The sequence below is a fragment of the Globicephala melas genome, chromosome 16 (assembly GCF_963455315.2).
Source record: "Globicephala melas chromosome 16, mGloMel1.2, whole genome shotgun sequence".
Classification (NCBI taxonomy): domain Eukaryota; kingdom Metazoa; phylum Chordata; class Mammalia; order Artiodactyla; family Delphinidae; genus Globicephala; species Globicephala melas.
This window is the reverse complement of record NC_083329.1, coordinates 63,414,798-63,658,590: the sequence shown is the minus strand read 5'-3', so window position 1 is coordinate 63,658,590 and position 243,793 is coordinate 63,414,798. Positions and strand designations below refer to the sequence as shown.

Here is a 243,793-nt window from a genome sequence, read left to right as displayed (position 1 = left end):
GACATTCCCTGAGACATTACTCTTTTTGAAGAATTTGGAATCTTATGTGAGAACCAATGAAAGTTTAAATATTAAACCAATGAATAATATTTAAACAGTTTTCATGGCATTTAAAAAATAAATTAAAAAAAACAGTTGCATTATAGCAGAAAGTCACATGTGTTGCATCACTCAGTGTTACAATTTAATGACAGGAGATAACTAAGCATCAGCACCATAAAACTGTTAAGATGTTTCTTAAAATTCAAGTAAACAGTTCTAAAGCACTGAAAATTCCGTTTAAATACCAACCTGCAGCAGCAATAGTTTTAAAAGCTATAACCCAGTGACTGGTTCTCACAGTAGTCAGTGACTGTATTCTGGCAACTGTAGGACAAAGTTCTTCCATTACTAAATATTAAGCTTTCTGATAACCTCCCATTTATCATTAGTATCTCAAGAGTCACAAAAGGAAAGAACTATAAGTTATTTAGAGAACTCTATTTGTAATTTAGATTTGCACAAGGACATGTATTCTAGCAAAAAAGCAAAGACTATTTTCACCATACTAATTTTTTGCTTTCATAGATTCTCAGAATAAGGTTTAAATAATAATTTTTAACCCTTAAAAGTCAGCTCAGTTCAATTACAACCATAGAAACTGTACTGGTATCAGAACATAACTATTTTATTACAAAACTTAACAGTATTTACAAAATGAAAAAATAATCAAATGACTATTGCAGGCCAAAGTTAAAGGTTTTTGAGCCGTGATTGAAGAAAAATTAAGCAACATTTTCATGCACTCTCACACCAGATCATTTGTGAAATATGCAAACTCTTAAAATTCATGTTAGTAAAACTTCCATGTATTCACAATACTTGTATGTTTATTGGAAGATGGCAAAAAAAAATCCATGGGTCTGTACAGTAAGTTTAATATTAACACAGTTTGTTCATTTCCTTTAATGTTTTTTGGCTTTCATGAATACTCATTGCATTGAACATTTTGCAAGTAAGAATTATAATAGTACCTCTGTCACCTTGCTGGATTCATCACCACAAAAAAACACACTAATAGTTAGTTTAATGCTTTTGCAGTAAACTGAATAGTTATAACTCCAAAGTTATATTAAACTGAAACCTTCATTGTGGTCAATAGCTTGGATCAGTTTAGAGCGTAGAGTTTCTTTGTCCGTGTATTTTGGAAGATCCAGAAGATTAAAACAGGTATGGGAAACTGGGAGATATTCCTCACCACCTCCTGTTGACTGGATGACTAGTATTAGACTCTTCATACCAAGAATAGGAATGCGATCACTACCTGTCAAAAATACTGCCAAGAAAAAACCATTGAGCCAACTACTTTTTATCAAAACAACAATATGGAGTATCAAGTTATTAAGACAATCACCACAGCAAAGCTTTATAGTAACATTTGCTCTAATGGAAATGTTACTTCTACTGGAAGCCTATCTCCAGAATTTGTGGAAGCATGATTTTGAGACACATCCAAACAGTATTTTTTCTTTAAAAGTGTAATCTTAATATTAGCACACAGGAGATGCTTAATAAATGTTTGGTACATGAATTACTATTGTCCCTGAAACACTCTAAGAAAACTTCTTTTTGAAAAGAATAGCCATTTAGAACTAGTTTATAAACAAAATGCAGTTTTGATTATGATCCCTTTTTCTACTTGTCTTGTTTCTGTCATTTTTAAACAGAAATTTATAATTGGCAGCCAAATCTCAAATCACTGAAGAATGACCTGTCATCCTATGATATGCAAAATAGACACAGATTAGGCTATAAATAAGAGAAGTCCTGGAATAGAAGAGTTCTATTTTCTGCACCAATTCCCAAAGTTTTCATGCAGAAGCAAGGAGAAAAAGAAAATGAAGACTGAACACAGAAAAGAGCTATACTGCAGAGATCTTTTTAGAAATTCTAAAAGGAATTACATCCCTAGTTTATTGTAATCAGTGTTATAAATTGTTTTCTTTCATCTGAAAGAAACAATTCTATTTTGGAAGCTAACTGAATTTAGCTTTCAAAATATGAAAACACATGTAATGATGTAGATTAGAAAAATTAAAAACAGGACCTTGGTATAATAAGGAAAAAACCTTACCCACTAAAGTGAATCAATTAATCTCCTGTGAGAATAAGTTTATTAGATTCCATTCTCATAAAACACAAAATTAGAAATACTTACACAAAAATTGCTTTTTCTTTTCCAATGGTAATTCGTGAAATACTTCCCAAAACATTTTTATTGTAGGATGTTCTGCCCAATATTCTCCTTTGTATTCTGTATTCTAAAAACAACACAACCTTTTATTAATATTAAGAGATATGTTTTATCTCAAATCTGACAAACTGGCTTCCTTAGCACATAAAGCTAACATTGTCCAGGTGTTTGAAACTCATGTGATTCAGTTAACTACTTACTACTTCTTGGGCATTTTGCAACTGTTAGTTCCAGGGGAAAGGGAAGAAAATATGTATGAATCAGCAGAAATGTCTCCCCCCTCCCAATTCAAAGAACATGATAGGATTGTAATATCATCTTCCAAAGTAAATATTTAAAGGATAAACCAGAATCACTAAAATATTAATGGATTATTAAAGTTCAACATGGAATTAAGTATCTGTAATAATTATAAGATTTTCTTTCCCTATATTGATGAACAGAAGTCATACTAATTATTTTGTATTATTCTATCTTCTCTTTAAAAAATAAATGGTTCTAAGAGCAACACCGGTAATTTTCTGTGGTAGTTTCCAAGATGGCCCTCAAAGATCTCTGCCTCCTGCTATTCATGCCCTTGTGTAGTCCCTTCCCACACTGAACAGACCTGACCTCTAATGATTAGGATATTGTAGATATGAGAATGCATGACTTCTGAGGCTAGATGACAAAAACTTCTGTGGCTTTAGCTTCTTTTTGATCACTCACTCTAAGGGGGGGCCAGCTGCCATTTCATGAGGACATTCAAACAGCCCCATGGAGAGGTCCTCATGGTGAGATTCTGAGGCCTTTGGTCAACAGCCATGTGAGTGAGCCATCTTGGAAGGGAAATTCTATCCTTAAATCTCAGATGACTAACAGCAACAGTCAGTATTATGACTGCAACCACGTGAGAGACCTCTGAGCTAAAATCACTGGACTAAATACACCTCTGAATTCCAGACCCTCAGAAACTATGGGAGACAATAAATGTCACTGTCGTCTTTCAGCCACTATGTTTTGCGGTAATTTGCAACAAAACAGCTAATACACTTCCCCTTTAACACACACTCCTTTCTTTGTTCATCAGGCTAATTTCTATTTATCCTTTAGGGTTCAGATTAAATGTCACCTAATTCATTCATTGACTCATTCAACACATATATAATGAGCTTTAGTCAAAGTTTGGGGCCGTGGGGAAACTTCAGTGAACAAAGTTCTTACTTACCTGGTGGAGTGCACCATCTATGAGACGCTTTCCCAGTTTCTGTAACCTAGGTCAGGCTTCTCCTTATATACCATTCACTAAACTCCCTTCCTTTATATTCATCACAGTTCAATTACTTAATGTCCAGCTTCCTTACTAGAGGACAAAGACCATGTCTCAATCTTATTTACTGCTCTCTTCCTAATCTGTTGCATAGTATCAGGCAACCAGTAGGGGCTCAATGAATATCTGCTTGTGGGCTTCTTGAATTTGGGGCTCTTTTTGTAGCCATGATTATCTCAATGACTGAACGCCTGAGAAATCCACAACATATTTGCTATTAAATTTTTTTTTTTTTGCGGTACGCGGGCCTCTCACTGTTGTGGCCTCTCCCGTTGCGGAGCACAGGCTCTGGACGTGCAGGCTCAGCGGCCATGGCTCACGGGCCCAGCCGCTCCGCGGCATGTGGGATCTTCCCGGACCGGGGCACGAACCCGTGTCCCCTGCATCGGCAGGCGGGCTCTCAACCACTGTGCTACCAGGGAAGCCCTTGCTATTAATTTATAAAGGTTTGGAGAAAATGGTTTGAATTTTAGAAATCAGCTGATGTATTAACTTGTTTGAATTAGTCTGTGACCATGTTAGTGGGGAAATGAAAGAAGGATGCCTAGTTTTTTCTATTTCCCTTTTTTTTTAAACCTCAAGATGGTTCTGGGGAAATGTGTACACAGTCCTGATGAAGAAGAGCATCTAAAGTCATAAATCATAATCAATGAAATTATAATGAATCAGATACACAGTGGAAAAAACTAAGTATACTAAGTACACTAAAATATACTTAAAAAAATGTCCTGTCTTACTGAATGAACACTTCTATCAGTTATATCTTCAGGCAAGGTTTTAACTACTTGCTGAGTACCCTTCTAAGGCTCTGGAAATAAAGCAGTGAACACAGAGAAAAAAATCCTGCCTTTACGGTGCCTACATTTGTAGTGGGGGGTAAGGAGCAGCAGACAGTAAAGACAATTAAAGTTTTATTTAGTCAAATTCAAAGAAGAAAAATAAAAGCACAGAAGGGAGATAGGGATGTATATGTGCCCATGTGCAATTTTTAGTAAGTTACCGAGTGAAGGTCTCTGAATAGATATAAAGACATAAAGGAAGTGAGAGCAAGAAACATTTGGAATTACCAAGGTGAAGGGAATTCCAGGCACAGGAAATAGAAAGGCCACAAGACTGGAGGGTTCTAGGCTCAGCAAAGAAGCCAATAAGGCTGAAGCAGAGTGAGAGGAGGAATGAAAGAAGATGAGGCAAGAAGGATAAACTGTGTATGATCTAAAGTGTGATGAGAGGTCATTACATTGTTTTCATTGTAGAGTGACTGGAGGTGGGGTCCATTTCCACTGGGGTATCCTTAAAGTCAATACAGCTTTCTTCTCTTCAGCAGATCAATTTACCCCCCAAAAGAAATCTTCACTCTCCTTCCTAGAGGATTTAAGCCTGGCTACCAGCTTTCTGAGTGCCAGCTTCAGTTCTACCTGTTTTCCCAGATTCTAAAGCCTCTCTCCAGAGTTGTATTTTGCTGGGTAGGAAAGGGGATGTGAGAGGTCTAATAATTCCTTAAGTTAGCTCTGAAGTAATCCTATTGCTCTTAGCCCTGCCCTGCATCCCTGCCATTACAGTAGCATGATGTGCCAATTCCTGAGCCTTTCAGAGATTCTACATTGTGACACGGGTTGCCTCTTGACAACCCTGTCCCTCTGGAGGCTTCAAATTCAATTTTCTTTGTTCTAAGTCACTCAACTCATCCACCTATTCTCTCTCTTTTTAAAAATATTTATTTTATTTATTTTCCTTATTTTTTTTGGCTGCATCGCGTCTTACTTAGCTGCAGCACACGGGATCTTTGTTGAGGCATGCAGAATCTTCTCGTTATGGTGCCACTGTCTGTTCGGGTCTCTCTCTAGTTGTGGCATGCACGTTTTCTCTCTCTAGTTGTGGCATGGGGGCTCCAGAGCATGTGGGCTCTGTAGTTTGCGGTGTGCAGGCTCTCTTGCTGAGGCGTGCGAGCTCAGTAGTTGTGGCGGGCGGGCTTAGTTGTCCCGCGGCATGTGGGATCTTAGTTCCCTGACCAGGGATCAAACGCACCTCCCCTGCGTTGGAAGGTGGATTCCTTACCATTGGACCACCAGGGAAGTCCCCATCCACCTACTTTCTATCTTCTAAAACTATTTTTTCTCTTGCTCACTGTATTTTTTTGGGGGGGGTGGGGGTGGTTATTCCTATTTTTATTCCTTTATTGTCATTCTAGTGAGATTTTGGGAGGGAGCAGAGAAAAATGTGTTTATTCCAATATGTCTAACCAGAAGTCCTAACTTTTTTTTAATTTAAAACTTTTATTCCCTAGATTATTACACAGTAAAATTGACTTTTTCTGATATGTGTATAGTTCCATGAGTTTGAAACACATGTAGAGATAAACCACCACCACAATCAGGATACTGAACAATTCCATCAACCCAAAGAACTCTATTGTGTTACCCCTCTGCAGTCACACTCTCTCCATCCCTAGCCCCTGTTCACCATAGTTTTGGCTTTTCAAGAATGTCATATAAGTGGAATCATATGGTATGTAATTCTCTGAGACTGACTTCTTTCACTCAGCATAAGGACTCTGAGAGTTATCTCAGGCATTGCATGTGTCAATAGTGCCTTCCGTTTTAACACACAGTAGTATTCTACTGTATGGATGCAGCACAGTTGGTTTATCCATTCACCCACTGAAGGATATCTGTGTTGTTTGACTTGTTTGCAGATTTTTAAAAACATAATTAAAAAAAAAACTTGTAGTAAAATACACATAACCTGAAGCTGATCATCTTAACCTTTTTAAAGTGTACAGTTTGGTAGCATTAAATACATTGGCATTACATGCAACCATCACCACTTTCCATCTCCAGAAGCTTTTCATCTTCCAAAACTGAAACTCTGTACCCATTAAACAATAATGCTTCTTTCCTCCCTTGTTTACAGATTTTTGTGTGAACATAATATCTAGGAATGGAACTGCTAGAGAATGTAACAAATATATGTTTAATTTTATAAGAAAATGTCAAACTGTTTCCAAAGTGGCTGTATCATTTGTATTCTCAACAGCAATGTATGAAAGTTCCCAATGCTTTGTATCCTTGTTAGACTTAATAACATATTTTTTAATGTTAGCTAACTTAACAGGTATACAGTATGGAACTACTAATGCAAAAGCTGTATCAGAGGTTGCTAGATTACAAAGATGGAAAAATGTACAGATCAACCCTGCATACATCTTTCTTAAAGTTGACCTAACGTAGCACTTTTCACTAAATGTTTAGCTGAAGAAATATCTGAGAATTACTTGTATAGAAAAGAAGGAAAAGAAAAAAGTTGTTTAAAAATTCCCCATCTTCTCCCTAAAGTTTCCTGTATTCGTTAAGGCATCAGTAATGAAAATCATGAGTATTATTTATTCTCTGATAAAAAACTTAACATTGAGACTAATCAGAAAAAAAGGAAACAAAGATCGTAATCACTGTGAGTGCTTTTCATAATGGTTTTCCTAGGATTGAGGCAGAATGAAAGCCCATTCAGTTTTAGCTGGGGCTTCTATTCAGCCTCTGTCATAGATAATATTTTTCTATATGAATACCACCAATACCAGAGATATAAAAATGCTATCTAATTCATATAATTAAAATTCATTCATTGTGGAGTAAGAAGGGTACAGTGTTTTCCTATAAAAACGATAGTACTAAATAGTGTAAAATGGAAAATAATAAATGAAAGAGCAAGATTTCCATCAACAAGCCATGTTTTCCTTTTGCCTTTCCATTTAAACAATATCAGAGATTTGTTTTCCCCTACCTTTTCCAGTTCCTTCCAGTCATAATTTGTATTTCCAATAACCATTGCTTGTAGTTCATTAGGCTGGAAGAGCTGAAGGACTTTTCCTCCACAGACCTTATGAAAGCCCGCATGAAAAGCATCAAATAAGGAAGCCACTGATTTATTGAATATGTAATCCACATAAGCATCAACAAACTCCTGCCTAGAAATGAAAAAGCACACATGCACAGAATATAAAAATCATTTTTTATAGAGAATACATATTGAAGTCTTATTAAAACTTTGAATGCAGCTGTACTTTTTGCTACTTATGTATAAAACTGAGAAAGTATGAGTAAGGTTCAAAGGGACAAAGTCTTTATGAAGAAGTCTATTATTCTTTCTATACAAAAATCTGGTATATCTATGAGGCATGTACAATCTCTCATTTACAGCCATTCTTAGGCTATTTCTAAGTGAAAGATTTCATTTCCTAATGGGGAGAATGATGATACAAATGGCTATAAAAAAATTTTTAAATTCACAAATTATTCAGAATTTATACATACCATTCCACATACATCCCTAAAAAGAATAACCTCTTAAAAATACTAGGTGACCAAAAAAAATGAGAGCTTTGGGATTCAGACTATTTGACAGACTACAGTCTGTTTTTCCTTGGGTTTCAAGGAATCTGATAACACAATTTATTTAAAAAACTAAAAACCCAACAGGGACACTAAGTATTCTTTAAGGATAATCATTAAAGATTACAAGTGCAGTTTCTTTTCAAATGTATGTGCACATACATATAAATACACACATACACATGAACACTTTGGATGCTTTTCTTCCTGTTATGATACAAAAGGAAACCCCTTTACCCAGTAATTAGAACTGCTATTTTATTCAATTTGTTCTGTTAGCCACAAACACTTTATGAACTATCTGGTCAAACCAATAATGAGAATGGGTACTAGAGGATTTCGATATTTCATACTCTTGTTTTCCAAATTAAAAAGGATGATTCTATAAATGGGAATACTGGTAAATTTAGTCATCTACAGATAATCATTTTAGCAAAGTTTAAAATAATACCAAACTAAATTTACAAAGAGGGAAAAAAAAAAAGGTTAAAGGAGGATATTATAAAACTGGGTGGCCCTAAGGAAAAATTAATAATAGCATATGCTTATCAGCATAAGGTTCTGATGAGAAGAAACAGATAATTTTGTAATGCATAATTTTATAATTAATCTAATGAGAAAGTCAAATTTATACTAGTTAAGTCTCTTAAGTACAAAAGGTTAAATTGTTTTATGGGCTAACATTTTTGCCTTCAACACTTTCATTATGTAACTAGGACTGGCAGTACAAAGATCAAAATTCTTTAAATTACTTCTAAATAACCTATGGGAAACAATATTTGTTAGAAACTTAAAGAATTAGTCCAACAATAGAAACTTTAAAAGCTGAAAAAAACAATCTTTCTAAATCATAGTCAAAGTTTTTCAAAACCAAGCTTTTTTTTAAAGGGTAAGTAGAAAGACCTAAATTATTTTCACATTATTTTTAAAACAGCTTTATTTTTTATCAAAGTAGAAGTATATACATTTTAAAATGTTGAACAGTAATAATCCTAACAGCCAACATTTACTGAGCACATACATGTGCTAGGTACTACTCTAAGCATTTTAAAATTATCGCCTCATTTAATCCTCAAAATAACCCCATGAAGTATGTATAATTTATCATCCCATTTTATGGAAAAAGAGACTATGAGGCACGGAGACATAAACTAATTTACCTAAACTTAGTTATACAGCTTCTAAGTAGTAGAATCAGGATTATAATCATTTGGATCAAGTCCCTGGCAATTTGAAGAAAACTATTTGTTAACTATTTTTGCTATTCCTTCTGATATTTACCTTCAAACTTCAACAACACAGTTCTATTGTTATTCCTTGGTTTACAATTATAAATATTATCTGATGCAGTGAATAATGAATATTGGTTCAATATTTATTGTTAACATTTTTATGATTATAAATATTCAGCTAGGGAGTATTCTATGATTATTTTTCTTAAAAAGAACTTTTGTTTCCCTTAGGTTGCTACCTCATCTCCAACTTCAACAGAAATGTCAATCTCCTCTAGATTCATTCAAATATTTTAGGTTGCATTTTTCTCCTGAAGACATTCCTCCTGGAGCCCTCCATCTTCTTGATCTACCACAGACTGACTGCTCTTTCTAAATCATGTACACACTGCTGTTCCTCTTTGTCTCTCCTATTTGTTTTTTTTTGGATCCCCTGTCTTCCTCCTTCTTGGTTCAATTCCTTGTTTTGGTAGGACACATCCTCCACACATTCTTAAGAAAAATGCGCTGGAAGTAAATTCTCTGAGACTCTGCATGTATAAAAATGTTTTTATACACCACATACTTGATAGTTTCAATATAGAATTCTATGTTAAAAATAATTTTTTTCCCAGAATTTTGATCTCCTAGCTTCAGTGTCATTCTTTAGAAGCCTGATGTTATTTTGATTCTTAATTCTTTGCGTATGGTCTGCTTTTTTTTTTTCTGAAAGGTTTTAGGGTCCCTTTTTCTTTGGGTTTTGAAATTTCATGTATTTTTGCTTTGGCATATGTTTTTTCAGTTCACATGCTTTCCATCTTAAAAGGCATGTCATTCAGTTCTGGGAAGTTTTTTTTCGTACCATTTCTTTGACAAATTTCATTCATTCCATTTCCTTCAGTGAATTTTTTTCAGTTTTTAATAGTATCCTTATGGATGCTACTCTTACCATCTTGAGGATACTGATTTCAATTTTCATTGAAGTTTTGTTTTTCATCCTACACTGTTTGTGTTTCCTTGGCATTCTTTTTCACTGTTTTGGTCCTTTCTTAAATGTCTACTGATCTTTGGTTATTCACTTACATTTAAAAGTTAGGCAGTTTTCCCAGAGAAGAATCCTCCAATATAGAGTGTCAAGGAGGAGGGAGCTGTAGACTGTCACTTAATCTCCCTGTTTTCATTTCAGCGCTTTGTCCCTGGCTGTACCTAACTGCCCTCAAATCCACAGTTCCTTTAGTTCAATCTCCCCAGAATGTAAGTTTCCAATCTGCCTAGGCTGGAGAGGGGAAGTTGCCAGCTACTTGTGTACTAAGGGAAATGGGTTTCTAACTGCTTCTTATAACAGCCAATCTTTCTGTTTCCAGCTTCCCCTTAAACTCCACAGACATACACATTTTAACCTGTTTTTTATTCTCAGTGCCTGAGGCCTCTGTTCTGCAATATGAACTGTCTGCCTTCTTGGTTCCCAGTCCATCTTATGTTGCAGCTTTTTCTGGCTGGCTGAAGTTAGGCACCACTGGCTTCTAGCTTCCAAAAATGAGTTTGCTGTTGTCTCCTCTCCCTTCTCTTTGTTCTTGTTGTTAATGATCTTTTAATCCCTTTATTAATGTCTTAAAAGGAGCAAAAGGAAGATTAATTACGTCCTTACCATTCAAAATAAGTTTTATCTGAGTAAAAACTTAAGGTTGTGACATATTTCTAAATACAGAAGAAAATGCCTACTGAATCTTTTTACTACCACTGATGCTGCTTATAATTCACTTACCGATTTTGTTTGTTAACAGCTGTGTCTGCACCATTTAGAACCAGTTCTTTCACTTCTGTTGCACCAAAGTTTTCAACTGTGATCTATTAATTTAAATTTTTAAAAAAAGTCAATGTCAGACTCAAAACTTATTAGATTATTTTAATAACCTATTATTATAATCTACCTTGCTCTCATTAAATATAAGAAGTAATAAATTTGCAGTAAAATTCTGCTACCATAAGCTTATTTGTGAATTCTGCATAAAGCCACAACTAGAAATCTTCATCTTCTCTGGCAGTTTGAAATCCTACCTTGACTAACTAATTACAAATCAACAAGTGTTTGGTTTGTTAAAAACAGGAAACTGAGTATTTATCATGTGTAAAACTTCAGAAGGGTCACTACAGGAGTAAAATATTAGAAAGCATGTTTTCCACGGACAAGTGAAAGACTCGAAGTCAGAATGCATTCAGTTTAGACTAGCTATGCATTCTTCCCACATGATAGCTGCTACTCTTGAATTCTTCCTTGCTGCATTCTTAATTACAAGTTGTTCTTCCAGTTTGCCATTAATTTGGTCTATAAAGAGTCGGTTATTTTGAAACTTTTAATTTCCCTTAGTAGTGTACTCATTTTCCTAATGTTACCATTCCCACCTTTGAATCTTTCTTCTTCCTATTCCCTTTTTTTTGGAATATTATCCTCTTCTTTTAAAACATTTTTTTTAGTATCTGTTGTCTATAAAACACTATGGTGGGAGTGGGATGATAAGAGATGAATAAATCCCTGCTCTGGAGTTTACTATTTAATGAAAGAGGAGAAATGTGATATGTAAACAACTCATTATAATAAAATCAATGCTATAATACAGACAGGAACAAAATACTACCAGACCACAGAAGAAAGAAAACTTACTTCTAACTAGAGGAAGTATTAAAAACCTTTAGGAAGAAATGTCATTTGAAAAGCACCTGGAAGCGTAAGTAGGGCTCTGAAAGATTAGGAGAGGGTGGAAATTTCTGACTGAGTACAGAGATTGAACAAAAGAATAGATATAAGAGCAAATATCAAAAAAAAGTATGCCCCTAAAAAGCAGGGATGGTAAGGTATATAAAAGAATATTGTGAGACATGACAAAATGCAGTATGAATGGAAGGATACAATGAAAGTTAGAAAGAAAGCCAGATTACAAAGGTCTTTTAAGTCCATTATAAAGCTATTATTCTACAAGTAATAAAGAGCCACTGAACGTCTGGGAAAGAAATGGTAGTAGGAAGGAATGTTTCAATTACCACAGTTCTTAGATATACTAAGCATTCACAAACTTGGTGATTGATAAATCAGAAATTAAACTGCTTGGAACCCAATGTTTCAGTCAATTGAGATGAACAGTAAAGATTCAATGATAACTGACATGGTTATAAGTGAATCAACTGAAAAGGAGAACTAAAATTTCATAGTAAACAGAAGTCCAAGGAGAATGTTTTTTCTTGAAAACTATTAAACATTACTAAAATAAATTAACTTATTTCCCCTAAATCTATCAAATTTTCTTACAACTAAACTATGTGCCAATTCTTAAAATGATCAAAGAATGGATAAACTTTATTGAGGGGGCACATAATTTTTTGGCAAGTTGTGTGATAGTGGAATATGGTAGCTTTTGTCAGCTTTGACCATAAAAACATAAAGAGAACTGTTTAGGGGTGGGGGACAAACAAAGTTTTTGAAAAGACATAAAAAAAGAAAAACTGAAGGTTTTACCATTTTCCCAAGAGTCTAATTTATAATACTGAAATTGTTACTTCTGAAGTGACTTATAATCCTTCCTGATTTTCTCTTCTTTAGTTGTCAACTAGTCTACTTCTGCCAGATTCTCATTTGCCAATGGCTTTGCATGTAACTGGATGATTTACTGAACACCCCTCTCAGAGAATTAAGTTCTGCATCTTTTACAAGATTTGCAATTTCATCTTCCAAATAATATTCCAATGTATTTGTATTTGTATTGCATCCAACCGTAAGACTAAATAGGCAAGGATGAATGTTAGTGTGAAAGGGATATCTGAGTGGGAATTAATCTTTTAGGTGGCAAATTCATTAGTGAATATTTTCATGTTACAATAACCTATGCTTCTCTAAACATTCTTGTAACTGCAGACTCAAAAAATGAACACTTTAATAAAGAGGACCCCTTGTATTTGTAAAGATCTTTAGTATAATGTTAAACAACATAGGCTTTGAAGTCACAGAGCTGGATACAAATACTATCTCTGAAGTGTGATGATTGTTTTCAGTTTTCTTTATATGTAAAATAAGGATAATAATACCCATCTCTTGGGATTATGAGGATTAAATGAAATAATGCATGTACTGTGACTAGCATATAGTTAATGCTCAATAAATGTTAGCTAAAGGGTTCTTTAAGAATACCATCCATTAAAATAAAGAAAAACCATAAGGCACAGCTGATAAATAAAAAGGGATGATGAACACTCAGGCTACTCTATGTCTTTTCATCTTACCGTAAAATTAAGACAAAATGTTTCCTCAACATCATCTTCTGGATAATCCAGTAACTGTTGCATGCTTCTGAAAAACAATATATATGTTTCTTTGAAGTAAAATATTATTGAGTATTTTGACTATTTTGCTTATGACTAAGTATATATTTTCATTCATTCTTGATCAAATCCTTTTGTTAATTTGTACTTTTATATTTGTTTCAGAATGGTGGATGTACAATGGAAAACTTATAAACAATGCTGAAGAAAAAAAAACCTACTCTAAGGCTTTCATCTCCTGCTTTGAATACAAAAACATGTATCCACCTATTTTCAACGCTTGTTCTTATTTATATACAATTTTTATTCCATTTTATGTAATAAATAAAAAGAAACTTTACATATTACATGTAGGAATGAAGGTGATTAGAAGTAAAAGTCCAAATAAATCATTTAACTACATTCAGGAAACATTACCTTCCTAAATTTATTATCAGATATTCACAAAGTATTGTTAAACTAAAAATTCAGTACATGGTTTTATACACATAACGCTTTCAGCAGAAAATTCTCAGTCTGAGTAACACAATGGGTTTTCCTTTATTAGAAGGGCTATTAGTTTATTTTGGAAATTCAACAAGAACAACAGAAACATAATTATTCCTAAAAGGAAAGCTTCTGGACATTCCCCATTTCCTATTTTCTAAACCCCACTCTTGCCACTTTTTAGAACTAACCTCCCAACATCAGGCATTAGTTCTTTCAAATCATCCAGAGATGGCTTCTTTTTTAGCAGTTTCTTATACAAAGCCAAAGGAAAATGGAGGTCCACAATAGTAAAATTATAAATTGCTAATCCACAGATAACACCAATCAAGTGGAACAAATCACTGTCTTCAAATGTCTAAAATTATAAGGGAAAAATAAGTAAAGACTTGTTCTCCAAGTTAAAACATTAAACTTTCTCTGATTACAAAAACACATACTTGTGGTAGAAAATTTTGGAGACACAGAAAAAAGTAATGAATAATATGAAAAAAGTTCATTCTCATTCCCATCTCCCTGGGACAATACCACTGTTAGTATTTTTGCACATTTGCATTCAACGTATTTTCTGGGACAAACAAAATTAAAATTTAGTTGAGATGATACTAAATATATAATTTCACAACTGGCTTTTCCCCCAGAAATAGAATCGTTTTCACATCTTTAAGCATTACATTAATAAATGAAATGATTACTAGAACATTTTTTCTGATTTAAAAAATTATACACATTCAAAATTTGGAAAATAAAAAACCTAAAGAAGAAAATGAATTAAACACCTGTAATCCAATCACTTAGAAACACCCAAAAACAACGACTTAAAATTTTTTTTAATGTATTTCCATCTACTATAAGTTCAGAAAAATAATTTAAAACATTATACTTAAGGCTTTCTCATTTTTCTAATTACAACACAAGTATTTTCTTATGTCATTAAATATTCTTCCAGGACCTCCCTGGTGGCGCAGTGGTTAAGAATCCACCTGCTAATGCAGGGGACAGGGGTTCGAGCCCTGGTCCGGGAAGATCCCACATGCCGCAGAGCAACTAAGCCCATGCGCCACAACTACTGAGCCTGCGCTCTAGAGCCCACGTGCCTAGAGCCTATGCTCCACAATAAAAGAAGTCACTGCAGTGAGAAGCCCACGCACCACAATGAAGAGTAGCCCCTGCTCATTGCAACTAGAGAAAGCCTGAGCGCAGCAACAAAGACCCAAAGCAGCCAAAAATAAATTAATTAATTAAAAAAAAAATTCTTCCAGAACACAATTTTTAATGGTTGCATATTATATCATATAAAAGTTCCATGGCTTACTAAGTTAGCTATTTTAACTATAGTTGGACATTTAGATTATTAAAATATTAAAAACAATGCTTATTCCCCTCACCTCTCCCACCCCAGTAATCTTTAGAGAATTAACATATGGTCACAGGAAATTCAGTAAGCATGACAATTAAGAGCAAACAATTTTTAAACTAGATCTGGGGCTCCAGACCTGGTTCATTCATTATCTAGCCTCACTGTTTTCAAGATAAAAGTAGTATTAATTTCATGTGGTTGTTGTGAGGATTAAGTGGAATAATGTATGTAAAATACTTTTAGCACAGTTCCTGAAGCACACAGTGAAGGCTCAATAAATATTATTCGAATTAGCTAGTAATTTTCAAAAGAAGATGGGCATCTTTTTTGCATATATTTTGGTCCGTAGCTTGGAATACCTCCTTAGAAGAAATTCTGCTTTGCAAGGAAGAATTTCAAAGTCAAAGGAAAGTTAAGCATACTATCAAACTCTTTTCCTCCACAACTGTTCTAGTTTGTACCGCCATTTGTAGTCCAGGAAAATGACTATCTTTCCACATTTTCATCTGCATACACATACCACAGACACATAAAACATATTTCTGAGTTAAAAAAAATGACAACTTGTTTTACTATATATTTTTTACTATTAGTGATACTGAAAATTAGGGATTTGTGTGTTTGTGAAATGCCTCTTTGTATACTTGGCCCATTTATTTTTTGGGGGCTAGTGTTTACTTATATATTTGTATCTGAATTCATCATATGTCAGGGTTATTACCCTGTGTCATCTTTGTTACATATATGCTTTTTATGTTTTGTTATATCATATTTTTCATTGGTCAAATTAAACTTTTTCTTCTGTGATGTCCTACATTATGTTGAAGTTTAGAAAGTCCTTCTTAAGTAGGGCAGACTGAATATGTGTTAATCTCTCTTCTTCCAGAAATCCCTCTAAGTGAGAATAAAGAATTAAAAATGGCATAAACCCACAAGAAAAAAAGAATAGGGGAGGGTTTTAATAGCACTAAAGAGATTTCAATATTTCAAAATATGAGAAGTAAATGGATAGCTTGTCTGTTTCGGTAAAGCAGAAAAAACTGAAACAGTAGCTTTTAGAGGAAAGCCAGTAAAAAACAAGTTCATCTGTCCTGTAGGCTCAGGAACTGGAAGTGCCAATTAATACCTGTAAAGTCAGAGGTAGTCCAGGTAGCTCAGTTAGTAAAACATAAGAATCTGAAAGAGGTATCAGAGTGGGGTTGAAAATAGGATGCTTGGTGGAAAGGCTGTTGCCTTTTTGGAAAGGATGAACTAAAGAGGCTCTGAAATCTGAGGTAGCTGATGGTCAGGGTGCTGCATTAAACAAAGGGATCGGGCTTCCCTGGTGGCGCAGTGGTTGAGAGTCCGCCTGCCGATGCAGGGGACGCAGGTTCGTGCCCCGGTCCAGGAGGATCCCACGTGCCGCGGAGCGGCTGGGTCCGTGAGCCATGGCCGCTGAGCCTGTGCGTCCGGAGCCTGTGCTCCGCAACGGGAGAGGCCACAGTGGTGGGAGGCCCGCGTACCGCAAAAAAAAAAAAAGAAAAAAAAGAAAAACAAAGGGATCAAATGAAGGTCTGTACAGTGAACAGTGAGAATCCTAGCTTCCTTTTGCAGTGTTTGGAACACTACTAGAACACTGACAGCCAGGGCTACAACCTTTCCTGTAAACACAAAGAATAAAAAACTTATATATGCTGACATTTGAGGGTTCACCCTTGAGAGGCCCCCACCTAATCACTCTATGAATAGGGCCAGTACACAGTGCCCATACACATAAAGTATCTAGGTAGCATTTCAGTGTCACACTCTAAAATAATAAACAGCCAAGAACCACAAGAAAAAGACAAAAGAAACAAACACAAGAAAACTGGATGAATAAGAGGTATTATGGGAAACAAAGAAAAACAATAAATTTTAGAAGACTACATTTAAGAAGCTTAAAATCATAAAATATATCTTTTCAGAACATAATGGAATGAAACTAGAAATCAATATCAGAAGGAAATATGGAAAAGTCACAAAGATGTGGAAATTAAACAACACACTCTTAAAAAAACCAATGGGTCAAAGAAGGTATCACAAGGGAAATCAGAAAATACTTAAGAGACTCCTGAAAATGAAAATACACACACAAAAACTTATGGAATGCAGGGACAGCAGTGTTCAAAAAGAAGTTTTTATATTTGTAAACATCTATTAAAAACGAGGGGACTTCCCTGGTGGCCCAGTGGTTAAGGATCTGCCTTCCAATGCAGGGGACGTAGGTTAGATCCCTGGTAAGGGAATGAGGATCTCACATGCCACAGGGCAACTAAGCCCATGTGCCGTAACTAGAGAGCCCGCGTGCCACAACTACTGAGCCCACGTGATCTGGAGCCCGTGTGCCACAACTACTGGGCCCGTGCACTGCAACTACTGAGCCCACACACCACAGCTAGAGAGAGGCCCGCGCACCGCAACGAAGATCCTGTGTGCCACAACTAAGACCCGATGCAGCCAAATAAAAAAATTAATTAATTAATTAAAAAGAAACAATTTCTCAAATAAATAACCTAACTTTATATCCTAAGGAGCTACAAAAAGAAGAGCAAACCAAACCCAAACCTAGCAGAGGGGGGAAATAATAAAGATTAAAGTGGAGATAAATGAAATGAGAATGGAAAAGCAATACACAAAGCAACAAAACCTAATGGTGATTCTTTTTTTTTTTTTTTTTTTTTTTTGGCGGTACACGGGCCTCACACTGTTGTGGCCTCTCCTGTTGCGGAGCACAGGCTCCGGACACGCAGGCTCAGCAGCCATGGCTCACGGGCCCAGCTGCTCCGCGGCATGTGGGATCTTCCCGTACCGGGACATGAACCCATGTCCCCTGCATCGGCAGGCGGACTCTCAATCACTGCGCCACCAAGGAAGCCCCAAGGTGATTCTTTTAGAAGATTAACAGAATTAACAAACCTTTAGCTAGAATGACCAAGAAAAAAAGAGAGAAGACTTACTAAAATCAGGACCGAAAGTGTGGACATTACTATCAACCTCAGAGAAATAAAAAGGATTATAAGAGAATACTATGAATAACTGCATGCCATCAAAATAGATAATCCAGATGAAATGGACAAATTCCTAGAAACACACAAACTACTAACTGACACTAGAAGAATTAGAAAACCTAAAGAAACTTATAACAAGAGATTGAATCATCAATCAAAAACCTTCCAACCAACAAAAACCTGAGACCATATTCTACCAAACATTTAGAAGAATTAACACCAATCATTCTCAAACTCTTCCAAGAAATGGAAGAGAAGGAAACAGTTCTTAACTCATTCTATGAGGTCAGGTATACCATGACACCAAAGCCAGACAACGACATCACACACACACACAAAAGAAAACTATACAGCAGTATTCCTTACAAATAAGAACAGAAAAATCATCAACAGAATACTAGGAAACTGAATCCAGCAGCACATTAAAAGGATTACACACCATGACCAAGTGGGCTTTATCCCAGGACTGCAATGTCGTTCAACATAAGAAAATCAACCAATGTAATATATCACATAATGGAATGAAGGAAGGAAACCACATGATCATCTCAAATGATGCAGAAAAAAACATATGAATAAAATCCAACACCCCTTCATGATAAAAAACTCAGTGAACTAGGCATAGAAGGGAATTTCCTTAACATGATTCAAGGTATTTATGAAAAACCCACAGCTGACATTCCACTCAGATCAGGAAAAATTGAGAAGCATGTCCACTGTCACCACTTGCATTTGAAAGCATACTGGAAGTTCAAGGTGGGGCAATCAGACAAGAGAAAAAAATAAAGGTATACAAATTGGAAAGAAAGAAGTAAAATTAAATCTATTGAATTTATAGATGACATGATTTTGTATACAGAAATCCTAAAGAATGCACAAAACAAACTATTAGTGCTAATAAATGAATTCAGCACATGATCAACACAAAAAATCAGCTCTATTTCTACACAGTAGCAATGAACTAAAAATAAAATAATTCCATTTACGATAGCATCAAAAAGAATAAAATACTGAGAAATAAATTTAACCAAGGAAGTGTAAGACTTGTACACTGAAAACTATAAAACATTGCTGAAAGAAATTAAAAGACCTAAATAACTGGAAAGACATCTAATGTTCATAGACTAGAAGATAATATTGTTAAGGTGGCCATACTTCCCAAACTGATTCAATGCATTCTCTATCAAAACCTCAATGGCCTTTTTTGCAGAAATGGAAAAGCTAACTGTAAAATTCATACAGAATTGTAAGGGACCGCTAATAGTCAAAAGAATCTTGAATGAGAAGAACGAAGTGGGAGAACTCACACATTCCAATTTTAAAATCTACAAAACTATAGTAAACAAGACAGTGTAGTACTGGCATAAGAATAGACATATACACCACTGGAATAAAATTGAGAGTCCAGAAATAAATCCATATAGCTACAGTCAATTAATTTTCAACAGGGTGCCAAGACTTAACAAACAATGGTGGGACAACCAGGTATTCACATGCAAAGAATGAAGTTGAACTCTTACCTCACACCATGGACAAAAATGAACTCAAAATAGATGAAAGACCTAAATATAACAGCTAAAACTATAAAACTCTTAGAAGAAAACTCAGGGGTAAATCTTCATGACCCTGAATTTGTCCATGGTTTCTTAGTTGTAACACCAAAAAGCACAAGCAATAACATAATCGACAAAAAAAAAAAAAAAAAGACTTCACCAAAATTTAAAACTTTTGTTATCAAAGGACACTAGCAAGAAAGTAAAAAGATAATTCATACACTGGGAGAGAATATTTGCAAATCATATATTTGACAAGGGTCTAGTATCCAGAATACATAAAAGAACTCCTAAAACTCAGCAACAAAAAGAAAAACAAGCCAATTAAAAAAGTGTGTAAGACTTAAAAAGACATTTTGCTAAAGAAGGCATACAAATGGCCAAACAAGCACATCATTAGCCAGTAGGGGATGCAAATCAAATCACAATGAGAGGGACTTCCCTGGTAGTCCGGTGGGTAAGACTACACGCTCCCAATGCAGGGGGCCCCAGGTTCAATCCCTGGTCAGGGAACTAGATTCCACATGCATGCCGCAACTAAGAAGCCTGCATGCCACAAGTAAACATGCCGCAGCAAATATCCCACGTGCCACAACTAAGACACGGTGCAGCCAAAATAAACAAATTAATTAATTTTAAAAAAACCACAGTGAGATACCACTTCATACCCACTATCATAATAAGAAAAATACAGAAATACATATATAAAATATATTTAAATATATATATATACACACATATATATATTTAAAGGAAAGTGGCAAATGTTGACCAGGATTGTAGAGAAATTGTAATCCTCATGTATTGCTGATGGGAATGTAAAATGGTATAGCCATTGTGGGAAACAATTCGGTGGTTCCTCAAAAAGTCAAACAGAATTATCACATAACCTAACAATTCCATTCATAGGTATATACCCAAAATAACTGCAAACAATAACATGTACACAAGTTTTCACAGCAGTACTATTCATAATATTTAGCCAAAAGAGGTAAACAACCCAAATGTCCATCAACTGATGAATGAATATACAAATGTGGTATATCTATATAATGGAACATTATTCAACTATAAAAAGGAATTAAGTACTGACACATGATACAACATGGATGAGCCTCGGAAACATTATCCTAAGTGAAAGAAGCCAGACACCAAAGGCCATACACTATATGGTTTCCATTAACAGCAAATATCAAGAATAGACAAAGCCACAGAGATAGATAGTAAAGCAGTGATTGTCTGAAGCTGAAGAAAGAAGGAAATGGGGAGAAACTGCTTAATGTCCACAGGTTTCCTTTTGAGGTAAAGAAATGTTCTGGAACTGGAGAATGGTGATGGTTGCACAACACTGTGAATGTACTAAATGCCACTGAATTGTACATTTTAAAATTCTTAAAATGATGAATTTTATGTTATGTGAATTTTACCTCATTAAAAATAATATTAAATTAAAAAGAACATATAGCCCTCTGCCTTCCTCCTTCCTTCCTACACCTTCTCTGAGGAGGTGGTCCAGTATGTCTGGGGCTAAGCTTTTGGCCAATGTAACCAGAAGACTAGCTACTTACTGAGTAAATACCTGGAAGATGATAGCTGTTAAGTTTCTCACTAGTGATTTAAGTCACATAAAATGGAAAGGGAGAAGGCTAAAGTAAACTCTGTGGTGTTTGTATAGAATTAGAGGTGTCAGTATCATCTCATGGTTTTTAACATGTGTGTATGTATATATATACACACACAAATATGTGTGTGTACATGTATACATATATATAAATATCCATACATGTTGAAATCCAGGAGATGTATGCCATGTGTGTATACATACATATAGTTCCTAGTTCTGTCTGCTGTGAGACTCTGAAAGCAATGACTCCTTGGTAGCAATGAATACACGTAGCATCCAGAGCTTGACTTCTAAATACCATTTTATACTTAAAGAAGTCAGGGCTCTTAGGAGAAATGGCTAATGCCAGGACTGGGGTAGAGAAAACACAAAATGAGCCTGGAACATTTTCTGTACCAAATGTAATGAATAATTAAAGAATAATGGGGACATGTCAAAAGTACACAGAAGAGCAGCTCTATGGGGCTCCGATTGCCCAAATCAAGATATAACTGAAAAGGTATAAGAGATCCACAAGGAATTCCCTGCTGGTCCAGTGGTTAGGACTCCGCACTTCCACTGCAGGGGGCATGGGTTTGAGCCCTGGTTAGGGAAATAAGATCCCGCATGCCGCAAGGGCACGGCCAAAAAAACCCACAAAGCTATACAATAAAGCTTGTTACGACTGCCCCTCCCCTGGTCTCAAAACATTACCTTTCTGCAGAACTGAATAGAGGCCCATAGAACTCTTTGTGTTCCTGGCAGACAGGCCTCCACCCCACGGACACTCTTCAAATTCTATCTGCTACACCACTACAAACTGCCCTAAGAGATCAGCGCCAAGAAAGAGACCATAATTTGAACAGATTGTCCACCTACCTCAGAGGCCATCAGGACTATTCAACCATGTCTTACATGCCTAACTGTCAACAAAGGAGGCCTAAAAACTCACAAGTTGTCCCTAATCTCACTTCCATGTGGCAGTGTACAGGCCCTAAAATCTGACACAATGTTACTAACTGTCCCTGCTCCACCAGACCCCTTCTCTCTTCTGGAACTCACAATCTATCATTTGGAAAACTGCCTATATCCTAAACTTCTCCAAATTCTCCTTGCCCCTTTTCTAAATGAACAAGGCTGTCTCCTGAAGATGCTGTTTCCCCTGCAGCTCATAATAAATGGTGTTTGTTTAACCTTCCAACCCCTCATACAACCAGGCCTAGAGAGAGGTCTCCTGGCTCTTCACTCCTTCTAGACCTCCTTCCATTTGCCTTCTTAAAATCCCAGCTTCTGTCAAACACATGCCAACTGACCATTTTCCCTGCTACTGTTCCTTGTGCTGACATCTAAAGACATTCACAGTGCACTCATTCACAGATTCTGGCACTATCTTTTGCTTTCTTTTTCTACCACTATTCCTGCCATCGTTTTTGACGATTTCAATACCCGGGCCAAAAAAGGCATCCAACACACTAGCCTCTCCGTTCCTTGAACTGCAATTTTCCAACAAAAAATTTCCAACCGTCTTGTCCTCCCATCACATCTCAGACACCCATTCCCATGGTCATATTTTATATTTAAATGCAACCACCCAAATTTTAAGCATTCCCTATCTGACCATCATTTCTTACTTTGTAACTCACCCCCCCCATACTTTGACTCACACTACAACTCAACTCCACCAGCAACTACAAGCCATTAACCACACTACTTTTGAAAAAATCATCACCTCCCAACCAAGTCCTTACATTTTCCTCCTTACAAAGCTTAAATTCTATAATCCATCAAGACAATCAATCATTCCCCTGCTCTTTCTTCCCTTCTGTTTATACTCACTTGCTAAAACCACAACCTAGTTAAATCAACTGTCTGTTTCATTTTTACCTCTACCTAAGCAGCTAAATGTGACTAAAGAAAATAAACACAACCATGTTGATTGGTCTCCTTTTAAAATTCATGAACGTAAGTTTCAAATGGGCCTCCAATGCCGCCAGTCTAACCCTGTATTTATTTACATGGTCATCTTATTTTCCCACTCCCCTAAGTGATTATTTCACTCTTTCTCCTTTCTTCTTCAAACCTCCAACAACCTTCCCCCTATTCGAACTTTCTAACAAACTTGCGTCTTATTTCACTGTAAAGTAGAAATAATTCTAAGAGAACTTGCACAACCTCCCACCATCAAATCTACCAGAAGATTTGTATTTACATATATACTTGGCTTTCTCTCATGATATTATGGATCTATGTGTCTGATTAGAGTCAATCCTCTACTAGCATACTCATCTGCATCTTTTCTTCACAATTTAAGGCCTGTGCTCCTGCAGCTGATATCCCCTCCTGTATAGCTGATTTTCTACTTTCTGAGTAATTCATCACAACAACATGCAAACATGCTTTAATTTCTCATGTAAAATAAAATACCCTTTCTTGATGAAGAAAAAAACATGTATAGTATAGCACTTCTTTTTAAAAATACTTATTTTCAAATACTTTAACACTCACAAGAAATTACACAAATAGTACAGAATTCCTCTGTACTCTTTACTCAGTTTTCCCCAATAATAACAGCTTAAATAACCATACTTAAAACCAGGAAACTGACATTGGTATGTGGTATACTACTACATACGTACTTATATTTATTTTTTCAAAAACGGTTAAACTGTAACATTCCTTTTGAAAAGAATAACTTTAAGAGGAGGGAGGAAGTACAGTGGAGGGGGTAGAGACAAAAGTTATACTTTTTTAGATACGTTATTTTGTAGACTTGACTTTGGAACTATTGTAACTATTTCATATAACTATAAAACTAAATTGAAATTAAACAAGCAATCCCTAAAAATTAAAAATTCTACAAGTTAACCTACGTGTGTATCTACTTGGTATAATGATACAGAGTGTACCAATTTCAAGTGATATCAAAACACAGTTATTATAAAGATGTTAAAACAAACAAACAAAAAACACAGTTATTTGCCTGTGTATCTCACCTGGGGTATACTCAAAGGGCAAAAAAACCCTGCAAAATACTTAAAAATGAAACAAAACAAAACTACAGTTGACCCTTGAACAGCTCAGGGGTTGGGGCGCTGATCCCCTGTGCTGTCGAAAATCTGAGTACAATCTTATAGTCGGTCCTCCATCCTTAGATTCAACCAACTGAGGACCGTATAGTATCACAGTATGTATTTATTGAAAAAAATCGGCGTATAAGTGAACCTACACAGGTCAAATCCATGTTGTTCAAGGGTCAACTATATTTTCAGTTATCATAATACTGGTTGAAAGGTTGGTATTGTTAGGCAATAAATGTATAAGTCTGGAACATTTTATCACACCAAGTACACCAGGTAGCAAGGAAGCTACTAAACAGTATTAAGATTGTGTCAAAAGGACTCAGGTGCCAAGTTGAAGAGCTCTCCCTGGACAAAAGTGGGATAATATTAATAAAGATAATAACTGCAACAGACTGAAAAACATCAACTATGTTTAAGTCCACGAATATATAATAATATTCGAAAACAAAATCAAAAAATGAATTGTCACCACTGGAGCATGCTAATTCTTTTGAAAAATAACTACAGAGAGAATTCTTTCCCATATGAACTGTACTAATAAGGATTAAATAGCAGATATGAGAAAATTTCTTTACATATAAGTATCCAAGCTACAAAAATGAAAAAGAAATGTTAGAGTAAGAGTAGTACCATTTTGCCACCCCTAATAAATTAACTAGCCTAGGCACTGATCATCATGACTGCTAACATCACAAAGGACAGCCAGTCTCCTGGAAGAATGAATAAATAATACATCAAGGTTTTTAGAACAAACAGTAAATAATTCAAATTTCTTTCAACTCAGAGTTCTACAAACTGAACCATCCATTTCACTGACAGTTTCTAAATCAGGGGCCGGCAAACTTTTCCTGTAAAGGGGCAGACGGTAAATATTTTAGGCTTTGTTGGCCATAGGGGCTCGTTGTAACTCCCCACTCTGCCTCTGCCAGTTTTAGCTAGAAAGTAGCAATGGACGATAGATAAATGAGTAGGCACTGACTTTATGTGCTGGGAAGAACTTTCAGGGACTGTAGTTTGCTGAGTAGTTACCTCTGCCCTAAATTATAAGGTAGAGAAATCAATGATCCCTAATGATAAATTAATTCTCCCCAGAAGAAAAGTTCATCTGGTACTTATTCAATCCTCAAATCTAACTCAGCAGAACAGTCAACATCATTTTCAGGATGACCATTCCGTAATTTATTTTGCTAATTTGAAATGTGTGGTAAGCATTAATGTGTTCTGATGACTCTGAATCCAAACGTTTATAATTTTTAAAATTGTAATAAAGAAGATCTGTAAATAAAATGTTAGGTAACCAGTAATAACTCCTATTTATTACTGAGCTAGGTTGAAACATATAGGTATATATACATAGGTGTATACAGACAGACAGACAGATAGATAGACAGAGAAGTAATTTAGACGGTTGGACTTTTTACCTTATCAGAAAACCAAATGAGCCTGGAATCTTCATAATACCTAAACATGCCATATTTAGGATCCAATAATTCCCTCATGATGAGCAAGAAAAATTCTTTGCGTACCCCTCCTGCATCAACAGCATCTTCTCCAACAAATATAACCTAAAACAGGTTAATGCAAACACTGAATGTAAAGAAATGAACGTATATTCTGGAAACCCTACAACACGTTATTTATTATGAATAAAAGCGTGGCAATTAATAGCTAAAAAATTTTTAAGTATATAATTTTATTAAGATTCAAAGATACACTAAAAATGAACAGGAAAACTTTAAACATATTTTCTAAATAAAAGTTCCAATTATACAACAGAAAATGTTAAATTACCTTGAGTGGCTTTTTGTAGTCTATATTCTTTGTTTTCCTAAGGACTTCCATTGCATCTCCTACTATATTTTCTCTACGTACCACTAGAATTAAGCAAGGATTCACAGATTCAATCACTGGGAGAAAAAGAGAGGAGACATTCTGTCTGTGGGCCTGGTCAATAGCCATCTAGAAAACAAAAGATTAAAAATTTAATAGCAATGCTATAAAGAAGCTGCTGTGACTGAATAAGCTAACCTCTACCTACTAATTATAGATATTCTATAATTCCTATACTACTGAATTCACACAGCACCTAACACAGTATTCAGCACAGCATCAGAGCTTAATAAACTGAGCATAAAGAGTATCCTTTTGAATTTTTTTATAGTAATGTATAACTGATGATACCATTAAGCTAAGTAAGCATGGAACTGTAATAATTATGATAAATCTGAACACTGTTGTTTCTCAAAAAATAACTAGGATGGAGAGTGAGGATAAAAAGAAAACAGCATTAAAACAAACCTTTAAAAGAGAAAAAGAAACAGCCTGGCCAACTAAAAGGTTTATAGAAATTCATTTAGTAGAGTTACCACCATATATGCTCACAAACCAAGCATTTGTCTTTTACCATTTAAAGCTTTTATTTTTTTCCTATGATTTTCCTTGTGTTCTTAATTCTAAAATGGAATATCCTACATTGAAAGCACCAAGTGATTAACTTTCTTTCTCTCTCTTTTTTTTAATATTTATTCATTTATTTGGCTGCACCAAGTCTTAGTTGCAGCACACAGGATCTTTGTTGCCGCATGTGGGATCTAGCTCCCTAACCAGGGATCGAACACCGGCCCCCTGCATTGGGAGCATAGAGACTTAACCACTGGACCACCAAGGAAGTCCTGATTAACTTAGTGTTCAACAAAGATTGCTAAAAAACTAGCAATCTAGCTGTTAGTATAGAATCCTACAAAAATATTTATTTCTTCTGTTGATGAAAATGGAAATAAGCACATCTCTAAAATTCCTCCTACTATTATTTATTGTTTAAATATATGGAAGAATTTAGAATAGTAAACACATTTATTTTAAAGGAATAAAAATTGCCATCAAAATTGGGGGAGGGGTAATTTTAAAAAGCATTTTTAGACTATTAAGTGTTCAAGGTCTCATCTCATCCTTAGTCCTCAGCCTCTATAGTCTGATATTCTATACCAGAGGAAGAAACTCAAAAACTTTTAAATTTACAAGTCCAAATGATAAAGCAAACTTACTGTAGTCCTTCACGGTCATAATGTAAACTAGTTTTAAAATTTCTCATTATAAAGGAAAGAATGTTCAGCTTAAAGTGGGGGGGCGGAGGGGAAGGACAGTGGGGAGGAGGAAGAGGAGATGACCAACCTCAGGAAAGTACCTTATTTATTACTAAAATGTTCTTCACGGACATTTCATACCCTCCTCCTAACAACTGATCAAATGCCTCCTACTTTTTAACATCACCTCACCTCTACTGATTTTCATCTCTTACCAAGTATATAAATAGGGAAGATATAATAAAGCATTTGAAACAAACCATTTTATCAAGTAAACTAGTCAAACTGTTTATAAAGACTGTATATTTCTATAATGAAAGAAGATTATACCATTTTTTAGATATAAAATGATAAAAATCTAAATTATTCTATGTCCTTTTAAATATATATAAGTATCCCTCATAAGAATACACATTTCACATGCAACAGTCTTCTTCATAGGTACCAAAGGTGCTTTGGTAAAAGTAGCTTTTTTTTTTTTTTTTTTTGGTATGTGGGCCTCTCACTGCTGTGGCCTCTCCCATTGCGGAGCACAGGCTCCGGACGCACAAGGCTCAGCGGTCATGGCTCACGGGCCCAGCCGATCTGCGGCATGTGGGATCTTCCCGGAACGGGGCACGAACCCGTGTCCCCTGCATTGGCAGGCGGACTCTCAACCACTGCACCACCAGGGAAGCCCGTAAAAGTAGCTTTGCAAAAGACAGACCACAAAGGCACAAAATATCCCCAAAGACATTTCAAATACTTTAAAAAAACACCAGAGAAACAATTCAAAAACTACTCTCAAATTAAATTAGTACTATACAATATTTTACCTGCATCTGTAAGACTGCATCTGTTTGTAACAGAGTAGTTTTTGCTTGGGCATCAAATACAAATGGATATGTGCAGATTGTAACAGGGATATCTGCCAACTAGAAATAAAAAATTAGCTTATTAGTACAAATTGGTTTGTAACTTCTTGTAGGTACTGTCATTTCTTGTGTAAAGTTGATCATATTCTTGGTTTATTCACTTTTGTGTCATTCAGGAATTATAAATAAAATGTGGCTTATTTCTTTATTTAATTTTATTTTATTTTTTATACAGCAGGTTCTTATTAGTTATCCATTTTATACATATTAGTGTATACATGTCAATCCAAATCTCCCACTTCATCACACCACCGCCCCCCCCCCGCCACTTTCCCCCTTTGGTGTCCATACGTAAAACGTGGCTTATTTCTGAATATAGAATTTTTACTGATAATTAGATGAGGCATTGGAATAACCCTAATTCCTAATTTTAGGAGATAACTGTATACTTGAGAATCCATAAAATTGTAAATTACAGGTATCTTTTGCTTAACATCTTAACTCCAAGTTTCAGTGAATTAGGCTGCAAATTTATTCTAAATGTGGGGCTCCTATGTTAAATACAGTTCCCAGTTCTTATATGTTAGGGCTACTCTAGCAAGTGAGGCCAATGATAAGCAATCTACTTATTCATTCAACAGATATTTACTGCCAGGTCATTAGGGGGACAACACTATTATAAGCCCAACAATCTGTTCATTCATTTAACTTACAAAATAAGCACGATTAGTATTATTATTTTCTGTCAATCTTCAAAGTTGATCAGTAATAGCTGATCTATTATTACCATTATCAGACATTAGTCACCTTATCAACAATTATTTATCCTAGCAGGTAAAACATAGTGATTGATTGCTAAGTTTTTAACAGGGCAGAAAAATACAAAGAGCTATGAATTGCCAGTCACAGATCTTGCAGTTGGAGGATGTTATACTACCATATACCCAACAAAGCAAAATTTTTGTGCCAGCCTTGACACAGAGCCCCTTCTTATTATAAGGCTTCCAGTGAAGACTTAATACACCATGAAACAATCCTCTTCTTTTTAAGTTCTTAGAAAGTTCTTTATATTAAGTCTGAATCTGCATTTCTATACATCACTTCGTTTTCTATTTCAGTCTTCATTCTGCCCCTGCAGAGAAGTTTATATGGTTTAGATACTTCGTGCTGCCATGCTCTCCCTAGGATGTCTTTTTCTCACACTAAACATGCCGTTTTTCCAACCATCCTGAAAATAATATGGTTTCCAGCTCTACTCCATCCTAACCGCCTTCTTTTATTTTATTTATTTATTTATTAGGCTGCACCGGGTCTTAGTTGTGGCATGTGGGATCTAGTTCCCTGACCAGGGATCGAACCTGGGCCCCCTGCATTGGGAGCATGGAGTCTTAACCACTGGACCACCACGAAGTCCCCAATAACCTTTTTTTAAATGTATTTCAATTTGTCTAAGCCTCTTTCAACTATGGCCATCAAAAACAATGAAATAATTCAATAGTGCCCAATCAGTATAGAACACAAGACTATCAACTTGTTGTTCTCAACATGAAAGACAATATGCTGAGCGACATTAACCCTTAAGTAAGTTATCATTCTTGGCTATTTCTCATATGACAAGTTTACCCTCCACCCTGTATTTGTGTCACTAACTAGCTATGGATGATAGAAAGTCTTTTTACTACTCTGAAACTCTAAAAGACTGAGATGATTTCTAAAGTCCCCTTTGGCTCCAAAACTCTTTGATTTCATAATTTTATGTGCTACTTCTATTTGAGGATGAGGAAGCAAACAATGTCAGGCCCATAGTTTAAAGCTACTTCTAAATGCTTCATTGGTTCAAGTGCTGTGAAAAAAGCAAAGCAAACAACAAAACCTGAAGTCTATAACAGAAGTATAATACAACATTCCCAGGTATTAAAACGGTGGCTCAGGATTGTTGATTATGTAAGCCAAAGTGCCAGAACTTTATATATTAAGATAGTACATTAAACAAAGTGAGGGAGATGACCATACTGAAAGTTTATTCTATTTTATGGCCATTTTGAGTGTCAATTATTAGTTTAAAAATTGAAAATCATTCTACTTCTCCAACATAAAACATTTTCTGCCTTCTGGGTAGGCATCTGTGAAATTTTATAAGTTTGCTTTTTTGTATTCTGAGGACACCGTAAATTTTATACTGGAAGGCTTTAGGAGGATAGGAACTATTTTAAGACAAACATTGTTAAAAGGCATCATATATAGGTGTAATGCTAACTAAAGCAGAGGGTCTAATTTTCTTCAGAAAATTCCTCTGAAATGTTATACAGGGCAAGTTCTATACACTCATTAAAATATATATGTATATATACATATATATATGTTTTAAAGTCACAAAAAAGAGGAACTTTGGGGTCTTCAATCACTTAAGACAAAACAGAGTATATCTTACTCTGAACATGAGACTTTATTACACCAAACTTACCTCAGTTAATCCATGGTTGACATCCTAAGACAGCAGTGCAGAACGTAACAGTAATGAGGAAAGAGCATTGTTAGTGTCCAAATTTAACTATTTCTATTCAAAGCAGCATTTCATTTATTTTGCTATAGCAGAATACTGAATTAATGAAGTAGACCAAAATACATCTACAACAGAACTTACCCTTTCCACATATACCTGATATATCTATAAATGTAATAAGACCTTCGTTTCAGGTATCTTGTGATCATAAAATCATTGAGGCTTGAACATAATGAAATTTGGTTTCAGCAACTAAGTTACGCCATTTGCAGAATTTAGGTAGAACAGGGAAACTAATCCTAAGCCTAACTTGGTCTTGAAGAAATAATTTTATGGCCCAATCTCTCCACCTGGAAAATGGAGAAAATATCCCCCAGATTTTAAGACTTGGTTAATCTTGACAGAATATTTGAAAAGTGTTTAGTGGATTAAAATGCTATGTGGAAAGTGAGAAAATAAGCCATAATTGTTTTTATTCATCAGAAATAAACAGTGAAACACAGGTATCTTATATTAAGCGTTCTTTAACACTGAATTAGCTAAAACAGAAAGTACAAGACAGGGCATAGGGGTTGGTAAGTAGAAAGAAGAAATGAAGAGAGAAAGAGGTATTTATGAAGGATATAATAAAGAAAATTATAATGAAAGCTTACCACTGCATTGAACAGAAATGCACAACATTTTCTTGAAGAAAGCTTTCATATATTCTCAGGGTATAGCCTCAAATAAAGTGCTAGAATCTCCAAAAGTACGTTACTAAATTTGCAGATGGCACCTCGTATACTGAGGAATTACTCTTACCCAAAGAGAGGTCTGATTTTGCCCTCAGCTACTGGGAGATGATCCACAGGACTTTGGAACGTCATACCTGGACAGGAGTATCTTTGTTTGCCTGGAGGCTCTGGGACATGTGGTTATCAGTTCTGCCTCCAGAAGGTCTGGAAAGTAAAGGTCAGCCACATGGGCAGTATGTGATGGAACCTCAATAAAAACTCTGGGCACCAAGGCTCCAGTGAGCTTCCTTGCTTGGGAATACCCTGAGAGTATTGACACAGATGGATGCTGGGAAAATAACTTGTCCATGACTCCTCAGGGAGAGGAAAACAGAAGCTCAGCCTTTGGTACCTTTCCCAGACTCTACCCTTATGCACTTTTTCCCTTGGCATTTTAATCTGTACTCTTTCCCTATAATAAACTATAGACGTCACTATAACAGTTTCCAGTTAGTTCTGTGAAGTCTTGTAGCAAATTACTGAACCTGAGAATGGTTCTAGGAATCCTCTAAGCTTGCAATTGGTATCAGAAGTGAAGGCAGTCTTGTGTGGACGATTCCCTCTAACTTTGTAATTGGCTAAATTCTTGCACGCCACAAGGGGTATCACTGGAAGTTTTAAGGTATTAGCAAACACTTAGGGTTTGTTCACTATATTGTGCTAAATAAAGCCAAAGCAGTGTAAGCATAAGTAAAATATGACTCTAACTTCCTGTTCTGAGAAAGGTAATTATTGATAATAGCTTCTTTCAAAAAATTCAGAGTACCAAGTTATCACTATATACGTGCCCCATTGGGCACGTTAACAGAAGAATATATTTACAAGCTGTTTGCAGAAAAACCCTTTTAGATTGCACTCAGTTTAATTTAAAGCAATTTAACAGGAACAACTGAATACTTTTATAGTATATCTTGTGGGATGTTTTTTAAAGTGCTGTTACAGCTAAGAAGGTGTGAATAAGCAAAGAAACACCTTTCAGTATTTTCTGACTACCTATGGCCAGCTTGAAAACTATATTTGATACCTGGTATCATGGAAGATGGATTTTATTCTTAATAATGAAACATTACTATATATGCACTTTTTTATTGCTACATGTAAAAGATAAAGGTTCTAGGCATATCCTTTAGCACTGGGAAGCCAATAAGATAGTCATAATTTATAGTGTAACTAAACCATATTAAAGCAGAACAAAAGTTTGATGGTAGAGACAGATGGGAGCTAGAAGGAATATGAAAAATAATGGGACGTGTGGAAAACTTGGGAAAAGAGACTATTAGATATGAGGCAAAATGATTTACCTAGGGGAGAGCCATCAAAGGGAAAACCATATTAAGGTCATCATTAGAAATTTCAATTTAAGTGTTAAGGATCTAAGACAAAAGCTCAAACATTTAAAAAGAAAAAAAGTAAATATGTAAAAAAGCAAGGATAAACTCCTCTGGGAAATATTAGAGTTGCAAGATAGTTGTTATATTAGTTGAAACTCTAAATGAACCAAAGTAGTATTTCCAAGGAAAATTTAGAAGGAAAAAATGTGGTGGGGGGTGCGGACAGGATATTACAAAATACGTGAGGTCAATGAAAGGTCTATTGCTAAAAATTTACCACATCATTCAATGTGTGACCTACTAGTGGCTCCACATCCACATACTCAAGCACTAACTGTTGGCTGTTTGTAGACTGAGGGCCCTGAAATTAGGTCAAGGCATGCCTAATTTTAGTTACCCAATGTCCTAGAAACTTGAGTAAGAAAGACCTAAAGGAATGTTCAAAAGTCAGGGTCTCATGGTCCAAAGCAGACTTTCACTAAGGCTGCTTTTAACATCAATGGTTAATGATAGTTCTAGTTAGTTATAGACAAAAAAGATGCAACTCCTTGGCATGTTTTAGTTTCAACAAATTACTTATGGCAAAACACTGTATCATTGCTGGTGAAATCATTATTTAAGGGTATAACATAGGATTATTCTGAGGAGGTATAAACAGAGGATACCGAAGTTACTGAAGTAATTCAAATAAATATGAAAGGTGTTGGTGACTAGGCAGAAAAAAAAAAGATACTTCTAAAACACGAAGAAAATGAAAAATAAACCAATATAACTTGGTAATTCAAGGCATAAGGAATCAGTCCAAGAGTCTGCAAAACATTAATGCCATTAAAAATGACAAGGGAACTTTAAAAAGCTAGTATGAACCTTCTGGGAAATATTATAGCTGCAAGGTTTATACTGCAAGTATTAAATGTATTGCAATATTAAAGAACACAAATGTATTTTAATTTCTTCATTTCATTAAATGAGGAAGAAACTCAAACCTAGAAAGTTAAGTACTGGCCTATCTTCCCAAAGCTGGTCTCCCTAGCTGTTATGTCAGTCTATCTTCCTAGTTTGCTGATGAGCATGTCATGTTAGCTCAGCACTGTCCGCAGTTAAAGTACAAAACCTTAATGCCACAGAAGAAATACAGTAATGGTTTACAAACACAGCACAATTAATATTGAAGTAAAATTTATGACTTAAAAATATATAAAGTGTAATATCAAAGACTGTAAAAATCTCACCAATTTATCAAATGTATTTATTAGTACTTACTTGTATCTGACATGTCTTACATAGGCATACAGTTCTTGAAATAAGAGAATATGCACTTTAAAAAATGCTTAACTTGATTTTTAATTATAAGAGGCACAGACTCAGCATAGACCTTTCTACACTTTATTCTAAATTAATCAATTTTTACTAGATATATATTGATACATATGTACAGTAACGAAAAGTATAAGCAAGGGAAGAAAAAAGAGCAAAGAGTTTAGTTGTAACCACTAAAGTTTTTTTGTTTCTTTTGTTTGTGTTTGGCCGCACCGTGCAGCTTGTGGGATCCTAGTTACCCAACCAGGGATCAAACCTGGGCCTTGGCAGTGAAGGCATGGAGCCCTAACTATTGGACTGCTAGGGAATTCCCCACTAAAGTATTTTTATAAACAATTTTAGAGCAAAGTTAAAAGAGGTAAGCAAATAAACTGAGACTAATACCTAGAAAGTGGAGAAAAACATCAAACAGCAGAAGATAAAAAGAGAGAGAACTCATGTGCTCTTTTATTTTGCCAAGAAATTATTGTAGAGGGAGAAAAACAGATAAAAAGCAAAAGGAATCCAACTGAAAAAATGTCATACCCTAATATCAGAGTCTGGAAAAACAATCAAAACAGAGAAGCTTATACAGTAACCAGCAGGAGTAGGAGGATCAAGCAAAAACTTCATGGAAACATGAAAAGGGAAACAGGTGAAACAAGCTGGGAAAATGGAAGAGGATGAGGTGAAAAGTTAGTCTCAGCTGTACAAGAGGATATTACAAGGAATGCAAAGAATTTCACAGAATTAGTTTTTAATGTTTAGAGACCAGGAAAGTATATACCTGATGGGTTCTCTTTTTTATTTTGTTTTTTTCCTTCTAGTTCTACTGAGATATAAATGACATACAGCACTGTGTTAGTTTAAGGTGTATATTCCTGATGGATTCTTAAAATCCTTGACTGGGAAAGAAAGGAAATGGAGAAAGAAATCTCAACAGACTATGGCATAAAGAGAAATATAATAAAGGTAATATATAATAAAGGTAATATAATAAAGGTAAAATAATTTTCTTGCAGTGTTTAGAACAAGGTAAAGTTTTACATATATACGTGTATATATTTATATATAAAATATATGTGTATATATATAAATACAATTTATAGACATATTTCTTATAATTCATAGTAATTATCTTCTATCAAGGAATATTTTAAACTTTCACATGAAGGAATGGAATTATTTCAAGATAACTCCTGTTCAATAATGGTATACATATGTACATTGTATACATAGATATAAGTACATATATATGTGTATATATGTCTATGTGCACATAAATACACATATACACATTTATATAATCACAAAACAGCATATGAGTATCTTTAGGATAGACACTTTAAAACTTTACTAACTTTACTTACAGTGCCAACATGATGTTCAACCTAGTATTAAAACTAGTAATGTAAGCATGAATTTTATTAAACAGCCTCAGGGAAAGTCTTTAGTGTTATGTGTAAATGTGAAAGTGATCTGAGCTCTCTCAAAGAAAGAAGCACCTTCAGATGTCATAATATAAATTAATAAACTACTTAAGAGTTAGTCAAAGACCTTCAAAGTAAATTGTCAGCTTTCTATTTCTGGAAGACTAGAAGAACCCAAATCACGGGTTCTAGATTCTCATTTCTAAGATGTGACATTAAGTCCACTATGCACATTAAAGAACAAGTTTCCACTGCCACAACCACCTATTCAATACCAGTCTGTCTACAAATGGAGAGAAAGGAAAAACATGTGGTTGAAATAGTAGAGCAATTTTCAAGTATATCAATGTGGTCCTCTACTGTCTCCCTCTTACCAGAAAACAGTAGCACTGAAAGAATTCCTAAGGAAATTCAATTTGATATCATCACAGATACATACCAAGAGGAGTTTGGATACAAGTCTGCCAAGCTTAAAAGCAAACATTCAAACCATAGCTTTTCCATGTAGCACAAGATTACAGCTAGTTTAAAAATCCTATTAGACTGGCATTTCTCTTAACTTGTTCAGAATACAAGTAGTTTATGACCTACATACCAGAAAAAATTCGGATGTCAAAGAACATCAGATCTAATTCACAGTGATCCAAGAGGATATAACTCTCCAGGAGAGAGTGAAATGCTTAGTGAAATAAGTCAGACAGAAAGACAAACACTATATGATATCACTTACATGTGGAATCTAAAAAATAATACAAATGAATCGATATACAAAACAGAAGAGACTCACAGACACAGAAAACAAACTTACGGTTATCAAAGGGGAGGAGGGAGGAGGGACAAATTAGGAGTAGGGGATTACAGCTAGGAACTACTATACATTAAAATAGATAAGCAACAAGGATTTACTGTATAGCACAAAGAATTATATTCAATAAAAAAACTAAAAAGAAAATGTTGAGGTGGGATATAAAGCTAGGTGCTCTTATGTCACACTCCTTCCTTATCATATTTACGTTGTGAGCTGAGATTCCTGATCAAGAGAACATAATCATCTTCCATATCAAATATTAACTTGATTATTAAATTTGTAGAGTTATAATTAATTTACCAATTTGTTATGCCTTAAGAATTCTTTTAAAAGCTATGTACCAGGAGTTTAGAACTAGTTTAGTGTTTGTATATATCTAAATAAGATAATCGTAAATAAGGTAAGTGAGCTCCGGACGCGCAGGCTCACGGGCCCAGCCGCTCCGCGGCATGTGGGATCCTCCCGGACCGGGGCATGAACCCGTGTCCCCTGCGTCGGCAGGCGGACTCTCAACCACTGCGCCACCAGGGAAGCCCAACACTAAGCTTCTTAAAGGAATTATTTTATTTTAAAAGGAGTCTATATAATCACTCCAGTCTCAAAAACACTGCTCAAAGACCTAGGGCATCTAGGTGGTGTATCAGGGTTTACATGCAAGTTTTTCGATAAAAAAAGTTCATTTTCTGAATCATCAGTTTTCCTCAATGGTAAATAATTTTAATCCCTTTTATATTGCAGTAAATATTTATTTATTTTTGAATTTTATTTATTTTTTTATACAGCAGGTTCTTATTAGTTATCCATTTTATACATATTAGAGTATATATGTCAATCCCAATCTCCTAATTCATCATACCACCACCCCCCTGCAGTAAATATTTATGAAGCCCCAAATTTGCATTCTCTTGAAGATAAAATATGAGACTTCACACAAATCCTGCAGAGGGAAAATTAATAACCTCAAGAAATATGTTTTTTCTCCTGTCTTAGGGGTTCACTGGAGGAAGAGTTTGAAAAGCTTTATCTAGGTGAGAGCTTTAGTTTAAATAGGGAAGGAAAAAGGAAATATTTATTCAAAGCTTTCCAGAGGTCAAGTATTTTCTTTCTTAAAAAACTGTTGTCCCTTGACACCAGCTAACCACCCTACTTTTTTACTCCCTTCTCTTCAGCACAGAACTTCTTGAGAGTACTGCCTATGGCTTTTGTTCCCTATCCTCACCCCTAAATTTCTCTTAAGCATACTTACTCTAGACGCATTATCAAGGTTACCAATGATCTTCACGTAACCAAATGCATTGATCAATTCTATGGTTTTATCCTATTTCTCAGCAGCGTTCAATATGGTTTCTCCTTCACTTTTCAATTTTGGTTCCCACAACTCTCTCCTAGTTTTCCTCCTACCTCTCTTAACCTCCTTTGTTGATTTCTCTCCTTTCCTCATCTCATATCCATTAGCAATTCTTGGCCGTCTTACCTCCAAGAGGTACCCAAGTCCATTTCTATCTTCCATCTATACAACTACCAATCCTAGTCAAACCCATCATTTTCTCTCCCCTTATCTACTCCATTCCCCTCACTCCATCTTCCACAAAGCTGACAGAGTGGTTATTTCAGAATATAAATTACACTGTACAGTATTCACTCCCTGCTTACCACCCTCCAATGGCTTACCATAACACTTCAGATAAAATCCATGTCCCCGATTCTAATTTACTAAACCTTGCATGATCTGGCACCTGCCCATTTCTCTGATCCTTTCCCAGAACTCTCCCCATTCCCATATTTTAGCCATACTGGCCTTTTTCTATTCTTCAAACATGACAAGCTTGCTCTCACCTAAGGTCTTTTAGTAGATGTAATTTTTCCTGAAATTTTCTTTGCTCTGATCTTACATGGCTGCTTTTTGTCATTTAGATTACAGATCATACTTCATTAGACAAGACTTTTCTGATTACCCAATCACAAGAAACCATCCTGTCTTTTTTTTTTTTTTTTGCAGTACGTGGGCCTCTCACTGCTGTGGCCTCTCCCGTTGCGGAGCACAGGCTCCGGACGCGCAGGCTCAGTGGCCATGGCTCACGGGCCCAGCTGCTCCGCAGCATGTGGGATCTTCCCGGACCGGGGCACGAACCTGCGTCCCCTGCATCGGCAAGCGGACTCTCAACCACTGCGCCACCAGGGAAGCCCCATCCTGTCTTTATTACCTTCTCTTATTTTAATTTTCTATATAGTGCATATTATAAGCTTTTATTTTTTTTTTGCTTTACTTGATTACTATCCATCTTGTCCACTAGATTATAAGTTTCATGAGAACAGGGCCTTATCCATCTGGTTAATCACTGTATTTCTTATACCTAAATAAGTGCCTGTTACAAAGGAGAGTCTTAATAAGTATTTGTTGAATATGCAAATGAGCAGACATAAATCTGTAGGATGTTTGTAAACTTGACTGAGTCTCCTAGTGATTCTGCAGGAAAAAATAAAATCAACAAATCTCTCCCAATCCAGATCCAAGTATCTAGGGAAGCAAACATGTACTAGAAGTGACCTGATTCCTATAGGTAAGAGCATCCTAAAAACAGCATGCACTAAATGCACTGCCATTCAAAAACTACTGTACTTTCTAAGTGCCTACTAGACATATTTGAGATACTGTAAGAAGTGCTGGTGAATAAACTGACAGAGGCTCCACAAGGAGCTTGCAGTTGGTACCTAGCAAGCAATGAAAGGCTATTCACCTTCCTAGAACTGTTACAAGCATGTTGCTTAAATTACCTGCTTCAGGGGTGGAAAAGTTGACCTTAAGTATATTATAATGGTTAGCAAATAAGAGTCTAAACCTGTTTTATATCTAGCTGCTTAGCAATTTCTATACTGAAATTTTGTGTGACTAATTAAAGTTTTATAAGACTATGATATTAGTTTTATTTTTATTTTATTTTTTTGGCCATGCGGCACGTGGGATCTTAGTTCCCTGACCAGGGATTGAACCCTCACCCCCTGCGGTGGAAGTGCAGAGTCTTAACCACTGGACGGCCAGGGAAGTCCCTATGCTATTATTTTAATTAAGTATCTAGTTATTAGAGACTTAGCCACATGGAAAGAAATATGTGGCACTTGTGGAGGTATGCCAAAAAACTGAAATCAAATTAAGCACATAAAAGGGGAAAAATAAAAACTAGAATCAATGGTACCACAGCTCACTTCTGGTAGTTCTGAGGCACCGATCTCACAATTTTAATACGTTCTTAGAGTTCAAGTATCAGAGACTCCAGTATCCTCAACATTAGAGAATTAAGAGACAACCTCATGCAAAATAAATGAGACTTAGAAAAATAAGTCATATTTGCATTTTTCTGTAGAAAAGTGTAATCTATCTCTTTGGTTTGGCTTTGGTATAAGAGCAGAATGCTTACTTATAAATACTGTATAATATATAACTGCTCCTTTGCAATATGCTTTTATTTAAAAAATGAGCTCTGAATAAAAGCTCTGAAAAAGCTTTGTTGTTTCAAAAATACACAATTGTTCCTTTTGTATTAGAACAAATGATACATAAAAATGAAACCATAAAATGCAATAGGAAACATACCATTCCATAGGCCTGCTGTTGGACCCAGTTGATATAATCATTCCGTATGTCTATCAATTCTTGTACTTCATGTATATAAAATTTATCATATTGTATAATCTGTCCAGTTTTCTCATTTACCTACAAAAAACAAAAATGTAATTAACATTAAATTTAACCAGTACCTAAGAAAGAGACTGAAAAATGTTTAAATAGAATTGAGACTTCTTAGCTATTTTCTCTTCCTATAAAAGAAAAATTTACTGAGTGCCTACCATATGCAAAATGCTAATTAAGTGCTACGGGAAACACCAAGATTTATAAGATGTGATATCTGTATTTAGTATCTCAAAATCCATTAAAAAATATTTATGTAACCACCACACAATAGGAGATATGTACCATAAGTATATATATTATACAAAGACTAGAAACTATAAAGTCTTCTGGTTGGGAATGGGACTTAAATAATAGTAAGAATAGCTAATGCTTGTTAACCATCACTCAATAGTGGCATCTGATTATAATAAACTAAGAGGATGACATTTGGGTAGGATGTGAAAAATGAAGACAGTGCAAATTACCATACTAGAAAATTACTTACTAATTACAAAAGGAAAAACAAGTCTTAACAGTGGAGACCACCACCTTAACTGAGTGATCAAACTAACCACCACCCATACTGGGACAATCAAATATTATGTTCCTGCTGGGACTTCCCTGGCAGTCCAGTGGTTAAGACTCCGCGCTTCCACTGCAGGGGGCGCAGGTTCGATCCCTGGTCAGGGAACTAAGATCCCACGTGCCTCGAAGCACGGCCAAAAAAAAAAAAAAAATTTTCCTGCTGATATAATGCAACAGGAAGTACAGACATTATCTGTGAACCAAGAAAATGTCTAACCTGAATCTAGTCAAGTCCTTGATTCAAATTCCAGTTAATAGGAAATACAGGAAAAGAGGAACAAGTTAAACATCATTATAAGGAAACAGACAATTATCCTAATTGTAGGAACTTTACAAGAAGACTGGCCAGGACTCTCCAAAAAGTCAAGGTAATGAGATCGAAAGGTGGGGGTTATTCTAAATTAAAAGAAACTACAAGAGTTCTAGTGCTGGATATGGCAGAGTACTTTTTATCAGACTAATCCTCCTGACAATAACAGTTATAATCTCTGAACAGTATATTAAAAAAAACAACAATTTAAAAACACTGGCGATCAACCCAAAGCAGGCAGAAACAAGAATGAACACAATCTCTGAAAGAAGGAAAGCACATGTTGAGAACCACATTTTTTTTTTAACATGGGAGTACTTCCAAAGCAGCATAAGGGGTAGGGGATGTAGCACATGCAGAAAGCAACAGTTTTATCAGACAGAGAAGTGTGAGATTGAAGCTGCCAACATGGCAGACAATGAGGAAGAAAAATCCCAGAAAGGAATCCTGAGGACAAAGTCCCCAAATCTGCATGTAAATCCCCCCCACCTCTTTGGCTAACTCTTAAACCATGAAAGCACAAGTGAGATTTGGGGTGGGGGGACAGGGACGGACAACACCCCAACAGAAAGCAGCAACTGGGAGGCTACTCTTAAGAGTACATTTCAAGACAAGCATCTCCAGAGGGGAAAAAAGGTACATTTCATAATGATAAAAGAATTAATTTATCAAGAAGTCATGACAACCCCAAATAACAGCGCTTCAAAATACAAGAAGGGAAAATTGACAGAACCACCATCATTGTTAGAAGTTTTAACACCCCTCTCTTGGTAACTGATTTACAAAAAAAAAAAAAGAAGGGCAAAATCAGTTAAGTAAGGAAGATTTGAACATCAGTTTCAACCAACTTGAACTCGTTGCCAGAAGAGAGGGAGGTGGGGGCAGGAGAGAAATAGGTGAAGGAGATAAAGAGGTACAAACTTTCAGTTATGAAATAAATGAGTCACAGGTATGAAAGTGTACAGTGTGGGAAATATAGTCAATAATTATGCAATATCTTTGTATGGTGACAGATGACAACTAGACTTACCATGGCAATCATTTTGAAACGTATAGAAATATCAAATTATGTTTTGCACCAGGAACTAATATAGTGTTATAGGTCAACTGTACTTCAAAAACAAACTCAGAAAAGGAGATCAGATTTGTGGTTACCGGAGGTGGGGGTGGGGGGAGGGGGAAGTGGATGAAGGGGGTCAAAAGGTACCAACTTCCAGTTATAAGATAAATAAATACTAGGGATGTAACGTAAAACAACATAAATATAGTTAACACTTCTGTATGTTATATGTATGAAAGCTGTTAAGAGAGTAAATCCTAAGAGTTCTCATCACAAGGAAACAAATTTTTGTCTATGTCTTTAATGTTGTATCTATATGAGATAATGGATGTTGAGTAAACTTATTGTGGTAATCATTTCATAATGTATGTAAGTCAAATCATTATTGCTGTACACCTTAAACTTATACAGAGCTATATGTCAGTTATATCCCAATAAAATGGAAAGAAAAAATAGAACATTCCACCCAGTAATTGTACATGGGATGTTCACTAACATATATCATAACCTGGACCATATAACAAGCCTTAATAAATATCGTTAAAAAAATCCAACATATACAAAGTATGTTCTTTGACCACAACAGAAATGAACTAAAAGTCAATAACAAAAATATATTTGGAAAATCCTAGAAAACTGGCAATTAAAACACTTCTAAATTACCCCAAACTCTCCTTGTATCCATCAGAGAGCTAAAGTCACAAGATAACAAAGTAGCCTGAAGTCCAAGGATGGACAGATACTTCCAAAGAAATGGGTCACCATGGCAGAGCAAGAGGAAGTTTAGCACTGTCATACAAGCAGCGAAGAAGAAATCAGCTAAAATTCTAAGAAATTGCTTAAGGCTGAGTATGGGATAACTTGAGAGGATAAAACCCCCGGGAGCCTCAGACAGTTTGCACTCACTCATAGACTCTTGACACACACCTCTACTGGGTGCCCAGGAGGATGAGTGGAAACAGGGCAGGAGATCAAGAGACTCTCTCAGTGGTGCAAGGCATTGGCTGCCTCTGTGAGAAAGAAACAAGGCCTGCCACCCCGTCCAGATCCTTCTCTCACATAGAGAAAGCAAAAACTTTAAGCCACTGAGGAAGGGGAAGCAAATTCTATGCCATGTTGCTGGAAGAGGGGAAAAATCCTCAATCCTTGGGAAGAAGGGGGACAAGAACTGTCCTGAGCCCAGAATCTTGTATCAGTAGCGCTAGAGGCTCTCTACTGCTGGGGGTGGGAGCAGAAACTCTGAGAAAATCCCATCCCCGAGACCCTGGTACACACCCAGCTATCTACCTAAGACCAACACTATACCACAATAACAAAGAACTTTTTCTGTCCCTTCTCCTCTACCAATTTTGAAAGCACTAAGTAATAAGCAACACCAGCTCACCACTGAGGAGGGGCAAAAGTGGGGAGAGAAATCCCTCTTTGGAGCAGGCATGCAGAGTGAAGCACAAACACTGAGAAGAAATCTTTGACATTTCACCTTCACCTTAAGCATCAGACAATATTAGAGGAATCTGAGGTCTCCGGTGCAATGAAGTTAATTACAGCAAACTAAAAACTCAATTCCAGTTCAACTGCAGATTAGATTGGCTTAAATCCCTACACTAACAACCACATAAGAGGTATACACATACAGGATGTAAATCTAATTACTTCAGCGTTTACTATTTTACAGACAACCAAAAAGTGTGACACATATCAAAAAGCAAATAAGTAAATAAAACAAAGACCACATAAAAAAGTCTAGAGACAAAGTAATCAACAGAGCCAGACTCAGAGATGACTTAATGAAAATAAAAACACTACATCAAAATTTGTGGAATTCTGGTAAAGTAGAGCATAGAAGGAAATTTATAGCATTAAATGATGTTAGAATAAATGGTCTAAAATCAATGATCTAATAAGCCTCGGCTCAGGAATTCCCTGGTGGTCTAGTGGTTAGGACTCAGCACTTTCACTGCCATGGCCTGGGGTTCAATCCCACACGCTGTATGGCACAGCACCCCCCTCCCCCCCCCAAAAAAAGCCTCAGCTTTAAGAACCTGGAAAATGATGATCAAATTAAGGACAAATCAAGTAGAGGAAAGGAAAGATATGAAACAGAAAACATAAATTACACTCTATTTATTTTTTAAATTTAATATTAAATTTTTAAATTTCCCAAAAGAAAATTCCAAGCCAAGATAGCTTCACTGGTGAATTCTATCAAACATTTAAGGAAGAAATAATACCAATCTTTTTTTTTTCCAAGAGGTGACATATCTAAGTGGTTTTGTTTGTTTTAAATTATATATTTATTTATTTTTGGCTGCAATGGGTTCTTGTTGCTGCGTGCGGGCTTTTCTCTAGTTGCGGTGAGTGGGGGCTACTCTTCGTTGCAGTGCATGGGCTTCTTATTGCAGTGGCTTCTCCTGCTGAAGAGCACGGGCTCTAGGCGCACAGGCTTCAGTTAGTTGTGGCACATGGGCTCAGTAGTTGTGGCTCGCAGGCTCTAGAGCGCAGGTTCAGTGGTTGTGGTGCACGGGCCCAGCTGCTCCACAGGCATGTGGGATCTTCCCGGACCAGGGCTTGAACCCGTGTCGCCTACACTGGCAGAAGGATTCTTAACCACTGTGCCACCAAGGAAGTCCCAATAATACCAATCTTAAACAAACTCAGAAAACAGAGAAAGATAGATCATTTCTTAATTCACTTTATGAATTAGGATAACCCTGATACTAAAAAGCTGATGAGAAACAAAACTGACTAGATCAACATCGCTCAACAAAATATGAGCAAATTAAAAGCTGATGAGAAACAAAACTGACTAGATCAACATCACTCAACAAAATATGAGCAAATTAAATCCAGCAATATATATAAAATAATACAAAATGTCCAAGTGGAGTTTATCCCAGGAATGCAAGACTGGTTTAACATTCAAATATAAATGAATTTCACTAAATTTCAGAAAAAAAGCAAAATAAATAAATAATTGTTCATCTCAATAGATGCAGAAAAAAGTATCTAACAAAATTCAACATCCCTTCATAATAAACACACCCAGCAAACCTGGAATAGAAGGGAACTTCTTCAAACAGATAAAGCCCACCTTAAAAGAAAACAAAACAAAAACACAACTCTACAGCTAATATCATATTTATGGGTAAAATATTAAATGCTTTCTTTCTAAGATGAAGAATTAGACAAGAATGTCCACTGCAACCATTTATATTCAACACTGTACTGGGAAGTCTTAGCCAATAAAATAAGGCAAGAAAATAACATGAATGTGCACATAAAAAATCCAAATTAATCTATAAGAGAAATATTAAATTGATTTATCAAGGTCACAGAGTACAAGGTGAAAACTCAACTACATTTTGCCACACTAACAATAGAAACTCAACTAAATTTCTCCATACTAGCATCAGAAAATAAAAAATTTTAATTATCATTTACAATAGCATCAAAAACGTAAGACAGAGTTGAGCAGCTGTAACAGAAACCACGCAGCTCACAAAGTATAAAATATTACTATCTAGCCCTTCATAGAAAAAGTCTTCAGACCCTTGCCCTACAGCCAAACTCTTTCTACCAAAAAAGAAAACATACCCAATAATTACACACAAAAACTCATTTGCTTTTCCCTCTCTAATATTTATGTCTATAAATATATACATTAACTTTTATATTACATTGGACACTTAAAAAATTTAGTGACGCCTGGGACTTCCCTGGTGGTGCAGTGGTTAAGAATATGCTTGCCGGGCTTCCCTGGTGGCGCAGTGGTTGAGAGTCTGCCTGCCGATGCAGGGGACACGGGTTTGTGCCCCGGTCTGGGAAGATCCCACATGCCGCGGAGCGGCTGGGCCCGTGAGCCATGGCCGCTGAGCCTGCGAATCTGGAGCCTGTGCTCCGCAATGGGAGAGGCCACAACAGTGAGAGGCCTGCGTACCGAAGAAAAAAAAAAAAGAATATGCCTGCCAATGCAGCGGACAGGGGTTCAAGCCCTGGTCGGGAAAGATCCCACATGCCGTGGAGCAACTAAGCCCGTGAGCCACAACTACTGAGCCTGAGCGCCACAACTACTGAGCCCACATGCCACAACTACTGAAGCCCACGTGCCTAGAGCCCATGCTCCGCAACAAGAGAAGCCACCGCAATGAAAAGTCCACACACTACAATGAAGAGTAGCTCCCACTCACCACAACTAGAGAAAACCTGCGTGCAGCAACAAAGACCCAAAGCAGCCATAAATAAATTAAACAAACAAACAAATAAATTTGTTTTAAAAAGTTTTAGTGACTCTTGTTGAAAATGATTCATGTGCCACTGACCTCTGATACATACTTTTCTTTATCTGGAATATTTTTTATTTTTAAAGGTAAATTTTCTTTCACCAATAGCAACCAGTGTTTGCAGTTTTTACATACTGCAGATATGACACATGTTTTTGAAAAGAAATGCTATGTTAGAATAAAAACTAACAATTTAGAAATCAGGTTTGGTTCAGGAACAAGCAAATTTCAGTCAAGCTTAAGACTTGGTGGGAAATGATGGCTGATAGTTAATTCAGACACAGTGATTTAATAACTAAAGATAAAATCAGTTAATATTGCTTTAAAAATAGGGAAATTAGGCACTGAACAGAAGACTGATCCAAAAGACGTGGATATAGATTTACATATAAAATCAACAGTTTAAAAAATATATATAAAAATACATTTGTATGGTAGGTAAGATTGACAAGACATTATTTTTTTCAGGAAGTCTTCTTTAATTCTTCCGAGTTATGTGCCCTCCTATGTGTTTTCATAGCACCCTTCATTTTCCTTAATCTAGCACTTACCATGCTGCATCATAAATGCTTATAATCTTTTTTTAAGCATTTTTTAAAATATTTATTTATTTGGCTGCACCAGGTCTTAGTTGCGGCACTCGGGATTTTTGTTGCGGCACACGGGATCTTTAGTTGCAGCATGTGGGATCTAGTTCCCTTACCAGGGATTGAATTCAGGCCCCTGCACTGGGAGCGTGGAGTCTTAGCCACTGGACCACCAGGGAAGTCCCTACATTTATAATCTTAACAAGGGCAGAAATCACATCTTTTCCTTGTCACTGCATCACTACTGTTTAGTACCATGATAAGCACATAATAGGCACTCAGTAAATATCTGTAAAATGAATAAAAAAGAAATCATATGGTAGAAGTTCAAAACAACCTATACAATCAGTGTTACTGCCCAAAATGTACAAAATAAAATCTATGTATGTTTGATCATAACATTTCGCATTTTAATTACAATTTAGTATTCTGATTTATAAACGTGAGTTCAGAGGAGGAATATGGTAGTATACATATGTCTTATATGTTTGGGTTTATTTAAGGGTTCCTTGCAAAAAAAAAGGGGGGGTTGAAAATCACTGACTTAGAAGATTAACATGATACGTAGCACTTAGGCTAGTCAAAGTAAGTCTTTTCTTTTGTCATTATTAATATCTCTATAAGGTACTGTGTGAAAACTCAGAAACTACTAAATAACACAATTACTTGCCAGCAAACTCATTTACGTGGTAATACATCCATTCCTGACAGCAGGTACCAAAATTATCTTTCTTGTGATGCCATTTGGAGCACTGTGAATAATTTCTAATTCAAAGCTTCCCAAAGGACATGTCATAAGGGAGAAACAAGTCATTCATATATCCTGAAATGATCAGGAAATAGAGTCCAGTTCTATAGTTCCTAATCCTGCTCCAGGATTAGGTCAAGAAGGAAATTGTGTGAGAAACTTTTCCTAATTCTTAACCATGGAGCAGAGAGAAGAAATATATACAGTTGTCAGACATAAGGTGTCTTCAAAAACACAAATCTCTGATTAGCAATTTAGGTTCCACTAAAGATGAAAATGAATCATCTCTGATAGTGAATATCCACAGTTATCTATGACAGATTAGGATCAAGTAAAGTTTTCTCCAATGTAAGAGGTAAAAGAAAGATAAATGATTGTCCTAAGGACTCCCAGTAAGAGATGCTTATGAAACTGATACCATTATTACCCTGCTTTTGATTATTTAACAACTTCAAACAGGAACTCAGTTTCCTCATGACCAAATGAATCAAGATAAAAGTAGCAACTTCCCATCCAAATGGTGGTGGTGATAACAAAATCTCTGAATGTATAATAATTATACATATTATGTAATCTAAACAATACATCAATCCTGGGAAACCATCAGGCCATTATTTCAATCCTTATTTTATAGATGATTCTCCATTTGCATATGTGATAAAGACAAAGACTTGTTCAAAATCACACTGATAAGAAGCAGCACAGATCGAGTTAAAATTTTTTTTTTTTTTTTTTTTGCAGTACGCGGGCCTCTCACTGCTGTGGCCTCTCCCACTGCGGAGCACAGGCTCCTGACACACAGGCTCAGTGGCCATGGCCCACGGACCCAGCTGCTCCGCGGCACGTGGGATCCTCCCGGACCAGGGCACGAACCCGTGTCCCCTGCATCGGCAGGCGGACTCTCAACCACTGTGCCACCAGGGAAGCCCCATGGTCTTTTTTTAACAATACAATGCTATCTGTAATCTGGAAGTATAAGCCTCTAGATCTAGGGACATAAAATAAAAGCAAAGAACCATCTAAACATATTATATTACTATATCTGCTGATACAGAAGTACATTAGAAACAGCAGGGACTTTGGAAATCGATTTGGATTTGTATTTCAACTCTGCTACTTATTGGTTTATGACCATTGATATTCAGATTAAGGGTCAAAATATAACTGTAAAGAGTTTAAAAAGTTAAATGAGGGATATACGTAAAGTGCTCACACGAATTAGTGTACGATGGAGGTTTCTAACCTTGGCCACTGTTACATTATTTTCCTTTCCCTTTCAGCTAGCAATAATTTAGGATCCTTGTTCTAGCATGGCTCCATCAAAAAGGTCTCTGGAGATGGAACCCCATAAGGTTCTCCTCAACAGAGACTGAGGCTTCTGAGCCAGGCACATAAATTACTTGCTCAAGTTCTGTCTGTAATTATGAAAGACAAAAGGTTCAATTTCCTCCTCCACTTCTCCTTCCCTCACTTTCATTTGTAGAAAAAGACACAGCTAAGGGAAAAAAGAATTTTTTTAAGAGGTAATGCAGATAAGAAAGGGGGGGGATGAATAATTATTTGGGAAGAGGGTCCTGCTGACAAAGGATGGTTCACTGAAGTAGTAGGAAAAGAGAATCCAGAGGAAAGAAAGAATCTAATCAACCTCTTGAATCCTAGACAAAAGGCATAAAGAAAAGTAGAGACCCATTCCATAACAACAGAAGATCTTAACAGCAGTTTACTGCAGAATCCAGTTAACCCTAAAGTGCTGCAAGAAAGCCTTGGACTGGGAAAGGCAAACATAAGAATGACTTATTTCCCCCTATGAAAAAAATGGCTATCATATCTTCAGTTATAATAAGAGAAATGACTTGTTTTTCTAGAGAGCTTAGACATACTAAATACAAAAGAAAAAAGTTCAAGAAGTAGTTGAGAAAGTACCCAGGAACTTCATTAAAAGAATAAAAAGGAAAAAATTAATGGTCCATAAGAGTTCTTTCTTACAGAGAACAGAAGGACTTATCTCCTTTACCCTTTATCATTTACCTTAGTACCAGGCAAGAAGGGTGCGAAAACACTAAAGAAGCTGTTAAGGGGAGGAAACTAAAGATTAATGGTTCATATGGGTTTTTCAGTCATTCTAGAGGCTAGAAACATATCCTTCTCCCTTAGGTCATGTCTCCCAAAATAGCATCTTAAAAATACCAAATGGCACAACAGAGATATACCTACCAGCTGTCAGGGATGTCTCAAATCCATCTTTAATTAAACAGCTGAGACTCTACTTCTTCATATAACTTTGAACTGCTACAAGTGTAAAGGGGACTATTTCTTCCACTGGGAAGAAGGGCAGGAAAGAACAATAGGCAAATTAATGAATTATATATGGTTCCAATTTCAAGTTAGTCATCTGTTTCAAAGGTTGTACTTTGATTGAAGCTATTAGTACCCAACAGCAAAAGGAACATGAGTTTAAATGTTCAAAATCACAACTAGGATGAAATCTCGTTCATATTATAACCATCAATAAATAACAAAAAGCGTATTATTTAAACTAACAAATCATGTTCTTCAAATAAAACATAAGGAGAATCTAATTCATTAGTATGCTATTGTTCTGCCCAACTACAGACAAGTTATCCATAAACGCCTAACAAAGTCAAATAAGACCAAAGCTCTAAAGTATAGATATATTCTTTCTTTTAAAGGAAAATTTAGATAACTTCTCCAAATTCCTATATCTTTTATGTCAATCTAATTCTGTAATATATTCATGTTAAAATAAACATCATCAGTTTGTTAGTGGCAATGGGGAGAGAGGAAAATAAACGGACTATTGGACATACCCTATGTAATATTTCTAAAACCTTTAATGCGGTATGAAGAAAACTGTTGAAAATTCTTCTTTCAGAAGGGGGAATGCCGATCTTGTAGAGTTTCAAAAGATGTACCACAACCTCCTTAAAAAGTTCTACAATCTTGAGGAATAGTGGAGGTTCAAGTACTGACCACCAGTTTTCTGTTATTAAAGGGTGAACACACAAAATAAAATTTAAAAAGTCACAATTTTCAAAATCATACTGACTGTTTTTCGAAAGCAGTGGCTCTTAACCCTTTGAAAACCTCAGGAAGATACACATAATATGGTATTTTACGTAACATTTCTAGGGTTTATAGATACCACCCCACCCTCAAGTTAAAGAATACGGTTCTAAAAGCTCTCAAAAGCAAAAATAAAGTTAGAAAGGTCTATTGAATTTACATTCTTGGTTTCCTAAGCTACATTAAAAACTTAATACCTAGTACTAAAACCACTTGTTAAAAAAAGTGCTTTGGAAATTAGGATTTTAATTTTTAAACAAAACACTTTTAAAACTGTATTGCTCCAATATTTAAAGATCTCTCCAACTTTTATCTTTCAACTTACGTAACATAAAGTTGAAATATTGTGAAGCACCATCCTAAAAATGCAAGGTACTCCTGAAAATCAAATACAGAAACTGAACAATGTAAAGTATACCATGTCTGTCCTTCCCCACGTTCACTATTTGTAGTTATTAACTACAAATATGACAATCTTATGCAGCAGACAGAAGGGAATACAAAAACTTCTGACAACATGGAAGCAATATGCTTTTGAGTCCCTGCTTCACTCTTCTAACCACTGGCTAATTCCCTCAGATTCCAGGATTCTACCCCTTGCTTGTTGCTTCCTCTGCTCACCCTCAGCCTAAAACTTCTTGTACTGATTTTATTACTCTTATGTATCTCACATTCACATACCTAACAAATACTATTAAGAAGGAAAGCACTGCTACTAAATGTAGCAGGCAAACTATAATGGTCAGCAGATAGAGATGAAATTATACAATTAGAAAAATTAAAGTGAGGAAAGTTTAGGCCAAAAACCCAGAGGAATAAGATCAAATAAACAGTGGAATCTCACCTACATGCACAGACATCAGAAAATTAGCAAGTGAGGGAAATACAAGGCAAAGGGTTAATAAAGTTCAAGGAGGATTTAATACCCATGTTTGTTCAGTTTTAATTGCTCCTCCTCCTTTACTTCTTTAACAGTAAGATGACTCTGGAGGGGATGAGGAAGGCAAATACCAAAAACAGTTTTTATCTTTCCCGATACTGTCTCTGCTGTTGTGCTTGATTAAAATTTTAATATTTAACATGCTTTGCCTCCAACTCTAACAACTAGCATCAGATGACTAGCAAAAAGCAACAAACTGAAAAACAGGTTTATCTCACCTTAAGACAATGTCAAAATAAGCAGGGTAGCAAAATTTCAAACAGCAAAGAAGTTATGAGCATTTTCATTTAAAGAGAAAAGGTTGTAAAAAAAAAAAGAGTATTAAAATTCTTACCAAGTACTTTCAGTGGTGCCTTTTCTAGGTTCACAAGAGCTGTACCAAAGGGAATTGCTATTGTGGTGAAATTGTTGGAATCACTCATCAGGGGACATTCTGGTAGAGTAAGATAAAATCTCAATGCTTCAACATCAGGTAAGGAGCTAGTCAGTTTAGGAATAAGATTCTTTTCCAAGCTAGCTGCCACCTATATTTTGACAAAAAGTAAAACCTACTTCATTTAAAATGAATGCATATTCCAAAAAAAGAAAGAAAAAGAAAACCTTATACTACAGCAAACGTGAAACGGTGAAGGGAAAAAAAAAAAAAAAGAAACCATCTTACAATGAATTAATGAATGCACTTTGGAGAACAATGAAAATTAATGCCTAAGCAGTGCTAAGAGAATTTTAAAAATCTTGCATACAAGATTTTTATTTATATCTCAATTTAAACTCTACATCTATAGTTATACAGACTTAACCAACATGGTAATATTAAGTAATTAAGAGTCTGCTCTGAACATCTGGAAAGATTTACAGATATTTGACAGCTAAATTACAAACAGTTTAAAATAATACCCTATTTTAATTCTTACATTAGTATATTAAATAAAATTATACAGACATCTCAATAAAGTGTATGAAACTGTAAAGTTAATTAGGTCACAAACATATAAAAAAACATGGAATAAAAAACTCAACAGGCTACATAATACAAATATAAAATGCTTTAAAAACAAACCTGCTGAGATATCTGAGGATGATCAGACTGTATAAGTTTGTGGAATAAAAGCCTAGCAGCATTCATATCAACCCCTGAAAATCTGGTGCCCGTTCTATAGTGATCATCATTGCTATTTAAAAAAGAGAGAGAGAGAGAAAATAATAAAATGCAACTTTAAAATTTTTTCACTTCTTTTTAATGACATTATTTAATATAATAAATTTGAAAAATTTGGTATACCAAAGAATTGTCACTCACCTAACAGCTAAAAAACTTCCATTTAGACAACCAGACGAAGAAAACGTTCCATCTATTTCACTAAAAAGAAATTTAAAAATCACAAAATCACAAAATGAGAAATCTAATTGTTCACCTTTGGTGGTTTTTTTTTTTTAGATCTTAATTGGAGTATAATTGCTTCACAATACTGTCTTAGTTTCTGTTGCACAACAAAGCGAATCAGCCATATGCATACACATGTCCCCATAACCCCTCCCTCTTAAGCCTCCCTCCCATCCTCCTTATTCCACCCCTCTAGGTCATTGCAAAGCACCAAGCCAATCTCCCTGTGCTATGCTGCTGCTGCTTCCCACCAGCCAACTATTTTACATTCGGTAGCGTATATATGTCAATGCTACTCTCACTTCACCCCAGCTTCCCCCTCCCACCCCATGTCCTCAAGTCCATTCTTTATGTCTATCTCTTTATTCCTGCCCTGCAACTAGGTTCATCCGTACCCTTTATTTTATTTTATTTTTTAGATTCCGCGTATATACATTAGCATACGGTATTTGTTTTTCTCTTTCTGACTTACTTCACTCTGTATGACAGACTCTAGGTCCATCCACCTCACTACAAATAACTCAATTTTGTTCCTTTTTATGGCTGAGTAATATTCCATTGTATATAGTGCCACATCTTCTTTATCCATTCATCCCCTTTATTTTTTAATAAAAAATAAAATCACCTTTTATTTATTTTTTATGTGGATAAAATCCACATCACCTTTATTATTTAATAAAAAATAAAATGTAGTATTTAATGCTACAGAGCATTCCTCCAACCAACATTCAAAATAAATGAGAATTCTATAAATTACTAAAGATTAAGTAAATCTTGATAAAGGTATTACTGTTTATCTCTTTATTACTCTCTCAAACATTACTACTGTCCTCTGATTCATCAAATAAATCTGATGTTCCTAAAAAATTTTTTTTTTGTTATCTGAAAAATTTTTTTATATAAACATGCACATTTAACTTTCTTAATTCCACATGATGGTAAATCTAATCTAGAATGTTATTTTTCTGAAGACTACACTTCAGGCTTTTAAGAAAAATTTTAGTTTGGGAAAATAATTTCGAATTAAAAAAACAGCTGATCAGCTATAGCCCCTCATCCCAAATACCTACACTACCTTCAACAACAACAACAAAAACTTTAAGTACTAAACAAGTCCATCTTCAAGAAAAATATTCAGGAAAGAAGAAATACTCAACTCTTCCATGGAATAAAGAAGTTAAAAGACAGTGACCACTATGAAGCTAGAAGGAACATTTTTGCAAACCCAATCCTAAAGTGGCTATATTTAATATTTTAAGTTATCATTTAATATATCATTATGTATATGAAAGAATTGTAACTTATAAACATCTACATGAGATCTCCTAAAATATCCACTATTACAGAAATTCTAGACAATTAAACTTTTGTATATAAACCATTCTGTAAATGATATTTAATGAAATATTTATTTAAATAAAAACTCCTAAGTACAGGTTCCTCTACCATGAAGTTAAGACTTTGTGTAGATAAAATATTTTTCTTACTTGGCTATCTCTACAGGAAATCTTCCAGAGGGGTAGCTCAGCCATTTTTGAATTAGAGCTTCATTCACAGTCCATATCTGCTTTGAAGGATCAGGATATCTAAAGTCATCTGGTGGCCCACAGTTCTAAATTTTAAAATAAGCAGATGAGTCAAAGGGAAGAGATATTATATATAAACCAAGACACACCTCCACTATGTATTTGGAAGTTAATCTCTACTAAACACCTGGAACAAAAACTTATCAAATGGGGACTTCCCTGGTGGCGCAGTGGTTAGGAATCCGCCTGCCAATGCAGGGCACACAGTCTCGAGCCCTGGTCCGGGAAGATCCCACATGCTGCGGAGCAACTAAGTCCGTTTGCCACAACTACTGAGACTGTGCTCTAGAGCCCACAAGCCACAAATATTGAAGCCCGTGCACCTAGAGCCCATGCTCTGCAACAAAGAGAAGCCAACGCAATGAGAAGCCTGTGCACCACAATGAAGAGTAGCCCCACTCGCTGCAACTAGAGAAAGCCCATGTGCAGCAACAAAGCCCCAAAGCAGCCAAAAATAAATAAAGAAATAAATTTAAAAAAAAACTTATCAAAAAAAACCAACTTATCAAATGGATCTGAAAAATTTTGTAGACTTGAGGAAAAAAAATTAAGGCAATTACTTTGTAACATATAAAGAACATTAATATGGGTTTAAAAACAACTTCTAAATTATCTGAGCTTAGTAATTATTTATATGATTACTATTACCTGGGGATTAGAGTAATGTGAAAAGCTTTGATCTCCACCTGAGAAAATTCTTTTTACACAGAAATATTCTTCAGAATCTGTAATAAAAATAAAATATAAAACATTCAAGATTTATATGCATTTTTCAGAGCATCAAATATGCTACTGGACTTTCTCTTAATCATCTAACTTAATGAGACCTCCCAATCATGGGCTCAATGATACAAAATGACTGGGAATGGTCTGACTGCTATGGAGATGAGACTGACCAAGTGACAAATGTTAATGATCCCACAAGCACAACAAGCATTTGATAAGTTTTACAAGTCTTTCTTTTGACCTGCTCACCAAAAAATGGCAGTTTCTAGTCTAGATCTTTATTATCTCAATATATTTTAAACTAAGATGGTGTAAAATTTGAATGAAAGGTATAGAAGATAGCTCAGAAGAAAATAAAAATTAAGAATATTCATTTTGGGGAATTCCCTGGTGGTCCAGTGGTTAGGACTTGGCGTTTTCACTGCTTGTGGCCTGGGTTCAATCCCTGGTTGGGCAACTAAGATCCCATAAGCCTCGCAGGGTACAGCCGAAAAAAAGGAATATTTACTTTTAAAAAGAATGACAACAAACAAGTATATGTTAAATCTTCCTGAGTAATGCAAAATTCATAATGTAAAATTATTTTCTCTTTCAATATAGCTGTACAAAAGAAAGATGACACACATAGCTCTTTGTTAACAACTATTTATCAGTAACACCCAAATCAGGTCCAAAAACAAAAAAGTTAATACGCAAATTTAGTAGAAGTAAAGAAGGAACAATAAAGCGCCTTTTTTTCAAGTTTTGTGTTTTATTGTGATGTTTATTTTTCTTTAAAAGTTTGTTTTTTTTTTAACATCTTTATTGCCGTATAATTGCTTTACAATGTTGTGTTAGTTTCTGCTGTATAACAAAGTGAATCAGCTATATGTATACATATATCCCCATATCCTCTCCCACTTGCATCTCCCTCCCACCCTTCCCTATCCCACCCCTCTAGGAGGTCACAAAGCATGGAGCTGATCGCCCTGTGAGATGCAGCTGCTTCCCACTAGGTATCTATTTTACATTTGGTAGTATATATATGTCAATGCCACTCTCTCACTTCGTCCCAGCTTACCCTTCCCCCTCCCAGTGTCCTCAAGTCCATTCTCTACGTCTGTGTCTTTATTCCTGTCCTGCCCCTAGGTTCTTCAGAACCTTTTTTTTTTTGGATTCCATATATATGTGTTAGCATACGGTATTTGTTTTTCTCTTTCTGACTTACTTCACTCTGTATGACAGACTCTAGGTCCATCCACCTCACTACAAATAACTCAATTTCATTTCAGTAAAGTGCCTTTTTAAAAAGACATTCAAAGCCTCTTCCTTTTTCTCCTCTCCTGTACCTCAAAATGGAAAGAGTATCTATTATCAAAAATACCGCTAGCCTAGTATTTAGAAGTATCACATACCAAAACACCATAGCTACACAATGTAACTTAAGGCCAGTTATTTCCAAATATAATCCATTTCTGTGTTCCTACTGCTGACCCCCCACTCTTTAGTTGACTAATTCTTTTTTTTTTAATATAAATTTATTTATTTTTGGCTGCGTTGGGTCTTCGTTGCTGTGCGTGGGCTTTCTCTAGTTGCGGGGAGCAGGGGCTACTCTTCACTGCGGTGCGCAGGCTTCTCATTGCAGTGGAACACAGGCTCTAGGTGCACGGGCTTCAGTAGTTGTGGCACACAGGCTCAGTAGTTGTGGCTTGTGGACTCTACAGAGCGTGGGCTCAGCAGTTGTGGCGCACTGGTTTAGATACTCCGCAGCATGTGGGATCTTCCCGGATCAGGGCTTGAACCCGTGTCCCCTGCATTGGCAGGTGGATTCTTAACCACTGTGCCACTAGGGAAGCCCAGTTGACTAGTTCTTCACCTTGTATTATTTGTGACCACCACTGCTACAGAATTATAAATTCTTAAGGAAGGGACCACATCTTAATTTTCTTGATCATTCCCTACTACCAAGCACAATGTTTTATTTGTAAAAGAACTCAGTAAATATTTAATATGAATATATAATAGAAAAAATTATCTAGCTTAGATAATAATAAGAGTTTCAGAGATCAGAACATTAATATGACCAAATTTTCCACAACAAGACTGCTCTACGGCCAAAAATTTTTAAGAACAGATTAAAAGGGTAAATCTAAAATATTAAATAAACCAATCATTCAACTTAAAATCTTTTCTCTACATCATCCTCACAAGTCTACATGAAGTCATGCACTTCCTCAAAAGATTGAGCAGAATGTTATTCGTTTGTTCCTAAAAGGTGATTCTGCCTTCTTTAAATAATCATCAAGTAAATGATGACTAATCTATAGTACATGAATGGGTTTCTGGGGGCTGTGAGTAGGGCACCAAAAATTATTTTCCTTAATTTCCTTTTAATTACTACTGTAAAGAAGTCTGTGAAACCTAGTCATTTGTCCTACACAGCTTCCTGCAGATTGGATTTTGCTGATTATATCCTCAAGGATTCTCCTAACACTTCTCTCAGTCTTCTGTATTTCCTGTAAATTGGTAGTTGGATCTAGAGAGGAGTTAATTAGATTAGTCAATTTTTTTTTAAGAAGATGTTGGGGGTAGGAGTTTATTAATTAATTAATTTATTTTTGACTGTGTTGGGTCTTCATTTCTGTGCGAGGGCTTTTCTCTAGTTGTGGCAAGCGGGGGCCACTCTTCATCGGGGTGCACGGGCCTCTCACTATCACGGCCTCTCTTGTTGAGGAGCACAGGCTCCAGACGCACAGGCTCAGTAGTTGTGGCTCACGGGCCTAGTTGCTCTGCGGCATGTGGGATCCTCCCAGACCAGGGCTTGAACCTGTGTCCCCTGCATTAGCAGGCAGATTCTCAACCACTGCGCCACCAGGGAAGCCCCAATCAGTCAATTATTTTGACAAAACTATTACATGGTGGTGGAAGGGGCTGTTCTTCCATCAGTAAGCACATAACATATAGCTGGGTTCCTTTTTGTGACGTTAGTAACCATTGATGCCCAATGCTTAGACCATTAATTCATTGTGGGTTGAAAAATGATACACTAATATTACTTCCTCATCTTGTGATTGGACCATTAGCTTCCCCCTATCTACCACATAGTTCATTAACCTGTAATAGGAAAGACTAATGCTGTTCTTTTCCATTTATTTACTATCGTCTGGCTTTTTGAATCTGCATTTATTTGATTATAATATTTACATGTTTCTTAGTAACATGGATTTCCTCAATGGGAATTTCCGTTAACTTCCTTTATCTATTACATGTCTAAATGTTTGTCTTATTCATTTATTAGGTGTCTTACTGTTTTTCACACCAATATGTATGAGCACTTTGGATATTCAGGCTACTAACCTCAGGTTATATTCGTTACAAACATTTTTTCTAAATAATTATTTAATTTTGACTCACAAGTTTCTTTTTCTATTAAATCAAATGTATTTATCTCATTCTTTTTTTTTTTAAAGAGGAAGTGGGTTTCTTTATAAAAAATATTTATTTATTTGGCTGCATTGGGTCTTAGTTGCAGCACACAGGATCTTCGCTGCAGCATGTGGGATCTAGTTCCCTGACCAGGGATTGAACCCGGGCCCCCTGCGCTGGAAGCGTGGAGTCTTAGCCACTGGACCACCAAGGAAGTTGGCCCTCTTTCTTAATGGTGACTTTCACTGCCATAATGGTGAGAAAGCTTTTTCCCATCCTCAAATTATAGAATTATTTTCTTGTCTTAAGAACTCTTTTACATTTAACTTTAATCCATCTATAATTTATTTTAGTTTATACTGTTAGGTTAGGGTCTAAACTGACATTTTCCTCCCAATTTTCATGTGTTGAATAATTCTTTCCCCTTCTCCACATATTAGTGATGCCCTATTTTAAAGTTATGAAGAGACACTACACCTCTTCTACCTATAACACGCTACACTAAAAAACTTTGGCACTCTCCTCCATCCCGAAAGTGTTCTCAAAGTCCTTCTCATAACTTCCACTTCGTACAGTCCTTCCTATAACTCCAAGAGCCACTGCCAATCAACTGGAGTTTGAACAAAACCTATATATTGGGTTGGCCAAAAAGTTCCTTCGGTTTCTAAGTAAAAATAAAAGACACATTTTTCATTTTCACCAAGAACTTTATTTAACAACATTTTCACCATTTTGTTCCACTACCTTCTGCCATTTTTCAGGCAACTTCGTAATTCCGTCTTCCCAAAACCTTTTATCTTTTTGATCAAAGAACTGTTCCAGGTGCCATTTACAGTCTTCCAGGGAACTGAAATATTTTCCATTAAAAGAATTTTGTAAAGACCGAAATAAATGGAAATCCGAAGGGGCAATGTCTGGTGAATATGGCGGATGAATCAGAACTTCCCAGCCAAGCTGTAACAGTTTTTGCCTGGTCATCAAAGAAACATGTGCATTATCCTGAAGGAAGATTATGCGTTTTCTGTTGACTAATTCCGGACACTTTTCGTCAAGTGCTGCTTTCAGTTGGTCTAACTGGGAGCAGTACTTGCTGGAATTAATCGTTTGGTTTTCCAGAAGGAGCTCATAATAGAGGACTTCCTTCCAATCCCACCATATACACAACATCCCTTCTTTGAAGACCGGCCTTTGGTGTGGTTGGTGGTGGTTTTATTTCGCTTGCCCCACGATCTCTTCTGTTCCACATTATTGTACACTGTCCATTTTTCATCACCCAACACAATTTGTTTTAAAAATGGAATGTTTTCATCATGCTTAAGGACAGAATTGCATGCAGAAATACGGTCAAGAAGGTTTTTTTCCACTTAACTTACGTGGAACCCAAACACCAAAGCAATTAACATAACCAAGTTGGTGCAAATGATTTTTGATGCTTGATTTGGATATTTTGAGTATGTTGGCTATCTCCTGCATGGTATAACGTTGACTGTTCTCAATTAACGTCTCAATTTTACCGCTATCAACTTCAACTGGTCTACCGGACCGTGGAGCATCGTCCAGCAAGAAATCTCCAGCACAAAACTTCACAAACCACTTTTGACACGTTCGATCAGTCCCAGCACCTTCTCCATATACTGCACAAATCTTTTCTTTGCATTTCAGTTGCATTTTTACCCTTCTTGAAATAATAAAGCATAATATGCCAAAAAAGTTACTTTTTTTCTTCCATCTTCCGTATTAAAATGGCTACACAAAAATTCACCAATTTTGATGTCTTTTTTTAACACACACTGATATGATAGCTGTCATAATACAATCTAACAAAATTGTTTCAAATGAAGTAAAAGACAACTAAGCGCTACTAGAGCCAGCTTACGGGAAACCGAACGAACTTTTTGGCCAATCCAACAATAACGGCAATACATGGATTCCCCTCCCACCCCCGGATTTCCACTAAGCTATAATAATCTAAATGTCTAGGGACCTCCCTGGTGGTGCAGTGGTCAAGAATCCCCCTGCCAATGCAGGGGACACGGGCTCCTGGTCTGGGAAGATCCCACATGCCACAGAGCAACTAAGCCCGTGCGCCACAACTACTGAGCCTGCACTCTACAGTCTGTGAGCCACAACTACTGAGCCCATATGCCACAACTACTGAAGCCCACGCACCTAGACCCCATGCTCCGCAACAGGAGAAGCCACTGCAACGAGAAGCCCGTGCACCACAACAAAGAGTAGCCCCCACTCACCACAACTAGAGAAAGCCCGCAGGCAGTAATGAAGACCCAGCGTAGCCAAATAATAAACTAAAAAACACACAAAAAAGTCTATATGTATACGAATAATCTGATTTAACTGTTACAGTTTTATAGTATATGTTGTCATATCTAGGAGGGCTAGTTCACCTCCTTATTCTCTACAAAATACACTGTCAGGAAAAACAGAAAATTTTGAAATAGGCTCCCCTGCCCATGCACTCTCCCCCCCCACATCCCCGCCATTTACTGAGTCTTGATTAGGGCACTCTTCAGAAACTTATCTACCTAAATGATGTGTTTGAGCTATTTACAATTCTGTAAAGTGTACTTCTATTTAGGAGCAATACTGACAGAGATACAACTGTGTATGTGCCTTTGACTTACAAGGAAAAGAAGTAGTTTTTTGATGATCCCTGAATCCCTTTACACTCTTAGGACTTATTCAGGACCCCAAAGGGCTTAAAAGCACTAATACATAACACATCAGAATTGAAAATTAAGAAATTTAAAAAATACTCATAGACATATCTGAAAGTGAACAAGAACAAAGGCACCACTGCATGTTAACACAGATAACAGTACTAACATGAAAGTCATTCTAACCTCATGAACCCTATGACACAATACCACTGTCCTTGAGCAACTATCAGCTGGTTCCACAATACGGAAGAACATAACTGAAGACACAACATGGTAAGTGACTTTTATTTTCCTTGGTTTATACTTGATTCTGAAATAAGTTATACAATATGTTAAAATCTTAGCCAAGTTCACTCAATTTTGAAGGGTGTGCTCCCATGCCTTCACCTATGTTATTTTTTTACTTTTGTGTAATCTGCCAAAGAGCAAAAATTCTGTGTTTTACTAGAATAATTTTCTATACCTGATGTTGATTTTATTTGTTTTTCATTATTTAAGTGGAAAAAAAAGAACAAAGACTCCTCACTTATGAATAAGCTAAAGTTCTTTTCAATCAATTACCATTTACATTTATTTTGAAATGTTTTATTGTCACTTCAGTAAAATAGGTAACCAAGTATTATTTCTCAAGCATCAAAGGTTACATCTTTTAATAAAGTGTTCCAATCTCCCCTCACAACTTTTTTGATTTTTGTCTTCCTGTTATGGGCTGAATTGTGTCCACCCCTGCCCCCAAATTCATATGTTGAAGCTGTAATCCTCAGTACCTCGGAATATGACTGTATTTGGAGATCGGACCTTTAGAGAGGTGATTAAGGTAAAATGAGGCTGTTAGGGTGGGGCCCTAATCCAATATGCCTGCTGTCCTTATAATAACAGGAGGAGACACCAGCAACACACGCACACACACAGAGAAAAGGTCACATGAGGACACAGCAAGAAGGTAGCCATTTGCAAGCCAAGGCTTCAGAAGAAACCAAACCTGCTGACAAAGTGATCTTAGACTTCTAGCTTCCGGAACTGTGAGAAAATAAATTTCTGCTGTTTAAGCCACCCAGTCTGTGGTATTTTGTTATGGCAGCCCTAGCAAACTAACACCCTTCGCCGAATCAGATCCTAAACTTAGGAAAATAAAACTTCCAAGATACTTTCTATGTGTTAGTGAAAATATCTTTGAGATTTCCCAGAGAGGCTATGGAGAATCAAAATGATTTGTCCTTTCAACATATAAGTAGAGATGCTAGAAATAATTAAGTTTATTTGATGTGTTACTATTCTAAAGGTTGCATGGGAAGAGTTGTCAAATCAGAAGACACTTAACCTTCCCTAGGTTAAATTTATATGGTAAAATTAATATAAATATTTCACCTCTCTAAATTAATAAAGATATTTCAAAAATGTAATTACTATAAAAATTTCTAATTTATATGGTAATATAAAAATTTCAAAAATTAATATATTTCAAAAAGTGTTTTATGAGAAGTCCATGGAGATTCACCAATGTCCTTGCTTACCATATGTTTAAATATGAAGGGAAACATTATTCAAAACTCTTATGAAATAGTTCTGTCAAGTTTTCCTGTATTTATAAGAGTTCTGGCGGTACAGTGCTGTCTGTCCTAATGTCAGGTTTCGTTCCCCCAATTTCAGTTATTATTGAACCTTTATTTTATTCACATCTATCATCTTCTAGGCCAGTGATTTTCAAATGGCGTTTTATAAAAATATAGATGTCTAAACTTGATCCCTGACTTACTGAATCTCTTTACTTGATATTCTTGGTGTTATTCCTGGTACATTAGGTCTCAGGATTATCATATTATATCTCAAGATTTTTTTCAACTGTAAAAGGTTATACTCATTCATATTCATAAATCAGATGTAAGGAATCACTGACTTCTTTGAGAATAGGCTTAATCATCATCTTTAGAAACATTCTTGTTTAAAAACCTTTTTGGAATACAGGCATAACTTGCTTTATTGTGCTTCACAGATATTGTGGTTTTTACAAATTGCTGATTTGTGGTAATTGATGATTTGTGTTGTCAGATGATGGTTAGCATTTTTTAGTAATAAAGTATTTTTAATTAAGATATAATATGTACATTTTTTAAAGAAATAATGCTACTGCACACTTAACAGGCTACAGAATAGTGTAAACATAACTTTTACATGCGCCAAGAAACCAAAAATTTTATCTGACTCACTTTATTGTGGTATTCTGGAACCAAACCACAGTATCTCCAAAACATGCCTCTAATGTGTTCTCCATGTCACAGAAACAACCAAATTTCCTTGTCAACTGTATTTATTCTTATTATGAACCCTCGTCATATCTTTCCACTTGACAATTATCAATAATAAATAAGCCATAGTCATTTTAAGCCTCTTTCATCTATTGACTAGTTTTTGTTTTATTCTGATGCTTGTCTGAAGGCCTTCCTGTAAGCTACAGGCCAGAGTTTGTACTTTCAACAAAGAAGGATAGTCTCAGAGCCCTGTGAAAAGGACTGTACCTGTTATTTGAAACCACTTATACATCAAAGAATAGATACTTGGGTACAGGCTTCTGAGGAGACGTGGCTTAGAGAACTTTCAAAAGACACCAGTGGACTACATTAGGATTTCTCATATATTTTTTTAAGCTGATAAGCAGTTTTATGAAACTGACAATCCAAGATCCATAATGTTTAACTTTGCTTTAATTTTCTGTTTTCTGGATCTCCCTTATAGGGAGTCATTTCTCCTTCTTCTAAAGTAATCTAATTCACATCAATTTTGTAAACTCTGCTTTGGTACGCTTAAACGAAATGTTAAAACACATTTCTCTTCTCCCTTCAGCTTGCCAGTATCTCCCGGAAAGGAGCTTATATCCTTTTCTAAGGCCCTGATTTTTGCAGCTGCCATTCAGGGCACACCTCTAGATCACCTGACTCTGGGGGCCAGCGGGGGATTATGCTCAAGGGTCCCACAGGACTAAAACCAATGGACAAAGAGTTCTTAACTGACTACCACCCCAGGGCACAGCAAGAGGCAACAGACTGAGGTGCCCAATCTTTCTGTAGAAGAGGATTATTAGTTTACCTAATACAACTTTGGCCTAAGAGGCAGGCTTCTAATTAAACCCACATCAAAGGGCCTGTTGTAATCCTCTCAGAGATCTCAGAAGGAGGGCCTTATCTTTGCAACATCCCTCTGCTGCACTCCAGAACATCCATTTCTTCCATAGGGGACCTCGTATTCCCATCTGGTGTCCCCATTTTTGTGGTTGCCACCTAACTGATGCCCCTTGATTGCCTGGTTCTGGTGGACAGCTGGGCTTGTATCCTGGGTCCCACGGGACTGTAACAACTGGTGAGACAGTTTTTGGTTGGCTACCACCCCCAGTGCACAGCACAAACAACAAACAGAAACATACCCCAGTTTTCTGCGAAAAAGGCCTATCTGCTTGTCCTGGAGCTTTGGCCTAAGGTTTCTACACCTCTAGCAACCTACTGAGGTGATCTTTGGGGACGAAAGCTGGTGGATGCCATCTTTGTGCTCTCCCTCTACCTTGCGTTAACTTGCCAGTATCTCCTGGAAAGGAGCTTGTACCCTTAGCTGGTGCCCTGATTTTCACAGCTGCCACCCAAGGGACACCTCTAGATTGCCTAGTTCTGGCAGCAGTGTGACTTTCTCTTGCAGTCCCACAGGACAGATATACATTTGCATACTTAAAAGCTACCGCCTGAGGGTCTGGCCTCAATCAGCTTGAATTTAGGTATTGCTGAAATTCTCCCCTTTGGGATACTGACAGGTCTTGGCACATTCTCAACTGAGAGCCACTTAAAATAATATAGGCTGTTTGGACATTAACAAAGATTTGAGAGACAATCAAGAGTGAGGGCAGGGTTGAACTATATCACAACACTACAGTAATCAAAACAGTATGGTATCAGCATTAAAAACAGACATAGAATACAGAGCCCAGAAATAAACCAATGCATATATGATCAATTTATTTAAGACAAAGAAGCTAAGAATACAGAGTGGGAAAAGGACAGTCTTTTCAATGAATAGTGCTGAGAAAATTGGACAGCCACATACAAAAGAATGAAACTGGACCACTATCTTACACCATACACAAAAACAAACTCAAGAGCTTCCCTGGTAGTACAGTGGTAAAGAATATGCCTGCCAATGCAGGGGACACGGGTTCAAGCCCTGGTCCAGGAAGATCCCACATGCTGCGGAGCAACTAAGCCCGTGTGCCACAACTACTGAGCCTGCACTCTAGAGCCTGCAAGCCACAACTACTGAAGCCCGCGCACCTAGAGCCCGTGCTCCGCAACAAGAGAAGCCACTGCAATGAGAAGCCCGCGCACCACAACGAAGAGTAGCCCCGCTTGCCACAACTAGAGAAAGCCCGCACAGCAACGAAGACCTGATGCAGCCAAAAACGATAATAAAAATAAATTTATTTAAAAAAAAACTAACTCAAAATGGACTAAAGACTTGAATATATGACCTAAATCATAAAACTCCTAGAAGAAAACATAGGCAGTAAGCTCCCTGACATCAGTCTTGAGGATGATTTTTTGGATTTAGCACCAAAAGTAAAAGTATCAAAAGCAAAAATAAACAAGTAGGACTACATCACACTAAAAAGCTTCTGCACAGCAAAGGAAACCATCAACATGGATTGAAGACCAAAATGTAAGACCTGAAACCATAAAACTCCTAGAGGAAAACAGGCAGATCACTCTTTGACATAAATCGTAGCAATAGTTTTTTGGATCTGTCTCCTAAGGCAAACGAAACAAAAGCAAAAATAAACAAATGGGACCTAATTAGACTTAAAAGCTTTTGCACAGCAAAGGAGATCACTGACAAAACAAAAAGACAACCTACTGATTGGCAGAAAATATTTGCAAATGATATGACTGATAAGGGGTTAATATCCAAAATATATAAACAGCTCATATAACTCAACATCAAAAAACAAACAGCCTGGTTTAAAAAAATAGGCAGAAGAGCTGAATAGACATTTTTCCAAACAAGACATACAGATGGCCTACAGGCACATGAAAAGATGCTCAACATCATTAATCATCAGGGAAATGCAAATCACAATGAGATATCAACTCACAGTTGTTAGACTGGTTATTAACAAAAAGACAAGAAATAACAAGTGTTGGTGAAGATGTAGAGAAAACAGAACCCTCTTGCACTGTTAGTGGGAGTATAAATTGGTGCAGCCACTATGGAAACAGTATGGGGTTCTTCAAAAAATTAGAAACAGAACTACCATATGATCCAGCAATTCCACTTCTGGGTAAAACAAAAACACTAATTTGAAAAGATGTATGCACCACCATGTTCATTTTAGCATTATTTACAATAGCCAAGGTATGGAAGCAACCTAAGTTTTCACTGATGGATGAATGGATAAAGAAAACATGGTGTGTGTGTGTGTGAGTGTGTGTGTGTGTGTGTGTGTGTGTAAGTGTATACATACACACATGCATATATACACATACATACAAATATACATACAATGGAATATTCTTAGCCATAAAAAAGAAGGAAATCTTGCCATTTGTGACAACACACATGATTCCTAGAGGGCATTATGCTAAGTGAAATAAGTCAGAAAGAGAAAGACAAATACTGTATGATCTCACTTACATGTGGAATCTAAAAAACAAACAACAACAACAAACTGAAACCAAACTCATAGATACGGAGAACAGATTAATGGTTGCCAGAGGTGCCTGGGGATGGGGGCCAGGCAAAATGGATAAAGGAGGTCAAAAGGCACAAAATTCCAGTTATAAAATAACTAAATCATGGGACTGAAATGTTCAGTATGGTGACTACAGTTAATAATACTGTACTGCAAATTAGGAAGTTGCTAAGAGTAAATCTTAGTTTCATAACAAGAAAAAAAATTTTTAACGATGGTGACAGATGTTAACTTGACTTATCGTGGTGATCATTTGCAATATATACAAATATCAAATTGTTATCCTATATACATGAAACAAATATAATGTTATGTCAATTAAAAACATTTTATCTGATTCTTGCTGATCCCCAGAATTCAATAATAATTCAAATTTAATAGGTTTCTGTTCTTTTAACAGTAATGTTGCTATCTGCATGGGTTCAGTAAGAATATGTTCCCCTTCCCACTAGTTTGTACTTCTTTCATAACTGATTGAGCAAATCAATTATGTAACCAAGAACTTACCTGAAATGTCATATTAAGAACAATGGCTATTGAATTAGATATGACAAGTCATCTTAAAGAATAAAGTTGGTTGTACTTATGGAGCCAATGCTTATGATGTCTCTGGCACAGTAGAAGATTAAAATTTGTCAGGTCTAGGACGTCGTCATGTGATGAATTGTGCTCCCCCAAAATTCATATGTTGAAGTCCTAATCCCTAGTACCCTCAGAAAGTGACCTTCTTCAGAAACAGGGTCACTACAGATGTAATTACATAAGTTGAAGTCATATTTGAATAGGGTGGACCACCAGTACAAAATGTACCACCAGTACAAAATGACCTTCTTCAGAAATAGGGTCACTACAGATGTAATTACATAAGTTGAAGTCATATTTGAGTAGGGTGGACCACCAGTACAAAATAAAAGGGCGAAATGTGGACACAGACAGGCACATAGAGACAATGCCATGGCAGGATGAAGGCAGAGATCTACTAGCCAAGGAATACCAAAGATTGCCAGCAAACCACCAAAAGCTAGGAAAGACATATGGAACAGATTCTCTCTTATAGCCCTCAGAAGGAAGCAACACTGCCAACACCTTGATCTTGGACTTCTAGCCTTCACAACTGAGTCAATAAATTTGTATTGTTCAAGAAACTGAGTTTGTGATATTTTATTATAGCAGCCCTAGCAAACTAATACAGTTGTCCTATACACTAATACTATACACATTCTAAAGAAAGGTTTGGGGCTTCCCTGGTGGCGCAGTGGTTGAGAGTCCACCTGCCGATGCAGGGGACACGGGTTCGTGCCCCGGTCCAGGAGGATCCCACGTGCCATGGAGCGGCTGGGCCCGTGAGCCATGGCGGCTGAGCCTGCGCGTCCGGAGCCTGTGCTCCACAACGGGAGAGGCCACAACAGTGAGAGGCCTGCGTACCGCAAAAAAATAATAATAATAAAAAAAATAATAATAAAAGAAAGGTTTGCCCTTTGCCTAGTTCCAAGGATAGAGTCTCAAAGTCTTGGGAATATCCTGTTAAGAGTGTCTTTTTATAGACCCCGAATAGCCAAAGCAGTCTTGAGGGAAAAAAACAGAGCTGGAGGAATCAGACTCCCTGACTTCAGACTATACTACAAAGCTACAGTAATCAAGACAATATGGTACTGGCACAAAAACAGAAACATAGATCAATGGAACAAGATAGAAAGCCCAGAGATAAACCCACGCACCTATCGTCAACTAATCTATGACAAAGGAGGCAAAGATATACAATGGAGAAAAGACAGTCTCTTCAATAAGTGGTGCTGGGAAAACTGGACAGCTACATGTAAAAGAATGAAATTAGAACATTCCCTAACACCATACACAAAAATAAACTCAAAATGGATTAGAGACCTAAATGTAAGACCGGACACTATAGAACTCTTGGAGGAAAACATAGAAAGAACACTCTTTGACATAAACCACAGCAAGATCTTTTTTGATCCACCTCCTAGAGTAATGGAAATAAAAACAAAAATAAACAAATGGGACCTAATGAAACTTCAAAGCTTTTGCACAGCAAAGGAACTTAAACAAGACGAAAAGACAACCCTCAGAATGGGAGAAAATATTTGCAAACGAATCAATGGACAAAGGACTAATCCCCAAAATATATAAACAGCTCATGCAGCTCAATATTAAAGAAACAAACAACCCAATCCAAAAATGGGCAGAAGACCTCAATAGACATTTCTCCAAAGAAGACATACAGATGGCCAAGAAGCACATGAAAAGCTGTTCAACATCACTAATTATTAGAGAAATGCAAATCAAAACTACAATGAGGTATCACTTCACACCAGTTAGAATGGGCATCATCAGAAAATCTACAAACAACAAATGCTGGAGAGGGTGTGAAGAAAAGGGAACCCTCTTGCACTGTTGGTGGGAATGTAAATTGATATAGCCACTATGGAGAACAGTATGGAGGTTCCTTAAAAAACTAAAAATAGAATTACCGTATGATCCATCAATCCCACTACTGGGCATATATCCAGAGAAAACCATAATTCAAAAAGACACATGCACCCAAATGTTCATTGCAGCACTCTTTACAATAGCCAGGTAATGGAAGCAACTTAAATGCCCATCGACAGATGAATGGATAAAGAAATTGTGGTACATATATACAATGGAATATTACTCAGCCATAAAAAGTAACGAAATTGAGTCATTAAGAAATTAAGTCATTGAGACGTGGATGGACCTAGAGACTGTCATACAGAGTGAAGTAAGTCAGAAAGAGAAAAATAAATATCCTATATTAACGCATGTATGTGGAACCTAGAAAAATGGTACAGATGAACCAGTTTGCAGGGCAGAAGTTGAGACACAGATGTAGAGAACAAATGTATGGACACCAAGGGGGGAAAACTGCAGTGGGATGTGGATGGTGGTGTGCTGAATTGGGCGATTGGGAATGACATGTATACACTGATGTGTATAAAATTGATGACTAGTAAGAACCTGCAGTATAAAAAAACAAACAAACAAACAAAAAAACAACTAATACTAAACTTTCTTTGGGTTATTTGTATGGAAATATGTTAATATAAATGTTTCAGACATTACATGAAATGTCTAAAAATCTTATATGTTCTGGTATAATGTTATAAGTCATAATTCTAGTTATTACTTTAAAATGTATATCTCAGAAATAACTAAATTTCCTTGTCAATTGCCTTATTATGAACTTTCATCAAATCTTTAACCGTGGTCATTTTTAAGTCTTTTGTCATTTACAGACAGTTCTGGGTGTACTCTGATGCTTTGCAAAAATGTTCCTATAAAAGGGTTTCATCTTCAAGGAATTCATGGAAAAGACTCTGACAAGTACAGGTTTCTGGTAACTGACCATACTGATGAACTGAATGAATAAGCATTTTCAGAACTCTAACGGAAAACTGATGAATTCATAAAAGTGCTAAAAAAAGATCAAGATGAAAAAAAAATTAATTACATGGGACTGAGTGAACTGATGAGGATGATTATAATTTTTTGACTTTCTGTTTGAATAAAAATAATAATAATAATTTAAAAAAATAAAATAAAATAAATCCCACAAGGGCTCAAAGGCAAAAAATATACAAATCAATTTTCACTGCAAAGTAAAGGACCTGATACAGTGGAGGATTACTGGACTGAATGTCAATATTATGACATAGTATGAGTGTGTTTCGTGTTTGGTAATTGCAATCATTGTTGCTTTTGTTGTGGTCATCCATTTACAATGCTTGGTGTCAGTTTATTTATCTCTTGTAAAAATAAAATACAGTGTGTGTGTGTGCGTGTGTGAAAAAAAAAAAAGAGTGTCTGTTTTTACCTGTGGCCTCGAGGCCATACCAGATAGTTTATGCTAACAATGTGATTGATTTATGGTGGGGGGCCACGAACTTAACTTCTAGAGGGGCTGAGTAAATTAAATTCACATTTAATTAGTTCCTATCCTACACAGCTTTAGTATAGTACAAAATAATTATCAGCCATTATATATATTATATATATAAAATAGTGGTAAGATATACATAACAGAAAATTTACTGTTTTAACCATTTAAAGTGTTAATTCATGGCATCAAGCAAATTCACAGTGTTGTGCAACTAATACCATTATTCACCTCCAGTACATTTTATCATCCCAAACAGAAAATCTGTACCCATTAAACAACTCCTCATTCTTCCCTCCCTCCAGACCCTGGAAACCAGTGTTCTCTCTGTCTCTATAAATTTGTTCTAGGTACCTCATACAAGAGGAGTCATACAATATTTATCCTTTTGTGTCAGGCTTCTTTCACTTAGCACGTTTTCAAGGTTCTTCCATGCTGTGGCATGTACCAAAATTCCATTCCTCTATATGGCTAATATTCAATCACATGTATATACCATACTTTTCTATCCATTCATCTGTTGATGGACATGAGTTGTTTATGCCTTTTGGCTACTGTGAACAATTTTTTAATGAAACTAAATTGTAGCAAAAATGACTGCTTTTATAACTCCATTTCCTTTCCCACTTTAATGCAAATAATCTTAAGGTATGCAGTTTCAAAGGCAACAAAATGCATCTCTAAGTGACTAAACTGTATAACAGAAATACATGATTCCTTACAATATCCATGCTGCTTTAAATTACAAATCTCTTTGTTAGGTTATTAATGGTGCCTTGTGGAAGAAACTGATATGATGAAACACCAACATGCTCCTAAGGACATAAGAAAAAGAACAATACTACTAAAATAAATGCAGGTTCCAAACCTAAGAGTGACTGGAAGAAAGCGAAGCCATATTCTAACACAAAATCAAACAAAAACAAGAAAAAAATAGTATCATATCCTGACGTTTGTTAAATAAAAGTATAACAGAGATATCCTTTTAGTTACGAAAAAATAGTATCTTCAAAGGTAATTCATAATAAAAAGTGATGGACCTTTTCAAATGTCAACCTTCATAGTAGGTTCATCACAGAATAGTCTTGACTCAAGTCCCACAACTCAGAGAAAAATCCCAAAGACAATCAAACATAGATAAAATAAATGAAAAAAACAATTCTGAGGTGTAGTTTAGGATGGTAAAGGAAATATTTTAAAAAGTACATTTTGGTTGCAGCATGTCAAAGAAGTGAATGAGAAAACAGCATCTGAACATTTCAAATTCTTTAAGTAGTAAGTTAGGATCATTGAAAAGATAACCAGATCTATTAAAAGAGTAACAGAAAACAAAAATATAGATTTGGCTAAAGCAGTAGGGATATAAAAGCAAATTTTAATATTTCGAACAGGTAATATATTCATATGTTCAAATTTCAGATAAATAGAAAATGTTATATAATTTTAAAGTCTCGTATATACCCCAAAGAATTGAAAGCAGGGTCTTGAAGAAGAGATATTTATACACCCATGTTTATAGCAGCATTATTCACAGTAGTCAAAAGGTGGAAACAATCCAAATGTCCATCAGCAACTCACAGATAAACAAAATGTGGTCTATACACACATGCTGTAACATGGATGAACCTTAAGGACATTATGCTAAGTTTATAAAACAAGCCAATCACAAAAAAAAAAATACTGTATGATTCCACTTATGAGATATTTAGAGCTAAGTCAAATTCACAGAGACAGAATGCAGAATGGTTGCCAGCTAGTGGGAAGAGTGAATGGAGAATTGTTGTTTCATGAACACAGAGTTTCAGTTTTGCAAGACAAAAACGCTCTGGAGGTAGTTACACAACAATGTGAATGTACTTAACACTACTGACTGTGCACTTAAAAATAGTTAAGTTCATAAACTTTGTATTATATGTATTTTACCGTAATCAAAAATAAAAAACAAAAACACTTCCCTCCCACTGGTATCTAGTCACCATTCAGTTCCCATATGCCCAACCTACTTTCATTATTTTATTTATCCTGGGTTTCCTTATGCATATATATATAAACAAACTAAGCAACCATATACAGTATTCTGTATCTTGCTATTTTCACTAAACAATGTATCTCGTGATTCTTTCATTTAAAACATAGAAAAGTTCATCTTTTAAGAGCAACATTTTAACAATAATTTTAGTATGTGCAGCAAAGCTTTAATGTAAAAGAACTTACCAAAATCTGGTGGACACTGTCCATTATAAGGGAACCAATTTCCTTTCACAGTGAAAGGACTTTTTCTGTTGCTTGTTGAACCAGTTCCTAGCTGTCCATTACCACCAAGTCCAAAAGAATAAATTCGTCCTGATGAAGGAACAAAAGCAGAAGTGTGCTGCCTAGAGTAAAATGATAGAAAACCTCAGACTTAATGTTACCTTTCAAACAATTTACATTCAGAAAAGCATAGCAAATATTACTGATATAATTTTTGTCTTCAAAAGTAAGTTAATAAAACCATTATAGTTTTAAATTTTTCTGTACAAAATATTTAATAGCCTTACTCTATACTGAATGAATTCTGTACCACACAGGCAGGCTGCATAAAGCATATTCCAGAAAATTCCCACAAATGTCCAAATTTTAAAAGGCCCAGCTATATACTGGAATCCCTTACAATATATGATTTAGCACTAGAGGCAGCATCTAACTATGCTGTCCAAGAAAGCTTCCCAGCCTCCTTCCCTCTCTGTCAGGTTCTAGCTTAGCGCTCTGTGGTCTATGAGGGCCCACCATCTGGGCATCACTCAAAAGTTTTAAGATGAGAACTGGGCAGAAGATTGGTATATATAAAACTGCATGATAAAACAATGTTTCCTTTCTTCAAAAAAACAATGTTTCCTTTCTTCAAAAGAAATTTATCCTTATGTATACACACTCAGACTCCTCTAGAGATTGCAGAGTGGAAGCAAACCTAAGAAATTACAGAACCGAAGCTAAAGAAAACCCACTAAGCAGTGAACCTAACCAACTCCTTCTGATGCTTCACTACTGTATGTTTAGGAATGGGTTAAAGGTGATTATCCAGCTCAGATCTTGTGTTCCTCAATCTCAGGTTTTATGGCTTCAATCAAGTCTGACAAATTCTTAAGTGTTATTTCTGCAAATACTGTCTCTCTCCCATTTATTCAATTCTCTTCTTGATAATATTAGACAAACGTTTTATCTTCCCAACATACCCAACAAGTCTTTTAACTTCTCTTTAATATCCATACCCCTTGTAATTTCCTTGGATCTATCTTTCAAGTCATTATTTTTCTCTTTAGCAGTGTGTCCAACCTGCTGTTTCAACTATCCACTGAATTTAAACTTTTAATGACTATGTTTTATACCATTTCTAGTTCTGTTTTTCAAAACAGCCAGCCAGTTACTTCATTTAAAACCCTTAATATATTGTGAAATATAATACATATACACCAACCCAGGACTACTCTGACAAGCCCCAAACCTACTTTAGGGCAGTCCTGTGGTTACAAATTCTGAGGGGAGATCCAAACCAGAAAATAGGCCACGGCCAGAAAAGTCTCCTTAAACTAGCAAGAGAATATTGCATTGTGAACTCTTCCCATGAGGCAGCTTTACTGGGAGGAGATGGTTTCACAGGCCTCACTACTGCCTCTACCAGTTCTTAGGTCTCATCTTCTTTTCCAAACTCCTTTGCCATCTGTGGTATACTGTTTATGAAAAGGACCCAAGGGGCTTCCCTGGTGGCACAGTGGTTGAGAGTCCGCCTGCCGATGCAGGGGACACAGGTTCGTGCCCCAGTCCGGGAAGATCCCACATACCGCGGAGCGGCTAGGCCCGTGAGCCATGGCCGCTGAGCCTGCACGTCCGGAGCCTGTGCTCCGCAATGGGAGAGGCCACAACAGTGAGAGGCCCGCGTACCCCCCCCCCCCAAAAAAAAAAAAAAGGACCCGTTATTCTTTTCCCTGTACCCATTATCCTTACAATATGACTTCTGCAGGTGTTCCCACCAAGATGGTGAATCTATTTCTCCATGTCTTAAAACTGGTCTCTGACCTGTGGCTTGCTTTGAACAGAATGCAGCAGAAATGACAGTGCATCAGATCTTAGCCTATGCCTCACCAGTGGCTTTGCACTCTTTCCCTCTCTCTTTTGGAACTCTGCTCTACCATCATTAGAATAACCCAGAGTTAGCATTTGAAGGATGATATATAATCTGAAGCAGAGACAAGCTGACCCAGCTAAGGTCCCCACAGACTACCCAGCCCCTACCCAGATCATCGGCTGATTAACTGAGTTCAGCTAAGATGAGAATTGCCCAGGGACTTCTCTGGTGGCGCAGTGGTTAAGAAATCTGCCTGCCAATGCAGAGGACACGGGTTCGAGCCCTGGTCCGGGAAGATCCACACACTGCAGAGCAACTAAGCCCACGAGCCACAACTACTGAGCCCACGTGCCACAACTACTGAAGCCTGCACTCCTAGAGCCTGTGCTCTACAACAAGAGAAGCCACCACAACGAGAAGCTCACGCACCGCAACAAAGAGTAGTCCCCACTTGCCACAATTAGAGAAAGCCCACGCTCAGCAACAAAGGCCCAACGCAGCCCAAAAAAAAAAAAAAAAAAAAAAAAAAAAACTGCCCAGCTAAGCCCAGCCCAAATCACTGAACCACAGAGATATTAGCTAAATAGGTCATTGTATTAATAAGCCACTAAGTTTTGGGGTGATTTGTTTAGCAAAATAAGCTAATTAATACATTACCTAGATTGGCAAATTTTTTCAGAGCAGCTCCAGAGTCAGTTCAAACTAAAAGGTATGGTTTTCAGATTTTTGCCCTGCGGAATTCCCTTTACTTGCTGGCAAACTAATCTATATTATTTAAAAGGTGTTTTGGGTTTTTTGTTTGTTTGTTTTTGTTTTTTGCAGTACGCGGGCCTCTCACTGTTGTGGCCTCTCCCGCTGCGGAGCACAGGTCCGGAGGCGCAGGCTCAGCGGCCATGGCCCACGGGCCCAGCCGCTCTGCCGCTCTGCGGTATGCAGGATCCTCCCAGATCAGGGCACGAACCCGCATGCCCTGCATTGGCAGGCGGACTCTCAACCACTGCGTCACCAGGGAAGCCCTAAAAGGTGTTTTGATTCAAAAGGGTTTTCAAGTTATCTAGTCTGTCACATTACTGGAAAACTAAGTAGAATCTAACAACCATCTTATCTCAGAGCCAGATGAGCCAAGGTTAATAAAAAAATTCTAAATCAAGGATACTCTTAACAAAATAAACATTAAATGGAATCCTAGCATATAAAACAGACAAACTGTTCTGGCTAAAGAAGGGTTTAACATTGCCCAGTCTGCCTCCTTCAGGAAGCAGCCGCTGTGACATTTCAAAGGAACACATCAACAGTTTAAAAACAACTGCTCAATACTAGTTTGTTAAATTCCTCCTCAAACTGGTCTACTGAAGCGGTGGTTCTTAACCCTGGATGCATTTTGGAGTTGCCTAGGAGTGAGCCTAGGCAACAACACATATTACTAAAAACTCTCCAAAGGATTACAGCATGAAGTCAAGAGTTGAGAGCCACTGAACAAACATAACTATCTCAAGTCCTATATTTGATATAATAGCTCAAAAACGATATGACGCTATACTACTGGAATCTGAATCTTTTCCGTTTGGATTATCTCTTTGATGAGTTCACATTTCTGGTGTCCCTTGCCTGCTTCCTTCAGGAAGTTTCAGACAATTATTTAATAAGGAAATAATACATAGTTCTTACAGTACCAACTATCTGGAAATCAAACTGGTCATGATACCAACCGACATTCCCTCTGTAGATAATTTTTTACATCTCAATTAATATATAACTGAAATTCCACCCCCAGTCCAATAATTAAATAAATAAAATTACTGGAAAGAACTAAGTTTACAGAGCTAAGAATAACTATTAAAATCACGCACATTTTTACTGTTAAGAATTACAAAACTGGATAACATTAAACAATCTGTGATATCTCACAAGAGACTGATTAAATATTTCACTGGAAAAAAATTACCTAAAAATATTTATAATCTTTTAATGAATTACTCATGAAGTGGATAAACAAGGAAATTTGAACTCTCTACACTTTAGTGAATATATATTCATGTATAACTTCAACAGTCTAATAAACAAGATTAAGATAGCAAGCATTTCTGCTCACTTATATGTTGAGCTTTTATTTACTTTTTATCCTGATTCATATATGAAAAAAGGAAAGGAAGGCTTTGTCAAATCATCCCCATAAATAATTTTTCAAATACATGGTCAAACACACAAAACTGGGCAAAGAAACAGGGTACCATGAACAAAACCTAGCAGAAAGAATAAACAATAGAAATAGATCCCTAAAGATTTCAGATATCAGCATTTTCAAACACAAGAATCTAGAATAATTATGTTTAATACTTGTTTAATGTCCAAGAAATAAAGGCCAAGGTTGAAAACTGACAGACAGCTGGAAAGATTAAAGAAAAAATTTGTTTCAGATTTTTAAAAAGAACCAGTATGAAACACCAGAACTGAAAAATCACAATAACCAAAATCAAGAATACAGGTTTAACAAAAAATATAGTATGAGAATTAATGAATTGAAATATAAATCATAAAAGTAATCAAGAAGGCAGCAAAGAGGGACAAAAATGTGGAAAGTAAGACTACAAGGTGGAGTGAGACGATTTAATACACATCCAATCAGAGTCCTATGAGGAAAGGAAAAGTTGTATCTAAAGAGAGATTATTCCACAGATTCAAGAAGTCCAGTAAGAAAATGAGGAAATCCATACCTTGACAAATGAAAGCAAAACTGAAGAGAGAGAGAAAAGAGACAAATTACCTTCAAAGGAGCAACATACCAGCAGCCGACTTCTCAGAAGAACTGAAGCCAAAAGACAGTAGAACATTAAGTGCTCCAAGCAAATGCCAAGCTAGAATTCTATAACCAACAACATCATTCATGAACGAAGGTGCAATACAGACATTTTTAGATACACAAAAGAGTCTGCCACCTGCAAATCTACTTAAAGAAAATTCCAAAGGGTGGCTGATAAAAGGAAAATGAAACTAATTGTAAAAACTAAAGAGAAAAAAATGGTAGTAAATGTATGTAGAGCCATTTCTAAATGTACACTGACTATATGAAGCAATATTCTTCTGGGGTTTAAAAATATAGAGAGAATGAATGGGAATTCCCTGGTGGTCCAGTTGTTAAGACTCTGCACTCCCAATGCAGGGGGCATGGATTCGATCCCTGGTCAGGGAACTAAGATCCCACATGCTGCACGGCATGGCCTAAAAAAGAAAATAAATAAATATAGAGAATGAAAAGTTGGGAAGGTAAATGGAGATCTTATAACTTCCAGAAAAGGGGGAAAGTATTAATATAACTTAAAGATTAATGTTGTTATTTCTAGAGTAACAACTAAAAAAGAGTTCCCATATTTCCAAATGGGTAGAGGGAATTAAACTGACTAAAAGGACTTCCCTGGTGGTGCAGTGGTTAAGAATCCGCCTGCCAATGCAGGGGACACGGGTTCAAGCCCTGGTCCTGGAAGATCCCACATGCCGCAGAGCAATTAAGCCCACGAGCCACAACTACTGAGCCCGTGTGCCACAACTATTGAAGCCCACGCACCTAGAGCCCGTGCTCTTCAACAAGAAAAGCCACTGCAATGAGAAGCCCATGCACCACAATGAAGAGTAGCCCCTGCTCACTGCAACTACAGAAAGCCCACGCGTAGCAACGAAGACCCAACACAGCCATAAATAAATAAATTAATTAATTAAAAAAAATAAACTGACTAAAAAAATTATTAATCCAGGCTTCCCTCGTGGCGCAGTGGTTGGGAATCCACCTGCCAATGCAGGGGACACGGGTTCGAGCCCTGGTCTGGGAAAATCTCATATGCCGCAGAGCAGCTAAGCCCGTGCGCCACAACTACCGAGCCTGCGCTCTAGAGCCCGCGAGACACCAACTACTGAAGCCCGCGCACTAGAGGCCGTGCTCTGCAACAAGAGAAGCCAACGCAATGAGAAGCCCGCGCACCGCAAGGAAGACCCAACACAGGCAAAAATAAATAAATTTTTTAAAAAAATTATTAATCCAAAGAAAGGCAAAAAAGAAAAGACAGAAAACGAAAATAAACTGGTAGCACAAACAGTACAAAATATGATGGCAGGTTTAAACCCAAATATATTAGTAATAATTAAAAAAAAATAAAACTTGCCAAATCTGTCCATTTAAAAGACAAAGATTGTTAGGATGGATTTTTTTAAAAAATCTAACTTAATGCTATTTACATGAGATTCATCTAAAACATACAGAAAGACAAAGTAAAAGAATAGGAAAAAAATAGATAAAAAAAAAATATATATCAATATAAAAGCAGGTGGAGCTCTATTCACATCAGATAAAACAGATTTTAAGGAAACAAAAATGATATTAGAGATCTAGAGGATCACCACCACAAAGACAAAAGGTTCAATTCATCAAGAATGGATAAAATTTAAATTTTATACACTTAAGAACACAGCCTCAAAAGCAAAAACTGACAGACATACAAGGAGAAATCAAGAATAATCAAACAGGGATAGACACACAGATTGAAGGAATAAGATAGAGAAGACAGAAATAGATTCACATACACATGGAACTTAATTTATGGCAACAGTAGCACTAAAAAGCAGGAGGGCAAAGGAGTTTTCAAAGATGGAGCTATGAGAGGATGATTCTGAGAAGATGGTGGAGCAGGAAGCACCAGGAATCTGTCTCCTAACTTAGACAACAACTGCTGTGACAGAATCTGTCTGATGTAACTATTTTAAAACTCTGGCGTCTATTAAAGGCTGCAATTTCCAAAGGAAGGCTTGGGTGGTAAACTGCAATTAATTTTGATTAATTTCAGCACTTAGCACAGTAGTAGCTACCTACCCCCCCCTTCACCCTCAGCCCTGTGACAGGCAATAATCCACATGCTCCAAGAGTATCTCAGACATAGCTTGTGGGAGCGAGGGTAGGCAATAAGGTCCTTATATTTGAGATTGGTCCTCTGATCACTGATTGCTGCTTCTGATCACAGAGGTACAGATACAAACGTGGGTAAGTCTTTTCTGCACCCCTTCTGCCCACTGTTACAAGCCTATTCACCTCCAGCTGAAGAGACTTCTAGAGGATTTAAAGGGCTGGTGTTTTCTTCCCTTTTATTTTGTTCTATTTTCTCCCCTTTCTTTTTTCTTCTGCCCCTTTTAGAAGTCAGTCATTTAAGATCTAGGATATTCAAATGTAACTGCATATACACAGGAATTTAAAAGGTCATTGTGCATGCCCCGGAAAAGGTGCAGTCTCAGAAATGACCTGAGAAGACCTTATGTTTACACCTCAGGCTGATCCTTGGCACAGAGACAACCTATAAAAATCAAAAAATAAAAACAAAACAAAAAACAGCAAACCCTAGAGAAGGGAAAGAATATTATTTCTAGAGTTACCACATTATTAGGTTCAAATGTACAGTTTTCAAAAAGAAAAAAAATCACAGAGAATACAAAGAAATTGGAAAGTAAGGCGCATTCAAAGGAAAAAATGATATAGCTCCTTTGGAAGGCAGTTTTATGGTTTTTTTACAAAACTAAACATACTGTTACAATATGATTCGGCAATTGTGCTCTTCATTATTCATCCAAAGGAGTTAAAAACCCGTGTCTACACAAAAACCTGACACAGATATTTTTAATAGCTTTATTCATAACTGCCAAACCTTGAAAGCAACCAAGATGTCCTTCAGTAGGTGAATGGATAAACAAACTGGTATATCTAGACACTGGAATATTAGTTAGCATTAAAAAGAAATCAGCAATCAAGCCATGAAAAAACATGGAGGAACCATAAATGCATATTACTAAGTGAAAGAAGACAATCTGAAAAGGCTACATACTATGTGACTCCAACTATATTTCATTCCGGAAAAGGCAAAACTATGAGAGTAAAAATCAGTGACTGCCAGGAGTTAGGGAAGTGGGGGGGATAAATAAGGGGAGCATACAGGAGTTTTAGGGCATTGATACTAGGGTATGATACTATATAGTATGATACTATAATGGTGGATGCACATCATTATACATTTGTCCAAACCCACAGAATGAACCCTAACATACACTATGTACACCTGTAATGACCTGTCAATGTAGTGATGAAATGACCTGTCAATGTGGTGATGAAAGAAATTTTCACATATTGAGGTATGGGGAAGTCATTCTGGCTTATACATAAGTTAATGTGATTTTAATCCTAACTAAAACAGCCTGTTTGTGGCCTATCAAATTACAGTATATCTGCTGTAATTATTAAAGAGAAGGGCACAATGACCAGAAGTAAAGAATATCCATGTTAAAAATAAAGATTAAATCCCTCCCTTCCTGGGATGCCAATGCTGGCACTCTTTAGATGGTAAGACTCTCTTCCCAGGTGCCAAGGCCATATGGACTTGCTGTGTACATGCTGATCTGTTTTTTGGGAAACCCTGAAGGAATGTATCCCTGACTTGTTTGATGTTCTTTCTTCTGACAAGATATAAAACTGTGCTGAAAACCATGCTTCTCTGGAGGAGTAGTTCCTCAGAGTTATATGAGAAGCTGTCTTCCAGGCTATTGTCCTCAGTTTGGCTCAAATAAAACTGCTTACTTTTCCTATTACAGATTGTTTATTGATTATTTTTGTCAACAGCAGGTTCATCAACTGAAACAAATATACCATTTAATTTTCTGGTGAACCTAAAAATGCTGTAAAAAATAAAGTCTACTTTAAAAAAATAAAACAGGGTTTTTCCCTGAGAACAACCAGATGATGAACCTTAACAGACAAAAACTAAAATAATTTTCTTAAAGATGCTCAAATAACAAAAGGAAGACATGGGAATAGTCAAGAAAACAATATATGAAGAAAATGGAAATATCAATAAAAAAATAGAAAACCTAAAAACACACCAAAAGGAAGTTCTGGAGATGAAAAATACATTAACTAAAATAAAAAACTCACTGGAGGGATTCAAAGGCAGATTTGAGCAGAAAGAAAAAAGAATACAGGAACTTGAACATAAAACAATTGAAATTATTAAGTCTCAGGAAAAGAAAGAAAAAAGACTAAACAAAAGTAAAGAGAACCTAAGGGACCTAAAGGACATCATCAAGTGGACGAACATAGGCACTGTGGGAAGTTCCAGAAGGTAAAAACATCATTTGAAGAAATAATAACCAAAAAATACCCAAACTTGGACATAAACATCAAGAAACTCCAAGTAGGATGAACTGAAAGAGACCCATACTGAGACACATTACAATCACACTGTCGAAAGACAAAGAAACCTGAATGAAGCAAGAGAGAAGTGACTTGTCACATATAAGGGATCCTCAATAGGATTATCAGTAGACTTCTCAGCAGAAACTTTGCAGGTCAGAAGGCAGTGGGCTTATACATTCAAACTGCTGAAAGAAAAAACCTGTCAACAAAGAATCTGATATCGGACAAAACTGTCCTTCAAAAGTGAGAAAGAAATTAAGACATTTACAGATAAAAGCTCAGGGAGTTTATCACCAGACCTGCCCTTTAAGAAATACTAAAGGAATCCTACAGGTTGAAATGAAAGGACACTAGACAGTAACTTGAAGCTGTATGAAAAAATAAAGATCTCAGTAAAGGTAAATATATGGGTGATTATAAAAGCTAGTATTATTGTAATTTTGTCTTTTTCCTCCAAATTTTGTTTTCTACAGAATTTAAGAGACTAATGCATAAAATTATTAATTTATGTTTTCTGACACACAATGTATACAAAAGTTATCTTGTGACACCAATAACTGAAATGGGGTGGAGACAGAGCTATATAGGAACAAAGTTTTGTATATTATTGAAATTGACCTAGTATAAATTTGAGTTAGAGTGTTAATAACTTTAGGATATTAAATGTAATCCCCATGGTAACCACAAAAGATAGCTATAGAATATACAGAAAAGGAAATGAGAGGAAACAAACATTTCACTGCAAAAAATAAACTAAACACAGAAGAAGGCAATAACGTAGAAAATCAGGGACAAAAAAAAGTGTGAGGAATAGAGAAAGCAAATAGATAAAAGATATACAATGAAAACTGCAAAATATTACTGAAAGAAAGTAAATAAATGGAAAGACATCCCACATTCATGGCTTGAAAGACTTAAAATTGTTAAGACATCAATACTTCTGAAAGTGATCTACCAACTCAATGCAATCCCTATCAAATCATGGAAATGCAAATTAAAATCATGATTAACTACCACTATATATCCAAGAGATTAGAAAAAATTTAAAAGTCTAACAATACCAAATGGTGAAAAGGACACAGGAATTCTCATACAATAGTGATGGGAAGGTAAACTGGTATAACCATTCTGGTAAATAGGGTGACATTAACCTGCAAAACTCAAATTCAGTATACTCTCCGGCCCAGAAATTCCATTCTAGGTATATACTTTAGAAATATTAAAGTTTATGTATATTACATAATATTTATTTATATACATAAATTACATATATTACATAATATTTATTTATATACATAAATAATATTATTACGTATAATAAATGTTCAAAGCAACATTATTTGTAATTGCCAAAAACTGGAAATACCCAAGTGCCCATGACTGAGAAAATAATTATATATGCATATAATTGAGTAAAACACAGCAATAAGACCTAACGATGGAGAACCATAGCTATACACATATGGATAATCATACAGCATGATGTTAAAAAAAAAAAAAAAGTCAACAAAGTCTACCTACAGTGTAATTCCGTGTACTTGAATTAATACTGGAAAACTTAACTATATTGTATAAAGATACATACTAGCTGGAAAACTAAGCTAAGTGGTCAAAACTGAGTTAGTCAGGCAAAGGATATTTTGCCTCTGGGGAATCCACCAAAATTTAATCCATCAAAGGTGAAGCTCAGTTACAAAGCTCTGATTCCTATCTACTCCCAACAACTGGGAATCAGGAGATCAGTAGTCCAATTCAACTTTCACCACTAACTAATCTTAAGTAATTAATTGGTCAATTTCTTCATTCTTTAAAGAAAAAAAAGGTGGAAAAGAAAAAAAGACGATCTATAGTTTCCCTTCAAGTGTGATGTTACATACAATAAATTATATTTACTTAATGTTATATACAGTATTACATTTACCTTATTAATATCTTGCCTCAGATAAATTTCTTTCAAATAGAGAAAGGTAAAATAATCAGTATAAAAGAACTTTCTCCTCTTACTATGATTCCTTAGCAGCAAATCAGGCAGGTAGAAGATAATGTTTTTTGTTTTAGATTACTAGATTCCTGAACAATTCATTTTAAAAATCTCCACTTTCAGTTGGAACTACTATATCACAGTAATTTGCAAAAATGACTAACACAAAGGGAAAGAGGAGAGGCACCACTATATCTTATCGAGGCATTCCAGAAAACATGAAGTTCCTCCTTTGGCCGCAACACATGCAAATCTACAAGAAACTACGTGATACTGTAAACATTAAGGAAATGACACTGTTCAAAAAGGAATGCCCCACAAATGTTACCAAGGTAAAACTGGAAGAGTCTACAATGTTACCCTGCATGCTATTGGCACTGTTGTAAACAAACAAGTTAAGGGCAAGATTCTTCTTGCCAAGAGAATTAATGTACATATGAAGCATATTCAGCACCCTGATAGCTTCCTGAAACATATGAAGAAAAATGATCAGGAAAAAAAAAATGTATCCCAATGTTCATTGCAGCATTATTCACAATAGCCAGGACATGGAAGGAACCTAAATGTCCACTGACAGATAAATGGATAAAGAAGATGTGGTACATATATACAGTGGAATATTACTCAGCCATAAAAAGGAACAAAACTGGGTCATTTGTAGAGACATGGATGGACCTAAAGTCTGTCATACAGAGCGAAGTCAGAAAAACAAATTCGTATGTTAACGCATATATGTGGAATCTAGAAAAATGGTACAGATTATCCTATTTGCAGGGTAGGAATAGACACAGATGTAGAGAATGGGAGGGTGGACACAGTGGGGGAAAGGGAGTGTGGAATGAATTAGGAGATTAGGATTCACATATACACACTACCATGTACAAAACAGATAGCTAGTGGGAACCTGCTGTATAGCACAGGGAGCTCAGCTCAGTGTGTGATGACCTAGATGGGTGGGATGGGGGGTGGGGTGGGAGGGAGGTCCAAGAGGGAAGGGATATATGTATACATATAGCTGATTCACTTTGTTGTACAGCAGAAACTAACAACATGGTAAAACAATTATACTCCAATTTAAAAAAAAAAAAGAAAGAAAAAAAAAAAAAGGAAGCCAAACAGAAAGGCACTCAGGTTCAAATGAAGTGCCAGCCTGTTCCACCAGAGAAGCACACTTTGTGAGAACCAATGGAAAGGGGCCTAAGCTGCTAGAAGCCATTCCCTATTAATTCATGGCATAATAGATTTAAAAAAAAAAAAAAAGACCCCTGGACTGTTAAAAAAAAAAATCCTAAATAATTGGGCTATAGATCAAAATACGCTTTTCTAAAACTGCTTACCTTCCACAAGCAATCTGAGTGACAATGCTTCCCATAAGTTCAAACACTTTCCTTGGGTTTATTTCATGACTGGTAGAGTTATGACCCAACTGACCATACCCTCCAGCTCCGAAAGTAAACACTCCACCTTCCTAAAAAAACAACAAAAAAAACCCTTTGTCATTAGAAAGCCTGATAAAAGAAAATAATCTTCAGGAAAATAAGTTAATCTTTAATATGGAGTCAAATTTTCTCTTCTATTGTCTTCACAATTTAACAGATGATAAGATAGTCAAGATACCTTGACTTTTCAAGGTAAAATGTCTTAAATCTAAGAGTTCCAGGCTGATATGGCTTATTATTTTCACATACTTCAAAAGTATTTAACTATGTTCTCATCATTATAAAGTCATCATTAAAGAGATACTAATGAGTATTTTTTGCATTGCCTTTTACTATCATTATAGTCTTGTTGAATCACAAGTATACACCTATAAAATTTCACAAAACCTAAAAATGCTATCATTTTCAGTTTCCAAAGTAGCTCTGCAAAAAAAGAGTATACGTAACCAGAGAGTGTACTAATATAGCTATTCTTAGCATAAATGGTCTTAGCATAAAATATAAATGGTCTTTAAAATATTTATCATAAAAATGCATAACAGGATTAAAGGTTATGTTTTTAAAAAGTAATTCATGATGACATTTTAAAACAAGCACAGTTAGTACTTTTCAATTCAACTGCTTTTCTTCATAGTTGCAGCTATGTATACAAATTTATGCTACTAAATGATGAAAGCAGGATATAAGTATTTATACAGATTGCTATGTAAGGAAATTGATTTTTCTGTTTAAAATTTTTTTATCATGGGAAATTTAAACAAATGCACAAAAGACATATATACATATATATATTTATCTATATATGAATGATCACATAACATCACTCAGTTTCAAATGGCAAAACTCAGATAATCCTGTTTCATTGATGCCCCTCCCACTTCCCTTTTATGGAGGTACTTTAAAGCAAAAAAAGTACTGGAATACTTTAAAGTACACTGTGGTCAACAAATCATTTCACATATAAATGCATATGTATCTTCAATAGCATATACCTCTAACGGATAAAAATATATGACACAATACTATTATCACATAAGAAGTATTAATTTCCTTTTTTTGGACAGAAATAGCAAGTGTTAATTTTTATTTCTTATGTTTTTTCCAGTTTTATTGATATCATTGACTTGACATAAAATTGTATATATTTAAAGGGCACAACATGACTTGACATACATATACTCTGTGAAATTATTACCAGTCAAGTTAATTAACACATCCAAACCTCACATAATCCTTCTTGTGTGTGTGTGAGAAAGCTTCAGATCTGCTCTTAGCAGATTTCAAGCATAGAATACTGTATCGTTAATTACAGTCACCATGCTGTACATTAGATCCTCAGAATTTAATAATCTTGTAACAGAAAGTTTGTACCCTTTGAACACATATCCCCATTTCCCTCACCCCCTACACCCTGGCAACCACCATTCTACTCTTTTGTTTCTATGAATTTGACTTTCTATCCCCATCCCACTTTTTTTTTTTTTTTTTAACAATGCCACATATAAGTGATACCATTTAGTGTTTGTCTTTGCCTGGCTTATTTCACTTACCATAATGCCCTTGAGGTTCATATATGTTGTTACAAATGAAAGGATTTCCCCTTTTTATGGCTGAATAATATTCCAGTGTGTGTGTGTGTGTGTGCGCGCGCGCACGCACATATGCACACAAACATGTACACATCACATTTCCTTTATCCACTCATTTGGCAAGGGACACTTAGGTTGTTTAAGTATCTTGGCTATTGTGAATAATGCTTCAAAAAACATGAGAATGTATTTACCTCTCTGAGACCCTGTTTTCATTTCCTTCAGAAATACATCCAAAAGTGGAACTGCTGGGTCCTACAGTAGTTCTATTTTTAAGTTTTTGAGGAAGCTTCATATTGTTTTCCCTAATGGCCGCACCAATTTATATTCCCACCAGCAGTATACAGGGCTCCCCTTTCCTCCATATACTTGTCCTTTTTTAAAAAAATTATAGCAATCCTAACAGATGTGAGGTGATATCTCATTGTGGTCTTGATCTGTATTTTCCTGATGATTGTGATATTGACATTGAGCACCCTTTTCATGTAACTTTTGGTCATTTGTATATCTACTCTGGAAAAATGTCTATTCTGGCCCTTTGCCCATTTTAAAATTAGATTGTTTTTCAGCCATGAGTTAAGTGAGTTCCTTATATAGTTTAAGTATTAACCCCTAATCAGATATATGATTTACAAATATTTTCTCTCATTCCACAGGATGACTTTTAATTTTGTTGACTGTTTTCTTTGCTGCGCAGAAGCTTTTAGTTTACTTTTGCTTTTGTTACCCCTGTGCTTTTGGTGTCACATCCAAAAAATGCGTACCAAGACTAATGTCAAGGAACTTTCCCAAGTTTTCTCCTAGAAGTTTTACAGTTTCAGGTCTTACATTTAAGTCTTTACTCCATTTGAGCTACATTTTGTGAGTGGTGTGAATTAGAAGTCCAGTTTTTGCATATGGATATCCATATTTCCCAGCATCATTTATTGAAGAGGCTATCCTTTTCCACTGCGTGCTCTTGGCACCGTATCAATGATTAATTGTATTTCTTGGCGATCTATTATGTTTGGCTGGTATATGTGTCTGCTTTTATGCCAGTATCATACTGCTTTGATTACTACAGCTTTGTAATATAGTTTAAAATCAGAAACTGTTATGCCTTCACTTCATTGTTCTTTCTCAAGACTGCTTTGGCTATTCTGCGTCTTTTGTGGTTCTATATGAATTTTAAGATTGTTCTATTTCTGTGAAAAACGCCATTGGAATCTGGATAGGGATTGCATTGAATCTGTAGCTCACTTTGAGCAGTATGGATATTTTAACAATATTACTTCTTCCAATCCAAGAACATGAGATATCTTTCCAGTTATTTCTGTCTTCTTCAGTTTCTTCCATTGATGTCTCATATAGTTTTCAGTGTACAGGTCTTTCATCTGCTTGGCTCACCTTTATTACTAAGCATTATGGGGTTTTTTATTGTTTGTTTGGTTTTTTTTTGCGGTACGCGGGCCTCTCACTGTTGTGGCCTCTCCCGTTGCGGAGCACAGGCTCCGGACTGCAGGCTCAGCGGCCATGGCGCACGGGCCCAGCCACTCCACGGCATGTGGGATCTTCCCAGACCGGGGCACAAACCCGTGTCCCCTGCATTGGCAGGCGGACTCTCAACCACTGCGCCACCAGGGAAGCCCAGCATTACGTTTTTGATACTATTGTAAATGGGACTACTGCTTCATTTCTTTTTCAGATAGTTTGTTTTCCGTGTATAAAAACACAACTGATCCTTTAAAAAATATTTACTTGCTTATTTGTTTGCATTAGGCCTTAGTTGTGGCACGCAGGATCTTCATTGTCATCTGTGGGATCTTTGTTGCAGCATGTGGGATCTTTAGTTGCGGAATGCAAACTTCTTAGTTGCAGCATGTGGGATCTAGTTCCCTGACCAGGGATCAAACCCAGGCCACCTGCATTGGGAGCATGGAGTCTTAGCCAATGGACCACAAAGGAAGTCCTGCAACTGATTTTCTTTTTTTTGGCTGTGTTGGGTCTTCGTTGCTGTGTGCGGGCTTTCTCTAGTTGAGGCGAGCGGGGGCTACTCTTCATTGCGGTGCGTGGGCTTCTCATTGCAGTGGTTTCTATTGTTGCGGAGCACGGGCTCTAGGTGTGTGGGCTTCAGTAGTTGCGGTATGTAGGCTCAGTAGTTGTGGCTCATGGGCTCTAGTGCACAGGCTCAGTAGTTGTGGCGCACAGGCTTATTTGCTCCGCAGCACATGGCATCTTCCCAGACCAGGGCTCGAACCTGTGTCCCCTGCATTGGCAGGTGGATTCTCAACCACTGAGCCACCAGGGAAGCACCCCCGCAACTGATTTTTATATGTTAATTTGTATCCTACAACTTCACTGTATTTATTGGTTCTAACAGATTTTTTGAGGAGTCTTTAGGGTTTTCTATATAAAATATCAAGACATCTGCAAAGAGACAATTTTAGTTTTTCCTTTCTAATTTGGATGCCTTTAATTTCTTTCTCTTGACTAACTGCTGTGGCTAGGACTCCCAGTATTATCTTGAATAGCAGTGGTGAGAGTGGGCATCCTGTCTTGTTCCTGGTCTTAAAGGAAAAGCTTTCAAATTTTCACCATTAAGTATTATGTTAGTGGTGGGTTTGTCATAGATGGCCTTTATTATGTTGAGGCATGTTCCCTCCATATTCACTTTGACAGTTTTTATCATAAAAAGATGCTCAATTTTGTCAAATGCTTTTCTTGTATCTACTAAGATGATAATATGATTTGTATCCTTCATTCTGTTAATGTGGTGTATAACACTGATTTGTAAATGCTGAACCATCCTTGCATCCCAGGGATAAATCCCACTTGATCACTGGCTATATAATCATTTAAATGTACTATTGAACTTAGTTTGCTAGTATTGAGTAGTTCTGCATCTACATTCATCAAGGATGTTGGCTTGTAATTTACTCTCCTTGCAGTGTCTTTCTATTATGTCTTTGGTATCAGATGGTGCCGGCCTTATAAAATAAGTTTGGAAGTGTTCCCTCCACTTCTGTTTTTCAGAGGAGTTTGAGATTGACTGGTGTTAATTATTTTTTAAATAGTAGAATTCACCATCCAGTGAATGAGCTTCTCTTTGTTGGGAGATTTTTGAAGACATCCAGTCCTGCGCTTTTCTTTGTTGGGAGACTTTTGACTACTGATTCAATCTCCTTACTCATCAGAGGCATATTCAGATTTTGTTTCTTTATGATTCAGTTTTGGCAGTTAGTATGCTTCTGGAATGTATCCATTTCATCTAGGTTATGTGATAAATTTGTTGGTATATAATTATTGATAGTAGTCTCTTATGAACCTTTGTATTTCTGCATTATCAGTTGTAATGTCTCCTCCCGGTCTGATTTTATTTGAGTCTTTTCTTCTTAGTCTAGCTAAAGATTTGTCCATTAAAAAAAATCTTTTCAGAAAAACAGCTCTTAGGTGTGTTATTCTTCTCTGATGTTTTTCTAATCTCTATTTCATTTATTTCTGCTCTGATCTTTGTAATTCCCTTCCTTCTGCTAACTTTGGACTTAGTATGTTGTTTTTCCTAGTTCCCTGAGGTATAAAATTAAGCTGTTTATTTGCAATCTTTTTTCTTAATGTAGGTGTTTATTGCTATAAACTTCCCTATTAGAGCTGCTTTTGTTGCTTCCCATAAGTTTTGTCGTGTTCCCATTTTCATTTCTCAAGATATTTAAAAATTTCCCTTTTATTTCTTCTATGACCCAATGATTATTCACAAGTGTACTTTTTTTTTTTTTGCGGTACGTGGGCCTCTCCCGTTGCGGAGCACAGGCTCTGGACGCGCAGGCTCAGTGGCCATGGCTCACAGGCCCAGCCGCTCCGCAGCATGTGGGATCTTCCCGGACCGGGGCAGGAATCCATGTCCCCTGCATCGGCAGGCGGACTCTCAACCACTGCGCCACCAGGGAAGCCCAGAAGTGTACTTTTTAATTTCCACATATTCGTGAATTTTCTGGCTTTCCTCCTGTTAATGATTCCTAGTTTCATACTACTATGGTTGGAAAACATACATGATATTATTTCAATCGTCTTATATTTGTTAAGACGTGTTTTTGACCTAGCATGATCTCTCCTGCAGAATGTTCCACTGTTTGCTTGAGAAGAATGTACCTCCTGCTATTCTTGGATACAATGTTCTGTATATGTTTGTTAGGTCCATTTGATATAAACTGTACTTCAAGTCAAATATTCCTTACTGATTTTCTGTCAGGATGATCCAGTCTCTGCTGAAAGTGGGGTACTTAAGTCCCCTACTGTTATTGTGTTGCTGTCTATTTCTGCCTTCAGATCTGTTAATACTTGTTAATATTCGCTGTGCTGGGAACATATATAGGTACAATTGTTATATGTTCTTGAGGAATGGACCCCTTTAATATTTCTTTAATATTATTTAATATAGAGGTCATATTTAAACTTTCTTGATTAGTATTTTATTACACCATGTCAGAAAGCATATGTCTGATAGGTAAAGTTAAAAATAAGTAAGTGGGACAGTGTGTTTCAGCCTAATCTATACCCATTAAGCTTAACGATGATCTTTGCCTAGATCCATTATTTCATTAGGGAATACAAAATGGAGATTTTTCTAATCTTATTATTTCTTCTAAATTTATTAGTCGAAATTCTTCTATAGAGAAGTTAACTCATCAACTATTGAGCTATTATAAAATACAATCTGCAATTAAGAGGTAGAAGAAATGCTTCTTTCTCATTTACAGATTTTTAGAAAAATAAGCTGTTGCCCTAGCAACCTCCGAAGATAAGCAATGAAGTTTGCTTTGTGTTGATTTGGGTAAGAAGACGATCATTATGAAGTCACAGATTTTTATATATTTGGTATCTTTCCATTTATTGCAGACATTATTTATTTTTGTTAACCACTGAAAACTCCTTCAAGTTGTCCTCGTGACATGATCTTAGTAGTCTTTGTTTTTGTGACACAAAATACTTAAGGCTATTTTCATACTTTTTTTTTGGTCCCAGGTATAAGATCAGGCTCTTCTCTAAGAAGCCCTGGTTCTTTTTAGTATAGAGTCTACAACAATCAAAGGATGTTCATTGCTTCCAGATTACAAATGTTTAGTTATATCTAGAAACTTTTGGTGGTCATAGAAAAAAAAAAAAAAAACACAACCACAAACCACACACCAAAAAACCAAACAAAAACCAAACCAAACAAACTTATTTTAGAAGGAGAAAAATAAGAATTCACACTGATACTTGTGATTCAAAGCAAAGATTACAGGGTTTTGATTGCTACCATTTTATATTTCTTTTCTCTTAAGCTGAAAATCATAGTTTCTAATGAGAGTAATACAAATACTTAATTGCTTTATCCTATTCTACATACAATATACTGAAAATAAATGCTGCCAATTTTACTACTAACAATAAGACTACAGAATGCAGTTTAAGACCTCTTTGTGAATTTGGTTTATCTTTAGGCTATTTCCCATCAGTGATGCACAACAAAATACTATACTTTAAAATGCCCTAAAAGAATTCTTCTTTCTGTATTTGTGCCACTTGTAATTTTGAAGAATTCTTTTAACATATAAGCTTTTTAATTATGTGTAACAGTTTCTAGGTTCCAAAGTCAAACCTATAAGGCAAGGCTCATTTGGTCTACCTATTAATCCTTTTCAAATATAAATAACATGTACCTTCTTCTTTTTCCTTAACAATAATATATCCTGACAATCGTTCCACAACATAATATAGAGATCTTCCTCATTCTGTTTTACAGGGCATGGTACCACGCAGTGGAGTTACCATAGTTTACTGAATTAGACTGCTACTGATGGGAATCTGGATTTCTTCTCTTCTTTTGTTATTAAAATACTGCCACCATAAATGGCCTTGTGTATACATAACTTAGTATCTTTGGAACAGATTCTTAAAATTACTAAGGGATTGATAAGTCAAAAGGTATATGCATACGTGATTTGCATAAAGAATTTGTAAAAGAACTTGAAAAAAATTGACATCATTATGGTAGTGTCCTCATATCCATTAACATGCATGTCTTTCCATTTATTCTGATTTTAAAAATCTGTTTTAAAAGTTTTCCTAATGTTTGTTTTGCAAAAGGAAACTGCTTTGTAAAGCAATACTAATCTATTTGCAAGAAGCTCTTCCAGAAAAGCAAAAGACATTGATATAGAACTATATTCTAACTTTAAACAAGAAACAATAAAATATTTTACTTTTGAAATATTTAAAACTATCTGATTTTGTTAAAAATAATATACACCAAGAATTCCAGTGAACAAGTATCACCAGCTACTGTTTTGAGAGAGAAATACAGAAAATTAATAGAATTAGCATTTTTAAAAAACTCAATAAAGAGAAATCTTTAGAAATCTTGGGAAAATAAGATAAGTGGTTATCTGAAAGGCTGAATTTGAAAAGCATTAACATGTGAATCTTTCTACCACAAAGTTAGTCCTATGGAAAGATATTATACAAAGTATTTTTTACTATTATCTTCAATACAGCCTTATTTCTCCTAAATACGAATGATAGAAGAGAATGACTAAAATGTATAACTTGCCGACAGTGATTACATCTGCAATTTGAATGACAAAAAAAAATCAATGAAATATGGTAGTAAGATCAGTAGGGATAGTAAATCTTCCTTACTCAAAAGCAAGTAATATAAAATTTAAAAAAATTAACTTTTGTAACTGGTCATTATAATATTTTTTAAAGTACCTTTAGTACACTATATTTGATAAGGACTGAGAATAATTCTTCTAAAATTCCCAATGTGGGAGTACGTGTGTAGAAATTTTATAAATCTGATTAGAAGTTAATTTTTTCTTGCCAATTTTATCTACTATGCAGGATATAAAGATAAAGAAGCAAAAACATTAATTTCTAATTTAGCCAATGATAAGTTGCCAGTTCCTTTATGTTAACATGACTATAATAAATAATACTGCTGGTAAAGGTTAGTTTAATGTTTTTATTTTCATTTTACTTCTAATTGCTAGAGAACTATACAGTATTGATACTGAACTTGCACATACCCAACAAAGTGAGAGGTCAGAGTTAAAGCCATTAACAAGATTGTGCTGAAAGCCCATTATAACTGCTTGAATAATACCTGGCCTTTGGATAATAGAGGGATTCAGTCTCTATTACTTGTTATAAGGCACATGGGAGCTACACCAAAATTAGTCAGAGTTATGCAATATAAATGGGATTGATACACAAAGCACAGCAAGCCTGACAAACTAAAAAGGAATTATTTCATTCACAGTATTATTAAAGCAGTATTTCACAAGAAGTTGAAAAATTCAACAATATATATTATCATCACACAAACAGTAGATCACAATTCACATTTCATAACATGAAACAGTTGAAATTTAACGTAAAGTTTTTGAGAACAGATAATAACCTAAGTTCCTTTTTTAAGATAAATTATTTTTTAGACATCAATAACACTCAAGTTTCAAAGTAAATACCATGAAAATATTCACTAATTATGAAATAACTACCATAACTATTAATAAAAAAGTTTTATAGGAGTACAATACCTTGGTTAGTGCAGCAGTGTGATCTTCTCCACAACAAATATAAACTATTTTCTGAGTTCTTAGTGACTTTAGTAAATTAGGAACATACCTATCTGAAAATTCCAACAAGAGACATTAACGAACAGTATTTTTAAAATTAAAAGCTTCTAAAATGTGTTTCCTCTACAGCTTCCTGAACTGTGGAAGACGGTGATAACTAAACAACTTTAACAATTCAATGATTTTGTGGTACAAGCCTACTAAGTTGGGCTCCCACAGCTTTCTAGTCATGCTACTGTGATAAAGGAGAGCTCTAAAAAGAGTAACTTAAGTACTAAACTGCCTAAACGCCAATCTGCATAGGACTCCGCAATCAAGGAATTTCAAAGCTATCTGACTGCTTCTAGTACATGCACATCATTCTTTATATTCACCTCATGATAATTAAGCTCATAGGATCCTACTTTAAAAAGCCTGAAAATTATACTTTCTGCTATTTTATAGTAGAAAAGAGATATAATGTCCTAATCTGACATATTTTTCTCATGCAAAACAAAATATTTTAAAATTCTTTCTGAGAGTATTATTTATCATTACCAGTTGTTACTAGATCAACAACTCACTTTTGTCTAAGTCATTATAATTATGTTGAACTTTATTAAATTAGTTCTTATATTTCAAATACTGGCATTCAACCTAATGTAGCTATGAAAAATCAGTTTCCAAGATCCCAACTTGTTTTAAGCAGTTACAATTTTTTAAAATTCAAAAAGTTTATTTTCAAGACTCTAGCATCACTGTTAACAGTGATTAATTAAATGACTCAGATTTAAATATTTCCTTGAAATACTCAAATAGATGAACACTTTATGTTACTTTTCAGGATAATTTTATATTTTTTTTCCACTGATGGTGGCTGATATGATTACCAATTTGAAGTAATGTTTTTCTCAACTTTCTTTTAGTGAACATCCAACATTGAAGATTTTTGTCCAGATATACTTTCTATATTTTATTCTAGAATAAAATAATATTTTTGGCCTTCCCACAATCTCCTAAAAATATTATTATCAAATGGAATTTTAAAATTAACCTCTCATCCCCACCTCAACACCAGGGAAGATTTGGGTACACTTCTCTCTGACACTAAGAATCACTGATAGATCTCAAAACATCATCTCTTTTTAAAAATATATTTATAAAATAATGCAAACCTACCATTTTCATCATTAAGACCTAGTTGACCAAATTTGTTGCGTCCCCATCCAAAGATAGCTCCAGAAAGGGTGAGTACAAAACTATGGGCTCCTCCTGCTGCAACTTGCATGAAAGGGATTCCAAGTAAAGACTTAATCAGTTGTGGTGAAGCTTGCTTTTTACAGTCAATGCCTAAACCCAACTGGCCATATTTATTCTGTCCCCAACAGAAGACTTCACTTGCTGTAAAACAAGAATCATAAATTACTATTTTTCTCACACAAAAAAAATTTCACTTGAAAATCATCAGTTATTTTGGAATATTCTTCCTCTTTGATGAAAATACATATTCCTCCTTATTAAATTTATTTCTTATATGGAAACAATACTACCTTGAATAATCCATGTTAATACAGTTTTAGTTTGACTTTACTGATGAATGGGTAAGTCACATAACTGGGGATAATCCCATTTCCTGATGTTCCTCAAGAAAGGACCATCTCTTTTTAGTATTCCTCAGGTCTCACTTTTATTCTATGACTTCTCCCAGGAGGTACTCATTCAAGCTCAAGGTTTCAGTTATCAATTATATGCTATCACATTCAAAATTTATCACTAGCCCAGATCTCTCCTCTGAGCAATAAACTCATGTATCCAATTGTTTACCTGACAGCTATACTTCGATATTTGAAAGGTATTTCCAGTTCAACATGCCCTAAACTCAATTCATGACCCCCATCCTACCTCCCATAACTGGACCTCTTCCTAGTGTTCCTCATTCTCAGTAGATAACACCTTAACTGATACAGCAGCACAAACCATAAACACGGGAGTCATCCTTAATACTCCTCTCCTCTCTTACCTTATATACAGATTTTTATCAATCTATCATCAAGTTATATACAGTTTTCTTTCTAAAGAAAAATATGGTGAATAGATCCACTCCTCACCATTTCACCTGGTTCTTTTAATAGTTCTCGTCACATTTGCTCACCCACTGCTACATTTTTTGCAACTTTAAACATCTTTTTATTTTTATTAAATAAATGGCACTAAACTAATAATTGACACACTAATATCTGAGTTTTAAAAATTCATACTATAAAATAGTACACACTTATTAAAAGTAAGTCTCCCTTCAAAACTAGATCCCTGGTTCCTCCCCCAAGAAACAAGCACTCTTACTAACTGCTGATATGTAGTTCCAGAAATACTCTATGGACACACCAGGAGACATTTGTATATATACAAAGAGATATAAAAATGTAGATCTGATATATGACAGACACCATTAATAATGGTCTGGATAAGTTTCAAATTAACTGTTCTATAAATTTATGTCTGTGTGTTTATTCCATAATAAATCTCAAATGAGTTGACTCTTTAAAAAAATGTAGATTTGAAATGCTGCTCACCTGAAAAAAACAGAAATCAGTGCTTTCTCACTGCTCTTGAGATAAACACTTTTAACAAGGCTTATAATTCTGTAAAATGTACCTATGTTTCTGAGCTCATTTCATACCAGCCTCTTCCCTCACTTACTATACTCTAGCCATACTCACCTTCCTTTATATTCTCCAATGACCATTTCTCACACACTTGCTGTCTCACACACTCTGCCTAAACCTTTCCCTCACCCTTGTCTAGTTTACTTCTATTGTCTCCCAGCAGAAAGCCTTCCTTGATCTGCCAGATTAAGTTCAGTCCCCTTGTTATATGATCTAAATATCCCAAACTTTTTTATTTATACTCTTTTTTCATAGTATGTAAACTATATTGTTATTTGTGTGACTGTACCATAAGGGCTGGTAGTGTACTGCTTACCACTGTTTACCGTACACCCTAATGTGCCTAGTTTGTACTGAGTGATCAAAAAAAAAAAATTTTTTTTTCCATTAGATGCGTAAGATACTACTAAAACATGAAGCTGAATAAGGGAAAAGAATACCTGTAAGATACGTCAAGATAGAAAAACTGTCCTCATTGGTAAAACGTTTGGGTTTAAATTTATCTTGGATTTACCTACCAAAGTATCAAAAGAGGAGTTGGCAAAGTAACAACAAAGAATACAGGGATGCCAGTCTCCACCCCCTACTTTATTCCTTTGATGGAATAAATCCAAATTCCTTAATATGGCATGTAAGGCCCTTTGTAACAGATTTGTTTTTACTTTACTCTCAACTGAAGTATGAAAATGTCTCCCATGCTCTCAAAATACCCACGTAAAACTATATTCCGATACTCAAATACACAAAATATCTCCCAGATTCTATGCCTTTACTAGTACTATTACCTTAGCCAATCCTCAACATTTTCCCTAGCTGCTTCACAACCTCTCCAATTCTGAAGAAATTGTAATCATCTTTCAAGACGTGCATCAAATATCAATCCCTTCTTTATTATTACCAATTCTATTGATTGAAACTAATTAAACTTTTTTCCTTATGCCCATCATATTTTACTTTTCCTTTGACCAAAACTAGTATATATTTTTTCTGCCTCAATTATATTATTTGTATATCTGCCTCTTCTACTAGATGGTACGATCCCTAAAACCTTCTCTTAACTTATCCATATTTCCCTATAGTTCTAGTCTACTGTTTCATTCATAGTAGGCCTTACTAGGCATTTAATAAATTAAAAATAATAATAATGAAGCCACTGGAACTTATTTTTTTAAATAATAAAAAACAAATATATGGCAGGTTCTTTACTAACCCATGTTACAATCCTTAGCTGGCATAGGAAGAAGTCAAATAAAGGTTACAGGATGCTTAGACTTCTCTGTTTCTATTCATAAAAAGTTTACCTGTAAGCATAAATGAACTTGGGCAAGTTATAAACTTCCCCAGCTATGAAGGAATAATGTTCGGCAGGCTAAAGAAACAATTAGACACAAAAAATCAATTTCATGTCTATATGCTAGTAATAAACGATTTGAAAATGACATCAGAGTAACAAAAAATATCAAATATCTAGGGAAAAATCTAATAAAACGTATATAAGACCTCTCCACAGAAAATGACAAAATACTCTTTAGAAAAATTAAAAAGAGATTAAAATAAATGGAGGGATATAGCATGCTCAAGAACTGAAAGACTCAATATCATAAAGGTTTTCCTCAAACTGATTTAGAGGTAATGCAATCCCAATCAAAATTCCAACACTTTAAATATCTGTGAAAACTGACTAGCTAATTCTAAAATGTATATAGATATGAAAAGGATCAAGAAGAACCAAGACAATCTTTAATAAGAACGAAGTTGGAGGAATTTCAACTCAAAGTATCAAGTAATAAAACTGAAAAGGGGAAAGAAAATAAAAGCAATGCTTACCTTTAGAAAGTGCAAGTGAATGATAGTAGCCACAAGCAACCTGTACTATCTGGATATCCGACAAACTTTTAATATTTCTAGAAAGTAAGAAGAGAGATCAGGATCAGTTAATTCCATTTAATAAATGGATCTTGAATGCTATTTATTTATGCGATTTATTGACCACCTACTATGTGCAAGTAGTCTCCTTACCAGCAGTTCCTTACTAGCATGACCTAGCAGTTCATGATATTTTTTCTCATACAGGCCCAATTTACCAAAAATTTATGCTAAAATCAGTAAACAAAATCTAAATATGAAAAAATTAAGAGATATGATGAGAAAACACTTTGAAAGGACAATATTTAAGCACAGTAAACTATGCTCACAGCTCAGTGCTTTCTATTTTTTTAATTAATTAATTTATTTATTTATCGATTTATTTTTATTCTTGGCTGCACTGGGTCTTCGTTGCTACATGTGGGCTTTCTCTAGTTGCGGCAAGCAGCGGCCATTCTTCATTGCAGTGTGCGGGCTTCTCATTGTGGTGGCTTCTATTGTTGCGGAGCATGGGCTTTAGGCACGCAGACTTCAGTAGTTGTGGCACGTGGGCTCAGTACTTATGGCTCATGGGCTCTAGAGCGCAGGCTCAGTAGTTGTAGTGCATGGGCTTAGTTGTTCTGCGGCATGTGGGATCTTCCCAGACCAGGGCTCAAATTCATGTCCCCTGCATTGGCAGGTGGATTCTTAACCACTGTGCCACCAGGGAAGCCCCTCAGTGCTTTTATGATGCCGATATTACCATCAAAATGTGAAAAATCTTTAGCTTAAAGTATGAAACTTGGCAATATATTTGTAAAACAAATGTACATGATCCAATTTGTTGAAAACTGGTGTTTGGCCTAGTTTATTATATGTTCTCCTCTGTCAGGTTCCTTAAGAACCAACAAGGATTCCTATCATGTGGTGCTACCAATTCACAAATCATGAAACCTATTCCTTTTGGACTATCCTTTTGCTTTGCATCTAAATCAGTGATATTAAATTTAATTATTTACTAGAGAAATTTAATCAATTCATATGTATTATGATCAGTGATGTTTTCAGTCATATTTCTGCCATCTCATATTTCTTACTTATATTTTTTATAGGTTCTTTTTCCCCCAATTTCTGATTTTTCCTTAACTGCAACATAATTCTAAAGGATTTAAAACATTACAAAAATCAAGAAACTATGTGCATCAACCATCCCAGGTTTTCTTTATGTAGCTCCCCTTCACTTGCTCATTCTGTTTTTCCTGAATGTTTTTAAGAAAAAAGGGGGTGTGGAAATATATTATGTTTCTTATTTCCCTTTACCTGATACTGCCACCTGACCTAATTCTGCCATATGAGAGTCCAGAGCAAGTTCTGACCAGAGTGTCAATACCCATGATTTTCGGGAGGCAGCTTCAGCAAACCAAATTTTGAGTGGGAAAAAAGAGTTACTCTAATTCCATATTGTTGTATTAAAAATAATTTTATTTAGTGGATTTATGTCCTACAAAGCTTGAGAGTTGTACTGCTACATTTAGCAGAATCCAACAAGTTAACAGGGTCCAATGTACCTTCAGATTTTCAAATATAGCAAAAGGTCATTTTTTTTTTTTTGTAGTTAGCAAAATCAAACACTGGCAATGCAAAAACAGGAATAAAAAATACACGGATACATACAACTGTGCTGAAGTTACTAAACTGTTACTGCTTATGCATATTAGGCATATCATACACTGACTAGTGAACTGTACTAAATATTTTTAAAAACCAATTGCTCCAAATATCAAGTCCAATTTGCATGACTAAGTAAAATCTTTTAAAATTCTACATTCTCATAGCACCCTATGTTTTTTTCCTTCACAGCATTTATCTCTACTAATTACTGGTGTACTTATTCATTTAATTATTACTATTAGTATACTCTGCTAAACAATAAGCTCTGTGAGGATGGACTATTATTATCTTATACCCATGAAATCCCTAGATCTACCATAGTGCCTGGCGAAAAATATGGGGAAAAAAAAAGTATGTGAAGTATCCACTGTTAGAGGATAAGTAAATCTGCAACTTCTTTGAGGCTTTAGTATTAAACTATTCATAAAATTTGCTTCCAAAAGACTTCTAAATTTACACAGCAATTTACAGAAAGTGATTCTCATTACCAAAATATTATCATACGGCTTAGAATATAACATAAACGCTAATTTCTTTAGCCATGTCTGCTACAGAGACAAGTTAAGATATTCTTCTGTGGCATTACTGTTTTAAAGGAAAAAAACCCTCTCTTTTTATCTCTATGGAGATTGAATACACTGAAGATTGTGGGGGGGTGGGGAAGAGGAGAGGATATGCTTTCTTGTTTTGTTTTGTTTTAAGCTTTCAGGAATTTTAAAAAGAAACAAAAATACTTGTGAATAGTAAAACAACTTTACAACATTCCATTTTTCCTAAAGAGACAAATTAGAAAATTCTTAATGCAACAAAATTTTATAGAATTCATCAAAAATAATCCCCAATGAGTAAAAAAGATAATGTAAATGTTTTCTGGTTTTCAATTTTTAAAAGGATTCAAATGCAGTTAACAGGAAAGTAAAATAAGCCAGAATAAATTTTGTAAATAAAATATATATATACACACATACATGAAGATTCCTAATTAATCAGAACTATGAAAAGAAAATCAGAATTCAGATGTCTAGGGGAAACATTTTATAACTGCTTACAAATTTAAAATAACTCCCTAAAGTTTAGAGTTCTTGTCAAACATTTTTAAATGGCTATGACATTTAAAATTATTCCTTGTAAAGAAAAGAATAATTTTGCCCTCCTGTTTTGCCTCCTGGCCACACTTGCTGCTCCTCATGTGGTCTATATGATGTGATGTGGCCTCTTCTGTCAGGAAATAGGCTTGAACAGTGTTAGCAACATAATGGGCTCAATCAAAACTTGCAATGATCTGGATGACTTTTCTGCAAATTACTGCCATGACTTTTTGGATGTAGAAATGGCCTGGTGTATTTGCCATTTGCCTTTGAATGTGTGGAATCAAGTGATTTCAGCTCCTTGGAAGAAGCTGTTTTACAGAAACCAGACCCCAACCAGACAGAGAATGATGACCATGAGCACGTAGCCCCCAGACTGGCTGGAGCCTGAAGACTGATAACGTGATCAATCTCTGTGACCTCACCTGGTTACCTGACCACACACCAATCAGAACATTGCATGAAATGATCACATTCCCCATGACCCTCATCCTCACTTTGTCTTTAAAAACCCATCCCTAAAAACCATTAGGAAGTTTGGGTCTTTTGAGCATTAGCTGCCCATTCTCCTTGCTTGTCACCTTGCAATAAATGCTACACTTTCCTTCACCAGAAAAAAAAAAAAAAGAAAAGAATAATTTCTTTACTGAATTTTGAAACGTTTGAAATTTGTAAGAAAACAGTTAATAAACTTGGAAATAAGATTTATACACCTCTCCCTTAGGAAGTCTTGAAGTCAAAACATATACTGTTGAATATGTGTACTGTTGTGTTGTTACATTTTTCAACCTTAATGTACAGTGGCAATATAGGCAAAAACCAGGCATTTCCAATTGTATGTTAAGGTAAAATTCTTTAACAACTGTTAACAAGGACTAGTGAAAAGTTTATATTATATATAATCAAGAAGTTGAAGAACTAAAGCATTAAATATTTTGCCAATTCCAAACTCATCAAGGTGTATACATTAAGTACAGCTTTTTGTATGCCAATCATACCTCAATAAAGTGGTTTCAAAAATATATTTTGCCAGTAAAACATAATCAACAATTTTCTATTTTTCAATTACACCACAGCTTTCTTACTGATTTGAGAAAAGTCTTAGCACCAACTCTTTGATTTTGAAAAATTTAGCCTAACAACTGATCTAGTCTCTACCATTAAAAACTCTTCTAATTTTTTTAAATTTTCTTTTTAATCTGAAATGTTCTGTACTTTCAGATGCTAATATTAGGCAGAAATTGTAATAAACTTCTTTTTTGGGGGGCGGGGGGGTGAGCAGTGCCACATAGCTTGCAGGATCTTAGTTCCCCTTAGTTCCCCGACCAGGATCAAACCCGGGTCATGGTAGTGAAAGCACCAACTCCTAACCACTGGACCGTCAGGGAATTCCCTGTAATATACTTTTAAAAGTTCAATCAAGAAAATAAATTTTATTTTTGACCAAGGCGACATGGTCGCCTATCCAGGTTCATAAAGAGTAAAGTCACAGATACAGAATTATTGGGCAACCTTCAAATAAATCGTTATATAATAAACTCTTCTCCTTATAATTACCTTTCTCTCCATTTACTAATCATCTATGGATTACTGACTGAAATCTCTTATATCAGAACTGAACAGCAAAAAAAAAAAAAAAAAGTAAGTATGAGAATTAAGTGGAGTAAAAATAAGAGAAACTAGACAGCCTTGCTGTGAATCACGGTTTTGAAAATACTGACTTAGAAAATCTAACATGTCTCTCTTCAATCCTAAAAACACAAAGTTCTTAAAAACCTTAAATAAAAAATCCCATTCTACAACAATTACTTATGGAAGGACATAAAATCAGTAGACAATATGACAAATGTGAGATCACTCTGTTCCTATGAATGCTTTGTATTTTGTAGCCAACAGCCATCTGGCTGCAAATTAACATTTTCTGAAAGAAATCAAAACTGAAATGACTAAAAAAATTCAATTTACTTAGCTTAAAGAAAAAAATTTCTCTCCCAACAGCACCATCATTAAAAGGCACTAAAAGCATAATGGGAAGTGTGTTATTTAATTGCTACTGCAGAAGAAACAAAGGGGAAGAAATTTGTTTGGGGAGTTTTGTGGAATTTGGTTACAAGTTCGATAAACAAAACATGTTAATGTGTGTATCCAGAAGTCTCAACAGACAGTTCATTACTAGAACAAACATAAAATGTCAAACTAAAGATGAAAAAAACTTCTACTATGCTAAAACAAAGCAAATACTTCAAATGCATACTTTAAGATTTTAAATAGACATACATATATATATATGAAGGAAGGTTATGGGCTTTTATTTAAAAAACTCATTTCTAACGATAAGAGCTCCTGTTCTGTTTTTTTGTTTTTTGTTTTGTTTTTTTTTGCACTGCACAGCTTGTGGGATCTTAGTTACCCGACCAGGGAGTGAACCCAAGCCCGCAGCAGTGAAAGCGTGGAGTCTTAACCACTGGACCACCAGGGAATTCCCTCCTCTTCTGAAATATATTAGTTCCTGTGTTCCATTTTCTTATCCTAGTAGTTACATCTACCTCTTAAACCAAAACAAACATTAACAATGTTAAATTAAAAACAAAATATCTATATGTGTATATTACAAAAATGCTACCTGAAATATATCTAAAATTAGTGTAATACCTTGGTTCCCTGGAGAGTTCTCTTTTGTCCCTATAACTATTACTAGGGGGAAAAAAGAAAACAAAAAACAAGAGTTTAAGGAGGCAAGAATTTGTATAATTTTAAACACTAAGCATGAGTTAGTGTATTAATTATATGTCTAAAAGAACTGGATACTCTTCTTTAAATCTTTATGTTCATGCTGACAGTTTTTAATATTACAGCAATGGTTATGTCCTATATAAACCTGTAAGGCTACAACATTGATGAAGCATTGCTTATTTTTAAATTTTGAAATAATTCTATGATGAATTAGTGGTTAGCATAAATTAAGTTGTGGTCACTGCTATGTAAAAACGTAGAAAGTGACTTATTCTTTCTACACTTTAAGCATGTGGGACTTCTATATTCAATAAAAACAATAAAGACTAAAAAAGAGAAAGAAACATGCAAACAACCAATATATAATAAATATTTCAATGGCTGAGGTACTCAAGATAGTATAATTAATGGTTTAAATTAGTCTTAACCCACTTAAAATTTTTAGTGAGAGAAAATTTATAATAAAGTATGCATTCCCTACCCCTTTTCTTTACAAACATAAATAATTTGGGGAAATACGGAGTATATAAAAAAGAGCACTCAATCCAAATTAAAGGCAAGAATCTACCTAGTAAATGCCTTAAGAACTCAAAGGGTAGAAGTAATTCGGTGTCAAGTCTTAAATGCCCAGTAGTAAGCAGAATAACTTAGACAGCAAATTTATTATAAAAGACTGTTAAAGACCTCTTGTCGGTCACCTTTGTTACCTGGGTACTCTGATACATTCCTCTGATCCTAGCAGGCCAAGTTGTCCATCAGAATCGAGACCCCAAGCATACACCTGGCCCTTGTCGTTTAGTGCTAATGTATGAGCTTCTCCACATGAAACAGCAACGATATTTTGAGCATCCAGCGCAACAACCTGCTCTACAGAAATCAAGAAGAGAGACATTACATTCTAGTTTTAAACTCCCAACAAGAATAAAACAACAGTCTTCATCTTGTACAAAAAAGCTAAGGAAATGCTGAAATACAGACTAAGTATAACTTCAGTTATTCTCAAAAACTTAACAAATATGTTCCATACAAAATTCTCACTGTGGTAAATACAGAGATATGTCATAGGGCATAATCAACTCAGAATACTAAGTGACTTTAACATTTGGGTAAAGAAATTAAGGGTTTATAAAGATTCTCTCCGAAAAGTGCTCTTCATTCAAAGCCATTACCAATAAAAGAAAGGAGTCCAGCTGAAAGGGAACCATTTAAATAACTCGGCTGTTTTTTAACAATAAAATCGTAACTGACATATACATTACCAAATGGATACTACTATGGAGTGATCCTGAAATTAAGGAAATAATCTGAATTAGCAATTTCTGACAGGAAACAAATTCTTTACAGATCTCATAAATAAAGCATCTACTAGATACACTGAGGAGAGAACTGAAAGGCAATGTGACCATAACAAATAGATATCAGTTTATGGGCTGCTACTTTTAACATCCAAGACATAAAAATTCCACATGTGATTAAAACATCTCCAAGCTTTTAACCAGAAATTAATTTAAAATATTGGCCCTTCATAAGACTGTCAGTAGCCACTGACAAATCAGTAAAGAAAGTGAAATTACTTCCTTAGTCTCTTTAAGATGTGCATTGTCTATCAGTGTTTTTTACTAGTACACTACAAGTTTTTTTTAAGACTTCATTTAAAATTAAACTTTTTTTAAAAAAATTAACCTTCTTTAGCCTAATAAGAAAGCTATGTCTTCATTAACTGAAAGTCTCTTGTTGCAGAGCTGTTAAAACTGAATCAGGGTTTCTTCAGAAGCACATTTTAGATCAATGTACAAATGCAGCTGTTCAATAATAAAGCAGATTACATGAAAGAAGTTTGAATCCCTATGTACAGAGAAATTCAAATTGTATCTGGGTTACTTATTCTGCATTTTGGGGTGGGAGGTCAGCCCTTAGACAGCCTTCAGGAATCTGTATAACTCTAAGGATATGTTATTTTAAGTACTTACCTTAAAGTACTACAAGTTAATAACTCGTAAAGTTGATGAATAGTACATGGACGTTCACTATACTAATCTCTCACTTTTTGTGTATATTTTGTATATATGTTCTTATAAAATTATATTGTAGAAACATATAAAAACAAAACATATATAACACATTGCCTCCCCCCACGAAAAAAAAAAAGAAAAAGGACTTAAAAGTATGGCATCATTTATTTACATCAAAGCATCCCATAAATCTTAATTATGAAGAAGTCAAATGCACAAAAGATCTGTTAATCTTTCACAGAGGCCCCTGAAATGAGTCGGTGTCTCTCCAAAACTATCCTCAAAGGAAATGTAGTAAAGAGCAGAAATGAAAGGATGACAAGAAGGATGAATAAGACTGGTTGGTTCAACAATAATATATGAAGAGTACTTAAATTAGATAGCAATGGCTGTAAAATCAAAGGCACCAAAAATCCAAGCAACAAAGAAACAATCATGCATACCAAACACTAATATTTATTGTATACCATGTGTGCTCCAAGCACTAGACACATAAAGGTAAATAAAACAGAGTTCTAGTCCTCAACGAGTTTACAGTCTATAGAAAAACAAGCAAGATAAGGATTGCTATTAAACGCAAAGGTAAAGACATACAAAAGGTACCAGGGCAACATGAGATACTTTTTAAAGCCCTGAAAGATACTAAGAATTCTGGAAGACAGTGACACTAAGCTGTGTAAGTAAGGAAAGAGGAAGAGATTCCCTGTACCCATGAGAGAAAATTCAAATCATTTCTTCAAATACAGCAGAATAAACTAAAAGCAAAGTGAAAAGACTGATTAAAAAAAAACAGGAAAAATGTTATTCATGTCAAATAAAGAAATAACCTCCCTAATATTTAAAGACTAACTGGGGCGGGGGTGGGGGAGAGCAGTAATTAAATGAAAAATGGCAAAAGATGTGAATTGATAGTTCACACAAAGAAGAAACAGAAATGGCCCTTAATCCTATGAAAAGATGTTCAACTTCACTGATGAGAGAAATGAAAATTCAAACTACACTGAGAAGCCAATAATACGTTCACTTAGAAAATTCATAAAGCCATACACTTATTTTGCATACTTAATTATAAAAGTTTATCAAAGGAATGAGAAGACAAGGCACTGACTGGGAGAAAATATGTGCAAAAGACACATCTAATAAAGGACTGTTATCCAAAACAAAAAAAAAACAAAAAAAAACCACCCTCTTAAAACTCAACAATAAGAAAATAAACCCAATTAAAAAAACAGTGCAAAAGACGTGAGCCGACACCACACCAAGAAGACATAAAGATGGCAAATAACCATATGAAGGCATGCTGTACATCATATATCAACAGGGAACTGCAAATTTAAATGAGATACCACTATAAACCTATTAAAATGGCTCGCTTCGGCAGCACATATACTAAAATTGGAACGATACAGAGAAGATTAGCATGGCCCCTGTGCAAGGATGACATGCAAATTCGTGAAGCGGTCCATATTTTTTTCAATAAAAAAGTACCTAAAGTATCCAAAAAAAAAAAAAAAAAGGCCAAAACCCAAAAAACTGACAATACCAAACACTGGTAAGGATACAGAGCAACAATAACTCTCATTCGTTGCTAATGGGCATGCAAAATGATACAGATACTTTGGAAGACAGTTTGGTAGTTTCTTACAAAACCAACCATACCATTATAAGATCCAGGAATTGTGCTCTTTCGTATTTACTCAAAGGAGTTGAAAACTTACGTCCACAGAAAAACGTGCACACAGATGTTTATAGCATCTTTATTCATAACTGCCAAAACTTGGAAGCAATCAAAATGTCCTTCAGTAAGTGAATGGATAAACTGTGGTATATCGAATATTATTCAGTGCTAAAAAGAAATGAGCTCTCAAGCCACAAAAACACATGGAGGAAACTAAAATGTGTATTACTAAGTGAAAGAAGCCAATCTGAAAAGGCTACAAAATGTATGATCCAACCATTTGACATTCTGGAAAAGGCAAAACTTTGGAGACAGTAAAAAGATTAGTGGTTGCTTGGGGTTAGAGGGAGGGAGGGATGAACAGGCAGAGCAGAGGGGATTTTTAGGGTAGTGAAACTATTCTGTGTGATACTATTACTATTCTGTACAATACTAAGTATCATTATGCAGTCATCAAAACCCATTGAATATACAACACAGAGTGAATGCTAATGTAAACTATGGACTCTGGATGACAATGATGTGTCAGTACAGGTTCATTAATGGTAATAAATGTACCACTGTGGTACGGGCTGCAGATAGTGGGGGAGGTTGTATACGTGTAGTATAGAGTGTATGGGAACTCTATACTTTCTGCTCAATTTTGCTGTGAACTTTAAACTGTTCTTAGAAAGTTTATTAATTTAAAAAAGTGTATTTATAAATACACACCAAGATAACATTTTTCATCTCATAAAAATCCATATGTTTGATAACAATCTGTTGGGGGAAAAGGCACTTTTGTATATTGATAGTGGAAGTACAAAACAGAACCACCTTTATGCAAAAGAATGTGGCAAACCCTAACAAAACATATGCAATTACCTTTTGGATCCAGCAATTCCATACCCTGCAGATACATCTAAGTACTAAAGGGCAGCAGAATATGCCAACCCAAAACATGCCACTTTGGCATAAGGACTGCTTTGAGCTGAAAGCCACTAAAAAGAAAAGCTCTTTGCTCTCCTATGTGCCTAAAAGCAGGAAATAAATTTGTTGAAGTGTCCCACCTTCCCTCTCTACCAGGAAGGACGAGAGTTAATCACTGGAGGCAACTCTAGACTTATCAGCTCAGAGACAGCACCAGCAGAAGCTACATAACAAACTTCACTAACTAGCCCTTATCTAAGTTCCCCCACATATTTACCTTCCCAAAATTTGCCACCCCAGAAACTCAAAGTCCTTTTCGTCTTGTTACTTCTCTATTTATTGTTCTTTTATTAAGATGCTATATAAGCCCATGTTCTACTACCACCTTAAGTTACTCATTACTGAGTGCTCCTGCATGTAAACGCAAGGCAATAAACTTGTTCTGTTTTTCTCCCTGTTAATCTGTCCTTTGTCTAGACAAGCCCCAGCTGGAGAACCTAGGAGGGTAGAGTACAAATACATATGTGCGTGTGTGTGAATGTGAGTGTATTTACGTGTTTGCAGTGCTGTATATAATAACAAAAAGACTGGAAATATTCCCAGTATCCATCAATAAAGGATTCCATCCACACACTGGGACACTATGCTCTGAAAACATAAATAAAGAGGAAATGCTACATGCTGATATGGAAAGATCTCAAGGGTATATTAGAAAAGTAGGAAAAAAAATCAAGACGTGGAATAATGTACATGATTTGCTATTTTTTGTGTAAGGAAGAGGAAAGAATATGAATATTCATATTTGCTTACATTTACACAAAGAAACTTTGAAAAGATAAACAAAAAACTAATAAACATAGTTGCCCATAGGGGATGTGGGTAGAAGGGAAATAGGGTGGTCAAGTGTAAGAGCAAACCTTCTCAATGTGTATTTATATTATTTTGATTTTTGAACCATGCGGATATATTATCTATTCAAAATTAAAATTAAAATTATTTTAAAAATTAAATAGAACATTAGAGAAAATAGTTAAAGCAATGTATAAAAACCATTGTTTTCACTTTAAAACTGAACTGGGCTCTTTACTTTTTTTTCTACACACTAAAAACTCAAGATAAATAATTTTGGTTCTTTCAGAATTTGAGCCCCATCAAATTACTAAGATACCTATTTTGAGAATGAATAACTACTGAGAAATATATTATTAAAGAAACATAATAACATATGTCTTGGGACTACTACTTAATACAGGCTTTTCAGACAACAAATATACAAACTGTTAAGTTCTTGTACAATTTTTTTAAACTACTTATTTTTTCCAAATGGCTAATTAAAATGAAAAACCTCAACTGTTTCCCCCCAGTATGCTAGAAAGTTAGGTCAATGTTATATTGAGACATTTCACATCCAGGTCAAATTCTGGATGAATGCTCGAAACAAGGTGGCTTGCAAAAAAGTCAATGATAAGCAAGAAAGAAGGGGGAATAAATGAACCCAGCAAAACAAACCAAAAAATTCACTAGAAAACCTGGCTTAATGATGCCCTGTATGAGAAAGAGAAAAAAATAAAACAAAACAGAATTCATACCAAACCTAACAGCTAGGATTTGTTGAGTGTTTACTATGTACCAGGTATTATGCTAACTCAAAGTTTTAATCACGAAGCTACATTTGCCTTTCAAGGCCAACAAACACAGAAAAGGGAGGGGTAAGAGGGATTAAATTCATTTTAATTTAGGTTGAGTATGGATATATATGGAAAAGGACAGAAAACAAAAGAAAAACTTGTCAAGAAAACCCATGAAAAAACAATTGAGGGGCTTCCCTGGTGGTGCAGTGGTTAAGAATCCACCTGCCAATGCAGGGGACACGGGTTCGATCCCTGGTCCAGGAAGACCTCACATGCCGCGGGGCAACTAAACCCATGTGCCACAACCACTGAGCCTGCACTTTAGAGCCCGTGAGCCACAACTACTGAGCCCGCACGCCACATTTACTGAGGTCCTACACGCCTAGAGCCCGTGCTCCGCAACAAAGAGAAGCCATCGCAATTAGAGGCCCGCGCACTGCAACAAAGAGTAGCCCCCCGCTTGCCGCAACTAGAGAAAGCCTGCGCGCCGCAATGAAGACACAATGCAGCCAAAAATAAATAAATTTTTAGAAAAAGAAAAAATTCCTAAAAAAACCCAAAAACAATTGATTCCTCTGATAAATGGGAGCTACAAGAAGATGTTAGAATTATGAGCGTATGATGCTAAACTTGTTGGAAAAAGTTTAATAACAGCACATGATCCTTACAGTTGGCTGTAATTCAGAATAAGGTACTTTTTTAAAAAAATACAAATATGTACAGATAAAAACACGTGGTAAAATGTTAACTGTTGGTCATTGTGCTATTCTTTCTACTTTTCTTTATGCTTCAAAACGTTCATATAAAAAGTCTGAGAAAAGTAACACTGTTCATATCAGTATTTATGGTTCACAATATTTCTCTTCAAGGAAAGAAAAAAGGAACATTTAGTTTGTGGAGGCACAAAAAAGCAAAAAAAAACTTAAGTGGAGGAGACTTTCTTGAAAAAGGCAGGAAAAAAATACATTTTTCAGAGACAGGAGCAAAAACAGAAAAGATAAAGAACTAGATAGATATAACATATCCATCTTGTAAATACTGACAGCAGATATATTCCAAATACAAATCTAATAAGCCCTAGCTCATCATTACTTCTGGTTCTTCTTACACTTGTACTGTTAAAATGCAATATTTTTGAAAACTGATGGTGCATCGTTTTATTAAGGAGAAAAAGGCCATCTTCTTTGCTCCATAAACACAAAATGTTGTCATTTTTAGATTTGTAAAAACCAATTAAAATGTTCAACCTAGGGCTTTCCCTGGTGGCACAGTGGTTGAGAGTCCGCCTGCCGATGCAGGGGACACGGGTTCGTGCCCTGGTCTGGGAAGATCCCACATGCCGCGGAGCGGCTGGGCCCGTGAGCCATGGCCGCTGAGCCTGCGCGTCCAGAGCCTGTGCTCCGCAACGGGAGAGGCCACAACAGTGAGAGGCCCACGTACTGCAAAAAAAAAAAAAAAAAAAAAGATGTTCAACCTAATGACGGTTTTCATTTCTACATCATTTATTTCCTCCAATTACCTTTGTATCCACCTCTGACTTCAGCATTTGTTCACTAACAAACTGCATCAAATAAATTTTGCTGCAGAAACATCATAAAAGAAAGAATACAGTTGCACATCCTTTTAGCAACACAGAATAGGTCCAGGTTCTTGTAAAATGTTACATGATAAAATCCTTCCATCTGAATAAGTAACTGAATAAGAACAACCTATTTCCTTTGGGATCTAACAAATATGTTCACCAATTCCTGAGTTTGTGAAAATTCATGTAGAATATCATCTCCAGACTCATTCTTTAAGAGTTCACTTACATGATCAATTTCACCATATCCATACAGCGGTGTATCTACATTCACCTTCTGATATGTCTCATAATTATGAACATGTTCCTCTGTCAGTTTTCTTCTCTTTGCCATTATGGACAGAAAAAAAATTTTTTTTCATTCTCAACTGTGGTTAATGAAAGGTACAAAGAGAAAAATAAAAACTACAAAAACAGTGACTCCAAACTTCTTTCACACTTCCTTGAAAGATAATGCAAAACTCTGCACAATGTATGAAGAAAAGAATGCTAAATATGATGATTTATTTCACCACCGCACCACCCTTCTTGGAAACCCCATCACTGTTCCACTTATAATTTTTAGTCTTTTTATTTTAGTCTAGTTGGGAATACATCAATTCTTGTTATTCACAGTAGTTATGTTCCATAAAGTCACCACAAATACCTATTTAGCAAATACCGAATGACTGCCCCTAGGGAAAATACAAGATTAGGTTGCTACAAGCCTCTAATCACAACATTTCATCAACTGATCAATTCATAACCTTGTGTTATGTGCGTTTCCATTTAAAGACATCTTAATTATATTGTTGATTCATTAACACTGAATTCAGAGCCAACAGCACTGTAAACTCATGCCTCAATGGATTTTTTTCTTTGACACATCATAGCCTTCTTGTGCTAAGGAACACTAGATAGCACCTCAGCAATATGCTTGGGGGCCATTTTAAACAGTGAAATCACCAACAAAAAGTGTAAAAATGCAAAAAGTGTGGCATTAAATATATCACAAAAAGGACATATTATAACAGGAAGGCAAAGCAGTGCTTTGTTGAACCTCAGCTGGGAATCTACACATCGGGAGACTCATGTATTTTGCAGCCCTGCATGTGTGCATGTCCAGGAATGACCATGAAAAGCTCTGTGAGTATTGACTGACTATGACCCAGACTGATTTATCAATAATAACAGTACACATAAACACTTCTTCCTAGACAACCAATCACAAAATATACAAGATGGTCTATTAAGTCTTTTGCTAAACGGGTTTTAACCTGATAATAAGATATAATCACCAGTAACAACATGCTCTGAGAACCTTGTAAACAGTAAAAAAAAAAAAAAAAATGTGTGTTTTGGGTATAAAGGTAATACTACAGACACACCATTAGTAACATATTCACAACTAGCATCTCTTAAAAGTTGCATCTTATTTGAAATTCTAAAACAGCTATTTGAAGGAAAATATAAACATTATCATTACTCTGTATCCTCTTTCATCTACAGATCTCAAAACCTTGTTATTATGGGATAAATTGGGTTACCCCCAAATTGATATGCTGAAAGTCCTAATCCCCAGTACCCCAGAATGTGACCTTATTTGAAAAATGGCCATCAAGGATATAATTAGTTAAGATGAGGTCATATGGAGCAGGGTAGGCCCTTAATTTGACTTGTGTCCCAATAAAAGAGGAAACATCATCACAGACAAGCACACAAAGAGAATGCATGTGAACGACTGCTTGCAAACCACCAGAAGCTAGGAGAGAGGCCTGGAATGGATCCTTCCTTCATAATCTTTAGAACGAACCAATGCTGAGGACACCCTGATGTTGGGTTTCTAGCCTCCAGAACTGTGAAACAATACATTTCTGTTACTTAAGCCACCCAGTCTGTGGTACTTTGTTATGGCAGCCCTAGCAAACAAATACACTCAAATAAATATTTTTGGGTTCAAAACATTCCTGTCAAGTTACCCAAGTACTACCATCTTTGTTTTAAAGGTGATCCACAGAAATAACTTATTCTGAATAATTCAATCACAGATAAACTTGATTTTGAAATTTAGAAGTTTCTAGTTCGAATTACATTATTTCCATACCAAACAACTTTTTAAATGGCAAAAAAAATTTACACAAAATTGGCAAAAGACACATTTCTCTAAACAATCTTTAAAATACAAGCTCAGGGCTTCCCTGGTGGTGCAGTGGTTGAGAGTCCACCTGCCAATACAGTGGACACGGGTTCGTGCCCCGGTCCGGGAAGTTCCCACATGCCGCAGAGCGGCTGGGCCCGTGAGCCGTGGCCGCTGAGCCTGTGCGTCCGGAGCCTGTGCTCCGCAACGGGAGAGGCCACAACAGTGAGAGGCCCGTGTACCGCAAAAAAAAAAAATACAAGCTCAAAAAAAAAAAAAAGCTTTTTAGAGAGCAAGAGCAAGTTGGCAATGCGTATTACAATTCTAAACATGCATGTCCTCTGACCCAGAAACTTTCCTTTTGGGAAACAACAATAACAACAACAGGAAATAACGTGACTTCCAGTAACAGGTAGGTAAATAAATTATGGAATATCCATGTAATAGAAATCGGTGCTTCTATTAAAATGAATGTCTATACAGTATAACATGAAAAGACAAAAATACGTTAAATGAAAAAGAGAACCACAGAACTTTATGTATGTGTGTGCAGGATTACATATTTTAATACAGGTATAAAAGATATGAAAATATAAAGAAACAGTAGTAGTCATCTTTAGGATGTAGGGAAAAAGTGGCTTCCACTTTTCAAATCATATATTTCTGTAACTTTTAAAAAGTTATAAAAATGTACTATTTTGGTAATCAGGGAAAAAAAGAATTTTTTTTTTTTAAGATATAGTAAGTCCCCAAATTATAACTGACCCCAAACCCCACAGGAACAAATGTCCTTTGTTTCTCCAAATCAAAATACTAGGGAAATAACTAACCTGGTCTAATTAATTTTCTTCTCTAGGAAACAATGGCTATAGTCAAGTATTATTTATATTTCAAATGTGATACACAGTTAAGTTAAATGCTGCTCACAAATATCTATCTTAAGCTTTCTGGAACCAATAAAGCAAGAGAGCTAAACAAGCCAGGATAAGTGATACGTGAAGATAATTTCTGACACCCAAATGTAAAACTCCAATGAATTTTTCTACAGAAAATGTTACAAAGCTCACTTAAATATAATTATTGATAGAGTATTACACTTAGGTATAATATGTTTTAAAGATTGGTTTGAAAACCCATTTATGATACCTAGCAGTATTTCCATGAGCAAAGAAAAATTTAGAGTTTTTAAAAACGCAATTCTGGGCTTCCCTGGTGGCGCAGTGGTTGAGAATCTGCCTGCCAATGCATGGGACACGGGTTCGAGTCCTGGTCCGGGAAGATCCCATGTGCTGCGGAGCAACTAAGCCCGTGCACCACAACTACTGAGCCTGCGCTCTAGAGCCCATGAGCCACAACCACCGAAGCCCACGCGCCTAGAGCCCGTGCTCCGCAACAAGAGAAGCCACTGCAATGAGAAGCCCGCGCACCCAACGAAGACTAGCCCCAGCTCGACGCAACTAAAGAAAGCCTGCGTGCAGCAACGAAGAACCAACGCAGCCAAAAATAAATAAATAAATAAATAAAATCTACATTTAAAAAAAGAAAATCTTAACTCTTAATGTGGTATATGAGCTTAATGAAGTTCTACATGTATGTTTAATTAAAAAAGAAAAAACTTCAACAGTTTGAACAACTGTCAGTGTTTTACACAGAGAACAAAAATCTTTGTTGATATTTTATTCTCAAGTTATCAGGGTCTAAAAAAATATATAGTTATGAATAGCAACAAGCACAGTCATGTTAATAACAATTACAAAACTGGAGGTCAGAAAGAATATACTTTGTGAAAAGCTAATTTTAAGAAGCTCCATTTCAGGGACTTCCCTGGTGGCACAGTGGTTAAGCATCCACCTGCCCGTGCAGGTGACACGGGTTCCAGCCCTGGTCCGGGAAGATCCCACATGCCGTGGAGCAACTAAGCCCATGCGCCACAACTACTGAGCCTGCACTCTAGAGCCCGCATACCACAACTACTGAGCCCGTGTGCCACAACTACTGAAGCCTGCATGCCTAGAGCCCGTGCTCTGCAACAAGAGAAGCCACTGCAATGAGAAGCTCATATACAGCAACTAAGAGAAGCCCCCACTCAAGCAACTACAGAAAGTCTGCGCGCAGCAACAAAGACCCAACGCAGCCACAAAAAAAAGCAGCTCCGTATCAATTACTTAGTAAATGTTTAATTCAGCCAGAATCCTCTGCCTACTATGCCTCACTAGTTGCTGTAAATGTAAATTTTCCTCTTCCCTTCTCTCTGAATAACTCAAAACTCCAACTAGAGCAATGCAAAGTTCACTTATATCCATCTCTAGAAATTTAATGTTCACAAGATGCTATACTGTGAAATTAAAAAGGTACTGTGTAACTCCATTCTTGTATAAAAATATGTCACATACAGCCCCAATATATATGCAGAGAAAAGGCTGGAAAAATAAATACTAAATTGTCAACACTGATTATCTACAAGTGTTTTTTTCTTCTTTTATGGTTCTTTAATTGTTTAATTGAACAAGTGAATGTGTAGTTGACACATTTTACGATGCTGAATTTTTAAAAGATGAAGACATTAGTCACTTGGGATTAGTGAGTAACACCAATAAATAATTCAGAATGCTTTTTTTTTACTTTAAATAATCATATTGCTAATTTTGTGATAGAGATAACAAATAACCAAATGGCTACTTCACTCAAGGCAGCATGCTATTTCCCTATTCCTAAAGTAAAATTATTGTTTACTGACACTTTTTAAAGGATGTCTAATATGATCATATAATGATCATCATAAAATATATTCTAAAAAATTAAGAATTAAGTAAAACTAAAACATAAAATATTTAATGAAAATGCTTATTCTCTAAAATTATTACCAATAATTACCAATAAGAATTTGGAATGGTACAACTCATAGTCATGAAAACATTTTAATAAGTTCTTTGATAAAATCAAAACAACATACAGTAACTTACATGTCTTGGTTGACAGCCCATAATAATGTTCATATGGAGATGTAACTAGATTAAAAAATTCTTTATAACGGATATGTTTACAAGCTCATACCCCTTTTATGCATTCTTACCTACATACAGGTATACAGGTAACATAAACAAGACGATTATGTGCCTGGCACTGTGCTAAACCCTTTGTTTAATCTCATTTAATCCTCATAAACATCATGAGACAGGTATACCATCATCCCTACTTCACAGATAAAGGCACTAAGATATAAACATTTCCCTACTGATTGAACTGTTGTCCTTTTGTTAATAATACTTAAACAACAAGGTTATGTTTTAATAATCTATTTTCAAAACATACTTAAAACTGTATAAATACTTAGGGCTTTACATTATTTTTTCTTCAGGAGAGTCCTTTCTTTATGGCTAGGAACTGCTGAAATTAACTGCTTTGAAGAGGAAAGGAGAAGTAAAATTGAAATATAAAGACTCTAACATAAATATACTATCAATCAAATAACTGCTTTACTTCAATTTCTTTTTAAGACTAGCAAGAATGAACCCTCAGAATATACTGCCAGAATTTTTGTTCTGTGTTTTCTTAGATACATTTTGGTATATTTGGCATTCATTCATCACAGAGACAATTAACTATATTCTTACTTTCTATATTCTTGATGCTGACATAGGAATGGTGGGGGGAGGGGATTATAGACACCAGAAGAGTCGGCGCCTCCCAGGACTAGCTAATTCCTAAAGATAACTTGCCTATCAACTCCTGCCTTTCATATGCAAATTGACCAATCCAGAGTTCATTCCACCAACTATCTCCTTATCTAACTCTCACACACCAAACCCTTATCTCCCTTACCTTAAATCATCCCAGGGCCAGGTATCAGGAAACAAGAAACCAACCCTATAGACCAAAGCCTGGAGGAATTAATCAAACTAGCCAATCCTAATCTGTTTATTCTGCCTAGTTTGCCTTTCCCAGGAAAACCTCAATAAGGCTACAAGCTTAAAATCTCCCCTGAGCTCTTGTTTTCTGCCTCCTGACTACCCTGGTATCTTCCCCTGCAGCTCTGTGTGGCATGCAGTGACCTCCTCTCTCTGGAACCAGTGAGCATAATGAACTTCCAAGCCTCATTCTCTCTTCCCTTTATGGCCACAATGACTTTACCATACCATATCCAACATATCCAACATGTACATTCTTAGAACAGTTTGCAAATTTAAAAATTTAAATTTAAAGGTCAGCTTATCACTTTGGGAGGGGCAGGTTTAAAAGTATGAATAAGCAGAATTTAAGTGTCTGTTCCTCAAAATATCAGTACACAAACTATACCTTCTGTTATAGACTGTATGTTTGTGTCACCCCCCTCCCCCAAATTCATATGCTGAAATTCTAGCCCCCAATGTTATGGTATTAGGAGGTAGGGCTTTAGGAGGTAATTAGGTCATAAGGGTGAAGCCCTCATGATTAGTGCCCTTTCTTAGACAGCTCCCTCACCCTTCTACCATATAAGGACATAATGAAAAGATGGCCATCTAAGAACCAAGAAGCAAGTTCTCACTAGGTAACAAATCTGCTAGCACCTTGATCTTGGATTCCCCAGCCTCAAAAACCGGGAGAAAAAAAAAAAAAACCCCGAGAGAAATACAGGGTTGTTGTTTAAACCACCCAGACTATAGTAATTTTGTTGTAGCAGCCTGAATGGACCAAGAAATGTTCTAATTAGTACTCTTCAGTAAATAAACTTTTGAAAATAAACGATGAATCTAACTCCTATCGTTTATGTGCTTCTCACAAGAAAAAGCCATCTATGTTTTTTCTGTTATTACTATATCTTTAGTCTAACAGTAAAGGAATTGAATTTATTTTATATCTTGCTCTAACATTACCTCTAAACAAAACAAACATACATTTTTGGGAAATTTTGGTATAATTTTTGAATATGAGCTCCAACAAGGTAACTGAAGACTAAACATAAGTACTTTCATGGTTAGCACAACGTCTAGGACAAAGTAGACATCCTCTGTTGAATAAATGCCTGAATTTCAGTTGTAAATGAAAGGATACGTATTGTCTATCTCAAGGAACATACAGAAACAGCATATAGCCACTTCAGTGTAAGGCTTACCTAAAATTACATTCTCACACTAACATTAATGGCTTTTTTCTTTTTAGAAAACATTTATTGAGCACTTACCACATGCTAGGCATTGTTCTTTGCACTTCATGTGATATCTCACTTAATCCCTTACAACCACCCTTGGCATGATTATCCTAATTTTACAGAAGCGAATACTTAACACAGAGACTAAGCTATGTGCCCAAGATAACATAGTTAAGAAGTGAAAGAGCCAGGATTTGTATCCAAGCACTCTAATTCCAGAGCCTACCCTTTTATTTTAAAAAAAATAACAGATAATATGTCTACATTTTTTTTTAAATACATGTACGGAAAAATCTGAGTCTATCATCCATGTCTTCTACCAGTCTAGTTCTCACCCCTTATCTTACCTCTGCACCAAGAATAAATATATCCATTATTAGTTGGATATATTCTTCCAGGGTTTTTCTTAATATATCTATAAGCGAATACAAATGTATATTTGTCTTTTTTTAATCCAAAATACAGCTTTATACACAATGTTCTACACCTTGCTCTTTTTACTTAATTTATCTTAGAGCTCTTTCTATATTAGTATGCAAAAAACTCCTTCATTCTCTTCATAACTATATAGCATTACACTGACTGAATTATTTGACCAGTTCCCAACAGACTGTCATAAGATTGTTTCTAATATTTGCTATTATAAACAATGTTGCAGCAACACTCATTTTGTATATGTACAAACATAGCTATCAAATCAAGGTTGTGCATTTGTAATACTGATATATGCTGGCAAAATAACCCTCATAAGGGTTTATCAATTTACACTAACAACCTATGAACACTTATTTACTGACAGCCTCACTACAGAGATGGTACCCCAGTCATACACATAGTCTTCTGCATTTCTCTTAGTATGAATGAGGCTGAAGAGTAGTCACTGTTTAAAAGTCATTTGTACTTCCTTTTCTGTGAAGTGCCTCTTCCTATCCTTTGCCCATTTTGCTACTGTCTTCTTCTTATCTCATCAATTTCTAGGAGTGCTTTATATCTCGGAGACTTGCATTTTGATTTCAATATAAATATTAAAATTCATAAATATTTCCTATTTGTCTTTTGACTTTTACAGTGACTTCTACATAGCAAAATTATTTTTACTTCCATGCAGTTTACTTTATCTTTTCACAATTCAGAAAGGATTTCCTGACTCCAAAATAATTTTTAAAAAATTAGTCCATGTTTTCTTTGAGCACATTTATCATTGTAACCTTTACATTTAAATATGTGATTCATTTAAAATTTATCCAATACATACATGGCGTGAGGTATTAATCCAACTTTTTTATTCCCTAGATGATGCTTCTACTTATACCGAGATCATTTATTGACTATCCCTCACTTGAATTTTTTTCTCCGTTGATTAGTTTATGTCTGGGCTTTCTATTCTATTTTATTTAATATGTCTATTTGTGGGGCAGTTTTAACTACCAAGGCTTTAAAATTAAAATGTTACTATATATTTTTATATATATATATATATATATATATATATATTTCGCTCTTGTTTTTCAGAGTTTTCCTGGCTACATTGGTTTACTTTTTCCATATGAACTAGAGAATCCATTTCTCAAGTTCCTGGGGGGGGGGGGGAAGAAAAAACACTTGCTATTTTTATTAGGATCATATTAAACTGATATTAATTTTAGAGAAACTGACAGGTCTATGTAGGTTGAGTATTCCCATCCACAAATGTGGTTTCAATTTTTCAAGTTTTTTCTATCCCTCATACGTGCTTTCAAGTCTTCTTCATATTACGTCTCACACATTTCTTAGGTTATGACTAAGTCATTTTGTCTTTTTCTTGCTATTGTAAACGCTGCCTTTGCTTTGACTGTTGACATCTAATTGAATCTTGTTTCCACTACGTTTTGTTTTTTAATTGAGGTATAGTTGATTTACAGTATTATCTAAGTTTCAAGTGTACAACACAGTGATTCACAATTTTTAAAGATTATACTCCATTTATAGTTATAAAATATTGGCTATATTCCCTGTGCTGCGCAATATATCTTTGTAGCTTATTTATTTTATACAGAGTAGTGCCTCTTAATTCCCTACCCCTATTTTGCCCCTCCTTCCTTCCCTCTCCTCACCTGTAACCACTAGTTTGTGCTCTGTATCTCTGAGTCTGTTTCTTTTTTGTTGTCTTCACTAGTTTGTTTTATTTTTTACATTCTAGAACTTATAGGTAAAGCACCTAAACTTTCCTCCAGTTGTCTTCAGAAACTCCTAAGGGTCCTTAGGGTCTCTTTTAGCCTTACCCTATTCCTTCCTCACTTTCATTTCTCTTTCACAGAAGCAACATCATTCTCTCACAGGGCACATTTCCCAGGGGCTCTTGCCTACATGCCAGCACATATACAACTTATAGTTACAATTATTTCAGCTATTAGTGAAATCAAGAACTTCTATGTGACTGCATCTTGTGACTTCAAAACCTTTGTTTCCTTGGGGACTTCCCTGGTGGTGCAGTGGTTAAGAATCCACCTACCAACACAGGGGACACGGGTTCAAGCCCTGGTCTGGGAAGATCTCACATGCCGTGGAGCAACTAAGCCCGTGTGCCACAAGTACTGAGCCTGTGCTCTAGAGCCCCCAAGCCACAACTACTGAAGCCCATGTGCCTAGAGCCCGTGCTCCACAGCAAGAGAAGCCACCACAACGAGAAGCCCGTGCACTGCAACGAAGAGTAGCCCCCCCACTCACCGCAGCTAGAGAAAGCCCGCATGCAGAAACGAAGACCCAACGCAGCCAAAACTAAAAATAAATAAATAAGTTTTTAAAAAAGAATATGTAATAAAACTATGAAAAACTAAAAATGTGTTATTTCAGAATAGTATGACACCCAGCAAAGGAATAAAATGAAACTAAACTTAGACATTAATAAAGAAATAAGGTATTTTAAAATGAAAAACACATTACTAAAGAATTATAGAATGTTTTCCTTATGGCCAAGAAAAGCTAAAATAAAATTCTGCCATACTAGAACTGAAGAAAAAAGAGTAATTCCAGGTAAATAAATAAAATATTATGGTTTAAAGAAAGCCACCAAAATTCAAGAAATTTCCCTTTTAACAAAATTAACTCCAGTAATACAACTGTACACAGCACAGATTTTTCTAGCATGTAAAGGAATCACAACAATTCATTAAGATATAAAAATAATTATTGCCTTTTAAGTTCCATCAGCATAGGGAAAAAAAAACCCCATAGAAGCTGAAGTAAGATAAACCATGAGCTTTTTAATACGGATCCTTTATTAATGTTTCCCACTTTTCTACTCACTTAACACAATCCTAGTCCAAAGAAACCCTATAACAATGGCTGAATACATTTTCTCTATTAGTTTTAATATGTATCCCAAGTACATGATATGCCTTACAGACTAGGAAAACTTAACATCTATGAAGTGAGACTTGATTTATTTCTTCAAAGCGATTTTAAAAATAATGGGGGAGCTTCCCTGGTGGCGCAGTGGTTGAGAGTCCGCCTGCCGATGCAGGGGACACAGGTTCATGCCCCGGTCTGGGAAGATCCCACATGCCGCGGAGCTGCTAGGCCCGTGAGCCATGGCCGCTGAGCCTGCGCGTCCGGAGCCTGTGCTCCGCAATAGGAGAGGCCACAACAATGAGAGGCCCGCGTACCGGGGGAAAAAAATACATGGGGTTTGTGAGAAATGAGCTTTAACAACAGTGCTACACTCGTGACATATCGGAGACATGAAACCCAAAGAATACAGTCGGCCCTCCTTATCCGTGAGTTCCGCATCTCAGCATTCAACCAACACGTGGATGGAAAGTACAGCTGACCCTTGAACAAGATGGGTTTGAACTGCAAGGATCTACTTATACATCGGTTTACTTCAATAAATAAAGCCTGTATTTTCATTTTACAGATCTTTGTGTAAGGGAAAAGTTTATGCTCAGAGATCACAAAATGTGGAATAATAAAGCTAGGGTTTGAGTTCTGATTCTATCCAAACTGTTTCAGCTTCTTGCCCTTGGGTGAGTCACTTTCAATCCCTTTGTTCTTAAGGTAGAGATAGCAGTATGGAGCCTTTCACTTGCATGGGGGATCAGCACCCCTAACACCCATGTTGTTCAAAGGTCAACTGTATTTGGGGGAAAAAAAAAATTCCAGATTTCCAAAAAGCAAAGCTTGAATTTCCCATGCCAGCAGCTATTTACATATCATTTACATTGTATTTATAGCTATTTACATTGTATTAGGTATTATAAGTAATCTAGAAATGATTTAAAATATATGTGTAGGTTATATGCAAATACTATGCCATTTTATATAAGGGACTTGAGCATCCATGGATTTTGGTATCTTCGAGGCTCCTGAAACCAATCCTCCACGGATTCTGAGAGACGACTGTACTTATACTAAGGTGATAGAACCTAGACCATCTTGGCTATCATCTGTAACAAGAATCCTTAGTAACTGCTCAAACTGTGAAACTTTCCATACTCCTGTTCTTTCAAGGAACATATGTGGCTCACTTCCAATCAGAAAAAAACACTAACATACCAAACACAAAGAGAAAATCATTGGTTCCAAATCATTTAAAGAAGTCTCTATTTGTTAGACTGTTCAGATTAGGCATCTACTACTATCATTGCTTCTCTGTGGGTTAATGGTTTTATAAAGCATTCACCAAACCAATGCATCCTACAGAGAGATACATGGCAGACTTGATACAACATAATTAACCCAAGTTCCAATGTTAGCCACCAAATCAGTTGTGCCTGGCAGTTACTATGGACCTTGGATAGTAGCACAGCACAGCATTAGACAACAAAGGGATAGAGAATATGATATATAACAGAGGAAAGAAGACTGTGTGTTACCACAGTAAGTTTTTGTTCCTTTGCTTAAATATTCTTCATACCACACAAGGTTATGATGAAGTACCAAAGTGGTATCACAATGCAAGCATCTTGGTAAAATAATGATTCATTTCAATAGGCCATCAATAGAATGGCAAAAAAACAATCTGTGCATTAGTATTTGATCTGCCTCAAATAGAAGATACTATTGTAAATAATTCTAAACATAAGCACAATTTAGTGAATAAGGTAGGAGACTGGTAGACTTAAATTTTCAGATTCAATTTATAGCTGTTCACCAGTCACCTGCTGTTTTGACAAGTTACTTACCAACTTGTGCTGCCATTTCTCCGTAAATTTATCCCCTAAGATGAGGATAATTCTTGCAAATTGTGTCACAAGCATTTTGAAAGGAACCATGAGTTATTGTGTAATGCTCTTGAAATTCCTCAGATGTAGGGTCCTACACAAAGTAAAGTATTATTATACATCTCTCTAACAGTAGTCATCTGTTTGCATTATGATTTTTTTTCCCTACCCTCAACACTGTGATTCTTGGACACTAACCTTTCTCAAAGTAAAGCATCCAAAGCAAGCCTCCATTCCTGAACCAAGTAATTATTTTTTCAAGTCTTCATATCATCCACATCCTTCTCTTCCTTAAAAGGTATTATGAAAATTAGTAGTTATAAAACATAATGAGCTTCTTTGGTTCATTAAGGAATATATGGGATTATTTGAATTTTTTAATCCACTCTTATATGAACAATTTTATTTCCCATATTTATACATTTATTTTCCTATATTACTTTTTAAATTTCAACTATATTTTAAGGAGTTCATTTATAGATTTATGTTTTATGAAAAGAGAGAGCAGGTCAGAAAATGAAGAAGAAAGGCAAGCAAATTACTGCTATATGACCAAAATGTTTTTATTGGAATGATCAACAGCAGAAATTACCATTTTGGGCCACAAAAAACAGAATCAATGCTCATAATATTTTTATCTTCAGTAGAAGAGTTGAGCACAAGCTACAAAAAATTTTATCATACTATTCAAAACTTTATCTATTACTGGCTTTGCAATGAAGTCAGTCTTCAGTTCAAGAATAAAACATATATATTTGAATTTTTAGTTAGTGTTGATACAATATTACATCTGAAACTAGAATTCTCAACCTTATTACACGGTTCCTAAAATGGCTTCTCTTTGAATTTATGCACAGGGAAGGGACTGGGGAGGGATTAAAAAAACATGATGTCATCATTGTATACCTTTAGTCATAAAATAGTAATTTTTAAGAGTTTTTTAAACCCTCAGAATTACATTAAAATAATGATGTAAACTAGTTTCCTCCTTGAATAAATATTCCTCTACCTTCTAAATATGGCAGGGGCAAAACTTTGTGGGATAAAGATAAAACCACAGGGTTTAGAATGTTCTCTTAATATTTACTACTCTAGTGGTTAAGCTCTTTTAACTTCAGTTTCCTCATCTGAAAAAGGGGGACCATAACACCTGCCCTAGCTAACAAGCAAGACTGTTGTGAGGATTAAATAAGATACATAATCTATTCAAAAAAATTTTGTACACCATAAAACGCTATTAAAACAGTCATTTTTAACAAACTGTATCACATTATTTTCAAATTATGGACATAAAATAGTTTAGCGCTGTTTCTAACACAAAACAAATGGAAACAGGTGTGTAAAACATATATTTAGGTCCATGGACACCAAATTCTACCTATGGTGGATACACAGTGAGTAAACAATCTTATTAAGAAAAGTACACTTTCTAAATGTTATCTTAAAATTTCCAGAAGCAAATTTGGAAGTACAAAAATAAAACTAACACTTTATTTAGGTGGACTGACCTAGCACTTTGAAGATTAAATATACTATTTACCTGTTAGCTACGAATTAAGGAAAAAACTGAGCGCCTCTAGATTTTAAAAGGTTTAAAAAAATTCCTATGAAGGAAAAATACATACATGAAAGTGAAATAGATGTTCACTTCTCTGGAAATAGTTCAGAAAGAGCTAGTAGTGAAAGCAAGGATTATACATATACAAGAGAACGGAGATGAACATGGATGTAATCTGCACTCTTGGTATAATAAAGGAAATGAGTGAAATCTTCCCATGTGGTTACTAGAATGTCCAGAATGGAAACTTCTCCCAACAGGCCATAGGTCAAATCTGTTTACTACACTGTAAGGCTGAGTCCTCCAAGACGTTACCATGACTCTCAAGAATAGCTTATCCTTAATGAATGAGGCGACCTCTTTCTCTTTTACTTCTTAATATTCAGTATGCTTATAAAGCCAATCTCTATAAGAAAACAATTCTTAGCTTTCTGTTTGCTTTCTTCATGACACAAGTTTAAAGCTCTGATGAAATGAACTATTGTTTATTACATGGTCCTAAAATTCAACCAGACTCATTCTGTTACCCAAAGTCTTCAAAAGCAATTAAATGAGAACTCTGTATCTTCTAATTCATTCCTCAAACTCACAAATTTAAAAAAAAAAAAGGCTAGAAAAGGAGTATATTTAAATCATTAAGGAATTATTCCAAAGAGAAATACTTTTGGTTAAAAACATTATTACATTTTCCACTCAATCCCCTTAAATCAAAACTGAGGTTAAAAGATTAAGCTCCTATCAGAGCAACTACCTCCCTTTGAACTTTTACTTTTTCCTACCTCTTTAACTAGGTACACTTCAATACATCATTGAATCTGGCCTTCTAGCAATAAAAAGTTTTTCTCAGGATAAGGATTCTCTTCCATAAAGCTATTTCAGCTCTAGATTTATTTTCTGGCTATTTATGTGACCAATCATTGAATTAAACTTAAGGCTTCATTTTCTCCCAGAACTCTTCAATTCTATCCCACAATGACATTTCCCATCATTTAAACTTCCCAGTCTCAAAATACATACCACATCAGGTCAAATTTCAATTCTCTCTAGTTATTTCATTTACATATGCCTTAATGCCCAACCCAGGCTCTAAATTTTTCAAAGACAAAGTTTATGCCTTTCATTTTTCTATTCCATAGACTGTGATGTACTCTGGACAACAAGGCAATCCTAAAGAGGTATCAAAAATTAGGTAAACCCACCCTCCCAACTTTATATCGCCAAATATTGCTTCCACGATGAATCAACAGAGTGATATAAATGTCACAACGTAATCATCACAGTGTCAGCATGACCACAAAGAAGCCTCTTCTGGCTAGTTAAGTTTCTCAGAACCTCACCTATAGGGTTAAAAGCTGTTCCAGGCACTATAATAATCATTATACTATTAGTGCACAGTGTCTATCACCCTTGTGTTGGACACAGGACAGATGTTTAATAACATTTAAAAAATGTAAATCTTAGTAAATTTCAGTAACTATATTGGCAATTTCTTTTTGCTAGCTTTGTACTTTCTACTTGCCCTGAGGCCTCTGAGAAATTACTACAGCAATACAGAGATATGTTCAGTTATTTCTGTGGGGCATGTTAAGTACAAGAACAGTAACAGCCCCAATACCATGAAAATCTCAACCTGAGGCAGCATTCCAAGCTAAGCAAAAAAGGTAAAGGATCCATCTGCCTCTGAAGCAGTGATTAACAAATACATATCAATAAATTACCATTCATGTCTAACAACATGACAACCTCAATGCCTAAGATTATGAAAATCTGATAAGATTCCATAGAATATTCTTCATGAGGTAGAGTACAAGAAAACTACCATTTACCTTGAGTTTTGCAATAATTAAACCTATTGTATTAAGCATCACTACTATTCATCCAAAAAAATTAAATTACAAATCAAGGCAGAAGAAAAGAGATTAAAACCCTGTCAACGAAGGATGAAAACTACACCATAATTTACAAGTTAGAAAAGGGAGGCTGGGCATGGTGGTGAGATGGTATGAAAAAAGAGTAACATACCTTAATTTAATACCTTATTATACTTATATTAACCTCTCAAAAGTAGACTAACAATAGAAACCACTTAAATAATAACGTGGTAAAGAAAGATAACTGCCATAGAAAATACTGAGGTGCCATTATTGTTAAAGTTAAAAGAAACTGTAAATCAGTACAGCTATAATCTTATCTGAATTTACCATCTTAAGAATTAACTTTTAGTTAACACAACTGAAAGTGAAATTCACATTAACAATTTTTCTAAATGTGGTAATATTTGACCTTAAAATATGTATATCCAGGAAAACAGAACATGAAATGTGACCAAATTCCTCAAAATTCTCATTACCCTACAAATTATTTTAAATTTGGTTCGTATGGCTACTACATAATCAGGACATCTCATAGACACAAAACTTTTAATAGCTAGTGTTATTACTTGAAAGTAAGATACTAGGGAAATAAAAGATATTTCAAACTAAATGGAATCATGTATTTAAAATATAATAGGAAGAACAAGAGAATACTTAGGATTATATTTTCAGCAACTAAGTGAAAGTAAAAAGCTTTCATCTTAATTTTCCCCCTTTCTGATACATGGAACACAACACAGTAAATTATGCATTTAAAATCTGCCCAGGGCTTCCCTGGTGGCACAGTGGTTGAGAGTCCGCCTGCCGATGCAGGGGACACGGGTTCGTGCCCCGGTCCAGGAAGATCCCACATGCCGTGGAGCGGCTGGGCCCGTGAGCCATGGCCGCTGAGCCTGCGCGTCCGCAGTCTGTGCTCCGCAACGGGAGAGGCCACAGCAGTGAGAGGCTCGCGTACCGCAAAAAATAAAAATATAAATATAAAATAAAATAAAATCTGCCCCCCCCCCAAAAAAAAGAAGAAGATAAAAAATAAAATCTGCCCAGGGTGGCTGACCAGTACTGATAAAAGAGGACCTACATACTGTATATTCTATACCAATATACTTAGTACCAAAGAAGATCTATACACTGCAGGGTGGTTTTCGCTATTGTTTTACATCACCATAATTATGTTCTGAAACCACAGCTTCATACAATAAGGGTTTGTAGGGCTTCCCTGGTGGCGCAGTGGTTGAGAGTCCGCCTGCCGATGCAGGGGATGCGGGTTCGTGAGCCGGTCCGCGAAGATCCCACATGCCGCGGAGCGGTTAGGCCCGTGAGCCGCTAGGCCCGTGAGCCATGGCCGCTGAGCCTGCGCGTCCAGAGCCTGTGCTCCGCAACGGGAGAGGCCACAACAGTGAGAGGCCCGCGTACCGCAAAAAAAAAAAAAAAAGAATAAAAAAAAAATAAGGGTTTATAATAGCACTTGTTAAAAAAAGAAACCACAAAATAATTAAAGTACTTAGAAGCATGCAAACTGTAAAGGATCTATTTAATGCCTGGTTTGCTTTTAAAGCCTGATAAAAAGAAAACATGGGTTTAGGACTAGAGAAATTGTTTGACATTTCAAACTTAAATGATATAATTATTAGAAATAGCAAACAAAAAAATTTTCAACTTACCTGGTTTCTTTCTCGATTTTTCATGACCTAGCTGCCCTAGATCATTACATCCACATGTGTATACCGTTCCATCATCCAGAACAAATACAGTATGTCTGAGTCCACATCCTACATCTCGAACCTTTTTATTTATAAAAAAGTCACTTTTTCTGGGCTCTAGTACAATTTCTTCATCAATTCCACCCAAACCTAGCTGTCCAAAAGATGCATTTCCCCAGCACAACATGTTTGTAATTCTTTTGGTCTTCCAGTTTCAATAAAACACTCCCTTCTGAAACACTGGCAAGTTGGAGGTATCCCTATGTCTGAGAAGATAGAAAAAAAGTTAATATGACTTCAAAGGAAACATAATGTATAACTGCTCTTTCAAGTACTAGGCTACAATAATCACTATGTAGTAAACATGAAATTTACTTTATAATGTGTTACAGAAGTATCCTTCAATTTCAAAAACCAATCAGTTGTATATTTTTAAAATTATCATACAGAAATGTTTAGGAAAAATACATCACTCCCCATGATTCTTTGCAAAATCTAAATATTAACTAGTTTTGACTTTTTGTTGCCTTATAATAGACTAATCAAATTGAAATATTAAGTATCCTGATGAAGTTAACCTTTTTTTTCCTTTTTGCTTTGAATAATTTCAGTGGGAGCAAGAAATATGACATCTATCCACTGCCCCCAAAATCAGATATATACTCAGTGAAAAATTTAGCCAACTACAGAAACATAAAACCTTGCAATCTCCCTCAAGTCACAGGATAATTAGATTTTCTAACACCTACCTCCACATTAACAGAAAACTGAAGTTCTTATCTGTACTAGAAATAAAGCCAATAATGGAAACTTTAAGTTTCCCACAACTTAAAAGACTCTTCCAACTAACAGGCCCCAGATAAAATTACAGTTCTCTAGGTAAGCTTTGATATTAAGAAAATCACCTCCAAAGATCATACTTTACAAATCAAAATATTAACACTCTGACCTCACTACTAATTTAATTTAAAAACTCAATCAGTGTACCTAATTATAATACAAAAGTATGCAGTTTAAAGATCAAGACTCTCCCCCAAAATTCAACATTTTCTATTTCGAGTGGGAACCATGACTGAAAAATATCTCCCGAAGCCGATCTACATCTATCTATACCCCTAAGACAATTATTTGAAGATGGAAAAAAAAACTGCAAATAACTCCGGCACTGCCGATTTTTCAAGAATAGAAATGCGGACTGGGACACTGAGAGTTTGGTGGCGAAATCTGTAGAACTTTCCAGTACAGTGACTGAATATTTCTTCGCTTATATAGACACGGATAACAAAGAGTCCACTTTATCTAAACCTACACAGATTTTTAGATATATCGCGTTACTAAATAACACAATTACAGGAAGTCAGCCTTATTCCCGTGTAGGTACCCACATTCCTTACACAGAACCTAAGAAGTTTCAAAACCCAACTTTCCTACGTGCGGGCTAGCAAGTGCTGAAGCTGTCTCATTCTATCCATGACCCATCCATTAAGAAAAGTTTGATTTTATTCTTTTGGGGCATCAGAACCCGATAGTTCCCGAGAGTTCTGCACTGTCTTCCCGGTTTTTGTTTTGTTTTTTTAAGGAGAGGACAGGACAACACCCCAAATTCCAACGCACGAGGTTTAACAATCCTTTTCTTTAAAAAAGAGGGGTAATGGGAAAGGCGTCCTCTCGCCAGCAACAGGTAGGGGAAAGAGAAGCAGTTTATTCCCATCATTCCCTGAATATGCACTGAGATCAGCTTACGGGGACCGGGAGAGAGAAATCATCTGCACACACCCAACCTCGCGGGCCGACCAGTCAACTGCTGCAGCCGTCCGCTCGCAGTAGCCGCAGAGGCCGGCGCACGAGGCTCGGCACCTCGGCGGCCCTTGTCCCAGGGAGGCCCTTCCCCGGGGAGGTGCGACATTCCAGCCCCCGGGCCAGGGGGCCCGACACTGCCCTCGTCCCCCCACCCCCGCCCGAGGAAACGCTGAGAAAGCACCCAGCGCCAGGCCGGCCTGTATCCGCCCAGCCCCCTCCCTAACGCCGTCACACGCCCCCGAACCTACCGGGGCAACGACTCACCCGGCCCCTCAAGGCAGGGGAAGCCCAGGGCGGCTGGGGGCGGCGCCTCCCGCAAGAGGGAGGCAGCGCAGCAGCTGAGACAGGTCTCCAGTTCCCGGACCCTCCTCCTTCAGCCAGTGGCTGCGAACACCAGAGCTCCTCCGGCGTCGGTGAAGCTGCTCCGCGGCTCACCTCCTCGGCTCCTGTGAAACTTTACCGGGTTCCTCAGAGAAAAGCAGCCGCCACTGCTCTCTAGCCCAGAGCCAGCCGTCAGCGACCCGGATGGAGCGGGAGGGGAAGGGCAGGAGGCGAGCGAGGCGGAGAGCGCTAGGGGTGGGGAAGAGTTGGGGCAGACTGGGGAGGAGAAGGGAGAGAGGGAGGAGGCAACGCGGGGGGAGGGGGAGGGGTCGGCGTCGGCCGGAAGTGAACCGCGGAGCACGCGCCCGAGCCCGCCCACTTCGTGGCCCGCGCGCCTGCGCCGGAATCCTCCCAGGGCACACCGACGCGGGCGCCTGCGCAGTGTGGTGCTTTGCCTTGCCTTAAGAGAAAAATGCCAAGCACAGAAGTTTGAATTTGCAAGGCAAATGCAGGTGTTTGGTGTGTCTTGTCACAGCGTTTCAGCGTGCACTAGGGCCTTTTAGTGAAGAAAATCTCTTCCTTTTTTGGCTAGGTTGTCTTTTTGCCTATTAGTTCCAGTTTCTATTATTTTATTCCACCTTTATCCAAGGAGAATTTGAAGTAGCAGATAAAACATCACAAATACGGATATAAAGGTTGTTGAAGTCTTTTATTTTATCCCTTAGCCCCAACTGGAGTTATTCTGAGGATGCCAGATGTAGTGCAGCAATGATGGAGCCTACTGGCATTAAATATCAACACCACCAGTTCAGGCTCCTGATAAAGTGTTGGCTGCCATCACTTTCTGCACTCTCCCTGGAAGCTAAACTTATAACGCAGGGCCTCCTTCATTTAGAGAAAATTAAATAATGTATATGGCTAGAGTCCCTGCCTCACAAAAATAAACTCCGGATTTCCTAGGCCAGTCAAGGAGGAAAACCTGAAACAAGGCACTCTTGAAATTTTACGTCAGACTTTTCTAGTACCTTGACTTCAGAGTGAATGTTGAGAACCTAGAAAGAATTCCACAGTAAGCCATGTTTCTTTATCTCACTGAAAAATATATTTCAGATTGGAAAGTGTGTGTGCTAGAATATGTGTGTGTTTTAGTTTCTTAGGGCTGCCGTAACACTATACTACAAATTGGATGGCTTGAAACAACAGAAATTTATTGTCTCACAGTTATGGAGGCCAGAAATCTGAAATCAAAGAGGCAGCAGGATTGGTTGTCTCTTGGGGTCTCAGAGAATCTTCTCCATACTTCTCTCTTAGCTTCTGGTGGCTGCTGACAATCCTTGGCATTCTTTGGCTTGTAGATGCACCTCTCGAATCCCTGCCTCCATCTCCACATGGTGTTCTTCCCTGTGTTTCTGTGTCCAAATGTCCCTCTTACAAGGACACTAGTCATTAGATTAAGACCCACCCTAATCCATTGTGACCTCTTTTTAACTGGATTGCATCTGCAAAGACCCTATTTCCCAATAAGGTCACATTCTCAGGCACTGGAAGCTGGGACTTCAACCATCTCTTGGCAGCCCAATTCAACCCACAACCTTATTTCTGTATATTACAGAAATAAGAGTAAAAATAACAAGGTACTTAAGCAAAGAAAGCATAATTTCAATACTAGGAGTGGTGATGTTGCCCATGAAACATACTTCTTATTTTGATAGCTTCATTGCCCTTGTAGGGCTTTTGTTGTCTTTTAACCTTCAGGACTTGATGCCTCAGAATATATTATTAAAGGGGAAGTTATGGGATTTGGGTCTTTAAGATATGTAATAGATGCTGCAACAAATAAACACTAAAATATGACTGTTAACATAATAAGAGTGTATTTTTTACCTTTTTAACATTCCAAGTGGGTGTTCCTAATGCGTCAAAACTAATTTCCAGGAACTTGGGGAGATGAAGGCAACAGGAGCTTCTTAAAACTTTTGTCTGGGAGGTGCCACATATCACATCTGCACACATAATGTTAGCAAGAACAACACCCCTAGATGCAAGGGGACTGGGAAACATAACCCCTGCTGAGTTCGCTGGTACTACTTTATGCCATAGAAGAGAGAGCATGAATTAGTGGACAGCTATCTCTGCTACATGGATGCATCTCTCACTAGAATATTTTTAAATATAGGTCTTGCTTGTAGAAAGTGGAAAAGACTTTTCTAGATGTTCCTTTTAACCTTATAAATCTATGAAACTGTGATACAAGATCTCAGAAAATAGCCTGTGATTACCTTAAAAGTGAAACAAGTATAGGATCAGAAGTTTATTAGGATAATGTGAATTTGTTGTATAAAAGCAGCATGAGTAATTGATGATGAGTATGGCCTGTGGTGCTGGTTTGTCTGGACTCAGAGCCTGAGCCTACAGGCCACTCAGACCTCTGTCCTTCTATCCTCCCCAAAACACCTATAGACATTTACTAATGGTCTGTTTTACAGAAAATTACTTCTCAGTCACAATTTCTATAAACGGGGGAAGTTAATAATCCATACCTCACTGGGTTGTGAGGATTTAATAAGGTAACATGTACAGTGCCTTGAACATGGCCAGTATTTTGTAAATGTTAGCTTTATTATTGCTAACATTATCTCTCCTGAACTAACAAGTAGTAAGAGAACTTTTGGGAAAGCATTCCATATCACAAATAATGATATAATTCTTATTTAGAACAAAAGTAAAATATTTTTTACCTATCGTGTTATTTTCATTTAAAAAAACACTCAGACTGTTGAGAGACCACTAAACTAGGTATTCATCCTGTCCCACTCTTTCCCCTGCTCCTTCCATATAGCCATACTGCTTGTGCTGTACCCCTCCTAACCTCCTTCATTCAAGTCTCTGCTCATGTCACCTCCCCAGTCTTCCCTGATCACCCTAACCAAAAAAACTAGCCCCTCACTCTCAATAACTTATCCTGCTTTATTTTATATCTGTTATCACTACCTGATAGTTATTGTATAATATGTAAATGTATAATATTTTATTTATTATATTCCATATGTTATATATAGATAAATTTAAAATAATTATGTTGGGACTTCCTGGTGGCACAGTGGTTAAGAATCCACTTGCCATGGGCTTTCCTGGTGTGGCAGCGGTTGAGAGTCTGCCTGCCGATGCAGGGGACACGGGTTCGTGCCCCAGTCCGGGAAGATCCCACATGCCGCGGAGCAGCTGGGCCCGTGAGCCATGGCCGCCGAGCCTGCGCGTCCGCAGCCTGTGCTCCGCAACGGGAGAGGCCACAACAGTGAGAGGCCCGCGTACCGCAAAAAAAAAAAAAAAAAAAAAAAAAAAAAAAATCCGCCTGCCAATGCAGGGGACACGGGTTCGAGCCATGGTCCAGGAAGATCCCACGTGCTGCAAAGCAACTAAGCCCGTACGCCACAACTACTGAGCCTGCGTGCCCAGAGCCCGTGCTCCGCAACAAGATAAGCCACACACCACAACGAAGCAACTAGAGAAAGCCTGTGCGCCGCAACTAGAGAAAGCCTGTGCACAGCAACGAAGACCCAACGCAGCCAAAAATAAAAAAATAAATTTATAAAAAATTAAAAGATAAAATAATTATGTAAAATCTATAAATATATATTATATAGGTAGATATATAAATTTGTCTTTTTCACTAGAAAGAAGACTCCATAAAGGCAGGGACTTTGTTTTCTTAAGTGCTCTGTTCCTTAATATCTTGAACAGTTCCTGGCCTATAGCATGTGCTCAAAAATTATTTATTGAATTAATTAATTAATGGTGCTGGCAATGTAAATTATTACAACCATTTTATAAGTAAATTTGGCAATATGTTTCAAGAGTCAGTAAATTCCATTTAACAATAGTTCATATTAATAGCAATAATTATTGTGAGACATTGCACAGAACTATTTACCTACATTATATCACTTCTGGACTCTGTCCTAAGGAAATACAAGGTGGATTCAACAAATCTTTATTAAGCACCTACTATGTGCCTCTTTCCCAATTCTGGTAGGTGAGAAAGATAAAAACAAAAAGGCAGGCAAATAAAACTGTGAACAAAGATGTTTATTGTTATATTATTTCTAAAAGCAAAAATTAAAAACAACATAAGTTCCAACAGTGGGGTAATGATATGTATGGCAAGGTTAATCCTTTTATTGTTAACTTTGAAAGGACAGGATAGGGAATTCTCTGGCGGTTCAGTGGTTAGGACTCTGTGCTTCCACTGCTGGGGGCCCAGGTTCGATCCTTGGTCAGGGAACTAAGATCTCATAAGCCATGAGGAAAGGCAAAAAAAAAAGGAAGGGAGAAAGGACAGGATGGTATTGTTCGAAAGAATTTGTCATCTACTGCCACCAAATTGTAGATTCCACCTTGAGTGGACAACAGGAAAAGCCCGTTTTATTTTATTTTACACACCCTTGCTTTCCAAGGTTGGAGCCTTCAATCAAGTGGTTGCATGGCCATGTTTTCTTCAGTCCCTCAGTGAGTCCCTCCATCTGGAGAATTCTGTCCTTTTAATCCCCTGTCTTATGGGCCCCATGGTCATCCCTTCTCATTGGTCTTTGACCTAGCATTATGGCTTCACCTTAGAATATACACATGGCAGTCAGATATTTTAAGATTCTTCAACAAATCTTTACTGAACACCTACTCTGTGCTGCCTTCCCGTTCTAGTAGTAGAGATAGGAAAAAACAAGTAGGCAGGCAAATAAAAGTATTCCAAATTGTAATAAATACTAAGGAAACGAACAAGAGATAGAGATGGAGAATAATAGAGTAAGTCCTTGAACAGAATGGACAGTAAAGTCCTCAGTGGAGGAATTGTTATTAAAACTGAAACCAAAGAGAAGGATCAAGCCTTGTGAAGATAGGGCTGAGAAAATATTCTAGGTGGAGGGAGAAACACGAAGCCCTTGAGGCAGGAAAGAACTTGGCATTTTCCAGGAACTGAAAGAAAATTAGTGTAGATGGAGCACAAGGGTACAAGAAATGTTTGGTGACAGGCAGTCAGTAAGAGCACATTAAGGAGTTTTACTCTAAGTACTGCTCAAGGTTTTTTTTCTTTTTTGCTGTGTTGGTTCTTCATTTCTATGTGAGGGCTTTCTCTAGTTGTGGCGAGCGGGGGCCACTCTTCATCGCGGTGTGCGGGCCTCTCACTATCGCAGCCTCTCTTGTTGCGGAGCACAGGCTCCAGACGCACAGGCTCAGTAGTTGTGGCTCACGGGCCTAGTTGCTCCGCGGCATGTGGGATTCTCCCAGACCAGGGCTCAAACCCGTGTCCCCTGCATTAGCAGGCAGATTCTCAACCACTGCGCCACCAGGGAAGCCCCTGCTCAGGGGTTTTAAGCCAGGAGAGGAGGGCAATGATTATATTTGTTAAGAAAAAGATTACTCTTGTTGCTGAACTGCACAGTATTGCTGAATTACAGGAGGGTGAACATGGGCAGAGATAAATCATTTAGGAGGCTTTTATAATAATCCAAGTGGGAGATAATAGCGGTGGGGACTAACGTGGTTGTGATGGAGATAAAGTAAAGAAGGTAGATTTAAAGCATACTTTGGGAATAAAATTAACAGAGTTGTGATGGATGGTTTGTAGGGGAGCAGAGAATGGGAGGAGTGCTGGGCCACTGGTAGTTTTCTGACTTGAGGACATTTACCAAGATGAGGATAGCTGCTGAAGGAAGAAGGAGGAGGACAGGTTTTGACCAGGAAAAATGAAGTGGCCTGTTTTTTAAGTTTGAAAAATCAAGAGTGTGTTTCTGTATTAGTTTGGTACGGCTGCCATACCAAAATACCACAGACTGGGTGGCTTAAAACAACAGAAATTGATTTCCTCACAGTTCTGGAGGCTAGAAGTCAGACATCGAGGTGTTGGCAGGTTTGGTTTCTTCTGAGGCCTCTTTCCTTGACGTACAGATGGCTACCTCCTCGCTGGGTGTTCCTATGGCCATTCCTCCCTCTGTGCATTCTCTCTGCCCTAGTCTCTTCTTCTTATAGAGACACCAGGTGTACTGGGTTGGGGCCCACTCATTTTACCTTAATTACCGCTTTAAAGCTCCATCTCTGGGCTTCCCTGGTGGCGCAGTGGTTGAGAGTCCGCCTGCTGATGCAAGAGACACGGGTTCATGCTCCGATCCAGGAAGATCCCACATGCCGCGGAGCGGCTGGGCCCGTGAGCCATGGCCGCTGAGCCTGCGCGTCCGGAGCCTGTGCTCCGCAGCGGGAGAGGCCGCAACAGCGAAAGGCCCGCGTACCGTAAAAAAAAAAAAAAAACCTCCATCTCCAAATACAGTCATATTCTGAGGTACTGGAGATTGGGACTTAAGCATATGAATTTGGCAGGGAACACAATTCAGCCCGTAACAATGTTTTTCTTCCTTTTGAACTGCATCATAAAAAGTCCTTTTTCTGTTATCCTACAGGGTATGGGCCTAGCCCAGAAGTGAGTGAGATGGGAGAAAGAATTCTCTTCTGCCACATAAATGAGAAAGCACAGAAAAAAATTTCCCCCTCTTTTTAATAGATGCAAGCAAAACAATTTTATTCATAATATTACATGTTATGATATATGCCACTTAACAACATAAAGAATAATAATTCTGGATATTTATTATAGAATCCTTCTCAACTTTCATTCTCACATTTACACTAATCTCATTTCCTGCTCTAAATTTACATTCTGACTCCAATTTCCTTCACAGTATCCCAGCGTGAAACAGTAGTAATGATCATATTATACATACCTGAAATATTTTTTAAATGCTCTCTTTTTATAACTCTATAATTTCTTTGTGTTTGTTTTCCATCCAATTACAGGAATTCAGCTGGCATTCAAACAGGCATAAGCCTGAAAAAAAAATCACATGTAATGTGGCCATTGACCAGTATGTGGGGATGTGTCCATGCCTTTGAAATTAGTGTGATTATTCCAGTTACTATAGTTTCTAAACAGAGAAAGTGCTCAGAATGACTATGGTGTTTGTTGTTGTTGTTTTGTTTTGTTTTTGCAGGGGGGAGGGTTGGCAGAAAAAAAAGTTGTTTTTAAAAACGAAGTCTTAACTGTATGATAAACTATGCTTTAAAATTAATTTTATCCCACAGCAATCATAAGATGAGAATTCTGCAAGTTCTAATTAATAATGAGCATCACCAAAGAAATATGGTATGAAGTGTGGGATCTGTACGTATATGAATCTTTTAAGTCTATGTGTTTTTCTTCTCTATTTTTTTAAAAATAAATTTACTTATTTTTTTATTTTTGGCTGTGTTGGGTCTTCGTTGCTGTGCGCAGGCTTTCTCTAGTTGCGGCGAGCAGGGGCTACTCTTCCTTGCGGTGCACGTGCTTCTCATTGCAGTGGCTTCTCTTGTTGCGGGGCACGGGCTCTAGGCACGAGGGCTTCAGTAGTTGTGGCGCACAGGCTTAGCTGCTCCGCGGCATATGGGATCTTCCCAGACCAGAAATCGAACCCATGTCCCCTGCACTGGCAGGCGGATTCTTAACCACTGCACCACCAGGGAAGTCCCTATGTGTTTTTCTTTTAAAGAAAACAATTAAAATAGCAATAAAGAGACAGAATCTCAACTACTAGAGCTTAACAGTCAAACTTTGGGTTGCAAGTTGAGCTATTTTGTTGCTACTGATTTCAAAGGGTCTCATAAAGATATCTGAGGTTGAAAAGTTCAAATTTAGCTGTTAGAAATATGAAATCTGGAAAGTTTGCTTTTTTTTGTTCCTTGTGCCAGGTCCCATACCAAAGTGAATCAGCAATATAACCTGCATCAAGCCAAAGGGTGAGATCTTATTTATTTGTTTGTTTGTTTGTTTATTTATGGCTGTGTTGGGTCTTCGTTGCTGTGCCTGGGCTTTCTCTAGTTGCGGTGAGCCGGGGGCTACTCTTCGTTGTGGTGCGCGGACTTCTCGTTGCGGTAGCTTCTCTTGTTGCAGAGCACGGGCTCTAGGCGTGCAGGCTTCAGTAGTTGTGGCACGTGGGCTCAGTAGTTGTGGCACGTGGGCTCAGTAGTTGTGGCACGTGGGCTCAGTAGTTGTGGCTTGTGGGCTCTAGAGCAGGATCAGTAGTTGTGGCACACGGGCTTAGTTGCTCCACGGCATGTGGGATCTTCCCGGGGCAGGGCTCAAACCCGTGTCCCTTGCATTGACAGGCAGATTCTTAACCACTGCGCCACCAGGGAAGCCCAGATCTTTATATATATATATATATATATATATATATATACATATATACACACACACACACATATATATACATATGTATATATATGTATATATGTATATACAAACACACATATATGTACATATGTATATATGTACATATATATATATATATACTTTTTTTTTTTTTTTTTTTGGCGGTACGCGGGCCTCTCACTGTTGTGGCCTCTCCCGTTGTGGAGCACAGGTTCCCGACGCGCAGCCTCAGCGGCCATGGCTCACAGGCCCAGCCACTCCGCGGCATGTGGGATCTTCCCGGACCAGGGCACGAACCCGTGTCCCCTGCATCGGCAGTCGGACTCTCAACCACTGTGCCACCAGGGAAGCCCCATATGTATATTTTTAAGTGGCATGCCTCACAGCCTTCAAATAGAATCAGGACTAAAACTAATTTTAACTACAGGTTTTAGTCAAATTAACAGTACTATTTCTTTCATAGAAGTCAACCACAGCATGAGTATCTTCATCTATTGAATCCTTTATTACTAACTTTCAAACTAATGGTATAAGAGAAACAAACTTGCTGTGCATCGTATTCAATTATCACTTTTTATAAGAGAAATTGACATCTTTTTTTTTTTTTTTTTTTTGCCTCACAGCGTGCAGGATCTTAGTTCCCCAACCAGGGATAGAACCCGTGCCTCCTGCAGTGAAAACACAGAGTCCTAGCCGCTGGACCACCAAGGGGATTCCCAACAACACATTTCTTTTTTTTTTTTTTTTTTTTCTTTTGGTACGCGGGCCTCTCACTGTTGTGGCCTCTACCGTTGCGGAGCACAGGCTCCGGACGCGCAGGCTCAGCGGCCATGGCTCACGGGCCCAGCCGCTCCGCGGCATGTGGGACCCTCCCGGAACGGGGCACGAACCTGTGTCCCCTGCATCCGCAGGCGGACTCTCAACCACTGCGCCACCAGGGAAGCCCCCCACATTTCTTAATTAAGCATCAAAAATCTTACGAAAGCACAGAGGACACAGAAGTAAGGAGACAGAAAAGCTTTTTAAACTCCCTTCCCTTTTCCCCTACCCCCCAGAACTCCTTACGTGCTCTAGAACCAACTGTTGGTTGCCTTCAGCATACAGATAACTTTTATACACATTGATTGCAAATGTTTAAAAAATGTGTACTGTTACTCATGCTTCTTTTGGAAAAATGAAATAAACTGCCATAATAGCTGGCATTTAGAAATAAATAAAACACAGACATTTTTGTGGACAGATTTTCGTTACAGTTTAAAAATGTATTTTTATTGTCTCAGTGTAGATCTGATAGCCTGAAGGAACAGTTGAGCATCAGTGACTAGGAAAGACAGAGTGTTCCTAGAAGACAAATTATAGTTGCCACCTCCACAGCACCTAAATACAGTTTAACCACATAAAATGACAAACATGTTTGCCCAAGAAAAGTGCCATGCAGTTCAGCCTGCTGTTTTACTTTAAAAAAATAAAGAGAAGAAAAATTACTCTTTGTAAACATTGGGGTATTAAGAGGTGAACTGAAGGGTCGTGTGCTGTTCACTTTCAACAAACAACAAACTTCATCTGTTCAATCTTTAAAAGGAAGCACTGCCCAGCAAGCTAACTTCCAAAGAGCAGCTTTCAAACCGCTCCCATTTGCAAGCACTGAGAGTGTCGACAATAAAACAGAAATCCTGTGGCATGGTGAATGTTAGAATTGTTTTTCGTGTGGAAAATATTTTTTTTTTAAAGTACTACATCATCAGAGAATAAAATTGTACACTGAGTCTATGGTAAGGGTGATACACCTTATCATCCTTCTCCTAGTTACAATTAGAGGGACTGGATAAGATGGTTTCTTTTATTTAACAAAAAATTATTCTGTTTAAAATTAAATTTGTTTAGTATGGGAAATTCTCATTTAAAAATTAAAACAGATTTTATTTTAAAATATTAATTATTATTGTTAATAATTTAAACAATTCAGTAAAATATAAAGAAGAAAATATCAGAGACACCACCTCAGGAGATACATACTGGGAACATTTACTGAATATCGTTCTGATGTTTTTTCATACTCCAAAATATGTTGCACAGACACAGAAATCAGTATGTTTACTCAATGGATCTTGGAATTTCGTAAATATTTTTACTCAACAAGGTGCTAAGGACCTCTTTCCAAGTATTGGGGAGCTTAGTTATGTTCACGTAGAAGACATGCCCACACCATGAATTTACAGGGTCAATTATCCACACATATAAATAATGGATATGTTCAGTCTTATTCTGTTCAAGTAGAATAAAAATCTTTTTTTCAGCATTATTGAGATATAATTGACATATAATATTGTGTAGGTTTAAGGTGTAAAATGTCATGATTTGATACACATATGTACTGTGAAATGAATACCACATACATTAATTAACATTGCCATCACCTCGAAAAATCTTAAGTTGAATGTGTCTTGTTATACTGATAGTCATCACCTGTGCTTTGATTGCCTAGATTGGCTTCTCCAGGTACTTCAACCCCTCTGGCTCCATAGAATAACAAAATGCTCGGGGGGACATGTAAAGGAGAGCCTTGAGATGCTGCTTAGCGTATCCATTTTGTCTACTGCCCTTGTATATTTATATCCTTTAAGTTAATAAGCAATTTGTTTGATTATGTCTATAACATATATGAAGACATAATTTCCATTCATTATATGAAAACTAAGTCTCAGGAATTTGTAAGCCCTGCCTCTTTGAATCTCTATGTATACTGAAATATCTAATGAGCTCTTTGAGGACACGGGCTCTGCTTTATTAATTTTTTATTCCCACGTCTGAACAGAGAGCACAGAACACAGTGGAAGTTTGATAAATCTGTTATCGAGATTACATCAGTGAAATACACATGTGCTTTGCTCATCATTGTATCCCTGTGACCTAATATCTTATCCACAGTAGAAACCTAGTTTATTTGTTAGATAAACATGATTTGGAAATCTGGCTACTGGGAAGGACGACTAAAATCTAATATAAAAAGTTTTCCTTAGTCCCTTGAATTCAGGTATAAACTCAGATTAGAGTAAGCATAATTCTGGAAGATATTTTATTTATTACTAAGAAATAGCTCAGCTATACAGAGGTGGGGTTGAGGAGGAAAAGGGAGAGAAGTTGTAAACAAATGAGACTCATAGGAGAAAATAGCTCCTCTGAGGGGAGCCACATGCTGATACCCAAGGTGGCTGCATGAGGAAGCAGCCTAAAATTAGCAGGATGGGCAAGCCCAGGAAGGGAAAGCCACGGCAGATTTCCCTGCACTCAGCAAGTGAGGGGAAGGGCCAGGAGCCCCCGTGGAACCCCCGTGGAGATCCACTGCAGTTTGTGCCAGGTAAGGCCCTCCCTCAGAACTCACCTTGGGAGGTAAAGCAAGCGATTTCTTAAGGGAATGTCCGGACAATGGAAAGATTTAATATTGCCTAGTAAAGAGATGCCTCCAGGAATCCAATGATTAAGAGAGCAATAAAAGTATTCTTGTATCCATCTTCACCCAAGGTATTCATCTGAACCACACCTTTTCACCTTGTTGAACTGTGGCTCTCTGGGGTGTGTAGGTGCTGTTTTTTTTCAAGAGTTGGGGTAAAGGGAGGAGGCTGTCCTAGAAAATCTGTAAAACCATGTGGAAGAAGAATGAGGAAAGAGTACTTCCAAGTGATATTAAAAAAATGGATGAGATACTGCAGGTCCAAAAAGGAAAGATTAGAGATACCACAAATAGGACTAAGTGGGCAACACTGTGCTTTGTTCATGGGCAAAGTACAGAGTGGTTGAGCTGGTTGAAGACAGACAACAGAATCCTGGAGGAGGCCAGGATTTTCTGTGTTGTTGTTTCATAGAGAACTGGATCAGTGATTTACCTTAGGACGCACATGAGTTATTCCCAGTTGGCGTATTTATCTATCACTCACCATGGTTTCTATAAGTTCCTATCTTCTGTGCTGGAATTCATTTTTATATTACCTGGTTTTTTTTAAGTTACTACTCATTAATGGTAAAACCCTCCCATTCTATTAAGAGGGTATCTCACAGGGTTGATCTGAAGGGACTGTGCAATTGGACGGCAGAAATTTAGAACTTTAAAAAAATTACAGCTGTATTGAGATATAATTCACATACCATACAATCCGCCTATTTAAAGTGTACAATACAGTGGTTTTTAGTATAACTACAGAGTTTGCAACCATTGCCACAATCAACTGTAGAACATTTCCTCACCCTCCCCACAAAAACCTATACCCAAGAGCAGTGACTCCTCTTTTCTTCCCACATTCCCCTCACCCACAACCCTAGGCAACCACAAATTTACTATCTGTTTCTGTAGATTTGTCTATTCTGGACATTGCATATAAATGGAATCACACAATATGTGGTCTTTTGTGAGCTTTTGTGGGGGGTGGGAGGGACGCTTAGTGTGTAGCGAGACAGAAAAGAACCTCTTCCGTTGGGAGTATTACTTTCACTTATTATTTACTAAAACCTTTGGACGTGTACCATATAAGTTCTCTAATGATACCCTAAATCAGGGGTCCCCAACCGCCGGGCCACGGACCACTACCAGTCTGAGGCCTGTTAGGACCGGGGCCGCACAGCAGGAGGTGAGGAGCAAGTGGGCGAAGCTTCATCTGTATTTACAGCCGCTCCCCATCGCTCGCATTACCGCCTGAGCTCCGGCTCCTATCAGCATTATGGTGAGTTGTATAATAATTTCATTATATCTTACAATGTAATAATAATAGAAATAAAGTGCACAATAAATGTAATGCATTTGAATCATCCCGAAACCATCCCCCTCTGCCCCAGTCCGTGGAAAAATTGTCTTCCATGAAACTGATCCCTGGTGCCAAAAGGGTTAGGGACTGCTGCCCTAAATGAATGCACTTCATTGCATCGGGTCATATCCAAGATGATCATTAAATAAAAATCATCATTATTGAAAAGCATTTAATCATATAATAAATGAAATTAAGATGTAGTGTATCTAGAACAGTGCCTGGCATGTATTAGCTTCTCAGTAAGTAGCCATATTTTCCTCTACCCTACTCCCAGCGTTAAACATTTACTCATATTATAAAACATATAGAGCAGATTTGAAGAAAATCTTAACTTAGCAGAGTACTTTGAACATACTAGTGAATAAATATCTTTTAAAACAGGAAACGAAGATATAGTCATGGATGTGTGCATTTTACAGCTGTGATATTATTTCATAAAGGCTATGGAAAACAGTTTCATATGCTGGACTAGGAAGCACCAATTATAATTTCAAGTTTGAGCTGATATCAACTGCAATCTTAGATAACCGACTTACTTCCTATCGTCCTCAGTTTATCTACAACTCCAAGCTAAGAAAGATAGGCTGGATCATAGCTAAAACGCCATCCCCATCGTTCATATTGTGGAAGTATCTTATGGCAGTGTCTCCAAGACACACCTGCCATGTATTTATTTCATGCTAAAGGTCACACATTGAATTACAGGATTGCTTCTTAGGGAAGTCCAGTTGGTTGACTGTCATAAGATCTTGCAGCTTTTAATCACCTTGATGAAATCACCAGTTTTCATTGTCTGGTCCTCAGCTATCCAAGATCAGAAACCTAATTTGTTTTTCAAAAACTCTTATAGCGATCCAGTCCTTTTGCAGGGTATTTACATTAATCAAACTCCCAAGAGAGTAATACAGCATCCACATTTCCAATTTGTTAATTGACAATGAGAAACATGGCTTGAGAGCAAACTAAGTGCCATATTCACCTACCAACTTATTATTTAAAAGAAGTCTAGGGAATTCTCTGGTGGCGCAGTGGTTAAGAATCCGCCTGCCAATGCAGGGGACCACGGGTTCGAGCCCTGGTCCAGGAAGATCCCACATGCCGTGGAGCAACTAAGCCCGTGCGCCACAACTACTGAGCCCGTGCTCTAGAGCCCATGAGCCACAACTACTGAGCCCGCGTGCCACAACTACTGAAACTCACGCACCTAGAGCCCATGCTCCGCAACAAGAGAAGCCACCGCAATGAGAAGCCCACGAACCGCAACGAAGACCCAATGCAGCCAAAAATAAATAAATAAATAAATTTGTTTTAAAAAATAAATAAGTCTATTTTAATAAAACACTCAATTGAGGGCTTCCCTGGTGGCGCAGTGGTTGAGAGTCCGCCTGCCGATGCAGGGGACGCGGGTTCGTGCCCCGGTCCAGGAGGATCCCACATGCCGCGGAGCGGCTGGGCCCACGAGCCATGGCCGCTGAGCCTGCGCGTCCGGAGCCTGTGCTCCGCGACGGGAGAGGCCACAACAGTGAGAGGCCCACGTACCGTACACACACACACACAAAAACTCAATTGAAATCAGAATGCTGTTGTATGAGCATGGATTGGAGCAAGGTAAGTAATTGGTTATGGCATCTGGTAGTGTTGGTCTGGAGCTGCCAGCACCACCATCAGGAGCAGATAGGCTCTCTTGGATGAACACTGCTGATTCTTTCTTCTTTGATTTCCCTTTCCTACTGGTAATTCCAATTATCTCTTCAGATGTAGATATAGATGTAGATATACACATATTTATATTTATATACAAACATATATTTGACAGATAGATAGGTAGGTAGAGACCATCAGTTAGGCTACAGCCAAATTTTGCTTCTTTTTTCTACTGGTGTGCTTGAAGCTTTTTTTTTTTCTTTTTTTGCCTTGGGGGCAACTTTTACCATTTTTTTTCTCTTTATAACTATAATACACCCTTATTAGAAGTTTTTTTAAAAGTACAGCTAAGAAAAAATATGAGAGAAAAATCTTCCATAGTTCCACTACATAGTTATAACCAGTTTAACATTTTGGAATATTGTACTCCAAAATTTTAAAAAATAAAACAGGGTCATATTATAAATACTGTTTTGAAGACTTTCTTTTTAATCTTATACAAGCTTTACTGCTCTTTAAAAATGAATAACTAAAGTTTAAAGAGGTATATACGAGCATAGGTTTCAAACTCTCAGAACCGAACTAATTCTTTCTCATTGAACTAATTTTTTTTTAACTAGTTAAATTTTATTCTTTAATTAGAAACCCTGGGGAAAAGAAGTCACATCAGGACTTAAAGGCAAAGGCAGAGACCCAAAACCAGCTGGTTTTTCCTTATTAGCCTGGAGCAGAGTTTAAACCAGGCCAGACCCACTCCAGCTCTGGCCACAGCCTGCTCTCTACGTCCTGGTCCCAGGGGTTTGTTTGGTGGCAAACTGGCTTCACTTCATCCGAGGACCTAGCTTGAGTGAATTCATGGCTTCCTCAAGTGTGAGCATCCCTTGTTCCTGCCACTGGCAGTGCCACTCAGCCATGGACTTAGGAATTTGATCAAAAACACAAAAAAGCCCTTGGCATTCACACATTTAACATTTGGCATTTTTGTCTAAACAAGGAACTACCCTGAAAGGCCATGACACAATAATTTGTGATTTTGCTGAGGTATCACTTTGGACATGTACACCTGGACCTGGGGGTTCAGGGCTAGTCACTTACATGGTCCCTGAGCCTAAGCAACCATCAGTTCTCTAATTATGATCTCATACACATTTTATCTGAAAAATCAAATACAACAATGGTATAAGGGATCCACAAATGGCTTAGGGTACACCCTACTGTGAACGTCAAGGATTTATTTTATTCATATATTGTATAAAGAGTTTCAAAAGACTGAAGATTTTTTTTTTTTAAGTTGTCAAGCTTTTTTTGTATTATTTATTTATTTATTTATGGCTGCGTTGGGTCTTTGTTGCTGTGCGCAGGCTGTCTCTAGTTGCGGTGAGCGGGGGGCTACTCTTCATTGTGGTGCGAGGGCTTCTCATTGCGATGGCTTCTCTTGTTGTGGAGCACAGGCTCTAGGCGCGCGGGCTTCAGCAGTTGTGGCTCGCGGGCTCTAGAGTGCAGGCTCAGTAGTTGTGGTGCAAGGGCTTAGCTGCTCTGCGGCATGTGGGATCTTCCCGGACCAGGGCTCGAACCTGTGTCCCCTGCACTGGCAGGCAGATTCTTAACCACTGCGCTATCAGGGAAGCCCCTAACTAGTTAATTATTTTTTATGTCAGCTTCCACATATGTAAAATGTGAGTATTAAAGCAGATCTACTGACAGGACTCTGATGAGAAATAGCTAATAAAAAACAATAAAACACTTTTCAAATGTAGTGTTAGTACAAAAGATCATTTAAATAATAGGATTTAAAACATCATTGCTCTTTGTATTTGACATCTACTCCACATCATCATCAGCAGCATTTATTTAGTAGATCTAAATCTTCTTTATCTTATTCCATGTGGTGTTTATATACATTCAACATTAGTCCATTAGACAATTCAGGATCATGGGAATTCTAAGATATCCCTCACTTCCCTAGATTTCTCCTCTCTAAATCACTTAACCTTAACAATAGTTTTGTCAACCTAAAGTTTTATACCAATCTATGCTGACACCCTTTTCTAGATCAGATAAGATATAAGATATTTACCAATACTCTCAATTATTATTTTCTTGTCATAAAGCACATACCACAGAGTGGATATACTGCTCTGATATTTGTCACCCCTCTACTTATTTGGCTAAAGTAGGCTTGTTTGATACTTGGGTTGTCAGATCAAATTATAATTTCAACCCTTTAGCTATGTTTAGCCCCTTGGCAGTGGCCGAGTTGAGAATTTAGAATTCAGAAGCAGATGGTTCAGGAGCACGGTAACTAGATATGAAGCATTTTACCTCTATGTCATTGGTTTACAACTGAACTTGGTTGATCACTATTGGTGTCCTATACAAGATGTAAGTGATCTGATTTGAATCTCTAATGAACAGCACCCATGTTAAAAAAACTCATCACTCTTGCACTAATTGGCATTTTTGTTGTCAGTGTCAGGACAGAAGCCAAGGACTGAATCAGTCTGGAAACCTGAACTGCGGCTGTGTCTGAGTCATCAGTCTAGATGGCCCATTCAGCCTCTGGCCTTTCCTTAGAGTTTACAGCTCAGCGCAAATGTGTATACTTCACTCCCTGTGACTTCACAAAGCCAGATTAAAAGATGTTTACTTAACATATATCTTTTTATGATAAGAATGGTAATAATGATAGTTAACATTTACTGGCCACTTGCTAGGAGCCAGGTTTTATTCTAAGAGTATTTACTTAATTCTCACAGCAATCCCATGAGTTAGGTACTAATATTTCTCCCATTTTTTAGAGCTGAGGAAACTAAAGCACAGAGAAATTAAATAACTTGCCTAAGCCTTCTCAGATAATAAGTGGTGGAGGTAGAATCTAACTCTAAGTACAATTTCTCTCTGCCTAATTATAGCATTTATTTGACTTCTTCTTTTAAACATCATACTATACCACTGATATAAATTTTAAATATTCTATGTTCAAATCAAACAAGGCATATATCAATGTCTCAAGTTTAAAACTGCTCATCTTTCTGTACTAGTTATTATTTGTTTCTGAAAAGAGGCGATGGATCTTTCTTAAATTTGATTCACGTGCATCCTTATCTGATTTTTTTTTTAATATTTATTTATTTGTCTGCATTGGGTCTTAGTTGCACCACGCAGGATCTTCGTTGCAGCAATGTGGGATCTAGTTCCCTCACCAGGGATCGAACCTGGGCCCCTTGCATTGGGAGCGTGGAGTCTTAGCCACTGGACCAAGGAAGTCCCTCATTCTGGTTTTAAGGTAGTTAAAGACGTTGATTTTACAATGGCTTTTATGCTTACTTATTTTTTTCATTGTTTGAGTTAAACATTACCTGAACTTGGAAACATCCTCTGACCTTAACATTTCTAAATTAATAGAGAAGAAAGAATTAAATCAAATAAAACCCTGCCTACCATGCCATCCCAATATAAACATAGTGAATGATCACCAAATAAGCAATCCAGCTGCCTCTTTTTGTTAACATAGTAATTGGATTTCTTCCACCTATTCTTCATACAAAATTAAAAAGCAGATAAGAATTTTTTTTTAAAAACTGAGTCTCTATTTTATGAGACTTCCCATAGTAGCTAGGAAGGAAGTTTTTAGTACATTGAGATAAATGACCTTTAAAATAAAGTTCATGAGCAATTAGATCATTTTAAAGAATAAAAGAAATTAATCTGGTTCTCACAGTTTTCTTAAGACTTAGAAAAATATTATTTGCTATAATTACCAGCTAGAAAAATAGAAATAGAAAATAATTACTTTTTTATGTTTCTTTTAGTTGCCATCTCTACTCAGTTATTCAAAGCGTGTTCTAAGCCTCATTTAGCACATATTTATTGCTCCAGTTTTGCTAGTAGATAAACTTTGGGGTGTTCCCCTAAAAAAGCTCTTATTAAACTAAATTAATAATGTGAACTTGGCAATCTCGGTTTTACTGCTGATTTACATTTACATTTGCATGGCCATTCTAGTGTTTAATTTTCCTATGTACAAAATAATCATAATAAAGACCAACTTCACGGACAGTGGTGTAGTTCTGTCATTGTTATTAGAACATAATAACCAATACATGATTGTAAATAACTTCAAAAAGATGAAGTGCTAAGTAAATGTCTACTTAAAATATGATCTCTACATGCTTAATTTCACTATGTCTAGTAATTTGCAGATAGAAGTGCACCAAGATAATTGTTTATTATTTATGGTTGCTTCAATTTCTTTTAAGTTATTTCTTTGACCAGTCAGAGATAGGAAATCATCCAGATTTCCAAGGACTTGGAAGGATTTTGGAGGAAATCACTAAATCATCATAATCCTAATATCACTTGAGGTCTCCTTCTTGGAACTCTACATCTTCTGAGTTTTTTCAAAATTGATTCTCAAATGCATTGCTAACAAGGGTGTATTCCTCTGAAAGGAGATGCCATGTAGTAGAGAAGAACTTGGGCTTTGGTGTCATGTGGACTTGGGTGTGAATCACAGCTCTGAGGGGGCCCTGTGGAAATTTTTTCTCTGATCTTCAGTTTCCTCCTCTATACAAAGAAGGATAATGATATAGAATACCTTGGATGATCTCAGGGTGTACCTCCTGAGACTTTTTCAGATCCCTGAATTTGCAAAACCCACAGTAGCATATAATTTTTTCAGTTTCATTCTCCATAAAATGGGGATAACAATTCACACTTCCTGGGTTGTTGTATTAAATTAAATTATGTATTAAATGTGAACAATAAAGCTTGGTTGGTGTGGACACTGGACAAGGTCAGCTAGGATCACCAGAGAGCTGAGTAATTCATTCTGGCTTATCTGCATTTTAATAAGTCCAATTTGCAGTCAGCCACCAGTAGTTGAAATCTTGATCTAAATTAGAGAATATGTGTTTTAAGCGTACTGTACTCTTTATTTCTGAGAAAACAGGCAACTCAGTCTGTGACTTGAGCTGGAATCTCAAAAACCAAGGCATAAGAACAGACAGAACTGCCTCTCAGCTATGTGTAGTAGGGTTTTTTGTTTGTTTGTTTTTTTGTGGTACACGGGCCTGTCACTGCTGTGGCCTCTCCCGTTGCGGAGCACAGGCTCCGGACACGCAGGCTCAGCGGCCATGGCTCACGGGCCCAGCGGCTCCCCGGCATGTGGGATCCTCCCAGACCGGGGCACGAACCCGTGTCCCCTGCATCAGCAGGCGGACTCTCAACCACTGCGCCACCAGGGAAGCCCCGTAGTAGGGTTTTTAACTCTACTCTCCAAAACTCGAGAGGAGCAGTCTATGGAAGGAAAAAAGAGTCTGATTCTAGGGCTTGGACAGAAAGCAAAGACCTGATGTAAAACAAAGGTTGTTCCAAGGTGGGCAGGAAAAATAGTGGTTAAGCCAGTTAAGGAAAATGCAAAAGTTTGAAAGTGCCTCTTATGGGGCACCTACAGAAGAACTCTTGGGCAAGGTGGGTGCTGTAAACAGCCTCAATCATTTCCAAAAGCAAAAGTCCCCCATATCAATTATCTCAAGAATTGTGAGCACCCACTAAGCCAAAGCACATATATTGATAGTCATTGCTCAATGACTGGTGCACAAAGAACAACCGAACATTTTTAGCTCCTTTCCTCATTTGAATTGATTCTTAACCGTATTTCTGTGTTAAACTAACATCATAATTGTTAATGACAATTGAATCAGTTAATGTTGCTGAGAGTTTAGGTCATTTGATCTTTTCTGGCACACAATAAGCATTCATTAAATATTTGTTGAATTGTGTGAATAATTTAGGACAACTCAACAATTAATAGATTATTTTTATAGCACGCTACAGACAAATATTTATTAAGTGACTAATTTGTGCCATGCCTTGAGATTAAAACTGTGTGGCCTATATACATTTTTTTATGGCTTCAATTCTCAAGGAGTTGATCTAGTTAAATAGATAAAGCATAAATGCATAAATGAAAACTCAGTTTAATTCAGCAATATAAGAAATGGTATAACCATTAGTTGTTTAATTACATAATAATTGGAAGAAACAATGAACAAAGGCAGGAAGGAAAGATAAAGCAAGGAAATACTGGTGGAACTTTTTGGAGACAAGGATTTGTATAGAAGAGTGGCAGATCAGACCAGGAAGGTTGTTTATGTTTTGTATGATCATAGTATGATCACATTTCTGATTATACCAAGGCTTTTCTTATTCCTATTTGAAATCTGCACAATATTGTCAGGCCAGTGGGCTGTCTACAGACAGATTTATCCCCAGCTCAGTTTACACTGTGGTAAATTTTTGGTTTAAGTCCCCTGTGACATTGTAAATATTTGCTTATCCCTTTTATTGACATTATCACCCACATTTTTTTTTTTTTGGCTGCATCACGTGGCTTGTGGGATCTTAGTTCCCTGACCAGGGATTGAACATGGGCCCCCGGCATTGAAAGCGTCCTAACCACTGGACCGCCAGGGAATTCCCTCACCTACATTTTTAATTAAAGCTTATTGTCTAGGTTATAAGATGAAAGGAGAGAATCTCTAATATATTAACAGGAGACTTCTTGGTTAGACTATGTTTTAACTAATCCATTCTCAGTTTGGAATGAAAAGCAGTTGGGTGATGAGGCAAAATAAAGAAGGTTTTCCAGGTGTTCCATTAAAGTATGAGGACTTTGATAGGAAGATTGCTAAAGCAAGAAACACCAAATGGGTAGATCCAAATGCAAATAAAAATAAGAACTTGAATAGGGATATAAAATACAAATTCCTTTCGATAGATTTCAGGTAATAACTTCTCAGAAATGTGTATTAGCCCTTGCTATTTCAGTCAACAAATTTCATTGAGTCTTCTTTGTGAAAACAGTCCTAAGACTTAGACTTATGCTATTTTTCTGTTCTCTTCTTGCTTCTGTTAAATAAACACCAAGTCCCTAAAATCAAAGTTAATAATTTTAATAATCCTTTGCCTACCGATACATATGAAAATAATGGCGAGTTTCCTTCTTTGGGTGATTTCTGATTTTTGAACTAACCTGCATAATTACTTTTCATGAGAAGACAGTGGGGGGGGGGCAATGAAAAGAGAATACATTTTAAACTAAGAGGCCTAGGTTTGAATTCACCCAGCTGTGCAGCTCACTGGTTGGCTACCTTTGGGAAAGCTAAACTTCCTTAAGCCTTAGTTTCCTCCTTGTAACATGCAAATAGCAATACCTTTCAGGGTTGCTGTGAGTGTTGAATAAGAGATAACTTAGGCTGCTCCTGTCTTAGAGTACACTTGGAAGAAATATTAATTCCCATTTCCTTTCCTTCACATCATTAGTGTTAGTGTGATTATTTGGGTCATGCATAAGAACACTGAACTTTATTTTCAGCTTTCTGAGATGTCCAAGCTGCCCAAAAATAGAATCTGAGTGGAATCACCCAGAGACTGGCACACTGGCATTTAAGATATTCAGTGATAGCATTATGAAGAGAGAATATTTCAAGTATTATTTTCCTACCCTTAACTTGCAAAAAATTTATTGACCCATGTTGATGTGCTGAGAAATAACACAAAGCATTGAAATTTACTTTCAAAAGAACAAAGGTCTTAAACTGTCTGAACAAAATGACTATCATAAATGGAACAAAAAAATAGGTCTGTTAAAGCATTCAGACTGCCTTCCAATGCCCTATCTTGCAGCATTAATGCCTAATGTTTCGGTCCACATATCAATTCATGTTCTCAGCTAAAATACTGCAGATACAATGTTTCTGAAAGCATTCGTTTTTTTCTTTCTATATTTTCTCTTTGCTTGTTTGTTTAGTCATACAAAAGAATTTCAGGGTTCCTTTCTGTCAGAAAAATTATAAACAAAATTCAACACAGTGTTTCCTTAAAGTACTTACTGAAAGAGACAGTAGGTTTTATGTTCATTTTTACCCTTAATTTTTTTTTCAAATACTGCAGAAATGCAAGCTTTTAAATATGTGCAGTAGTTATGAGCACAGACTTAGAGTTAGCCTTAGGTTTAATCCTGGCCCAGTCACTCACCCATTGTGTTACCTTGGGCAAGTTTTTAACCTCTTTCTAAGCCTTAGATTCTTACCTGTAAATTGAGAATCCTAACAGTACCTACTTCATAGTTTGTTGAAGGAATATGTAAAGTACAATGTCCATGAAGAGCCTAACACAGTGCCTAGCATACAGCTAAAGAATGTTAACTTACTTCTACTGAGATGATAAGTTTATATGTGTGTTAATATAATCATTATATTAATGTGGTGAGCAGGAGGAATCAATTGTAGACCTCAGGCTTACATGCCTGATACTAATTGTCTTGGATTTCTTCAGTTAATCATAGATGCTCTTTTAAAAAAAAACTCTGGGAACAGATTTCCTTCTTAGAAATAATACTTCCTAAAAAGTGTAAACTTTGGGGCTTCCCTGGTGGCGCAGTGGTTGAGAGTCCGTCTGCCAATGCAGGGAACGCGGGTTCGTGCCCCGGTCTGGGAAGATCCCACATGCCGCGGAGCGGCTGGGCCCGTGAGCCATGGCCGCTGAGCTTGCGCGTCTGGAGCCTGTGCTCCGCAGCGGGAGAGGCCACAAGAGTGAGAGGCCCACGTACCGCAAAAAAAAAAAGAAGTGTAAACTTTGATATGTCCTCCATATCAAAAGCACAAGTAAAGGAAGCCTTACAGTGCTTTCATGGAAACCACATAGTAAAGCTTTAATCTACCCCAAAACTGGGGGTGCACACATTATTATAATAACTGATTATTTTCCCATATTTACTTTAATAAATGTATCAACCATACTCTCAGTTTTGTATCAGGTAAAGATGTTTACACGTGTCACATGCATCCTCCGCATGGATATGTTGTGCATTCCTTATGTTTTATTCTTTAAAAGTTCATGTTTATTATCCTTTTCACCTCATCAAAGGAGAAATCAAGAAAGCCTGTTTCCTTAGTCATCTTAGTCATTATCTACCCACACCATCCATCCAGGTTAAGAACATCGCACAGATTGAGTTAGTAAAGTTGATCCGAAAGAGCAATCTGTTCTAAGTGACGGTCCCTGGATCTGCCACGGAACCCTGTAAATACCCTTCATTACTCTGGCGGGGCAGTATCACATTTCCTTCATGCTACTTTTGTGGCTGACACAGTTAGGCAGTGAGATTTGGGCTCTGGATGATCCTGGTTGATTGACACAGGAACGGTCCTTCTCCTGGGACAGGTAATCACAAATTTACTTTTCAGGATAATAAGTATTCTGTTTATAGTTTGTTTAGATGTTTTTAGTTTTTAAAACTAAATAGGTTTTGAACTTATAGCTTTTTAAGTTTTTTTAGTTTTAAGCAAGTGTTTTCAGTACCGTTGAGATGAAAAAGACATTTCTTAAGGATTTAATTGTAGTTCTCAATTACACTGTATCATGGGGTTTGTTTAAGACTCTCTATAATCCACCATACATACATTGTTTTGGATGGTCAAGAACTTGCCTCTGCTGTGTTTTTCTCATTAGCAAAGGTTAGAAAATAATACAAGTCTCTATTCTTTTTTTTTTTTTTTTTTTTTTTTTTTTGCAGTACGTGGGCCTCTCACTGTTGTGGCCTCTCCTGTTGTGGAGCACAGGCTCCGGACGCACAGGCCCAGCAGCCATGGCTCACGGGCCTAGCCACTCTGCGGCATGTGGGATCTTCCCGCACCGGGGCACGAACCCGTGTCCCCTGCATCGGCAGGCGGACTCTCAACCACTGCGCCACCAGGGAAGCCCGCAAGTCTCTATTCTTTAAAAATGAGATATAGAGGATTGTTGTTTTTTCATCTGATACTTGAGGGGAATACCTCAATATAAATCTATAAACTTTAAGCAAAACTCATTGAAAATTTGGTATATGTCAGAAATTTCTTTTAAAGAATAAAAATCTAAAGCAATCTGGAAAAATAGCAAATACAAAAATTTTATATGAATCTACTAGCACAGAAATTCTCACACGCTTATCCTCCAAGTGAAGACTTCCTCTGTCATAGATCTTCCAGATTCCTTGGCATTTCTGTGGATCACCCCAATGTGAGTAAACTGTTCTATAACTGAGTGACTAAATTAAGAAAACAGCTGAAGGCAAGCACAAGATCATGTTCAAACCACAATAAACACATGTGTTAGATGGGCCACTCAACTTTATGGGGAAGGCTTAAGACATGTAAACTTGTGTTTACTTGTCACTTATGAAATTTGTTTTTAACTATGTTGGATATATTTTTTAAGTTTTAAAAAGTATTCTTTGTACCAGTAAACTCTGGTAAAATCTAAGCTAGTAGGTTTGTGGTGTAATGTTTATACAATTACTAAGATGATATGCAGGGTAGGGGCTACATTACTTGGGAGCAGAAACCAATTTTAAAAAACTAGAATCTAGAATACAAGGTTGATATACTGTAAGCAAGGTATCCACAGTTGCTGAATATTATTTATTTAAAATATTTATATGCAACTTTTTTTCAAAGAGCTCAAATTTTTTTGTACACTGTATTTGAAAATGTTACAGTAAAAATGAAAGAAAGATTACTGCTATTCAGAAATTCTTTGTCTCTTTATTCTGTAACTTTTTCTTTTTTTGGCATTTTAAACTGATTTTAATTCTTCCTATTGATTCCTAATTTCACTGCCCAACCAACTCTAGTTTATCTTTCAGTATGGGTCTCCTTCCACCTCAGTGTTCTATACCTGGGTGAAAGGTAGGATACCAGGCTTATCATGGAACAGTTTGCAAGGAAGCAGAAATATGTTCACTTACAGTGTGTGTAGACATTTCCCTTTGGAAAATCATATTGTAGCACATCTTTGTGCTAAATGAAGTGGAGGTTTTACTTTTTCCTGTCCCGACTCAAGACTTAGCAGCACTTATATTGATTATGCATCAAGATCTGAAAGGGATAGTGGGGGAAAATCCTCTCTTTAAATAAAAAGAAATCGTTGGAGCACCTACCTAAATAGAAAATGCAGAAACACAATTAAGTAGTCTTGAGGTTAATTTCAGCACAGGTAAGAGATCAAAAAACCCTGTTCATTGAAGATCTAGATTAATGCAGTAATGAAAATAACCTATCCATATAACTCAGTTATTCTTGTGCCCTCTTCCCTCCTTAGTAATAGTGCTTTCAGTCTGGATTATTTTAAAGTTTTCCTCAATAGTCTTTTTCATTTTGCCTGTATAAATTCAAAGTTCCTTAACAAAAGGTATAGTGAAGCTTCTGATTTGATCATAATAAACAAAGTTTATATCTATTCAATATACTGTAGGGAGTCTCTAGGTGACTGAAAAAGGTAAAAAGATCTCTTAGTAAATGCCATGAGGGCAGGAATTTTGGTATGTTTTGTGCACTGCTTTATACCCAGTACCTGGTACATAGTAGGCATTAGATAAATATTTGTTGAATGAATGGGAAGAAATTTTACAAGTATTGTGTGATTTAATTAAGAAAGGTAGGTTTATGGGCTTCCCTGGTGGCGCAGTGGTTGAGAGTCCGCCTGCCAATGCAGCAGACACCGGTTCGTGCCCTGGTCTGGGAGGATCCCACATACCTCGGAGCGGCTGGGCCCGTGAGCCATAGTCGCTGAGCCTGCGCGTCCGGAGCCTGTGCTCCGCAACGGGAGAGGCCACGACAGTGAGAGGTCCGCGTACCGCAAAAAAATAAAAATAAAAATAAGAAAGGTAGGTTTAAATCAATGTATTTTATGCTACCCAAATCCAAGAATGACCCTTAAAAGAAAGAAAAAAAAAAAACCAATGGCATTTATCTGAATTTTCAAAACCCAGGCTTCTACCAAGACTGAAATAATGGGGTTAACTTTTTTTTCCAAATTCATATTCTGAAAATATATGAAATTAATATCAAAGAGCCTATACTTTGACAAAGTAGGTTTTTGAGCAGATGTTGGTTTGGCTAAGGATTCTTTTTTATTGTTCGGCAATGCTTGTGTAAAAGAAGAAATCTGGCATAGACTTTTTCAAAATAATATACAAAAAAAAGTTATTCCAGGTACTCATAAATGAATAGGAGTTATAATGTGTTACATTATATAGTAATTTTGACTTTTAAACAGTATCTGATTAGTTTTTTTTCTGAAAAAGTTTGTTCAAACCAATTTGTTACTGGGTTTATTCTCGGACTGATGGCTTTTTCCTCTCCATTTTTCCTGTGATCTCTAGTTAACAACTTTTAATGTTAGTTAACTTCTCTGCTTTTTCTAAGCCTTTGGACAAACAGTTAAAAAAAAAAAAAACCCTCAGCTTTAAAATGTTGGACCTCACTTTCATACTGGCTTTTCATAGCCAAATTTCCTAAAATGTATCAGTGATTAAATGAGAGTAAATTTCCCATGAATTAAAGTTAATTCTCTTACCTTCTGTGTAGTTCAGGGAACTCTACTCAGTGCTCTGTGGTGACCTAAATGGGAAAGAAATCAAAAAAAGAGGGGATATATGTATATGTATGGCTGATTCACTTTGCTGTACAGTAGAAACTAACACAGCATCATAAAGCAGCTATACTCCAATAAAATTAATTATTTAAAAAAATAAAGTTAATTCTCTTAAAAATTAAGAATTTTGATATATTTCAAAAAAATAATGCCATTTTATTTGACAGATGGAATGTGTTATAATCAATTTAGTATTAATTCCAAACATAAATAAATAAACAACTTGGGCCTCTAGCTGTAAGTGAAATTCTATAGGTAGGAAAACTGACTGACCCCCACCTCCCATAGGTGCTGTCCTGCTGTGGAATCCCTTTGCTCAGTTTTCTCCTATCCAATCAGGTGGAATGTTTCACAGGCACATGGTTTATACAGCTCAAAATAACTTGGGACCTGTGAGCTGACAAATGCTCTGGCTCCGGTGGTGACAGGTTGTCCAGCTTCTAACAGCCATCTTCACTGAAACTAAGGTTAACTCCTCACTCTATGGACGGCTACTCTCCATTTCCAAGGACGTGAAGAATTTTCTTTTTCTCCTGTGCTTTCATCTAAAAGTTCTCCTTGGATAATTATCGTCACGGTGGAGTGCTTGGTTTGGACATCCTCATCTGGGTCAACTAAAAAAAGAAAGGTAATATCCAGATTTAAGTTCTCAAGTATGTTTTGATAACAAGAAACTGACAATGGGAAAGGGATATTTCCGAGACCTAATGACTGTTGCTTAGAGTGAAACCGAGGATAACTTTCTAATTACGTAGGATGGGACACAAAATTACGTGAAAAATAAAGTTTTCTACGTGGTCAAATTTTGGAGGGGATTGATGAGACCCTCAGAGATCACAGCCTACTCGGGTCCTAAAGGAAAATATCTTAACAGAGGAAGTCGTGACATGTGTATTATCATTGGCATTTTCCATACATTCATTTATTAAAATTACGGTGTTTGTATAGAGAATATGTGTGCAATGCCTATTTCCTTTTAAAAGGAAATCAAATCTAAAATAATATGACTCCATAGTTAAAGACTTTCATTTAACATTTTTTTTATCATGTAAAAGGATATGCTTCTATATTTAGTGTTGGGAGATCTGCTCCCTGGATTAATGTACACAACAGCTGCAGAACGTCTTGCTCAAAGGACATTGCTCTTTCTTTCTCCTTTCTCTCCCCCTCTCTTTCTCTCTCTCTCTCTCCCTCTCTCTCTCTCTCTCTCTCTCCCTCCCTCCCTCCCTCCCTCCCTTTTCAGCTGCATCAGAAAGACACTTGACAGTCAGTGGCAAGTGTTTGGCTTGGTACATTGCACTATTAGCAGTAATTAGATGCACAACTTGAACTATATTTTAATAACCGTATAAACAAAGAAAAAGAAAACATGAGTTAATCTGTATTTCCATTCCCAAAAAGTGAACATTACAGTAAGGGTGCTAAGAAATTTTATTATCTTATCAACAGATTTTTTTACTCATACTTGTTAAAGATACTAGCATCGATCAGTTTGAAAGAAACAAAACAGCTAACCAGTTTCCTTTCTCAAAACATTGTTATTCAACTACTTTCACATTGGTAATGATGAAATGAATTCTACAAGCTCTAAATTTAAAAATTGTTATAACTTTTTAGTCTCTCCTTAATAATAACTCTTAACTTCACATAAAATCCATATAATCCTTTTCTAGGATATTGAGAATGTCTACACTTATAGCTATAATAAACATATTTTTAAACAAAAATTAAGATATGCTGTCTGATATACCATTTGACAATAATCAAAATATTTAAAATCAAGGCCATCCCATGAAATCTGAGATATATGCACACTGTACTTACTTGGTCGGGACACAAAATTATAAACATTAGAGAATCTTATAATAATGGAGTATGAAACAAACAGCTGGACATTATCCAAATTCTGGAGGTTTGTCTCTATTCCCACTTGTAGAATATGGCTAATGCTATTGGAACTCCTAACAACGTATTAAAGCACCAGTGTTCCATATGTGTACAATTTAGAATATAGACTCTACTACAGACTCTAATACATCTATTGTATAATAGAATATAGTTTCTAGCTTACAAAGGCACACATTCAATGGAATGGACTCAGAACCACAATTCATGGACACAAGAAATTCAGTAAATTTTTATCCCAATAGGGTTTTGGAATTCATAGAGATGGTTTTTCAAACTTATTTTTGAAGAAATGGGACTACAGATAAATTAGGTTTCACTGTGAAAGGACTTTAATGAACTAATGTTAGTATATGAAAAGGTGACAGCTAAATTTTTTAGGTTAACTCCTGGATGCAATAGGAGTAATGAACTCAGCTCATTAACCTGAAAATAGAAGATGAATGAGACTGCTAACCCCAGAATAATTAGTCTCCTCATTGACATTGAGATTTGACAAAGGCATTGCTTGTAGCATGGTGTTATTGCCTATAAAAAGCCAAAAAAATGAAAAGATTTTATCTCTTTTCCTCTCTTAAGAGATATAGAAGGATCAAACACCACAGAAATATTTTCTTAAATTTTTATGGTGCTTTACAGCTGATAAAGAGCTTTTAAAACTGCTAAGGCCTTGGGCTTTTGCTTAAAGGGAACAACCCGTGTACAGACAAAATGGTGTGTTGAGAAATTTAAGAACATGTTTTCAGTTACATTTTTGGTGGGCACAAAAGTTGGTGCGACTATTTACCTGCAGTCACTGAAGAGTTTCTACAGCTCATGTATAACTAGAGTCACCTTGACAAGCTCTGTATAGACTGTGTGCTACATAGCCCTCCACCTGGAGTCACAATGCACCCCACGGTCTGAGAGAGGCCCAGCAGAGCCTTCACACCAAGGGCTGGAGCTAGAACTAGATCTTGAGATCACAAGCCGAACTGGGGTACTTGCTCCTCTCCCCATCTAGCAAATGTGTCAATTAGGGAAGTTATCATTTTTCAAATCCTTAAACACCTAAAGAAAATGAACCCAAATATTAAGAGGCTGAAGAAGGATGAAAATGTTTACATTTTTTTTCTTATTTAAAATGAATCTTTGAGTTAATGGGGATTGACAAAGTTTTCTCATTTGGGACTTCAGTATAAGAGCTAAGTTCATCATGAATGGTGAATTGAGAGTGAAATAAAACCTCCTTTTTGTGACTACCACCAAACCCTTTTTTTGATCCTAGATTCCTGAAGCCATCTTGCTTGGCTTCATTACCTTTTTTAAGGGTCATAGAATTTACTTCTATACTATTTATTTGCTATATTTCAGATTAAATACTAACTTTGGGCTCTGGTTTTGGTATCCTTTACACTAGTGCTCCCCTACAGAAAAGGATTACCTTAAATTTGTATAGTGTTCTACATTTCTAAAGTTCCTTCACAAACAAACCCATGAAGTAAGCAGCGTAGTTCTGTTCCTCAGTTTAGAGGTGAGTTAATTAAAGATTTCTATCTTTTCCTATTCCAGCTCTCTAGCCAAATAACTATTAAATATTAGACTGTTTTTGTGTTCCCCTAGAAACCAGATTTGTTTTCTCATTTAATATCTAAGAATATTTCATAGCCAGAAAACTTCAGTATTCATGTTTTAATCCAAGTTACTTCATATTAGGTTTTGCCAATTCTCTGGTCAATGCCCCGATTTAAATGTTCATATTATAAGCAAAAGATGAGTTTATAACTCATGTTATTTCCAACAAGGTCTTCTCAGAACCTACAGAAGAATAGTGTTAACATGACTTGAGAAATATGCCCAAAGGTATCAGCATTAAGTTTTGTTTTTGTAAACGAGACTCTTAACATTTTCAGCAAGTTCTTAGGTCAGAACCTCTTTTCAGCAAAATTCGTAGGGAAAAAATATAGATATTTGGCAAAAGAAAGTGAAGAGCATTCAATAAGCATCCTATGTGGCTAAATTAGTTTACATGATCTACTAAAGTTGGTCCTGATGCCACATTAACTGCCTCATTTCAAATCTAAGACCATTTCATCAAAAGCACAATCTGTTTTCAATGGCATTTATTCATTCTTAGTTTGAAAGCAGTGTAATATCTGTTTCAATTTATAATAAACAGAAAGAAGGAAGCAATGTCCAATGTCACCTGAACACACCAGTTGAAATGTCTAAGAGAACTTTGACATTTGTCAAATGAAATGTTTAAGAGAACCCTTCCTAAAACTTGCTCCTGCCTCATCCCAGTAAATAATTCCACCACTCACCTAGTTGCTTAGGCCATAAATACTGGAGTCACTCTTGACTCTGGTCTTTCTCTTGTACCCTACTTTCAATCCATCATTAAATCATACTGGCTCTATTTTCAAAAGATATCTCAAATCTGACCATTTCTCACCATCTTCCTCTAATACTACTCATTGATCCAAACCAGCATCATCTCTTGCATTCTTTGCATAGCAGCCACAATTGAACTTTCTCAAAACCATGTCATCTGCTTCAAAAAACTTTAAAATGGTTTCCCATTCACACATTTAGTAAAACTCAGAGTCTTTCCCATGGTCTGAAAGATCTTACATGCTCTAGCCTTCCACTCTTCTTTCTCACTCACCTCCTGGCCCACTGGGCTTGACTTGGACACACCAAACATTCACCTCCCTTGGCCTTGACACTTACTTCTTCCTCCCAGATGGTCACATGGCTAACTTCTCCACTGCATGAGAAGCTTTGCCTGACATTCCTAGCCAAAATGTCAGTAGCACACCTTCTTCTCTACCTCATCATTCTCCAGTCCCTTGCCCTACTTTATTTTTCTTCTTAACATTTATATCTTCCCTACTAGAATGTCAACTCCATGAGGGCAAGGACTTTGTCTGTTGTTCACTGATGAATCCTCAGGGCCTAGAAGGGTGCCTGGCACATAGTAAATGCTCAATTAATATTTATTGGATGAATAAATGAAAGCTGGGTTATCCATAGTAGCTCTTGGGTTTTTTAAAACTATAAATTTTATAACAGATAGTTTTAAAATTAATGCTTGAAAGAGAAAGTAATAAATTTTCATATTTCCTATTTTAGGTAATATTTATCAGTTTAACAATTTACACATGCATTTCCACCTGAGAACCATCTGAGATGGAATTGTTATTATACCATTTGATAGATGAGGATAATTGAGATTCAGATGCATTAAGTGACTTGCTCAAGATAGCAAAGTTATTTAGTGTTGGAGCTGGGATTCAAACCCAGGTTTTTTATGATAATCAGATGTTCTTTGATCCTTCTGGTATGAAAACAAAGCATAATTCCAGTTATTTTATCCACCATAAAGAAATTTTTATTTGAAAGTCACTTTGAAGTTATTACTGCTTTTACCAGTTTATATTTTTTCTTTGTGTCTGTAAGGTTCCTTTGTAAATATGATTTCTATTTATCTGTCTTACTTTAGCCTGAAACTTTAAAAGAAGATAAACAACCATAGATTTAGTAGGAAATTCTAATGAACAAAAGAATTCAACAGATACTTTCTGACCACCTTCTGTGTGCTGTGTGTGTACAGAGATGAGGGTGTACGAAACAAAATGAGGTAGACAGAAAAGTAAATAGGCAAATATGCATCGTAATAAGTGCTGTGTTTCGGGGTTAGGACAGTGAATTTTGGCAGCATAGTGGAGAGGTACCCAACCCAGAAAAAAGAAGAAATCCCAGGGCCAACTCTCAGCTAAGAACTGAAGATTGTATATGACTTGGCCCACTAAGATAGTGAAAAGAGGTGGAGAAAGGGAGCAGCCTGAGCAAAGAGGGTATGTACAAAGATCCGAAGGCAGCATAGTTTGTTCATGAGACTATGCATATTTCATAGAATACAGATACGCTGAATTAACTACAAATTCAAGTTCAGTTTCTTTTCAAAGTGTGTCCTTGGATCAAGTCACATCACTAGTTCTACTTCTACTTCTTATCATGGTATGTGGCCACAGTTGTTAAATAATAATAAATAATAGTAACTATCATATATTGAACATTTACTAGATGTCAAGCACATTAATCACCCTTCAACTTATGAAATGGCTACTGTTATTACCCCTGTTTTACAAACAAGCAGAGGCTTACAGAGGTTAAGTAACTTTCTCGAGTTTATACAGCTAGGAACTGTCAGAACTAGGATTTGAACCAGATCCATCTAACTCCAAAGTGTTAGGTAACAATTGTTAAATTCAAACATTAAAGAAATCCTTAATTTTGAATGCTTGAAATTTTTGTTATAATAATTTCTCATGACTATAAGCATCAGAACAGGCACACATTTACACCTCCTTTTTTTTTTTTTTTTTTGGCCGCACCGCAGGGCATGTGAGATCTTAATTCCCCAACCAAGGATCGAACGGCGCCCCCTGTAGTGGAAGCACAGAATCTTAACCACTAGACCGCCAGGGAAGTGACATTGGCTCCTTTTCTTTAAAAAACAACAACAAAGAAATAGTTGTAGAGAGAAGTGATTACTTATATGTGTATTTTCTTCTCCATTTTCACCATACATATAAACTTTTTGGAAGTTCTTCAACATTAACATCACCTTTACCCATGTACTGTTTGTTACTACCATCAGTTGAGTGCTCATTATACTGGCTGGCCCTGTTTTACGAGATTTGCAATCATAATGTTATTAATCCTCACTCCCCTAGGAAACAGACATTAGCCATGTTTTACAGACGAGGAATCCAAAGATCAAAGTAGTTAAGTAATTTTCTCAAAGTCACACAACTGCTAGGAGGTGAAGCCAGAATTTGAAAACAGATTTATCCAAAGCCAATGTTCACTCCATGTTGCCTCGAGATAAAAGCCATCTTAAAGAGCTAGAGACAAAGTTACATTAAAACACAATATACAGTGATGTCTAACTAATAGAGAGAAGACCATCCTGATTTATAAAGCACTGAATTTCCCCCCTCACATTTAAATATATACAGAAACTCAAACTTGGTTAACGGGACAGTTGATTTACAAATGGAAAGGATTTTCAATCAGTATATTAATTACATTTTCAAATAGCATTTTGTACCTTATTTCAATACCTTTAACTGTTCCTCTACAAAGTTAATGCACAAAGAGGCAAGTTTTCAGCTGGGATCTCAATTACATTTTCATATACTATTTTGTATATCATTCACTGTGCTTCAAAATTTAAAATATCCATATAGTTCTATTTAATGAGCATATCATAATTCAACTAATTTCTTATTGGACATGGTTCCAATTTTTTTTTTTTTTTTTTTTTTTTACGGTACGCGGGCCTCTCACTGTTGTGGTCTCTTCTGTTGCGAAGCACAGGCTCCGGACGCGCAGGCTCAGTGGCCATGGCTCGCGGGCCCAGCCGCTCCACGGCATGTGGGATCTTCCCGGGCCGGGGCACGAACCCACGTCCCCTGCATCAGCAGGCGGACTCTCAACCACTGCGCCACCAGGGAAGCCCGGTTCCAATTTTTTAATATTATCATCCATACTATGATGAATATCTTTGTAGAGAAATCTTTGCACCCTTCCAACCCCATTGCATTTTCAATTAATCTTTATTTAAGGCACAATAAAGCTCACCCAAACAAGTGGCTCCAGTAGTGTTAATCTCAGGCTATGGAAGCATATGAAAAAACATTTTGCTGCAGGTGATCCTTTTAGCCATCTTTAATTGTCCTCTCAAGGTGACTGCCTACCTTGTCAGCTTAGAGGTTAGTTTTAGATAGCACTCTAAAACTTTGAGAACTAGGGCAGTCCCTAGGAAGCCCTATTTGTAATATTTTGTGATCTTACAAATATTTTTATTTATGATATGAGGCTGTCATATAAAAGAAAGAAGAAAAATTAACTGAAATAAATTTTGTCATAGAATGTCCAAGCCAGACAATATTTAGGAGATTACTTTCCTCTCCATCTTCCAAGCACAAGGCACACAGTAGCCAAGAATGACAGATAGTCTTCATCTCCATTACCATCTCTGAGTGGCTGGTGGTGGCTGAGGGACTGGAGAGTTAAATAAGTGAAGGTCAATGGGAAGAATACTGTAATCAGTTAGCTGCATCTCTTAAGGAGGCGAGAGAGGAGTAACAGCCTATGGGTTACAAGCTTGCTATCCTTCTAGTAAATGTGTGAGTGAATAAATGGGTATAACATTAATAATATGAAAGTAGTTTGCATTACCAAAATTTCTAGTCCAAGGGACTTTGAACAAGTTATTGTACTATTTTTATAAGACTTTACGAATTATTTATTTTTGAATAAATATACCCATATAATTTATGTTAATATATAACTGATTAGAATATACTCGTATAATTACAATTTAAAATTAAGAAAAGGGTATACAGTGAAAAGTGTCCTGTCTTGCACCCCACTTCCCTGTCTTCCATATCCCCTCTTCACCAATGTTAATTTAAGAGATTTTTTAAAAACCTATGCTCTAACTCACACCTCTGTAGAAATTAATTATACCTTATTTGAAAAAGCTAAATCATTATAGTTTTCAAGAGCACACTGAGCCTAAAATCAACACTGAATTTAAACAACTTGTCTCTAGTCATAAAATAAAAGCACTATTTATTTTCATGAGCTAGATCAAGTTTATATTTTCAGTAACTAGATGAGATTATATTGTCAACATCTTTTAATTTCTGTTATTTTATTACATTCAGGGTAAGGGGGAGAGGATGGAGAGAAAACTTTCCGTGTATGAAAGCACTTTAAAACTAAAAACCCTTTACAGATATTATCAAAATTATGTTTAGAAACTATATTTAATATCTCTATAGTTATAGCATAGCTTTCAAAATTGAACTTGTATTTAAAGAATTTAATAAAGTGATAATCACCATGCTTTTATTTCCAATTTCAGGGAAACCTCATTCAGTTCCTCTCCATTTTACAATATGAGAATAATCATCTTTAAGTCTTTAAATTTTGTGAAAGTATCAAAACTAGGCAATTTTTACTTTCAGATTTAAGTTCTTAAGCATCTATCATGCTGTAATAAACATAGACTTGTTATTCTGTAGAAATGATCCAAACTTTTTGTTATTATTGTTATTTTGTGACAGCATGCAAGACGACAGCCTAGAAGCTTCTACTTCCATATCTCAGCTTCTAAGAGAGAGCTATTTAGCTGAAACTAGACATCAGGGAAACAATGAGAGGAGTCGAGCAGAGCCTTCCTCCAACTCTTTCCATTTTGGCAATCCTTCTGGAGCTGCTGAAGGTGGAGGAGGCCAAGATGACCTTCCAGATCTTTCAGCCTTTCTGAGCCAAGAAGAATTAGATGAAAGTGTCAATCTGGCAAGACTGGCCATCAATCACGACCCTTTGGAGAAAGCAGATGAAGCCCATGCTAGAAGATGTTTTTCTTCTGATCAGATGAAACACTCACCTAAATCAAGTTTGGACCCTAACTTCTGCCAGGATAACTCTCGAAGTCCTACCAACTCTAAAGAGAGCCTCCAGGAGGCAAAAAGGCCACAGTATAGTTCTGAAACCCAGTCCAAAAAAGTATTCTTAAATAAGGCTGCCGATTTCATTGAAGAGCTGTCATCCCTTTTCAAAGCCCACAGCTCCAAAAGGATTAGACCTCGTGCCTGCAAAAACCACAAGAATAAACTGGAATCTCAAAGCAAAGTTATGCAGGAAAACAGCTCCAGTTTCTCAGATCTACCAGAAGGAAGAGAAAGATCTTCTGTTCCCATCCCTATCCCTGCAGATACCAGGGATAATGAAGTGAACCATGCCCTTGAACAGCAGGAAGCCAAGAGGCGCGAAGCTGAGCAGGCTGCCAGTGAGGCAGATGGGGGAGACACCACCCCAGGGTCTTCTCCTTCGTCTTTGTACTATGAAGAACCTCTGGGGCAACCTCCCCGGTTCACTCAAAAGTTACGGAGCAGAGAAGTTCCAGAAGGAACCAGAGTACAGTTGGATTGCATAGTGGTAGGAATTCCACCACCTGAAGTAAGGTAAAAATGTCCCATTAGTAATGTTTGGTAATTACTTTCCATCTACTGTGATCCTCCTCATTTTATCTTTCACGTATGTGGTTTCAAAAATTATATACTTTGAGTCAGAGTTTAAAGCAACACTGAAGTGTAATATTAGACATACATTCAATTTACCATTTTCTAGTCATCACATTTTTTAAAAATAAAAAGAGCTGGGTGAAATTAATTTTTAAAAATATATAATTTAACCAATATATTAAAAATATTACCATTTCAACATGTAATCAATATAAAAATTATTAGTAGGATATTTTACATTCCTTTTGTCACCGGGGCTTCAAAACTCAAGGTGAATTCTGCACTTAACAGCACATCTCAGTTTGGATGTTAAATTTTCCTAGGAGATACTTAATGTGCATTTAGATTTCAAAAAAATGTAGTTGAAAAAGTAGACTGTAAGACCCAAGTTGTTCCAAACATACTTAAAAGTTCTGTAAGAACTGAATTGAGTATCGGCTTTTACATTTAAATTAATTAAAATTGAACACAATTAAAAATTCAGTTCCTCAGATGCACTGGCCACATTTCAAGTGCCCAATACCACATGTGGCTAATGAACAAGCATTAGCACAGATCTACAGCCTGTAGCTTAAAAAACAAAGTATTTATGACCTATACTTAATGAATACCTGTGGTATTTTTTTAATTAAAAAGAAACCAAATAATAAAGTCTGATAGAATAAAGGTAGAATAAGGCTGTGACAAAGATCAACTTAAAGATTTATTTTACATGTATTGTATTTATTATATAATTTTTGATATCCACTTAATGAGCACTCTTCTCCCTAATGCCAAAGTCTTTCCCTAATATGACTGATGAGTAGAAGGGATATTCATCTTTTATGTGTCTACCATCAGCTTTTCTGTGAAGTAAGTAAAGCTAAGCTTCAAGGCTCTTCATGTGCACAGGCTGCATCTAATTTTGTGTTCTAATTTTATATTTTTTTAAGAGGTCTTTACACTTTTATGAGCTTCAGGCCCCACAAAATCTGGATCCAGCCTTAACCCCCAGGGTGACATTTGCTACCTCTTGTATTATAATGTAATAGTATATGAATAATGTGCTGGAAATATATTACTTTTATAGAGAATTACTGGTATTTAGAGTCCTATAAGAGTTACTTTGCCTCCCTAACCACCTAATTACTACTAGAATACTATTTAACATTTATTCTAGTTATGTAAGCAGGGCCTCATCTTCTCTTTGCAAAATATTCATATTATAGGGTAATAATAGCACTAGTATTAATAATATCTTTAATTATGTATTCCTATTGATTAAAGGGATTTTAGTATAAAAACATATTCATATATTGAATTGTGCTTTTCAGAGTCAACATAAGGCAATATTAAATATTATTTCTACAATGGCGTATACATTTTACTATTTAGTTATCCAACTGGCCTCCTTGAGGGCAGGGGTTCTATTGTTTTACCTTTGGATCTTGAGCACCAAGCATGGCTTCTAGCCTGTAGTAGTTATGCATAATATAGTAGTCACTAAGTTAGGAGTAAACTAATGCATAAAGAAACAGGAAAACAAGAAACTCAACTTAGATTTAAATCAGGAGTGATACAGTTGCACTAAGATGTGGCAAAGGGTTGGAACTGCACGACACAGGGCAGTGTTTACCCTTCTACTCTGTGCAAGCCTGATGACACTCCCTGGAACTCTGGTCAGTAATGTTGGCAAGAAGTCATCATAGCACTACGATGTATACCACTCAGTGGCATCTGGTCAGTCTAAGTAAGCTGGTAAGCACTCAAGTTACGGCACACATACAACTTACTTAGATTAATCCTATCCATTCCACTAGTTTCTGGTCATAGACTGGACTCTTTCAAAAAAATTAGACCAGATCATTCAAGACTCATCCTCCCCATTCTCGACCATGACAATCTCAGATACAAAAAAGACTTCAGTGCTCCCGTGAGAAAAATTACCCAGGAAGAATTACAAAATACCCATTCCTTGAAAACCAAAGTAACCTGGTGGTCACTCAGAAACCATTTAGTCAACCAATTAAATATTTACAAATTTAAAAGTGAAAGAAATATACACAACTTCCATGTAGCAATACTAGTTTTTACCTGGAGAGCATTTCTTCAGTGATAGAATTCATGCCTGTATCCCAACCACTGTTTTGGTGGCAGGAAATTAATATGTACTCACTATTTTCTGAATTTCATGACAGTAATCATATTAAGAAAAAACTTAGGGTTTTCCAAATAGACTATTAGCTGTCATTATTTTCCTAAGTACAGAACTTATATAACTCTAATCACAAAGCAAATATGTATTGAGCTTTTGCTCTAAACTCAGCACTGTGACCAGTGCAATGACAGAGACAGTATAAATGTGTCCCTGCTCTCAAGGAACTTGCAATCCAGTTAAAGAAATCATCCTAACTCTACTCTGTAATGACCTACATGGGAAAAGAATCTAAAAAAGAGTGGATATATGTACAAGTGATTCACTTTGCTATACAGGAAAAACTAACACAACATTGTAAATCAACTATACGCCAATAAAAAAAATAATGATAACAAAAAGAAATCATCCTAATTTTTATAGGACAACCGTAAGACTATCAGACTTCAGAGAAGGGCTGGAGGACTAGAAAGGTCAAAGGAGACTTCAGAGACATAAGGGGATTTTAGTTGAACCTTGAAGAGTAAGAAGAAGTTAGGTAGAAATTTAACTCATTTATGCATTCAACAAATACCTACTGAGTTACTAAAGTGACTCATTGATGGTACAAAACAATTGGGAGCTATTGGAGGTCAGGGACCTTGTTTTGAAACCAAGTCTAAAACTCTTCTAAGAGGGCAGCTCACAGTCTAATAGAGGAATCAGACAGACATATAACCAAAACATTGCAATACTGTGTAATAAGGGCTGTAACAGAAGTATGAATAGGATGCAATGGCAGCTCAAAGGAAGATGTGATATTTTGCCTGAAGTGCAGGATGAAGGAAACATTAATGCTGGAGGTGCCACTTTAGTTGAGAAAACTAAGGGTGGAAGAGGAAAGCAAGGGGAAAGGCCTAGAGACGAATGTTTCCAGGGAACTGCAAGTACTTGGCTATGTGACGAACATGGGATAACAGGTGAGGAAAGATGAGAGAAAAGACAGAAGAGGTAGGCAGAGGGACAGGTCCTTTTAGGCCAGGTCAATTCAACATGTTTACATAAGTACAGATGCTGGAATAGTAATAATATCTTTAGATGACAGTGAGAAGACTGAACTAACTGGAAAACAGTGGAGCCAGATGATTTCGAAAAGCCTTGAAAGCAAAGTAGAATAGTTCAGAAGTGGTTTCAAAAGCAAGTGGAAAACATTTAAGGTTGTGTATAAGGACATACTAAGATGAAAGGGAGAATTTAAGTAGTCTGGAAGAATGAGTTAGACCCCAAAAGAATGGAGCCATGAGGCCACTTAGGAAGCTGTGAAGGGTATTCCAGGCATCAGATGCTCTGATCAGACCAGGGTAGGGGTAGTGCAAAAGCAGAGAAAAGACGTGAGAGAGCAATATTTAGAATAAAAGAAACCAAGCCGAACTTGGTGACCGACTAGATAGGAAGGATGAGTTTGAAGCTGGGTACCTGAGAGGACTCTGGGGTCACTGTCAAGGTCTGAGAAACTGGAGGTGGATGATTTGAGTCTGAGGAGATGGAGGGACCATATCCAGTAGACAGTCAAAATGCAGGATTGAAGGTCAAATGAGAGGGTAGTGGAACTGGAGACATTCCAAGGAATGCCCTGGACACTGGGAAATTTGGACACAGTATCTCTGGCATTACAAAGGGACTATAAATACAGGTAACACTTGGAACTAACTTCTAGCTGTGCTAGACTGGGCCAGGGTTTTCCAACCTTCTTTTGGCAGTAATTCCTCCTCCCGTTTTTCTCCCCACAGTAAATCTGTTACATGACCCCAATACATAGTTCACACACACATGCACTTTTTTTTCTTTTTTTAAAAAAATTTTTATTGGAGTATAGTTGCTTTACAATACTGTGTTAGTTACTGCTGTATAGCAACACACACACACTTTTTAAAGATAGAATTAGTGCTTCTGGGATTGAAGAGAGTTGGGGTGGAGGGGGGCATGCAGTCCTACCTTTTTGCTCACCACGGAAATTCCTAAAGCAACTCCATAGAACCCAGACGCACAGATTTTGATTTGGAGAACGTCTTTAAAAATGCGTTAAAATAATGAGACACTTTGGTTTGCCATAAAGGAAAACACAGTCAAAAAGAAAGGTATCCTTTTTGCTATTTTTGCAAGAAAATGTAATACATATACCTGGCAACTGAAGTCTAACCTTGTATGTGTGTGCCTCTTTGTGTCCTCAGTATTCTACCCATGTTTTTATAACCCTAGTTTAGCAAACTGAAGAATCCTTTTTGCCTATATTTGTTGATTTCCAAGTTGACTGGGAAGAAATTATTTTGTTTTGTAAGGGTAGGATCCTATATCATTAAAGCTAGCTGTTTTGAAAGCTTGTTAATCTTGAACATAGCTTCATCGGAGGAGCTGAAATACATTCATGCGTTACCCACAGATGAAAGAGTCTGCAGGAATTCACAGCAAATGGCCATGATCCCTTTTTGTATCCTGACTCAAAATTCTTTTCCCAGGAATGTACAGCTGGGTCACACTGAGTATGTTTGCTTGTACATAACGCTCTGAAGCAGCAAAAATTTACCTTTTATAGATGCTGATATCTGCTTTGGCTATTAAGTTTTTGCTATTGCTACTTCTGGACATTTGCCTGTAAGTGGCATGCTGAGGGAATAAATTAGCTGTAAAGACAAAGGATGCTTGGGAATTCCCTGGCGGTCCAGTGGTTAGGACTCCACGTTTGCACTGTCAAGGGCTCCCGCTAAGATCTCAGAAGCCGTGTGGCGTGACCAAAAAAAAAAAAAAAAAAAAGACAAAGGATGTTTTAAATGATATAGGGAAATTTTAAAATATTATAAATAATTATATATGATATGTAATGTAAAATATTATGTAAACATTTTAAAACATTACCTTATTTAGGGGCATTTTCTTCTACCTTCTGAGAAAATCTATATACCTTCATTTACTCATTCATGCAACAAATATTAAGTGTTTATTATGTGCCATGTACTGTTCCAGGCAATAGGATTAAAGCAGCGAACAAGGAAAATTCCCTGCCTTCATGGATCTTAGAATCTAGAAAAGAACACAGACAAAAATTCCAGTGATTATGTAATTACAATTGTGATAAATGTTATAAAGGAGGGTGCATAAAGCAAAGGGACCAAACCTGTGAATGGGTTGGGGAAGGTTTTCCTAAAAAGTGGTATTTAAGCTGAGACATAAAAGATGACTAGGAGTTAGGCCAGCAAAGCGGAATTTAGGGAAGAGTGTTGCAGGGTGAGGGAATAACAAATTTGAGGCAGTGAGACAAATGGTTAACTTTAAGGAACTGAAGGAACTGATGTCACCAGAACATAAAGAGTGAGGAGGAAATGGTTTGGGATAAGTTCAGAGAGGGAGGACAGAGTCTGGATTTCAAGAGCCTCCCAGAACAAGCTACTCAAAGTGGGTCCCTGGACCAGCAGGTCAGCATCACCTGGAGCCTTGATGGATATGCAAATTTGCAGGGTCTACCTTGGACCTACTGAATTAGGATCTCTAGAGCGCAGGCCCAGACATCGGTGCTTTAAAAAGTGCCGTTTGTTTCTGTGCTGAGGACTTCTGCAATCTCTACAGAGACCTCATCGCCCGGGGGGCTGGCCCCTTGCTCTGCTCCTTGACCTGAAGGTTGTAATCTCTACTTCACGTTCTAGCACCTGCTCCTCAGTCCCTACTCCAACAGTACACCCCTCACAGCCTCTTTCTGTTGGTGTCACTCACCCTAGCAGGTGGTTCTTTGAGTTAGATCTGTTTTGAGATAGAAAACCAAGCTAATGTCTGTGGTGTCCACTTGGCCCATGGGAAAACCCACATCTTTGCCCTCACAAACTTTGGAAATGTTGGCGGTTTCCAACGCAGCCCTCTCTTCTTGCTCTTCCCTCTTGGACAATGCTAAATATCCTTTCACCTTAAAAGTTTTTGAGGCGGGCTTCCCTGGTGGCGCAGTGGTTGAGAGTCCGCCTGCCGATGCAGGGGACATGGGTTCGTGCCCCGGTCTGGGAAGATCCCACATGCCGCGGAGCGGCTGGGCCCATGAGCCATGGCCGCTGAGCCTGCGCGTCCGGAGCCTGTGCTCCGCAACGGGAGAGGCCACAACAGTGAGAGGCCCGCGTACCGCAAAAAAAAAAAAAAAGTTTTTGAGGCAAGAGCTGGGTAAAGCCTCTGTACCACCACCAACTCCAGAGGCTACAAGTCCAGATCTCCAAGGGATTCTGTAGAAGTCCCTGTCACTTGCCTACTAACCTTCTCTATTCAATCTCTCAACCTCCTTATCTATACTCCCAAAGTGGAAAAGGATCACCAGACGGAATTTTCTGAATTGTTTTACGAGTGCATTTTGAACAGATACTGAAGAATATCTACAATATGGATATATTATAAGAATAATAGCACAGATACCTGTGTGCCCACCTTACTATCATTTTTAAATCTACTGTCTTCCTGATCCTGTCCCTTCCTCCCTGCTCAGAGGTAACCACTAGCCCAAATCTTGTTTTTTCTTTAAATTTTCAACAGTTTTTCTTCATAATTTTACAACGTATCCTTATGTCCTTAAACAATATTGGTACAGAAGTATTTACAGGTGAAACGACACAAAGTCCTATATTTACATTAACATAAGTCAAGGTGGGGAAAAGTGGAAGGTATAAAAGAAACACATCTGCCGTTTGTTGAAGCTCAGTGATGCGTGCGTGGGGGTTCATAATACAGCCTCTCTACTTTGTGTACATTTGTAAGTTTCCATAATAAAGAGTTAAAAAAATTTTTTTAATTTTACTGTTGTAAAATGCTTAAGTAAGTGGAATCATAATGTACGTATTCTTCTGCTACTTGCATTTTTTTCTCTAAAAAGTATACCCGTGATGCTGCGTGTAACTCTCATTCATTCACTTTCGTTGCTACATAGTATTTTACTGTAAGGTGAGAGAATTGTATCACTGATGTACATTTGGGTTGTTTTCAGTTATTTTCCTAATAGGAACAATGGTATTATAAATGTTCTAGCATAGTCTCCTGGTGCACGAGTATGTCTAGGCATGGAATTGCTGGCAGAGTATGTACAACTTCAACTTTATAATAACACCAGATTATTTTCCAAAGGAATTGTTTCAATTTACATTCCGACCAACATTACATAAGTGTTCTGGTTGTTCTACATTGTAATATGGATATTATCAGACATTTTAATTTTTGCAAATCTGATAGGTATGAAGGCTTCTTGTTGTGATTTTCATTTTCACAAATCTCAACTAAGGAGGTTGAGATATTTTTAAATAGGTTTATTGATCATTTAGGGTTCATTTTCTATGAGGGGTCTGTTTACATCTTTCACTAGTTTTTCTATCAGTTTGTTCTTTTCTTATTGATTTGTAAGAATTTTAAAAATATGATTAGGAAACTAATCATTTGACATTGTGTGTTATGAAAATATTCTCTCCCCATCTGATTTTTCTTTATGGTATATTTTGATAATTAGATATTTTTAACTTTAGTATCAAATTAACTGAAGTTTCCTTTACGGTTTTGGTTTTTATAGTTTGAGTCTAGTGTACCAAGAATTTTCCACCTGGAAGAACTCAATAAATGTTAATAAAAGTTAAAGCATAGACATAACCATCCCACCTGTAACCCCACACTCCTATGAGTGAAATATAGCCATTGGACATGAAAACTTAAGTTCGTTAACTCAGTAGTGGTCAAACAGGACATACAAAACACTGAATTGTGTTACAAAATCCAACATAACTTTGAGTCCTGTAAGAAAATGTCTACTATTATATACTCCAGTTGCACTTTCTATATGAAGAGTCATTCTCATGCATGGAGAGAGCTGAAGATGTCAATAAATAAATAAACTACCTTTTGGCTATTTCAGAGGGCTTACATTCTTTACTTAAGAAATCAGGCATCTAGTCCCCAAGCCTTCTTGAAAAATGAAAATGAAACAGACTAGAGGCTGTAATAATCTTAATTTGAATTCATTCACTTAACAGTCATACAACAAACATTTTTTGGAATGGCTATGTCGTGCCATACGCTGTGCTAGGAACCAGATAAACAAGTGGTAAACCAAACAAAAATGATAATCTCTGCCCTGTGGTGTTTATTGTCCAGTAAGGGAGAGAGATCTTAAACAAATAAACCTATAAGTAAACATATAATTATAAGTGATATGTAGGTTATGTGAAGTAAACAAACAGGGTATTAGGAGAGGGAGTAGTAGGAGGTGGGACAGGGACATTGGAAAGGCTGGGTCAGGGTTAACCGAAAGCTCTGAGTAATCATTCTTTTAATGAGCATTATTACTGGTGAGCCACAATAACACATTCAAATTATGTTTAGGAGTTGTTAATGTGCTAAAACAATGAGTCATAATATTTAGCCACACCATATTTTAGACAAAATAGTAACCTAAGAGCAGAATGGTGATATGTAGCTTAAAAGTCCAGTTAAATCTGAAAAATGTGTCTCTTCAGTGTCTTCATTCCCAGGCTTGGTAGCTAGCCAAATCAGCAGGTCTGGCAAGCTGTCCTTAGTGCATTAAAGATGGAGCCTTCTTTATCATTTGGACTTGTCCCATTTCCCTAGATCACTGACTCATTTCTGCTGAACCATGAATCATGTCTGGCATCCAGTGCCATTCTGTAAGTGTCATGGAGCTCTGGAGTTCTAAAAACATGCATCTGGGCAGGGTACTTCTATGAAAGCATTCCCTAACGTGGATAGACGTCTGAGGAGAGCATGTTTCCTCCTTCCCCTCAAAAGTCTTCAGAGTAGCTGGGTAAATTTTCATTTCTTTTCAGAAGGCAGCCTGACTGGTGCATTATTTCTCAGTGGGTCATGGTGTTAAAGTAAGAGTGACAGTGGTTACTAGCTGTCCTTTGGAGCTGGCTGAAGCCATCCTAGCCATCTGAGTAAGGACAAAAATGTTTCTGACAGAGAGTTTGGGCATTTGAATCACTCCACTTATCGCCTCCAGCTGTCCAATTGCTCAGAGATGTTTCCACTCTCATTTTGGTAAAGAAGAGAAATGTTATCCAAAGAAATGAGATAAGCTTATAGTGTTTATATAAGGGAAGGTGTTTGTTTGTTTTGAAATATTTATATTTGTCTTATCAAATTAATACAGGTACATTGCTTAACAAGTCAAATAATATTAAAAAACGGATCATTTTCAACTATTTTTGCAGTTTCCTATTTATTCACCTCTAGATTTCTAAATTATATGCCAGTGGTTCTCAAACTTTTTGTTCTCAGGACCCTTTTACAGTCTAAAAAATTATTGAGACGCAAAAGAGGTTCTGTCTATGTGAATTATATCTATAATTATCATATTAGAAATTAAAACTGAGGAACTTTTTAAATAGTTGCTTACTTATTTTAAAATAACAGTGATAAACATGCTCATATAATTTTATGAAAAGTAACTGTATTTTCCCCAAAAAATATTTGAGTGAGAAGAGTGACATTGTTTCATGTTTTCTGCAAACCTCGTTAATGTCTGGCGTAATAGAAGACAGCTAGATTGTCCTATCTACTTCTGCACTTGGTTTGCTGTGATATGTTGTCTGGGTTGCAGTTAACTTTAAAAATCTGGCATTGTACAGATATGTAGCTGGAAGCAGGAGGAATACTTTAATAGCCCTTGCAGATAATGTGGCTATTCTGATTTGATACTACATGAAAATTCAACTGCAGTAGTTTCTTAAAGGTTAGTTGCAATGTGAAATCTGAAACCACACCAATGAACTTTTGTACCCTGCTGTACTAAAACCCTCTGTCTGTCTTGAACTTTGAACGGATAACATCACGTATTGGTCATTTGGAAAATGAGTAATGTAGATCTTCCAAATGTTGACACATTTTATTATATAATATTTAGAAACTCATATATGTTAATATCATGGATTTCATTAAAAATCTCTTTAAGTATTAGGAAGCCCTAAACTCACTATGGGAGATACAAGTTTTCCAAAACTCTAATTTTTCCTTGAAAGCTCAAATTTTTTCATTGGCAACAAATAGGATCAGTTATTTTTACTTGAAACAACAGGCTTACTTCCTTCATTTTTGAGAAAACGTCTGCCAGATACCCAAATCTGAATAACCATAATTTGTCAGCTGTTCTTGCAAGTTAAGATACTGCCTCATGCATTAAGTGCCTAGTTCAACTTAAAAAGCCACACAAGTGCTCTTCTGTATTCAGGAGAAATGCCTCATGCTACTTCCCATTTCGCCACCCAGAACGTTAAAAAGATGTGGACTCGAGGTTGAGATGCAATAAATGTAATGATTTTTACTGCTTCATTGAGGACATTTTTAAGTGAACCTGGCTTTTTTTTTTTTAACTGCAAGTGTGGTGGTGAAGAACCCAATGACCACTACTCAGTCTTATGCTGCTGAAGCACCAGTAATTTTACCCACTGTGGCTTTTGCACCATCAGTGTAAATGTTAACACAGTGAAAAGGCAAATAATATCTTAGTATTATAGGAAAATAGTTTAGTCTTCACAGAAAGTGAAAGGGAAGAGAACCACTGTAATATGCTTATAAACCACTATTGCTTGGTATGCTGATGCTATTTTCTCTTTACTTCCTGTTCCAGAAGATGGTGGTTTAGCACCCCTTCACTAAACCAGAACCTCCATTGTTCCTTCCTTCATTGCCTCAGTATAATCATAGCACACTCTTCTTTTAAAAAATTTAATGTTTAACTTCTTGTTACTATGTAAGTATTATTTTCTGCCAAGCCCAATAGGGAAAAATGACTGCTTCCTTGCTTGTATAACTTTTAATTTTCACCTGGAGTTGATGACTGTCTCGTTTTTTATATGCTTAGCTCTGTGGTCCTAAGACAATTCATCTCAGTTTTCCAATATATTTGTAAAACATTTCCTAAATACTCTGTTCCACACAGTTAAGCCGCCAGGCCCATCTATTCTTTACCCTTCTTCCTCTTGCTCCAATATGGAGCAGCTGCTCACACAGCCAACAACTCAGCCTTCAGCCTGGGGCATCTCCTAACTGCTCAGAAGAGAGGATGCAACCTGCTGGGGGAATCTAAATGTTCATTTTCTAAACCTGCAATCAGTGACCCTATTTTAAGCTCTGTATCTCCCTCCTCCATTGTCAGTGTGTTTCCACACCCCCAAACTTGTATCTCTAAATCCTGAAACTTGCTGGGGTTTTGCTGCACAAATTGCTTTCTTTCACTGACATCCCCAAGTAGGCACTTAGTTTTCAGATTTTTCAACTCTCCTCGCTTCTCATTCTGCTTTCCAACCTTCCAAAAGTGTTTGAGGTCTCAGGTCTGCTGTTATCTCCCTTCCCATTCTTTTGGACCTTGTGCTTTTATCCCTTTAAAAACCTCCTTTATTCTCATTTTAGGGTCATTTCCAGCAGAGAGTAAAGATAAACACATGTTTTTCTGGACATTCACTATTTGTATTTACAACTACCTTGCTCTGAGGGTTTGTTCATACAAGCTCCATGCGGTCCTGCTGAGATTCATGCTTTGGAAGATTTAGAAACCCATGTCAGCAGCTGCATGTACTGCTGCTGCCACAACAGATCAAACAATGGCAGAGAATTTGATGAAGCAAATAAAATACTTATGAAATATTAACTATCAATTCTTTCCATCATTTGGTCTTTCAACAAATCCAACACAATTTTTCTGCATACCTACTATGTGCCAGGATGCTGCTGTAAGTGTGGGATTATATTGGTAAGACTGACAAGGTCCTCTCGTGGAGTTTATAATATAGTAGGGGGAGCAAATAATAACAAAGTCAGCAAGCATATAAGATAATTTCAGATAATAATAAGTGCTATGAAGATAACACAAGAGGATAATGTGAGAGTGTCTGAGGATAAAGAAGCTACATTAGGAAGAGGTTCAGGGACGGCCTCTCCGAGGAGGTGACATTTGAACTGAGGCCTGACTGATGAGAAGGGCCTATTTTTATAAAGACTGGGGGACAAGGATTTCAGGAAGTACAAAAATCCTAACATGGAGAGTAGCTTAATGTGTTCACAGAATAGAAAGAAGACCAATGTTGTTGCAACACAGTAAAGGGAGAATGATGGGAGAAGGGATCCAGCAGTCAGAGCTGGGAGGCAGGTTTGAATGTTATCCCAAGTAGAGGTGATAATTGAAACTAAGGGATGAGGTAATGGCTAAAGGAGAAAGTGTACAGAAAACTGGACTAGGCAGTGTGGATGCTGCATGAGCTTGTAAGCCACCGTCCCTACCTTCAAAGAACTTACAATTTAGTGAAATTGGTGAGACAAGACAGATTCCCCAAATAGAGGATTATAAAAGACAGTATAAGGGAGACAGGCTCAGTGCTTTGCAATGACCTAGAGGGAGGGGATGTGGGGACATGTGTATGCATATGGCTCATTCGCTTTGTTGTGCAACAGAAACTAACATGGTATTGTGAAGCAATTCTACTCCAAGAAAGAGCTATTAAAAAAAAGACAGTATATAATCAAGCCTTGCATGACACAGTATAGTTTAAAAAGAAAAAGGTAAACAATCATTGAGAATTGATGGTAAAAGGTGCTGTGCGTAGGAGGTGATACCTGAGCCAAACTGATGGATGAGTTATATTTGCAGTAGCTGAAAGGTGAGGAAGAGAATCTCAGCTAGAGAGAAACACATGAGCAGAGGCTCGAATGTAGGGGTGAATATGACATACTTATGGAACAGCAGAGAAAAGCTTAACTCTTGGGAAGCCATTGAATAGGTGAGTTTCCTTAAATGTGCTTTAGAATCTTGCTTTATAAATGGTGGGAGGGAGGGGTTCAAGCACTGAGTGGTTAGATCTCAAATTACAATAAAGATTAACGATTGCCAGGACTCCTTAATTTTTGACATTGAATAATGGTAACGTCTCCACCTAATTTCTTTTTAATATGATGTTGATTAATAATTATTACTTTAAAAATGAAAACAATTATAAAAAGGGGTACACTGAGACACCTCACCCCATCTGTCTTCATCCATCTTGTTTCCCCTCACCCCAATAGGAAGCCACTTTGATTTTCATTCCATTCTTCCCAGTTTTCCTTATGCATATGCAAACAACACGACTCTATCTTATTTCCTGCCCCGTTTTAGTTTCCTAGGGCTACTATAACAAAGTACCACAAACTTGATGGCTTACACAACAGAAATTTACTGTCTCACACTTCTGGAGGCTAGGAGTCCAGAATCAAAGTATCAGCAGGGCTGTGCTCCCTCTGAAATTCTGAGAAGGCTCCTTCCTTGTCTTTTCTAGCTTCTGGTGGTGGCGTTCCTTGGCATTCATTGGCTTGTGGCTGCATCACTTCAATTTCTTCTTTCAGTTGTATCATTCTTAATAGGAGCCACTTGCTAATTTCCTGAAAAAAGTGTCACTGTGAATCCTGCCATTCCTTCTCATTGTTACAACCAAATTACACCATAATAATGGATTGTTTAATGTTCTGACTCTAAGTTTGCCACAGTTTTCTTCTCAGGGAATATCTGAAGCCATTTATGTTATTAATTCTCACATTTCAGTCATGCCAATGTTCTTCCTTGCAGGTGGTACTGTGAAGGCAAGGAGCTTGAAAATTCCCCAGACGTTCACATCATCCAGGCAGGAAAACTGCACTCACTGACCATTGCTGAAGCCTTTGAAGAGGACACAGGACGCTATTCCTGCTTTGCTTCTAACATCTATGGGACAGATTCAACTTCTGCTGAGATTTACATAGAAGGTAAAGCAAAATACTCTTGGAGCATGGCACTTACAGTAAGATATATAGTTATAATAAATAAGTATTTATTGAGGGCCTGCTCTACCACACACTCTTCAGTGGGGATAACAGCATTGAGCCAAACAGACAAAAATCCCTACGTTCGTGGATAGATGGCATTTACATTGTAATAGGAGAGACAGAAAATAAATGAGATAAATAAAATATATAATATGTTAGGTACATGAAATGATTCTGATCATCAGTTTCAATGTGTGTGTGTCTCATGGGGGAGGCGGTTCCCACACCAGCAACAAGCAATTCTTCACGGCACCAATTTGGTTTCCTACAGTTTAACTCAATTCTGACCCATCTACCTGGAGATGGGTGTCAGATCCAACAAGTTAAGGGCTCAGTCCCACAAGACTGCTCACCCCCACCCCCTTCAGATGCCAATCACACGCAGTAGGTGGACAGGTTACCCACAACTTCTGTCTGACTTGGCTACAAATTGGAGGTTCTCACAAACCCCTCTTCAGGTTCAATTAATTTGCTAGGGTCGTTCACAGAACTCAGGGAAACACTTAATTATTTTTACCGGTTTACTACAGGGTGTGATAAAGGATATAGATGAACAGTCAGATGAAGAGATACAGAGGGCGAGGTGGGAGGGTCCTGAGCACAGGAGCTCTGTCCCCGTGGAGTTGGGGTGCGTCACCCTCCCAGTGTGCTTACGTTCACCAACCTAGAAGCTCTCCAAACCCCATACTATTAGAATTTTATGGAGGTGTCCTCACACAGGCATGATCAACTATTAACTCCATTTCCTGCCCTTCTAACCTTTCTGGAGTATGAGGTGTGGGGCTGAAAATTCCAAGCGTCAAAATTATGGCTTGGTTTTCGGGTGACCAGCCCGCACCCAGGAGCCATCCCGAGTCACCTCATTAGAACAAAGGACGCTTCCAGTGCTCTCATCACTTAGGAATTTATTAGAGTTTTAGGAGCCCTGTGTCAGGGACCTGGTCAAAGACAAGTATTAGAACAAGAGATACTCCTAAGTGCTCATCACTTAGGGAATAATAAGGCTTTTAGAAGCTCTGTGCCAGGAACCAGGGGCAGAGACCAAAATATATGTTTTCTGTTATCTTACAGCATATATGAGCATATGAAAGAAATAGAAAGCAAGGAAAAGGGATAGGAAGTATGTGTATGTATATATGTGGCGTGTGTGTTTGCATGCATGTGTGTGTGTGTGTGTGTGTGTACAGGCGGATGTACAAGACCTCACTCACCAGGTGACATATAAATGAAGACCTGAAGGAACTGAGGGAGTGAGCCACAAAGATAGATATTCAAGGGAAAAACATTCTAGGCAGAGAAATCAGTAAGTGCAGTGGCCCAGAAGAGGGAGTGTGTCTGTCTTAGGGGACGGAGATGAGCAGTTGAGGTCAGAAGTTCAAGATGGGGTGAAGGTGAGAGGAAGCAGGTGAGCAGATCATGTAGGTCCTCACGGGTCACTGCAAGGACCTGGCTTTTACTCTGAAGGAGATGGGAAGCTCTGGAGGATTCTAGGCAGAGATGTGACATGATCGGACTTAGTTTTTAACAGGGCCACTCTGGCTCCTGGTTGAAAATATACCAAAAGGAGCAGAAGCAGGGAGACCATTTGGGAGCCTTGGAAAGGCATTTATATCAGGACCAAAATTAGATGACTAATTTTAGGGAACAAATCAATTTATTTACCTGTATATTGACCTCAGTTTTTGTATTTATTTATTTATTTATGGCTAAGTTGGGTTTTTGTTGCTGCGAGTGGGCTTTCTCTAGTTGTGGCGAGCGGGGGCTACTCTTTGTTGCGGTGCGCGGGCTTCTCATTGCAGTGGCTTCTCTTGTTGCGGAGCATGGGCTCTAGGCACACGGGCTTCAGTAGTTGTGGCACGTGGGCTCTAGAGCACAGGCTCAGTAGTTGTGGCGCACGGGCTTAGTTGCTCTGCGGCATGTGGGATTATTCCACACTAGGGCTCAAACCTGTGTCCCCTGCATTGGCAGGTGGATTCTTAACCACTGCACCACCAGAGAAGCCCTGGGAGCCATTCTTTGGTACTTTTATCATCTCTAATACCTTATGTATGCCTTGCTTTTAGCACTTAAATATTGTATTATTATGGTATAAAGGCGGGAACTGTCTCATTCTTCTTTATATCTCCAACACCTTATATAGTACCAAGTACATAGTGGTTATTTAATAAACTTTTATTGAATAGATGATTGAATAATGATAATAACAATGAATAATATATGAATAGAAGTGTGTTACATGTTCTCATCCTCAAATATTTGGAGTACAATAAATACCTCCAGATTTAGCTGTGTGATATCTTCCTGGAATTCACTATCTTGAGAAGCAAAGCCAGGATCAAAGCTCTGCTAACAGTGCTGAGATTGGATTGCTGATTTTTAAAAATTTGTAGTAACAGAGCTTCAAACACCCCCACTCCCAAGATGAAATGTGACTTGTTAATATTAGGACTGGATGGAAGAGCATCCACCTACACCTACAACGTTTGGAATCTAATGTAATCCCTTCTTTTATTTAATCTATGTAGGCCAAGAGCAAGAGGATTTATGGACACCACAGAATGTCTGCAAAGACTGCTCTGTTAGTCTAAAGGCATCAGCAGGTGTTTTATATACAAGAACACGTGGAATTTGGACCAGTTAATTTGAACTCTGTCACTAACTAGCCATGTGACCTGAGCAAGTACTTCAACTACTAAGGGTCTAGTTCCTCATCTGTAAACTACGTGTTAGTTTAGGTAATCACTGAGATTATTTCTAGGTCTAAAATTCTATAGGTCTTCAAATGCCTAGGAACCAGTTTAAGAAATTTTTTTTTAGGGGTCTTCCCTGGTGGCACAGTGGTTAGGACTCTGCACTCCCAATGCAGGGGGCCTGGGTTCGATCCCTGGTCAGGGAACTAGATCCCACATGCATGCCGCAAGAGTTCACATGCCACAACTAAGGAGCCCACGAGCCGCAACTAAAACCCAGCACAACCAAATAAAAATAAATAAATACATTAAAAAATTTTTTTTTAAATTACATGTCTTATTTTTATTTTTCCAGGGGTTTCTTCTTCTGACTCAGAAGGGGACCCTAACAAGGACGAAATGAATCGGTAATTCCAATTTTCTATCTTATTTAGCATGCTCAGGTCCTGAGAAAGCTGCTAATTGTTTAGTAGAACTTGAAGAGGGGGGCTCCAGGGTTTGACCTCAAAAAAAAATAAGATTGGGTGGATTTGGAGAAAATGCTATATCTTTTGCTTGTTGCTGCTTAAAAGATTAATTTTAATATTCCCAATATTTTAAAAATGAAGTATCACGTATGAAATATCATCATACTTATATGTAAAGAGTAAAAAACAAATAACTCAGTGGTTAAAAAAAAATTCATGTTTTCTAACTAAATAATAGTATTCAAAATAACACACCGTCTGGTGAACAAAAATTATATGTATGAGTGATCTGGGCAAGACACAGCCTTTTTGCTAAACGATTGTATTGGGTAGTGAACAAAGTTACATTACTTTCCACAACCATTGGTTAAGCACCTCCTCTACACCAGGAACTTCACTAGATGCACTGGGTACTAAGAAAAATCAGATGCTTCCTGCCTTCAAGAGGCTCACAGTCTAGGAGAGGGAAATATATGCATAGCAAATATAGCAAAAGATGTATACCACACATATAGACAGTAAGAGTAATAAAGTGTAATAGACTATGATATAACCGTGTGCAGGGTTTAAGGACTTGGCACAAAGGGCTCTTTATTGGTTGGGGAGGGAAAGAGAGATCAGGAAAGGCTTCACAGAGTTGGTGACCTTGAGCTGGGTCTTAAAAGAGCAGTAGGTGGACACCCCCGAACAAGGGAGGAAAGGGTATTTCGGGAAGAGGAGACTGTGGACAGAAGGCATGGGAACTAGAAACAGACACAACAGCCATCCCTTGAGACTACCTGAAACATGGGCAATGTCTGGAAGACAGGTTAAGGAGCCGATAACTGAATTTGCATATTCTTTCCTCTCCTACAGAAGGCAAGCTCTTAAGGGCAGAAATCATGACTTATTCTTCAAAACGTGGGGGGTATGCCTACTTTGGAATGATAATTTGCTTTTAGCTTTTGTGCACACATGAAAATTCATAACCAGAGTAAATGATTTCTCCCTTTAACTCTCTTCCTTATCATTCTCATGGCTTCAGTTCAGTTCCTCTTTTTTCCTGTCTCTTTATGCCAGTCCCCTCCTTATAGAGTCCCCTCCTTATAGATACTCCAACCTTTTTCTCTTTTACAGTCTCCAAACTACATACAGCCAGTTCAAAGATAATTATGATCTTATCATTTTCCCGACTTAAAAAAATTATTACCTATGGGAAAATAAAAATCAAACACAAAACAAACGACATTTTAAAAAATCTCAACGTGGGCATACAAAGCTTTATTCAATAGAGTATCAACCAGGCTTTCCTGCCCCTCCTCCCCCAATCCCCCACCTCAGGCTCTCTACATGGCTGCCATCTCACTCAAACAATGTGCGGTTCATTTTCACCCCTTCGTTCAAGCTGTTCACTTTGCTAGGAATGACCTATCTTCTCTGCCTGGCAAACTCTTGTTTATCCTTCAAAGCCCAGTCAAGTTCTATAATAAGCTCCTCTGCCATTGCACATACATCGCTCCTTCCTCAAGGCTCTCATAACATGGGTATGAATTAGAGCCTAATGGGTATGAATTTGATATACGAACTTAAATAAGCAAGAAATATCTCATTTGTTCATTTTCTTTAAATCTACTTGTAGTAGTTAGGATTTAGCTCCAGTTGTGTGTAATAGTGACCCCAAATAACAGTAACTTAAATAAGACAAATATTTTTCTCCTTTACATAAAAATATGAATTTGGCTGGTAAAACAGCTCCAAATTCCACCGGGTTCCAGTCTGCTTCCAGCTTTCTGCTTCACCTCATTCTAAGATGTGGCCTCATCTTCTTAGATTGAAAGGAATAAAGGACATACCCTACTCCCCTTTTAAGGTCATCTCTCTTAAATTACATACATCACTATCCTTCATATCCCATGACCAGAAAGTAGGCATGTGGCCACAGCTAGCTTCAATGAAGGTTGGGAAATGCAATCTTTATTTGGAGTAGCTATGTAAAGAAATCAGGGATTCTAACATTGTAGAAGAAGAAGACAGATGCTTCAGGAACACTGATAGCCTCTACACCATCAAATGATTCTGCTTCTGAGATTCCATCCTACCTGGCTCTGGGAAAAAATTCAATCAGTCATTATTGGGTGTCCCTTTCCCCCTCCAAATCTGTGCAAAGATTCCCGGGATATAGCAGATATAGAGATGTAGATATATAGATTGATATTAAACACTGCTCTAAGCATCTTACATGAATTACCTTACTTAACCCTCACAAAAACCCTATGAGGTAAGAGTTATTATTTCCTCATTTTAGAGATGAGAAAGCTGAGGCAGAGAGAGGTAACATCTAGACAAAAGGAAAGCCCATCCTGTCATCGGTCATCTATCCCCACAGGTTATGGGTGAGAGGCCCATGTCCCAGATCTCAAGGTCCCTTCAAGTCTAGTGCTTTGTTTCTTCCTGATATGTTTGGGTACTGATATCTTTAGCAAGATTGGGAGCCTTTAATCAAGGGATTGTCGTCCCCTCTGGACTCAGGTTCTCCCTCTTGTTAGGTTCTCTGGCAAGATCCCTGGACCTCTCTCTTCCCCACAACAAAACTGAAATAATCTACCCTCTGCAGCCTTCTCAAGAATACTTTCTGGCTCCCTTGCCCTTCAAACAATCTCTTTAATTTAATTTGTGTAAACCTGAAGAGCTCATTGACTCAGGCTATTTCTGCTTTTTGCCATGCCAGAATCCCAGAAGCAAAGATTTACAAAGCCTGGCCTCCTACTTGAAATAGGAGGGGGAGGGAAAACACAGAGGGCAAAACCAAAACAGATCTCAAACAATCTTCTGCACATGCTCTGTCACAGCACTTGTCTTGAATCTCAGTGAGTTGAGAATATGCTGGAGTCCCCAGCTCTGCCAACAGCAGCTAACTCAAGGACAGAACTGGCGTCTTATGATCTTCCTGTTTACACTGCCTAACAAAGTGTGTAGCAAAGCCCTCAGTAAATGTTTGTGTAATATTGTTGAACGAAGATTTCTGTAAGCATTTCTGAAAGCTTTGCTGAAAGGATTTTCACAACGATGATAGGTCTGTTTTATAATCTATATTTTAATCACTTCTCAGAATCCAGAAGCCAAGTGAGGTGTCATCCCCTCCCACTACTTCTGCAGCCATTCCTTCAGCAGTACCCCAAGCCCAGCCTGTGGTGGCCCAGCCCAGTGTGTCAGCCGTTCAGCAGGTACAAGGGTCTAAGTGAGACACAAGCGCCATGGATTGTGACAGGCAGGCACTGTGACCATGACCATCTTGTATGGCATGATCATGTTCTCCTCTGTTGCAACTTCATAATGACCTTGGGCAACACACTTCTATAGTCATGATAATCACTTTGTGTTTCTGATGTACAATATCAGTAGTTCCCCCGGCTTTGGGAACATATTCTCTAACTTCATAGGCAAATTTCATAGCAAAAGAAACTCTACAAAGTAGTCTCTGATATTCCAGCTTTATGAAGGGCATTGACTACATATACAATGAGCTGCCAGCTCTCACACTGGCCCAAGACACTCTGTATCATGAAACTGAGTTTCATGGAGCTATTAAAAAAAAAAAATTCTACTTTCTAAGATAGAGCAACCATGAAATTAATTTTTAGAAAACCTCAAAGTCTCTCATCCTTCAAGTTAACAATGATGATGATGATAAGAGTGATGCTTATTGTAAAAACATTTTTAAAATACAGAAAGTATATTAAGTAAAAACTTTAGTCAAGGTTCGACTCCTCTGCCCCCACTCTTCAGAGGTACCTCCTGTTAGTAATTTCTAGCAGATAGTTCCAGGCATTTTCTATGCATATCTATAAATGTATATTATGCATATACTTTAAAAATATGAAATCATACTAATAGAAACATACTTATAATGTGTTATTGATATATTTAAATATAAATATTGATGTATATAAAGATCTACAACCTTTAAAAAAGTTTTTAAAGTACTTATCTGACCCATTTAGTAATGCAGAGGGGTCACATTTTAGTTCTAATTCAGTAGTTTTAAAACTGATCTGTGGAGCCTCAGGGGTCTATGGAACCTCTTCAGGGGGTTAGGGTTCATTACATAGCTCTATATGTGAGGGGGTGGGGATGGCCAGCACGTATTTACGGCCACCATGACCTAGAAAGAAATACAATCAGTTCAGCATGAAATTTCATGTCTGCAATTCAGACTTAGAAAACGTCAGTCTTTGGTTTTAGATTAATTTCATACACCAAATTCTTTAGCTGCATTATACCTATCTATCATCTGTCTACCTACCTATCTGATAATCCCAGTGACAATGAATCTATTGTTGGTTCCCTTCTAACAGTGTCAGAGCCCTCCCAACTATCTGCAAGGATTGGATGGAAAACCTATCATTGCAGCTCCTGTGTTTACAAAGGTAATCAAACTATAACTTCTTTCTGTCAAGGCTTTAAACACACCACAATACCCAAACAAAGTTGTAGGATTCAAAATTCACTGATTTTATCTCAGGATTTTGGTCTCTTATAAGTACAGGATAGGATTTGGGGTTTTGTGGTAGCTGTTACCATGTCGCTCCAAGTTGCAGATTTCTAATATTAGTTTGTGTAATAAGGGAAAGGTCATCCCCACTCATCACATTGATCTCTGTGGCCATCCTATTGCTTTTAAACACAGTAGCCACACCTAGGGGTCAGGTGATACACTTCTAGGCACTTACTATCCAAGGGTTTCTCTGGATGTCTTTGGTATTCAAGGAGATGGAGTTACATGCTCTTAAGAAGCTTAATACAAAGCCTCACTCTAGAACAAAGAGCTTTCTTTTTCTAATCCATGGTATCAACTACTGTGGTGGCATCAAATTCTGAGTCTCATAATCTTTGTATTTAGAACTGGAAATTTTACTCAGGCACTTTCATTTACAAATGAAAAAACCAAGGGAGGGCCAAGGAGATTAAACAATGTATCCAATGTCACAGAACTAGCAAGTGGCCGAATCAGGACTAGAAACAAGTTGTCCCAATTCTGTCTACTGTTCTTTCCCTTATATAACATAGACTTAGTTTATATGTTGCCCAGGACAATAAACTCAAAGGTGCAAAACTGAGTCATATTGGATTTGTTTTGGTATTATGAAAACCACATGGATGGAGTCTATGCCTGGATTTACAGTTTATTGTTTGTAATGAATACCAAACTTAAGCCCAAAGAAATTTTATCCACTCAGAAGTATGATTTAGAGGAATGGTTCTCAATCAGGGTTAATTTTGTCCCTCGAAGGACATTTGGCAATGTCTGGAGACATTTTTTTGATTTTCACAACAGGGGGCTGGCATCCAGAGATACTGTTAAATATCTTGTAATACACGGGATGACAGCCTCCTGCAACAAAGAATTATCCAGCCCAAACTGTCAATTAGTCCTGGGGTGAGAAATCATGCTATAGAGCAAAGTGGAAAAAAAAAAAAAATGTCTTTTCCAATGCGTACTGATCCTAAAAGTATTGCTAAATTCACAACTTCCACAGAAACATCCATTTTAGTGACGTTCCACCATATCAGCTCATCCAAGATGGTTTTCCAAAATCAAGCAGAGTCTAAGAGTGAGACATGTTTATCCATAACTGTATCAGGTTGGCAAACATTCTTATGTGAAACAAGATGCCTCTCAATTTTTCAGGTTTGTCTCTTGTAACCGCTTTCGGAATTTAAGTTTTGCTATTCTCAAAGACTTGAAGTAGGAAAGCAACATGTTGTGATTTGGTGAATACCAGACTTGGATGAAGAGTTATAAGTGGACCTGTGTGTGTGTGCGTGCACGGGCGCGCGCGTGTGTGTGTAATGTAGCTAACAGAGCTACCCCTAAGTGTCTCCTAGTTCACTGCTAAGTCACCTAGCCTTAAAACAGAGCTTTAAATGCCGAGAAATCAGGACACTTTAATTTGTCGTGCCTATTTGTCAGGCAATGCTGACTCTTCAAAGGCAACTAAATCACAGAATAATTTATACCCAGTCCCAAACTGACATCTCCTCCACTCGTCTCCTCAACACCATCTGCCCAGCTAGACAGCAAAGAGGTGTCCTTATCTCCCTCCACACTTTCAAATATTTTTGGGTGCTCTACATCACCTGGTACATGCCTCTGGTACAACATTTAGCACAATAATAAAGATGTTTAGTTTTCTGTCTCTCCCAAGCGCCTTGAAGGCTATCTCTAATATCTACATAGGAGTCCATAATGGTTATAATAGGTCCAAAGCCATTTTTGTCATTCTGAAAAGCCTAACAGGACTTTAAAACCTATTCTTTACATTTAATTTTCATGGACTGGTTAGCCTCAACTTTAGCTGCTTTTGTGTGGTGACTGATTACCTCCCTCTAATTAGACGCTCTGATTTGCAGATACCTATATGCCTTTGATGAATAAAAATGGGGAAGATAATTAGTCATTAGTATATGTTGTTAATTAGATACATCTCCAAAAACATTAGATCCATGGTGGGAAAACAGTCCCTAGTACAGGGACTCAAACTCCGGTGAGGCTTTCTCAGCCCTCGGGAAGTGTGCTTTTGCCTCCATAAATGGGATCAGGGTTGTTCAGACGTAGGGCACTAGCATAGGCCGTGGCTCAGATTCCAGAGGGACTTATCAGCAATGCTGTGCTTGCATTAGTTTCCATGAGTGAGGGTAGGATTGAGGTCATCGTCACTGCCAGTGACATTAGAAAATTTCTGAGTCAGAGCCACTGATGGTGGTAATCACGTGGCACAGGCCCTGATAACTGATCACTGGCATATGTTTGTTCAGGTTATTCCTTGCTCTGTTTACTTCTTTAGGGACTTCTGGCATTCCAATCCCTATGACTCACTTTCTATACTGCCCAACAATTATTTCTCTGCCAATAATGGCAAGAAGCCATTCTTTTGAAAGCAACGATTAGAGAGCAGAGTTTTATTTAACTCCTTGTACCTCCTTTGGTGATAGGGAAGTACTGGTATTATCTTCTTTTTAAAGAAGGTTAAAATGAAAATGAGGGTTGCCCAGCAAAACAGTGGTAGAGTTTGAAAGAAGTCTGGGGTCCCATGTGCTAATTCACTGCTCTACCTATAGAGGATACCTATATTTTTAAAATATTTTATGGAGATAGACTATCCTCCATCCTCTATACAGTATCAAAAACTTTCACTCTGTTTATGGGGGGAAAACAGTGCTCACACTCCTTGAGTGTGAAGGGAGGTAGATGATCAAATTAGAATCTTACTCCTATCACTGTTCCCACTCCAACAGCAGCTGCTCTGGCAGGCTTTCAAGGCTGCAGCCCTGGCTCCAGCTGCTTCAGCAGTAATTTGAAGAGTGCAAGGGGGCAGGGGAAGTGAGAATTTGAGGAACGGCACTTCATTATATAATAGCTGAGGCAGGAAACCCTGAAATGACAGGTACAGTGGTTGGCCCTAGATTCCTGAAGATTACATGGGCCCCTGTCCACAACCTGACAATTCCAGAGACTTCTCTGATTTAACTGTTGCACTGGGCACCTGTGACAATATAGGGGCAAAAAGGTCTTCAATCAAACGGTTCTTTATCAGTAAAAACTGCTGTGATCCAACTCCGGTCTAAAAGCACTATAACATTCACTTCCAGCATCTCCCAAGGTGCAAAAATAGCAACTAGATTTAAAAAAAGAATAAAGTGACAATATGAACCTTACAGCTGATATCTTTTAACCAATAAGGGAGATGCCTTTTCTCAAGGATGTCCCTGCATTATATCTGTGGGTATAGGTCTTACTAAGCAAGAACTGTGTCCTTTCAACTCACATTTACAGCACCTGGCACAGAGCTTGGCACAAAGCGGGAACATAATTATATTTATTCTGTGGTGAACTGCTTCCATTTCAGCTAAGAAGGAATTATTGCTTTTATCACTTTGTGGCTTCAGAGTGTTGTTAGGAGTAGAGAAAAAATCCAACGTCAAATGGCCGTGGAAGACATGCTTCTCAAGTCTCTGTGTTGTCAAGTCATCCTACAAAGAATGTCTTCCTGGATGGTCAGTATGGTGATGACACACAAGACAGATTTGCACTTTGGATACTGTTTACTGCAGGAGGTTGCAGACTTTTCATTATAGGGACTTCAGTTCAGATCCATAATTCCTAGTTAAGACTAACTTAATCTTAGCTAGTTGGGGAATGTTTCATGTCTTATTCGTCTTCAGTGAAGTCAAGATAAATATGATCAAGTCTTACACAATGTGCCATTAGTAACAGCCTAAGACCTACTGCTGTGTTGAACACGGCCCCATCTAAACTATGTTCAAATGGTGTAACTGGTTTGGACCGGATGTGCAGCAATGTGAGCCGATTTCTTCTTATGAGACTTTTGTAGAAAAGCACAGTTTTCAGCAGTAACAACTATCATTGTCCTTCAAATTATGACCTTCAACAACCCTTTCTAAGTGCCTTGTAAGATGACCCCTGGCAACTCCTTTACTGAGTATTGACGGTGTATCACACTGGAATGAGCTTCCATCTCATATCACAGTCCCTTAGCTGGCATATTCTAGAACTATAGTATCTCAGGTATCTGGCTAGACTCTCCAATAGAACACAGGTTTTGGCCTTCAATTTCAAGTGAATAATTACAACCAACTAATGTTGGTCTCAACTGTAACATATTCTCTCAAGGAGGTCCTTTTGCAAGCAGGACCTTGGTGTAACCTCTGCAGATTGAGAATTGGTTCATATATCTGAACCTCAAGCCATGTCAGAATGTAGATTGACCTCATTCTGCTTACATCTATTAATTATTTATTTATTTATTTTTACGGTACTCGGGCCTCTCACTGTTGTGGCCTCTCCCGTTGCGGAGCACAGGCTCCTGACGCACAGGCTCAGCGGCCATGGCTCTAGGGCCCAGCCAATCCGCGGCATGTGGGATCTTCCTGGACCGGGGCACGAACCCGTGTCCCCTGCATCGGCAGGCGGACTCTCAACCACTGCGCCACCAGGGAAGCCCTACATCCATTTTTTAAATGTGCCATATTTTATTCATTCAATCCCTTCTGCCACCACCACTTTTTTTGCTTTGGTTTTCTTATTTGTTTGCCTCAAGAAGGAACGAAACTCCATTATGTATGAATCCCAGGGAGATGTCTGACTGTCATTAAAGTTTTCAATGGGCCCCCAAAACTACCATCTTAGCACAGAATTTGCTCAGATGTCAGGGTGGAGGGCATATTCACCAGCTTGCCAGGAGCACCCAAGACTCATTGATGCTCCCTGCTTACTGAGAACATTCCATTCTTATCACTAGAAGCTATTGTTTTGGGGTAGACAAGGAATAACCAGGTTTTTAATCAAATAGTTCCTTATTACTTCAACAACCACTCTGTGAAAATCACAGACTGAATTCCTTCAGCAAACAAATTTGGGAATGCAAAAAAAGAACAAAACACTAACTCCAAACTATAGCGCCCCCTGGCCGTCACAATATCAACTAACACATCCTTCTGAGGTAAAAGTCTCCTACTACAGCTAAAGCCATGTGGTTAAACCCACCCCAGTATTCCTAAAATAAACGCCATAAATATGATAGGTCTAAGCACAAAATATCATATATTGTTAAGAGCTATAAACAATCACAAGATATTTGTAAGAGTAAATGACAAAAGCAAAAAAACTACTGGCCTTCCCCTTCTCCAAAGCAAGAGCCAATATGTCCTAAATACAGACCCCAAAATTGTAATAATGGGAAAGCCTTGCAGCATTTGTTGCTGATAGAGCTTGTAGAGAAAGTTAATCACAACCTTTCCATGTTTATCATCTTTAGGCCTATATTAAAAATAAAAATGTGCCCACATATATGCCAAAGGAGCATTTCATAATCAAATGAAGTACCAACTACACAAACGTATGTGTGACTTTAAGCTCACAAATCATGATGAGTGAAAGATAAGTTGTGAAAGGAAAATGTGAGTTCCATTCTCCCATAGCATCTATTATAGAATATACCGATATTTTACAATGGAAAGTGATTTTTGTGAACTTTTTTGGGGGGAAGCGTGAAAGAGCATTTAACAATGCCTTCACAAAATTATGACATATTTTACCACGACCTAAGACTCCACATGTGACAATGATTTCATAGAGATTGTCATTGTTTACCTCCCTCAACAGACATCGAGGCTATCCTGTGAAGAACACATAAGGAAAAGAAAATAGCAAAACAAACGTCAATTTCCAGGACTACAGAAAGTAGGCAAGGCAAAGCCAAGAAAATAGTCACTTAGGCCACAGAGATAGTCCACCTTGTGGAACAGTCTTGTGTGGAAAAATATACATTACTCCCATACTGAATACACCTAGTAGGTATTCACTGCAGATTTTTAAAATTGTTATTATTTCTGAAAACCAAACTCTACTTGGGCATTTTCTTAAAGGAAGCAGAATTACTTTACCAAATATTAGTATTTTTGCAAACCCTCAAAATGTTTCACCTAGTATTCAATAAATTTTTCTGGCACTGCAACAGAGAGGAAAAGGAAGAAGCTAGTGAGGAAAAAGCTTCCTATGCACTCAGATGATTCTGTCTTTAAAAACAGATTCAGGGACTTCCCTGATGGCCCAGTGGTTGAGAATCTGCCTGCCAATGCAGGGGACACAGGTTCGAGCCCTGGTCCGGGAAGATCCCATATGCCGCGGAATAACTGGGCCCGTGCACCACAACTACTGAGCGTGTGCTCTGGAGCCCACAGGCCACAACTACTGAGCCCACATGCCACAACTACTGGAGCCCGTGCTCTGCAACAAGAGAAGTCACCGCAGTGAGAAGCCCGCGCACCGCAGTGAAGAATAGCCCCCGCTCGCCGCAACTAGAGAAAGCCTGTACGCAGCAAGGAAGACCCAATGCAGCCAAAAATAAATAAATTAATTAATTTAAAAAAAATAGATTCAATGTGCATCCAGAGAGTTGAAGCTGCTGGAAATGTACAAGATATGGAGAAAATCCAAATATGGAGGCAATGGTATCTTTTTCGAAAATTCAGCACTGGGAGTAGATTCCAAAAATATATACTTTTTGGTTCTAACAATACTCTTCTCATTACAGATGTTACAAAATTTATCAGCCTCTGAGGGTCAGCTAGTTGTCTTTGAATGCAGAGTAAAAGGAGCTCCATCTCCTAGAGTTGAGTGGTATAGAGAAGGGACCTTGATAGAAGATTCTCCAGATTTTAGAATTTTACAGAAAAGTAAGTTGGTGCTTTAAAATTATTTTTCTGATAATTTTTATAGATTTATTGTATACATTTATTTTTATAACTTTTAACAACTAATTAAAATGTAATAAAAAGAATAAAATAAAAAACACTTATACTCCACCAAACTAAACCCTATTATTAATATTTTGGTATATATTCTCCAAAAATTTTTCCATGCATATATTTTCTTTAAATAAAAATAAATTTTTTTTGTAAATTGATTTTTTCACTCAACATTTCATGAACATCTTTCCATATTAATATAGCACTTTTTTACTTTTAAAAGTAAGTTGATACAATCAATTTCATATTTACTTACTCTCCTATTGTTGAAAATGTAGACTGTCCACAAATTTTTACTATTAGAAACTATATTTCAAAGCTTGTTAACAGAGAAGATCTTTGTGAATATCTATGAATAAATCTGAGTACTAGAATTGCTACTGTAAATTCACATTTTTTTAGGCTTTTAATATAAATCATCAAAATGCCATCCAAAAAGGTTGAACTAAATTTAGGATGATTATATAATTGATGATCTAACCTGGGACACCTTGGGGAGTAACAGAGGGTGCTAGTAATCATTACACAGAGATCCCAGGAATAAACCAGATCATCCCAGTTGAACTGGGACACATGCTGTTTCAATTACATTCTACTACAACCAGCAACATATGGGAACTTCTTTTGTCTTATACCTTCACTATCAATGGGTATTAAACAGTTTTTAAATCTTCACTAATTTTATAGGTCCCAAATGGGAATACTTGTTTTAATCTGCTCTTCACTAATGAGATGTGGAAAGGAACTTTTTTTTCCTATTTATTGGGTCTTTGAATTTACTTTAAAATTACCTATTATATCCTTTGTTCATTGTTTATTGAGGTTTTACTCTTTTTATTGTAAGAATTATTTATATATCCAAGCGGTTAATTCTTCTTTTCTTGTCATGCAGTGCTTTCACCTTGACCCATTTCAGTCGTAAAATATGTTGAAAATTATTTGCTTCTTGGTTAATTTGTTTCTGCCTATCACAGAATAGATATATGAATCAAACTACTATCAGATTTAACAACAATGATATATTCTGAATAGCAGCAACAATGATATATTCTGAATACCATTTAAGCTGAGGCAAAAAACCTCCACTAGTTCTATCAGTGTAGAAGAATGTAACTAAATTCAACAACTATTCCTTGAGTGCCTGCAATTCTATAAACCTTAGTTGAGCACCTGTTTTCAGTACCAAGTGGGCACCTTCAGGAATGCCAAAGAATTTTAAGACAAAGAACTGCTCCTGAGGAACCTGTCATCTATCCTGAGGCTCTTAATATTAGAAACCTTAGGGCAGGAGGTCTACGCTACATTATATCAGGATGTGAGAGCCCAAAGCCAAGAATGATCTCTCAGTCTTCACAAACTTTTTCAGGTCAGGCTGAATGGGTACAATAAAAGCAAGTCATCCTGAATCCCAACTAATTCAGTAACTTTTCCTCACCTAAGGTTTATGTGTCCCAAGTGGAACCCAAGTATGTCCCAAGATACAGCCACATCATTTAGTTAGCAGCTCTCTTGCTGCCCTTCTGTGATAATGATCCTATCCCTGTCAAGGTCATTGGTGCTTAGGTCATTTTACTTAAAATTTACAGATTAGCCTCGTCAAATTACTCATGAGTATGCAAAAGACACTTCTATAGGAAGCTTCTGATAAAAATATCACCTCTCAGTAAAATAAATGCTCAGAATCTTTTAATTTTTTTTTTCTTTTAGAACCTCGATCCATGGCAGAGCCAGGTAAAGATCATTTTAACTTTAATTTCATTTGTATGTGATCCGTGACTTGAAATATATAATAAACATATTGAAATTACACTGTTGTCAAGAAAAAAAGTTTTACAAAGAAGATGGAAGCCAACTCTAGCTACGACTGTAGGAGAAGGAAAGGCAAGCATGTGCAAGTTTGGAATATATATTCAATAGCTAATGTGAATGCAGTTAGTTCTGCGTTGTTGAGGAATGTTTCTTAGGAATATTTTCCCTCTTCCATTGGCCCCTACTCAAGACCTCCTTAAACTGGGCAGAGCAATTTCCATGATGCTATCAATTCCAATTCCACAGCCTACGTATCTCAAAAGTTATGCATCAGATTTTGAAATTCACAGAATCAATAAAATGTTTATGATGTTATTTGATTTGGTTGGGAGGATATTAAGATGACACATGGAAGCTCTTACCTCTAGAAAATACAAGTTGCTCACAAAACACAGCATAAACATCTGAATGTCCTCTCTATCATCACCCTGAAAAATAAGATTGTATTTGTGCCCATGGGTAAGAGTGATGGTTTGGAATTTCATTATTATAATTCTTGCTTCTGAAAACTGAATGGAAAGGCATTCTCGATGTAGACATTGAATATCCATGTTGCATAACCCTACACTAGGCCCTTGGGGATACAGTAAAGACCAGAGTGCTCTGGCTCTAGCATTGCTTGTAGTGGAGAAGCATTTTTCCCTTTGAAAATATTTCAGGCTTTTGATACTTTCAACCAAAGCAAGCTTTTTCACTAGGCAGTCTCATACAGAAAATAGTTTCAGAGTCACCCAAAAGGGGTCCCTGCTCAAAACAAGCCCCAGCTCCATGATCTAAAATTTCATGTTCAGAGAGTTCTTCTTTCCACCTTGGATAAAGCAAATACCCTTTGGAGACAGAATACTATATCTTATCAGGCAGGTATAGTGTAGTATGAATGAATTTATCAGATCATTTTCCGAATGCAGGTTGCTGAAAGATGAGAGTGCAAATGTTTGGGAAGGGAACAGAGAGAAGGAAGCATAAGACTCACAGAAAGGACATAGAGGTACCAAAACCAGACTTTGCCTCTCCATCATTTAGGATTCTTTGGGCAGCACGTAAACAAGACCTAACCAAAAATGGCTTAATCAACGTGAAAAATGTATCTTGTTACATAGCATGATGCCCTAAGAAATGGTAGTCTTGAGATTGGTTAATTTAGCATCTCAGAGATCATCAGGGGCCAAGCTTTTTATTTTTTTCTCCCCGTTCTGTCATCTTCAGAGTTTCCTCTTAGACTGGTTCTACTCATATACCCAAGACGGCTGCCACAGTTCTAGGTATTACATGCAGATGACAACATCCAAAAGCAAAAATTGGGAAAAACGCTCTCTTTTGCCCCTTTTAAAAGGCAAGAAAAACTTACCCAGAAACTCCCAGGAGATTTTCCCTAATATCTTATTGACCAGAATTGTGTGTCACATGCTACCACCTTAGCAAGAATAGAATGGTAGGGCTTCCCTCGTGGCGCAGTTGTTGAGAGTCCGCCTGCCGAGGTAAGAGACACGGGTTCGTGCCCCGGTCCGGGAAAATCCCACATGCCGCGGAGCGGCTGGGCCCATGAGCCGTGGTCGCTGAGCCTGCGCGTCCGCTCCGCCAACAAGAGAAGCCACAACAGTGAGAGGCCCGCGTACTGCAAAAAAAAAAAAAAAAGAATAGAGTGGTATTTCACACAGACCTATTTTTGCTTTAAATCCTAATTTGTTTTTGTGATTTTTAAGCTCATTGTTTCTTGGTCCTTTTTTTTTTTTTTTTTCTTTGGTACGCGGGCCTCTCACTGTTGTGGCCTCTCCCGTTGCGGAGCACAGGCTCCGGACGCGCAGGCTCAGTGGCCATGGCTCACGGGCCCAGACGCTCCACGGCATGTGGGATCTTCCTGGACCGGGGCACGAACCCGTGTCCCCTGCATCAGCAGGCGGACTCTCAACCACTGCGCCACCAGGGAAGCCCTCTTGGTCCTATTTTTGACATCTGGACTGATGACATAAAAACAGATAATCTGCAAATCCATAATATACATTATATTATCATTAAATCCTCTTGTTGATTGTCTGCATGGAGTTATTCATTTTACTTCCTTTGGCTCATTTACTATGCTAATCAGTCAATTCAATCAAATAATTGGACTAAGTGTTTTCAAACAATTAATATAATCGGCTTCTTCTATTGACTTTTATAGAATCACCATCTAATATCAGAAAATTCCATAATTCCATTGCCATAAATAAGTAACCATTCTGCTTTATTGGCTTTAGAGGAGATCTGTACTTTGGTCATTGCTGAGGTATTTGCAGAAGACTCTGGGTGCTTCACCTGTACTGCAAGCAATAAATACGGCACAGTGTCAAGCATTGCACAGCTAGATGTAAGAGGTAAGGGCTCTTTCAATGCCAGAAGAGTTTAGTCTATGACTTTGATTATGAGTACGGACAATGTATATTACCCTCTCTTACTGCTTTTCATATGAAGCTAGCTTGGCTCTCCTAAAATTTTTTGAATTACTGAGGAAAGTGTCCTTGAACAGAATCCAGTTTTCAATTTCTCATTGCATTTATCACCACCACCCCAGTTATCCTGCTGTTATTTATTATACTCCCTAAGAAAACATCTCCTTGATCTTACCTAAACTTCCAAAATTCTTTCCAAAATGGTACTTAGATTTTTTTAGTTTTGTTTTTGTTTTTCCTGTATCCTTACCATTCTTTAATGTCCCAGATTGTGTTTTCTGTTTTTGACAAGCATTTCCATTAGCACATTTTGCCTGGGTTGGATACATGCCCTGTCTCAGGGTTATAATCCTATCTCAGTCTTGTTGAGTAAGGCTAACATCTCAGGTCTTGTTATCATCCTTTCAGGAAATGAAGACCCCAGAAACAATGGGTCTCTTCACTCAGTCAACTCTACCACCAACCTGGCTGTTATTGAGCAACAGTCATCCCCACCCAACCCAGAGCCTCCTTCTGTGGAACAACTCCCTAAACCCAAACTGGAAGGCGTTCTGGTGAATCACAACGAGCCCCGGTCCAGCTCAAGGATCGGGCTCCGTGTCCACTTCAACCTGCCTGAAGATGACAAAGGAAGTGAAGCATCCTCTGAGGGTGGCATGGTGACCACCAACCAGACCAGGCCTGATTCCTTCCAGGAGAGATTCAATGGACAGTCAGCAAAAATCCCTGAGCCTTCCTCGCCCGTCAAAGAGCCCCCTCCGGTTCTGGCCAAACCCAAACTGTAAGTAAAAATTAGAATGGATAACCAAGAGTGCCTGTGACCTTCTCTGACTCTGCCCTTCTTAAAAATGATGGAGCTAAAAAGGGAAATGATGAAATGAGAAAACACACATTAAATGCTTTGCAAATCATAATCCTTACATCAGTGTAAGTGTACTATCACTTTCATCCTTACTATTCATATTCTACCTCCAAGAAATGTTACTCCTAAACTAGCTCAAAAAGATGTTTGTCTAACATTAGAGGGCTCCAGGTGAAGCACTTCTACACTCTTCTTATAAAGCCCTTTCTCATGTCTAATAATCTTTACGGTGTGAAATTTCATCTTTCTATTCCCCATTTCTGCTTTAAGTTTTTGTAGTCATTATAGAAAAGATACCTAGTATTTTTTAGTTAGTTCCTTGATATGGCTAGATATGCTGTAGTAACCACAGGCTTCATATAAATGTAATGGGTTGAAATTACAAAGGAAGTGAAGCATCCGCTAAGGGTGGCATGGTGACCACCAACCAGAGTCACCTCAGGAGTCTGATGCAGTTTCACCCAAACTCTCCAGAGAGCACCCATCAGAGTCATGTTGCAATATTTAATGTGCATCCATAGGATACTACTATTATGTTCTGTTTGATCCACAAAGTGATAAAAATTACATTTATACCTACATAAACCTTTAAATATCAACAATAAAATCTACAGTAATAGCACTCCTATCATGTGTTTCTCAGTGCTGACATTCATTGGAAGCAGTTCATGTTGCTTAGTTTTATATTTTTCTCACTAACACACAAGGTGAAATTCTGGGCATAAAATTAATTGTTACAAAACATGCGGGTCACATCCAGAAATATCTCTGTCCCCTCAAAGTTCTGCCAGTTACAGGAAATAGGAATCTACTTAAAGTAAGAAGAAGGGAAGAGGTTATTGTAGGGATATAAGCAGCAATGGGCAACCAAACACAGCCAGGTCCTGCACAGAGAAGGAGAAGCAGGGAGTTAAGAGCTAGGATCACATACATGGTCAGTCCAGCCTCTGTCCCCTGCTCACACTCCGTCTTGAGCACCTCCTTGTTTCCTCTTTGCATATCCACTCTACTCTTCTCTCTTGGAAGACTCATCAATTCATATCTGGCCCATGATGGCATGTCTTGTCACGATTTGTGTCAAGTTCCACTGCTAACTAAATCGTGCTCAGCAGCTCAATTCCAAATACCGATCAGCCCAGCCTCGTCAGGGGCAGAGCATTTACATTTGGAGGGAAGAAGAGTCAAATGGATCAAATCAGAACTGTGTGTGAAGGCAGTTCGCAGAGAAGGGAGTTGTGAGAACAGGTAACCCCAAACAATCAATTGCCTCCTTTGTAGGGCCTCCTCTTACCCAGGGACTGTTTGGGGGCTATTAGGTATGTCAGTTAGGATGAGGTTTAGCTTCACGTTGCGGAAAGCCCAAACTAATGGTGAGTTAAACATATGAGGGTTTAGTTTTCTCTCAAATAAAGGAATTAGATGGGCAGTCTCAGGCTGTTATGATGGCTCCGTAGTCACTAAGAACCCAGTCTCCTGCTCTGCCATCTTTAGCCCTGGCTTCTTCTCCAAGTGCCCTCCAAGATGGCTGATGGTGGTCTAGTCATCCTGTCTGTATTCCAAGCAGCAGAAAAGGCACAGTGGTAGAAGTCCAATTACTCTCCTTTAAAGGAGCCTTCTTAGGACTTACCCAAAATCACCTGCTTATATCTCATTGGCCAGAACTTAGTCACATGGTATATTAAGTACAAAGGAAGCTGGGAAGTGTGGTCTTTAGCTGCACATGTTGCTTCCATGAGTAAAATCAAGTTCCTTTACAAAGGGGAGAATTAAGTAGTCAGCCAGCAGTATCTACCACATGAAACTTTCAATGAATATAAAAATTCTTTCTACTAAATGACACCCTCTAATAATCCAGTCCTCAGCAGTATATAATTCTTTAATATTTTTTGTCTTCCTTAAATTTTCACCTAATTGTGTGAATGTAGGTTTGTATTAGTAGAGGTATGAATATGCATGTGCATGCTCACCTCTCTCTCTCTCTCTCTCTCTCTCACACACACACACACCCTTTGTGAATCCACAAGCCTACAAAGTTTTCTTACTGGTTTTAACCTTTCAGGTTTTATGTTAAAATATATTGACTCAATAATCTTGAGGATACAATTTTCTGCTTGTTCCTTCAATTTGCCATTCATACAAAAAATAGAATTCTTATAGATCTTAAAACTGCAACAGAGAGGGAAGCTGTCATTTTTCAACACTGTATCATCAAAGCCTAGATAATTCAGACTGACATTTTCAGCTTGAATATTAAGCTATTTAGAGAAGTGACTCTTCATCCTGGCTACACTCTAGAATGAAATGTGGAGCTTTTGAAAAATATTTATGCCTTCCATCCCAGTTGAATGAGAATCTCTCCACAGATTATTTTAATGTACAGCCAGGTTGGAAAGTACGGGTGTAAAGTTGGAGAACCAGAGTTACAACCCTTTATCACCCCACCCAGCCCCCTACACACACCCCTCCACAGCCAGGAAAAAAATAGAAGAATTAACATTTAAAGTGAGTAAAATGTCAGACTAAAATCAGAATGTACTGGGTAAGCCTATACTTTGGGGCAAGTGTTTCTTTAGAGCAGTGGTTCTCAGTCCTGGATGCAGACAAGAATCACCCAGAGCCTTGCTATTCAAAGCACTGGCATCACCTGGGAACTTGATAGAATCACAGATTCTCGTGCTCCACTCAAGACCTACTGAATCAGAAACTCTGGAGGTGCGGCCTGGAAATCTATGTTTTAACAAGCCCTCCAGAGGGTTCTGAGGTTCACTAAAGTTTAAGAACTGACCCACATTTAAAAAGATTATAATAACTATGCCTGGATCCTTTCCCAGGCCAACTGACTCTCTGGCCAGTGGTGCCTAAATCAGTAAGGTTTGTCTTTTATGCTCTCTGGGTGATCTAATGCACAACCAGCGTAGTTACCACTGCCAAAACCACAGCTAAAAGCTGACTGCAGAGACATATTTACCCAGAATTAGTTATCCTAATCAGCAATGTGCTAGCAAATGTTTTAACTACCAGCAGAGGTGGGGAAGCCCTGATTTGTAGCATTTGCCAGTTTCCTCCCACCACGGCTGATTTCAAGCTACTAAAGAAAAGTCATTAAACTGGGAACTGGGATGAGGTGTATACAACCTGCCCTCCAGAGCCATAGAGAGCTGGCTCCAGCACACAGTGCCCCAAGTTGTTGTTGCCAAAATTGCCTTCAAAAGTATTTGATACAGTAGCCCAAGTTGTTCTGTTGTGTTTGTCATTAAGCCTTGACATTTTATCTCAACCATTTAAAATCCCTAAGAAATGGACTTGAGGACACGGGGAGGGGGAAAGGTAAGCTGGGGTGAAGTGAGAGAGTGGCATGGACATATATACGCTACCAAACGTAAAATAGATAGCTAGTGGGAAGCAGCCGCATAGCACAGGGAGATCAGCTTGGTGCTTTGTGACCACCTAGAGGGGTGGGATAGGGAGGGTGGGAGGGAGGGAGACGCAAGAGGGAAGAGATATGGGGATATATGTATATGTATAGCTGATTCACTTTGTTATAAAGCAGAAACTAACACACCATTGTAAAGCAATTATACTCCAATAAAGATGTTAATTAAAAAAAAAAATCCCTAAGAAATTCTTTTGTATTCCAGAAACCACATCAAGAAACATGCTTATAATTCTGAAACTCTAATTTTCTTACAAATCTTGAAATTGATATTTGTAGTTCAGAAACTGAAAAATATAATAGCCACCATTTATTGATCACTTATCTGATTTAGGTGATTTATCTATCAATTCTCACAACAACATGAAGAGATATTACTTACTCCTATCTTACTTATGAAGTAATCAGGGTCAGAAAAATCTAGAAACCTCCCCAAACCACACATATAATCAGTGGCAGAGCCACGATTAGGACCTAAGTCTATCTGTCTGCAGAGGGCATATTCTTGAGCAGCATGCTTGAGCTAAGTTGTGGCAAAAGAAAAGATATTTTCAGGGAACCCAGGAGAGTTGATAATCTACAGAAAGAAAACTGGATACAAACCTGTTTCAGAAATCCTCATAGCAACAAGAAATGAGCAGCTGAGCTTATAGCAATTTATGATAGGCTGTTATTTTGAATTAGAGAGGTTGCTCAGGGTTTTGTAATTAACCTTTCCTTCCTTTATTCTTTCATTGCACTTTGTACCTTCATTATTAAATAGTAAGTTCCATATGTTACCTGTAAATAACCACTGGGTATTTGTATTACATATATGTATAGTAAGATTTTTGAGCCCTGAATAGCTCATACTATCCCAGGCATATCTGTATCTCCTACAGTACCTAGCAAAGTAAACATACAGAAGATTCAATAAAAGTTTGTTGGGGCTTCCCTGGTGGCGCAGTGGTTGGGAGTCCGCCTGCCGATGCAGGGGACGCAGGTTCGTGCCCCGGTCCGGGAGGATCCCACATGCCATGGAGCGGCTGCGCCCATGAGCCATGGCCGCTGAGCCTGCGCGTCCGGAGCCTGTGCTCCGCAGTGGGAGAGGCCACAACAGTGAGAGGCCCGCGTACCGCAAAAAAAAAATAAATAAATTAAAAAAATAAATAAATAAAAGTTTGTTGAATACTGGAATTGACACCTTGCCCTTATGTCATGAATAAGCAAATTGAAACAGCTGTTTTAAATCCCTTCTGAAACAAGACAGTTTAATAAAATTTGGGGGAAAAAACCCTGTCAAACAAAAGAAGACATTATTCTCAAATGAATTCTTCCAGAATCTTAGATAATCAAAATTATTCGATGCTGTATCTCATATATCATTATGTTTAAAGTTTGTGACCCTCTACGATCCGATATACTGCATTAAATGATAAGGGCTAACATGCTGTTTAAAGTCTTACTTAAAATTAAAAGCTGGTTCTTAGCTTTCATTCAATGGGAGCTAAAGGAAAATAAGAATCAATCAATACCAAACGACTTCCTGGCCCCTTTTTTTCATCCTTATCTTTCTAAGATTACTTAGTTTTCATATACTACTTTTTCTACTTCCATAACCACAATAAAACATTTCTGCAATACCATCAAATTAAAAGTTACTCAGACTACAATACAAACATGTCCTAAAAACCACATGGCATTTTCTTTACGCTACAATAATCACAGAATGGGACCTGCCAAATATGAGATCCATTAAAAATTTAAAGGTTTTATATTTTCGTGCCATTGGGAAAGTTAACACCAGCAGAAACAACGTTATTGTATATATTTTTCTAAGGATAATCTAACAGATATTTCTGCTTCTGTTGATTGCTGAATCTTTCATCTATGATGGAATGAAAAGATTTAATTAATTTTAATTATGTTACTTTATTCTCTCAGCTTAAATACTTACTTCTAAAAGGGAGGAAGAAAGTTACTGTGCCAAGTGGCTATACTTCTAAATTCTTAGTTTTCACAGTTGAACAGAGGACAAGAATTTTCATAGTTGAAAAAAGAGTATGTAGCATTTGACAGCAGTCATGAAAGTGGAGATAGGTCTCTACTTTGTGAAGTTACTTTTCCGTATACTGTGTATCAGAAATGTTAATGAAGGCAAGAGAAAAGATCTTAAACTCCAAGAATTTTTTTTAAAAATCATGACTATATTCAATATCCTGTGATAAACCATAATGGAAAAGAATATTTAAAAAAAAGAATGTCTCTATGTGTATAACTGAGTCACTGCTGTACAGCAGAGCTGGCACAACACTGTAAACCAACTATACTTCAATTAAAAACAAAATTTTTTTTAAATCAAAGTTTGGAGAACTTTCTGCCTCAACTTTATTGCTGCTGGTGTTGACTTTCCCGATGGTATGAAAACATAAAACCTTTCATTTTTAATAGATCTCATGTTCAGCAGATCACCTTCTATGTTCCAAAACATATTTTCAAAGAACATAAAACCACGGTGGGCTTGAAGCACTGTGGTCTCACTTGTGGCTGTTCCTATGGTTGTTTATTCAAGAACAGATTCTCCTAAACAGCAAAGTTTGACAGCCCTGACAACTTTATGCATATATGACTTTTAGACACTTTCGTTTTCCATTTTCTTTTTTTAAAAAATTAATTAACTGTTTTGTTAAGAGGAAGTAAATAGACTGTGGGACTTAAGGCAACTCATATAATGCTTCTGTGAGTCAGGTTCCTATAAATGGAGAAAGCGCTCCCAGCTTGATCTTTTTTTTTTCTTTAGGCACAAGAAAAGTCTAAGTAATGTTCATAATTACGGTGACCATATAATCCATCGTTCAAACCATGATATTTTTGAGAGTGAAAGAGCACAATTAATAATCATGCCAGGAAAACAGTCATAAAGCAGGACTGTCTAGAATGAATCGAGACATATGGTCACCTTCTCTATAAAGCTTTGTTGTCAGAAGAGGATGAGAAACGCCAAGACACATCCAGTTGCTTTGTTAAAGTTTGCTCTAAAATGAGGCACAGTGAAGAATATAGCACATTCTCAGGGAACTCAGCCCCCCTTAGTAACTCACACCAGTATGTAGCTCAGTGCCTTCTGTCCCGAAACAGAGATACTATCTGCTCATCTCAGAACTTTGAGCACTTCCAACAAGAGGACCATTTTTCTATTTCTTCTTTCTAATTTATAACATTCTAAAATGGGGCTGCTGTGTTGCCCAACTCCAGGGTCACAACACAAAGAACACAACGTGAATGACGCCTCTTGGAGTTGTGCATCATGGTGGCCTTTCCCTTCTTCCTGGCAATCAAACAGATTTAGAAAGAAGGAGAGACAGGGACTTCCTTGGCGGTCCAGTGGTTAAGACTCGCCCTTCCAATGCAGGGGGCACGGGTTTGATCCCTGGCCAGGGAACTAGATCCCACGTGCCCGAATCTGATCGGCTGGTTTCTGGCAACACTGGTTGTGTGTTCTTAATCGGCATCAAACAGCCAACAGCCTGTCTATACAGGCTGAGGCGATGGTGACGGATTTCTCTTCTCTCTCCCCACTCTTGTTTTGCGTGCAGAGATTCCAGCCAGCTACAACAGCTTCACAACCAAGTCTTACTGGAACAACAGCAGTTGCAAAACCCATCTCCTTCATCTCCTAAGGAGTTTCCTTTCAACATGAGTGTTTCGACCTCCACTGCTGCCCCAGCGGTGACAATGTCCGGCAAGCAGGTGAAGGCCCCTTCATCACAGACATTCAGCTTGGCCCGGCCAAAGCACTTCTTCCCCTCCACAAGCACGACTGCAGCCACCGTGTCCCCTTCCAGCTCTCCAGTGTTCACCCTGATCAGCACTCCTCAAGCCATGCAGAGGACAGTGAGCAAAGAAAGCCTCTTAATTCCTCAGCCCTCGGCGCAAACCAAATCTCTCGGAGGGGTTTCGGTCCAAAACGAGCCACCTCCTCCAGGTCCGACAGAGCCAGCACAACTGCCACTCACATTTTCCATGGCCAGCGGAAACCAGTTTCAGCCCCACTGCGTGTCCCCAACTCCTGTCTCTCCCACCAGCCGGATTCAGAACCCAGTGGCTTTCCTCAGCTCCGTCCTGCCTTCTCTCCCTGCCATCCCACCCACCAATGCCATGGGGCTGCCTAGAAGCGCACCATCCGTGTAAGTGTCATTGAGGTTTCTTGATGTAAAAGATGTCATTTAAGAATGGACCCATATAAGAGTAGCTTGGTCTGGGACAGGACTTTCATTCAGTGAATTCCTACATAATCCAATCTCTTCGACACAAAATGGATATTGAACACCTTAGGACAAAAGGACATGATTACTTTAAATAATGTTTTTATAATTTAAATACTGAAAACACCTTGACACACAGATTTTCTGGGCAGTGCTCAAGGTTTGCTCGCAAGATGCACTCCGTAAGTGCCTGATGGCTCCTGGCTCTGGTTGCCATGCCAACCACTCTGGTTTCTAGGCCTCTGTACCCTGGCCAGTGCTTTTCATGAGTGATTTAGGTGTGAATTTATTTTACAGGCCATCCCAGGGACTAATGAAGAAACATATAAAGTCTTCCCAACCAGTGAATGATGATTACATTCGTGAAACTAAGAATGCAGTGATTCTAGACTTGGGGAAAAAAATGAATTTCAGTGATGTCAGACCAAACCAGCAGGTAAGATTGTTGGGTTCAGACGGTTTACTGGAATTTCTTTGTAAGGAATGTTAAGTTTGCTTAATTCAGTCCTTGGATGCTCAGGTCACCTGACCTTGGTGAAGCTGACACTGCAGTTTTGGAAGGCAAAGCACAGACTGTCCATGGTTCACGCAGGAAACTCGTCCACATGGATCCACAGGTCTTGATTTAGCCCGGTAGTTAATTCAGTTTACTTGTCTACGTGCGTTTACTTAGAATAGTGTATGTTAAGGAGAGAGACTAGATAGTCTGTTTTCCATTCCAACAATCCTCAGCTCAGTATTGGCAAACACTGTCACATCTTTGAGACATTTCAATATCTGAGCCTTGAGATGACCTAGACTTTAAGGAACTCTGGGGTTCCAAGCCATCCTTTATCTGGCTGCTTCAATCTAATGTGCTTGGGGGTTTGCTCACCAGTTCCTCTCAATCTTTACATTAGGTTGAAGCCCGTGAAATAGCCATTAGCCAATATCCTGTGTTTCAACCTGTACAACTCCCTGCTTTCTAGTAAGTGTTTACGCGGAAGGAGAAAAAGGAAAGTCATCTGTAAGCATCACATAAAAGAAAGACTAAGTATTTTATTGGAGCCATTTATTTTTGCTTTTTGTAAGGTGGTTATTTTTTAAATGCAGATTTACATTTTAATAATCTAGCTCTTGGTTTATTTCCCCAGGTGGGAACTGATAAAATCTATTTTAAGTATAACATAAAATTTCAGTGAAAACTATATACCAAATATTGTGGAATTTGTGACATAAGTGACCCCTGGAAACAAGGCTCCAGACTCCCCTGACCATATGCTGTTTTCCTTCATGTTTCTATCTCTTACTTCCAGTGGAGCCATTGATATACAGTATTTTACTATTGTGTTATATGTTGGACAATTTTTACTGAGTGGATTCTCTTGAAAGTAATGCTTAAAATGCTTAAAATAATAATGCTTAAAATAGCTTAAAATGCTTTTTAAAATTGACTTTAAATTATTGACTTGAAGCAGGATATTTAAGCTTGCCATAATTGAGTACACTTTTCATGTATTATCTCGTCAAATTACATATATTTCTGGGAGGCAAACACCAACGTAACTATTCTTCTCTTCCATCTTCTAGACAGAGAAACTGAAGCACAGTTGTCAAACTGTCAGTGGTAGAATGAGAACCAGAGCCCTGGTCTCCAGGACACTTTCACATTTTCCCTGAAACTCTGCAGCCTTTTTGCAGTTTTACGACAAATACCTCCAAGCCCCATAAACGTTGCTCTGTCTAGCACAGATTTGTTTTCCTATAATACTGTCATCACAGTGGTGCTTGTTAATCCTTCTAAGTGTCATTGAAATCAGAGCTGTGTTCAGCCTATGTCTTTAACAACTCAGACAGGGAGCAATTAGAACCCTGTAAAAATGATACCAGGTCAGCACACAGGCTGTTTGGTTTTACTTTTATGGTTACTCTGTAGGTAGATCCATGTTAATCCATTGCCCCCACTCAGAGGAAAGTAGGGTTTTTCTCTTAATTACCTGAAATGTGAGTACATATAAACATGAACTTCCATGAGTGGAGTGCCATAAACCCAGCAGGACTCCTTATTAAACCTCCATCATGAATTATCTTCAGGGCTCACAGCAGGAACTTGGAGTCTCAAAAAGCATCTCAATGCTCTCCATATTTCAGTGAAAACTATATACCAAATATCTGTGACACATCCGTGTTCTTCTGAGCGTTATTATGGTATATTAATTACAGAATTGATCTTACACAGCATTCTAGGCCAGGGATCATGAAAGCCAAGCTGCATAAATGCAACTCAGGAAACTAAGAAGCTGTCTGAGATGGAATGCTTGCATTAGGTTGGTAGATGTTGATTCTGAGAAAGTTTTGAGGAATAAATGATGACCATATTATAATATTGCTTTGTCCATTGCTGCCTTGGGAAATGACAGTGAAAAAGTCATGAAGCACTGTCTAAATGTATTGTGGCCCACTGAGGAAGTTAAGAAGAAGAAAATTTGCTGAGAAAAAGTGGAGAACAATCATAAAGAAACATGGGTATTGACAGCCACCTCCACCTGCATTTTGGGGACACAGGGGTCAAAGTGATCTGTTTTCTTACTCCCATATTAGCCTGCACATACGAGGGGGAAGCAAATGATTCCTTCTGAAGAGTATGCATTTGTTTTGTTTTATCTTGCTTTGACCACTTTTAGGTCCAGAAAGCTGGACTCTCTTGCCCTATGTTATTCCTAAGCAGATGAAGAATAGTAAACGTTCTAAAGCATTTACATGTTACGTTGAGCATGAACGTAAACCAAAGGTCCTTGAACAATTAATATTATTGACTATAAAAAATGTCCTCCCCAGAACTCCAACTTCTAAATTAATGCTTTAGAAATAGGGTTTCTTTGATGTATCTGCCACCTTGTATTTTTCTGCTGTAATACTTCAGCATTTATCCTCAAGCTCATTTTATATAACATCTTCAATTAGCAACTAGCATTTGCTGGTTGACTCTTAGGACTTTGTGTGATACAAAGGTGTCATCCTTTCAGATGTTCATATTTATTAAACTGTTTAGCTTTCTAAACCGATAAAGATTTATAGATTTTAGGCTGCATCATTTCTTATCTTGAAGGGTATCATTCACCACCAGTGGATCTTCACTGGACATCACTTGGTTTAGGTTAGCAAGGTGAGTCTGAGAGGTCAGAGGAACCCAGGATCACACAAAATGTGATGGAACCTTCACAACCAACGATTTTAATGCATACATGACTTAGTATGACGTTCTGCTCCCAGTAAATAGTTGGTGACTGTTAATGTCTAAAGCGCACACACACGCACATTTAATGTCTTATTTCAACTTTCCTCCTTGACCTCATTTCTCTGGAAACTTTCCCATCTCTTTATTCTGCTCCTCCCCCCCATTTTTTAAATGAAGGCTTCATTAAAACTGCCTGTGGTTCCCAGATACTACCCTATATGACAGAGGGGGGAAAAGATAAGTACCTAATTCTTGCTCTGCCTTTTTTTCCTCTAATCTCCTTCTTCTCTAAACTGCTTAGTCATTTCTTCTATTTAAATCTTACCTCTTTCATCTCTGACCATGAATTCTTTATGAAAATTCTCTCTTGAGGGCAAACAGTTCTTGCGATCTGTTCCTTTTCTAATAAGAATTCAACGTAGTCATTGGCCTTATGTCGCTCACTGTGGGCACTGTAGGACCCTGGGTGCTGGAATAGTGAAGTGTCCCCATGTCACCTGCTGTGGGCCCACCCAGGATGCACCAGTCACAAGCTCCCTGGGAGCGGGATTGGCAGGGGGTGGGAGGGGGTCTTGTTCATTGCTGCACCCCTGCTGTATCTGGCCCAGAGTAGGGGCTCAGGGAATATCTGCTGAATTAACTCACAACTTTGGGATTTACATTAATTTCAGATAGGATAACCAAACTTTTGACCAAGGGGAAAGTTTTGGATTTGTTGCATCTGTATGGAAAATACCTCACTTAACTATAGAGATTCTGATTATACCTAATTATAGACATTATCTACTATGATAACAATCTATTTTAATCAACTGACTAAAAAGATGAAAGCCTTTTCAAAAAAACACACTGAAATTAAGCAAAACTCTGGTGTTAACTGAACATTTAAGTATAAAATAAATCTGTGAACCATTTAGTAATTATTTATTCTTAAAGACAAAATCTGGATTTAAAGTATTTTTATGCTCCTTGAAGGTAGAGTGTGTGTTTTATAGAATGCCGTGTCCCCAGTGCCTACTATAGTATTCTAAGAATTTGGCAGCAGGGACAGGGGGTAAGCCATGAAGCCTGGTTATTTCTATTGAAGGACGCATGTAGTATTGGATAAATCATAAAAGAAGACATCCTCTGTGTAGGTTAACCTCCAAGTTAGTCTAGGAATCTCTTATCTGCTGTCCATACTGTGGCTCACCCAGGAACAAAAGGAGAATACTTTCTCTAACACATAAAACTTCTTTTAGTGAACACTGTACCCAGAGTTGGTTGGGAACCCTTTGGGCAGGCTCTTCCAGCTGGTTTGATCCTATCTGATTATTTGCCCCTGAAGCCCAGACTCAGACCCAGAGTAGAGGAAGCCAGCAGCACGCTCAGGGCAGTGAGTGCCAGATCATGGCCCACGTTTTGGAAATTTGGAACCTTGGCAATGCCGTATCTGATTGGGTTGTGTCATTACACTGTGGTTCTTAGCAGGAGGAAGGCACTCTCCACCACTCTGACAATTTGAAGAAAACTTCTGCAGATGTGTCCCAGAAACCAAATGCCTCAAGTTGTCAAACTATCGGCCTTAAGAGGATTATCTTTAAAGAAAAAAAAAAAGGAATTATATTTTCAAGTGGCATACTCTTCTGATGTAATTTTTTTAGCTTTTCATTTTCTTTCGTAGAGCAACTGAAATTCTATGCAATTCATTTTCACTTAAGGTCTTTAACATAAGCCTGGAAAGGATGGGCCATATGTCTTTGACTTGCTTGCCATACAGACCAGATTTACACAGAAAAATATTCTCTCCTTTGAGCACAGACATCACCTACAAGGAGCTGATGCAGAAACTCCTACTTTTACTCACAAAGGGGACAAGGCAAGGGAAAATGGAGAACACAGCCCAAATCCAGTTCTGGAAATTCAAAGTGTACAGCTGCTGACAGTAGATCAGTAGTACAACCTTTGTGCAGAACAGTGCAGAAAGCACATTCAAATTTAACTTAAACACACTGCTTGTTTGCAAATGTCCTTACAAAATCTGAATCCCATCAGTCACAACTTGGCATGACAACCTTGATTTATGTACAAGAGGATTAGTTATCCTTGGAATAACCAACTCTTAGTTGCAAAGCACTACCAAAAAAAAAAAAAAAAAGAATTCCTGCTCTGGGGATGGTGTGCATCTTTGTAAACATCTCAGTGGTAAGGATTCACTGCTTTAGAAACAGGTCACATACCCCTTGCCACACAGTTACATGGGTTTCCTTGTTCCTGAGGTTCAACTTCCCAAATATTTTATGAAATCTCTCATGGAAACTCCTTGACCTACAGTACTCTTATTTTGTTGTGCAGCTGTAACTTATACATTATACCATATAACTGGTACCTTCAACAACTGTATCTTAAAAGCAATTTTATTTTTTTCTCCCTTTATCCCTTTAAATTTATCTAGTGGGGCTAATCCTTCCCCTGGCAATCTCAAATGTGAGGTAATCTCAAAACCATTTTGACCAATTTTAGTTCATATAAGGTTCTACATTTACTTTGTTGCAAAATACAACCTTGATCGAGTAATACAAAATGACCAGTCCTTGTGGTAACCAACACCCCAATCCTTATTCAAAAATAAGATCCCACACACAAACGCCCCCATCCACACCTCACACCGCACACCCCAGGGACCTCTACAAATGGGAAATCTAAAGCCAGGAAGGAAGTATGGCCAGCTTCTCTCTTTTTCACTCCCTCCTCCCCTGCTTCACTAACTGCTGTTCCCAACTCCTTCCTTTCCCAGCCACAGAGGGACAAAAGCTGACTCCACACTGGCTCTGTCTCATATGTGGCCCATATGTGTATGACAGGAACCATCACAAGTCCTCTGACCTGACACAGTGCAGGAGTGTGGGCCACTGAAAGCAACCTTCAGCTTGCCCACCAACAAAAACCCTCCTTGCTCCTCACTCTACATTTCTTAGGCAGGAGTCAGATACCAATCCACTGGAGGAACACAATAAACACTACAAATGGGTCTATTTAATCTCTCTCAACAAACTGGAGGTGAAAGGCAGGTACTCTGGGGGTAGAGGTGGAGGTGGAGGTGGGACACTCACAGACATTAATAGCTCTTTCCAAAGTCTTCTCACTGGATTTTCTCCCTCCTGACTCTTTCGTATCTCTGATGAAGGTGAAGAATATCAATCATCTAACCTGTCCTTAAGCACCTGCTTTGAAATTTCTGGAGGATACCTTGTCTCCCAACTCACTTGTTTTTTGATATCTAACTCATCTTGGTGCCTCAGCAGAATACAACTGTATCCTCAGTACATAGTTACAAATGGTATATTTTAGATAACTCATTGAGTGTTCTGTTTTCATCACCTCCCAACCTGTAGTACTGGTAGAATAGTAAATACGTAACCGATATGTGTACATTTATAGAAAAACAAAACCTGCGGATTTTCATCATATTGCTTCCATAGTTCCTTTGGTTAAATCAATTCAAACATTTATAAATTCCATAAAATCAGGTCCCAACTTGGTAAAATCAAGTTCCTAAAAATAGCTGTTTGGAATACATGGAGACAATGTGGTATTTGTATTCTCAGGCAAGTGCTCAAAAGCCTTAGGTATCACCCATTTGTTCCTCAAGTATAGATATAATCATAACTTACCACAATGTACAGTAATACTTGTTTGGAAAAATTAGATCATACTTTCAATATAGAATTTCAGGAATTCATTTCCCCCCCCCCCCCCATAGTAACTCTGACAATGTAATTAGCCAGGAACTTACCAGCCCTCACCCATCATGCAGTAGAAGCTGCAGAGAAGGTTCTTTAGCTTGGAGCAAGGACTCCACTAAAATAGTGGCTAGAGGCGGTATGCAATGGATTGGGAATTTGGGGACTTAAATGAAACAAGATGAGAAGCCATAAGAAGCTAAGACCCCTTGCCACCCTCACAAAAAGCCTGGGTTATCCTGAACTCCAGGATCTGTGTGTGAGGTTTGCAAACTATATGAATTATGCTTTTGACTATTATTTTTAAAATACTACAGCTATTTAGCACCTACCTCACATAGTAAGAGAATAAAATGACTCATTGGTTTTACTCCTAAACATCCAAAAAATAAACAAATTTGCTAAAAGGAAAAATAATACCCATTTAGGAGCATGAATGCAATTCAACAAGGAAAAAAAATATATTCCTTATGGGATTTTAAATTGTCAAGACTAGGAAACATTTCAAATTTGTGGGATTAGTTAATGTATTTATGGAAAATATACTCGCTGTATAGTATTAGGTTGAATAATTTGAAATTGCTGATATTTTTACCTCTTTTAACCCTCAAAAATGGCAATTTCATGTAGTTCAAACTAATAAGTAGATAGTTGGAAGCTTTAAGTATTAACTTTAAAAAAAACAACCCAAAATGTAGAAAATAGTCTTAATACTTTTAAACCAAATTGGGTTTCAAATTAGAAGTGAACAATCTTTTACTTTAATTAGTTTGTTTATCTGATTAAAAATTAATACGCTTCACTGGAGATGAATCATTTTTCTACCCTGAAAGAGCTGTAGATGTATTTTGTTCACCCAGTCTGAGATGAGGCTGAGAGGGAAGATTTAAAATTGGTTCTAAGAAATTAAAACCAAGAAACATTTGGTGTCCGTGTTTCCTAAGTTCCAATTCTGCACAAATTCAGGCGATGATATGTATAAGACAATAGCTAGAGGACATGAATGATGTGGTTTAATAGCTTGAGAACATATCTCATGAGTCCTGAACTCAATTACTCTGCCTATGACTAGGGGGCAAATCAGCCATGTGCTCCCAAATTCCACTTTAGGGGCATCCTAGAACCATCTCCATGGGGCCTACCTAAATCATAAAATTATGGTTAACTAGAGTCACAAGTTTAACCAAAGGGCTCACCCTCACCCCAAGCACATGGCTCCAGATTCCTCAAAGATACAGTAGTGTTGGAACAAGTGATGGCTCCCATGTCGTTCATGTATTCTTTCATTCTTCAGATACTCATGGAGCACCTGCCATGTAGCAGGCACTCACTATTCCATATATGGTTGATATCGTGGGATGCAAGACAGACAAGAGCTCTGTTTTTCTGATGCTAACATTCTAAGGCTTAGATATATTCAATCATTCAATCAATATACAAACAAGAAAAACACTAGACAGCAGTCCATGCTCTGTAGAGAATTAGAATTGGGAGTTACTTTAGATGAAGTGGCCTGGGAAAGTTGCTTTAGGGAGGTGACATTTAAGCTTGATAGAATAGGGCAGGATAGGCAATCAGAGGAATCCAGGATAAGTTCTAGATTTAGGTTAACTCGGTGCACTCAAAGTGTGGTCTTAGACCTGTGCCAGTCTGCAAGCTGTCATCTCTCCACCTTGAGATAAGTATGGAAATTGAAAGTAACCATTAAGAAATTTCTAGAGCATTTGACAGAGAAATTTTATGTCTACTGAATATAATAATTCTGCATGCTTTTTCTATTTTATTTTTCTAGTAATTCATTTTTATTTTATTTTTCTAGTAATTCATTTATATTTTGGTTGAAAAATCTATTGAAAAAATAGGGGTTTTTTTCAGGTTGAAAAAATCTATTTTTAAAATCTGGTTTTCACCATAGGTAATGTGAGAAACACCAGCTTAACCACTTAACCAAATGGATGAAGAGTGGTGCCAGTTCCAAAGATGGGGAAGGGCAGGGTAGGAGTATCTTCCCTGGGGGACAGAAATCAAGTGCATGTTGTTTGGACCATGCTAAGCTGGTCCATGGGTGCACCCATGAGGCACCCAAGCCATGACAGAGAGTATACTGGTGGGTATATGACTCTCATGATGTAGAGTAGATCACTGGGCGTATGGGTTCTGGGGAGAGACCAGGCTGAGACACATGGATTTGGAGTCATCAGCATACAGAAGGTATCTGAAGCTGTGAGACTGGATGAGATCACCTAGAGCAGAGGAGGAAGAGCTAGTAAAGGAGACTGATAAGGACCAGCTAGGGGAAGAGAAGGAAAACCAGTAGGGTGTCATGGAAACCAACAGAAAAAAAATGTTTCAAAAAGGATAAAGTAGCCATCTGTGTCTAATGCTATTGAAAGGTCAGGTAAGGTAAGAACAGATAAGTGACAACTTATCTGTGGATCTGGCAAATGTGAAGACCCCGACAGCAGCAATCTCAGTGGAACTGTAGGAACACAAGCCTAATTGGAGTATGTTAGTGACAGAACAGGCGACAAGGAAATGAGGCTGTAATAATAGAAAATTCTTTCAAATAGCTTCATCGTGAGGGCAGCAGAGACACAGTGTAGGCAGACATGGGGTCAAGGGAGATTTATTCAAGACAAGTTTTCCTCAAGTATGCAGACGGGAATGTCTAGTAGAGACAGGAAGCTGGTGATGCAGGCATGTATCAGAATGCAGTTCAGAATAATTTTGCCAAAATACCACAAAGGCAGCTCTATATATTGAAATGGACACTATTAGTAGCTACAAAAATTATATTCCATCTTCATTCCATTCCCTACAATATTCTACCGGGGCTCCATGCTGAAGGTGAGGAATCAGGGTTCACTAGGACAGTTTGGGATTGTAGTAGAAACACAAATCTCCTTCAGTGCTCCATGATGAGGAACTGGAAATGGAACATGCCTGGTTTACTGAGGTTCCACAATGTAAATCTAACATTCGAATCTTAAAAAGTTTCGTCCTCACGTTGTATTGATGAACACATTCTTCCTCACCCACAGAAACTGAAATTAAAACATGTTTGCCATTTTGACAGGAGTACAAAATTTCAAGCTTTGAGCAGAGGCTGATGAATGAAATAGAGTTTCGCTTGGAACGCACCCCTGTTGATGAATCAGATGATGAAATCCAACATGATGAGATCCCCACGGGCAAGTGTATTGCTCCCATCTTTGACAAAAGACTCAAGCACTTCCGGGTCACCGAAGGCTCTCCAGTGACATTCACCTGCAAAATTGTTGGGATACCCGTCCCAAAGGTAGGGGAAGATGACCAGCCAGTTGGCCAACCAACAGTGCAAAACTATAGACAGTGCCTTCAAGAAAGTCTTACCAGACTCTAGTGCAGTATCTACAGAGGGAATGAAAATCAATACCAGAAAATTAACAAAGCCCAGGTAATCTGACTAAAAAGATACAATCAGGAATAGAATCATTAAATAGCCAGGCAAAAACAAAATCAGATAACTTATGGGTAAATTAAAATTTTTATAAAAGTTGAAAATAAATTCCTTAGTCATGATCCTCTATTTTGGGCTATTGATTCTCTCAACCATCAAACTCACCAAACTGATACTTTTCTTTCTATTTAACATCTGCTGAATATCTACAGCCTGCCTGTTGTACAAAGTGAGGTATATTTGTATTATTACTGTTAGGTTGGTAAATGCCAAAAATGTCACATCGTTATCACTGGCTGCTGAAAAATCTTATGAGTCACCAGACTTTTTGGCAGTCAGCTGAGAGAAGAATTTACACCCAGTATGTCTACAGCAGGGAATCTATCCACTCTACTTTCACAAACATTAACATGGCGTTAGTATGTATGATTAGGTAACCAGGAAAGGTAGAGAAGGGCAGCTGCAACCAGTACTTTAACTCCCCTGTCTTTGAAAGATCTCCTTGATACATGCATAACTTAACTTGAAAACTATGTATAGTTAAATTTTAGTCAGAGGAGAAATTTAGCAATTTAGCAATTGAATCCTGGCCTCATTCCATTTGGTATAATAAACGATACTATCCTTTCAAGTAAGGTCAGCTATTCTAGGCCCTGAGATCTCGGACTTCAGGAGACTTGAGTTTGTAAAAGGATAATAGGAAAAGTTCCAGGCTCCCGGTTTTAATTATTTTGCCTCTGAAGACATGTCTGGTCCTTAGGGTGGCTTTTTAAGTAATTATAAATATAATAAAAATAATCAAAAGCTTTATCTCAATCTTAAATTATACATAATTTCTTACTTAAATATTGTATATGTACAAGTGGAGGAGCATATTATACTGTCATTTGTAATATGTTTAAAAATTGTTTTCTAAGTGTTGTATAAGGGATGGGTTACTAGTTGTAGAGATGGCAATCGATCCTTGCCTTATCCTACTCCTTGTACCATTATCCTCTAAAGATGTACAGAACAGGGACTCCCCTTGTGGTCCAGTGGTTAAGACTCCACGCTCCCAATGCAGTGGGCACAGGGTCCATCCCTGATCAGGGAACTAAGATTGTGCATGCTGCATGGTGCAGCCAAAAAAAAAAAAGATGTACAGAACAGTGTATATTCTCCTTGATTATTTTTCACTTCAGGTTTACTGGTTCAAAGATGGGAAGCAGATTTCAAAAAGAAATGAGCACTTCAAAATGAGGCGAGAAGGAGACGGGACATGTTCTCTGTACATTGACTCCACCACCGGCGATGATGACGGCAACTACACCATCATGGCGGCCAACCCCCAGGTAGAGACGCAGGGTTCCACGCTGTACTGCACTCAGGAAGGAGTGGTTCATGTCATTGTGAATAAACCTTGAGAAGTGCAAGTTACTAAGGATTTCTGAGGAGAATGAATAAGAAGCATAGAGACTGTGTAACTAGAGCACAGTATCACAACTTATAAGACCACTTAGCCACTGATGGGTCACGCCACCCTTCAGCCTTTGTCAAAGGACATTAGTAGTATCTACTCACTAAGTATATGCCCCAGACCTATTGGAGTAAATCTTGTTTTGATCAACTCATTGACTCTCTTGAAGAGTCAACAAATTATTCTATCAAAGAATGATTTGCGAGCTTCCCTGGTGGCGCAGTGGTTGAGGGTCCGCCTGCCGATGGCAGGGGATGCGGGTTTGTGCCCCGGTCCGGGAGGATCCCACATGCCGCGGCGAGGCTGGGCCCGTGAGCCATGGCCGCTGAGCCTGCGCGTCTGGAGCCTGTGCTCCGCAATGGGAGAGGCCACAGAGGCCCGCGTACCGAAAAAAAAAAAAGATTTTCTAGTTTTTGTTCTTTAGAGAATAAGCAAATTACTTGTGAATATCCCTCACTCATAAAAAAAATTTTTTTTGGTAAAAGTTGGAAAGCCATAATCTTTCACTTTCCTTTTCTGAAGAGACCAAGACTTAAAATTCCCCTTAAAGATATGGCAGAATAAATATCTTCAACTACTACTAGAATAGGAGGTACAGAACTATAATTTCCACTCACCCACTCCTATTAAAATGTTAGTTTTGAAGATAACTTCTATTGAGGAAAGTATAAAAATACTTGACCATGATCTCTGCATGTGCCTACAAATAATGCTAAATGCACAAGATTTCACATTTTTTTAAATTTATGTCTGTTCATCTCTCAGCTTAAAAATGAAAGTCACAATATTCTTAAAAATCGTTTCCCCTGGAATATTAACAGTGATTTAAGGAGTTATATTGTTTTCATCCCCCCTCCAAAAAAAAAAAAAAAAACTCATAATAGTTAGCCAAAAAGTTCATAATGTTCTGGTCCATAAGAATGTATATGTACTGAAAACATGTAGAATTGTTTTTATTTATTTTAATCTCCTTCATTTTCTGTTTCTCAGGGGAGAATCAGCTGTTCTGGCCACTTGATGGTACAAGGTTTGCCCATTCGAAGTCGACTAACAGCTGCTGGTCAGCCTCACAGGTAAAGACAGTAAGAATCTCCCTTCTCTAGCCCCTCCCAAGCAGCCACCCACCACAATGAGCACTGAAGTATCTGGTCTACAAATTGTCAACTAAAGTGTAGTCCTCCACCTGCAGCACCAGCATCACTTGGGAGCTTGTTGCAAATGCAGAATCCCAAGCCCCACCCAGACATACTGATCAGAATCTACATTTTAATAAGCTCCCCAGGTAATTCATAAGCGCATTAAATTTGAGAAGCATTGGTCCACGGCACACTTTTAATGGTTCAAAAATTGCAACCATCAGTAGCACCTGTGCACATAATATATAAATTAGACTCTCTGAATTAAATTACCTTGTCTTTAAAAAACAGAAACCGTTAATGAGTATATGTATACTGATAAAAGATTTCTGTTGTTGTTATTGTCTCCAATATAACAGTTGTCTCCAACACAGCAACTGACTTTCCTCCTCTCCAATTTTACTAATCACTAGGAAGAAAGAGCCTGGCTTTCTCTTGAGTCTTACGGTGCCACAAAGTCTTAGCAAAGCATTTCATAGTTGCTGACGTGGATGAATTACATTAGACTTACCAAAGGGACAAAAATAGTGACCCATGTTTCAGATACAGTATTTTACCACCGTTGCAACTCTACCTTCTTGTTCAGTTGTTTTTTTTTTTTTTCCTTCTTCAAGAACAGCTGTTACTGTGGTCAGTCTTAACCAGTTTAAGTTCATGATCATCTTTAATGGTCTGACATAATTTATTAGCCAGGTTAAATTTTATTACTCAGAGACACAGGGATTGCAGCTGCCTTGTTCTGGGTGATAAACAGGACTTCTCTTTTGGCTCTTATTTGAGGTTCAGATTGAATACTGATTTCTTTATTCTGAAACTTCTGAACAACTGGTCAAACCCAAGGCAAGGGGAGCTGAGTCACTTAACCCAGAATGACTTCAGAGAGAAAGAAGCTAAAGCCTGTTTATTTAATTACAGATCTCACAAGATAACCCTACAGTGGGTGAGATAGCTAGTACTTTGCTTTTTACATCAGCTCCACACTATTATTTATTATCCCTTCATGGTCCAGCCACCCCCACTCCCCCAAAAAATCTTTCTCCAGGCCCGAGAGCCATGCCTAAATGTCTATACTGTGGTAAGTTTTGAAGTGGTTTCTATGCGTAATGCCTGAACATGCTTGCTGTTTTAGAGTAAGGTCCCGAGCGCAAGAAAGAGACAAAGAGCCCCTACAGGAACGATTTTTCCGACCACATTTCCTGCAGGCTCCTGGGGATATGGTAGCTCACGAGGGGCGCCTCTGTCGCCTGGACTGTAAGGTAGACTCTAGTACACCATTCTTGGTTCCAAATCTGTTCATATTTTGTATTTGTTTGTTTGTATGCACCTGTTTTTGTTTGTATTTGTTTTATGTTTGTTGTTTTTTCGGGGAAAGGGGACTGAGGAAGAGAGAGAGAGAGAGAGAGAGAGAGAGAGAGAGAGAGAGCGCGCACTTTTTCCCCCACAAGGTTCTTCTGGAGCATTTAATACCAGACAAAGTATTTCATAAAATCTTTAAGTGTTTATATCTTAATAAAAGTTACACTGATACTGTACCAAGTTAACTCTATGCTTGTAAAGACAACCGAAGAGGTGATGTAATTCAGACATTTTCCATATGGTACCTGGAAAGTCTTTATTACTATAAAGGCATAAGGATGATTTCTGCAACCTTGAAGTGAATTGCTGTGAGGTACAGCCTTTGAAAACACTAGAGTCATGAAAAGATGGCTCCAAGGCAGTTTATGAAAACAGAAGCTGGTTTCTCATACTACTCAACATCCATCACCTTCAGCTAGTCTACATTCTAACTCTTCCACCGGAAACTAGGTTCAGTTGGACAGTGTGAATATTTCTCAGTATGAACAGTAACTTAAGTCACCCCTTCTGTCCATAGAATGCTATGGACATTTAGACACGAATTAGTAAAGGCTTAAGGTTACGCGTTTATAGAATCCACTTCTCTAGGTGGTTCTTGCTCTCTCACTAGTTACCTAAATAATATTTGGGATTAACGTCTTCCACCCTAAAGCCTGAAAGAAACCCATGACTGGGTCCCACCCCCAAAGATTCTGATTTAATATAGTAAGTGGGCATCAGGATGGTCAAATGCTCCTCATGTGATTATGACACACAGCCGGCTTTGAGAACACTGGTTTAATGTCTGTGCCTTTCTTGGCTACCTGTTGCTTATTAGGTGTGTAAGCAATATCTCTGAAACTGATCCCACAGGCCTATTTCATCTATCTATTTAGCTTTTTAAGAATTCAGCCACCAAATAAATCTGTCTGTCATCGATCTGTCATTTGCCTCGTCTGTCCTGTTGCTTATTAGGTGAGTGGCCTGCCGCCTCCGGAGCTGACGTGGCTGCTCAACGGCCAGCCTGTGCTCCCCGACACCTCCCACAAGATGCTGGTCAGGGAGACTGGAGTCCACTCTTTGCTCATTGACCCACTCACTCAACGTGACGCAGGGACCTACACCTGTGTTGCTACCAACAAAACCGGGCAGAATTCCTTTAGTCTGGACCTCACCGTAGTAGGTAAGGTTTGCTGCTGGGACCCCTAAACGTAACTCCCTCCAAGGTGATTACAGAAACATGCAGAGCCTCTGATGTAATCCCTTAGTCCTTTGTCCCATGGAGTCTCATCTTAGTTTCTCCTTCACTGTAATAAGGGCTGTGTTTCCTATGTTGCTTTCGAAAACGTATCAGTAAGCTAAAAACATAATATGGTACTTTGTGTATATCATGCTTGAAATAAATGGTGGTCATTGTAATTACTAATTGACTATCACTAAATTCAGGTCACTTGCCCTATAGCCCATCACTCCTGGAACACTCCAGGGTCTCCCCCCACCCCAAGCTTCCATGCCTTTGCATCCGTGGTCCCTCTACGTGGAATGCCCTTCTTTGCCTAGCAACCTCCTACTCATTCTCTAAGACTTAATTCAAATGTCACCACAAAGGCACAGTGGATCCACCAGGTTACATCCTCCTCTGGTTCCATAGCACTTAGTAAAGGAGAGTCTCTTACAGCACTCATGGCTTCGGTGTAACTATTTCCCCTTTTGCCTCCCTGAAGACACCATGAGCCTCTGAGGTCAGAGATTCTGACGTTCTTCTGTGTATCTCTGACATCTGACTCAGTGCCTGGAATGTGGAAGGCACTTGAATCTGTAACTACACAACCAAACCCTTACCTTATAAGATGATGTGAACAAAACACTGTCATGTCCACAGATAAGGACAACAAGTCACTGTCACCTGGGAGGTGCCAGCCCCTCGGGGCAGTAGTCCAGCCAGAATTAGATTTCAGAATGTATGAAATCTTGTGCTGGGCTTTCTCCCGCTGTCTCCCTCGTATGGCCCCTGAAGGAAATCAGGGTAGCTTCAGAATGCTAATCCTCTCTCTAAGCTAGTAGCTGTCTCCTCAGTATATTTTTTTCTTTTTCTCATCCTCATCTAATTCCATCTAATTCCATCTCACCAACAGAGTAGGAAAAGCTCATTCTGCGAGGATACGGTGATTGCGGCTTTTACTCTTTTCCCACTGTTTTGCTATTGACTAGGGAACCCTGAGATACGAGGTAGCTTTGCCTTAATTGGTTCTGTGGGGGGAAAAAAAGCCTCCTTAGGAAGCATAATTTGTGTGTGTGGTTTTTTTTTAAATAGTATACTTCTTTCAACTTTTCTGTAGCTATAAAATTTTTCAAGATAAAAAGTTGAGGGAAAATTAATATATCTTCTACAAAATAAACTCCTCTAAAAAAGAAAAAAGAGATATATTTAGTACATATAATATACTGTTTCTCAAAATTTACTGCTGAGCAATAAAAGAAACTCCCTCAATTCCACACCTACCATACGCATCCCATGTGTGTGACCCAAATCCTTAAGTGTAGTCCCTCATAAGACAGGCAGAGACAGTTTCCTCATTTCTTTTTTATCAAGCTTCATTTCTGGAGCCTTTATCAAGGCAGTGATCTTCACTAAGAGGCTTGAGAAGTGTTCTAAAGAAGAGGTAAAGGTGGGTGGGGGCTCACTCTGCTAGATTCCAGAACTGTAATTTGTTTGAGGCATGGACCCCAAGGCACTTACTCTTCAAACTAGCACTGCCCTTCTCTCATTCAGCCAAAGAAGTGAAGAAAGCACCTGTAATCCTGGAGAAACTGCAGAACAGCGGCGTTCCCGAAGGCCACCCAGTGAGACTGGAGTGCCGGGTGATAGGCATGCCTCCACCTGTGTTCTACTGGAAGAAAGACAATGAGACCATCCCCTTCACCAGAGAGAGGATCAGGTACAGGCTCCACCCTCGGTCAAGTTCACCGAGGCTTGTCAGGCCGCCCAAATAACTCTGTAGCCTTTTGAATCTGGTTTCTTTCACTTAGCATCATGTATTTGTTTCACACGTTACTGTGCTTATCAAGAATTTATTCCTCTCTGTTGCTGAGGGGTAGCGCAGTGTACAGATGTCCCACAGTTTTAAAACCTTAATTTTCAAGCTTAAAAAGGTATGAGGAATTTATAAAGATAGTGCCTATTTTTTGTCATGTGCCTTCAGTCGCATTAGCACACAGAAAACCTTTTGACAGTAAAAAGCTAAAATAAAATAAAGCAAAATAAAATATTAAAGTAATACTCCTTCTCCATCCATCACGACAGGGCTGTTTTTTAAGTAACTTTAAGGATCCAGTTTCTTAAAGTGGGTGCTTTCCTTAATTTCCCCTAAGCATCCTTCATTCTTTGCCATTTTGGTTTTATGCTACAAAGGCAGCTTATGTACAGAAATTTCTACTGAGAATTATTTCTTCACAGTAAACTGAATTTGTCCTAGAAAATATTCGGTTTTACAGAATCTGGGCATCTAAAAAAGTCTATGTACATATAAGTCAGGGTTTTTCTCTGGTAAAATATAAGCAAGAACAGAGAATATTCTTGAGTTAACACTTCAGTGTAAATTAATGAAACGTGTCAAACACAGCCTGAAATTCTGATGTAATTATCTAGGGTTGCAATATGCAGTCAAGGTTAGTTAAGAACTACTGACATAGAGAAAACAGAAGGAAAGAACATGCTGATTTGCTCCTGAACTGTATTAAGCTAAATGCTGCACATGCCCATGGATATATTAAGAAATACCCCCTCCACCCTAAAGACTGCATACAAAAACTATTAGAACTGATAAACAAATTCAGCAAGGTAGCAGGATACAAGATTAACATACAGAAATCTGTTGCATTTCTTTACACTAACAATGAAATATCAGAAAGAGAAAGTAAAGAAAAACAATCCATTTTAAAATTGTATCAAAAAAAAATAAAGTACTTAGGAATAAACCTGACCAAGGAAGTGAAAGACTTACACGCTAAGAACTATAAACGTTGATAAAGGAAACTGAAGATGCTACAAAGAAACGGAAAGATGTCCCATGCTCTTGGATATCCCAGCGTGGTATTGGCACAAAAACAGCCATATGGATCAATGGAACAGAATACAGAGCCCACAAATAAACCTACACACCTAGAGCCAATTAATCTTCGACAAAGGAGGCAAGAATATACAATGGAGAAAAGACACTCTCTTTAGCAAGTGGTGTTGGGAAAGCTGGACAGCCGCATGTAAATCAATGAAGTTAGAACACTCGCTCACACCATACACAAAAATAAACTCAAAATGGATTAAAGACTTAAATATAAGACATGACACCATAAAATTCCTAGAAGAGAACATAGGCAAAACATTCACTGATATAAATCATACCAATGTTTTCTTAGGTCAGTCTCCCAAGGCAACACTGTAGAAATAAAAGCAAAAATAAACAAATGGGACCTAATGAAACTTATAAGCTTTTGCAGAGCACAGGAAACCATAAACAAAATGAAATGAAAACATACAGAACGAGAGTAGATATTTGCAAACAATGTGACCAACAAGGGCTTAATTTCCAAAATATACAAACAGCTCATACAGCTCAATGTCAAAAAACAAACAACCCAATCAAAAACTGGGCAGAAGACCTAAATAAACATTTCTCCAAAGAACACAGCCAGATGCCAACAGGCACATGAAAAGATGCTCAACACTGCTAATTATTAAACAAATTCAAATCAAAACTACCTCACACCAGTCAGAATGGCCATCATCAAAAAGTCTAAAAATAATAAATGATGGAGAGGGTGTGGAGAAAAGGGAACCCTCCTACACTGTTGGTGAGAATATAAATTGGTGCAGCCACTATGTAGAACAGTATGGAGGTTCCTTTAAAAACTAAAAATAGAGCTACCATATGATCCAGCAATCCCACTCCTGGGCATATATCCAGAAAAGACAAAAACTCTAATTCAAAAGGATACATGCACTCCAATGTCCACAGCGGCACTATTTACAATAGCCAAAACATGGAAGCAATTTGAGTGTCCATCAACAGATGAATGGATAAAGAAGTTGTGGTATATATATATATATATATATATATATATACACACACATACACACACACACATACATACATACATACATACACACAATGGAATATTACTCACCCATAAAAAAGAATGAAATAATGCCATTCGCAGCAACATGGATGGACCTAGAGATTATCATACTAAGTGAAGTAAGTCAGACAGAGAAAGACAAATATCATATGATATCACTTATATGTGGAATCTAAAAAAATGATACAAATGAACTTATTTACAAAACAGAAATAGACCCACAGACATAGAAAACAAACTTAATGTTACCAAAGGGGAAAGGGTGGGGGGAGGGATAGATTAGGAGTTTAGGATTAACAGAGACACACTACTATATATAAAATAGATAAACAACAAGGCCCTACTGTATAGCACAGGGAACTATATTCAGTACCTTGTAATAAATCTATAATGGAGAAGAATCTGAAAAAGTTATATGTATAACTGAATCACTTTGCTGTACACCAGAAACTAACACAGCATTGTAAATCAATGATACTTCAATTAGAAAGAAAGAAAGAAAGAGAGGGAGGGAGGGAGGGAGGGAGGGAGGAAGGGAGGAAGGAAGGAAGGAAGGAAGGAAGGAAGGAAGGAAGGAAGGAAGGAAGGAAGGAAGGAAGGAAGGAAGGAAGGAAGGAAGGAAGGAAAGAAAAGACCCCATCCACACTAACAGTCCATCCATCCCTGGACTCTCGTTTTGGTCTACTTTCCCGTAGCTTTTTAACAAAGTTCTTGTTGCAATGTCCAGCCTGGTTCGGAAAAGAGATTTTCTCTGTACTTTGGTTGTGACAAGTGGGAGTCCTCCTGGGAGGAGAATGGAGAGGGCAAGAACAGGTCTCAGCCATGGCTACCGACCCTCTTCTTTCCACCTTCAAGTTTGCCCCTGCTGCTTGCTTCCAGCTGAATCCCCTTCCCTCCTGCTAGGGTCAGGGAGGTGAGGAGAAGCACTGCACTGCCTGACTTGCTCGAGTTTCCCGGAGCCCTAAACTCGACAAAGCCGCTTCTGCCCCCAGATACAATACGGATACATTCTTTCTTTTCTCCAGCATGCACCAGGACACAACTGGGTATGTCTGCCTCCTCATTCAGCCAGCCAAGAAATCAGACGCTGGATGGTACACATTGTCAGCCAAGAATGAAGCTGGCATCGTGTCATGCACTGCCAGGTTGGATATATATGGTAAGTATAATGGCATCGGTTGATCTGTGTGGACAGGCAGCTTAAAAATCTTTTTTGGGGGAATTCTCTGGTTGTCCAGTGGTTAGAACTTGGCGCTTTCACTGACTAGGCCCCGGTTCAGTCCCTGGTCGGGGAACTGAGATCCCGCAAGCTGCACGGCGTGGCCAAAATATCTTTTTTTTTTTAGGATAGATGTAGTATGTTTTCATAAATGAATTGGTTAGATCATATTTTAGTGCTTAAGAGATGGATTTTTTAAGTCATTTTATCCTAGTCACCTCAGGCTTTCATACACTCTTTCATTTCACTAGAAGGTTAATCTTCTTCCAAAAGAGGTTAATTTTTCTGTACTTCTAATACTAGGAATTACAACTACTTCAGAGTGTACCTGTGCTTGTACTTCTAATCACCCAGCATCTTCATGCCATCTCCTTGCCGCCATGGGTCACACACTGGAACTCCCTCCCCACTGCCTGTTATTCCCCAGTCATACCTCCACCCAGCAGAATTTTCCAGACCCTATTCATTTGTTAATTAATTCCACAAATATTTATTACTCCAATCTCACAATCAGACTAATAATAGAGAGCTGTCCTAATGATACTGATATCAGATGACTTTTGTACAGTGACTTGTAATTTATGAAATGGTACCCTAAGATCCTCCTAAACCCATGAGATTATTGTAATTGTTGTTACCCTCATTTAAATGCAGAAGAAATGCAGAGACTCAGAGAGATTAAGTGACTACAGCTGGAATGCAAATCCAGGTTTTATATCGTTCCTTTGAGCCATGTTTCTAATTTTCAAAAACACTTAACAAATTAATCTTTATTAATGTATTTGTGTACTCTACTCCTCTCTATAATTTTGACATTAACTGGTATTTTTGAAGACATATTCCTTAACCCAAAAGAGTAAACCTTTTTTCCCCCCTCTTTTAAAAGAACTAATTTGTTGGCTTAATAAGTTTCTTATTCATTACTGGTTTAACATGATTAACCAGAATAACAAATAAGAAACAGTAACTCTGCCTAGAACCTGAGGTCCCTGCTATTTATAGGTGCACCCGCCCCCCCCCCTTTTTCATTTTTTTGGCCGTGCCGCGCGCCATGCAGGATCTTAATTCCCCCACCAGGGATCGAACCCGTGCCCCCCTGCAGTGGAAGCGCGGGGTCTTAACCGCTGGACCGCCAGGTACCTCCTTTCTTTGGTACCATACAGGAGGGGTCTTGGCCTGCCATTTTCCCTAAGTCTAATATTTAGAGAAAATACATAGCTTTCTGGTTATCTTCCTTAATTCGTGGACTTGAAAAGAAATTCAGCCGTGAGGGACGCTGGCTCGAATGTACTTTCCCCTGGGAGGATCCGAGGAGAGACACGCCAGTGATATGTTTCTTAATCCAGGCTAATGCCTTACCATTTCACCCACTTCACCATGTCAGAAGGAAACAGGTCTCCAACTAAGAAACTCATACCAATAAGCCCTGAAACTGATGACTCTTGTCGCAGTCCTGCTCATCCGCGGCGGAGTCCCCAGTTCAGTTAGTCCTGGCTCACCTCTCCCTGGCTCCCGTCCTGATTCCACAGCACTAACAACGCGAAGCGCTGAATCCTCAGCTGGGACCGGGGAGTGGGGCAAAGCATGGAGGATTGGGGGTACGGCCTCCCGCAATCACTTCCTACCTGTCCGAGGAACGGGGACAGTAGGCATCCGTCTCTCTTCGAAAAGAGGGCTTCTAATAGTACCTGCTATCAGGTTAAGGTGTCCGAGAGAGCCAGGAAAGGCTAAGGGGCGGAGGGCGGCGGGGAGGGACTTAAACCAGTTCATGGCTGCCTTACTGAGTGCCTGCTCTCTCGTGGAATCGCTGTAAGTTTTGTCCTGTTTTGTAGCTTTCAAATTTTGATTTTATCAATTCACTTAGAGGCATTTAGATCCCGAAAAAATTCAAAAGAATGAAATCAACAGAGGACCCGTTTATAAGTGGGAATGCTACAAGGGTCCATAGCTTCGTAGGACCCAGAACGTCCATGTTTCCCACCTGGTGCTTCCCCTTCTCCACAGCAAGGTTCTTGGAAACCTCATGAGAAGACTGCTTGGTAATTTCTGAATCAGTGACAACACACAGGACTGAGCAAATTGGATGGATATTTCATTCAGGCCATGTTCAAGCCTAAGGATCCTGGCTGCTAAAACCAGTGTCCCTTTTGGACAGTGCTTGGTGAACGTGGAAATTCTAATATTCCCTTTTGTCCCCGAACCATGGTTGATTGCACATAAGTTACTTTTCAGTCTTCTTGCTGTAGCTCATTAGAACCTGATTAGGGCGGTAGGTAGGTGATCAATGATTAGTATGATCAGGTGTGCGGTCAGAGGTCTGGACTCATCTTTTGGCTTCCATTTCCATAGATTTCTCATCTCCACCTTCTGAGGTGCCCTGCCTTGAGAGCCTACCGCCCTCTCTACACCGCCCTCCACCCAGCAGACTCCATGCTAGGTCAGGAGAAAATTTTGAGAAATCACCCTAGTCACCCACTGTTCCTTCTTACAGTCCCAAATTTTACTGGATTAGAATCATAGGGTTTGGAATTAGGGGATTAAAAAATCACCAGCCCAATTTCCCTCTTCCTGACAGGGAAGGAGAGATTTTATTTCTCTCTTTTACAAATGAGGCATTTCAGACCCAGATATATTTCAATGCTTTACTAAGATCCTACAGAAAGTGTTGGAATGAGCACAGAATGCACCCCTGACGTGTACCTGCTAGACTGTATTCCTTTGATTGTAACACATTATTTGGTCCATTTTCCAGCGCAGTGGCACCACCAGATCCCACCACCCATGTCTGTCCGGCCCAGTGGCAGTCGCTACGGATCTCTCACCAGTAAAGGACTTGACATTTTCTCTGCTTTCTCCTCCATGGAAAGCACAATGGTGTATTCATGCTCTTCTCGGAGTGTAGTGGAGAGTGATGAACTTTAAGAATGTCTGGGTGCCTGCTGTGTAAGGGGGTGGATTGTGGAGGGGGAAGGAAGACCAGCCAGATAAGATGGTTTCCAAGCAACTGGATTTGAGTAAGTTCCCACACTGCCCGACCTGTGGCAAGGAGAGCTTTGAGTAAGTCAGCTGGGGACTCATGCAGTCTCAGCTCAGGGAGAGATGGAGGGCTGTGCCTTTTAAGATTCCAACAAAATGAGAAGACAATACCGCCGAACCAAAGATGTCCTGCAGCTGCCATCCACTGCTTTGGGAAAAAGCTAGCATGCTTCCCTGCCCCCTGCTGCGTTGGGGTATTCAGGCCCTCCTAGGAGCAATTAGGGGTCAGATGCTTGGGCTGAGAGGAGTTGGACAGTAGTGACCTTTGGAATCACTAACTCACTAAACAATGCAAAGGAAAAAGTCAGGGGGGGTCTCCACCACCTTTCACTGATTGCATCCATAGCAGTAGTTTTGGTGGATTCATTAAATCAGCTTCTACTTAGCACTAGGAGTCTGTGCCATACAACTCACATACATGGAGAAGCACTTTTGATTTGCTTACCCTCGGTGTACTGAGCCACATAATAAAGTGCCAAAATGTGATTGAGATACCAAAAAAAAAAAAATCACTGGAACACTAAATATTGCACAGTGCACTTATTCTATAGCCAAAACAGGGACCCACCACCCTGCCTGTACCATTTTCTTTTGGATACAATGGTGAGTGGTTTTTTTTCTGACTATATATATATATATATATATATATCCCTAGGCTCTAGAACTAAAGGGTTGTTAATAAACCAACCAGAAGGAAATCTTCTGCGGGGTCACTTTTAAAACTACAAGCTTCAGTTGCCACTTGCAAAAATATTCAGGCATCATCATCATCTGCCCAAAGAATATTGGCTCTCCCGCTTCTCCCCTTGCCCCAAAAGTCTGCAAGTATATGAAGCAGTGAGAAAGGAAGAAATGCAAACTAGAAGAGGAAGTGATGGGAGAGTGGTTTTTGTTTTTTCATTTGCCCGAGCAAAGCAGTGGCTGTAGAAGGAGACGTCTTTAATAGTTGTGAACTGCTTTGAGATCATTAGTCAAATTGCATTTTCTATACAGAAAATATTATGCTAACTGAGAAACTGGGAGGGACAGGGAATGTGCATCTTTATTCTAACCCACTAATTCAAAACCTGCCTCTCCACTTAAGGAATTTTTAGACTTAAGTTCACTGTGATATCCCAGTGCCTAGAAGAGTGCTTAGCACAAAGTAGACATTCGATAACTATTTGTTGGATGAATGAATCTTATATTAGAGAAATCTACAATGTATGCACCAGTCAAAAAATTGCCCTAGGGATGGTCATCACGGCACGGTTTGCTCCAGATTCACCAGGGAAATGAATTGAAGTGTCTGTTACCAACTCCTTGTGCCCAAGTCCTTGGTGTTCTCTGAGCCAGACATCCTCAGCTGGCATCTTACTCAAGTGAACAAATAGTAATTGCTTAGAAAGGCTTGAAATTTTCTTCACTTCAAGGCAAGGATTTCCAGTATAAAAATAAATTCATTCACTCAAAAAATCATTTGTGTGTCCACTCTGTATAAGATGCTATGCTAGAGACTATGGGCCATACACAAATATGATAAGACACAGTCCCTGCCTGCAGAAAGCTTACAATCTAGTGGGGGAGGTAAGAAAAAAGGCATGTCAAGTGCTGCTTCTTTGGCCAAAAGTCTATTTTTTATTAAAGGGAAGTTTCTAGTACTCTTTACCCTGTATTTTTCCTGACTCTAAAATCATCTTAATTATTTTCAATCTTTATTTCTTAATTAAATAAAAAACCATAAGTTACATCCTTAAGAAATAAAGATTTCAGCCAATTATTTAGCAGAATTATTAGACTTTTTCCTTTCTTATGTATGCAGGAACAATAGTAAAAGTATAGGCAACTGTAATGAAATTGAATGCATTCCATACAGAATGCACCCTGTAAAATATTCTGTTTCTATATTGGCTTCTATTATCAAATCTCTTTATGACCAAAGAGCATTTTCTAACTCCAGGATTGCTTCTCCACAGTTGGACACCCAACCTCCTCATCACATCTATTAATGTAAACTCTAGACAGTCTCCTATGAGAGGATATTCTTCATCTCTCTATGTATTCGCTTTCTGAATTTTTTTTTTCTGAATCTTTTTTATTTGTTGTTTTACAGTGTTCAACAGTGAACTATGATAAATACTACATTTGGCCACTAGATGGCACTGTCGAACCTAAAATATAACAAGCTTTAAAATTCCTCGAATTTGAACTTCCGGATTATGTTACAGGAAAGTTTCTCAACCTCAGCACTCTTGACATTTGGGGCTGGATAATTCGTTGTTGTGAGGGACTATCCTGCACGCTGGAGGATGTTTAGCAGCATCCTTGGCTTCTACTCACTGGATGCCAATAGCAGGGCAACCCCTCCCCAAGTTGTGGCCACCCGAAATGTCCCCAGACATTGCCATATATTCCCCGGGAGGCAGGATCCCCTTTGTTGAGAACTAGTGTGTTGAACAAATCCAAATTCTATTGGAATTCAATTACAACGAGGAATACTTATATAAGAAATTTTAGTTCTGCTGGATATGTGTGGACTCAACACATCCAAAATCAGATTCATCATCTTCCCTTTCATAAACCATTCATCATCCTAGTTTAATGATTTCTATTAATGGCACCATCACAGTCCTAGTAATCTAAATAAAGAGTATCCAAGTCATTTTTTGCTTCCTCTAATCAACTGACAAATCATGTTAATTCTAACTCGATTATTTCTTTTATATTCAGGCCTTCTTTCTGTCCCCCCGTGGTTCCCCAGTTCAGACTTTCATTACTCTCTTAATTTCCCTCAATTCTTCTGACTTCAACCATAATAAGAGACTTCTAATTGGTCTTCCTGCCTCTAGTCCTGCTTTTTCTCCCACTCAAATCTAGCTGAGATCTCAGCATCAGATCATTCTTCCTGAAGTACTGCTCCAATCATATCATTCCCCAATTTTCGAACCCCCAGTGGCTCCTTGGAGCCAACCCAGGCCAGCTGTTCTGTCCTGTGCTACTCAAGCCTTGCTTCAATATGATCCCAAAGCTTTTCATCCATTACTCAGAAAACACACCCAGTGCATCAGCAAAGTTAACACAGGCCTCAGCTTTCCAGCCACATGGCTCTTTTTTGCCTCCAGCTGGAAGGCTTTCTCCCCAATCCCCACCTACAGAAATCTTACCTGTTCCTTAAACATCTCAAATGCTACTTTACTGCCTCTATGAAATATTTTCTGACCCCCCCCCAGACCCCAATAAAATGTAATTCTACTTTTTTTGAAATCTTATAGCAAATTTCTTGAGTCTGGAAAAAGAGAAGATGAATTTGTATAGTATTTTATATAAAACACAGCCTCTATATACCTGCCTGACTCTCCCCTTGCACTAGCCCAGTCTTGCCTGCACTAGATTTTAGCTATTTGTTAGTAAGGACTGTGTCAAAAGTTTGCCTTATACAGAGTAGGCACTCAATAAATATTTATTGACCTAAATTGGACTTTAAAATTCTATGTAAGTCAGTATGTTTCCATATAAAATGAATTGAGTCTAGAGCAGTGGTTTTTAACCTTGGCACACTAGAATCTCCTGGGGACCTTTTAAAAATCCCAATAGCCATGCCACAACCCCAAATCACTGTCATAAGTTCTGGGGTTCTGGCATAGGCATCAGTATTTTTAAAGCTTCCCAGGTGATTCCAATGAGCAAGTGAGATTGAGAAGAATCATTTTATTACCATGATTTGATCACAGAACTTACCCTAAAAGATCCGAAGGGCTGCAGATAGCATAGGCTGTAGCGTCGGCGTCAGTGAAGAATGTACTTCCTCCTTGTTGCACGTGCAGTGCATGTCTGGAAAGTAGAAATAAACATGCACTTTGGCCTTATTAGACCCTACTATTTTGCACTACACTTTTTGCACATGCAGCATTCATGAAGCCCTCGGAGAAATCTCCAAAACTGCAAAAATGGCCCGGGGAAAGAGGGAAAGTTGGTACAATCCTTCTGGCCCTTTTTTCAAAAAGCTATGCAGATCTCATAAGCACCCTTCTTTCCAAACAAGTGAAGGGCTTTTCATAACTTGGTTAATCATGGAAATGGGGATCAGAGGGAAAATGGAGAAAGAAAATTCAGCATTAAAACCAAACCGCCGGACTTCCCTGGTGGCACAGTGCTTAAGAATATGCCTGCCAATGCAGGGACACAGGTTCGAGCCCTGGTCCAGGAAGATCCCACATGCCATGGAGCGACTAAGCCCATGTGCCACAACTACTGAAGCTGGCGTGCCTAGAGCCCATGCTCCGCCACAAGAGAAGCCACCGCAATGAGAAGCCTGCACACCAAAATGAAGACCCAATGCAGCCAAAGATAAATAAATTAATTAATTTAAAAAAAAAAACCAAACCGCCAAGCAGCTAATAGAAGAAAGACTACTTCCTCCTTTTTTGTGTCTACATGTCCAAGCTACAGTGTCTGAGGTCCTTTCTGCTTCTATCCCCATTCCGTGTTTTTCTCTGAGATGCCCTGTGCCCCATGTTCTGTAACCCCCCCATGCTGTAACCCATCCCCTCACCGCTTCCCCACAACCTGCCAACATGCCTCATGCTCCAAAATGACCTAACTCCTGTTCCATGCATCTTGGCTTAGGGGTCAGAAGAAAGCAGTCCAATCGAACAAATCCTGAATGCCTGAGAGTCTAACTTCACAGAGGAGCTGAGCTTTTAAAAGCAGTTGCTTCCTTACTTCCATCAACTTCTAATAGATGGAACTGCTGGCAAAAGGAAAAAAAAAAAAAAATCAGGCCGGGAGGGGAGGTCTAGAAAACTGAGTCAGACATCCAAGTTATTCTGGTTGATCACAGCCTCCTCCTGTCCTCTTCCTCCCTACACACTCCCAAAGAACCTTCCAAGCTGAGATCCTGGCCTGAGTCTGTTTGTATATGGGCTATTTATAAGTTGGTTGTAAACTCAAAGGCAAATTTACTCATAATGACCTTTATTCAAGGTCCCTTCAGGGGTAACCTGGACTCAAAGTATTTCCACTTACGGTCGAGTTGAAAATCACTGGGCCTCACCAGGAAGATGAACAGATACTTAGATTGCAATAGAGCTTGTTGAAGTCCTTTTCACCACTGATTGTCTTTTCTTGTTTTAAGTGGATCAATATTTCAGAAAGTTAATTACTGAAGCATTGCTTGAAGAATGCCAAGCATCTTCTAAACTTTGACAATGCAGTGGTCATCAGTATGCTAAAAAAAAGTTGCTACTACCATGTTTTTTAAAAAATCTGTGCGATGCAAAAAAAATGCATATTTGTTAAAAATATGTTTGCCTCCTTTTTCTGCCTAATTATATTAGTTAGCATACTTGGTGCTATAGAACCATAAACAGGCTGTTTTTTGTTCGTATTTAAGTAATGGCCACTTCAAACTCCGAAGAGCAATAGCCTTGAAATTGCAAGAAATAGAGAAAGAACACACTTTTCAATCCTCTGAGAATTGTGCCATAAATGCTGAGTGTAAGCAATAAAGAAAATTGCTATACTGTAGAGGCATATATACTAATTTGCTAAAAGATTTAACATACAAGTGAGTAGAAAATGTTTCCCTAATAGTAAAAACTAAAATATTTCAACATTATTTGACAATAAATATTTGACAGTTGACATAAATGGGCATTTTTCTTTAAAATGCAGAAAACAGTGCTAGTTTCCAGGTTTAAAGATTGGTTTTTTTTGATGATGATTGAACTGATTTTTTAATGTACAAATACATATATTCGATACTTAAAAGAGATTTTTTAAATTATTCAAATTGTAAAAATTACCACATATGTTATAACCTGGTCAGATATCTCTAGAGGAACAGAAAGATAACTGGGTTTTAGTCTTCCTAAAATATCCAGCAAGTCCAGTAAACTTCTCATAGAATGTTTTTTACTTTCTAAGATAAAAATTCGTTCTACCTCCTAACTGAAAACAGGAACACATTAAAATGAAACTTAAAGATGGGAAAGATGGGGGTGGCAGGGTGGGGGATGCTTGACCAGTTTCGATTGGAAATGAATGGAGTTACAAGTATAGTTTTCTTACAATAAGAAGTACTTTAATACACACTAAGAAACATGAATGATTTTCACATAATGTGGTAAGAATGAATTGCTCAATGTTCCAAAATTCCAAAGAACCTGATGTTTCTACACATATTCAGTGAGTTATCTGCAAACTGGAGACAGATTCCTATAATTTCCCCACAATTAGTGGGGCAAGAATCCAGTGAACTAACTACATTCTAGTATTGACCACAGCAGTCATTACCAAAAGATTACTAAATGTATGTGCACACAGTATAAACAGTTTTACCGTTTTGGGGTTTTTTTTTGGCTGCGTTGGGTCTTCGTTGCTGCGCGCGGGCTTTCTCTAGTTGTGGAGAGCGGGGGCTACTCTTCATTGTGGTGCGTGGGCTTCTCATTGTGGTTGCAGAGCACGGGCTCTAGAAGCACAGGCTTCAGTAGTTACAGCATGCAGGCTCAGTACTTGTGGCTCGCGGGCTCTAGAGCGCAAGCTCAGTAGTTGTGGCGCACGGGCTTAGTTGCTCTGCAGCATGTGGGATCTTCCCAGACCAGGGCTTGAACCCGTGTCCCCTGAATTGTCAGGCGGATTCTTAACCACTGCACCACCAGGGAAGTCCCGTTTTACTGTGTATTTTAAGGAGAGGTAAAACCCTGAAATAATTCAAATGAGATAATTTGAGTGCAACTGTATTTTTTAATGCACACTGGTTAATTAACTTTTACTTTCTCAGTATTTTGATTTCAGAGGTACCATATCCTCTTTTCTGATTAAATTTCACTTATTTTTTCCAAGCTTTAGCATTAAGTTTCATGACCTACTCTTCTCTCTCATTATCTTCCTGTCAAGATAAAAATCTATAAAACATTTAATAGCATTCGGAGAGCTCCTTATGTCTAGGAATTCTCAGGTGAATTCCAATAGGGATTTTAATCATTCAGATGAATTTCAGATACGTTCTCTAATTTTGTTATAACTCTGGAGTCTCTGTTTCTTTATCTGTGAAATAAACAAAATATCTGAGACTTTCCCAGGATGGAGGGTAGGATAAATAAATACTTAGGAAGTTTACTGTAGAGACCCTTTAAAAAAGTGATAGCAGGGGTTTTTTCAATCCAAAGAAAATGGTAAAAATATTTTTCTCCAAAGTAAGTAGTTAATTTGTTTAACAAGTTCACATTTCTTCCCGGTCCCACTACTTTGTATTTCCTGAGAAGGGTAGTACACAGTGGGGGAATTTCTTCTTCCAGGATGCTATGTGTGAAGAACCTAGGGGTAAGACCGGGAATAAAGACACAGACCTACTAGAGAATGGACTTGAGGATATGGGGAGGGGGAGGGGTGAGCTGTGACGGGGTGAGAGAGTGGCACGGACATATATACACTACCAAACGTAAAATAGATAGCTAGTGGGAAGCAGCCGCATAGCACAGGGAGATCAGCTCGGTGCTTTGTGACCACCTAGGGGAGTGGGATGGGGAGGGTGGGAGGGAGGGAGACGCAAGAGGGAAGAGATATGGGAACATATGTATACGTATAACTGATTCACTTTGTTATAAAGCAGAAACTAACACACCATTGTAAAGCAATTATACTCCAATAAAGATGTAAAAAAAAAAAAAGATGCTATGTGGTTGAAAAAAATCTGGAGAAAAATTAAATAAATTCAAGAAATATCCTATCTGCTTTCTACAAGCAGATTCCAGGGAAATTTATTTCAACATAGGCAGAATAGCCTAAGGGAACTCAGAGTCCTGCGTCTATGATCGAAGCTAGTGGAAATAATGACTCCGCAGTGCACAGAGAAATAGCAAGAGAGTCCCTGTATTCCTTTCTGGATTACGCAGTTCAGGACAACTCCATTGTACTTCTTCTACAACTTCATTGTGCTTCTCTAGGCTCTAATGAAGAAATATTCCATACTAGCATGTCATTAGCCTTATGTTGAAATGAATCAACCTTAGGATAACAGATGGATACGTACCCTCAAAAATGAACATATCCTTTGGTCTCTGTTTTCAAATTCTTAGCTACATCAAGTCTGAATTTAAACTCCATGATTCATTTCAGCCATGAGAACTGACAAAGTTCTTGTGTCCGAAGGCATGTGCACACACACACCAACACACACACACACCCATAGCTAACAGTTCAATCATGGTCAAGGGACACATCTTATGCTTTTCCTTTCTCTTCCTGCATGAGTTCTTTCCACTTGAAAACACACCAGGCCCCAGAAGGCTTACAAACATGATATGCTTCCATCTCAGGAAGCTAGAGTCAACTTATTTTCTAAAGTACCTTTTTGGTTATTGAAATCCTAATGGAAAAACTATTTTAGTAACCATTTTGAAATGTGTGAACTATATAAACTGTATATTTCGTCTCTATTACTAGAAAGCAATGAATGGATCTTGGCTTTTATTCCTTTCCTCTGCATCGTGCATGTTAGATATTCTTTGGAAATGAAAACCAATGATCGCTTAAGCCAAAATGTTTGTGAGCATTTACTGTGTCTTTCCCCAGGAAGTATATGGCATTGTATTCCAGTAGCCCACATCATCTCCATGACACCCGTTGCTGTTTCCTAGTTGTGTTTTCTTACAGATTTATTGGAGGTTGTGTTTTGTTTGGAAACTCTGCAATTAGAAAAAGAAAAATTAAGAACCAGTATTTAATTCAACCTGGATGTTTTAAAAAGCAGTTTAGAGGATGTGATGGACTGTTTCTTTATTCATTAAATAAAATTTTATTTATTCTCAGTTAGTTACTGGGTTTGTTTTGTGTTTTGGTCCCAGACTTTGTTATGTGAGATGGGTAAGTTCTTGCTCTCAGTAGTTTTTTTTCGGCTTGGGTATTTTGGGGGTACACTACCAGTTTGAAACAGCCATCCAAAAGTCCTGTGTTAATTCAATAAAACACTCGTTAAAGCTTGCACCCTCTAGTACATTCATGATCAGAGCAAGGAAT

The 243,793-nt window shown here is 37.5% G+C and overlaps 2 protein-coding genes, 1 long non-coding RNA gene and 1 other non-coding gene across 11 annotated transcripts; 2 read left to right on the top strand and 2 right to left on the bottom strand.

The window, feature by feature from the left end:
- Positions 1 to 646: 646 nt before the first annotated feature.
- Positions 647 to 133,055, bottom strand: HERC4 (HECT and RLD domain containing E3 ubiquitin protein ligase 4). Of its 7 annotated transcripts, none has more exons than XM_030862380.2 (25): positions 132,673 to 133,055; positions 130,586 to 130,890; positions 105,943 to 106,102; positions 99,726 to 99,802; positions 96,412 to 96,633; positions 95,215 to 95,306; positions 85,965 to 86,095; positions 73,537 to 73,697; positions 55,521 to 55,597; positions 54,774 to 54,898; positions 53,203 to 53,262; positions 52,963 to 53,074; positions 52,237 to 52,426; positions 50,707 to 50,879; positions 40,231 to 40,350; positions 30,959 to 30,982; positions 28,456 to 28,554; positions 26,349 to 26,516; positions 25,979 to 26,122; positions 14,127 to 14,293; positions 13,411 to 13,477; positions 10,904 to 10,986; positions 7,320 to 7,503; positions 2,198 to 2,300; positions 647 to 1,315 (listed from the first exon to the last, which is right to left on the bottom strand). In XM_030862380.2, exons 2-25 carry the CDS (start codon positions 130,809 to 130,811, stop codon positions 1,107 to 1,109), a joined length of 3,174 nt encoding a protein of 1,057 aa, XP_030718240.1. In that variant the 5' UTR covers positions 130,812 to 130,890; positions 132,673 to 133,055; the 3' UTR covers positions 647 to 1,106. The 7 variants fall into 7 exon arrangements, 6 of the variants coding, with proteins under 6 accessions (XP_030718240.1, XP_030718239.1, XP_069899950.1 ...); XM_030862379.2 differs by having other exon boundaries at positions 132,689 to 133,055; XM_070043849.1 differs by having other exon boundaries at positions 132,860 to 133,055.
- LOC115856493 (U6 spliceosomal RNA) lies at positions 108,615 to 108,719 on the top strand. Its single transcript, XR_004040866.1, has one exon. It is a non-coding gene; the product is annotated as a U6 spliceosomal RNA (small nuclear RNA).
- Positions 133,056 to 139,442: 6,387 nt separating the features above from the next.
- LOC132593607 (uncharacterized) lies at positions 139,443 to 160,479 on the bottom strand. The gene is made up of 3 exons (XR_009559277.1): positions 160,292 to 160,479; positions 159,824 to 159,867; positions 139,443 to 139,619 (listed from the first exon to the last, which is right to left on the bottom strand). It is a non-coding gene; the product is annotated as an uncharacterized lncRNA (long non-coding RNA).
- MYPN (myopalladin) lies at positions 160,327 to 235,356 on the top strand. 2 transcript variants are annotated; one of them, XM_060286128.1, is made up of 20 exons: positions 160,327 to 160,529; positions 168,931 to 169,833; positions 183,624 to 183,799; positions 186,905 to 186,956; positions 190,105 to 190,219; positions 191,351 to 191,422; positions 198,110 to 198,251; positions 200,031 to 200,054; positions 202,370 to 202,486; positions 202,970 to 203,342; positions 210,432 to 211,022; positions 211,398 to 211,536; positions 221,116 to 221,337; positions 222,660 to 222,809; positions 223,925 to 224,007; positions 225,200 to 225,326; positions 226,381 to 226,588; positions 228,179 to 228,344; positions 231,567 to 231,700; positions 234,513 to 235,356. In XM_060286128.1, exons 2-20 carry the CDS (start codon positions 168,932 to 168,934, stop codon positions 234,680 to 234,682), a joined length of 3,963 nt encoding a protein of 1,320 aa, XP_060142111.1. In that variant the 5' UTR covers positions 160,327 to 160,529; position 168,931; the 3' UTR covers positions 234,683 to 235,356. The 2 variants fall into 2 exon arrangements, with proteins under 2 accessions (XP_060142111.1, XP_030718226.2); XM_030862366.2 differs by lacking the exon at positions 160,327 to 160,529 and having other exon boundaries at positions 168,926 to 169,833.
- Positions 235,357 to 243,793: the final 8,437 nt, after the last annotated feature.

What these genes read in the sequence shown, in the direction of transcription:
- HERC4 (XM_030862380.2), bottom strand. Translation starts at nt 130,811, where the DNA reads ATGTTGTGCTGGGGAAATGCATCTTTTGGACAGCTAGGTTTGGGTGGA. An exon ending in ACTACAAAAAGCCACTCAAG is followed by an intron (nt 26,123 to 26,348) that starts GTAATTTAACAT and finishes AACCTGTTTTAG; the next exon opens with GTTATATTTGTTGGAGAAGA. An exon ending in CATTTTGTCTTAATTTTACG is followed by an intron (nt 10,987 to 13,410) that starts GTAAGATGAAAA and finishes TTAAATTAATAG; the next exon opens with ATCACAGTTGAAAACTTTGG.
- MYPN (XM_060286128.1), top strand. Translation starts at nt 168,932, where the DNA reads ATGCAAGACGACAGCCTAGAAGCTTCTACTTCCATATCTCAGCTTCTA. An exon ending in TTGGGATACCCGTCCCAAAG is followed by an intron (nt 221,338 to 222,659) that starts GTAGGGGAAGAT and finishes TTTTCACTTCAG; the next exon opens with GTTTACTGGTTCAAAGATGG. An exon ending in TGCCAGGTTGGATATATATG is followed by an intron (nt 231,701 to 234,512) that starts GTAAGTATAATG and finishes TCCATTTTCCAG; the next exon opens with CGCAGTGGCACCACCAGATC.